We start from the raw sequence: 288358 nt of genomic DNA, 5'->3' as shown, positions 1-288358 counted from the left end.
TAAATGGCCCCCTCAAGCTCCCAGACCTGACTCTCTTCACTGACAGGAGAAGATATGTCAAGGGAGGATACGGGATGACTGGATATGCAGTCACCACAGAGGACCAGACATTAGAGGCAAAGGTTCTTCCCCAGGGGTGGTCCGCCCCAGGAATGCAGCTTTGGGCCTTGATCAGAGCTCTGGAACCTACTGTGAGTTAATACTTACACTGACCCAAATCTGCCTTCACCACCCAGCATGTAGAGCCACTTATAAGAAAGGATGCCTCCTTTCAGCAGGATGAAAAGAAATTAAAAAAGAAAACAACCAAGGACTACTCAAGACAGTATAGGCCCCATCACTGGTAGCCATAATCTACTGTAGGGGATATCAAAAGGTCAGTGACCCAGTCAGCAGAGAAAATAGGTATATGGACAAGGTGATAAAGGAGACTGCTCAATGCATTTTGTTTTTGTTGGTCCTGGGCACTGTCCTAGAGCATCTTTTTGCTCAAGGCTAGCAATTTGAGCCATAGTGCCATTTCTGGCTTTTTCTGTGATTAATCAGAGATGAGTCTCACAGACTTTCCTGCCTGGGGGTGGCTTTGAACTGTGATCCTCAGATCTCACCCTCCGGAGTAGCTAGGATTATAGGTATGAACCACCAGCGCCCAGCTTGCCAAGTTCCCCTGCCATGCAGCCCAGAGCCTGGGTGTTGGTGGCTGGAAAGCCTGAGGTACAGCCAGGAGGAAAAGAAATGGGTGGCATTGAAGGGGAGAAATCAGACCCCAGAAGGCTGGTGGAGGCTCCCTGATCAGTGTCTTCTTGTCCCACAGAAATTGGCTTCTCAGCTAGTAAACCAGTACCATGAAATGGGGAACTAGGAGCAAACTAAACTGCAGCCTGGCTCTGGTGGTTCACACCTGTAATCCTAGCTACTCAGGAAGCTGAGGTTTGATATCACAGTTTGAAGCCATCCAGGGCAGGAAAGTCTGTGAGACTCTTAGCTCAAATTAAGCACAAAAAAAAGATGGAAGTGGTGCTGTGGCTCAAGTGGTAGAGCACTAGCCTTGAGCTCAAAGAGGCTCAGAGACAGCAACCACGCCCTGACAAATAAATAAAAGCTGGGCACTGGTGGCTCATGCCTGTAACCCTAGCTACTCAGGAGGCTGAGATCTGAGAATCTCTGTTCAAATCCAGCCTGGGCAGGAAAGTCCATGAGACTCTTATCTCCAATTAACCGCTAGAAAACCGAAGTGGCACTGTGGCTCAAGTAGCAGAACACTCCCCTTGGGCTAAAGAGCTCAGGGATAGCACCCAGGCTCAGAGTTCAAGCCCCATGACCAAATAAACAAACAAGCAAGCAAACAAAGTAGTACATAATTGATTTGGCTGGGAATGTAATTTAGTGGTAGAGTGCTTGCCTAGCAAGCATGAAGCCTTGGGTTCGATTCCTCAGTACCACATACACTGAAAAAGCCAGAAGTGGTGTCTGGGGCTCAAGTGGTAGAGTGCTAGCTTTGAGCAAAAGAAACTCAGAGATAGTGCCCAGGCCCTGAGTTCAAGCTCCAGGACTGCCAGAAAAAAAGAAAGAAAGAAAGAAAACACAAACTGCCAAGACCCCGGCATACAAACTGTGGGGGAAATTACCCTTCTAGGGTATAGAAGTGAACTTCACATAAAACCAGTCCAAGTAGTCCATTATCTGTTCCTAATCTGCACCTGCTTAGGGTGAGTGGAGGCCTTTCCAATAGGCACAGAGCAAATCCAGGAGGTTGCAAAGGCACTGTTAAAAGAGATAATTTCTAGCTGGGTGCTGGTAGCCCATGCCTATAACCCTAGCTAACGAGGAGACTGAAATTCTGAGGATCACAGTTCCAAGCCAGCCAGGGCAAGAAAGTTCAAGAGACTCTGCTCCCTGCTATTTGAGTCACAGCTCTACTTCCAGACTTTTTGGTGCTTAATTCGAGATAAGAATCTCCAGCCAGCACTGGACAGCCAGCACTGGTGGCTCTGCCTGTAATCTTAGCTACTCAGGTAGCTGAAATCTGAGGATCACAGTTCCAAACCAGCCTGGGCAGAAAAGTCTGTGACACTCATTTCTAACAAACCACTTAGAAGAAGCTGGAAGTGATGGCTGTGGCTCAACTGATAGAGTGCTAGGCTTGAGCACAAAGAGGCTCAGGGAGAATGCCCAGGCCCTGAGTTCAAGCCCCAGGACAGGCAAAAAAAAAAAAAAAAAGAAGAAGAAGAAGAAGAATCTTGGGGACTTACCTGCCCAGGCTAGGTTGGAACCATGATCCTCAGATTTCAGTCTCCTGAGTAGCTAAGATTACAGGCATGAGCCACTGGCCTATGAGAGTCATGTCCAAATAACTGCCAAAAAGCCAGAAATGAGTCAAAGTGGTAGAGCACTAGCCCTTGAGCAAAAAAGCTCATGGAGAGCACCCAGGCCTTGAGTTCAAGCCCCCACGGCTGGTAAATAAAAGGAAAAAAGAAATTAATCAGAAAGAACTGAGTTGGCTCATGTCCCAGGACTGACTTAGAATGGGGGGAACCCTTCAGGAGCTGTTTAGAGGATGGTTGTCAAAGTTAGATGGGCTCCAGACTTTAGGTAGGTTTAGTCATAGTTCTAACAGCATGCAAACTGCCCCTCATAGTTTGGTCACTGTCTAGCTTCATAGAACTGGCATATAATCCTAGCTACTCACAAGACTGAGATCTAAGGATCATAGTTCTGAGCTAACCCAGGCAGGAAAGTCTAAGAGCCTCTTATCTCCAGTTAGCCATTAGAAAACCAGATGTGGTGCTGTGGGTCAAAGTGTAGAGCTCTAGCCTTGAGCAAAAAGAGCTCAGGGACAGTACCCAGGCTCTGAGAAGGAAGGAAGGAAGGAAGGAAGGAAGGAAGGAAGAAAGAAAGAAAGAAAGAAAGAAAGAAAGAAAGAAAGAAAGAAAGAGCAAGAGAGAGAGAGGAAGGAAGGAAGGAAAGGAAGGAAGGATGTCTATACACATCCTTGCTTTGCGAGGATACCAGCCTTTCTATCTACATATTAGAGAGCATCAAAGGAGGAATAATAAGGAAAAACTGCCATCACTATAAATAGCCCAATCCTTAGCTTATGTAACCAAGTTGTTTTTTTGTTGTTGTTTGCCAGTTGGTCCTGGGGCTTGAACTCAGGGCCTGGGTGCTGCCCTTGAAACTCATTGTGCTCAAGGCTAGAAGTCTATTATTTGAACTACAGCAATACTTCAAGCTTTTTTTTTTTTTTTTTACCACCAGTCCTGGGGCTTGAACTCAGGGCCTAGGCACTGTCCCTGAGCTTCTGAAGCTCAAGGCTAGCACTCTACCACTTGAGCCACAGTACCACTTGTGGGTTTTTCTGTTGATGTGGTACTGAGGAATCAAACCCAGGGCTTCATGCATGCTAGGCAAGCACTCTACCACTAAGCCACATTCCCAGCCCAACTTCTGGCTCTTTCTGAGTAGTTTATTGAAGATAAGAATTTCATAGACTGCCAGGCACCAGTGGCTCACACCTGTAATTCTAGCTACTCAGGAGGCTGAGATCTGAGGATTGCGGTTCAAAGCCAGCTGGGGCAGGAAAGTCCGGAGACTCTTATCTCCAATAAACCACTGAGAAAACTGGAAGTGGTGTGGCTCAAGTGGTAGAGTGCTGGCCTTGAGCTGAATTGCTGAGGGACAGTGTTCCAGCCTAGAGTTCAAGCCCCACGACTGACAATTTTTTTCACAGACTTTCCTGCTTGGGCTGGCTTCGAACCATGATCCTCAGATCTTGGCCTCCTGAGTAGCTAGGATCACAGGTGTGAGCTGGGCTCACGCTTGCTTTTTGTGTCATCCCTAGCACACTATGTAATTTCTGAACAACTGTAACCTTTAGGATAAACTGAAACTCGAAGCTTATATGTTGTAAGCAGAACTAGACCAGCAACCGAAGTGCTATAAAAGAGTTGTATTCCCACATGGGTCGGGGCTCAGGCTTGGGAGTATAAACTGTACCAGGTCAGATCCAGGAATGTAGATTTGTCTTCTTTCTGGACAACAAAACAGCCAGTCTCCCCAAATAGCTCCATGGAAGCAGTGATTGAAAACCAGCTGCTCAGGAAGACAACCATTGCATACTTCCCCAGCACCTCAGGCCTCCCTTCTCCAGCTTTCTGGAATTGTCCCCTTAGGACAAGAGATGATGGTGTTTTCTTTTCTGTTTTGGAATTAAGGCTTTAAAAAGAAAAGAAAAGCTAATGACTTCCTCATGGGTTGCTGCCCAAATCCTTGATAACTGTCTCCAGTCAGTCCTTAGGTGTTTTTCAAGGTTTCTTAGCTAGCTCTCAATCATAAAGAATAAGCCCATATGACCCTCTGTCCTTTTCTGGACAAAAGCTGTAGAGGAGTCATCCAGCCCCTTAGCCTCCCCCACTCAGTGAAAGTATGGCTGGAGGGGACTTTGTCCCAGAGCCAAGAAGACTCCTCCTAGGACTTTCCAGAACAAAGACATTCCAGTCTCAGTGGGGGAGGTGACAAGCTTTGTTCACAGCAGGGAAGAAACCAGAGTCTAGCCTTGGAGGGCCTAGAAATTTCCCAGAGTTGTGTGCCAGGGTATCCTCACCCCAAATAAACCAAGGATTGTCCCCAGAAGGAAAGAGGACATGCAGGAACTTTTGGCTGTACCTCCAGGCTTTGTACCAGAGGTACGGGGCCAGCTGGCAAAAGAATCGTGTGTGTGTGTGTGTGTGTGTGTGTGTGTGTGTGTGTGAGAGAGAGAGAGAGAGAGAGAGAGAGGGAGGGAGGGAGGGAGGGAGAGAGCGCACGTGCATGTGTGTGTGCTTGTGTGCATGTGTGTGCGTGTGTATGCACGCCCATGTGTGTGCACGCGCTGGTCCTGAGGCGTGAACTCAAGGGCTTCAGTGCTGTCCCTGAGCATTTTTGCTCAAGGTTAGTGCTCTACCACTTGAGCCACCACTCCACTTCTAGATTTTTTTAGTAGTTCATTGGAGATAAGAGTCTCATAGAAGCCAGGCACCAAAGGCTCACGCCCATAATCCTAGCTACTCAGGAGATCTCAGATTTCAGGGTTGAAAGCCAGCCTGGGCAGGAAAGTATGAGACTCTTATCTCCAACTAGCCACCAGAAAACCAGAAGTAGCACTGTAGCTCAAGTGGTAGAGCACTAGCCTTGAGTTGAAGAGCTCAGGGACAGCACCCAGGCCCAGAGTTTTTTAGCCCCATGGCTAAAAAAAGTCAGTGGTGACTAGCTACTACTCAAGAGGTTGAGATCTGAGGATCCTGGTTGGTTTGCTTGTTGTTTTTTCTTATTTTGTTGGTGATGGGGCTTGAATTCAAGAGCTTGGGCACTATCCCTGAGCTTTTTCACTCAATGCTAGCTTTCTACCACTTTCAGCCACAACTCTACTTCCTGGTTTTCGTGGCTAATTGGAGATAAAAGTCTCATGGAGGGCTGGGAAGGTGGCTAAGTGGTAGAGCGCTTGCCTTGCATGCATGAGGCCCTGGGTTCGATTACTCAGCACCACATAAGAAAAAAGAAAAAAGCCAGAAGTGGCGCTGTGGCTCAAGTGGTAGAGCGCTAGCCTTGAGCTGAAGAGCTGAGGGGCAGCGCCCAGGCTCAGAGTTCAGGCCCCATGACCAGATCAAAAAAAAAAAAAAAGTCTCACAGAATTTCCTCAAATCTCAGCCTGCTGAGTAACTGGGATTATAGGCATGGACTACAGGCTACTGGTACCAGCAAGGATCACAGTTTAAAGCAGGAAAGTCCATTAACACTCTTTTTGGGTTTTTTTGGTCGGTTGTGGGGCTTGAACTCTGGGCCTGGGCGCTGTCCCTGCGCTCTTCAGCTCAAGGCAAGCTCTCTACTGCTTGAGCCACAGCGCCACTTCTGGTTTTCTAGTGGTTTATTGGAGATAAGAGTCTCACGGACTTTCCTGCCCCTGCTGGCTTTGAACCGTGATCCTCAGATCTCAGCCTCCTGAGTAGCTAGGATTACAGGCATGAGCCACTGGCACCCAGCCTCCATTAAAACTCATCTCCGATTAACACACACACACACACACACACACACACACACACACACACACACACACACACACACACACACACACACACACACACAGAGGAACCGGAAGTAGAGCTATGGCTCAAAGTGTTACAGTGCTAGTTTTTGAGAAAAAAACAGCTCAAGGACTTGGGCTCCAGTGGCTCACGCCTGTAATCCCAACTACTCAAGAGGCTGAGATATGAGGATCAAGGTTCAAACAAGGAGCTGGGAAGGTAGCTCAGTGGTAGAGCGCTTGCCTTGCATGCCTGAGGCCCTGGGTTCGATTCCTCAGCACCACGTAAGTAAAAAGAAAAAAACTGTAAGTGGCACTGTGGCTCAAGTGGTAGAGTGCTAGCCTTGAGCTGAAGAGCTGAGGGACAGCGCCCAGGCCCAGAGTTCAGGCCCCACGACCTGACCAAAAAAAAAAAAAAGAAGCATGAGCTTCCTTGTCTAGCCTATATATACTGTATACCCCTGCAAGTAAAGAACATCCAGTACATCCTGAGAATTTTATCCAATGGCCCCACATCTGTGGGTTTTGAAGGTTACACCCAAGATCCTCCTCCCTACGCCCTATACCTACAGCCTCTAGCATGACTCCCAGAAAGCCCAGCCAGGAGTAGGGGTGTTTTTTTGTTTGTTTTTGGTTGGTCTCGAGGCTTGAAATCAGGGCCTGGGTGCTGTCCTTCAGCTCTTTTTTGCTCAAGACTAGCATTCTACCACTTTGAGCCACAGCTCCACTTCCTGTTCTCTGGTGGACTTTTCAAGGCTAGTGCTCTACCACTTTGAGGCAACAGGTTGCTAAGTGTCTCACGGACTTTCCCGACCGGCTGGCTTTAAACCTTGATCCTCAGATCTCAGCCTCCTGAGTAGCTAGGATTATAGGTGTGAGCCACTAGCACTAGAGATGAGTCCATAGACTTTCCTGCCCAGCTGGTTTTGAACTGCAATTCACAGATCTCAGCCTCCTGAGTAGCTAGGATTACAGGCGCAAGCCAGTAATGCCTGGCTTCCTTCTGCAGTTTTGGTTCTCTGCCTTTTCTACTCCCACCACCCATCATCACTTTGGCTGTCCTTCCTCCTTACTACCTCTGCCTACAGTCTTTTTCTGAAACTCTTCTAACACCTTCTCACCACTAATCCTGCTGCTCATCCCAGTATACTTGGGATAAAAACACAAGCAGAGAACCCAACTCCAGCCTGGGAATGAAAGTCTGTGACATTTATCTCCACAGCCACCAAAAAAAATAAAAACTAAAGGGGCTGGGAAGGTGGCTCACTGGTAGAGCGCTTGCCTTGCATGCCTGAGGCCTCGATTCGATTCCTCAGCACCACATAAGCAGAAAAAGCCAGAAGTGGGGCTGAGGCTCAAGTAGTAGAGCGCTAGTCTACAGCTGAAGAGCTGAGGGACAGTGCCCAGGCCCAGAGTTCCAGCCCCACAACCGACTAAGTAAGTAAATAAATAAATAAAGTAGCTAGAAGTGGAGCTGTGGCTTAAGTGGTAAAGCATCAGGCTTGAGCAAAAAATAAAAATAAAAAACTCAGGGACAGTGCCCAGGCTCTGAGTTCAAGTCCCAGGACCAGCACACATGCACGCTTGCGTGCGCGCACGCGCGCACACACACACACACACACACACACACACACACACAGAGACATACATACATACATACATACATACCCTAAAGGAGAGCCAGAGGCCCTAAGTTCAAGCCTCATTATACATACAAACCAAAAAACTTAACCAAGTAGAAGCCGGGTCCGTGATACCTATCTATAACCTCAGTACTTGCAGGACTTTGAGAAAAAATCATCCTAAACTAGTCGGAAATTTCCTGGGCCCTTGAACTATATACCAAGATTCTGTGTCAAAATAAGTAAATAAATAATATAAATCAAACAATAACAAGAAAAAACTAAAAAACAACTGATAAATCAAACAATAACAAGAAAAACCTAAAAACAACTGAAATAAAAATTTAGAGTTGAGGGGCTGGGAAGGTGGCTCAGTGGTAGAGTGCTTGCCTTGCATGCCTGAGGCCCTGGGTTCTATTCCTCAGCATCACATAAGCAAAAAGAAAAAAGCCAGAAGTGGCGCTGTGGCTCAAGTGGTAGAGCGCTAGCCTTGAGCTGAAGAGCTGAGGGACAGTGCCCAGGCCCAGAGTTCAGGCCCCACGACTGGCAAAAAAAAAAAAATTAGAGTTGACAATACAAATGGAAATACCAGAAAAAAGTCACTAATTTGCTGACCATTGGTGTCTCCCGCCTGTAATCCTAGCTACTCAGGAGGTTGAGAACTGAGAACTGTGGTTTGAGGCTAGCCCAGGCAGGAAAGTTCCAGACACTTATCTCCAATTAACCACCAGAAAACTGAAAGTGGCACTGTGGCTCAAAGAGGTAGAGTAAAGGGGCTGGGAAAATGGCTCAGTGGCACAGCGCTTGCCTTGCATGCCTGAGGCCCTGGGTTCGATTCCTCAGCACCACATAAGCAAAATGAAAAAAGCCGGAAGTGGCGCTGTAGCTCAAGTGGTAGAGTGTTAGCCTTGAGCTGAAGAGCTGAGGGACAGCGCCCAGGCCCAGAGTTCAGGCCCCACGACCGGACCCAAAAAAAAAAAAAAAAAAAAAAGAGGTAGAGTAAAAAAGCTCAGAGACAACACCCAGGCTCTGAGTTAAAGTCCCATGACCGACAAAAAAAAGTCATTATCTTTGAAGATAGATTGATAGAAATGATAAAATAAAAGTAGTTTTTGAGGCTGGGAAGGTGGCTCAGTGGTAGAGCGCTTGCCTTGCATGCATGAGGCCTTGGGTTCGATTCCTCAGCACCACATAAGAAAAAAGCCGGAAGTGGTGCTGTGACTCAAGTGGTAGAGCGCTAGCCTTGAGCTGAAGAGCTGAGGAACAGCGCCCAGGCCCAGAGTTCAGGCCCCACGACTGGATCCCCCCCCAAAAAAAGAAAAAAAAGAAAAGTAGTTTTTGTTACTGTTGCTAACAAGGCAGGCATGGTTGGACTCACCTGTAATCCCAGCATTTGGAAGGCAAGGGGCCAGCCTGGTTTATGCAATGAGTTGCAGGAAGGTCTTAGCTAAAACAGAGAGGCACTGTCTCAAACACACACACACACACACACACACACACACACACACACACACACACACACACACACACACGATAGAATCTGTCTTAGTGGTACTTTCCTAGGCTGCATGGGGCTATGACTTTCAGAAAGGAAGGAAGGAAGGAAGAAAGAAAGAGGAAGGAAGGCAGGCAGGCAGACAGACAAAGAAAGGAAGAAAGAAAGGAAGAAAGGAAGAAAGAAAGAAAAAAAAGAAAGAAAGAAAGAAAGAAAGAAAGAAAGAAAGAAAGAAAGAAAGAAAGGAAGGAAGGAAGGAAGGAAGGAAGGAAGGAAGGAAGGAAGGAAGGAAGAAAGAAAGAAAGAAAGAAAGAGAAAGAAAGAAAGAGGAAGGAAGAAAGAAAGAGGAAGGAAGAAAGAAAGAGGAAGGGAGGAAGGGGCTGGGAAGGTGGCTCAGTGGTAGAGCGCTTGCCTTGCTTGAGGCCCTGGGTTCCATTCCTCAGCACCACATAAACAGAAAAAGCCAGAAGTGGCGCTGTGGCTCAAGTGGTAGAGTGCTAGCCTTGAGCTGAGCTGAGGGACAGCGCCCAGGCCCAGAGTTCAAGTCCCATGATCAAAAACAAAAACAGAAAGAAAGGAGATGTGTGGTGCAGAATATGTGATGTAAACATAATGTTTGAAAACTAAGTTTTTCCAGATGTGAACTCAACCTGAGTAGCTAAGAGGTGAGCCACCCCTGCCCAATCAGGAAAATTAATCTGAAGCAGATAATCTATCGATAGATCGATAATGTGCTGGTCCTGGGATTTGAACTCATAGCCTGAGTGCCATTCCTGAGATTTTTTGCTCAAGACTAGTGTTCTACCACTTGAGCCACAGCTCCACTTCCAGCTTTTTGCTGGCTAATTGGAAATAAGAATCTTACAAACTTTCCTGCCCAGGCTGGCTTTGAATTGAGATCTCAGCCTCCTGAGTAGCTAGGATTACAGGCATGAGGCACCGGCCCAGCTCTTCAGCTCAGGGCTACCTACCACTTGAGCCACAGTGCCACTTCCAGTTTCTGATGGTTAATTGAAGAGTCTCAGGGACGTTCATGCTCAGGCTGGCTTTGAACTGTCCTCAGATCTCAGCCTCCTAAGTAGCTAAGATTACAGGTGTGAGCTACTAGATCCCAGCCCTTAAGATACTTACCTCCTAGCTGGGTGCTGGTGGCTCACGCCTGTAATCCTAGCTACTCAGGAGGCTGAGATCTGAGGATCGCGGTTCAAAGCCAGCCCGGGAAGGAGAGACCGTGAGACTCCTATCTCCAATAAACCACCAGAAAACCGGAAGTGGCACTGTAGCTCAAGTGGTAGAGCGCTCGCCTTGAGCTAAAGAGCTGAGGGACAATGCCCAGGCCCAGAGTTCATGCCCCGCGACCGACCAAAAAAAACAAAACAAAGATACTTACCTCCTATAAATTAACAAAAAAAGCCAAAGTGGAGCCGTGGCTCAAGTGGTAGAGCATTAAGCCTTGAGTGAAAAAGCTTAGGAACAGGGCCCAGGCCTTATGTTCAAGCCCTAGGACTGGGGGAGGGGAGGAGGCCAGGGCCCAGGCCTTATGTTCAAGCCCTAGGACTGGGGGAGGGGAGGAGGCCAAGTGAGGAGGCCCATGTCTGCAATCCCAGCTACTTGCAAGGTAGACTTTAGGAGGATGGTAAATTCAAGACCAGCCTAGATAAAATTAGCAAGACCTCAGTCCCAACCAATAGCTGAGCATAGTAGTACAGCCTCACCCTATTAGCTACTTTGGAAGTAGCTGACAGAGTGCTTGCCCTAGCAAGCTCACGGTCCTGAGTTCAATTCTCAGTATCCAACTCCCTCAGAAAAAAATGGCAGTGGTAGTAAAGCCAGGTGCTGGTGGCTCATGCCTGTAATCCTAGCTACTCAGGAGGCTGAGATCTAAGGATTGAGGTTTGAAGCTAGCCTCAACAGTCCCCATGACTTTTTTTGGTCCATTTGCTGGGCATTGTGCCTCAGCAGTTCAGCTCAGGGTGAGCACTCTACCACTTGAGCCACTCCACTTCTGACTGGTGGTTTTGGAGAGTTTCACACACTTTCCTGCCAGGGCTGGCTTTGAACTGCAACCTCAGATCTCAGCCTCCTGAATAGTTAGGATTACAGGCGGAGTAGCCAGGATTACAGGCATGAGCCACCAGCTTTGATGAGACTCATCTCCAATAAACTACTCAGAAAGCTGGAAGTGGCACTGTGGCTAAAGTTAGAGCACCAGCCTCAAGCATAAAGAGGCTCAAGGACAGTGCCCAAGCCGAGTTCAAGCCCCAGGACCAGCAAAATAAAAATAATTAAGTAGTATTAAGACTGGGGATGTGTTAGCCAGGCGCCGGTAGCTCACGCCTGTAATCCTAGCTACTCAGGAGGCTGAGATCTGAGGATTGTGGTTCAAAGCCAGCCCGGGCAGGAAAGTTCGTGAGACTCTTTATCTCCAATAAACCGCTAGAAAACCAGAAGTGGTGCCGTGGCTCAAGCGGTAGAACGCTCGCCTTGAGCTGAAGAGCACAAGGACAGCGCACAAGCCCAGAGTTCAAGCCCCACGACAAAAAAAAAAAAAGTCTGGGGATGTGGTCCAGTGATGGAATACTTGCCTAGCATGCATGAGACTTATGTTTGACCCCTAATACCACCACCAAAAAACTTTTTAGTGTTATCACTGAATCATTATTTGTGGCCTTGTACTTAACCCTGACACTAGTCAGTCACAAGTGTCACCACGGCCGCACTACTTGCTTTTCAATGAATCTTGTCGACTTGCCTGCCCTTGGCTGGCTTTGAACTAGGATCCTCAAAATCTCAACCTCCTAAGTATCTAGAATTACTGAGCCACCAGCACCCACCACTGATATTTGAACTGTGGGCCTTGTGCTTGCTAGGCAGATGGCTCTACTACTTGAGTCACACATCTAGCCATTTTTTTCTCCTTTTCATCTCTAGTTATGCTTGATACTGCATTCTTCCTATTTATACTTAATACCTGGGATGACAAGCGTGTACCACCACTAGTATTTTAAGATGCGAGAGGGGCATTGTAAACTCTTTGCTCAGGCTGCCCTAGAATCATAATCTAATCTTCCTCTCCTAAGTGGCTGGGATTATGTATGTGAGCCACTGAGCCTGACTACCCAATTTAGATACAAATGTAAATATACCCCAAAAGGTGCCAGAATAGGCCATGGGTTGAAGCCAAGATGCATAGGGTTTATTTTTCCTGTGCAACAAGGAAATCCAGGAGAAAAATAGTACTGACTTCATCAGATCATCAGGAAAGTAGTCTCCCATATATCTCAGCAGTTTTATGTCCTGTTGCAGACTGGTTCTTGTTATTTCTGAATATCAGGCTTCTGGTTCTAGAAAAGGAAAAAAAAACCAAAACAGTAGAGCCTACAGTCTCTCATGACATTTCCTTGGGGACTTCTTGTCTAGAACTGAGATACAGGGCTCCCATGGAGTTGGGGCCAGAGAGGCCGAGGACCCAAGTACATTTCAGGAAGCCAATTGTTATCCTCAAGGAAATCAGGGTTGTGTTAGGAAGGTGGAACCAGAAATGGAGAACTGTCATGTCATGGGAGGGCTAAGAGAATGGCAGGCATGGACTAGGATGTAGCTCAGTGGCAAAGGACTTGTCTAGCAAGTGCAACATCCTGGGCTCGATCCCCAGTACCAAAAAAAAAAAAAAAAAAGGATTTAAAAAATGCAACCCTTACACCTATAATCCTACTCAGTAGGCTGAGATCTGAGGATCACAGTTCAAAGCCAGCCCAGGCAGGAAAGTCCGTGAGACTCTTATCTCCAACTAACCACCAGAAAACCAGAAGTGGCACTGTGGCTCAAGTGGTAGAGCGCTAGCCTTGAGCCGAAGAGCTAGCTCAGGGACAGTGCCCAGGCCGAGTGACCAAAAAAAAAAAAAAAGCGTAAGCAAAAATGGAACAAGAACTGAATACATGGTGCCTTCATTACACTTTACCACGGATCCAACATGTTGGATCACTAATGATTGACATAGTTCATGTTGTCCAACCAACTACTTTTTCCACCAATTCCTTCAAATGACAAACACCCATGATTCTTGAAAGTGCAAACCAAATTGCAATCAACTGTATGTAGACAGTTCCTTTTAGACACCCTACTTGATACAAAAATCTCATTCATAGCACTAATCAGCAGCAGAGTTAATTATGTCTACACCGAAGCATCTCAGAAAACCAGCACTGGACCAACCATCAAGGGTAAAAAACAGGAACACGTTTTACAGGTTTCAAGCAAGAGCACAACTTTATTTTCACCTCTAAAAATAACCACAATTGACAACAACAAAGGAGACTGTGCAGTTCAACTTTTTATTTTAATAAAATCAGAATATGCACAGCACATGCAGTGCTAGCATCTAAACTAATACAATAAGCAATTACTAAAGCTACAGTGACTTGAGGTTCAATCTTTACATTCAGCAAGTTTAACTTCTTACATAATTTTTGAAACATTAACTGAAAATATTGCTTGCTGATAAAACTTGCTCAAATGCTCTCACTGAATGTACAAGTCACTGATTATGCCAATACAACAAAGATAACCACATGTTTGAGGATTGCAATGTGCCAGACATTCACTGAAAATAAAAACACACAACTAAACAAAACTCACACAACAAACATCTGAGAATCTGGACACTTCATATCAGTGTTTTGAAGTGTTTCATTAATATCTTAAGACAAGTGTATCAAAACCTTGGCATGATTTAAATTTCAAGTCGCCAATTTTGTTTTTACTAACATCAGAAAGGTATGGCTATACTGCCAATGCCGGGTCTGCTTAATTTGACTTAAGAGTTTAATATGACTTAACATTAAAAGCTCACACTACCCCGAAATATATAATTTCACGCATACGGTGACATTCAACATTCAAGTGCCAGTGTTTTTGTACTGTCTTTTGGTCAAGTTTCTTTAAACTTTCAAAGAATCACTTTTAGGCTTACAAAAATAAATATTTGTCAAAATGTTCAATAAATATTACATAAAACTAGCAGCAAAAAGTATCTAGAAATCTGTCGTGTGCAAATAGTTTTCTTACCAACCATCATTCCTATGGTCCCAAATAAATTTTAGAATCTAGTCCCATCCCCTTCCTAGACAAGCTGCGTTCAACAATCTCCAAGAGACAAAATAAGATTGGAAGTTTAAGGACACGCACACAAGACATATATATAAAATTCTCTGAATGTGCAATAAAAGAAGTACTTTGTAAAAAGTTATGGGCAAAATGTACAAGGGCCTAAACCTAGACTAATTGAAATAGCACCATAACAAATGACCTCAATACTGTCAAGTGCACCTACTTAATAAAAGTTTTAGAACAAGGCACAATACACTTGAAAATCTATTGCACTTTAGGAAAATTTTGCCGTCTTCCTATGCCACTGTAAAAAGATTGAGCGTTTTGATCACTGCATTCTGGCCCCAAAATTAGCCCAGAAATCCAAGTGGCAGAGGCATTTTAGTGGTGGACAATGCTCATCTTTGGCCAGATTTAGCATAAACAGACTATAAATACAATGGAAACCTATGCAACTAAAACTGACTAAACTGCACTGTAGAGCACAATTGACACCTTGTGCAGTTATTGTACATATTTCCAACCTGTGTGATCTCAAAGATTTCAGTTTGTTTACTCTTCTGGAGCCATTTTTACAAAGTCTATAGTAAGCCAGTTTAACATCTCAACGCAGCTTGAACAGAGTAATGTGAATCGGCATTTAAAATAAAGCCTGCTGCATTTAATTCTTCCTGTTCATCCCCTCTTGACCAAAAAACATCAACACTAGCATGCGTTATTCGACCAAAAATCATCCAGGGCCCTAATGAGGGCTGGTCATTGCTGTGGTCAGCCATTCTACCATTTCAATTTCACTTATGGCAGGCATTTAAAAAGTCAAAGTAGATGAATTCTCCTAAAAACCTATTTCAAGTTATCAGACCTTTAAACTTTCCCTGTAATAATATGCCCACATTTGGCTAGCTCATAATGAATGATCTGCCTAAACATTGAAAGAGGAATTGCTGTATTTACTTGCATTAACTTTGAAAACAGTGCTTTGAATGTATGCATGTATTCATACATCACCTCATCATGACTGGAATGGCTTGTTTAAAGACTATCAGGTTCTAAATACCTATCCAGGATAGAGTGAGCAAATCAGAACTTTAACTTAATACAGTTTGCCACATTAGAAACTAATTCCATTAATATACTTTAAGACGTTTGTTGTTTGTTTTCCAATCTGCAAGTATCAAAAAAGCCCTAATGCAGGCTACCGCTTAAGTTTTTTTTCCCTTATATTATTTATGGATGAATCGATGATTCCTGTTAAGTTGTATCACACCTGTGTGCCAAGGTTTGATTATAGCCCAAGTTCAGTAAATTTTTTTTTTGTCAAAACAATTGGTATATCTTGAGCATTACTGAGCCAACAGGACATCAAAATAAAAAGTTGTCTAAAGTTAAAGGCACAGTACATTAACAAACAAATGATCCTCAGTCACAAAATTATAAATGCAGTTTGGGATGGGGGTAGGCGGGAGGGGAGTTAATCCAAACTACAGCAATGAAGTCTTCAAACCACCTCCTGAACAGGGCTGCTGATTGTTCCTTTCATCTTTTCTTGTGACCTTGAGCTCCCTTAAAAAAAAAATTTCAGTGGAGAATCACAGCTGGTAATGTACTGCGAGTTCTTGAAGCTACACAAGGTATAGTCTGGCTAAGTTACATGTGGTTTCCATATTAGCTTGTTTGGCAGGGTGACCTACTGCAAGGCAGGTTCAGTTGTTACTCCACCAGTCAACCCCCTGGGAGTTATAGTTTCCTCCATATCCATCACTGTTGTAATAGCTTCCATAGCCACCTAATGAGAGATTTAAAAGAGAACATTACACCATCCACTGTTCAATATCCTTCCAAACTTTGAAGTGCAATCAACCAGCTTAACTCCGCCTGATGGTCAGAACTGTACTTGGCAGAGGACTAAAAAGCAAAATGCCCTCCCAAAAGTGATCAAGTTAAACATTAAATACCACCTACCTCCCCCGAAGCCCCTGCTGCTCCCATGGCCTCCTCCTCCACTGCGGCTACTGCTTGCACGGCTGCTGCTGAAGCTGGAGCTGCTGGCCCCACTACTTTGTCGATAGTCTCTGGCACCAAACCCTCCACTAAACCTACTACAAGGGGAAAAACAAGGAAAAAAGAAATTGTAGTTCCCACAAAACAATCACATTCCAACATTCCCAGGGCACGCTTTTGGACTTTCCCAAGCCATTTCCTGGGGGCTTAAGAGGTGCGGCTCAGATTGTAGAGCAAGGGAAAGAACAATTTCCCACCCAGTCATACATTCCCCAACAGGGGTAGCTCCATTCAAAGGTCTTAGAAGGGTATAGAAAGGCTGGTGTTACCACAAACTTATTGGCCCCCTTTTACCTAACCACTTGCTCAAAATAGTGGAAGGAAAGGCTCTTAAATACTAAAAAGTTAACTCTAGATCTTGTGCAGACCCAAGAAGTGCAGAAAAACCTCACCCCCCTTTATATATTATGCCTTACCTCTTGGAACGTCCACGACTGCTACCCTTGTAGTGGTGTTCAAAAGCCAAACTTTCTAACCAAGATGGCACTTCTTGTTTGGCTTCAACAAGAAGATCCAATAAATCCTTGGTAATATTTCCATTCTTATCATTGAAGAATGAGGTGGCAAGACCTAGAATAGTTCAAATGAGTATATGAAATATGAAAATAAAAGGCCTTCCACAAAAGTAGCTTAGCAGTCTTGCTATATCAAGTAAAAAAAGTAATATTAACCAATTCAAGGTTCTTTACAAAGAGACTGTAAGAGAATCACATCACCCACACCATCCAAACGCTTACCAAGATTTCCTACACGTCCTGTACGACCTATGCGATGCACATATTCTTCAATATCACTAGGCAAGTCAAAATTGATAACATGCTTCACATTAGAAATATCTAGTCCTCTTGCTGCTACCTGCAAAACAGTATTTGTTATATATGGTCTGAGTAAAAGATTGCAAACACATAAACATGCTGAATTTTAAAAGCATATTATACATACTGCTGTAGCCACCAGAATTGGGCATTTTCCTGAGCGGAATTGGTGAAGGGCTTCTTCTCTCTCTCTTTGTGAACGGTCTCCATGGATACTGGTGCAAGCATATCCTTCATTATATAAGAAACCCTCCAGAGAATCTGCACCCTTTTTGGTCTCCACAAATACCAAGGTCAGTGAATTCTTGCCTACATTTGGAAAAAAAAACCCACAAGATTTTTTAATTATTATAGCTTAATTCTATTTGTACTTAGTAAATACAAAACAATTAAATGGACTGTTTGAACAGGGTATTACGAATGGAAAAGTATTACTAGTGATCCAGCCCTGAGCCAGCATGGAGAAGAAAGTTTGTGAGACTCTTATTTCCAAATAAACACCAAAACACTAGAGGTGGAGCTGTGGCTCAGGTGGTAGAGTCTAGTCTTGAGCACAAAAGCAGAGACAGCTTCCAGGCTCTGAGTTTGCCCCAGGACTGGCCAAAAAATAAAAGGGGGGGGAGAGGGGGGTGCAGGGAACTTACCAGAACAAAAGGTCTAAAGATGTGGCTCACGCAGTAGAGTGCCTGTCTAGCCAATCAATTAGGAAGCCCTGACCTCAAATCCCAGTACTACCCCCTAAAAATTTTAAATGTCTGGGCACTGGTGGTTCTAGTTACTTAGGGAGCTCAAATGTGAGGATCAGTTTGAAGCCAACCAAGGTAAGAAAAACAAATATTTAAAATACCAAAAGAAATTGTTGTTACCCAAGCTATCAAAGCAATACATAATTACCTGTTGCATTTAGGAGGTCAAGAAGAAATGATCTTTTGTCTGGCTCTTCCACCCAAACCACTTTCTGTGTGATGTTTTCAGAAGTAGATCCAACTCTTCCTACAGCCAGAAATATGTACTCATCCAAGAAATCACGGGCTAAAATCTGGGGTGGAGGGAGAGAATAAACAACAAACCTTAAAAATAGTATCTACAGAAATGAACTTAACAAACAAAAATAGCATCATCATAAAGTACCTGTATTTCCTTAGGAAAAGTAGCACTGAACATCATAGTGTGGCGGACACCCTTTGGAGGCATAGTATCTTGTTCAATTATTCTACGGATCTGAGGTTCAAAACCCATATCCAACATCCGATCAGCTTCGTCCAACACCAAGTATCTTTCATGAAGGAAAAAAAAAAAAAATGAAAAGATGGGATTTAAGGTTTCATCTGTATGGAATTAGGATCTTTGCCACAAGGTCCCAGATCATAAATCAGTACTTCTTACTTGCCCATGACTTGATCTGAACATTTTAGAATGATTTTTCAATATTAAAATTATGATTTACATTTTGTGAAAAAGGACTAAATCACTTCTTGACCTTGAAATAAAATGTTAATGTCACAAAAGTAACAGTCACTTCTTTTTAACATACTTGCAGAAGTCTAATCCAATCTTTCCTCTTTCCATCATATCCACTAGACGTCCAGGAGTGGCTACTAACAAGTGGCATCCACGTTCCAAGTCTCGAATCTGCAGACCAATGTCTGCGCCACCATAAACCACACAAGGACGAACTCTGGACCTGTATGAGAACTATGAACAAAGAAAATTCCATTAACTCCACCAACTTTCTCATATGATCAAAAAGCAAAAACACTGAAATGGCATTACTTACTTTTCTGGCTTCCTCATAGATTTGCACTGCCAATTCTCTTGTTGGTGCCAATACCAAGGAGATTGGATATTGTTTGCGGCGCCCATATCTTCCATTTTCCTACAAAATAAAAATGCCAACCCTTATCTGTTGTTGTGTGTGTGTGTGTGTGTGTGTGTGTGTGTGTTGGTCCTTGGGCTTGATCTCAGGGCCTGGGTACTTACTGTCCCTGAGTTTTTTTGATTAAGGCTAGTGTTCTACCACTTTGAGCCACAGCACCACTAGAGCAGTTAATTGGAATTAAGAGTCTCATGGGGACTTTCTTCCCTGAGCTGGCTTTGAACAGGGGATACTGAGATCTAAGCCTCCTGAATAGGTAAGATTACAGGCATAAGACACCAACGTCTGGCTTTCCTTTTGCAATGTTTATAAGCTTCATTAGATACTAGTCTAATAAAGCTTCATTTAGAACCGGCTTCCATTTTATAAGGAAATAACTGGGCTGAGAGTATAGCTTAGTGTATAGCAGCCAGCACTATACTATGTCCAAGGACCTGGGTTCCAACTCGACATCGAACAAAAAATATTACCTTCATAGCCCTCACAGACTCGCCTGGACCATCTGCATAAATCTGACTCAAGATGGGCAAGAGAAATGCTGCAGTTTTTCCAGACCCTGTTACGAAGAAAGGATGCCCATTCAATCACAGTAAAAAAAAGTCCTTGATAATTTATGTCTTCTTTCATAGAACAAACAGCAGAACTGAGCAGTTACAAGAGTCCACATGGCCCACAAACTTATTAGTATTATCTGATTCAAGTGTCTTGCTTACCTGTTTGGGCACAAGCCATCAAGTCTCTTTTCTCCTTGATAATAGGAATAGCATGCTTTTGTACTGGAGTTGGGCGAGTATAACGAGTAAGCTCAATGTTTCCCATAATAATTTCTCCCATCTCAACATCACTGAACTGTGAAAAAATAAAATGACTGAAATATGCTATATGGAACCTTCTACTTTATGCTATCAGCAACAAAGGCAGTAACTGTTAACAGCCCCTTAACTGTGTTACAAATGTAACTTTAGTAAAGTTACTTTAAAGTTTGTTACACTGAGAAAAGTCTCCAACCTCCATTATCTTCGAAAATACATTGTTTTCTTTTCTTTCTTTTTTTTTTTTAAGAGTCTTAGGGCTTGAATTCAGGGCCTGGGCGCTGTCAGAGCTTCTTTTGCTCAAGGCTAGTGCTCTACCTGCCCGAGCCACAGTGCCACTTCTAGCTTTTTCTGCGTATGTGGTATTGAGGAATCAAACCCAGGGCTTCATACATGTTAGGCAAGCACTTTACCACTAAACCACATTCCCAGCCCTGAGAACACATCATTTTTTAATAACAAATTTGTAATGGCGAGAACCTTCCACAAACTATATTTAGGAAAACCCATCTCATTCCGATTTGTCATAACACGGTAGACAAGAAGACTTACACTTTCAATATGTGGGGGACAGTTGTTGCCTGTTGCCTCAACGGGAATGTCATCATATTTCTCAAAGTTAATCCCAGTGTTGCCTCCAGAAAAGAGTTCTCTGAAATCCAAAGATTGGTAAGTTTATGTGCTCTACCACACTACTAAGGATTCATCAAAACAATTAGTTCAAAAACTCAACTGTTCCAAGCGTTCACTTGGTGGGAGGGGTTTGGACCAGTCATCTTCATCTGATTTGTCACACCAGCGACTGTTTCCACCACGTTCATACTTGCCAAAGCCACCTCTATCTCCACGGCTGCCAATACCATCATAGTCACTCCTTCCACGATCATCAAATCTGAACAGCACAAGCAATTAATCAGAATAATATCAGACCCCCATCACTATTTCCAAACTCCTATGCAAAGTGGATCATTCATAGATAACTATAAAGATGCCAACAATCCAATCCTGTCTTATTTAATAAAGCTCACTAGATACTAGATTGTCTAAATACCATTTATATAACTTCAACTTTGTAAAATCAGCATCATACTTTCAATAGTCATCAGCCCACACATTTCAACATTAAGAATCAAGTTTTATTTACTTAAAGCTGGTACATAGCTCACACACTCACAGTGCTCACCCAGATAATTATGGTAGGAAAAAAAAGAAAATAGCATACCAAATTATCATAGTATGTCACCTAAAGGAAAATTAACCTGTGTGACAGATTTTGGATAAAAGGTAGAAAATAATCCTTACCTGAATTAAGATGTTTTTAGTTTTAGGCCTGTTTGCGAAAAATCAGGACACAGGACTAACCACAGCTATTAGGCTCGTGGGGTCAGAGTCACCACACTTGTGTAATCAAAAATACAAGGTGTTTAAAAATTGTTATATAGAGTCCACAAAAATCTCAAGCAAATTAGGCCATTCACTAGATGAAACAATTCTTTTAAATACACTATACAGAACTAGAGAAATAGAAAACTAATGGATTCCATTCACATTTATATTTTTATCTGTTTTCTACATTAACAGGTTTAATTTAGTCAAGATCTCTTATAACTAAGAAAATACTATGACGTTCAAGCAGACTAATGCTTAGCATCCAAGTAAAGATCAGGATGAGTGCTTATCAAATTAAAACCAATCTTTAAATTACTACAACATATATATGTAAAGCAAGAAGACAAGAAACCACATACCTTCCTCTTGATCCACTTCCTCTATCACTGAAGAAACTAGACTTCCCTCTTGAGTCACTGCGAGACCCAAAACTGCTGTATGCATCTTTATCTTTACTAGAACTCCACCCTGAAGAGTCTTTGTCGTAGAATCCTTTAAAAAATTAAGGTACTCAATCTTTTTTAATCCAAATCCCCACCATGGCTATCCTAACTCTATGAGCTCAGGCACCTCTAGAAATACTCCTAGCATGACATATCTGATAATTAATATCTAGCACTAGCTATACCTGAACACAAACATTAAATCTTCAAAACTCCTCCACTAGAAAATAATCAAGTAATCTCACAAAGAATATTCTGAACAAATATTACATCTACAAGGTCAACAACCTTACGTGTGACAGCGATTATAAAATCACATTTTAATTTCCAGTCAATTCACAGGTGTGAATTTGCAAGTGACCATGGTTGTTTTAAACATTTCTTGAGTTAGTATTTATCCAGAACCATCAGAATAGTTTATTTTCAACTCCAGTAATAAGCACAATGTTTTTGTGTACAATGCTTTGCAGAGGAAGCATACTACTGTCAAGATGACATCCTCTACTCATTATCTATTAGTCTGAGGAATGAGGAATACCTGGAAAAGAAAAACTCTACCCTATACATTCTCAGGGTAGACCAGTCCCTGGGTACAGCTATAAATACTCAACTAAGAGCAGATAACAAAGGTAAATTAGCCCAAGGTCAGGTAGACAGTTTAAAGGCAAATAGAAGGTTTAACTAGCTTCAATGACCCATCATTAAACAGGCAGTTAATTTTTAAGTTATTTTCTTTCTGCCTTTATACCTATCAATTACCAGCCAAGTACCCTTGATATCAATCAAGAATTTCTAAATCTCTGCTAGCTTTAAAATCCCTGATATGGATTCTTTGTTGCATGCAACAAAGGGCTGAAATTGCACAATGCATATACAAATATATTACTGTCTATTCTGAGTACTTGTCCTTTTTCTATCTTTCCTCTCCATGAATTTCCCTTCTTTAAATTTTAGATAATTTTGCCCTATTCACATCACTTAAACCATTAGAAAACCTAGTCATCTGTCATTATCACATCACAGTGTGATTATAAAAGAACATTAGGGAGCCTGGTGCTGGTGGTTCATGCCTATAATCCTAGCTGCTCAAAGGCTGAGATATGGGGATGGGGTTGGAAACCAGCACAGGCAGGAATGTCCATGAGATTCTTTTTTTTTTTTTTTTTTTGAGTCCAGTCGTGGGGCCTGAACTCTGGGCCTGGGCACTATCCCTCAGCTCTTCAGCTCAAGGCTAGCACTCTACCACCTGAGCCACAGCGCCACTTCTGGCTTTTTTCTTTTTGCTTATGTGGTGCTGAGGAATCGAACCCAGGGCCTCAGGCATGCAAGGCAAGTGCTCTACCACTGAGCCACCTTCCCAGCCCTTCCATGAGATTCTTATCTCCATTAAGCTACTTAAAAGCTGGAAGTGGAGCTATGGCCCAAGAGGTAGAGCACTAAGGGAGCAGGGAGGGGAAAACTCAGGGCAGCTCCTAGGCTGAGTTCAAACCCTACGATAGGTACACAAACACAAAGGACATTAGGTGTCATACTTTGAATGAAACATTTCAAACCCAAGCAGTAATTTTACCTTCATTTGGGCAAATATGCAAGGCACAACTAATGGGGTTATCATAACATAGTTTATATAACTCTAATCCAAAGGAAAGGTAGAGTTTTCCACTTTGTAACAGAAGATTTTCTTTTTAAAACTGTGGTGAAAACTGAATTCCAGGGTCTCAGGCTGACCAAGGCATGCACTCTACCAGGAGCTATATCCACAATCCTACATGTTCTTCCAAAGTTAGTAATCAGGATTAATCCTGATACAAACAGAAGAGTATACTATGTATAGATCTCCCAAGTTGCTTTATCTTCTTCAGGCTTTAATTAGATATACAAAACTGGTGAGAACTTACCTTTAGTAGCTTCCCTGTTCCTTAAGTGAGGAGGGATATAGCGCCCTTCTGGAAAAAAAATAGCATGAAACCCTTTATACTATGAAAGCTTTAATCAAACTTCTATTAGGACACAGGCCAAGAAAATGTTCTTTAAAAGAAAACTCTACCATTAATCTGATCAATTTGCAAGTTAAATTGAGAGAAAAAGGAAACTAATTATAATGTATCAGTGTTACTGGAATAATCTAAGACCATTTGACTTATCAATCACAAATTAGCCCCTGAGGCTTGTTTTTACAACATACAATAACACTATAAAAAGCTGCAAAGGTAAAATGTTAAGGAATTGGAAGTTTTAAACACATTATCAATAAGCCAATTTGCTTTATTATTAGTAAAAAAAAAACTTTCTAAGCTCAAGTGAGGCCCTTCTTGCTTAATAAATGAAGGCAGATCATACACTGTTTTCCTCAATAGCTGGAAAGAGAAATGAACTCAAAGGCCTATTGGCAAACAAACCACCCAAGTCCTTTATACCTTATAATAACCTAACTAAAAGTACTGTTCCCCATTGAATGTCACAAGGAACGCTAATAAATGCATTCATGTATTATTGTTTTCATGTGTCTGTTAAAAATATTTTTTCCTGTACAGAACTAGACATCAAATCTAGAGCCTTGTGCCTGCAGGCAAAAACTTTATCACGGAGCCAGCCCTGAATTTTAAATATATTTAAGAAAAATTTAAGGATAGTAATCTCTAGCATTCAACAAATATTGAATATACAAAATGTTTTACTTACTGCTAGCTGTACTTCCTCCAGCCTGACTATCTGAAGAGTTCAGGTCTAGGCCAGCAAACTGGAAGAGAATAAGATCAATGGTTAGCAGCAACAGTGCTGAGATACACTAAGTAGTGCTGTTACATTCCAACAATGCTAGCAACATTGAAAACTGTAAAGCTCTAAAGAAACACAGAACAGTATCACTGACATGTAGAAGGCAACAAATCTAAAAGCTATCTTTAATGTACATTATGAAAAAAGAGACAGAGAAACAGTGACAGAAAGAGAGAGAGAGTGAGGGGGGGAGGGAGGGAAGATACCAGTGCTAGGTGTCTATCCAGTAGAAATCAGGCCCAAATTTGTTACTTCAAAATAAATTTTGCTTTGTAACATTTTCCATAGTAAAAGCTGCCTAACTGGCAAATTAAAACCTAAAAAGTTTAGAAACCAAAGCAGGGTGCTGGTGGCTCAGACCTGTAATCCTAGCTACTCAAGAGGCCGAATCAGCCTGGGGCAGTAAAGTCCTCTCAAGATTCTTCTCCAATTAACCACTCAAAAACTGGAAATGGCCTGGGGCTCAAGTGGTAGGGCACTAGCCTTGAGCAAAAGAGCTTAGAGGACAGTGCCCAGGCCCTGAGTTCAAGCCCCACAACAAACAAAAAAAAAGTTTACAAACCATTCTTACATGTTTATTACAGGGATGACAGTGCCTTACCAGTAATCCCAGCATTCTGGAGGCTGAGGCAAAAGGTTCACAAGCTGACAAACTGAAGACTACCTCTAGGCTGTAATATAGTTAAAGGACTCATGTTGGCATCAGTTTCTAAATGACAAAGGTTTCCAAATGCCAACTTCCTACTTGGTAGGAACACATCTGGAAAAAGTTAAATCTTAAACCAATCATTCTAGTTTCTTTAGCCTCAAATATATAGGGCAAGTATTTTTAATTAGGATAGTAATACATTAAGAAAAGCCTTAGCCAATATACTTTCCACTAAAGTGAGCAGTATGGTAAAGCTCAACTCAGTGTAGTTAGTTCCTTACTCAAAGTTTAAGTTCAAAGACCACTTGTCATAAATAGCATTTTAATGCTCTTACAGAGTACATTTTACTGCCCTTTAATGGCCATTTCTACCAATCCCTTTACATTGCTAATTCAAAGACTCAACCGTCTAGAACAAATTTACTTTATGATGACTAATCAAGAAGTCTTTTCCCCCAAAAGCCAATCAAAACGACCAAGTGGGGGAGGGGAGAGAGATGACAAATTGCACAGTAGTGTTGTGTCTTGCAAGAAACACCATACTTATAAATCTTTTTACTGCTTGTGTGTTGCGGTCCTGGGGCTTGAACAAGGCCTGGGGCGCTGTCCCCGCGCTTTTTTATTTTTGTTCAAGGCTTAAATACTACCACTTGAGCTCCACTTTTGGCTCTTCTAGTAGGCGAACTACTTTTCCTGCCGAGGTTAGTTTCGAACCCTGATCCTTTGATCTCAGCCTCCTGAGAGCTAGGACTACAGGAGTGAGCCACGGGCGCCAAGCTTTAATCTTGTCTTTAAAAGGTCAATGATACTGTCAAACTACAAATATCATCAATGGGATCATTTACAATTGGAAGCAGATGCTTTGCCAAATGGAGATGAGACGGCTTTAGACTTTAGGGGAACTTCAAAATTTCCGGAATTTCCGATCAGGGGGGGAAAAAATCCTACACTGCTTTGCTTTCTCCCTGCAGTTGAAAAGTGCTTTAAAACTGAGGGACAAAATTTCTTTAGTCATTTTGTCAGTTCTGTCTTGACAACAAATTAAGAAACAAATGTAAACGCCTGAATAAACTTAAAAGATTATGTCGAAATTCTCGATAGTGGTTTTCCCCCCCTTTTCGTGATACTGGGGATACAGTAGAGAATTTGCCTGCCTCTAATTCCTTATCTAAACCTTAAACGGCCCTGAATGCAGTTTTTCGAGTTAAGTCGATTACAAATTTAAATATGCTTCGTTCCCGTCAATAGCACAACTGGGTGGGGAAAAAATTCTTAAAACCGGCGCTAGTGACCTTGATATCCACTGGACTTCGTTTGGTCTGTGCTCCGTCCGACACAAGAACTGCTGGTTCTCATTGAAACTGGGAAAAATACTCTCCCAAATGAGATCGTTAAGTCGCCCCACCCCTCAGATCCTGTCCTTCCCGGTTAATTAACACTACAGACTTGGGTGGGGTCTCTGACCAACTACTGACTCTGAAGGCAGCAACAAGTTATTAGCACCCAAAGTGTTTTATTTTCCCCTATGCCATGTTCCTAGTATTTTTGCTCCGGCGGATTCGCCTGGATCGAACATCACCAACAGAGAACTCCTGCCAACTAGCGCGGCATACACCCAGGAGCAGCTCGGAGTTGAAACTGCTAGTGACGGGGCTCAATTAGATCAGATCGTCAAGGAGAAAAAGAGCTATGCGGGGTTGACGTCTCCCAGCCCCGATCAACCTGCATCTCTAGAGCCCAGCGCCGTGGCGCACGCAAAGGCCCAATACCCCCCTCCCTCTCTGCTCCCCCTCCCCCCTGTCTGAATTTTCTGCGTCACAAAACTTTCCACTCCGGAAACGCAGCCTGTTCAAGCTGCGGCGCCGGGGCTGCGACAGCCCTGCGGAAACTAGGCTGGAACGAAACAGCCTGCCAAAGGAAGCCTAAGAACCGGATGCCCGTTTCATCCTCCTTTCCATCCAAGCTCACAGGCTCTGGGGCTTGCTGGCCAACCCTCCCCACGTAATGGACCACAGCGCCGCCCAGCCACTCCGCGCCACACAAAGGAGGCCGACGCCATTACCCAGAGCGAAGGGCACCTCCCCCCGTGTCGCCCCCTCCCACATTCCCGGGCCGCGTTCCACGTAATGTTCACACGGAAATTGTGCCCACGATCAGGTCTTCTTAAAGGAGAATCCCAGCCTTTGGGAGGTGTTAGGGGCTTAAGCCACCTGAGGCTATTAAATAGGTTTCCAGTCCCTGGCCGCCACGCGGCGCACTCCCCAATTCCACCCCCCCCCTCCCACGGGTCACTAATCAGGCAGAGATCGCGCGTGCGCGCCATCGTGAGCGCGCCACCGCGAGCGCCCCTCCCCCCTCCCGCGCACGCACACACAAAAGCCGCCATTGTGACGGCTCAGGGGACAATACCGCGGGCTAAGACACCACCACCTCTCCCGCTGCCTCCTTGTCACTCCACAGACTCTGCACTGACATCCTGTAATCCGAGCCATCCAGAAAAGGGAAACTAACAATGCAACTTAGCGTTGCAACGTAAGTGAAGTTTAGGCTGGGAAAAAATGTATACAGTGGCCACCTCGGTCCACTTCTTGCAGCTCACCTGCTGGTCCAGCCCGAGCGCATTTTCCACTGCCACATGACTCATCCCTGAAGAATAACCGAGAACTCGGAGTCTTCCGCTGCTACGCGAATGTAAAGCTTCACCGCAATGACCCTCTCACGGGAGAACTGCGGCTTTGAAAGCGCACGGCGCGGCCACGGACCTAATATACCCACTTGAGCACTGCTACGTCAGCACGTAAGACGTGTGCCCGCCCTCTCACTGAGAGCTGGTCCCAGTCTGCCCGGCTACTGCGTGTACTCTCAGCCCTAATCTCGCGGGACTTCCGAGTCCGTCCCGTGGCCTCTCTTTCTGAATTGAAACCCTAAGCAATAGATGTTGTCCTTTTATATTTCCACTGCCTTGCTTATTTTCCTCCGCTAATACACTGATCCCATTATCGTAGTTCTCGAGATCTCGCGAGAACACGCCGTCTTTCCCTGGGTTCTCTGGCAACGAGGCCTTAAAATTTTAATGTTAGGTTCCTTGTTCCCCTTTCCTCCCCCTATGCACCCAGTTATTTCTAGCGCCTTCCTTTCGGCCCCCAGGCTTGAAGCTGTCTTTCGCTTTTCTGAAGGCAGCCTTTTCAAAACGAATTAAGAGACTTGCCCGAACCCGACAGGGCGATGGGTCACGTGACCGTAGATGCCGAACGCGGTGGCCATTTTGTCAAGCCGGAAACGGAGGCTTAAATGCTTCTAGAAAGGGGGTGGGGTGGGAGGAAAGGTGGGGGAGGGGACAAGGAGAGAGGAAAGGGGGGAAGGGGGATGGGGGAAGGAGGGGAGAGGGGAAGAGGGGGATGGTCGCCGTGCTGCGGTTGGGAGGGTACTAAGAGGGGACTGGCTGCGCGCTCCCGAGGCCTGCGCCGTTGCCTAGGTAGCGGGGACGCCGCCTTGAAACTCACAAAGGCCCCACCCTCCGCCCCCCACTATGGGGGAAACAATGAAGTAGTCACGGGCTGGTCTGCAGCCCTTCTCTGGCACACTCCCGAGACCCCGGGACTTTGGGGGCGTTTGAACCGTTTTTAGCTCCCAGTGGCCCCACTTTCTGGACAGCTTTAATGCCACAGACACTTAGATGGGGGAGGGGGTGACTAGAGGCTGTCACTTTTAGGAGAGTGAGTGGCCCACACGTCTGTGGTTCTTTTAAATTCTTCATACCTTTTTGCCATCCTCAGCCTAACCTACAGCTGGGACTTCCCCACCATCCCCCCCCCCCCTCAAAGAGGATTCTAGTGGTCAAAATTAAATAGGTGCTTCTCAACATATAATTTCCCCCACACTTCTCTCCAGTTTTCAAATTAAAACGGAAGTTCTAACGAGATGGATAATGTTAACACTATGTCCCAAACGCATGTTGTTTAGTGGCTTTGAGTTGCAATTTTCACATCAATTAGTTACACTACAAAACCCTATTTAAGAAAAAAAAAAGACCCCACTTCCTTTGTATAACAAGTATTTATAATGCCCCTTTTAACCCTTACTGAAATAAATCCCAAATAATATAACCTAAACTTGCTACACAGTTTCAAAATGTGACTTTAACTGTAATTAGACGATGTAACTTTTAATATATAAGTGTTCTTGCATAACTGATAATAGATACCTGCACAAATGCAACTATAAAGGCTTATTCTTTTCCAATTCGAGTACCATGAACTACTTGGTATTGGTGACCTCCTTTTCCAAAGTGGTGAACTTGAACCCTTAGTAACATTTGAAAAGAAACAGTACTATCTTCCTTCAATGGATAAAATAAGTTACATTCACAGACAATTCATTGTCTCTGGAAACTACACAAATACTATTTGTAAAATTATGTCTTAAGCTTAGATGATGAACTACTTTTTCACCTACATTGGGTGTCAAGTGGATTGATTCTTTGTAGTATGGGGCTGACTAGCATCACAGAACATCTAGTATGCCTGGTTTTTGCCCACCCTCTTTAGTGTGTGTGTGTGTGTGTGTGTGTGTGTGTGTGTGTGTGTGTGTGTGTGTGTGTATGTACCAGTATTTGGTACTCAGGGCCTGGACCTTGTGTTTTAGCTCTTTCCACTCAATGCTGGTACTCTACACTTGAGCTACAGCTCTACTTCTGACTTTTTGGTGGTTAGAGATTAAGTCTTACAGATTTGTCTGCCCAGGATGGCTTCAAACCACGATCCTTAGATCTCAGCCTCCTGACTGGCTAGGATTCCAGGCATTAACCACCTGAGCCCAACTTCCCATTGTTTTTGAGCCTAAAGAATGGATGGAACTTGTAACACCTCCCTTTGTAAAGTGGAGGACATTGATGCCCAATAGAGGTTGGATGATTGGCAAGTAGTGTAAATACCCTCAGCAAGTCAGAATGTGAGCACAGTAAGGAGTGCCTATCCATTATTTTTCTGCCACACATGGCCTTACATAAATTGTATCACCACTCTGAAGCCACTGAAATCACACATTATTACAATATACATAAATAATGTGCCCAAGTAACCTAAAATACCACAAATATAATTCCACTGTTCTGTAGCTGGATGATAAGGAATAATAAAAGGAATTTCAAGAGCAAGACACCTCAGAGTCTTTCATGAACATCATGATTTTTTTTGTCAAGGTTCAAGGGGAGAGCTTTTTTTGATCCATCTGATCTATAATTTTCCTTTAGCATGAATTGGGAATAAAGTTCAAAGAGGGCAGAACTTGTCTATAATCAAAAGGATAATTACAAATTTAGAGGTAAAAGTAGTTCCCTATTGATTCTCCTTTTAAGTTTTAAAGTTGCAATCACTTTTAGGGGTGTATTTTTTGTAGCTTCAGATAAAGCAGATTACTTTCTAATGCCAGTTTATTTACAGTAATTAGGAGAATGTTACTATGGAGGCTGATAAAGTTGTAAAGGGGACAGTGTGGTGGTACTTGTGTCCCCATAACCCCAGTTGAGGTAGGAGATTGTGAATGTGGGTCCAGCCTGGGCTACAAAGTAGCCCGGTATAAAACAACACAAAGCCAGATAGATGGTCCATACCCATAATCCAAGCTATTTAAGACATGGAGATTGGGAGGATCACAGAAAGGTCAGCCTGGGGAGAAAAAAACACAACTTAACCAGACCTTATCTCAACTAATAGCTGGGCATAGTAATTGAAGCCTTTCATCCTAGCTATGCAGGAGACAAAAATAGAAGAATCAAGCCAGGTGCTGGTGGCTCACGCCTGTAATCCTACCTACTCAGGAGGCTGAGATCTGAAGATCTCGGTTCAAAGCCAGCCCAGCCAGGAAAGTCCATGAGACTCTTGTCTCCAATTAACCACCAGAAAAGCAAAGTGGTGCTATAGCTCAAGTGATAGATCACTCACCTTGAGTTGAAGAGCTCAGGGATAGCACCTAGGCCCAGAGTTCAAGCCCCACTACTGACAAAAAAAAAAATAGAAGAATCTCTGTCCCAGGCAAAAACATGAAACCTTACCTTAAAAATAACTAAAGCAAAAAGGGCTGAGGTCATAGCTCAGGTGGTAGAGTGCCTGCCTAGAAAGCAGGAGGCCTGGAATTCAAACCCCAGTACTCACAAAAAGGCCAACAACAGCAACAAAACGTCTAAAAAAAGGAAAAGAGATCTGGGACTCTAGTGTACTGTTTTCTCTTCCTTCTCCAAGTGTGAGGGATGAAACATATAAAATCAGGAATGTTCTAGGCAATTCCTAAAATAGCCAAGTCTGGCCTGGAATCTGCTTTCTTGCCACGAAGATGGCAAAACCAAAACAAAATTATATCGAAGTGCATCTTCTCTGCCACAAAAATTGCTAGAAATATTTTCAAACAACAATAACAACAAAATGGTATATTTCTGCCTTCACTTATACAGTTACTGGCTAGTATGAGGAACAACGAAGAAACCTTAAGCAGAGTCTCTACTTTGGAGGGAAATAGCTGGACCAGGAATCTTAGAAATATCACCCAAGGAGTCCTATACCCCCAAGATCTCTCACTCTCCCCCTTTCCTTTCTTCTTCTTCTTCTTCTTTTTTTTTTTTTTGTTGGTTGTGGGGCTTGAACTCAGGGCCTGGGCACTGTCCCTGAGCCTCTCTGTGCTCAAGACTAGTGCTCTACCACTTGAACCACAGCGCTACTTCTGGTTTTTGAGTGGTTGATTAGAGATAAAGGTGTCACAGGGACTTTTCTGCCCAGACTGGATTCAAACTGGGATCCTCAGATCTTAGCCTCATGAGTAGCTAGGATTACAGGCATGAGCCATCGGTGTCTGGCTCTAATCTACTCTTTTCTACAGGAATGCCAAATTTTCTACAGTGGTGCCAAGTTTTCCAAAGCAGGCTAGAAATCTACATTGTGTGTGTGTGTGTGTGTGTGTGTGTGAGAGAGAGAGAGAGAGAGAGAGAGAGAGAGAGAGAGAGAGAGAGAGAAATGTTCTTTTTTTTTAGATGATGGGCATGGAACCCACGGCCTCACATGTGCTAGGCAACTGCTCTTCCAACTCAGCTGGCTCCAGTGTCCCAGATTTTTCACTGTTGGCAGTGAATCCTAACTTATTTCACTGCATGCACTGTTTATGTCTAGAAAACTTCAGACCTACTAATACTGTTCTGTTTTTCAAGATGAGTATTTTTTTGTTCTTGTATTTTTTCTGGTCTCATTAGAAGTATTTTAAGTATCCTAGCCAAGCACCAGTACTCATACCAGTAATCTTAGCTACTCAGGAGACTGAGATCTGAGAATCCTGTTTCAAAGCCACCCTGGGGATAGCCGGGTGCCCCCGTGGCACATGCCTGTAATCCTAGATGCTCAGGAGGCTGAAATCTGAGGATCTTGGTTCCAAGCCAGCCCAGGAAGAAAAGTCCCCATGAGACTCTGATCTCCAATTAACCACACAAAAACTGGAAGTGGTACTGTGGCTCAAGGAGTGGAGTGCTAACCTTGTGCACAAAGAGACTCAGGGACAGTGCCCAGGCCCTGAGTTCAAGCCCCACAACCACCACCACCAACAACAACAACAAAGCCAGGGGCTAGGAATGTGGCTTAGTGGTTGAGTGTTTGCCTAGCATACATGAAGCCCTGGGTTCAATTCCTCAGTACCACATAAATAAAAAATGCTGGAAATGGCACTGGGGCTCAAGTGGTAAGGCTCTATCTAGCCTTGAGCACAGAGATGCTCAAGGCAGAGCCCAGGCCTTGCATTCAAACCCAGGACTGGCAAAAGAAAAAAAGAAGCTATCCAGGAAAAGAAAAGTACCTAAATTCTCATCTTCAATTAATAAGCCAAAACTCCAGAAGTGGAGGTATGGCTCAAGTGGTAGAGCATCCACCTTGATGGGAAAGGCCAAGGGAGAAAGCTCAGGCCCCTGAATTCAGTACCGGCACAATAAATAAATGATATTCTTTCATACAGATTCAAAATTAAACTGGAAAAAATAACTTTAAATCCTTTCTGCAGTTCAATGTGCCAGCGGACCACCCATTTGAATTCTGGCTGCAAATGAGTTTGTTGTTTGGAATACTTGCAGCATAATTGAAAGCTGTGGCTCTTTACCTTCACTTGAATAATAATTGCATTAGTTAAGTGTTACTTTGTGCTGAAAATAGAAAAGTCAGCCATGCTATTTCTTCCACAAGAATTGTTCTATGAAAGGAAAAAGAAAATACTGCCGCTCACCAACTACCACCCACTCTTTCCTCTCCGGAATGTTTTTGCATCTGTCATGTTATCTTTCGTACAATTTGATCTTGAAGAGAAGATGAAGAAATATTAATTATCCTGCAGAGACCACACTGTAACTTCAAACCTATACATTCTCTTCCATAATATTGATTGTCTGCAAGTGAGTATTACATAGTCTGAATGTGTTCTCCAAAATCTTGTGTTGAAAAGTGAATCCCCAGATTCATATGTAAACAGTATTTGGAGGTTGGGCCTTTGGGAGGTAATTGGAATTAGATGAGATGGAGGATGGGGCTTCCATGACAATCTTAGTAGCTTTATAGGAGAGGAAGACAGACTTTTAGCTAACAGATTTGTTCTGTCTCACAGAGTGATGCCTCTACCATGGCAGGATTTGGTCTCAAGGCCTCACCCCACTCCACACCAGATGCAAGTCCATTTCCTTGGACTGCTCTACTTCTGCAATCTGAATATACTTCTGTTCTCTGTAGCTCACTTCTGTAATCCTAGCTACTCAGGAGGCTGAGAGCTGAGAATCATGGTTCAAAGCCAGCCCAGGCAGGAAAGTCCTGAAGACTCCTACCTCCAATTACCCACCAGAAAACCAGAAGTGGCGCTGTGGATCAAGTGGTAGAGCATTTGCCTTGAGCTTAAGAGCTGAGGGAGAGTGCCCAGGCACAGAGTTCAAGCCCCATCACTGACAAAAAAAATTATTGGGCTGGGAATGTGGCTCAGTGGTAGAGTGCTTGCCTAGCATGCATGAAGCCCTAGGTTCGATTCCTCAGTACCACATAAACAAGAAAGGCTGGAAGTGGCACTGTGGCTAGTCTTGAGCAAAAGAAGCTCTCAGGGACAGCACACAGGCTCTGAGTTCACAAGGCCCAGGACTGGCGAAAAAAATTTATAGGGCTGGGAAGTTGGCTCAGTGGTAGAGTGCATGCTTTGCATGCATAAGGCCTTGGGTTTGATTCCTGAGCACCACATAAGCAGAAAAAGCCAGAAGTGGCACTGTGGCTCAAGTGGCAGAGCACTAGCCTTGAACTGAAGAGCTGAGGGACAGCATCCAAGCCCTGAGTTCAGACCCTGAGACCGGCAAAAAAAAAAAAATTATTATAAAGTGATGTACAGTGGGTTTACAGTTACATAAGTCAAGGAATGAATTCATTTCTCTCTGGTTTTTTTTTTTTTTTTTGCGGTCTTGGGTTTTGAACTCTGAGCCTGGGTGCCATCCTGAGCTCTTCAGGTCAAGGCTAGCACTCTACCACTTGAGCCACAGCACCACTTCCAGTTTCCTGGTGGTTAATTGGAGATAAGAGTCTTGCGGACATTCCTGCCTGGGCTGGCTTTGAACTGTGATCTTCAGATCTCAGCCTCCTGAGTAGCTAGGATTACAGGTGGCACCGAGCTATGAATGCCATTTCTTTTTGGACAATGTCACCTTGTGCTCTGCTCTCTCCCTATACTTGTGTTCTTTTTAATTTTCCCAGCATTGGATATTTTGTTATAGTAACAGAAAACAAAGCCAATAAATACACTAGGATACAACGTGTCTCAGCATCTAAGAGAAAGATCAAATTACTGGCATCATGGACACAAAATTATCTTTTTCTTGTTTTTTTTTTTTTTCTGTATCATAGAGCTTGGAGTCAGGGCTTGGGAGCCCCCAAACTTTTTCCCTCAAGGCTAGCACTACCGCTTTGAGCCACAATGCCATTTCTGGTTTTCTGGGGGTTAATTGGAGATAAGAGTCTCACAAGGACTTTTCTACACAGGCTGGCTTTGAACTATGATCCTCAGATCTCAGCCTCCTGAGTAGTTAGGATTATAGTCATGAGCCATTGGTGCTTAGCCCTAGTCCTTTTTAAATTAGTTTTAAAAGGATGACTAGGCTTTACACTTAAAAAATTCTTTGAGGCCTTGGAGTGTGGCTTAGCGGTAGAGTGTTTGCCTAGCATGCATGAAGCTCTGGGTTCGATTCCTTAGTACTACATAAAGAGAAAAAGCTGGAAATGCCACTATGTCTCAAGTGGTAGAATGCTGGCCTTGAGCCCAGAGAGGCTCAAGGACAGAGCCCAGGCCCTGAGTTCAAGCCCCAGGACTTGCAAAAAAAAAATTCTTGGAGCCTGGCACTGGTGGCCCATACCTGCAAATCCTAGGTGCTTAAGAGGCTGGGATCTGGGTATCACAGTTTGAAGCACGCCCTGGCAGAAAAGTCTATGAAACCCTTATCTTCAATTAACCACCAGAAAATCGGAAGTGGAGCTTAGGGACAGCACCAGACCTGAATTCAAGCTCCAGGACTGCTCTCTCTCTCTCTCTCTCTCTCTCTCTCTCTCTCTCTCTCTCTCTCTCTCTCTCTCTCTTTCACATACACACACACTCACACAATCAAATCAAGACACCAAAGGTGTCATCATTATGGATGATAAATGTGTCATTGGATGCACTTCCCTAGTTGCTTGGGTAGGGGACATCATACTCTACTGGGAATATAGGCCACTGCATAATAAATCCTGTTTTTCCTTCCTCAAAGAGTCAGTGCAAAATGAGACAGCTTGTCAGGTGAGACAAGTCCTTTCCGCATCTCAGATGAACGTTGCTATATTAGGACCAAGGACTGTTACATAACAAGGTAAGACCCATCTACACCTTTCCTTAATGCCAGCACTTCACAGTGAAGATCACCTGTGGAATATAGGTGGCATTGTAATTTTGAACAATTATTATTTCTAGAAACAAAATTAATCTCATGTGATCTCAGGTTTCGCTTCAGCTGTTTTGGGATGTGGAAAAAAACTTCTAGAAAACAAACTGGCAGGGGCTGGAAATGTGGCCTAGTAGTAGAGTGCTTGCTTAGCATGAACCCCTGGGCTTGATTCCTCAGTACTACATAAACAGAAAAAGCCAGAAGTGGTGCTATAGCTCAAGTGGTAGAGCATTAGCCTTGAGCAAAAGAAACTCAGGGCCAGTGCCCAAGACCTGAGTTCAAGCCCCAGGACTGGCAAAAAAGAAAACAAGCTAGCAGAAATGAGGATGAAAAGAATGGATGGAAATCTATAAATATACAAGCTGGCTGTTGTGGTATGTATCTATAATCCCAGCAATCAGGAACAGTGTCCAGGCTCTAAGTTCAAGCCCCAGAACTGGCAAAAAAATATTTTTTCTTGGAAGTGGCGCTGTAGCTCAAGTGGTAGAGCGCTCGCCTTGAGCTGAAGAGCTGAGGGACAGCGCCCAGGCCCAGAGTTCAAGTCCCACGACCGGCAAAAAAAAAAAAAATATTTTTTCTTACATCATGCCTGACCCAGGTGGCTCATTTCTCTAATCCTAGCTACTCAAGAGGTTGAGTTCTGAAGATTACAGTTCAGAGACAACCCAGGAAGATAAACCCTTGAGACTCTGATCACCAATTAACCACCAAAATAAAAATACACACAAATGGAGGTGAAAAGGAAAAACTGTGACCTCAACTGGGCTCTTGTAGCTCACACCTGTAATCCTAGCTATTCAGGAGGCTGAGATCTGAGGACTACAGTTCACAGCCATCCCAAGCAGGAAAGTTTGTGATACTCTTACGGCCAGTTAGCCAGCAAATATCTGGAAGTGGAGTTATGACTACTGCTAGAGTGCTAGCCTCAAGCAAAAAAGCTCAAGGACAGGTCCCAGGCCCTGAGTTCAAACTTCATAACTGACCAAAACATTGATTTAGCAGTACAAGGATTTGAACTCAAAGCTCATGATTGCTAAACAATCTACAACTTGAGCCATATCTCCAGCCCTTTTCTTTTTCATTTGTTTTTCAGATCTGGTCTCATCTAACTAGTCCAGTCTAGTCTTGGTCTGCCATGCTCCTCTCTCTGATCTTCCCCCCCCCCCCCCAGTTCTGGGGCTTGAACTCCAGGCCTGAACTCACTGTTCTGAGCTTCTTTTGCTCAAGGTTAGTATTCTACCACTTGAGCCACAACACCACGTCCAGCTTTTTCTGTTTATGTGGTACTGAGGAATCAAACCCAAGTACTCTAACCACTAAGCCACATTCCCAACCATCCCTGAGCTTTTTTTGCTCAAAATTAACATACTACCATTTCACTTCAACCACAGTTCTACTCCCAAAATTTTTGGTAGTTAGTAAGAGAAAAGGTTCCTTTAGACTTTTTTCTTGGGCTGCCTTGAACCACAACCCTCAGATCTCAGCTTCCTGAGTAGCTGGGATTACAACCCTGAGCCACTGGCACCTGGCTTATTATAGTTTTTGAGACACAGTCTTGCCATGTAGCTCAAGCTGGCCTGGAACTCACAATCTTCCTGCCTCAGCCTCCTGAATGTTGAGATTACAGGCCTGCACCACTCTGTCTGCCTAACAAAAAAGATTTAGTATATCCACTGTGACTAAACTGGTAAAGACAAAGATGATGTCCAGAACATCTGGAAATGCATATACTGTCTTTGTTTGTTTTTCTAAAGGTGTTTCTAGATGGGGTTCTACATATTTGCCTATTTCTGACTTAAATGGATACATTGTCCGTTTAGCTAGGGTGTAACTCAATGACAGCATGAATGGAGCTCTTTCCAATCTTGCTATTTATAGTCTATATCCTTGGCTTACCTGACTCCAAGCGACTAAGTTTCAGAACGTGTAAGTCATAGACTCATTCATCAAGCAAATGTTTTGAGCACTGTCTATGTACTGGCAGCATTGAGCGTGGGTGGAGGAAAGTAACTCAGGTTAGCCTTGTAGGGAGCATGGAGCCCTGGAACATTCTTTGTGTGCTATCAGCATCTCTGACATAATGTCATGCTTCATTCTTCTGACACATCGGAACTAGAAAAAACTCTGCAATGTCTCAGTCAGTTTGGTGAATTTGTGTCATTGTTTAGCCATGAGTCTCCCAGCCTTGTCATAAGAAACTACAAACCCATTGAAAGCTCACCAAGAAAATGGCTGCTTTGTTCCAGTCATTTGTGTAGCTCAGGGAATTTCAGGCAATATATGTGAAAGGCTTTCCCCCTTTTTTGCTTCCTTCCTTCTTTTATTTTTCTTATTTTTTATTTTTATTCTTAGTCAGTCATGGGGCTGGAACTCAGGGCTTGGGAGGTGTCCCTCACTTCTTTTTGCTTAAGGATAGCACTCTACCACTTTGAGCCACAGTGCCACTTCTGGTTTTCTGGTGGTTAACTGGAGATAACACTTTCTGGCTGGGGCTGGCTTTGAACCATAATTCTCAGATCTCAGCCTCCTAAGTAGGTAGGATTACAGGTGTGAGCCACCAGTGCCTGGACTCTTTTTTTCTTTTCATTTATTTATTTTTTTTATTTTTTATTGCCAGTCCTGGGTCTGGGCACTGTCCCTGAGCTTCTTTTGCTCAAGGCTAGCACTCTAACACTTGAGTCACAGTGCCACTTCCAGCTTTTTCTGTTTATGTGGTACTGAGGATTCAAACCCAGGCTTCATGTATCATGCATGCTAGACAAGGACTCAACCACTAAGCCATATTTCTAGCCCCAGGTTTTGTTTTTGTTTTTGTTTGGTTTGCTTTGATTTGGTTTTTGTTGGTCATGGGGCTTGAACTCTGGGCCTGAGTGCTGTCCCTGAGCTCTTCAGCTCAAGATGAGCGCTCTACCACTTGAGCCACACTGCCGCTTCCAGTTTTCTGGTGGTTAATTGGAGATCAGAGACTCATATACTTTCCTGCCCAGACTGACTTTGAACCGTGATCCTCAGATCTCAGCCTCCTGAGTAGCTAGGATTACAGGCGTGAGCCACCAGCGCCCGGCATTAGTGTGAGATTTTTATTGGCAATGAAATACTAAAAAGCTGGCAGTACAGCTGTGGCTCCAAGTGATAGAGCTCTAGCCTTAAGGGGAAAAGTGAAGGGACAGCACCTGGACCCTGAATTCAAGCCTTGGTACCAGGAATCAGTCAATAAATAAATGCAGGGGCTGGGAAGGTGGCTCAGTGGTAGAGTGCTTGCCTTGCATGCATGAGGCCCTGGGTTTGATTCCTCAGCACCACATAAACAAAAAGAAAAAAGCCAGAAGTGGTGCTGTGGCTCAAGTGGTAGAGTGTTAGCCTTGAGCTGAAGAGCTGAGGGACAGCGCCCAGGCGCAGAGTTCAGGCCCCATGACTGACAATAAATAAATAAATGCAAGCTAGGTGACCAGGCCCAGAATTCAAGCCACACAATTGACAGAAAGAAAGAAAGAAAGAAAGAAAGAAAGAAAGAAAGAAAGAAAGAAAGAAAGAAAGAAAGAAAGAAAGAAAGAAAGGAAGGAAGGAAGGAAGGAAGGAAGGAAGGAAGGAAGAAAGGAAGGAAGGAAGGAGGAATGGAGGGAGGGAGGGAAGGAGGGAGGGAGGGAGGGAAGGAGGGAGGGAGGACATGATGGGCTGGAAGGATGTGTGGGCTATAAGACACAGAGGGTCTGGAGAGAATGGAGAAACCGAGTCCTTAAGAAAGTCTCCAAGGTGGCTAGCCTAGGGCACTGTTTGGCTGACTTCACTTACCAGAGAACCACCAATACATGAAGCAAAGCTCCAGAGCTATGTTGGAAGACATAATGATCTTTCATGGGCTTGTTAATCTGAGGAGCCTGAAGACATATGAGTGCAAATGTCCAGCAGGCATTAGGAAATAGGGCTGAAGAGTCACCGGATGATGTGGATGCTAAAAGGAGCACGAGATGAAGGCTACATACTATTTCAGCCGGGGTAATGAGACAGTATCTCCAGCAGCAGCAGGTAGAGTAGGCATAGTTTTAAGACTGATGTTAGCAACCTAGCTCAGGACAGACTAAGAGGGGGCGACTGGGATGGCAGATAACTGAAAATCATGCAAGAGACATGAGAGAGAGATTGAGACACAGAGAGAGAGAGGGAGAGAGACAGAGAGAGACAGAGAGAGAGAGAGAGAAACTCCTATATGTCAGGCTGGGTGCCCAGGACTCATGCCTGTAATCCAACTGCTCAGGAGGCTGAAATCTGAGGATCAAAATTTAAAGCCAGCTCAGGCAGACAAATCTGAGAGACTCTTATGGACAATTAACCAGCAAAAAGCCAGATGAGGAGGTGTGGCTCAAGAGTTCAAGCCTTGATCCCAGTACAGAAAAATAAAAACAAGAATAACAATAAAATCTAGATGTTTCCCACAAGACAACATGATGACAAATAATTAGTGTGTTACAGAATGTGAAGGTGGAAACTTCTAGCAAGGGTGAGAAACATCTGGCCCATGGCCCATATAAGGCCCCTATAAAATAACTTGGTCTGAAACGAGGCTACTCTTAGGAGGGGAATGCAAAGGTTCAATTCATATGTGCATATGATCATATAAAATAATATTTATTGAACTTCAGGAAATGAAAACAAGAGGTTTTTTTCTTCATTGCTGTTTTTTTCTTTTCTTTTTTTTCTTTTATTGTGAAAATACCATATAGAGGGGTTACAATTACATGAGCAAGATAATGAGTACATTTCTTTTTTTTTTCTTTTTTAGCTGGTCATGGGGCCTGACCTCTGGGCCTGGGTGCTGTCCCTCAGCTCTTCAGCTCAAGGCTAGCGCTCTACCACTTGAGCCACAGCGCCACTTCTGGCTTTTTTTTTCTGCTTATGTGGTGCTGAGGAATTGAACCCAGGGCCTCATGCATGCAAGGCAAGCGCTCTACCACTGAGCCACCTTCCCAGCCCCATAATGAGTACATTTGTTATCAAGCATTGTTGCCTCCTCCTTTGTTTCCCCTACCCATCCCTTCCCATCTCCCATCCCCCCTCCTGCGCCCCCCCCATCCCCGGCCAAAGTTGTAATATTCATTTATCTTTTTTTGGTCGGTTGTGGGGCTTGAACTCTGGGCTTGGGTGCTGACCCTCAGCAATTCAGCTAAAGGCAAGCTCTCTACCACTTGAGCTACAACACCATTTCCGGTTTTCTAGTGGTTTTATTGGAGATAGGAATCTCACGGTCTTTCCTGCCCAGGCTGGCTTTGAACCCGGATCCTCAGATCTCAGCCTCCTGAGTGGCTAGGACTACAAGCGTGAGCCACTGACGCCTGGCATAAAGTTCATTTTTAAACATAATGACTCGTACATATTGTTGCAATGGGTCCACCTGTATCCCTATTTAAACGATTTGTTTTTTTCCCTTCCCCTCCACAAATTATACCAACATCAAATACAGTGAAAGCAGGGGTTATACCGTGGGGGAGGGACATACAAAGCAACAAAGAAATCTTCTTATAAATATGTTAGAAACAATCGTATGAAAGAAAAAACATTTGTTTTCTTTTTGTTCTTGTTTATTCATTTGTGTGTCTTTGGGAGAGTAAGGAGAGGCACAGAAATGGAGGGACAAAGGGTGGACAAATGCAGCAGTGCTACTCACTAGACACTATGTTGAAAATAAACTATGCAACTTGTGGGTATGGATGGGAGGAAAAAACTGGGAGTAAGGGAAGGGGTGACACTGCCCAAAAAGAAACGTGCTCTTGGGCTGGGAATGAGGCTTAGAGGTAGAGTGTTTGCCTAGCATGCATGAAGCCCTGAGTTCGATTCCTCAGTAACATAGACAAAAAAATCCCACGGTGGCTCAAGTAGTAGAATGCTAGCCTTGAGCGAAAGAGGCTCAGAGACAGTGCCCAGGCCCTGAGTTGAAGTTCTAGGTCTGGCAAAAAAGAAAAAGAACAAAAGAAAGAAATGTGCTCTTTACCTGATTTATATAACTGTAACCCCTCCATACATGAATTTTATACTAACAATTAAAAATGTAAATCGTTTGGTCTGACTCTGTAAGGCCCCCACAGTGGGACTCAAAACTCAATTCATCTCCACTTCTGGATGATATTATAAATATCCAAATAGCCTTTGGCAGAAAAAAGGCTCCCACCTCTATAAAGCTACTGATACACCAAACCACACTGAATTTGGCATTTCAGACAGGAGCCAAGTCACCATATACACATTTACAGGAGTGATGAATCTCATCAGATCAAAGACAAGCAAAGGTTCTGGTACCAGTGACCCATGTCTAATCCTAGCTACAGAGACAGAGAGACAGACAAAAAGAGACAGAGACAGACAGACAGACAGACAGAGAGGAGAAAGAAAGAAGAAAGAAAAGAAAAAGAAAAATGTTGCTTGTTTGCTTGTCCTCCATAGTAGATAGCTCCCTTAGAGGCAGCCCATGAGGTCAATGAGGAAGAGACTTCAGCATAAAGCAACTGGAGGGCACTACTCAATCCCCAGGGCTGATGGAGGCCACACCCATGCCCCTGTACCCAAGACCTTGGGAGAGGCCTACAGTGGTGAGAATCTCTGAGGAGCCCATCATAGGAACAGTGATCTACCTTTAGACCCCTGTCACATCAAAAGAGGCCTTTCCTCTCCTCTGTGTACGACTAATATAAACCCATAAAATAAAAATAAACACATAGCCGGGCACCGGTGGCTCGCACCTATAATCCTAGCTACTCAGGAGGCTGAGATCTGAGGATCATGGTTCAAAGCCAGCCCAGGCAGAAAGTCCATGAGACTCTTATCTCCAATAAACCGCTAGAAGACCAGAAGTGGTGCTGTGGCTCAAGCGGTAGAGCGCTCACCTTGAGCTGAAGAGCTCAGGGACAGTGCACAGCCCAGAGTTCAAGCCCCACGACTGAGAAAAAAATAAATAAATAAATAAACACATAAACAAATAATAAATAGAGACCTTTACCTGAGCATACCTCCTTCCACTCAGGATCTTGGAAAGGCGGGGGAAGGGAGGGTAGATGGGGGGAATGGAAGGATGTACAAGAAATAAACAGGAAGCCAGCCACGCCCACTTCCTGCTGGAGGATCACAAACAAGCAGGCCTGAACCAGGAAGGGAAAAAGTTCCAAAGAATCCCTTAGCTAAGATATTCTAATTATGAGAGGTTATGTGGTTATGATTTGGAGGCCTGGAAGATTGAGGTTGTAACTTAGTAGTAAACTACTTGCCTAGTATGTCGGAGGCCCCTGGGCTTGAACTCAGGGCCTAGGTCCTGTCCCTGAGCCTTTTCTTTCTTTTTTTCTTCCTTTCTTTCTTTCTTTCTTTCTTTCTTTCTTTCTTTCTTTCTTTCTTTCTTTCTTTCTTTCTTCCTTCCTTCCTTTTCTTTCTTTCCTCCCTCCCTCCCTCCCTCCTTCCTTCCTTCCTTCCTTCCTTCCTTCCTTCCTTCCTTCTTGCTTGCTCGCTTTTGCTCAAGGCCACCCAGGCTGTTTGCACTTCAGAAAGGACCTATTCTTGAATGATGATGTGTAGCAGTCCAAAGGCCTAAGAGCTCACCAGCTTGGGCAGAGGAGGAGGCCCCAATTAGCTGCTCTGTAGCTGCCTGGGGAGGGGGAGGAAGCACAAAGCTTTGAACTGTGAAAAGGAACCGAGAGCTGCCTGGGTCCTGTCCAAGGATTGTCAGGCATAAAGCTGAGCTCATTAATCAGTAATAAGCCAGGCGGTGTGTTTATGGATTTTACCCTAGCAACCTGGGAGCAAAGCAAAGGAACAAACATTTCAGAAGCCAGTTCCTTCCCAGCCCTGGACCACACTGGCATTTGCCACCAAGCTGACTCAATGAGCCTATCTCTGGTGGCGTGCAGAGGCCACTATGCCCTCCAGCCTGGTGGGCCTCTGCTTTTTTTTATTTTTTGGTTGGTTGTGGGCCTTGAACTCTGGGCCTGGGTGCTGTCCCTGAACTCTTTTGCCCAAGGCTAGTGTTCTATCACTTTGAGTCACAGCTCCACATCCAGTTTTCTGGTGGTTAATTGGAGATAAGAATCTCACTGACCTGGGCTGGCTTTTTCTGCCTGGACTGGCTTTGAACTGTGATCTACAGACCTCAGCCTCCTGAGTAGCTAGGACTACATGCATGAGCCATGAGCACCCAGATGGCCTCTGCTTTTGTGTGTCTCAGTTACTATGCTCTTGACTACCTCAGATCCCTGCTTTAGACTATAGGGGTGTATTTGGGTGTGGTTGGTGGGGGTGGATTATACCTGCTCTAGGGACTTCCAGCCCCAAGTTTCCTCTGACCCCAGGCTCCTGGGAACCAGAGTTTCTAGAACCTTAACCTTACACTTCAGTCATCCCCAGGTATTTTGGAGAAAGCAAATCCCTCCTCTAAAGAAGGAAAACCCTTCTCGAGGAGACAGCCAGAGCTCAAGTACTTTTCATACTAATCCATCACATGACACCTTTCTCTGCTGAGGGTGGGGGGTGGGGGGGGTTCAGCTCTAATTATGATTATAGATTATACACTCATGAGCTGGGAAGATGGCTTCGTGGTAGGGTGCTTGCCTAGCATGGATGAAACCCTGGGTTTGATTCCTCAGTACCACATACACAGAAAAGGCTGGAAGTGGCACTGTGGCCCAAGTGGTAGAGTGCTAGCCTTGAGCAAAAGAAGCTCCGCAACAGTGCCCAAGCTCTGAGTTCAAGTCCTAAGACCAGAAAAAAAAGTAACCGTGATGATAATTTTAACTCCTGCAGGTGCATTAAATGAATGGGTACATGTAAAGTACTTGGAACAGCATCTGGTGTGTAGTAACTGCAAAGAAGGCTGTGAAACATCATTTTTCTCTCTGGACACAAAGCTGCCTTCAGATACTATGGAGAGGCCTGGTAGAAAGACCTGGCAGGCATCATATCCTTTGCTAAGCAAGCTTCTTACAAAATCATTTGGTCTGCCAGATTCCTTTACTCAGAGCAGGAGGGTTCTTCTTGGGTGGGGGAGGGGGATCTGGATATTTTTGGTGCATAGAAACCTTTGCTCAGTGTAAAAGAGCAAGCCCTCCTTTCAGCCGATGCCGACAGTTGGCTCCTTATTCCAAGACAGTGCTCTAATCAATGGTGGGGGGAGGGGAGGAGCCTTTTTCTGGCTGGGAGCCTAGAGACTAGAGTTCAGCCTCCTGGAGGCAGCCCTCCCCCGTCTGGCCATCTTCCCAGGGTACTGCCATGGAGCAGAGCATGCCCATGTTCACAGGGCTGCCAACCTTGATGCCTGACTCTGTGTCTGGAATTCTCTGTCCCTGTCTATCTGCTTACCCCCAGCAACAGTAACAGTCAACCCAAGCTTTCCCTAAAAGCTAGAAAGGGGCCAGGACACTGCCAAGTTTCTGGCTCTTTGGCCCAGTAGATTCTCAAGGTGACCTTGCCTGGGCTCTGTAGCTCCAGGCCTGCTCCCCCCACACACACCCCAAAAGACTGACAATTGTAAATATCAGCTGGGTGCCATGGCTCAAGCCTGTAATCCTGGCTACGCAGGAGGCTGGATATCAAGATTCAAAGCCAGACAGGGCAGGAAAGTCCATGAGACTCATCTTCAATTAACCACAAAAAGCACTAACCAGGGCTGGGAAGGTGGCTCAGTGGTAGAGTGTTTGCCTTGCATACATGAAGCGCTGGGTTCAATTCCTCAGCACCACATAAGCAGAAAAAGCAGAAGTGGCACTGTGGCTCAAGTGGTACAAGTACAAGTGGTAGAGCACTACTCTTGAGCTGAAGAGCTGAGAGACAATGCCCAGGCCCAGATTTTAGGCCCCATGACTGCCAAAAAAGAAAAAAAAAAAAGCACTAATCACTAAGGTTAGTGGTAGAGCACTAACCTTGAGCATAAAGAGGCTCAGAGACAACACCCAGGCCCTGAGTTCAAGCCCCAAGACCAGCAAAGCAAAGTAAAAGACTTTTTACAGACTTTCCTGCCTGGGCTGGCTTCAAACCGTGATCCTCAGATCTCAGCCTCCTGAATAGTTAGTATTATAGGAGTGAGCCACCAGTGACCAGCAGACCAATATCTTTTTTGGGGATACTATAATTATATACTATACTATAAGGAAAATGAAATCATCTTTTTAATATTTTTATTAAGCTCCTTCTAGATACTGCCAAATGAATCCCACAAATATTATCACAGAGTATATGAAAAAGTTAGAGAGCTCTGATCTGACATTTCTTCCAGTAAGGTCATGATGTAATTACTGAGGCCCCTTCTTCATCAGCACTCTGATTTTCCTGAGATATCCATTTCAGTGAACTTAGCTCTGACCCCAGTTTCTTAGCTGAAAGTTCAGACCATTACCTCTGGCACTAGATGGAAGGTGGGGCTGACTGCCCTTCACCTAGCAACCATCTTGCACTGAGGTTTCACAATCCTGCTTCAAAATCTTCCTGAACTGTCTGTAGAAATGCGTTCCTCTTCTCTGCCTACACGACGTTGGAAGGAAGCAGCTAGGCTTGAAATTTCCTTGGGAATCTGGGATGAGTCTCTGGGAGGAGAGAGAGGGCCAATCAGAAAAGCCCCAAGGCTGTGCTTCTTTTCTGCACTAGTGGATCTCAAAATAAGCTACAAGGATCAGCAACAAGAGATGATTAGAAATGCCAGTTCTAGCTGGGTGCTGGTGGCTCACACCTGTAATCCTAGCTATTCAGGAGGCTGAGATCTGAGGATCGCAGTTCAAAGTCAGCCCAGGCAGGAAAGTCCATGAGACTCTTATCTCCAATAAACTACCTCCAAAAAAGCAGGAAGTGAAGCTGTGGCTCAAGTGGTAGAGCACTAGCCTTGAGAGAAAAAAAGAAAAAAAGGCTAAGATCTGAGGATCAGTTTGAAGCCAGCCCAGGCAAGAAAGTCTGTGAGACTCTTTTTTTTTTTTTTTGTCTGTTGTGAGGTCTGAACTCTGGGCCTGGGCACTGTCCCTCAGCTCTTCAGCTCAAGGCTAGCGCTCTACCACTTGAGCCACAGCACCACTTCTGGCTTTTGCTGCTTATGTGGTGCTGAGGAATCAAACCCAGGGCCCCATGCATGCAAGGCAAGCACTCTATCACTGAGCCACCTTCCCAGCCCTCTGTGAGACTCTTATCTCTAAGTAACCAACAAAAAATTAGAAGTGGAAGTATGTTTCAAGCGATAGAGCACCAACAATGAGTGGAAAAAGCCAAGGAAGAGATTGAGAGCCTGAGGCCCTGAGTTCAAGCCCCAGTAATGGCACACACAAAAAAATAGGGCAAGAAAGAAAGAGAGAGGAAGGAAGGAAGGAAGGAAGGAAGGAAGGAAGGAAGGAAGGAAGGAAGGAAGGAAGGAAGGAAGGAAGGAAGGAAGGAAGGAAGGGAGAAGAGAAAAGAAAAAGAAAAAAGAAGAAAGACAAGTCAGACCTAGCTCAGTATCTAACTCAGTGGGAGAGCTGCTAGCCTAGCTTCTGAGAACAGGGATTTTGCAATAATGAAATGAGAAATGCAAATTCTTAGTGTTCACCCTAGAGTACTCAATCAGAAACTCTAGAGGTCAGGCTCAGTAATCTCAGCTTTAACAAGCCCTCCAGGGGATTCTGACACACACCCAGGTGTGAGAACTTGCAAAGCTCTTTAAAATCTGGTTAAGTAGACTGGGTATCTTTTCTCTTTCTCTCTCTCTCTCTCTCTCTCTCTCTCTCCCCCCCCATGTGTGTGTGTGTGTGTGTGTGTGAGTGTGTGTGAGAGAGAGAGCGAGCGAGCAAGAGAGCGCATGTGTGCTGGTCCTGGGGCTTGAACTCAGAACCTGGCGCCATTCCTGAGCTTTTTTTTTTTTTTTTTTTTGCTCAAGGTGGCACCTTGCCACTTGAGCCACAACTCCACTTCCAGCTTTTTTTTTTTTTTTGTCGGTCGTGGGGCTTGAACTCTGGGCCTGGGTGCTGTCCCTCAGCTCTTCAGCTCAAGGCGAGCGCTCTACCACTTGAGCTACAGCGCCACTTCCGGTTTTCTGGTGGTTTATTGGAGATAGGAGTCTCACGGTCTTTCCTGCCCGGGCTGGCTTTGAACCGCGATCCTCAGATCTCAGCCTCCTGAGTAGCTAGGATTACAGGCGTGAGCCACCAGCGCCCGGCACTTCCAGCGTTTTTGTTGTTCATTGACGATAAGAATGTCAAGGCTTGGCTCTGGTGGCTCCTGCCTGTATTCCTACCTAATCAAGAGGCTGAGATCTGAGGGTTGCAGTCCAAAGCCAGCCCAGGCAACGAACAACCAGAAAACCGGAAGTGGAACTATGGCTCAAAATGGTAGCGTGCTAGCCTGGAGCAAAAGAGCTCAGAGACAGCATCCAGGCCCTCAGTTCAAGCCCCTACACTGACAAGAAAGGAAAAGAAAAGAAAGAATGCTGAAACTGATTTCCTTTCTTGGTCAGGCTGTAGGAGACACTTAGGAGTTCTTTCTCCTCCCTTGTGTTCCCTTTTAAGATGAAAAGGGACTAAAGTGGTTTAGGGAGGAAATGTGGCAAGAGAGATAAATGAAGAAATAGGGAAATTATGTTTGCTCGTTGTATATTTGTGTGTGTGTGCACGCGCATGCGCGCACATGCATGCATGTGCATGCCTGTGCTGGTACTAGGCCTAGGCCCTATGAACTTTTTGTTCAGTACTGTACTAGCACTCCACTATTTGAGCTAGAGTTACACTTCAAGCTTTTTGATGGTTAATTAAGATTTAACAGTCTCATAAACTTTCCTGCCTGGGCTGGCATCAAACCAGGATCCTCAGATCTCAGCCTCCTGAATAGCTAGGATTACAGATGTAAGCTACCAGTGCCTGGCAGTATATTCTTTTTAATAACTATAAAAAAAGGCCCACCTCAGAAGTTGAAACCTGGAAGCAACTAACAAAGCAGTTTAGCTTTCCTTCATTTAAAGGCTAAGCCTGGGGGACTACACTGGGCTAGATATCTCCTTTGAAATAGTAAAAATGTGGCAGATCTCCGTAAATGATCAGATTGCCCTGTGAGAGGCTTTTCAGGGGAAAGATAGCTGTACAGCTCACCCATTGTATGTGCGTTGGATAGGCAGAGAGACATCTCCATTTTGTAGAATTACTAGCATTTTTTCTGGAATATTCCCAACTTTAGCCTAAGAATTTGAGGTTGCTCCGAAATAATGAAAGCAGCAGATAGCAGCTGCTATTTTTTTTTTTTTTTGAGTCTTTAACTCTCATTTCCTGCACGGGGAGCAGGAAATTCTCTCTTTCTCTCTCCCACCCCCCTTCCCCCGGCCCCCCCTCTCTCTCCCCCACCCCCCTTTCCCCAGCCATCTAGCTGGAGCTGCCTTTTCCCTAATGGTGTACTTTCTATTAAATTCCTTGTTTTGCCATTTTTACATTTGTGTGCGTGCGTGCGCGTGTGTGTTCAATTCTTTGTTGGAGACGTCAAGAATCTGGGATCGTCACCTCCCTCCTCCCCTCGTCCTCCCCCCACAACCCTCCACCGGTAACAGGAAGTGCACGGGGCTGTGGGCTCTCAGGTGGGCCTAGTATTGTGGCTTTCGACCCCCGTGGGTGTCTGCTTTGGGCGCTGGCTGCGCTGAGCTCTCCTCGCGTTCTTCCGCATCTGCAGGGCTGGGGGGGAGGGGGGCAGGGCGGCTCTGGAGCCGCGTTGCTGCCCCGTTTGGTAACAAAGACCAACTCTGAGGCTGCGTGCCTTGTTTTTCATCTCTCCTCTCTCTCTTCTCTCCTCTTCTGTCTCTCTCTCGTCCGTTGCATTGGTTTAGGAATGAATGAATGTGCCGAAAATGGAGGGGGGGGGAAGCACGCTATAAAAGTAATCTTGTTTATATGCTCTCAGATCGCTCCAGCCAGCCTGGTCTCGGCATTGGAATGGGGGGGGGGGGCACGGGGGAGCGCGACGGGTGTCTCTGACCTGTCACCATCTTAAGTGGTGAAGGCGACCAAGCCGATAAAATTCTTTTCTCTGCCTCGCTCCCCTCCCCCACCCCCAGTCACCCCTTCCCTTTCTTCCTTCCCTCCACCCCCCAACCCCTGCCACCGGTTGAAAGAGCTTTCCCCTCCCCCAACTCATCAGTCATTCTTAACCTCGCTAGGAGGTAGGGGGCAGGGTCCACCAAGCTGGAGCCCGTGGGGGTTCTAAATGGCTTGGGGTGATGCTGGCAGAGGGGTGCCACTCTTCCCATCCTCAGCAGGATACCCCCCTCCCCCAGATCCCTTCTCTCTCCTATGGTTTCACTTGAGACTCGTCCTTGGCTTTCAGGATGCCTCCACTAACACAGGGGAGGGGGTATTTACAATCACAAGGGGGATGGGGGGAATCAAAAGCCAAGAGGGTGCCCCGCCCCCGGCCTGAAATCCACTGCACACCCCCTAGAATAACGCGGATTAGGGAACCGACGCCAAGCTGGAAGGATTTAGGGATCCAAAGAAGCAAGGAATGTGGCTGCCAGAAGCTTCTGGCCCCTCCCCTTTGCCCCCCCCCCCCAGCAGAGGAGCGGCCTTTGTCATTCAGCTTGGCCCGCCTTTTCTGCCTGGGGCCTCGATGCCCTGCGCAGCACCCCATCCCCCACTGCTACCCCCACTGCCCGCCACGCTGGCCTGGGTGTTAGCCTGCAGTTACCGACAGAGCAGTTAACAACTTGGAGCACCTCCTCCCGCACCCAGCACCCATCCAGCAGACAAGAGAAGCTAAATGGGTACTAAGGGAGGCTGCACTGTCTCCTGGCCTCCCTCACCTCCAGCCGCCATCGCCATTCTCCATCAGGCCCGGGCGGCTTAAAAAAAAAAAAAAAAAAACCCGCCCTTTTGGAAAACTGCCTGGTATGAGCGGGAATTACCACTAGAGACGTTTCTGGATGTAGGCAGGCCGGCCCTCCCCATCTTTACCACCTCGTGAGCCCCAGAAAATGTATGTATTTCTGTGGCCTTCTGGGATGAACTGAAGAGTGGGGAAACAACAGTAGATCCTATTGGGGGGGAAATGTAAATTTTTGTTTGAAGCATACATTAATTTCACAAAGGTAGGGGATGCATGGTGACATTTCCACATACTTGCACAATGTAATCCAATCATTCTCTGTGGGTAAACACCATTAGGAAAAGTGTTGAATATCATCAAGTATGCCTATAAAATTTCCTAATGAAATCTCTTCTTGGTTAACTGTTTATTGAGCACAAATTGAAACATACACAAAAGTAGATGATAAATCTTCAGCCTTAACCATGGGCAGGGTAGATCCAGTTTTGTGTCTATTATTTCTTTCACTCTCTCTTTTTCTTTCTCTGTTTTTCTTTCTCTCCTTCACTCGCTCCCTCTCTCTCCCTCCCCTCCCCTTTCTTTTCTGTGGATCCTAGGTCTTGAAATCAAGACCTGGACACTGTCCCTGAGCTTTATTGCTCAAGGTTAGCACTCTAGGCCTGGGTGATGTTCCTGAGCTGTTCAGCTCAAGGCGAGCACTCTACCACTTGAGAGCGCTACTTCCAGTTTTCTGGTGGTTTATTGGAGTAAGAGTCTCACGGTCTCTCCTGCCCGGGCTGGCTTTGAACCGTGATCCTCAGATATAAGCCTCCTGAGTAGCTAGGATTACAGGCGTGAGCCACCAGCTTATTTTATTTTATTTTTTTAGTAGCTTGAAAGCTGTCCTTTCTTTTATTTATGTTTTTGATACAATGTCACATTATATTGTTCAGACTGACCTCAAACTACTGGGTTCAATGATACTCCCACTTCAGCATCTTGAATGCTGAGATACATCGTTGCAACAAATCTGCTACAACATAACTTTCTGTGTCTATGTGTGAGAGAGAGGCAGGGAGAGGCAGCGCTGGGGCTAATTCTCAGAAGGCATATGCAGCCATAGCCTGCAGTTGGCTTGAATACCACGAAATGGACACCAGCCATAGAGGAATTGAGGTACCTGCTATCACAGGAAGTGGTGTCTCCTTTCAGGCCACCTCTCCCCACCCCCAGTGTCTAGACACTCCTGCATCTACCTGGCACCCTGGCCCAGGAGAAAGAGCTTTCTACCCCCCAGCAGTTCACTAGTCAGCTATGGGAAAGGAGCCCCAGGCTCAGAACAGGCTTCTGAGGCTAAAACCTTGCTGCGGGATTGATTACCAGGCCCCAGAAACAACTGCACTGTCCTTTTACAAGTCATCACCTCCCACAGGTTTACAGATCACATCATCTGGCAAGAGGAGGCAATGGCCATAGGCATCTCTCTTTGGGCAACTTGTGTGTGTGTGTGTGTGTGTGTGTGTGTGTGTGTGTGTGTGTGTGTGTGTGTGTGTATGAGAGAGGGGGGGGGGGATGGAACTGGGGCTTGAACTCAGAGTCTGGGCGCTGTCCCTGAGCTTTTTTGAGCTCAAGGCTAGTGCCCTACCACTTGAGCCACAGTGCCACTTCAGCTTTTTTGAGTAGTTTATTGGAGTTTCCCGGGGATTTTTCTGCCCCGGCTGGCTTCAAAGCACAATACCTAGATCTCAGCCTCTTTTTTTTTTTGTCTATCGTGGGACTTGAACTCTGGGCCTGGGCACTGCCCCTCAGTTTTTCAGCTCAAGGCTAGTGCCCTACCACTTGAGCCACAGCGCCACATCCAGCCTTTTCTGCTTATGTGGTGCTGAGGAATCGAACCCAGGGCCTCATGCTTACAAGGCAAGCGCTCTACCACTGAGCCACCTTCCCAGCCCAATCCCAGCCTCTTGAGTAGCTAGATTATAAGCATGAACCACCAGCTCCCGGTATAAGGATTTATTTTACTATAACAAGGTTAAAGTAGGGACAAATAGAAAAGGGGAGAGAGAATTTCCTGTTCTCCATGCAGGGAAGAGGAGCTAAAGACTCAAAATGGCAGCTGTTATCTGCTCTTTGTTCTTTCAGAGCTGGGGGAATACACAAGGCTTTTCTTGTCTAGCAACTCTGCAACTACTAGACAATGGTTTTAGTCTGGAGTCAGTGGCTCATGCCTGTAATCCTAGCTACTCTGGAGGCTGAGATCTGAGGGTCCCAGTTCCAGTCACCCAGCAGGAAAGTTGCTAAGACTCTTTATCTCCAATTAACCAGCAGAAAACTTGAAATGGAGCTGTGCCTTAAGTGCTAAAGTGCAGATCTTGAGCAAAAAAAAACCTAAGGGACAGCTCCTAGTCTCTGAGTTCAAGCCCCAGTACTAGCAAAAGCAACAACAAAAACATTGTAATTTCCCTATCTCCTGACCTTCCTTTTCTGCCTCATGCCCTGGGGTAACAAGACAGGAAGGGAAGGGGACAGCAGGGTGGGGGTGGGACTCTTCATTGACCTCATCCTGGCTAGCCAGGGCATGCCAGGGGAACCCTGCTTGCTTCCTAGAATGGGAACAACTTCAGCTGTTGTCATCAGGGTGGTCAATTGAAGGGACCCAGATAAAGTACCAAGCTGGGCTCCTCTGGGTTGAGTAGCAGCAGTAACATTCAGATGGGGCCTACCTTTGACCCACCCATTTTGTAAAGCAATAGCTTTTTTTTTTTTTTTTGTCATGGGGCCTGGATGCTGTCTCTCAGCTCTTCAGCTCAAGGCTAGTGCCCTACCACTTTGAGCCACAGAACCACTTCCGGTTTCCTCGGGGTTAATTGGAGATGAGTTTTACATGGACTTTTCTGCCCAGGCTGGCTTTGAACCACGATCCTCAAATGTCAACCTCCTGAGTAGCTAGGATTACAGGAGTGAACTACTGGTGTCTGGCTAAAAACAATAGTTTGAACAAAAGAGAATAACTTTACATCTTATTTATGCAAGTAAACAGCTACCATCTGCTGGCACACCTTAAGGTACAAATTGATCCTTTATTTGTGCCAATAGACAATAACATGGACAAATAAACCAACGCATAGAAGAAAAACCAGGCACGAACTTTTCAGAAACAGCAGGCCTAAAGATCTGGGCAGTTCCTTCACTTGAATTATATAAAAGGAGCTCTAGCTCAGTACCTGGAGTCATTTCTGCCTTCAACCAGCATTGTGGCTCCAGACTTTTTGTTATTTTTTTTTTTTTTGGGGGGGGGGTGTAGTGCCTGAACTCAGGGCCTGAGCACTGGTCCCTGAGCTTTTCTTTTCTTTTCTTTTTTGTCAGTCATGAGGTCTGAACTCTGGGCCTGGGCACTGTCCCTGAGCTCTTCAGCTCAAGGCTAGTGCCCTACCATTTGAGCCACAGCACCACTTCCAGCCTTTTCTGCTTATGTGGTGCTGAGGAATTGAACCCAGGGCCTCATGCATGCAAGGCAAGCACTCTACCACATGCAAGGCAAGCACTCTACCACTAAGCCACCTTCCTAGCCCTCCCTGAGCTTTTCTACTGAAGGCTAGTGCTCTACCATTTTGAACCACAACTCTACTTCCAGGTTATCTGGTGGTTAAGAGTTTCATGGCGGGCTGGGAAGGTGGCTCAGTGGTAGAGTGCTTGCCTTGCTTGCATGTGGTCCTGGGTTCAATTCCTCAGCACCACATAAGCAGAAAAGGCTGGAAGTGGTGCTGTGGCTCAAGTGGTAGAGCACTAGCCTTGAGCTGAAGAGCTGAGGGACAGCGCCCAGGCCCAGAGTTCAAGACCCATGACAAAAAAAAAAGTTTCATGGGGCTGGGAAGGTGGCTTAGTGGTAGAGTCCTTGCTGGGCATAGCATGAAGCCCTGGATTTGATTCCTCAGTACCACATAAGCAGAAAAGGCCCAAACTGGTGCTTTGGCTCAAGTGGTAGAGTGCTAGCCTTGAGCAAAAGAAACTCAGGGACAGTGTCCAGGCTCTGAATTCAAGCTATAGGACTGGCACACACACACACACACACACACACACACACACACACACACACACACACACACACACAAGACTTTCTTGGGCTTTCCAGCCCCAGCTAGTTTTGAACTGTGATCCTCAGATCTCAACCTCCTGAGTAACTAGGATTATAGACATGAGCCACCAAACACCTGGCTAAACTTGACATTTTGACATCACTGGGTCTCAGCAGCACTGTGGTACTTCTGTGATATTGCTGTGATGTTGCCTGCAGTGACTTGTTTTGAACCTGCAGTGAGGTTCTCTGTTCCTGCCTAAGGCCAAGCACCTTTGAACCCTGCACTCCTTGCTTTAATCCCTTCCTAGAAATCTCTATCCCCTGTATATAACTCACATGTATTGTGTGATCTCAGAGTTAATAATTGATAATTAAAATTAGAATAAAGAAATTTGTGCAAACTGGGTGGCTCAAGCCTGTAACCCTAGCTACTCAGGAGGCTAAGGTCTGAAGATCACCCTTCAAAGGCAGCTCAGGGCCTGGAGCTGGTGGCTAACACCTGTAATCCTAGCTACTCAGGAGGCTAAGGTCTGAGGATTGCAATTCAAAGCCAGCCCAGGTAGGAAAGTTCCTGAGACTCTCATCTCCAATTAACCACCAGAAAACCAGAAGTGGTGCTATGGCTCAGGTGGTAGAGCACTCACCTTGAGCTGAGGAGCTAAGGGACAACACCCAGGCCGAGAGTTCAAGCCCCATAACCAACAAAAGAAAAAGAAAAAGGAAAGGAAAGGAAAGAAAAGCCAGCTCAGACAGGAAAGTCCATAAGACTTTTTTTTGGGGGGGGGGGGGGGTGGGAGGGAGGGATCCGGACGTGAGGCCTGAACTCTGGGGCCTGGGCGTTATCCCTCAGTTCTTCAGCTCAAGGCTAGCGCTCTACCACTTGAGCCACAGCGTCACTTCTGGCTTTTTTCTTTTTGCTTATGTGGTGCTGAGGAATTGAACCCAGGACCTCAGGCATGCAAGGCAAGGGCTCTACCACTTCCAGCCCCTCCATAAGACTCTTTTTTTTTTTTTTTGGGTCCGGTCGTGGGGCCTGAACTCTGGGCCTGGGCACTGTCCCTCAGCTCTTCAGCTCAAGGCTAGCGCTCTACCACTTGAGCCACAGCACCACTTCCGGCTTTTTTCTTTTTGCTTATGTGGTGCTGAGGAATTGAACCCAGGGCCTCTGGCATGCAAAGCAAGCGCTCTACCACTGAGCCACCTTCCCAGCCTTCCATAAGACTCTTATCTCCAATTAACCACCCAAAAAGGATGGAAGTGGAGCTATGGTTCAAAGTGGTAGAGTGCTGGCCTTGAGCAAAAGAGCTCAAAGAGAGTGCTCAGGCCCTGAGCTCAAGTCCTAGTACCAACAAACACACACACACACACACCACACCACACCATACACACACATACACATACCACACCACACACCAGGACCACAGTAGTACCCTGCAAAATAACACCAATGAAACTGAAGTAGCTTGTGAAATTGTTACTCAATATATTCTCTGACATTGTAGAAAGACATAAATGTGACCATGTTTGTGACATAGCTCATTCTGAGCTAAAGCCCTGAGCTTTGGATGACTCAGCTCCCCTCAGGACATGCTGGGAGGCCTGTGTCTGGGGCATATCTATGATAGGAGACAGAAGCAGATGCAAAATAATTTAAGGCCTCCAAACCTACCCCTGATTTTTTTTTTTGCTTTTGCTTTTTTTGTGCTCATTCTGGGGCTTGAACTCAGGGTCTGGGTACTGTCTCTGAGGTTTTTTTTTTGCTCAAGGCTAGCGCTCTACCACTTGAGCCACAGCCCCACTTCTGACATTTTTTGGTCATCCTGGAGCTTGAACTCAGGGCCTGGGCTCTGTCCCTGAGCCTCTCTGTGCTCAAGGCTAGCACTCTACCACTTGAACCATAGTGCCACTTCCGACTTTTCTGTTGATATGGGACTGAGGAGTCAAACCCAGGGCTTCATGCATGCTAGGCAAGCACTCTATCACTGACCCATATTCCCAATCCCCATCCCCCTGACTTTTTTTTGGTGGTTCATTGAAGATAAGGGTCTCAGAAACTTTCTTTCCTGGGCTGGTCTTGAATTTTAATTCTTAGATCTCAGGCTCCTGAGTAGCTAGGATTACAGGTGTGAGCCACCAGAGCCAGGGCTGGGTTTTCTTTTGTGCCATTCATTTCCAAGGCTTGAATTCAGAGCTTCAGCTTGCTTTCTTTTTCTTTTTCTTTGCCATTACTGATGCTTGAACTTAAGGATTCATGCTTTCTCAGCTTTTACACTCAAAGCTGATGCTCTACCAGCTGAGCCACACCTCAACTTCTGGCTTTTTGCTGGTTAACTGTAGATAAGAGTCTCATGGAATTTGTGTGTGTGTGTGTGTGTGTGTGTTGCCAGTCCTGGGGCTTGAACTCAGGGCCTAGGAGCTGTCCCTAAGCTTCTTTTGCTTAAGGCTCCAAGTGCTCTACCACTTGAGTCATAATCCCAGTTCTGGCTTTTTCTGTTTATGTGGTACTGAGGAATGGAACCCAGGGCTTCATGCATGCTAGGCAAGCACTCTACCACTAAGCCACATTCCCAGTCTCTCTCATGGGATTTTTTTGCCCAGGCTAATTTCAAATCACAACCCACAGATTTTATCTGCCTGAGTAGTTTAGGATTACAGGGGTAAGATAGTTGCATGTGCATTCCTATATACTTTTAAAAATAGGATAGGGTAGTTCTTATCAAGAGATGTAATCTCTGGGTTGGGGGGAGCAAATAGCAAACAATAGAGATTATCCTATTCAATGTATAATATATGCACATCTGAAATGTCAAGGTGAAAACTCATTGGTACAATTAATTTACACACACAGTGAATGATAGGAAATAAAACAGGCTCTGGTGGGGCAGGGTAGGTAGTACTAGCGGGGTTGTAAAAAGCTAACAAAGAAGGTGAAGGAGAATGACTATGGGCAAAGCAGCTCATTTGTATTATGAAAAGTAGATCCATGGAACTTGTTGAAATTGTTTTTAGAAGAGGGAGTAGGGTAAGCAGAATGACAGGGTGAATTTGAACAGGATACAGATAGTATGTGCATGTCTGTATGAAAATGTCATATAAAACCTTTATTCAACTAATACATCCTAATAAAAACATGGAAGCCGGGTGCTGGTGGCTCATGCCTGTAATCCTAGCTACTCAGGAGGGTGAAGGTCTGTGGATCTTGGTGCAAAGCCAGCTGAGGCAAGAATGTCCAGAGACTCTTATCTCCAATTAACCACTAGGAAACGGGAAGTGGCACTGTGGCTCATGTGGTAGAGTGCTTATCTTGAGCTGAAGAATTTGGGGAGAGTGCCCAGGCCCAGAGTTCAAGCCCCAGAACCAACAAAAAAGACAAAAATTGAGGCAGGAGGGAGAAGGAAAGCCTTTTAGTCCCTGAAGCCCATATAACAGAGTATGGTGGTGTAAGTATATAATCCCAGCCCCTCAGAGACTGGTTTTTTGTGTTGTTGTTTGTAGGTCATTGGGCTTGAACTCTGGGCCTGGGAGCTATCCCTGCGCTCTTCAGGTTAAGGGGAGTGCTCTGTCATTTGAACCACAATGCCACTTCCGGTTTTCTGGTGGTTTATTGGAGATGAGTCTCACAGACTTTTCTGCCTGTGCTGGCTTTGAACCGAGATCCTCAGATCTCAGCCTCCTGAATAGCTAGGATTACAGGCGTGAGCCGCCGTGCCTGGCATCCTAGGCCGTTTTTGAGACCTTATCTCAAGAACAAAAGAGAGTTTCGGGAGGGAAAAAATTGGGAGAAAATTAAAAAAAGAAATGTACTCATGAACTGGCTTATATAACTGTAACCCCTCTGTATATAATCTTTACAATTCAAAAAGTACAAAACAAACAAAATAAAGGCCTAGCTCTAGCCTATAATTAATTATAGCTACAGGAGCTGGAGGCTGAGAACTGAGGATTGCAATTCAAAGCCCAGAAGCCAGGGCAGGAAAGGCTGGGAGACTCTTAGCTCCAATTAACCACAAACAGTCAGAAGTGAAGCTGTGGCTTAACTAGAGAGCTAGCCTTGAGCACAAAAGCTCAAGACACTGCCGAGGCCCTCAGGACCGGCCAAAAAACAAAATAAGCAAGCCAGAAAACAAACAAAAAACCCAGGACTGGAGGGGTGGGGGTGGGGGAGAGGGAGGGCTTAGCCCAAGGCCTGGGGGGGCGTGGGGGAGAAAAAAAAGAGAGAGGGAGGGAGGGAGGGAAGGAGAAAGGGAGGGGGAGAGAGATAGAGAGGGAGGAAGGGAGGGAGGGAGGAAGGGAGGGGGAGAGAGATAGAGAGGGAGGAAGGGAGGGAGGGAGAAAGGGAGGAGGAGAGAGATAAAGAGGGAGGAAGGGAGGGAGGGAGGAGGGAGGGAGGGAGAGGGGAGGGAAAGGAGGGAGTTGGTAAGGGGCAAGCTTGAATCTGGATTGGCTTTGTGATTGCTTTGATCAGACCAGGCCTCAGCAAGTTTGCTGGTGACTTGGAGGTGGCTGACTGGTGGCTGATGGGTAGGGAAAACGCAAAGATGGGCCACGAAGCTGAAGAAGCCTACGACTCTGGAGGAGCAAGGTTCCAACCCGATTGGTTCTCGCAGGTTAAAATCCCTTGTGGCGACGGGGGTGAGTCAGAGGGTGCTGGGCAGAGGGCGGGGCTTATGGGAAGAAAAGGGAGGGGAGGGATGGGGGTAAACTGGCCCTTAAAGGTACAGGCTCCTGTTCCCCAGGCACCGGGCGCTGGCTCCTCTGTCCGGCAAGAGTCAGCCTGTAGCGACACCTCCAGGCAGGATCTTGGCCATCACGCACAAGTCCAGCGGGCGGAAGGGTCAGACGTGCCAAGATGGAGGCTAAATGTGACATTCTTACCCAAGCGAGATTTCACCCCTTCTGGCGTTCAATACTAGCTGAGTTTTTAATAAACGCAACTCCATTTTGGTGATGTAAACCTATTTTTCACCATCTGGCATACCCTTATGCTTCTTTTCTTTCTTATAAGACAACCTGGGGGAGGGGAAACAACAAAGGGAGGGGGGAAACCCGTCATAAGGCTTGGGCCGTCTCTCCACGTTGGTTGTATCATTTAACTCTGAACAATAGTTTTTATCTTATTCCTCTTTCTATAAATATCTATAGAACAGAAGTTTCGTTTGTGAAACACTAGCAGGAAAAAAGAAAAGCTTAAAGTCACTTTTCCATAACAGATCATGATAATTTATCCCTTCTGTCTGAGCATCTGAGGAAATGATGACCCAAAGTTGTCCTCTGCAATTTATTTGAGGAATAAAGGAATTTTTTGAGTAATTGTTTATTTGAGGAACTAAAGGAATGGAAAGAAGGAACCAGCAGGAAAACTTACTTAATAAAATAAGCCATGAATTCATTAAAAAATGCTCACTGGAATAAACTTTTAGTAAATGTTGTTGGTATTTTAATCAAATCAGTATGCAATTAATTTTTCTCACTATATCCTATTAGGTAGATTATTAAGCAATCTAAGGGGTCATATATTTCTCTCTTTTTAGGGGGTGAGGGTATAGGTCAAGTGATGTAGCACCTGCCTAGCAAGAATAAAGCCCTGAGTTCAAATCACAGTATCACAAAAAGCAACAAAAACCCCTCTTCTTCAATGTAGAGCAAGTTTGTAATTATATCCATGGCATCATCATTATGTTCTGGACAGGAAAAACTTCCGTTTTGGTCTGCTCACCAGTTTTCATATTTGATGGTTGGAAGAATTTTCCACAGGCGAGCTTCTGGCTCTGTACATTTCAAACCTACCTAGTTTCTCTGCCACCACCCACATCCCAACTGCTGTAGCTAGCTCAGTGCCATGGTGTTTGTGGGTAGTTGGATTATTCCTGGAAGTCATTCGTATCCAGGATGATGGCCAGTAATAACTATGTGGGGAGACACAGTCCATGAAAGATGAAAGTCACACAGCACATGTATCTCTTACTGCCTGTGTGTGTGTGTGTGTGTGTATACACACTAGTACTGGGGCTTGAACTCAGGGCCTAGGAGCTGTCCCTGAGCTTTTTTTCCCACTCATGGCTGGTGCTCTATCACTTGAGCCATAGTGCCACTTCCATTTTTGTTGTTGTTTTGTTTTGTTTACTGGTTAATTAGGAGCTAAGAGTCTCAACCACTTTTCTGCCCAGGCTGGTTTTGAAATGTGTTCCTCAGTTCTCAGCCTCCTGTGTAGCTTGGGTTACAGATGTGAACCACTGGTACCCCCCACCCCCAACTCCACTTCAGTTCCTAAAGTCCTTCAGCCTTTCCAGTGCTTCAGACCCCTGGGGGGAGTGTCACCATGAGAAAAAGACAGCAATCTTACCAGATGGCAGTCTAAATAGTTACCATTTCTGTTGCAAATTTTTACCAACACTTAGGCATTCATTTCTGGGCTCCCCCGGAGGGTCCTGGTGGGCCTTGGGCAAGTGAATAGTCTGATGCCTTGGCTTCTTTATTTTGTGTGTGTGTGTGTGTGTGTGTGTGTGTGTGTGTGTGTGTGTGTGTGTGTGTGTGTGTGTGTGTAGGTTTCTAGGTATGGATGAATGTGATGACCATTGCACTGTTTCCTTTTTAAAAAAAAAAAGCTAGTCAGGCACTTATGGCTCATGACTGTAATCCTAGCTACTCAGGAGGCTGAGATCTGAGGATCGCAGTTCAAAGCCAGCCCAGGCAGGAAAGTCCATAAGACTCTTATCTCCAATAAACCACCAGAAAACTGGAAGTGGCACTGTGGCTCAAGTGGCAGAGCACTTGCTTTTGAGCTGAAGAACTCAGGGACAGAGCCCAGGCCCAGAGTTCAAACCCTATGATGGACAAAAAAGAAAAAGAAAAAAGAAAAAAAAAAGCTAGCAGGGTGACGGTGGCTCACGCTTATACTCCTAGCTAGCCAGGAGGTTGAGATCTGAGGATCATAGTTGAAGCCATCTGAGGAAGGAAAGTCTGTGAGGTTTTTTTTTTTGGTCTTTTTGTTGATTCTGGGGTTTGAACTGTGGGCCTTGGCGCTGTCCCTCAGCTCTTCAGCTCTTCAGTTCAAGGCCAGCGCTCTACCACTTGAGCCACAGTGCCACTTCCCGTTTTCTGGTGGTTTATTGGAGATAAGAGTCTCACAGACTTTCCTGCCTGGGCTGGCTTTGAACCACAATCCTCAGATCTCAGCCACTTAAGTAGCTAGGATTACAGGTGTGAGCCACCAGCGCCCAGCTTTTTTTTTTTTTTTTTGCCAGTTCTGGGGCTTACATTTGGGGCCTGGTCACTGTCCCTGACTGAGCTTCTTTTGCTCAAGGCTAGCACTCTACCACTTGAGCCACAGCACCACTTCTGGCCTTTTCTGTTTATGTGATACTGAGGAATCAAACCCAGGGCTTCATGCATGCTAGGCAAGCACTGTACCACTAAGCTACCTTCCCAGCCCTGTGAGACTCATCTTCAATAAACTAGTCAGAAAAAGGCAGAAGTGGCACTGTGGCTCAAGTGGTAGAGCACAAAGAGGCTGGGGGACAGTGCCCAGGCCCTGAGTTCAAGCCCCAGGTCTGGCAAAACAAAAACAAAAGCTAAAGATTAAGGGCTAGATCCAACTCCAGAGCTGGGCTCTGCCCTTCACACACCGCCTCCAGATCAAGGTCTGCCCTGCCTCCCCCCCCCAACACTCCCCCCCATGGACCATGTAACCCTGCACCCTGGAGCCCCTAGAGGGTGCCATGTCCTAATCCCCAGGCCACTGAAATAGCCAGGGTGGGGAGGGGAGGTGGGCGGGGCATATTGGCTTAGTTGCCAAGGAGACTTCCTTTTTTTTTAATTTTTATTTATTCTTTTTTTGGGTCCAGTCGTGGGGCCTGAACTCTGGGCCTGGGCGCTGTCCCTCAGCTCAAGGCTAACACTCTACCACTTGAGCCACAGCACCATTTCCGGCTTTTTTCTTTTTGCTTATGTGGTGCTGAGGAATCGAAGCCAGGGCCTCAGGCATGCAAGGCAAGCACTCTACCACTGAGCCACCTTCCCAGCCCCTGCCAAGGAGACTTCTGAGTCCTACTCCCAGGGACTTTTGGAACAGTGGCAGCAGAGATACACTAACCAGGACTGGCCTCACATACCCTACTTGGTTTTGACCCAGGCCCTTGCTGGGGCAGGGGTGGGGTCATTAGAGTCGTGTCAGCCCGGCACAGACTGTGGCCCCGCTGGTTCTTACATTATGGCCATAGGGAGTGTGCCTACTGTCTCCCATTGAAGTTATGGTTCATAGGAGAATTTTTATCCCTTTCTCCCATCCCAGCAAAGGCCTATGTGGTTGTGGGCCCAAGCCCCTGATAGGAAAAGCTGGCAAGTCTCCCAGCCACGAGCTGGTGATGTGACCATAGCACCATAGACTTCACATAGAAACTCACAGTAGCAGCCAATTGCTGGTGGCTCAGTGGAGCTGCTATCTGCACCTGTCCTAGGATGGAGGCATGCACCAGGTAACCTAGCTTCTTTCACTCAGAATGTTTCCAAGGTTTATGTCTGTTGTGACATGTGCCTAAGCTTCATTCCTCTGCATGGAAACAACCCCATTTTCTTTATCCATTCATCCGCCCATATTAGGACTGTATCCACCTTTTGGCAATTGTGAATAGACACACCATATACCAGCCAGAGGCCAGTGGCTCATGCCTGTAATCCTAGCTACTCAAGAGGCTGAGATATGAGGATCACAGTTCAAAGACAGCCAGGGTAGGAAAGTCTGTAAGACCCTAATCGCCAATTAACCACCAGAAAGCCAGAAGAAAAGCTATGGCTCAAAGTGGTAGAGTGCTAGCCTTGAGCAAAAGAGCTTAGGGACAGTGCCCAGGCTCTGAGTTCAAGCCCCACAAGAGACAAAAAAGAAAGAAAAAAAGAAATACCTATAACCATATATCTCTCTGTGTCTGGGTCTTTGTCCTCATCTGTAGGTCTGTTTGGTTAATGCCAAGGTAAACCTTCCTTTGTGGTGATGGACTCATCAGGTATTGCCTCCAACAGAGACTTGTTTCCATTGAGGGGCCAGGCCTTGAAAATTAGCCCTAGGCTGCCTGCTGGTAGCCATGCCTGTAATCCTAGTACTCAGGAGTTTGAGATATCAGGAACACAGTTCAAAGCCAGCCAAGGTAGGAAAGTCCATGAGAACCTTATCTCCAATTTAACCACCCAAAAGCAGGAAATGGAGGTATGGTTCAAGTGATAGAGTTACCAGCATTCAGCTAAGGGACAGTGCCCAGGCCCTGAGTTCAAGTCCCAATATTGGCACAAAAGAACGAAAGAAAAAAAGGAATCCAGCTTGTTAATACACTGCTAAATGCACATCTCATAACTATTAGTTGTGTGAAGGCCAGTGCTTACAACAGCTGCTGTTTCTACAAAGTAAGAACTTCCTTAGTAATGTAAAATTGCTTGTTTTGGAGGCTACTGATTATTACAAAAATAGTTATGTGATATAATGTAGATTGTGTGTGTGTGTGTGTGCGTGTGTGTGTGTGTGTGTACTGGGGTTTGAACTCAGGGCCTGAGCACTGTCCCTGAGATTTTCTGATCAAGGCTGATTTTCTACCACTTGAGCCAGAGCTCTATGTCAGGCTTTTTGGTTGTTAATTGGAGATAATACTCTCATTGGACATTTCTGCTCAGGCTGGATTTGAACCAGGATCCTCACATCTGTACCTGAGTAGCTAGGATTACAGGCGTGAGCCACCAGCTCCCGGAAAGCACAAGTGTGTGTGTGTGTGTGTGTGTGTGTGTGTGTGTATACACATTGGAGCAGAAAGATGAGGAACCACAAAGGCTTCCTGGGCCCAAAGAATCATTCCCTATTCCCCTTCTACTGCCTCCAGTGTAGCATATTGCCCTTTTGGCCTGTACAACCATTTTCAAGCTTCTGAGAGAGGAACTGGATGAATGGGTGCTGAGTCAGGGTACATCGTACTGTTTGAAAATATGAGCTGCCCTTTACTTCTCATGGGATCTGATTTTGAAGAGTGGCACATTAAGCCCTTTTTGTCCTCATTCCAAGTTGGGGCTATGAGAAATCTCATCAGAACAACTGGAAACCTGAGTCAAACTTTTCATTAGTCATTTTTTTTTTTTTTTTTGCCAGTCCTGGGGTTGAACTCAGGGCCTGAGCATTGTCCTTTTTTTTTTTTTTCTCAATGCTAGTACTCTACCGCTTGAGATACAGGGCCACTTCTGCCTTTTTCTGTTTATATGGTACTGAGGAAATGAAACCAATGGATTCATGCATGATAGGCAAACAGTCTACCACTAAGCCACATTCCCAGCACCATTAGAGCCATTTTTAAATGAGGTTCAGGGCTGGGAAGGTGGCTCAGTGGTAGAGCGCTTGCCTTGCATGCATGAGGCCCTGGGTTCGATTCCTCAGCAGCACAGAAGCAAAAAAAGAAAAAAGCCAGAAGTGGCGCTGTGGCTCCAGTGGTAGAGTGCTAGCCTTGAGCTGAAGAGCTGAGGGACAGCGCCCAGGCCCAGAGTTCAGGCCCCACGACCGGACCCCCACCCCCCCAAAAAAGAGGTTCAAATTCAGAGTTATAAGAACAAAGTAAGCAGCCTATTTCAGCCTATTTCACATTGCACCGTTTGTGGGAGCTCACACTACACACACGTATTGTAAAAAACAGCTGCAGCTGATGTACAGACTACTTTATAGATTAAAAAAAGTAAACAGCAAGTTTATTTAGTTTTTTGTTTTTGCCAGTCATGGGGCCTGGGCACTGTCCCTCAGCTCTTCAGCTCAAGGCTAGCACTTTACCACTTGAGCTACAGTGCACTTCTAGCTTTTTCTGCTTATAGGAATCGAACCCAGGGCCTCATGCATGCAAGGCAAGCGCTACCACTGAGCCACCTTCCCAGTCCAGTAAATTTATTTAGAAGACAAAAGGAAACAGTTTGTGAGAGCAGACACTCAGAAGAAGGGAATTCCTGACTGGGTATGCGCAGTCCCTTTGTCTCAGCCGCTAGATTTCCGGTCGCCATTCCCCTCCCTGTTATGGGAGTATATCTTTGCTTTGATTGGTTAAACAGTGGCTACCCGAGTGCCAAGGGCATTGCGGATCGTTCCTCCACCTGCGAACCCGAGCGCTGCAATTTCCCTTCTGATTGGCCCCCGAACGCGGAGCAGAGGACGGAAGGGGAGGACGTGATTTCCGCGTTGCTTTTTGTACAGCGTTTCTTGATTGGACCTCCCCGCCCGGGAACCCAAGAGCGGAAGTTCCTTTTTGATTGGATACGCTCCACCTCAGAGAGCGAGGGCGGGGTGTGTGAGGGTTTGCCTTCCGCTTTCCTGTTTGTAATGCAGTTTCTGATTGGATCGTCCCGCCTGGGAAACCAAGAGCGGAAGTTCCTTTCTGATTGGGCTCGTGTCACCTCGGAGCTCTAGGGCGGAATTGAGAGGGTTTGCCCTGTTACAAATCGCTTTCTGATTGGATGTTTCTGCCTGGGAACTCGAGTGCAAAAGTTCCCTTTTGATTGGCTGGACCTCCCCCCCCCCCCACCTCTGAGCTTGAAGACTGAAGTGGGAGGGATTGCCTTCGCTCTGGCCGCGCGCTGCCTATTGTCTAGCCCAGTGATGCCTTATCGGGATTACCGGGAACAATGGGGTTACCGGGAACAATGAAAATGTCCTCGCCACGTTGACCTTTTTACGGTGCGAGTTTCCTTTTAATCTAGACAAAATATAATGACACATGTTAGATTTTGTATGTTAGTAAGCAAATTTGGAAGACTAAAATAACTTATTCACATCCCCACCCCCTTAGTCAAGCAGGCCATAAACAATTGCACTTTAAGCCTTTTTTTTTTTTTTTTTTGTCGGTCGTGGGGCTTGAACTCTGGGCCTGGGCGCTGTCCCTGAGCTCTTTAGCTCAAGGTGAGTGCTCTACCACTTTGAGCCACAGTGCCACTTCCAATTTTCTGATGGTTAATTGGAGATGAGATTCACGGGGACTTTCCTTTCTGGGCTGCCTTTGAACCGCGATCCTCAGATCTCAGCCTCCTGAGTAGCTAGGATTACAGGCGTGAGCCACTGGCGCCAGGCGTTAAGCCACTCTTGCAGTGACTGCAGGACACAGATGTGGTGGGGCTTGAGTTCCCAGCTTTTCTCCTTGCTTCTACTAGGACTAAGAAAGGAGTCACCGCTCTCAGCAAAAAGTGGTTTAAGCACTTCTTACAACTCCAGACTTCACTATGAAGAGGGAAATTCAGGTCACATGTTTTCTTTCGGTTGAACTATATTTTCTCCTTCTGGCAGTTAAATGTAGAAATTGTAGTGCTAAAACAGCTCCTCTGTGATATAAACTATTGTTTTCCTTTTTTCAGCCTCCTTTTTTTTTTTTCTTTCTGTTTTGCTGGTCCTGGGACTTGAACTCAGGGCTGTCCCTTAGCTTTTTGCTCAAGGACAGTGCTCTAACATTTGAATCACAGCTCTACTTTCAGCTTTTTCTGATTAATTGGCAATAAATGTCTCACAAACTTTCCTACTCTGGCTGGCTTGAAACTTCGATCCTCAGATCTCAGCCTCCTGAGTAGCTAGGATTACAGGTATGAGCCCCTGCTTCAGCCTCCTTCTTAAAAGCATATGGCTGAAAAACTGGAAGTGACAAAGTGGTAGAGTGCTAGCCTTGAGCACAAAGAAGCTCAGGGTCAGCGCCCAGGCCCTGAGTTCAAGCCCCACAACTGACAAAAAATAAAAACATATGGCTGAAAGAACGAGTTAGTATGATGAGGATTTTCAACAAAAAATATTAGGCTCACCAAATTTAACCAGCCACGGTGTTTCTTATGCTAAGCACAGCCTGAAAATGTTTCCTTAACCCTCCAACAAAACATATTAAGTTGCATCAAGAAATATGTCAAGGACACAACCTAAACATTAACACACTATAAGGGGAAAATGGATTGTGAAGGGCTTTGTCTTAATACACTCTACATTCACCTGGTTTCCTGGCACTTTGCTGTTATGCCAAGGTCGCAGGACCCGACCAAGAAGACCACCGAGAGTCAGACTCTACAGCTGTTTTATTTAAACGGGCTGCAGCTCGGGCCTCGTCCTACACTCCGACACAGTGGAGCCCAGGAGGAGAGCCCGGAGCTAAGGATTTCCAGGGTTTATAAAGGCACACAATCAACCAGGTGTTTGGATTACCACCACATGTTGCTTTGCTAGACAGAAACAAGCAACAAGTGGTCACTGCCTCAAAACTTTAACCTTTCATCCCCCTCCCCCCTTTGACTTATGGTCCTGAGCCACAATCTTGTGGCTCTGGCCCCAAACTAAACTCCAACAGCTCTTGATCTTGAACGGGTATACCAATAACAATCAGTCCATTTTTCTTTTCTTTTCTTTTTCTTATTTTTTGGGGGGGTCCGGTCATGGGGCTTGAACTCTGGGCCTGGGCGCTGTCCCTCAGCTCTTCAGCTCAAGGCTAGCGCTCTACCACTTGAGCCACAGCGCCACTTCCGGCTTTTTTCATTTTTGCTTATGTGGTGCTGAGGAATTGAACCCAGGGCCTCAGGCAGGCAAGGCAAGCGCTCTACCACAGAGCCACCTTCCCAGCCCCAATTTTTCTTTTCTTGAGGCGTATGTGGAGTGGTTGGGTAGGATGCTTGAAGACTTCCCATGTTTCCCCATGGTCATCCAGGGCAAAGGGGTCAGCCGGTCTGGCGTGGGAGCAGTGGATCCAAGCAGCAATACCATCCACTTTAAGGGCATTAGGTGTAGCCAGTAGCACCATGTAAGGTCCCTTCCACCGTGGTTCCAGAGATCTCAGGTTGTGCCTTCGAACAAACACCCAGTCCCCTGGTTTAAACAATTGGGGGGTAGGAATAGAAGCAGAATCATATAATGCTCTAAGCTGGGGCCACATACTCATTTATTTATTTATTTATTTATTTATTGCCAGTCATGGACCTGAACTCTGGGCCTGGGCACTGTCCCTCAGCTCTTCAGCTCAAGGCGAGCGCTCTACCGCTTGAGCCACAGCGCCACTTCTGGCTTTTTCTGTTTATATGGTGCTGAGGAATTGAACCCAGGGCCTCATGCATGCAAGGCAAGCACTCTACCACTGAGCCACCTTCCCAGCCCAGGGCCATATACTCTTATGCACCAGCTGTAAATAGTCAAACTTACACAGAAATTCAGTATCATCCAAATCAGCAAGCAATTCAGTCTGAAGGCTAGGGATAATGGGTGGAGAGTGTCCATACATTATTTCAAAAAGATTAAAGCCAAGGTGATAGGGTGAATTTCTTACTCTAAACAGGGCAAAAGGAAGGAGCGATACCCAGTCTGTGCCAATCTCCAAGGCCAATTTAGCTAAGGTCTCTTTTAGAGTCTGTTTTGTTTTTGGGTCCGGTTGTGGGGCCTGAACTCTGGGCCTGGACGCTGTTCCTCAGCTCTTCAGCTCAAGGCTAGCACTCTACCACTTGAGCCACAGCGCCACTTCCGGCTTTTTTCTTTTTGCTTATGTGGTGCTGAGGAATCGAACCCAGGGCCTCAGGCATGCAAGGCAAGCGCTCTACCACTGAGCCACCTTCCCAGCCCCTTTTAGAGTCTGATTCATTCTTTCTACCTGCCCTGAACTCTGGGGTCTATAAGCACAGTGCAATTTCCAATCCATCCCCAGTGCTGCGGCTATTCCCTGACTTACTTTTGAGACGAAGGCCGGTCCATTGTCCGGCCCGATGGTGAATGGGAAGCCATACCTGGGTAGGATTTCTTCCAGGATCTTCTTAGCCACAACATTCGCAGTCTCATGCTTTGTTGGGTAAGCTTCAACCCATCCTGAAAAGGTGTCTACAAAAAGTAGCAAATATTTATATCCAAATTTTCCAGTTTTAATTTCTGTGAAGTCTACTTCCCAATACACACCTGGCCTATCTCCACGGAGGCGAGCTCCTTTTGTAACCGGTTGATTGGGGGCATTGGTGAGCTGACAGGCTTTACAATTTTTAACAATGTCCTCAATGAGTTGATTTCCTTGCCTAATTTTTACTTCTGAGTGTCGGAGCAAGTCCTGCATTCTTCGGGTTCCCATGTGAGAGACCCGATGGATTCTCTTAAGAATCCTCTTGCCCAATCTTTGTGGCAAGATAAGTTTCCCCTCACCAGTTTTCCACCAGTCTTTGTTTCCTGCTCTGTCCGGGGGTTTATAGGCCTTGGGAATTTTCTTTATCCACTCCAAGTCTTCTTGGGAATACTGAGGCTCTCAGGAGGCATAGCTCGTGGCCCTGGGTCTACTAGAGTCAGTACTTCCGCTCTGGGCTGGAGGGCCGCCTCCTTAGCTGCCTGATCGGCCAAGTTATTTCCTTTGGGTATTGATTTTTTTTTGTTTTTTTTGCTAGTCATGGTGCCTGAACTCTGGGCCTGGGCACTGTCCCTCAGCTCTTCAGCTCAAGGCTAGTGCTCTACCACTTGAGCCACATCACCACTTCCAGCTTTTTCTGCTTATGTGGTGCTGAGGAATCGAACCCAGGGCCTCATGCATGCAAGGCAAGCACTCTACCACTGAGCCACCTTCCCAGCCCCTCCTTTGGTTATTGAATCAGTTCCCTTTTGGTGGCCAGGGCAGTGCATAATGGCAATATTTGCTGGTTTCCATAAGGCCCGGATGAGGCTTAAAATTTCTTGTTTGTTTTTAATAGACTTTCCCTCGGCTGTCAGCAACCCCCTCTCTTGGTAAATGGCTCCATGGACATGCACAGTGGCAAAAGCATACCGACTGTCCGTGTAAATGTTTAGTCTCTTCCCTTTTCCCATTTGTAGGGCTTTTGTTAGTGCCTCTAGTTCTGCTCTTTGTGCAGACGTTCCCTGGGCGAGTGCTTCTGCCCACACTAGCTCAGTGTCCGTGGTGACTGCTGCGCCCGCGTACCTTTTTCCCTCTCAAATGAAACTGCTGCCGTCTGTGAACCAGGTATGCTCGGCATGCGATAGTGGCGAGTCCTACAAGTCTGGTCTCTTTTCCTTGGCCCGGTCTCTCTTTTCATACCCAATTTCACGTTCTCTGTCCTTCCTTTCCTGTCTTTGCTCCTCTGTCTCTCTCTTATTGTAAACCTTTTCCACCGTGGCTACTAGATCCCTAATAGACTCTTCACCAAGTCTGTCTAGAGCCTGCAACTTTCGCTTTATGTCTGGTGCAGCTTGATTTATATAGGCAAACATAATCATCTGAGCCAACTCCTGGGTCTCAAGATCATATGGAGTATATTGACTAAAAGCTTCCATGAGCCGCTCAAGATATGCTGCCAGACTTTCACTTCCTCCCTGTCTAACATCATAAACTTTGGCCATATTAGTAGGTTGGTGAGCTGCCGCCTTGAGACCTGCCAACAGAGCCTGGCGGTAGACGAGGAGTCGCTCCCTACCTTCAACCGTATTGTAGTCCCATGTTGGGTGGATCTCAGGAAAATAGGCAGCGATTAGGGCAGTATCTGTGATGGGCACTCCTGTGGGGCCAGGGATATGTTTCCGGGCCACCTCTAGGATACGGTCTCTCTCTTCGGTGGTAAAAAAAAGACCTGTAAAAGCTGATTACAATCATCCCAAGTGGGCCGATGAGTAAAGAGAATAGTTTCAAGCAAACAAATTAAATCCTGGGGTTTCTCAGAAAAGGGGGCATTTTGGGTGCGCCAATTGTATAGATCACTGATAGAAAATGGCCAATATTGGAATTGCTGTCGACTATCCGCATCCACAGGACCTACGGTGCGTAAGGGAAAAACAGCTGCATTAGAAGGGGGGCTGATCCCATGGCGTCGTTGAGTGACTGGCCCCTCAGAAACTTTAAGGGCAGGTGCCGAGGGTTCAGCTGCTGGTTCTATAGCTCCCTCCTCCTCTTGATCATTCTCAGGTTCTGCAAAAAGAACCTGGGAAGAGGAGTATGGGGGAGGAAACATTTCTTCTTCCAAGTTATCTCCCTGAAAAACTGGGGCGTACAATTTCTTTTCCTCTTTCTTAGTTTCTTTTTGTAAGTCTAGGGGGCTAGATGGAGTGGTGCCCATGGTTTCTAGTCCTGCCAGTCGTACAGTCCAAAAAACAATAAACAGTACAAACAAAACACATGCAGGCCTGACAGTTATGAAAAAAAGCTTCACACGGCGGGGTTCCAAGGACACCCCCGCACCACCCCCCCCTCCACATGGCAGGGTTACCCCCGCCCCACTAGAGGATCTGGGACTTCTCCCAGTTCCTCCAGGGTTGTAGTGCAAGCATGTCCGCTTCAACAACCCTTTATGAATCGGAGCGGCCGTCCTCACAAGGAAAAATGAAAGTAAAACAGACAAATGACAGGACAAGACAAATTAACAAAGACAGTGCTGTTTTACCTTTGGAGTCTGAGGTCTCGGGGGTCTTTGGGAGAGGGATCCCGGATGAGCCCCCACTAATATGTTATGCCAAGGTCGCAGGACCCCCACCAAGACCACCGAGAGTCAGACTCTACAGCTGTTTTATTTAAACAGGCTGCAGCTCGGGCCTCATCCTACACTCCAACACAGCAGAGCCCAGGAGGAGAGCCCCCAGCTAAGGATTTGCAGGTCTTATAAAGGCACACAATCAACCAGGTGTTTGGATTACCACCACGTGTTGCTTTGCTAGACAGAAACAAGCAACAAGTGGTCACTGCCTCAAAACTTTAACCTTTCACTGCAACTCTCCCTTTCATAGACTTGAGTAGGCAGTAGTCACATTTCAGAGGGGCAATTCTGTTCCTTCATGAAACAATTTTTTTTTTGCCAGTCCTGGGGCTTGAACTTAGGCCTGGACACTGTTCCTGAGCTTCTTTTGCTCAAGGCTAGCACTTCTACCACTTGAGCCACAGTGCCACTTCCAACTTTTTCTGTTTATGTGGTACTGAGGAATTGAACTCAGGGCTTCATGCATGCTAGGCAAGCACTAAACCACTAAGTCACATTCCCAGCCCAGATGCTTCTTCCTGAACCCATCTAAAGGACCAGATTTAATATCTGGCCAAACTTGTATTTACTTCCAAAGTCCAAATGTGTACCCAGTGTTCCAATGGGTGGTGTGGAGAAAGATTTGAGATGAAAAAAAAAAAAGATTTGAGATGTTGGCAGTATAAATGGCAAGTGATATTTTTGTTGTTGTTGTTGTTGGTCATGGGGCTTGAACTCTGGGCCTAGGTGCTGTCCCTGAGCTCTTTTGCTCCAGGATAGAAATCTACCACTTTTGAGCCACAGCTTCACTTCCAGTTTTCTTGTGGTTTATTGGAAATAAGAGTCTCACGAAGTTTCCTGCCCAGGCTGGCTTTGAACCGCTCAGCCTCCTGAGTAGCTAGGATTACAGGCATGAGCCACTGATGCCTGGCTAAGTCTGTGAGACTCCTGTCTCCAATAAACCACCAGAAAACTAGAAGTGGCACTGTGGCTCAAGTGGTAGCAATACTCACCTTGAGCAATGACAAGAGGCACAATAAGAATATATTTCAGCCATGAGACTCTTATTTCCAATTAACCACCAAAAAGTCAGAAGTGGAGCTGTGGCTCAAGTGGTATAGTGCCAGCCTTGGGACAGCACCCAGGCCTTGAGTTCAAGCCCCAGTACCCCCCAACTCATAGAAATATATGTCAGTTAGGCATTAGTGGCTCATAATTGTAATCCTACTCAGGAGGCTTAAATCTGAGGACCATGGTTGGAAGCCAGCCTGGGCAGCATAGTCCATGAGATTCTTATCTCCAATTAACCATCAAAAAGCCAGAAGTAGTAATGTGGTTCAACTGTTAAAGCACCACCCTTAAGGGAAAAAGCTGAGAACACAAGACCCTAAGTTCAAGCTCCAGTACCCACACAAAAGATAGACTATATTTCTATTTCCCTAGCAAGTAATTACTCTGAAGGATTCTGTGGAGAAACACTTTTTACTGCTCATAGTGTCTATTTTGTACATCTACAAAGTTAAACTAAAATAGGAATTCAGTTGTACCTACTTGCAAGGTAGCTCCACCTTTTGGAAGAGAAGATAAGGGGGAAGAGGACAGGCAAGGAAGCCAGTTGGTGGTGTCTTTATTTTCTAACACAGGGAGTGTTTTGACATACAGCTCAGTCCAGGGCAGTTGGGCCAGAAGGTCCATGCAGGCGTAGTCTCCTATAGTAAGTACATAGGTCAGAACTGGAGGTTCCGACACTATAAACGAACTCTAGTGGATGGCTAGACATTTCATTAAGCTTGATAACTTATCTGAGGCTCATTTCCATCGTCTTTTCTCCCTAAAATTGCAAACTTACCAGTTTTCATTAGGAGCTACACAAACACAAAATTTCTTACGTACCCTGAAAGCAAATAAGCAATGTGAGAAAAGGCCACAATAAAAACCTTCAATTTCCAAATGTTAAGGTGTTTGCCACGACATGGACCATTACCAGCTTGCTTTCCTACATTTTGATATTCCTGAAAGTGGTATCTAAAATGCTCTTCTCTAGTGTCAATGGAGCAGAGTTAGAAAACCTGGTTTTAAAAGTATGCTTCAATGGAGTTATCTTTAAAATGTTTTAGGGGCTGGGAAGGTGGCTCAGTGGTAGAGTGCTTGACATGTATGCATGAGATCCTACGTTCAATTCCTCAGCACCACATAAACAGAAAAAGTGGCACCGTGGCTCAAGTGGTAGAGTGGTAGCCTTGAGATGAAGAGCTGAGGGACAGCGCCCAGGCCCAGAGTTCAAGCCCCATGACCGACCAAAACCAAAAAAATGCTTTTATGACTGGGAATGTGGCTTAGTGGTAGAGTGCTTGTCTAGCATGCATGAAACCCTGGGTTAGATTCCTCAGTACCACATAAACAGAAAAGGCCAGAAGTGGCACTGTGGCTTAAGTGGTAGAGCGCTAGCTTTGAGCAGAGAGAGGCCCAGGGACAGTGCCCAAGTGCTGAGTTCAAGCCTGGCAAAAAATAAGATGCTTTAATCATGGGTCTGAAATTCGTGTTATTTTCTTAGCATGTGTTAGGCCCTGGAGTCTAGCTATATAGCACTTGCCAAAACAAAAGACCTCCCATAAAATGCAGGCAGGGCTATAGTCCAGAGGTGGTGGCTCATGCCTGTAATCTTAGCTACCCAGGAGGCTGATAGCTGAGGATCATGGTTTAAAGCCAGCACAGTCAGAAAAGTCCATGAGACTTATATCCAATTGATCACCAGAAAACTGGAAGTGGCCCTGTGGCTCAAAGTGGTTGGGTGCCAGCCTTGAGCAAAAGAGCTCAGGGACAGCACCCAGGCCCTGAGGTCAAGCCCCATGACTGACCAAATAAACAAAAAGAACTACTAGCAATATTGTATAAAATGATCCACAGGCCATGTATGAATATTAAATAGAAGTGAACTGTTTACCTTGGGTCCCATCCCCAAGCTACTATATATAACACATATTTGCATGTATATGCATATAGAATATACATGCAAACATTCCAAAATCTAGTTATAGCTGGCTGGGCACTGGTGGCTTATGCTGTAATCCTACTCAGGAGGCTGATCACAGTTTGGAGCCAACCCTGGGGCAGTGACTCTCCAATAAACTACCAAAAAATCTGGAAGTAGAGCTGTAGCAAGTGGTAGAGACCTAGCCTTGAGCAAGAGCTCAGTGATAGTGCCCAGGCCAAGTTCAAATCCCAGGACTAGTACGTGTACACAAAAATACATCAGCACAATTCAATGTCACAAAAATTTTGCGATGTCTTTACCAGCCATCCTTGAAGCAACCCATTGTTTGGGAAACACCAGTAGGTTTCTACAGAAGTCTTCATTTCCTTGGAATGACGTTACTTTTCAGATATATATTAGAAGTAATATATGACCTGTTTCATCTCAAATCTAAAAAAAAAAAAACTATCAACTATTAATGCTTTAGAAGGAATGATTAAATTAGTAACCAGATCACAAGTCAATTTTTGAGCTGATTAGATATGAAAACACTTTTGATCTATAAATGATTCTTTAGAAAAATTCCTTTCAGGTATTAGTGGTGCAGCTCTGCATATTTGAGGCTCTGGGTTCCATCCCCAGCACACACGCAAAAGTCCTCGGATGCTAGAAACCCTATCTGAACAAATAAAAAGGAAAAACCAAAATTTAATTTATAAAGTTTTATTTTTGTATATGTGCTAAATCTTAGGAACTGTGGACAATCTTTATGTCAGTCTGTTGGCTTGTAAAAGGCCAAGAAGTAGAAGTGTGATTTGGGTGGTGAAATTTCCTTTTTTGGAATCTGGATTTCAAAAATAAAATTTGCACTCATGTGACTTTAAAATGTGCACCTACCCCTTTTCTTACACCTGTAAATTTGGAGAAGAGCTACATTTCTGCAAACACAAAATAATTGTTATGAATACAATCGGTAGCAAGTTCTTAATACATTCAGCACTTCTGTAGTGATTTATCACACCCAAAACTTCATTTTCAAACATGGAACACTCATGTAGGTATAGGACCAATTCTGGTTGAATCTTATGATAAAACCAGTACTGAATGTTTTTTCTTGGTAACACAAAAGCTGGGGCAGAGGAGGTGTTGTCTTTCCTTTATCGTAGTATGTATGTCCTGGTACCTTCAAACTAGAGACCAAAACTGGGCACTTATCATGAAAAGGCAATTTTCTTATCCAGTTATAATTCTAAATAAGGCAGGATATATCCACCAAATTAACCGCAAAATTCAGCAAAGTAAAATAGTTGAGAGAACGTAAGCTGGAAAAAATCCTAATAAAAACCTGGAGGAACTATTCTGAAATAGACATCTGGATATTCAGCCCATTGGTTTCCCTCAAAAAAGTAATTGAAATAAAAAAAACATCTTTTAAACCAGTATAATGATTAGAATTATTACTAATAAAAGTTAATCATGAAAAAAATAGAAAACATCATAATATTTCTACTTTTGTATACATACTAGCTAAAGACACAAGGCTGGAAAATTATCACTGAGAGAAAAAAAATCAAGGAAAGATAAACAAAACCCCAAATATGGTTAGGTTCATTTCTGCCTCTATGATGCTGAACATGAAAATTTGGTTGGTTGGTGGAGAGCTTAGAAACAGCAGCAATGTGGTTTTTACCAAGTTGTACACCAAAATACTTAGATCCAATAGGGCAAAGCCCTAGTTCACACAGTTTTACAACTAAAATATCTTTAGTCTTTATGTTAACAGATTCTATCATTTTCTATAGAGCAATCATGCCATTTAGAAACCTGGGAATATTTTCTTCCAAAGGCAAACTAGTAATTCAGCAACAAATATTTAAAGTAGGAAACATGGCTCAAAACAAAAACAAAACAAAACAAAAGCTGAGGGAGAATTAAATAATATTCAGGCACTTTTAAGACTTGAAATGTAAAATGTGCCATTTATGTTCAGAAAAAGACCTCAAAATCACCACTATATTGCTCTTACAATAACATGCATCTTAAAATTTCTGGTTATACATTAATGCTTGCCTAAGAGTTATATATAGAAAATTTGCACGAACAAACAAAAATAACCGTTCACTCTCCCTCACTCTGGTCACAAGACTTACTCAAATGGAGGGAAACAGGATTCACAAGCCCTAACTTGGCAGTATGAGGCTTGTAAATTCAAAGCAACCAAAGGGAATTCACCTCCAAAGAGAAAAATTCACAGCCTTTTAAAATGTCAAGTTTTTTTTTCCCTTATCTAGGAAGTCACTGTTTTAAAATTAAGTACACGGCATACCTTCTTTCCTTAAGGCGCAAGAAAGGTAAAAACCACCTTTCAGATGGTAAGATGGTATAATTAATAGAAACTTGTCCAAATTAAGTCACTTCACTAGCTGAGGAAGCTTATAACTGAACTGAACTTTTAAGTTAAGACTTCCAGTTGCAACTGCAAACACTGTACAACCTTTGCTTAAGCAAATTCAGGCTGGGAGTGTAGCTTAGTCGTAGAGCACTTGCCTAGCATGCTCCAGGCCCTGGACCCCCAGCTCCACAAAACCCAAACCAAAACATACTTGAAATAAAGACAAAATATCTGATATCAAAATTTCCTAATATTAAAGAAAGCCTAGAAGTACAGATTGACTATGGAATGCTTACTGCAAGATACCTAAAGCTTTATCTTAAGTACCTGCCCCTTTTAATCACAAAATAATGCAATGCTCAATTATTTCTTTCTTTGTTCAGTTCCAACTACAGCCTTTACACTTAACTGAATTGTACAAAATACAACCAAGCTTGTGCTCATTAAATATACATGTATATAAAAACATACAAAAAGTACAAGATTGATTGTTAGTAAACTTTTACAGTGTCAACATTCTATTTCTGTCTTTAGTTAAGGGCCAAAGGTCAAATCTTTCTGTGCACAAAAACCCAATGCGATAGAAATCCTGAATTTGGTGTCATGCCTATGCAGGCTATGCACAGAATTAATTTTCCATATGTAGTCCTAAAGAAAAAAAAAGAAAAAAAAAAACACAAAAAAGTAACCAAAAAATCCAAAAACACCACAGGACAAAATTTTCTTCTTAAATCAAATTCTATTTGTGAATCCAGCAAAATAATTTCTATAAAATAAAACAGCAAAGTATTTAAATAGAATAGGGTGGGCTGTATCTGTTTGCAGGGGTATTTGTTTTTTGTTTTTTTGACAGATTCCAAAAAAATTACACACATTCAAGTCACCAATTCTCTTTTAAATACAGTATTAACTGATGAGTTCCTTATCTTTAATCAAATGTTTATTCTGAAATTTGAAACTTCAATTTTATTAACCAATATATTTTTTAAATTAGACCCTGCTTTGAACATTAAAATTTTTGGAATAATGGAAAAGGAGCTAGGACAATTCTCATTTTCAAGTAAAATTATGACTGAGCAGAAAAATCAGCCAGACATCTTGGTGCAGAGGTACTCCAAGTACTGTGGGATTCTGATGACTTCCACATCACTGGGATCCAGCAGAAGGAAAGTTTTAGAAGATTTCGCCTAACAAGCTCTACTAAAGAAACAAAACAAGCACACCAAATACAGTCTTCTATTATGCTCCAGCTTCCTGGTCTAGCACATTTTTGCATATTTGTTTTAAATCTTTCAGAATTCCCATTACCGATATTTATGTATTCTTTGTCCCACCCAGAGACTGTCAAACATTAAAAGGAACATATATGTGCAACTGAAAACTGTCTGTCACATTTCTCTCCTCGTTTTATATTTTATATTCTAGGTATAAGAAGGAAAAGCTCTGAGCAATACAGCTGTCACTTCAGGACAACTGCAGTCATTATGGTAATTTTTTCCTCTGTTGGCTACACTAACTTGGTGTGAAGCCATGCTAAATGTTACAGCATTAACTATAGCTTCAAAGATATTAACCTAATATCAGAATAAAAAGGCAATGAAAAAAGATCTAGAAACAATGTTACATCACCAATTTTCCACATCAACCAAATAATTTAAAGGTTACCAGCCTTCGTTCATAGTAAAAGTGATTCCAGTGGCAAAGATTTATAACATGAAACTATCGGTGTGGCTGACATGAGTGGGCTGTTTTGTTGCACTGTTTTATTTTTTTGTTTTTGTAAAGGAGTTGATCCAACTGCCACAAGGCAGGCAACACTGGTTGCAGAGTGCAGTGGGTATAAACAAGAAAATTAATTTTGTAGTTTTTGTAGATCTGTGAGTCTCATCAAGAAAAAAGTTTCTTGCTTAAGAATTAACAGTCAAACATTAATATACTATATACACCTTTGCCATTTACACATTAGCATCAGGCCATTTATTACAAAACACTATACACTTTCCACTGCAGGCGGGTTATATATTGACAGCAAATTTCTGCAGATAAGACAGTGAATAAACTCTCCACTCCAAGTTGATTAGGAATAGTTTTTCTAGTTTTAAATATTAGCCAGACACAGAAAAAAGTTGGACTGTAAGGCCTGGGTGCACAGTCTTGATGGAACCAGTTAAGTATGTGCATTTCACTGATCCTTAGTCTGAGGTGGGGAAACTTCTTCACTGCCTTCATAATTTTCTTGTGCTCGTTGGCCAGTTCTCTGAGGGTTGTTCATGTGATGTGCTGCTGGGCCTGTATATGGCTGTCCATGCACATGATTATTCTGGGAGGGGAGAAGAGATCAGCAGATTAGTAGGCAAACTTTATAATTTAGTATAAATACAAACCCTAAATTTTCAAATAAAAGTGATTCTGAAGCTCTGTTTATAATCTTTGTCCAAAGTGATTTTTAGAAAATGTCAAAAATGCAGCTGCAGGGGCTGGGAAGGTGGCTCAGTGGTAGAGTGCTTGCCTTGCAAGCCGGAGGCCCTCGGTTCGGTTCCTCAGCACCACATAAGCAAAAAGAAAAAAGCCGAAAGTGGCACTGTGGCTTGAGTGGTAGAGTGCTAGCCTTGAGCTGAAGAGCTGAGGGACAGCGCCCAAGCCCAGAGTTCAAGCCCCACGACCGGACCCAAAAAAAAAAAAAAAAAATGCAGTTGCAAGTTTGACAACTAAGGCATTATCTTCTTACGGCTCTTGGCAGTCCAAACAGAAAAGTCTGCCAGACTCCACCTCCAATTAACCATTAAAATACTGGACTGGGGCATGCCTGAAGAGGTAGGTGCCACCTGTGAGCAAGAAAGCAGAGGGAGAGCATAAGGCGAGAATCTACCTCTGGTTATCAGAAAAAAACATTATTTTTCCCCACACAATTTGTGAGCTGGCCTCCATTAATTTCCGATTTCTTCCATATTATAAATCTAAAAAAGATTAGCCATGATATGTGATTTGCAGGAGCAACAATCAGGAACAGAGACAATGCTAAGAAAAACAAAAATGTTGAAGACAACAAAGTAACCAGGCTTCTCTCTCAGGAGTGAGCAAGTAACTTTTCTTGGAGTTTGTTCTTTAGCCTTTCACTTTTATTTTTGACAGTCCTGGGGTTTGAATTCAGGGCCTGGGTGCTGTCCTTTAGCTTCTTTTCTTCTTTTTTGGATGGCCATGGGCCTTGAACTCAGGGCTTGGGTGCTATCTTTGAGCTCTTATGCTCAAAGCTAGCGCTCTACCACTTTGAGCCACTGCTTCACTTCTAGCTTTTTGGATAGTTTTATTGGAGATGAGTCTAATGGATTTTCCTACCTGGGCTGGCTTTGAACTGCAATCTTCAGATCTCAGCTTCTTGAGTTTTTAGGATAATAGGCATGAGTAGTCACTGGCCCCAGGCTCTTTAGCCTTTTAAAATGCCTAAATCCTATATGGAGCTCTGTATATCTCCACAAGTCAAGCCAAATGTTAGGCTTAATTTTCTTTTTTTTTCTTTTGGTCCGGTCATGGGGCCTGAACTCTGGGCCTGGACACTGTCCTTCAGCTCTTCAGCTCAAGGCTAGCACTCTACAACTTGAGCCACAGCGCCACTTCTGGTTTTTTCTTTTTTGCTTATGTGGTATTCAGGAATTGAACCCAGGGCCTCATGGCATGCAAGGCAAGCGCTCTACCATTGAGCCACCTTTGCAGCCCTAGGCTTAATTTTCTAAATGGTATTCTAAAAATAAGTATGTTGACTAAGTATAATCATTCAGTATGTTTTTGTTTATACCCTGAAACCTAAGAAAGAATGCTTTAAATAATGTATCTCGGGCTGGGAAGATGGCTCAGTGGTAGAGTGCTTGCCTTGCATGCATGAGGCCCTGGGTTTGATTCCTCAGCACCACATAAGCAAAAAGAAAAAAGCTGGAAGTGGCGCTGTGGCTCAAGTGGTAGAGCGCTAGCTTTGAGCTGAAGAGCTGAGGGACAGTGCCCAGGCCCAGAGTTCAGTCCCCACGACCGGACCAAAAAAAAAAAAAATGTATCTCAAACTGTTGGAGGATGATGAATATCATCATCAGGGCTCTGCATACTTTTTTGTTGGTCCTGGGGCTTGAACTCAGGACCTGGGTGCTGTCCCTAGTCTATTTGTGCTCAAGGCTCTACCACTTGAGCCACAATGTCACTTTCAACTTTTTTGAGTATTTTATTGGAGGTAAGAATCTCTCAGGGACTTTTCTGCCTGGGCTAGCTTCCAACAGTGATCCTCAGAACTTACCCTCCAGAGTAGATAGTATTACAGGCGTAGGCTGCTGGTGCCTGGCTGCACACTTTTTTTTTTTTGCCAGTTAATTGGAGATAAGTTTTTAGAATTTGTCTGCTTGGGCTGGCTTTAAACTTCAACCCTCCGATCTCTGCCTCCTGAGTAGCTAGGATTGTAAGGTGACAGCCATCTGTATTTATCTCAAAGAATTTTTTTTTTTTTTGCTGGTACTGGGGCTTGAACTTAGGACTTCAGGCTCACACTTGAGACTTTTCACTCAAGGCTGGCATTCTATTACTTGAACCACTCCCCCAATTCCAGCTTTTTTGTTGGTTAATTGGAGATTAACAGTCTCATGGATTTGTCTGTCTGTGCTGGCTCAGAACTTCCATAGATCTCAGACTCTTGCCAGGCACTGGTGGCTCATGCCTGTAATCCTAGCTACTCAGGAGGCTGAGATCTGAGGATCACGGTTCAAAGCCAGCCCGGGCAGGAGAGACTTTGAGACTCCTATCTCCAATAAACCACCAGAAAACCGGAAGTGGCGCTGTAGCTCAAGTGGTAGAGCACTCGCCTTGAGCTGAAGAGCTGAGAGACAGCGCCCAGGCCCAGAGTTCAAGCCCCACGACCGACCAAAAAAAAAAAAAAGATCTCAGAGTCTTGAGTAGCTAGGATTATAGGCATGAGCCACTGGTGCATAGCTTCAAAGAATTCTTAATTTATTACTATACCTTAGTGAATCATCAGTTTTACCAACTGCCAGCACTAGACAACATACCTACTTGACAAGGAAACTACCAGTGCAAATCCAATCTTGCACCAAAAACTCATCCTAACCATTCCTGCTTTTGATTCTCAAGCTAGTCTATAATTTCATTACTTCAGTCATAGTTAAAAGTTTGACCACCCTTTAAAATTAAGCATGGATTTGTTTACCTGCTGATATTGAGATCCAGGTGAATGGGGATATAATGGGGCATCTTCAGGTGGAGGTGATTCATGCTCGTCTGGGGCATCTTGGTCATCTGGCTCCTAATGTATTAAATATTTAAGGAAATAAAATTATATGGGCAAAATTAAACTCATTTTTTACCTTTTCTAATTAAACTACACTTTAAAAATCAATCTACAAATATAACCTATTAACAAATTCTTTTACTGAAAAAAAAAACAACTAGAACAATTAAAGCAACTAAAAATTTCTCATTTAGTTTTTCTTAGAAATTATCTCTTAGGTTAATGGAAATTTCTCCAGAAGGTCCCCACATTAACTTAAACAAAACTTTATAAAGCAATATAACCCCCTTCTACATTAACATAAGCACTGGCCTATAAAATAAAAGAATTACTTTGCTTTCTTCCATTTCTATCTGTTGCACACTGGTGGCGTTTTTTACCTCCTCTGGACAGAGTTCACAAGCTTTAGCAAGAGTCATCCTAGCGCTATGTGATCTCTCCAAGAAATAGCCATTTGATGTTTCATTGCTTTGCACTGGGGGAGACCAATTGTTGTAAGTATATTGAGGATTGCCCGTGTATGGTCTTCTTTCAAGTTCATCTCCAAGCCATTCTACTGCCCAGGTCCACTTCCTCTTAAGATCTCCATTGCCCTTCAAAAGAAAATAAGATCCTATAAGTAAGAGGATTTGGAATACTTCAAAGGTAACTTAATGAGAGAACCCCCATATTCTCAGGAATCTCTTAGATCAGAATTTTTCATTCTGATTCAGGTTTCTTTTTCTTTCTTTTTTTTTTGGGGTCTGGTCATGGGACCTGAACTCTGGGTCTGGGCGCTGTCCCTCAGCTCTTCAGCTCAAGGCTAGCGCTCTACCACTTGAGCCACAGCTCCACTTCCGGCTTTTTTCTTTTTGCTTATGTGGTGCTGAGGAATCGAACCCAGGGCCTCATGCATGCAAGGCAAGAGCTCTACCACTGAGCCACCTTCCCAACCCTCTGATTCAGGTTTCTAAACAAACTGTAAGGAAAAAACCTCTCACCTGTAGGATTTGGTAAGCGACAGGACAATTGCTAAAGAGAGCTACCATACATTTTATACACTGGTATGCTCTTTTTTGATAATGATTCTTAGAACGCTGGATTGTGTCAAATAGCCCATCTCGGTCATCTGGAATTCCTTTAAGGGCATTATGAATTCTAAAAGAGAACCAGAGATAAGTTAAAAACTCTTAAAATGTGGTAACAGCTGACATTTACTGTCTAGTCTACATGCCACTCAATGTCTGCAATCTAGTCATTTAGTTTAACATTACACAGTTGGTATGATTATTAAACCCTTGAGCAAATGAGAAAATGAGTGGAGCTAAACTGCTTATTCAAGGTCATATAGCTAACCAGAAGTGTGATTTACTTACCAAAAGCCCAAAATTATTGACATGTAATGTTAAGATTATTTGGACTTCACCAGAAAACCATGTAGACATCCAGGTACAGAGAACAAAGAAAGGTTTATTGCTGGGAAAGGGGCCAGCAAGACCCCTTCTCACAAGGGAGAAGTGAGAAGAAGCGCTGGCTATTGTCTGAGGTGACCTATATAACCTAGGAAGTTTAGGAGGGGCTACAAGGGGCTAGGAGGTGGAGACTCTCGTGTGGATGGGTGGGCCAGGGGCTTCATCATGGCGGACTAGGATTTATGGCTGTCGTCCAAATAGTAGATAAGGAGCCCTTGTTGCCTTATATGGTGGTAGCTGCCCCAGAGAAGTGCCATCCCAAGGTAAAGGGGGTTGGCAGCTGATTATTTACTGCCTTTATTACATGGGCCTAGCATTTGCCTAACAAGGAAGCATGCTAAGCTGTGGAAAGGGGAATGAGCATACTAAGCTATGGGAAGGGAGCTCTTTGGAGTAACATGTAATTTAAATATATACCCAGAATTGAGTTTAGGGCATTTAGAGAAATGCAAATAATCAAATTTATAGCTGCCATAGTTGAGAATAATTTGCTTTAGAGGTCAGTTCATTTTCTGTATGTTTTTTATTGTAAAAATGTTGTACAGAGGGGTTACAGTTACATGAGCAAGGCAATGAGTACATTTCCTATTGAGCATTGTTGCTTCCTCCTTAGGTCGGTTCATTTTGTAGGGTCAGACTGAGACAGGATCTTGCTATGTACTCAGCCTAGCCTTCAAAACCTTTTGGCTCTCCCTGACAAAGGTTGGGATTATAGATGGGATTTGTAAGTATATACCATCATGCCAGGGTGTTTTGCTACTTTTGTGTTAAAAAAACCTTACCTGGGCTGGGAATGTGGCCTAGTGGTAGAGTGCTTGCCTCGTATGCATAAAGCCTTGGATTTGATTCTTCTGTATCACATACACAGAAAAGGCCACAAGTGGCACTGTGGCTCAAGTGGTAGAGTGCTAGCCTTGAGCAAAAGAAGCTCAGGGACAGTACCCAGGGTCCTGAGTTCAAGCCCAGGACTGGCAAAAAAGAACATTACCTGGGCCAGATGGCTCACACCTGTAATACTAGCTACTCAGAAGGCTGCAATTGAGGATCATGAATCCAGCCTGGGCAGGAAAGTCCATGAGACTCTTGTCTCTAATTAACCAAACCGGAAGTGGAGTTGTGACTTAAGTGGTAGAGTGCTAGCTTTAAGCAAAAAAGCCCAGGGACAGTGCCCAGGCCCTGAGTCAAAGCCCCACTACTGACAAAATAACAAAAAAAATTATCCACCAGTAAACTAAAAGTGATATATGTATCTCCATTCATTGAAATATAATATAGCCATAAACCCCCAAAATGCTGATGTATGTTCTAATATGGTTGAACCTTGAAAACATGCTGAGGAAAGCCTGCAGACAGTGTCACATATTAAATGATTTAGTTTTCATGAAATGGCTAACCGATGAATTAATAGAGGTAGAAAGCAGATTAAGGGTTGTGTAGTTTTGAAGCAGGGGAACAGGGAGTGATCATGTAATTGGGTATAGATTTCCTTTGAGTCATAAAAATGTTTTGAAATTAGTGGTAATAGATGCAGAATACTGTGCATGCACTTTTTAAATATATATATTTTTTATTGTAAAGATACTGTACTGTGTATGTACATTAAAACACTCAATCGTACACTTCAAAGTGGCTAAAATGGGGAGTTATATAAATTTTACCTCAATAATACTTTAAAAATTACAGGCTTGTGCCTATTCAGAAGGCTGAGACCTGAGGATAGCAGTGAAAAAAAATCAATCTGAACAGACAAATCTTGTCTCCAATTAACTATCAAAAAAAGAAAAAAATCCAGAAGGGTAGCTGTGGCTCAAGTAGTAGAACACTAGCCTTGAACACAAAAACTAAGCCCAGGCTCTGAGGTCAAGCTCCAGAACTGGCATTAAAAAATAATTCTGGCACTGTTGGTGCAATCTTGTAATCCTAGCTACTCAGGAGGCTGAGATCCAAAAATTATAGCTCAAGGACAGGTTATAAACAGGGCAGAAAAACTGGCCAGACTCTGTATCCAAAACAGCTAGCAAAAAGTAGGGCTGGAGGCATGGCTTAAGTGGTAGAGTACCAATCAAATAAGTGTAAGGTCCCGAGTTCAAACCCTAGTACTGCCCCCCTCCAAAAAAAGGAGAGAATTTTGTTGAAAAGAAATGATTATCTTGGCCTGGGAATGTGTCTTAGTGGTAGAGTGCTTGCCTAGCCTGCAGGAAGCCCTGAGTTTGATTCCTCAGTACCACATACAGAAAAGGCCACAAGTAGCACTGTGGCTCAAGTGGTAGAGTGCACCTTGAGGAAAAGCAGCACAGAGACAGTCCCCAGGACTGGCAAAAAAAAGAAAAAAGAAAAAAAGAAATGATCAGTATATTGTGTGAAACTTGTACAAGGAGAAATAAACAGAAAATAAAAATTTGGGAAGGAGTACTTGTTATTCATATTTGCTCTCACTTTTTTGTTAGTTGTGGGGCCTGAACTCAGAATCTGGGTGCTGTCTCTGAGCTCTTTTGTTCAAGGCTAGAGTTCTACCACTTGAGTCATAGAGTCACTTCTGGTTTCTAATGGTTAGTAAGAAATGAAGAGTTTCACAGACATTTCAGCCTGGGCTGGCTTTATTTGAATTGTGATCCTCAGATAAGATTATAGGCATGAGCCACCAGTGCCCAGCCTTTGCTCTCACTTTTTTTGGCCAGTCCTGGGGACTGAACTCAGGGCCTGGGCACTGTCCCCGAGCTTCATTTGCTCAAGGCTAGCCCTCTACCACTTGAACCACAGTGCCACGTCTGGCCTTTTATGTTTATGTGGTACTGAGGAATCGAACCCAGCACTTCATGCATGTGAGGCAAGCAGCACTCTACCATTAGGCCACATTCCCAGCCCTGCTCACTTTTTAAAGACAAGGCATACATTAAAAAACACCTCAAAAGAGTAACTATTAATTTCAGTTATGTCTAATACCTGGAGGCAAGTCCATTAAAAAAAAAAAGGACCTACCTGTGAGTCTGCCAGGAGTCTTCAATCAGTAAGATTTGTAAAAGCAGATCCAAATAGGGCCGGAGTTCATAAGTGTATGAATATGCAACCTAAAAACAGGTAGGATAGTGAGTACTGAAAATAAAGGAATAGCAAGTCAAACCAGACACTTATGTTTTTTTTCTTTTTTACCTGCCAAAGAAGTTCACTGAGCACAGTAGATGAAAACTGAGGATTCTCCCAGCAGCAAAATCGAAGCAATTTGACGGTTTCATCTGAGTTACTACAGTCTTCAATGATTTTCTTCACGTAACTTGTTCTCACAAATAAAATGTCTATCACATTCTGCTGAATTGGCATTATAGGTTGTGATAGATTAGGGTCACCAAAAGGATTGGGAAGAGGAGGGTTACCTAGAATACAAATTTGGCATTGATGAACAACTAATAAGCTTCTTCACAATAACAATACACAGACTTACCACAGAAAATAGTCTATTTTATAAAAGTAGCACTGTAAAATCAAGTTTTCAAGCCAAATGAAGAAAACAATACTATATACAACGATCAGGTATACTATGACAATAACATGCAAAGTTATTTCCTCAACTACTTCATAAATAAGAAGTCAATCCAGTAGCAAGCAGATAGGAAAATCCCCACCAAACATACAAAAAAAGGGTTAGACATGCTGGTGGCTTATGCCTCTAATCCTAGCTACTCAGTAGGTTAAGATCTGAGGATCACAGTTCAAAGCCAGCTGGGCAGGAAAATCTGTGAGACTTTTTCTTTTCTTTTTTTTTGAACTCAGGGCCTGGGCACTGTTCCTATGCTTTTGTTCTCAAGGCCAGCACTGTACTACTTCGAGCCACAGCGCCACTTCTGGTTTTCTGGAGGTTCACTGGAGTATGTAATAGTCTTAAAGACTTTTTTGCCCTGGCTAGTATTAAACCATGATCCTCAGATCTCAGCCTCCTAGACAGCTAGGAACACGAACACACGAACACACACACACACACTGCATACACAGTAATATTGCAAGAATAGGGCTTTCTATTTACCATTTATTGAAGATTGCATTCTTGATGAGACATTGCAACAACGGATTAGCTGTGACACTACTGAGTATAATTTGCCTAATTCAGCATACTGATACTTGATTGGAGGACCTGGACCTTCATCTAAAGACACAAGCATAAAAGTAGCAGGTACACTCAATTTTAGCAGCTGTGTCTTCTCTGCCACACCTATAGTAAAGGACAGGGGAGAAGCAGGAAGGGAGAGAGGAAAACATTAGGATGGCAAGAGTTTAATGAAGAAAAATTCAAAATTACTTTTCTATCATTTTTATGATCAGAAGAACCTTTTTTACTTAATATTCAGAGACATATTTAACTAAGGTACAAAGTTCACCAATTGGGCATACTATATTTAACTATTAAAACTATTAAACATGACTATGACCTTGGAATCATACTGATCCTATTGCCTGGAGTCTAAAAGGACTGATCTGTAAGTAAATCTTATTTTAAGGATGACTAAAATTAGTAGAAAGTTTTTGCTTTTGGATACAATGACTCACTATGTAGCCTAGGCTGGAAAACCTGTATTTTCAGTGAAGAGTGGGATTAGTGCTCAGGTCTTCCACCGTCATTGTAAGAGTGAATTCTGTAAATAATAGTATCGGGGGTGGGGGGGGGGGGAGAGGAGGAAGGAGGGCAGGGAAGGGAACAAATTTAAGAATCTCCTGGGTTTGACCCGTTTTCAAAAGCTCCGTGTCATGAAAGAGACTATGGAGGGACCTCATTAATGAAAGGGTAAAATTTGGGGGTGGGTGGATACAACATGGCCCTTCGTATTCTAGAATAAAGACCTGCAGGTCATTGAAAAAAAAAAAAAAGAAAACCTGTATTTTTGGGTGGTTATTTATTTTTTTCCCCCTTCCCAGCCTATTTATTTTTTTATTTTTCAGTCGGTCGTGGGGCTTGAACTCTGGGCTTGGGTGCTATCCTTCAGCTCTTCAGCTCAAGGCGAGTGCTCTACTGCTTGAGCCACAGCACCAGTTCTGGTTTTCTAGTGGTTTATTGGAGATGAGACTCACGGACTTTCCTGCCCGGGCTGGATTTGAACCATGATCCTCAGATCTCAGCCTCCTGAGTAGCTAGGATTACAGGCGTGAGCCACCGGCACCTGGCTGGTTTTTTTTTTTTTTTTGGGGGGGGGGGGGGGGGGTCTGGTCGTGGGGCCTGAACTCTGGGCCTGGGTGCTGTCCCTCAGCTCTTCACACCTCAAGGCTAGTGCTCTACCACTTGAGCCATAGCACCACTTCCGGCTTTTTTCTTTTTGCTTATGTGGTGCTGAGGAATTGAACTCAGGGCCTCAGGCATGCAAGGCAAGCACTCTACCCCTGAGCCACCTTCCCAGCCCCCTGGTGGTTATTTTTGAGATAGGATCTTGCCAACTTTTCTGGTTGGGGCTGGCCTTGACCTGCCATCCTCAGGCTCTTAGCCTCCCGATTATAGGCATGAACCATCAGCACTTGGCTCCTAAAAGGTGTATGTTCTTCTATTAAGGAAAAACGAGTGGCATATTATTCTAATGGATAAGTAAAATTACATTGTGTACATGTACCTCCCCAACACATGAAATCACTAAGATGACATGTCTCAATAAATTGATCATTTTGGGACCAATACACCAAGACCTCATTAACAATCATTCAATCAACTTTTACTAAATGCTCCTGTGCAAAGGTTTGATCTTTGCAATCTAGGTGGGAAGTAATGCAAAGACTAAATAAAAGACTGTATAGCATAATAATAATTGAAAAGAAATATCTGAATGATGTTAGAAAGAGTAGACTACTTTTAACCACACCTCCATTTCCAGATCTTTTGTGGGCTAACTGGAGATAAGAATCTTGTGGATTTGTCTGCTTGGGCTATCTTTGAACCTCAATTGTCTTTGAGCCTCCTGAGTAGCTATGACTGTAGGTATGAATTACCAGCGTCTGGCTTAAGTGAATCATTTTTCTCCTTACAATTTCATTTTTATAGTTCATTTAAAAATTAATATGACTATAGTTGCTTACTCTTCCTCCCACTATTCCTGTACCCCCATATTTCCACTTCCTGGTATTTGTTTTAATAAACAGTATTTTAGTTGTTCAGGTTATACCCTTGGATTCCTCTCCAAAGTATACTCCTCCTGCAGTCTGTGTGTAAATGCAGTGAACCTGTATATGTTATCAGGCATAGTTGTATTTTAGGTCTAGCTTCCACATATGAGAGAAAATGTGCACTTGTTTCCCTGAGTTTGGCTTACACTTTACTCAACCTCATGTGTTTGTTCTAGGTCCATCCTTCCCTGAAAATGATGTATTATTCTTCTTTATAATGGATAAGTAAAATTCCATTATGTATCTATACATTTTCTTGATCTACTACTCATCTATTGTAGGGCATCTGTGAGTATCCTGACTTGTAATGCTCAGGAGTGGTATTGCTGAAGCATAGGGTAGTTCTATGTTGTTTTTTTGAGGATCTCCAAACTATCTTTCAGAGTGGTTGTACTAGTTTTGCATTCCTACCAACAGTGTAATAGGGTTCCTTTTTTCCCACTTCTCTTAGTACTGGGGATCGAACCCAGAGCTTCATATGTGTGAGGTAAACGCTCTGCCCCTGAGCTATATGCCCAATACCCTAAGTAAATCCAGACTGTTCAAAAGGTCAAGATCAGGGTTGGAGACATAGCTCAAGTGGAAGAGCACTTGCCTAACATGTGGTAAGGCCCAAGGCTCCTCAAGGCCCAGTACCACAAAAACAAAACAAAGCAAAACTCTTATGTGTCTACCGAAGATATAAGGTGTATTTGACTTAAATGACTTCATCACTGAACATAACTCATTAATAAAGATTAAGAAAACCTAAATCCTTACCTAAATTGGCATACATTACAAACAAGTTGAAATACTGCTGTAAATGACGTCCATGCTCTGAAACTTCCCTCCTCAAGAGATTTAGTACTGCTCTTAATAAATGATCACTCAAGCTTAAATTGTCATAAGCCTGTAAAGGATAAAACAGCTGTTTCTCAGCAACAAGGTGAACGAACAATTCAATTAATAAAAAAAGGACAGATAATATATACATACTGAACATCATACATTTTGGGAAGGACTGATCACACAAACTATTAAAAAGGGTGGATTGCTTCTTGGGAAAGGGAATGAACATATGTAGACTTGCTATGTGGCCTATGTTGGCCTCCAATTGGCAATCTTTCGGTCTTAGCCTCCTGTGCACCACCACTCCTGACTTTAGATTTCATTAAAAACCCTTTAGATTGCTGTAATTAAAACAAAATGTCCATAAACCTCCTTAGACAAAAAGATGTACTTAACAGAAAATTTATAATTAAGTTACTACATGTAACTGAATAGAAAAAATACTCTTTTTGGTCTGATACTGAGACTTAACTCAGTATCTGATGCTGTTGCTCATTGTCTGGTGCTCTACCATCTGAGCTATACCTCCAACCCCAGCCCCTAAGTTTATTTATTTATTTAATTTTTGGTTGGTTGTGGGGTTTGAACTCTGGGCCTGGGTGCTGTCGCTGAGCTCTTCAGCTCAAGTGAACACTCTATTACTTGAGCCACAGCGCCACTTCCAGTTTTCTGGTGGTTAATTGGAGCTAAGAGTCTCATGGACTTTCCTGCCTAAGCTGGCTTTGCACCACAATCCTTAGATCTCAGCCTCCTGAGTAGCTAGGATTATAGGTATAAGCCACTGGCGCCCCCACCCCTTATGTTTTTTTAAAGAACCAATAATCACTATTCATGTCTATGAATATAATTATATTTATACCTTAATTTTTTTCTTTTTGGCAGTACTGGGATTTGAAATCATGGCCTCACATTAGCTATGGCTTGGTACAATACTGCTGAGTCATACCTTGAACCCTCTATGCAGCAGTTTTAATGGAATTAAGAGACATCAGATTTTGGGCATATACTTTAGGCAAATATATCAAAGAGGATATACACAAGTTTGTGACTTCAAATTCCAGAAGATTTTTGGTAAGCATTAAATTGTTAGAAAGCTGTGTGATTACCTGACTAGAAGGTCCAGGAGATGCAAAAGGTGAAGGACACGGTCCATCTTGCAAGGAAAAATGTGCAATAAAAACTATAAGTTTTGCAAATGCACCCCTCACTTCTGCACTCGGGCATTCCAAAAGATATTCAGAGAAGCGGTTTGAAACATTAAAAAGGACATTATGAGCAAACCAAAAACGTACGTTCTTGCTGTGACGAAGGAGAATACATAATGCATCATACCTGAAACAAACAAATAAAACCTATGACTATAAAAATTCAATGACTCTTTTTTTACAGTGAGAGTTATGTGAACCAAAAATCGAAGGCCTTCTTTCACTGTTGGCAGGAAAAGTAACAGCTGCTTTTAATGTTAACATTAAAATGATAGATGAAAAGACAGATGAATAAACGTTGTCTATTCTGCCTTATAAAATAGATGAAAGCTGTGTCAAGTCTCTAAACTCTTCTTGGGTCTAATGACAAATAACACTGTCTCCTTCCCTTAACACCAAGTTACTTCTGAATAAAGAAAACTTGTTAAATCAATGCTTCCATATTTTTCTAATTAGAAGCTCAAGAAGACCATTTTCATTTTTTACTCCTTGGATCTATGGCAGAAATTATCTTAGGGAAGCCAAAACCTAATAATTTCATAATTAAATAACTAAGACTTTTGTTGGTTGTGGGGTTTGAATTCAGGGCCTGGGTGCTGTCTTAGCTCTTTTGCTCAAGGCTAGTGCTCCACCACTTTGAGCCACAACTCTATTTCTTGTTTTTTGAGTAGTTAATTGGAGAGAGTTAATTGGAGAGTTAACTGGAGAGTCTCACAGGGACTTTTCTACCCGGAATGGCTTCCAACTGTGATCCTCAAATCTCAGTCTCCTGAGTACCTAGGATTACAGGTGTGAGCCACTGATGCCCAGCTAGATGAGACCTTTAAATCTCAACTCTTAAATATCAATTGTTAACAGAAGCAAAAGCCAGTTTCTGAATTACAAAAGGCCATGTTTAGACCAAGTATTTTATTTTTAAACTTTGCTTGGTAAGTACACCAAGCATTTTATTTTTCCAAGGGGGAGTGTGAATATAGTCCCCCACTACCACAAATTATGTAGTCAAGTTTCCCACATTTGGGGAAATTGCAAGGATCAAAACATCTGGAGTGCAATGATACTCCTGCCCCGGGAAAACCACCTTCATGATGATGCCATGTTAAGTATAGACTGAATATTTTAATATGACTTTTTTTTTTGGTTGGTTGTGGGGCTTGAACTCTGGGCCTGAGCACTGTCTCTCAGCTCTTCAGCTCAAGGCAAGCACTCTACCACTTGAGCCACAGTGCCACTTCTGGTTTTCTGGTGGTTTATTGGAGATAAGAGTCTCAGATCTCAGCCTCCTGAGTAGCTAGGATTATAGGCATGAGCCACCAGTGACCAGCTTTTACTATTGCTATCAAGGATTTATTTTGCATTTCAAATCTGAAACAAGATTATGTTTTGGAAAAAGTAAAGCAGTCTATAGAAGAACCATACCAAATACGAGTATAACAAGAATGAAAAGCGAAAGTAACATACCAGTCACTGGCAGAGCCACGGACTATTTTCTTCGTGTGAAATCCTGTAGTAAAAAGGAACCTAGCAGCAAGTTGAATACTAATCATAGTGATTTCTTCTGCTTCAGGCAACAGGTGATCTTGCCCTATAAATAAAATGTAGAATAAAAAAAATCAAATATCAAGTCAAAATTTCAAACAAGTACTTGAGAAGTTCAAAATGTAAAAAAAACCCCAAAACCCAAATCACAACCCTTTCCCCAGACAACTTATCAAATAATCTTTACTTCTAATTTTAGCAGCTACCGACATGTTTGAAGCTAATGTATGAGCCAAAACCAAATTGTTATGACAAAAGATCCATTTCTAAACAGTATGTCAATATATATTGCTCAAAGGTAAAAATGATTTTAAATGTGAAAAGGTTAATTATGAACTTAAAACATGTTGATGCTACTAAGAAATCCTACAAGTAATAATTACTCATATTACTAAGAAGCTAACTTTATTTTTTTATTTTTGCCAGTCCTGAGGCTTGAACTCAAGGCATGGGCTCTGTCCCTGAACTGCTTTTGCTCAAAGTTAGTACTCTACCATTTGAGCCACAGCACCACTTCTGACTTTTTCTGTGTATGGTGCTGAGGAATCAAATCCATGGCTTCATGCATGCTAGGCAAGCACTCTACCACTAAGACACATTCCCATCTCTTTAGAATCTAACTTTATACCGGGGATTGAATTTTAGGATCTCATATATGTTAGGCAAGTGCTTTAACTCTTGAGCCACACCCGCAGCAAGAAACTAAAGACACTCACCTGGAGGTGGGTTTAAGTAAACACCATTACACGTGAGCAGTTTTTTCATGAACTGAAAATACTCCAAACTGTATTGCATTCGGTTATGCATGAATTGTACATTCTGTTTCCGTACACTTCTCTCAATGGCTGATGGCATAACAATCTGATGGGGTCTTGTGGTGATAGCAAGCTCTGATATGTATTTTATCAACTCATCATCCTGGTCTATTGTATCCATCCGTTCATAAAAAAGTATATAAGCATTCCACCACCTTTTCTGGCGCCTATATGACATGCGCTTCATCATGTGATCAAATACTTCTCCCATGTACTCTCCACCGAAGCACTGGTTTTTCATTTCTTCATCGTCATCCATTTTACACTCTGTTACATCTCCATCATCAAATTTATACCAGCGATTTCTCTCTCCATCTCCACCATTCCTTTGAATGATGTAAGAATAATAATGTCCCCCACTTGCTTGACCACTGTGTACAAGTACACCCACAAGTCTGTATTTTGTGCTCCCTGCTTTCTCATTTTCAGACTGCTCATTCTGTTGTATCAACTGACTTTCTGGGTTTACATTATCTCTCTCCAGCTTAGCAACACCTGCAACTGTGTAAGGTTCCATGTCCAGCTCACGAGGAAATTCAAAATAATCATTAAACTTGATTGCACATTCTCTTTCCCAGTCGTAGTCAAATCGTTTTAGTTGGATAGCAAGAACAGGAGGCAATTTTTTAATTAGTAAGCGCTTTACAGTATCAACCTAAATAAACAGAGAAAGTTACTGGATATAACCCACTGTAAAAAAGTAAACAAAAATAGTAACAAAAAAAGCAATCCAATCAAACTTTTAAATATTACCAAATCCTCAGGACTTATTTGGATTTTTAATTGCAAATACAAGCTAATGAACACAAGGCATTCCTGTGGTATTTCATCTAAATGGCCTATGCACCTATTACAAATAGCAAAAATCAGTGATACACACATGCTGTCTGGTTTCTATACTGTCATTACTTGTTTTATGTATACTGCCATTTTTCTTTGTTGCTCGTCTTGGGACTTGAACTCAGGACCTGGGTGCTGTCCCAGAGCTTTTCTGATCAACATTAGTACTCTACCACTTGAGCCACAGCTCTACTTCTGGCTTTTTGGTGGTTAATTGGAGATAAGGCTTTCTTGCCTTCTAACCACAATCATTAGATCTCTAGGATTATAGCACCCAATCTGTCATCTTAATGAAGGTGTTTTTTTTTTGTTGTTGTTGTTGTTGTCATTCGTGGGGCTGGAACTCTGGGCCTGGGTGCTGTCCCTCAGCTCTTCAGCTGTAGACTAGCAATCTACCACTTGAACCTCAGCCCCACTTCTGGCTTTTTCTGCTTATGTGGTGCTGAGGAATCAAACCGAGGGCCTCATGCATGCAAGACAAGCACTCTACCACTGAGCCACCTTCCCAGAATCTAATGAAGGTGTTTTAAGGTTAATAACAGTAGTAGTTATTATTCATTGGGCAATTAGATACCAGAGAATATCCTAAGAAAGTGCTTCATATTCTATTCTCACAACCCTTTCAAGCAATGTATGAGCTATGAACACACAGGTTGTTTGTTTCTTGGCAGAAATAGAAAATATCTATGTGAACTCTGAGAGTATAGTATAGTATTAGTTTTGATACTATGCTAGGGTATAGTATCAAATGATTACCATGTCTATAATTATCCACTCTTTTTTATTCTTGTGCTGGTCCTGGGCTTGAACTAAGGGACTGGATACTGTCCCTAAGCTTTTTTGTTCAAGACTAGCACTCTACCACTTGAGTTACAGTTCCACTTCTGGCTCTTTGGTAGCTAATCAGAGTTAAGTCTCATAAACTTTCCTGCCCAGGCTTGGCTTTAAATCTTGATCCTCAGATCTCAGCCTCTTGAGTAGCTAGGATTATAGATATGAGCCACTAGTGCCTGGCTAATATCCACTCATATTTACCTGTTTTCCCTAGCCTCTCTGGCACTACGTTTTAATTTTCTTTCCTCAATAAGCCAGTTAAGTTAGCTATCTCTTTATTATCACTATGAATAGAATAAAAAGGTGAATTTTTAGTATGAACAAAAACATTCTTTAAAATTCATTATATAGAATTCATCAAAACCAATCGAAACAAAACTAGAAAATTCTTACCTTTTTATTGCATTTTTCACAATGATATGCATTTGCCCCTTCTAATAAATCTCCTTTGACATACTGTTCCAAAGAGTCAAGAAGATTTTGGTGATTCCTAATGTCTACATTCAGAGTCGTGAAAGATTCTTCACATTCGTACCTAAAGATATTATTTAAGGAAGGACAAAGAAAGGACTTTATTCCTTAGTTTTCTAGACATTTTCCTTAGCTACAGAGTTAATAAACCCTTAATTCAGAATGTCACCACTAGTGACAGTTAATATTTACTATTTATCCTGTGTCACTATATTAGGGGGCTTACACATTTTATAAACTGAGTTCTTTGAATTCATGACAAATGTGCTAGAGAATTGTTACTATCCCCACTTCAGGGAAATAGGGGCTCAAAAAGGTTAACTTGAAGATTATACTATACCATGCTGCTTTATGATGGTTGTTGGCAACCAGCTACTATACACAAGCAAAATCCAATAAAAATGACTGAGACAGGTAACAGGCTTGATATGAACCATGTTCTACATTTTGTTCACCTCTGTTCTACAGAAATAAAGCCCCTAGGGTTCTTTATGGTGTAACAAGAACTTTGAGATTGTATTCCCATGGAATTGTGGCTCAAATGGTAGAGGGCCAGTCTTAGTGAAGAAGCCAACTGAGTGTGCCAACTCTTAAATCCAAGCCCCAGTACTGGCAGGCATGCATGCACTCACACATGCATACATCTTAGAACAAAAAATCATGTTCTTTCAATATTTTCACTTGACAAAAATGCTTTTAAAATAATTTGGAAAACTCTCTAAAACAAACTGAGAAATGACAAGAAATCTGACTTAAAACAAAAGTTTCCAAGATTAAGTGTACAAATACATGCCAAATTCTATATAAGATTATAACCTCATAAAATATCATTTATAGTATTCTCTTCCCCCAATATTACTCAAAAACAGAGTGCTTCCGATAACCATATACACAGAGTCCATCACTACAGGTAATAGTTTGGCTTGTACAAAAACCACTTCACTATGATTTGGTGAAATGAGATCACAAAACACTGACAACATATGTGAGGTTAAGTCCCAAAGTGAAACTTTGACATGAAAGACATAAATGTGTGCTTATTAGCAATCTATTTCACTTCCATTTCTGGTTTTCTAGTGGTTAACTGAAGACTTTCCTGCTTGGGTGGCTTTTTTTGGGTCGGTGGTGGGACTTGAACTCTGGGCCTGGGCGCTGTCCCTGAGCTCTTCAGGTCAAGGCTAGTACTGTACCACTTGAGCCACAGCACCAGTTCCAGTTTTCTCTCTTTATGTGGTAATGAGGAATTGAACCCAGGGCTTCATGCATGCTAGGCAAACACTCTACCACTAAGCCACATTCCCAAGCCCTATGATGATGATGATGATGATGATTGCTTGTCTGTCCCTGAGCTTTTTTGCTCTAGATATTGTACCACTCAGGTGCCAACCTCTACTAACAGCTTTTTGGTGGTAAATTGGGGATAAAAGTCTCATGACAAATGGACACTTACTTTTTTTTTTTTTGTTGGTCGATGGGCTTGAACTCTGGGCCTGGGTGCTGTCCCTGAGCTCTTCAGCTCAAGGCAAGTGCTCTACCACTTGACTCACAGCGCCACTTCCTGTTTTCTGGTGGTTAATTGGAGATAAGAGTCTCATGGACTTTCCTGTTTGGGCTGGCTTTGAACCACAATCCTCAGATCTCAGCCTCCTGAGTAGCTAGGATTATAGGCCTGAGCCAAAATTCTTAAAGGGCACATTTATAATAAATACCTTTAGTGACAAGGAAAGGCCAGATTTCAGCCTTCTGAATAGCTAGGATTATAGGCGTGAACCACTGGCTGAAAAATGCCTTTTCGTTGTCACTGTTGTGGTACTCAGGCTTGAACTTAGGGCTTGGGTGCTGTCCTTTAGCATTTTCACTTAAAGCTAATGCTCTACCACTTGAGCCACAGCTGCACTTCTGGCTTTTTACTGGTTAGAGATAAAAGTCTCATGAACTTTCCTGCCTGGGCATGGCTTCGAACCATGATCCTCAGCCTTCGGATTAAAAAAATGTCATCTTATTTCCCCAAGAATAACTATACCTAAAGGAATCTAAGAGTAAGAGATAATAAATTAATGGGCTGGGAAGGTGGCTCAGTGGTAAAGCGCTTGCCTTGCGTGCATGAGGCCCTGGGTTCAATTCCTCAGCACCACATAAGCAAAAAGAAAAAAGCCGGAAGTGGCGCTGTGGCTCAAGTGGTAGAGTGCTAGCCTTGAGCTGAAGAGCTGGGGGACAGTGCCCAGGCCCAGAGTTCAGGACCCATGACTGGACCCCCCCCCCCAAAAAAAGAGATAAGAAATTAAGCAGAGTAAAAATAATATTTAGCAAAACCAAAGGATACCCAATAGTAGTAGATATACATAATGTATAATTCAGTTTTTTAGGTATTTTTTCCCCTCATCTGATCGAAAGAAAACTCCAGGTCTTAATGGAACTCACTGATGTTTGACAGACACCCTACTGGTACCTGAGCCATGTTGCCAATCCCTAGGTATTTCATAAACACTGGCACACTCCACTTTTGTACAAAAGCACTAGTAATAATTTTATAATTTGTTAGCATATAAACAGTAATACAAACACTTTTGATATATAATTAGCACTTACCTATGTGGGCAGCCTTGGCAAATCTTCTGATCAGCAAATGAACCTCCTAAGACTTTACTTAGCATAGCTGGATGTCCTAAAGCTTTTAAAGCTTCATCTAAACTATCCACCAATGAATTAAAAAATTCTAAAGCATCATGTTGTTCACGAAGATTAACAGGTTCACCCCAAAGCCTAAGAAATGAATGGAACAAAACATGTAACACACAACACTCACCAAAATATATGTATTATATATATTTTTTGGGTAGGAGAGAATGACAATATATAAAATGATAATATATAAAAACAATCACATAAGGAATTAGGAATGTGAGGGTTATGCACTTTACATGCAGAGAAGCTCAGAGGAAACATGGTACTCCAGTGGCAAGAACTGCCATGAAACTATTGATGGATAGTATTGCTCCAATGGTGGTTGGTTCAGATAACATGACACATGCATTTTTTTGCAGTCCTGGGGCTTAAACTCAGGGCCTGGGTACTGTCCCTGAGCTTCTTTTGCTCAAGGCTAGTGGTCTACCACTTGAGCAACAGTGCCACTTCTGGCCTTTTCTGTATATGTGGTACTAAGGAATCGAACCCAGGGCTTCATGCATGCTAGGCAAGGACTCATCATGAAGTCACTTTCCTAGCCACACATATTTTGAATCCAGCTGAAGATGCCATTAAAATGAGGTGGAGAATCTCTTATATAAATGTATTTCTTTTATCTTGCTTCAACTTTGGATTATTCAGTAGAAAGAGTATACATATTTAGTCATTAAATTGATTTTCCTAAGTGATAAAGAAAGGTTTGACTTATTATAGACTTAAATCTGTTAAGTAATCTGAGGACTTAAGTTTGGCAAATCAATACTGAAAAAACAAAACTATTATTTGTATGGACCACAAGCAGTGACGCTAATATGTGGGTGGCTCCTGAAAACTATCAATGATGTCTGTGAAATAATACACAGGGTATGTCAAATCTATTTAATTTACGAGACAGGACAAATGCATGTTGGACATACCAGAAATCTTGGTATTATTTTTTGTTGGTTTGTGCTACTTGAACTCAAGGTCTGGGTGATGTCCCTGAGCTCCCCCTCTCCCCCCACCCCAAGATTAGTGCTGTTCTACCACTTTGAGCCACAGCTCCACTTCTGTTCTTTTTAGGTGGTCATAGGAGATGAGTTTCATGTATTTTCTTGTACATGCTGGCTTTGAACCATAATCCTCAGATCTCAGCCTTCTGAGCAGCTAGTATTACAGGTGTGAGCCACCAGTTTAATACTTTTTTTTTTTTTGGGTCCGGTCGTGGGGCCTGAACTCTGGGCCTGGGCGCTGTCCCTTAGGTCTTCAGCTCAAGGCTAGTGCTCTACCACTTGAGTCACAGTGCCACTTCCAGCTTTTTTCTTTTTGCTTATGTGCTGCTGAGGAATCGAACCCAGGGCCTCATGCTTGCAAGGCAAGCGTTCTACCACTGAGCCACCTTCCCAGCCCCCCCACCCCCTTTTTTTAAATCAGTCAAGGGGCTTGAACTTTGGGCCTGGGCACTGTCCGTGAGCTTTCAGCTCAAGGCGAGCACTCTACCTCTTGAGCCACAGAGCCACTTCGGTTTTTTTGTGGGTAACTGGAGATAAGAGTCTCATGGACTTTCCTTGCCCAGGCTGGCTTTGAACTGTGATCCTCAGATCTCAGCCTCCTCAGAGGCTAGGATTATAGGCATGAGCCACCGGCACCCAGCTTAAATAATTTTAATTACATTTTAGATAAAGTTTAGACATATTAAGTTTAAAAACAGATATACTGGGGCTGGGAATGTGGCTTAGTGCTAGAGTGCTTACCTAGCATGCATGAAGCCCTGGGTTAGATTACTCAGTACCACATAAAGAGAAAAAGCCACAAAGTCACAAAGCACTGTGGTTCAAGTGGTAGAACGCTAGCCTTGAGCACAAAGGCTCAGAGACAGAGCCCAGGCCCTGAGTTCAAGCCCAAGGACCAGTGAAACAAAACAAAACAAAACAAACCCCCAAAAACAGATATACTAGCAACTAAACAAATGGATACTATGTATACTCTAATCCATGAATACAAGACCACTAATGTACTTTTCTGGCTTTATTCTCTCAAAAATTTATAGTCTGAATCTAATTATGAGGGAAAAATGACAGAAACCAAGAAAATCCAAACCAAGACTAACAAATATAATACAAAAAAAAAAAATCCCAAACCACACAATGGTATATATTAAAGCCTTCCCATAGAGAAATGAGTTATATGGGTACACTAGTATATTTTAGCATGATAGGCACTCTCTTAGATATTAATTGGGGGTGTTTTTAAAGAAGAAAGCCAAAGCACATTTATCCTGATTTTCCTGATTTGTTTTAGCTAATAAAGGAAGGACTGTTCTTGCTAAAGGATTATAAAAGAAATAAAAACCTGGCCCTACCCTTTTCCCCCTCCCTCATATTTCTGTTCAAGCATTTCACTCCTTGTTCTTATACATCCTTCCATAATAAACCATCATACCCTTTATCAGAGGCCAAATCATGCTCCCACTCTGCCCAATCTTGGGCTTTGAATCTCTAAAACTTTTCATTGTAAAAACACAAAACTGATTACACAAGATGATAATCGATGGTGGCTACTATCACAAGAAAGGCAGAATAATATGAGACTCTTCACAGAGGTAAGCATGGAGGCATATCACCCATGAAATAGCTTTGCCTAACCACTGAACAAAACCAACACCTCAATCTGATCAAGCCTTTGGATCTCATGAAGCATGGATGAAAACAGGAAACATGGGAAAAATCTATAGGATTAAACTATTTGTTTTTATCCCCAATAAACCACTGTAAAGAAGTAGGAGAAACTTAAGAGACTCATGAGTCATTGTCATTATTAATTATTTGTGACATATGGACCTCATTTTGATCTAGATTTAAAAAATACCAGTGAAAATCATTTGAGTTATTTGGGTTGGTACAATTGATCAATGTATTTAATACTAAGGAAGGTTTTAAAAGACATCACGGTAGTACCATGACTATGCTTGAAACACATTAGAGATACAAACTAGAGTATTTAAAGGTGAAATTATATTGGGAACTTTTTCAAAACAATCTGTAAAATGCATAGGAATATACATTAAATAGGATTGGTTATGAGTTGTCAACTGTTGAAGTTGGTTGATCAATGTACTTTGGCCTTTCTGCTATGAGTTTTTTACCTCCTATGGAAACAACAAAAACAAAAATCTAATAAGGGAAAGCTATAATACTACTATTGCTTAAATCCTGAATATAAAAATGTCTTGAATTGTATTTTAGACATTTTTATTTTACTTTAAATTCTTTTTGGTCATAATGGGGTTTGAACTCAGCACTTCATGATTGCTAGGTAGGTACTTTTTTATCACTTGAGCTATGCCCCAGTTTAAAGCATATATCTTTATTATCTATTCATAATTTACCTGAATTGTTTCCAAAATCCTCTGGGTACATAATATTGTAGTCTAGAAGCAGCTAAATGACCAAAGATGACCTGAAGGTGTCTTAGGACACCAATGTTGTATTCTTTCCTATCTTCTGTTTTACTTAATGCTGGTTTGTCTTCAAATTGTTGAGGATATCCAAATACATCATCCCTGGGATCAACATTACTCTAGAAATAAAAAATATCATTAATAATCTAAATATGATGAGGCAAATTTCAATTAGTGAACCAATGATCTCTAGTCACTTAACTTTTTTTTTGTGCCAGTCCTGGGGCTTTAACTCAGGGCCTGGGTGCTGTCCCTAAGTTGTTTTATTGTTTTTTTTTTGCTCAAGGCTAGTGATATCCCTCAAGCCACATCCACTTCTGACTTTTTGAAGATTCTGGAGATAAAGAGTCTCATGGACTTTCTTGACTGGGCTAGCATTGAACTGTGATTCTAGATCTCAGCCTCTTAAGTAGCTAGAACTACAGGCATAAGCCTTTAAAGCCCGATTTCCCTTAAAATTTTACTTTTTGTCCATTATGGGGCTTGAACTCAGGGCCTGGTCACTGTCTCTGAGCTTTTTTACTCGAGGCTACAGAGTGCTGTATCACTTGAGCCACAGTGCACAGTGCTTAATTGAAGATAAGAATCTCATGGTCTTTCCTGCCCTGGCTGGCTTTCAACTGTGATCCTCAGATTTTGGCCAGCCGAGTAGCTAGGATTACAGGCATAAACCACTGGTACCCAACCCCACTTAAAACTTTTTTTTTTGGTTGCCAGTCCTGGGGCTTGAACTCAGGGCCTGGGCACTATCCCTGAGCTTCTTTAGTTCAAGGCTAGCACTCTACCACTTGAGCCACAGTGCCACTTCTGGCTTTTCTGTTTATGTGGTACTGAGGAATCAAACCCAGGGCTCCATGAATGCTAGGCAAACATTCTACCACTAAGCCACATTCCCAGCCCCCCACTTAAAACTTTGAATCGATAAATTTTAATTTATAATAGGCAAACATGAATACTCTACCACTTATGAGCTAAGTAACTTTGGCCAAGTAAGTTAAAATTTTCCAAGCTTCAGTTTCCTTATATGTAAATAGGGATAATACATTTGTCATATAGTTATTGTGAGGGTGAAATAATTCATAAAAAGGGCTCAGAACTATAAACATTCAACAAAATACTGATAGTAAGTAGGGAAAACCAGATACATAAGCAAAAGACACCTACCTAACATTATTTTAAACAACTCAAAATACTGTGTTTAAAACCTCTGATATAGAAACAGGTAATAACTAGTCCCTGCCTGAGAAACTTATAACCCAGGGAAGAAAATAAAAACAAGTGAAAATCAAGACATGTCTGCCAACATTACCAATCTTACTTTGCAGTATGGTGCCAATACAACATAGAACACAGATGCAGGAGCAAAAGTGGGACATCTTAGATTGTATCATACTTTGTGTATCATACTTTGTGTTCCTCATTTGCTTTATTTTTTGTAGTACTGGAGATGGAAAATAGGGTACCTCATGCATGTTAGGCAGCATTCTACTAGTGAGCTATTCCCAAGCACTTATCTATTTCTTGACAGTATAATTAGCTATTATCTATGTATGGTGTGTGACAAAACTACAATTTGAATTATAAATATTTTTCTTTTGGTGCTGGTTCTGGGGCTTGAAGTCAGAGCCCAAGAGCTGTCGATGAGCTCCTTTTGCTTAAGGTTAGCACTCTTTTTGTTGTGAGTAGTGGGGCTTGAACTTTGGATCTGGACATTGTCCCTGTGCTCTTCAGCTCAAGGTGAGTGGTCTACCACTTGAGCCACAGTGCCACTTCCGGTTTTCTGGTGGTTAGTTGGAGATAAGAGTCTCACAGATGGGCTGGGAAGGTAGCTCAGTGGTAGAGTGCTTGCCTTGCATGCATGAGGCCCTGGGTTCGATTCCTCAGCACCACATAAGCAAAAAAAGCCAGAAGTGGCACTGTGGCTCAAGTGGTAGAGTGCTAGCCTTGAGTTGAAGAACTGAGGGGCAGCGCCCAGGCCCAGAGTTCAGGCCCCACGACTGGCAAAAAGCAAAAACAAAAACAACAACAATGACAACAAAAAAGAGGCTCACAGACTTTCCTTGCCTGGGATGGCTTCGAATCGCGATCCTCAGATCTTGGCTTCCTGAGTAGCTAGGATTATAGGCATGAGCCACTGGTCCCCGCAGCACTGTATCTTTTGAGCCATAGCTCCATTTCTGGATTTTTGGTGTTTAATTGGAGATAAGATTCTTATGAATTTTCCTGCCTGGGCTGGCTTTGAACTGTGATCCCCAAATCTCAGTCTACTGAGTAGCTAGGATTACAGATATGAGCCACCAGTGCCTGGCTGAATCTTTTTTAAATAAGTAAAAGGATTTCATGCCCAATCCCTGAATGATCTGATCCAGTAGGTCTGGGGAAAAAAGTTGAAGTATATATTTTATAAAAGCCTTATAAATGGCAAACTATCTCATCAGGAGAAATCCAGTTCTGATAACTGAAGGTAAGGTACTAAGAAACACTCTTAACATTTACTATAATAAGAATACATTTTGGCTTCTCTTTCCATTAGTACTAGAAACAGAAAAAGATAAAGAAACATAGGGTGGGCACAAACATAACCACAACTTAAGTCTTGCTATATTCTCTTTGTTGAAGAACCATATCATGGTTATATTAACTCTGATCCACCATTGTAGCCTATCTTCAGTGCTTTATTCTGCACTGAATACTCTATACACAGTTTAAATTTTGGCAAAAGATCATGTAACACTATTTGAAGTAAAGAACAATTGGCTTTCTAACCAAGAAGATTCATGACTTTGGAGAAATATAACCTAAAGACAAGCACAAATAATAAAACTGGCAGATACTAAACAACTTGGTATAAATTACTGAAGATGTAAATAAAAATATAAAATAGAAAAATGAAAATATAGCTGGGCATGGTGGTATAAAATTGCAATCCTAGGGAGGCTAAAGCAAGAGGCCTGCCTGGGCTTTACAGCAAGACCCTGTTTAAGAAAAGCAAAATAAAACACCACCCAAAACCCCAAAGTAACAATAAAAGGTGAAAATACAATTTAAAACTTACTTAAAATGAAGATCCTTACCACTACACAAAAGCACAAATTATACTGAATACTACATTAAAAAATGGGTATAGTTGGATTAAAAGATGAGTACAGGACTTAGGATTGTGGCTAGAGTGGCAGAGTGCTTGCCTAGCATGAATGAAGCCCTGGTTTCAATTCCTCAAAATCACATAAACAGAAAAAGCTGGAAGTGGCGACGTTGTGGCTCAAGTGGTAGAGTGCTAGCCTTGAGAACAGAGAAGCTCAGGAACAGTGCAGAGGCCCTGGGTTCAAGCCCCATGACTGACAACAAAAAAAAAGCTCAGAGACAGTGCCCAGGCCTCAAATTCAGGCCTTAGGATTAGTGTGCATACATACATGCACGTGCGCACGCACGCAAGCACACACACACACACACACAAAGAAAATTTGGTATGCACTGAACATATACAGGTTTCTTTCACTGCATTAGGAATAATTTAAAATATAGACATAGTTTAAAATATATGGAGGATATGTGTAGGTTATATACATTTTTTTATATAAGCGTCAGTGTTCTGACAATACTGAAGGGTATCTCTTTTTTTTTTTTTTTTGGTCGGTCATGGGGCTTGAACTCTGGGCCTGGGCGCTGTCCCTCAGCTCTTCAGCTCAAGGTGAGCACTCTACCACTTGAGCTACAGCACCACTTCCAGTTTTCTGGTGGTTTATTGGAGATAGGAGTCTCATGGTCTCTCCTGCTGGCTTTGAACCGCGATCCTCAGATCTCAGCCTCCTGAGTAGGCAGGATTACAGGCGTGAGCCACCAGCGCCCAGCTTGAAGGGTATCTCTTGTAACAGAAAATGGTATTTGCTATCACAACTTCAAACAGAAAACAGAAGTAACTAAAACTTACCTCATTGTCTTGCTTCTCATCCCCAGACATATCATCATCTACATCACTACCTGTGCCTTCAATTGCAAGAATACCATTCCTGATGGAGGGAATCATGTAGAGTTGCTGAATCACAGAATTCATATAACAAGTAGCACCAGCATTTTTCAGCCCCACAAATCCTTTTGGTGGGCGGGGTCCAACAGGTGGTAGATATTCCCACTCAGTAAGTGCTTCACAAGCTAAAAAAGAAAAAGTTTTATAGCACAAATACAACCATTTTATCCTTCAAGTTCCATTAAGCTGACAAAAATAACACTAACAACAGTTCTACTGCTCCAGCAGTCACCTGTCACATGCTCTTATGTGGCATCTCCCCCTCAATACATATAAAATAAATAGTAACCTCATAAGTAATCATATAATATGGCATAGTGCCAATCAATATGCTACATATGCTAACTTTTGTTGGTCATGGGGCTTGAACTCTGGGCCCGGGCACTGTCTCTCAGCTCATCAGCTCAAGGCAAGTGCTCTACTACTTGAACCACAGCACCACTTCCTGTTTTTTGAGTGGTTTTATTGGAAATAAAGAGTCTCACAGCCTTTCCTGCCTGGCTGGCTTCGAACTGTGATCCTCAGATCTCAGCCTCCTGAGTAGCTAGGATTATAGGTGTGAGCCACTGGCACCTGGCTTATGCTAATTTTTCATTCATTTAGTTTTCTCCTAGCAAATGTAATAATAGCAACACTGACTTTGCCTATATACACGGAGCTATTATAAGGAGTAAACCAGAGAGAAGATTTGAATGCTTTGTAAAAACTGTAAATCACTATATATCTCATCTCCCTCCACCTAGTATAAACATGGAAACACTGCAAATATTATCATTTGCTAGGGGACCAGTTAAATTAATGATAGTATATTAAATTGAAAGGTATACAATCAATAAACACAATTAAGTCAAATAATATGTTTGACAAGGAACCAAAAGAGGTACTTTTAAGTGAAAAACAAAAGAACATTGTAAAACTGTATCTCAATCTGCTTGAAAATAGATTTTGTATATAGATTTAACATACATATAGAGAAGTTCAGAAGACACAAATCAATAAAAATTATTGCAAAAACACTTTTTTCCCCCATGTAAATGTACAACTCAAAAACAACAACAGCAGTTGGGGGACAGTGGCTCACGCCTGTAATCCTAGCTACTCAGCAGGCTGAGATTTGAGAATCACAGTTTGAAGCCGGCCCAGGCAGGAAAAACTGTTATCACCAATAAACTACTCAGAAAAAGCCAGAAGTAGCATTGTGACTGAAGTGATAGAGCACCAGCCTTGAGCAAAAGAAGCTCTGGGACAGCACATAGGCCCAGTTTTGGTAGCCCCAGGACTACCAAAACCAAACAAACGGCTACAACAGCAAAAATGCATGGGACCAGAGGGAGGGAATCTATTCAAAGTAATACATAAGAGGCTGGGAATATGGCTTAGTGGTAGAGCGCTTGCCTAGCATGCATGAAGACCTGGGTTTGATTCCTCAGTACCACATATACAGAAAATGCCAGAAGTGGCACTGTGGCTCAAGTGGTAGAGTGCTAGCCTTGAGCAAAAAGAAGCACAGGGACAGTACGTGCCCAGGCTCTGAGTTCAAGCCTCAGGATTAGCAAAACAAACAAAGTAATACATATAATACACTAAAATAGTATCTTCTCACACTCTACTCTTTAAAAAAAAAAGCTCCAATTTGCTAAAAACTCCTGGCAAATGATGAAATATAAAAATAACGTGGAGAAAATTTTAAGTGATGTCCTGAAAGGTTTTCTAATGATGTAATTTAAGTTGCTTTTACGTTGACTACTTATTACTCTAGAGTTTAGGTTTTACTTTAGATCTAAAAGATGACATTGAATTTACAAAGTTCTCATACCACTTATGACATTTAACAAACATTTGAAAATTTTTTACTACACAGTATTTCCTTGGTTATAGTGATCTTAATTACATACTCATTCATTTAAAACATTAAACTAGTTCAAAGAAAAAAAAGAACATGACTTGAAGATACTCCCTAAAAGAAAAATCATCAAGCAGAATTTGAAAAATTATCAATCATCACAATTTTATATTTTAAAATACTTACTAGTTATTGCTGTGCCAATGTAATACATTTCAGTCAAAGAGTCTACTATCTGTTTGAGATTTCTCACACAGCCAACAGCTAATGCTACAAGTAACTCAAAACCAGCATTAATTGTAGCTGGTGAACTACAGACTGGGATAGCCTGTTCGGCCGGGAGCTCTCCATTTCTCATATACTGCAGGTAAACATTGGAGGCAGGAAAGATGAAATCATCTATTAGTTCCTGAGGAGTTTAAAAAAAGGATTACATATTAGCAACAATATATTCAGAAATGTGTCTTATAAGAAAATAATCCTGGGGCTGGGGGTTTAGCCCAGCGGAAGGGCGCCCGCCTGGCGCGCGCAAGGCCGTGGGTTCGGTTCTCAGCCCTGGTTTAAAAAAAAAAAAAAAAAAAAAAGAAAATAATCCTACATTTTATTGGAATTTTAGATTGTATTATATCTCAGAAACATTCGATTTCCTTGTTTCTGTTGGGGGTGGGTAGTACTGATGCGCAACTTGAGCACCACTTGAGCCACGAATGCTTCAGGCTCAGCATTTTATGGTTATTTTGGAGACAAGAGTCTCACAGACTTTTCCAATTACACTGACTTTGAACTGAGATCCTCTGGGTCTCTTGTCTCCTGAGTAGCTAGGAATATAGGAGTAAGCCACTGGTGCCCAGCTTACTTCGATTTGTAATCGAAAAAAAATTTGACTTAAAAACACCACTATAGGGCTGGGAAGGTGGCTCAGTGGTAGAGCGCTTGCCTTGCATGCATGAGGCCCTGGGTTCGATTCCTCAGCACCACATAAGCAAAAAGAAAAAAGCTGGAAGTGGCACTGTGGCTCAAGTGGTAAAGCACTAGCCATGAGCTGAAGAGCTGAGGGACAGCGCCCAGGCCCAGAGTTCAGTCCCCATGACCGGAACTCCCCTCCCCCCCCCCAAAAAAAAGTTCAGCTATAGTACCCATACCCTGAGTTCAAGATCCCAAATCTGCACATACACACAAAAAAGTAAAAAACAAAACACACAAAAGGTCAAGATAATATACCTAAGATATTACCAGTCAGATTTATTTCAGTCAAATTTAATGATAAACATTAGAAGGATATGATACCCAGTTTAGTACCAAGAACACTGAACTTACTTTAATGAGATTAGCACCTCCTTTTTCACAACCAATATGAAACTTCTTCTCAGGAGTCTGAAAGGCTAGTAACTCTTTTGTTACTCCAAGGTGGCCCTCCAAAATTGTCTCTTCTACACCTGTGTCACCTGTTCTTTTAACATCATCCTGCCAAAGAAAAGTATGTTAAGTACCTAACATACGAAAGGGAGGAAAAGCGGATTTAGAAAAAGAGCTAAAGGGACATGAAATAAATTCACCTGAGCCTTTCCATTCAAACAAGTTTAAGTTATCTTCAGAACTTTCTAGAAGTATGTTTACTAAACTGCTAAGAGAAATGCTAATCTGAATGCTACAACTATAAATTCTCATACATTCTGCCTAAGAGCTAATCAAAAGTGCTAGTTTACAAGATTCATTTTTGATGAAAATCTAGTATTTAAAAAAGATGATAGTTAAAAAAGGCCAAAGGTATTAAATTTGAAGCAGCTCAACCTTGGTATTAAAAATTTCAAGGAATTTTATATAAGCAGTTTCATGAATTACGAATAGCCACTGAGGTGGTACATATTCTTTGGTCTATTTCATTAATTTGGAATTAACTATCTCACCAAAATGTTAAAAACTATTAAACCACTTATTAATAAAACACACTATTAACAAAGATACAACAAACAGTATTAACTGCAACTTACCCTAATTCTTTTAAGCCAATCGATTTCATTATTGAGAAGAACTTCAGCATTGGGTACATTAATATTACTGTTGTAAGCATAATTAAGAAGGTGCCTTAAGAGAATGAAGTAGTCGCCTGAATGTTTGGCCCTCTCTCTGGCTGTGCTCTGAAAACAATCAAGCATAATCATAAATTCACTTTTCAAATCATCCCATTTAATAAGAGCAAGTTACTAAAATAATCATAGAAACTTCCAGTTATTAAAACCACATATTCTTAAATATCGTTGCTGAAAGAATGAATTGTACTGGTAAACATATTTTAAAAAAGTCTCACCCCCAAAACAGTAAAGAGTAGAGTAATGAAGAAAAGCAGAGGCCTGTGTCCCATGCAGCATCTGGTGCACATTAAAAAGAATTGCTCCTGTGCCACTTGACGAACAGTTCTGAAATAGAAATGTTTCACATTTAATGAATTCTAATTAAAGAAAAAAATCCCTAACACTTTGTGAGGGGGGGGGGGGTACTTAAGCTGTATGTCTAGGACTATGACCTAAGAATTTTGATAGATGCCTTCTAATGTATTTCCTCCATCCCTTTGAACAAACTGGAAACTTAAGATACAAAATAGAAAGCTTAATGTATCTTTTGGGCTTATATCATTTGTACAGGGGCCAATATCATTGTTACATGTCCATACATTTACACTGTATTCTAATCAATTTTACCTCCCTTTTTTGCCTCTAAGAAACAGCATCCCCAACAGGTTTTCTTGTTACATTTTTATAGTTGCAAACAATCTGTTTCAACAGTATTCAATCTTCTTTATCCTCCTTCCAAGCATATCCCCTTTGCTCGTTCTTACCCAAAGAGTCTTATTTCTCTTCCATACAGCTTTTGTTGAGTTTCTCTATGTTGCTCTCATATATACTTGCAATATAGTTACAGTTAATTCACCCCCCCTTTGTTTTCTTCTCCCCATTTTTCCTCCTCAATAGTCTCTTAGTTTGACTGATGTTTAACCATCTAAGTAATTGTGTATATGGATGCTTATACTTAGGTACATGTCTATGAGTAGGGATGCTCAAATGGAAAAGCATATGCAAGTATTAGAAATCTGAAAAATCTTCAAATGTGAAACACTTCTGGCCCAATCATTTCAGAAAAGCATTTCAACCTACACTACAGGGAAAAAAATCAGGCGCCAAAAGAGAGGTGAAATATCAAGACACAAGATCCTAACTGTAAAACACTTCTTTATCATTGCAGAAAAGATAACAGACATAATGTGATGAAGTGTTTTCTATAGTATCTTACATTATTATATACATGTTTCAGGGAGGAAGATGAACTGGTTCCGTCTTATATAAGGGAAACATTATCAACAGTAGAAAGCAGAGAACTTATTAAATCAAGTTCCTTAATTCTTGTTTGCCTAAGAGGTGAAACACACTCCTAATTAAAGTATTAAAAAACCCAAATCCTAGCTATTCAGGAGACTGAGATCTGAGGACTGCAGTTCAAAGCCAGCCTGGGCAGGAAAGTATGTGAGACTCTTAAGCCTAAAGTATAGCTGTGGTTTAAGATCAGGGACAGCACCAGGCCCTAAGTTCAAGCCCCAGGACTGGCACACACACACCAACCCCCCTCCCACCCCGAAACAAAACAGTAACAAAAGGAGTAAAAATTTGCTACTTCCAGGTTTGCCTTTATTACTAAATGGAATTAAGAGTTGTTTAACATGTTTATCTTTTTCAGTGTATAGTTGTCTATCCATGATAAAAAAAAATCTCAAAGGAATTAGCAAGCCTTCTCACTTTTTGCTATATGAGGAGTTCCTGAATAGCTAAGACTGGTTGCCTTCAAGGAAATTACCCAAGGAACTTCTCCCAACAGTAAACATTCCCACTTGAGACCTACATTACTTTTGAGAATCCTCAGTATTGGGCAAAATGAACCTATTCCATTACATCATGTGCATTTAAAAAATATCTACTGCCGGGCGCTGGTGGCTCACGCCTGTAATCCTAGCTACTCAGGAGGCTGAGATCTGAGGATTGCGGTTCAAAGCCAGCCGAGGCAGGAAAGTCAGTGAGACTCCTATCTCCAATAAACCACCAGAAAACCGGAAGTGGCGCTGTAGCTCAAGTGGTAGAGTGCTCGCCTTGAGCTGAAGAGCTGAGGGGCAGCGCCCAGGCCCAGAGTTCAAGCCCCACGACCGACAAAAAAAATAAAAATCTACTGAGGGACTGGGAAGGTGGCTCAGTGGTAGAGCACTTGCCTTGCATGCCTGAGGCCCTGGGTTCTATTCCTCAGCACCACATAAGCAAAAAAAAAAAAAGCCGGAAGTGGTGCTGTGGCTCAAGTGGTAGAGCGCTAGCCTTGAGCTGAAGAGCTGAGGGACAGCGCCCAGGCCCAGAGTTCAGGCCCCACAACCGGACCCCCCCCAAAAAAATACCTACTGAGATTGGGAATGTGGCTTAGTGGTAGAGTGCTAGCCTAGCATGCATGAAGCCCTGGTTTTGATTTCTTAGTACCACAGAAACAGAAAAAGCCATAAGTGGCTCTGTGGCTCAAGTGACAGAGTACTACCCTTGAGCAAAAGAAGCTCAGGGACAGTGCTCCAGGACTGGCAAAAAAATAAAAAATATCTATTCATTGTTAGACTTCATTTTGGCAAATTGCTTATTATTTTATGCTAACTTTACATCATTTTGCCATTGTTGAATGGCATACAACAGAAATGATAAACTGAATGTTTGTTCATCATAAAATGTATGTAAGACAAATTAATTACATTTAACATTGACACTAATTAGTTTAAAAGGTTTACCTTATGTATGAATGTCAGGAATAGATTGACTGGAAAGGATGGAAACCAATATTTTCTACAAATCTGACTCATATAAAAACAAGTTCAAAACCAAATTACAAAATTACTGTCACTGATTAAATGTTTTCTTTTTTGTTGGTCGTGGGGCTTGAACTCTGGGCTTGGGCACTGTCCCTGTACTCCTCAGCTCAAGGCAAGCGCTCTACTGCTTGAGCACCACTGCACCACTTCCAGTTTTCTAGTAGTTTATTGGAGATAAGAGTCTCACAGACTTTCCTGCACGGGCTGGCTTTGAACCATGATCCTCAGATCTCAGTCTCCTGAGTAGGTAGGATTTCAGGTGTGAGCCACTGGCACCCGGCTGATTAAATGTTCTTGAAATCACAATGAGTGATTTATAATAATCTTTATTCTAGTATAAAATACCAAAGTTCCTATGATAACAAAAACTCATAAGTTTCATCTAAGTTTTTTTTTTTACTTTTTTGGTTTTGGTTCTGGGCTTGAACTCAGGATCTCTTACTGAGATTGCACTATCACTTAAACCATATTTCCAGGTTGGCTATTTGCTAGTTAATAGGGTTTGGAGTCTTGCAGACTTTTCTGCCCATTTGGCTTTGAACTATGACTGATCTCAGCCTCCTGAGTAGCCAGAATTACAGGCATGAGTGACTGCACCCACACAGATTAATAGTCTGACTAAAGAAAACATGGTGGGGCTGAGAATGTGATCTAGTGGTAGAGTGTTTGCCTAGCATGCATGAAGCCCTGGGTTTGATTCCCAGTACCACATAAACAGAAAAAGCCAGAGGTGGCACTGTGGCTCAAGTGGTAGAATGCTAGTCTTGAGCAAAAGAAGCTCAGGGAGAGTGCCCAGGCCCTGAGTTCAAGCCCTAGGACTGGCAAAAAAACCCAAACAAAACAAAAACCCAAACATGGCATCTAGGAATACAAGACGGGAAGCTATTGTCTTTTGTAATTTTGCAGACTAAAACAAATTTATGTTAAACAAAACACTTAAAAAAATCTTCCTCAGTCAGGCGCCAGTGGCTCATGCTTGTAATCTTAGCTACTCAGGAGGCTGAGATCTGAAGATCATGGTTCAAAGCCAGCCCAGGCAGGAAAGCCCATGAGACTTATCTCCAATTGACCAACAGAAAACCAGAAGTGGTGCTGTGGCTCAAGTGATAGAGGGCTTGCCTTGAGCTGATGAGCTCAGGGACAGTGCCTAGGAGTTCAAGCCACACACACACACCTCTTCCTCAACACCAATGTGCCAAAGGGAATGGATTATTTGATTTCTGCCATAATGGCAGCATAAATTAATTCAATTCTGCTTACAAAAATAAAATCACATTTCTTTAAAAAAGATACTTACTTGCTATGACAGTGTAACAATAAGTCAATAATGAATGTCTGCCAAGCTTTTTCTTTACTTAGAGTGTCTAAGGCTGTTGGAATCAAGGCAAAACATAATGTCATCACTTCCAATGCTTCACAGCAAACTTGTTCATCTTCCAAGTCCAGTTCATTGCCTGCATTAGTCTGTAAATTTATAACAATAAATTACCTAGAGAAGCATTTAAGAAAAAAAATCTCATACAACTTTTAAGTTAGTGCTTAAAAACTTTCCTACTCAAACCACACAACCTCAAAGTCTCCTTATAAGTCAGTCAGTCAGTCAGTCAGTCAGTCAATCAAGCAATCAATCTGTCTCTGAACTAAGGTTTGAACTCAGGGCTTTGTGCTTGCTAGACAGGCACTGTCACTCCAGCTACAACTCTAGTCATCCTTTTTTTGGGGGGGGGGGCAGTCTTACTAGAAGGCAAGGCAGGCTTGTAACTTGTGATCTTCCTGCCTTTATCTCCTACTAGCTACTCAGGAGGCTGAGATCTGAGCCCCATGACTGACAAAAAAAGCCTGACTAGCTGGGTGCTGGTGGTTCATGCCTGTAATCCTAGCTACATAGAAGGCTGAGATCAGCGGACCATGGTTCAAAGCCAGCCCAGACAGGAAAGTCTGAGAGATTCTTTATCTCTAAATAACCACAAAATAGCCAGAAGTAGAGCTGTGGTTGAAGTGGTAGAGTACTAGACTTGAGGACAAAAGCTCAGGGACAGTACCTAGACCCTGAGTTTAAGCCCCAGGAGTGGTACTAAAAAAAGCCAAGTTAGAGGTATAGCTCAGGTTATGATACTAGCACGCGCATACACATCCACATTCACAAACACTTAAAAAGCCATAATGTAGTAATTGACAGTTAACAAAACACTAACTTACACAGGACTGAAAATGATGAAATAATAAAAAGAATGAGAGGGATTGGGAAGGCGGCTCAGTGGTAGAGCGCTTGCCTTGCATGCATGAGGCCCTGGGTTCGAGTCCTCAGCACCACATAAGCAGAAAAAAGCCAGAAGCGGCACTGTGGTTCAAGTGGTAGGGCACTGGCCTTGAGCTGAAGAGCTGGGGGACAGCACCCAAGCCCAGAGTTCAGCCCCCACAACTGGAAAAAAAATAAAAATAAAAAATAAAAAAATAAAAAGAATGAGAGAAAACAAATTCATTGTGAGACAATTATGTCTGATCCCAGTAAGAAGAAAAACACAGGTTCAGGCAGGAGTCAGTGGCTCACGCCTATACTCCTAGCTATCCCAGGAAGCTGAGATCTGAGGACTGGAGCTTGAAGCCAGTCTTGGCAGACAAATCTGAGGCTCTTATCTCCAATTAACCAGCAAAATGCAGCAATTCAAAGTATTGCTCAAGTGGTAGAGCACCAGCCTTGAGTGGAAAGCTAAGTAAGAACACAAGGCCTTCAGTTCAATCAAGCCCTTAGTGGCACAAAACAACATAAAAAACCCATTAATAAGTAGCTTCATAGTAGGTTTCTTTCTTTCTTTCTTTTTTGGGTCTGGTTGTGGGGTCTGAATTCTGGGCCTGAGCGCTGTCCCTCAGCTCTTCAGCTCAAGGTTAGCACCCTACCACTTGAGCCACAGCGCCACTTCCAGCTTTTTGCTTATGTGGTGCTGAGGAATCGAACCCAGGGCCTCTGGCATGCAAGGCAAGCGCTCTACCACTGAGCCAACTTCCCAGCCCTTCATAGTAGGTTTCTAAAAATACTTTCCAAAATGAAATTTTTACTGAATTCAGAATGATAGCTACCAGTGAATTTTTTCACAACTAAAGAACAAGTGACTAGATTTTTATAGATAGTAAACAGTAAATGCGTAATTAGGCAGCATTTATTTTTAAAAGGAATATATTTGTCATAATTCTTACCTTCTCATAAATTTTAGTAATTTCTTCATTTGGGCTAAATACTAGCTGTAATGCTCCGCATCCTGATGCCCAGATAATCTTTTGAATAGCTCTTATTACACAAATATCAGGCATATATCTTGATGCCTACAAGATAATGAATATTTAAAACCGTAAGGAGTATTAGAGTAGAATTCACTAGAAAGATCAAAACGTTTCTCCTTATAAATAAAACACAAATTGCCATATATTGTGTCTTAAGTTCCTAACTTTTTTGTCCCACAGCAATATAACAAAGTATGTTACCTTAATACCTGGTCCTGAACTGTTTTAATATCTTAAGACTATTGAGATGACAATCATATCACTCTCAGTTGCTTACTCAAGAAAAATAAGGCTGGGTGCTGGTTGCTCATGCCTGTAATCCTAGCTACTCAGGAGGATGGATCTGAGAATTGCAGTTCAAAGCCAGCCCAGACAGAAAACTCTGTGAGACACTCATATCCAATTAACCACCAGAAAACCTGAAGTGGTGCTGTGGATCAAAGTGGTAGAGTGTTAGCCTTGAGCAAAAGAGCTCAGGGACAGTGCCCAGGCCCCGAGTTCAGCCCTATGACTTACAAAAAAGAAAAAAGAACCCTATGTTCAAACAGTTGCACAAAATATTCATAGCAGCTTTTGTCACAAAAGGGCAAGCAACTTTTTTTTTTTACAATTAAAAAAAATTATCTTTAAATTGTTTTACAAATGGGTTTTAGTTTAACATGTCAATTTATGTGTACAATGTATCTTGATCAGTCTAACAATTCCAGTCTTGATAAGTATATGAAAGACTATTCATAATGGGACAATATTTAGTAATAAAAATTTATTTTGGGGGCTGGGAAGGTGGCTCAGTGGTAGAGCACTTGCCTTGCATGCATGAGGCCCTGGGTTCGATTCCTCAGCACCACATAAACAAAAAGAAAAAAGCCGGAAGTGGCGCTATGGCTCAAGTGGTAGAACGCTAAGCCTTGAGCTGAAGAGGTGAGGGACAGTGCCCAGGCCCAGAGTTCAGAGCCCACGACTGGACCCCCCCCCCCCAAAAAAAAATTTATCCATACAACAAAGAATTCTCAAAGTAACCATTCAATTGTTATTTAATTTATTAGAGACAGAGTCTTACTATGTAGCCCAGACAGGTCTTGAAGTCATGAGCCTCCTGAGTACTGAATTACAGGTGTGCAACCGTGAAAGCTCTATATGGCACATTTGTGTAAAAAAAAAAATCTAGAAAAGGCCAAGCCCTGGTGGCTCACACCTGTAATCCTAGCTACAAGAGGATGAGATCTGAGGATTACAGTTCAAGGCCAGCTTGGGCAGGAAAGTCTGTGAGACTCATCTCCAATTAACCAGCAAAAAGAAAAAAAAAAAAAAAGCAGAAGTAGAGCGGTGGCTCAAGTGGTCTAGCACTAGCCTTGAGCAAAAAAGCTAGGGACAGCACCAGGCCCTGAGCTCAAGTCCCAGGACAGGTACACATACATAAAAAATTCTAGAAAATAAAAACTCTTCTAGGAACAAAAAGATCAGTGATTAACTGGGACAAGAAGATAAAACTAAAAGAGAATTGCAAAGGATTTAAGAAAAAAATGACAGAACTATTCTGTTTTGGGGCTGCATGCGTGAGATCCTGGTTTAGATAATGATCCCCAGAATCACAGAAAAAAAATTTCATGCAGGGCTGGGAAGGTAGCTCAGTGGTAGAGTGCTTGTCTTGCATGCATGAGGCCTTGGGTTCGATTCCTCAGCACCACATAAGCAAAAAGAAAAAAAAAGCTGGAAGTGGCGCTGTGGCTCAAGTAGTAGAGCACTAGCCTTGAGCTGAAGAGCTGAGGGACAGCGCCCAGGCCCAGAGTTCAAGCCCCACGACTGGACCCCCCCCCCAAAAAAAACAAAACAAAACAAAAACCACCTTCACCACCCCCAAACCCCCCTCCCTGCCTGCCCACCCGCCAGTGGCTGAGGTCTGTAATCCTAGCTACTCAGGAAACTTAGATATGGGGATCAAGGTTCAAAGCCAGACCAAGGCAGTAAAGTCCATGCGATTCTTATGTCCAATTAACCAGCAAAAAACTGGAAATGGAGGAATGGCTCAAGTGGTAGAGTACCAGCTGTTAGCAAAAAAGGGAGAGTACAAAGGATCTAAGTTCAAGCTTCAGTACCAGCACAAAAAATTTAAAAAAGTCTGACGTTAGAGGGAATTTTTATCTATACTTGAATAAAATGAGTCAAGGAAAATTAAAATTATCCTTTTAATAATCCTTATAACACATTAAATGTGTATGCACATATGCGTATGTATGTGTGTGTGTATAATTTAAAATACTAACCTCATCAGATATCTGCTGAGCAAGACGAACAGACACATTTCTAAGCATGCATTCAGATGATGGGTTAGGAATGCTCTGAAGGGCACTTTGTAGCACCACTGCTTGATCATGAATAACCTGGTTGACCTGAAAAATGTTAACCATTTTGCTTAAGCAAACAATCTGTACATAACTAGAAACAACCATCTATACTACATCCATCAACTCTCCCTCAAGAACAGGTCCTACCATATATTTACTGTATCACCTGGAGTGGCTTATGTAAAATTCACTTTGCATTATCAATACGGTGTGCACTTCCATTGTAATATCTCTACAAACCTCCATTCTAGATTAACCCAACCCAGGTCTCTACATCTGGGTTCACTTTGGCTTGCAGTAGAAAAACTATAAACTGAATAGACTGAGTCCAACCTCATTTAGACTCAGCAAAGAATTTCACATCTTTTACATACATGCTTCCAGGAAGACCTTGTTCATATTCACCACTATAATCAAATTCTATTTTTTTCTTCTTCAGATGTCTGGTTTCTGTATTATATCTGAAGCCTTACCAAATTCTATTTTGAAAAGGGAAAAAACAAAGACCAGCACCTCAGAAAAAAGGAAGTTTTTACTTAATAATATTACTTTTGTAAATCTATGCATAATAAGCAATAAATTGACTAAGGCATTTCTAAGTTTTTACTTTATAACATCATTTGAGATATTCCTATATTTTACATTTAGTTTCCTGTTGACTGTGTGCCCTTTAATATTAGAAGCAATTAGGTAAGTCCTAAGTCCTGAAGGAAGGGTAAAAAAAGGAAGCGAGAGAGAGAGAGAGAGAGAGAGAGAGAGAGAGAGAGAGAGAGAGAGAGAGAGAGAGAAATAGAGAGAGAGAGAGAGAGTGAGAGTGTGAGAGAGTGTTACCTTCCTCTAAGTCCTGAAGGAAGGGTAAAAAAGGGAAGCACATGAGTGTGTGTGTGTGTGTGTGTGTAAAAAAGGGAAGCACATGAGTGTGTGTGTGTGTGTGTGTGTGTGTGTACGTATTCTTTATTAAGCACCCATATTAGGGATCAAGACAAAAAATATTTTTTTTGGCAGTACCAGGGTTTGAACTCAGGTCTTTCAGCTTGCTAGAATGGCATTCTACCACTTAAGGCACACTTCTGTTTTCTGCTGTTCCCCAGGCTGTCCTTGAATCTTGATCCACAGGCATGAGATAGTGTAGAACAGCAAAAATCTGTTTGTTTTTGGTCTAACAAGAAACTGTATTCTTTTAGCCAATTAAAAAGCACTCTTAAAAAAATCCTAACAAGGGTCTGGGAATGTGGCCTAGTGGTATAGTGCTTGCCTAACATGCATGAAGCCCTGGGTTCAATTCCTCAGTACCACACTAACAGAAAAAAAACAGAAGTGGTGCTGTGGCTCAACTGATTAAGTGCTAGCCTTGAGCAAATGAAGCTCAGGGACAGTGCCCAGGGCTGGCTAAAAAAAAATCTTAACAATACGGTAGGAGTGTGCCTCAAGTCACCTGGCCCTGATTTCATTCCCTGGTACAACCAAGTTAGCCCTTGGCCCTAACAAAATGATTTTAGAGTGAAAGAACCAATGTAAAATTTAGGTCATCTGCCAGGCACTGGTGGCTCACACCTATAATCCTAGCTACTCAGAAGGTTAAAATTTGAGGATCAAGATCTAAAGCCAGCCTAGGCAGGAAAATCCATGACACTCTTAACTCCAATTAATCACAGAAAAAGCCAGAATTGGTGCTCTGGCTCAAATCGTAGTGTAGCCTTGTGCAAAAGGAGCTTAGGGACAGCACCCAGGTCCTGAGTTCAAGGTCCAGGACTGGCAAAAAAAAAAAATCAACTCATCTTTATTATTTTTTGGTGCCAATCCTGGGGTTTGAACTCAAGAGCCTAGGCAGCATCCTTTAGATTTTTTGCTCAAGGCTTGAGCCACAGCTTCAGTACCATTAACAATGGACCAAAATCTAGGTACTTGACCTCCCTCCTGATCACAGGATTGTTTCTTCCTCAAGACCTAAACCATCTCTAAAGAAAATTTAATCTCAGTTACTTGGGAGACAGATAGGAAGGATCACCATTTTGGCAAGCCTAGTCCAAAAAAGGAAGACAGACCCCATCTTAAAGAATAAGCCTGGGTGGTACACACTCAAAATCTCAGTTGTTCAAGAGGAGAGGAGAGTACATGTTGAAGGATGACTTGGGCCAAAAGACGGAGAGTATATATGAAAACTAAAGTGAAAAGGGCTGCATGCCCGGTTCAGGTGATAGACACACACACACACACACACCTCTGAGAGTATATATGAAAACTAAAGTGAAAAGGGCTGCATGCCCGGTTCAGGTGACACACACACACACACACACACACACACACACACACACACACACACACACACACACACACACACACACACACACACACACACACACACACACACACACACACACACACACACACACACACACACACACACACACACACACACACACACACACACACACACACACACACACACACACACACCCCTCTGAACTTTTAGCAAGCATGAGGCTGAGTACAAACCCAGTAACACACACACACCTCTGAACTTTTAGCAAGCATGAGGCTGAGTACAAACCCAGTAACACACACACACCTCTGAACTTTTAGCAAGCATGAGGCTGAGTACAAACCCAGTAACACACACACACCTCTGAACTTTTAGCAAGCATGAGGCTAAGTACAAACCCAGTAACACACACACACACCTCTGAACTTTTAGCAAGCATGAGGCTGAGTACAAACCCAGTAACACACACACACACACCTCTGAACTTTTAGCAAGCATGAGGCTGAGTACAAACCCAGTAACACACACACACACACCTCTGAACTTTCAGCAAGCATGAGGCTGAGTACAAACCCAGTAACACACACACACACACACACACCTCTGAACTTTTAGCAAGCATGAGGCTGAGTACAAACCCAGTAACACACACACACACACACACACACACACACCTCTGAACTTTTATCTTCCACCAATAACTTAGTCAAACCAACCTCTCATAAATATCAAATTCTGGCATGTCTTGAGGACTTTTGTGACATGGATCAGGGTATCACACCAAAGCAAAGAAAGAGTCAGAACAAGGTCAGAACTGGAGGTTAAGTTGATTAAAGTGGGAAGGGAAGCTGACAACAGGTTAAATCAACTATGTTTTTTTCTATCATCTGTGTCGTTAGTTATCTGCTAGGCACAAGATAATAAGAGACATGGGGTTAGGTTTAAAATAACTGAGAGCCAAGGAAGATTTAAGTAGGCAGAGGGGGAACTGCCCTCTCAGAGTGAAGAGCATTTGCACTTTAAATACAAATACAGTCTAACAGAGGATAACATATTAACAAGGTATTCATTGGAAAGAACTTTCAACATTGAGTCAATCTTGAACGGTATACTTTCAAGTTATAAAGAAATATAATTAAAAAAATTACTATCTACTGTTAACAGGGAGCTTAAAAGTCTGTATTACCGATGGATTCACGCCTTCTGCACCTGGCTGACAAGCTTCTGCCACAGCCCGAACATGGCCATAGCCAATGGCAGTTAGCAACAGTTTGGCTATTTTAAGAGCATTGAGGTAAGCACCCCTCCGAGTTTCCATGTCTGCATTTGGTAGGAAGTTATTTCTTGTTAGCATACTCAAGACAAGGGGTAGACCACCACTTTTCAAAAAGTGAAACTGAAAATCAGAGGAATCCTCAGCTAGGGGTGCACCAGCAGGCATTAACAAGGCATAGATGACCTGGGAAAAAAAGAAAAAAAGAGAAAGAACTGTGTAAAAGTATTAAAAAATACACACATATATACACACACATACAAAACAACAACTTGTATATCCCCTATCATTACAGCCAAGACATTTGTGACCATTTTAAAAATGTCCTATTACAAGCTTATCTATAGTCTTCTACAACCGATTTTAAAGATCTCATTTAGTTGGGAGGCTCATGCCTATAATTCTATCTACTCTGTATGCAGAGATTTGAGGATCTCAGCTTGAAGCCAGGGGAAGTCCATAAGCCTCTTACCTCCAATTAAACATAAAGAAGTGCTAGCTTTGAGCAAAAATGCTCACAGACAGTGCTCAGGCCCTGAGTTCAAGCCCTAGTACTGTACGTGTGCATGTGCACACGCACACACAATCACACTTAAAAATAAATTCAAAAGGAAAATACTAACCTCTGTTAAGTATAGCACTTGTGAGGCTGAAGGACCAAAGAATAGTGAGTCAAGAGATGGACTAAGGCTGCTTTCTCCAAGTTTGGCATGGTCTAAACAAATAGCTCTTAATTTTTCTATTGTTGTGCTATCTGTAAGAAAGAGAAATGGTTCAAAACAAAATATAATTCATTCATGTGTTCATAATACTACACTGAGATTTTGAATAGGATTTAAAATGAAATACCAATCAAATCAGTTGAACCACAAGCTCCAAAAATTTAAAAATCCAGAAACAGATCTACCTTTGACCCCCAAAGAAATAAACCCTATGAAGGGCCTTTTAATCATTTAGCTCAAGTACAAAGGAACAAACAAGTCTTTCAGTCTCTACACAACATGGCCCTCTCAGCTGCCAGAGATTAACAAAGCACCATATACTAAGAAAAAATAATTAGCTTTACTTTTTAACTTCTCTATTACTTACTTCTATGATATTATGTATTTTTTTGTTTGTCTTTGCCAGTCATGGGCTTGTACTCAGGGGCCTGGGCACTGTCCCTGAGCTGCTTTTGCTCAAGGCTTGCACTCTACCACTTGAGCCACAGCACCACTTTCGGCCTTTTCTATTTATGTGGTGCTGAAGAATCGAACCCATGCTAGGCAAGTACTCTACCAATAAGCCACATTCCCAGCCCAATGACATTATATATTAAAATTTATTGTTATTGTAAAGCTGATGTACAAATGGGTTATGTAAGTCAGATGAAGAGTACATTTCTTTTTGAACAATTTTACCCCTTTCTTCGATCTCCCAGCTTTTCCCATCATGTCCCCACCCACAAGTTCTATAGTTCAACAGTGTCTAGTGAGTATCACTGCTGCTTTTGTTCACCCTTTGTCTCATCATTTCTGTGGCACTATGTTTTAGCAAGCCTGCTTCACTTAAAGAGACATAGTGGTACCCAAGAAACTAAACTCTAAAAAGGAAACAGAAAACCTGCCTGGCAGCTGGGAAGGTGGCTCAGTGGTAGAGTGCTTGCCTTGCATGCATGAGGCCCTGGGTTCAATTCTTCAGCACCACATAAGCAGAAAAAGATGGAAGTGGTGCTGTGGCTCAAGTGGTAGAGTGCTAACCTTGAGCTGAAATGCTGAGGGACTGCGACCAGGCCCAGAGTTCAGACCCCATGACCGACAAAAAAACAAAAACAAAAACAAAAACACCTGCCTAATTTTTACCTCAAAGTAAACAGAACTATAATTACTGGGGACTTAGATTTCCCCCTCCTCTCTTCTACGCTAAGATCCTAGCAGATAAATCATTTCATCATGAAAAAAATCCTGTCAGCACGAAGAGCTTGGACCTAAACTCTTAAGACATAAAAACAGTGACAACCTATTCCCCCTAAAAACAAACCAATTAATACACCTAACAGCTATACATGAGAATTTCAAAATACCAAGTGAAGAATGGAACCAAAGAGGAGAAAAGAGACTCAGGAAAAGGAAGCTCTGAATTCTAAGCAAGATGTTTAATGGGTTTCAGATTATAATTTATTCATCTGACAAGTCTGAACCAAACAAATGACCATTCTGCAGCCATTTCAGCTCTTTGTGTACTAAAATGATTTTAGGTCCCTGAAATATGTTCATTTGATTATGAAATAGGTTAAGATGGAAACAATTTAAACCACTCATAATGCTGTCATCCAAAGATAGTTTCTTTTACAATATACTCAAGTCTAAGCAATTACATGATAATAAAGCAACATATTATTAAACAAAGTAATTCTACCAGGCATTGGTGGCTCATGCCTGCAATCCTAGCTACTCAGGAAGCTGAGATCTGAGTATTAAAGTTCGAAGCCAACCTCAACAGAAAGTGAGATTCTTATCTCCAATTAATCACCTAAAAAGCTGGAAGTGCAGCTGTGACTCAAATGGCAGAGCACTAGCCTTGAGCAGCTCAGAGACAGCACCTATGCCCTGAGTTCAAGCCTCAGGAACAATACACTCTCAAAAAAAGTACTTCCCACACAGAGATGTGATGAGGTTTAAGCAATCTCATCAGTGAAGAACTTACAATAGATGTCAACTCTTTTTTTTGGTTCTGGGTTGAACTCTGGGCATGGGCATTGTCAGTCTCTGAGCTTTTGTACTCAAGGCTATTCCTATATCACCTGAGTCACAGCTCTGCTTCTGGCTGATCTTGGACTTGAACTCCGGGCCTGGGCATTGTCCCTGAGCTTTCATGCTCAAGGCTAGTACTCTGCCACTTGTTACTTCTGTTTTTTGGTGGTTGATTGGAGATAAGAGTTTCATAGACTTTCCTACTTGGGGTAACTTCAAAACTGATCCCAGATCTCAGCCTCCTGAGTAGCAAGGATTACAAGTGTACACCAACTGCCCCTGGCAGACATGAGTATATTTGAAGATACAGTTATACTAAACTGCTGTTAACTGCTATAAAATGGAAGTTTAATTTTTGTGTGTGTGTGCCGGTACTAGAGCTTGAACTCAGGGCTTGGTTGCGATCTGTTAACTTTTTTGTTAAGGTTGATGCCCTACCACTTGGAGCCACATTGGAAGTACCAGCTTTCTGGTGGTTAACTGGAGATTAAGAGTCTCAGAGACTTTCCTATTAGGGCTGGCTTTGAACCAGGATGACTCAGACCTCAGCCACCTAAGTAGCTAAGATTAAAGGTGTAAGCCACTGGGAAATGGAAGCTCTTATGAAGAAAAGCAACTTATTCTATTTGATGAAGCAAAATATTCTTTATTTACTATGGAACAAGAGTTTATTTTTGCTGTTGCATGTAGAAAGAGAACACAGACACTTTTTAAATTATCAGACAGACACATTAAATTATCCAGAGAAATCTGAAGTTTAATAGTAAGTCACAATAGAGGCAGTTACTAGACTTCAGGTAACTATTCAGGGAAAAAAAAAAGAGGGATTCATTATATAATGTACAAAATAATGGAAAGTTATTCTGAGAACTTGTTAAAAGGCTAAAGTTGAAAGTGACTGTTTCAAAGGAATAAGAGCAATGATGTTGATGACACATAATCCATAGGATAGGGTAAGTGTAGACAAACATTTTCTGTAAAGGGCCAGAGACTAAGTATTTTAGGCTTGAAAGACATGACCTCTTTTGAGGTCTGCTGTTTCAAGACAAAAGTAGGGGCTGAGAAGGTGGCTCAGTGGTAGAGCACTTGCCTTGCATGCATGAGGCCCTGGGTTCGATTCCTCAGCACCACATAAGCAAAAAGAAAAAAGCTGGAAGTGGCGCTGCGGCTCAAGTGGTAGAGTGCTAGCCTTGAGCTGAAGAGCTGAGGGACAGCGCCCAGGCCCAGAGTTCAGGCCCCACGACAGGACCCCCTCTACCCCCCCAAAAAAAATAAAACAAAAGTAGCTGAAGATAAAGTTTGTGAATAAATAAGCATGGCTATTTACAAATAAAACTTTGGTTATGACATTATCATATGACATTAAAGGTTAAATTCACGTAATTTTCATGTCACAAAATAATATTTCATTTAATTTTCTTAAAGCAATTTAAGCTGGACGCTGGTGGCTCATGCCTATATTCCTAGCTACTCAGGAAGCTAAGATCTGAGGATTGTGGTCTGAAGCCAGCCAGGTCAGGAACGTAAAGTCTGTGAGACTCCAATTAATCACAGAAAAAGTTGAAGTGGCGCTGCGGCTCAAGTGGTAGAGCGTTAGTCTTGAGCAAAAGGAGCTTAGGGAGAGTGCTCAGGTCCAGAGTTTCAACCCCAGGACTGGCAAAAAAGAAAAAAAAATCAAAAATTTAGAAATCTTTCTTATGTTTCTAGAATGTACAAAAACAGATGTGGGGGCTAGGAATATGGCTTAGTGGTAGTGCCTGACTAGCATGCATGAAGCCCTGGGTTCAATTCCTCAGTACTACATACACAGAAAAAAACCGCAATTGGCGCTGTGGCTCAACTGGTAGAGTGCTGGCCTTGAGCACAGAAAGGCTCAGGGACAGAGTCCAGGAGTTCAAGCCCCAGGAGCGGCAAAAAAATAAAACAAAACAAAAAACAGATGTAGTGGGATGGATTTCACCTTTGGGCTATAGTTTACCAATTCTTCTTGCATGGAGTTTGCTAGCCAGTATATCCCTTTATTGTTTGGCATGTACTTTTATCACCAATTAAAAATTCTTACCTGGTGGCATAAGTTTCATTAGCACTCTTGCTCCATCTCTAAGAGGTGGCATGTTTAGGCTGCTACCTAAATCTGCAACTTGCCAAAGGAAAGAGATATATCTGGGATGCAGTGACATTATCTAGAATACAAAACACACATGATAATTACCTATAAATTACTCTTCAGAATTGGTACCCACAAGAGTAAATATCTGTAATATTACGTATGTCATTTCTGCTCTTTAAAGATGGTTGGATTTCCTCATTTCACCTTGACAAATTCTTCATGATGCAGTCTGAACACATCATTTAAGTAACCTCTAGTTAATTTTCTTTTGACAATTTTTTATATTCTATTAAGTAATTTTTCTAATAACCTCTAGTTACTTTTCTTTTGATAATTTTTTATGTTCTATTAAATTATTTCTCTTTTATACTCAACTCAGACTAGACACACAAAAGGCTGCCATGCTAACTAGTAAATTTCGAATTCACTTGTAGGGAGCCAAATTCTTCTGACACGAGTTCCTAATTTTAACACTTATAATCCTAGCTACTCAGGAGGCTGAGAACCTTGGTTTGAAGCTGGCTCAGGTAAGAAAGTCTGTGAGATTCTTATGTCCACTTAACCAATAAAAAGCCAGAAGTGGAGCTGTGGTTCAAGTGGCAGAGTGTCAATCTTGAGTGGAAAAAGCTAAGGGACAGTATTCAGGCCCTAAGTTCACGCCCCAGTACTGGCACATGTGCTGACAAGTTCCCACATGTGAACATGCCTGTAATCCTAGCTACTCAGGAGTCTGAGATCTGAGGATCTCAATCTCAAGCCAGCCTGGGCAGGAAAGTCTGTGAGACTCTTATCTCCAATTAATCACAGAAAAAGCCAGAAGTGGCACTGTGTGTGTGGCTCAAGTAGCAGAATGCTAGCCTTGAACACGAGGAGCTCAGGGCAGTGCCCAGGCTTAAGAGTTCAAGTCTCAGGAGTTGCTAACAAACAAACAAATAAAACCCTTGTGGTAAAAAGTACAAGAGCAAAAAAGAAGTCACTTTTTCTTGGGGCATAAGGATATTTTACTGACAATCTAAGACTTTACATACTTCTCTAATTTTAAAGAGTCCATTTTATGGTACAAATACACAAGACAATAATACTTTCCTATATGCATATATTCAAGTGTCAACTACACTCTAATACATTACATATATAAATATGACCATATCTGTTGAAAATTTTTGTTTTAAATTTGAGTTACAATCACCTTTAACAGGTACCCACTGTGAACTGATGGTTAATTTGATATTTTTCCCCATTAAATTATAAATACCAAGAAAAAATATTCTACCTGTATTTTTATTATAAAAAATCCTAGCATAATGGCTTGTACAACTGCATGTACTCACCACTCCAGGCAGACAGCTTTCCACTTCAGGATTGGGGCCATCACTATAATGATTACCATGGTTTCCAGGAGATCCAGTTGAAGAATCAGAAGAGCTATCAGGGCTTGAAGGCATATTGGAACTTACTTGTGTAAGTTTGGCTGTAATTAGCTGAAATTGATAAACTATGTCAGGATCAAAGACATGGGAAAAAAACTTAAAACAGAGAATCCAAAACCTAGTGACATACCAAAAAAACTACATGGTAAACTTTCAAATACCTCTTAAAAGTATTGTCTCATATAGTCACTTAAGTTTCATTTTTGGAAATTATTTGATATATCATGTCACAATGTCTTTTTTAGTATTATAATCCAAGCACCTAACCACAATGCCTTATACCTAACAAATAATCAACATTTACTGAATAAACAATAATACTCTCAAGTTTAGTGTAATTAAGAAGTCTGGGAACTATATATACTTACCGATTTATCTTTTAGGTTTAATTGTCCAATCAACTTTCTGTCATCTCCAGGATCAATCAGTTCACCGCCCACAAAAAGTTCAATTTTTGTATGGGCTACATTGGCTTTAATACGATTGAGAATACATCGTCGAACTGAACCAATTGTATCATTTGTATGAGACCATACCTCCAAGTCATCTACCTGTCTGCCCTGGTTTGGAAATCGAACTATAAAAGAGAGGTGTTTACCACGGAAAGCTCTGAAGTTGGGGAGGGAAAAAAAAGGATAATATGATATTCAGTAGACATTTAAATCTTCTCAAGAAAATTAAGCTAGGAATTTTAAAACGACAATTTTCTTATTAAACAAGAAAAAAAATCGATTATTGATGCTTATTTTTTAGCATCCTGAAAATGAAAACTGATTTTTTCCCCAATGCTGATCCTAAGGCTTGAACTCAGGACACCTCATGCTCTCACACTAGGCTTTTTCCTCTGAAGGCCGGTACTCTACCATTGAGTCACATCTCCACATCTGGCTTTTTTGCTGGTTAATTGGAGATAGGAATCTCATGGACTTTTCTGCTGGCTACGAACTTTGGTCCTCTGATTCCAGCCTTCTAAGTAACTAGGACTATAGGTGTTCGTGAACCATAAGCACCCAGCTTCTGATTTGCTTTTACCTACATTTATTGCAAATCTTCAAAATACAATGACCAAGTATCTTTCTTTGTTAGTACTTTTTGTATCTATGAATACAAATGCAGGATGTGGTGGTGCATGCCAGTAATTTCAGTACTTAGTAGGCTGAGCCAGGAAGATGGAGAATTCCAGGTCAGTCTAGGCTACACAGTGAGACTTTCAAAAAGGGAAAACACAAGGCTGGATGCCTATGGCACAGGCCTGTAATTCTAGCTACAGAGAAGGACTCAGCTTCAACGGCAGATTGAGGTTAAACCCAGTCCATGTAAAAAAGTCTGTGAGATTCCTATCTCCTCCAATAAACTACCAAAAAAAAAAAAAACAAGCCAGAAGTGGAGCTGTGGCTCAAGTGGTTGAGCAAAGAAGGCTCAGCAACAGTGCCCAGGCCCTGATTTCTAGTCTCAGGACCAGTATAAAAAAAAAAAAATCCCACATAAACAGAACATCCCTGAACAAACAAAACATCCCCCAAACCACAAATTAAGACAAGAATTGGTAACGTAACTTTTACCTAGAGAACAACAAGTTTATATCAACAAAAAGGTTGACGTAATTTTTTTCTGAAAAAAATTTAGTAACTCACTCCACATGGTATTTATATTGGCATATTAAATCACACTCAGGGAGCAACTGTATATAAATCTCATTGAATTATTAAATGATGAATAAACCTAATGAGAAATTTTATTAGACCACTTGAAAATATTTCCTATTACATTAGCTATCTGTCAAGGCAGCTTTTATGGTTTCATTCCAATAATTATGCAATCTGACTATGCTATTATTTTTAGTAGTACAAATAACAAAAATAGTCAATAAAAAACAGGACTTAAACCTAAACAAAATAAGAACTAACTATGGAGGAATAAAGCCAACAATTTAAAAATATTCTGCCAGGCACCAGTGGCTCACGCCTGTAATCCTAGCTACTCAGGAGGCTGAGATCTGAGGGTTGCAGCTCAAGGCCAGCCTGGGCAAAAGTCTGGGAGACTTTTGTCTCCAATAAACCACTTAGAAAAAGCCAGAAATAGTGTTGTGGCTCAAGTGGTAGAGCTCTAGCCTTGAGCACACAGAGGCCCAGGGAGGGACAGTATATAGGCCTTGAGTTCAAGCCCCAGGACAGACAAAAAAAAAAAATTCTGTGCTGGGCATGATGGCATAAGGATTTTGAGTGAGATCTTGTCTCAAAAAAGAAAACAGAACAATCCTCCCCAAACAGATGGTTTTATAAGAGATAAATAATTAAGGAATAGCAGCAACTGATCAGTTTTTCACAAACCTTGACATAGGTAGAATTGTTCTTTCCTCATGATAATCACTGTCACATTCATTAATATATTCCCTTAAAACAGTTAATACTCGAACCATTCGAACAGCTTCCTGTCTTGCACAATTAATACTGTCTTTGTCACCATCCAAAACGCACAATGTATCATAAGAAGCTTTCAAACGATCAAAACAAGACTGAATGAAATCTTCATGGATGACCACCTACAAATAATGGGCCAAAGAGAAAGATTCAAACTGCTTTGAAATGAAAAAAATTAAAAAAATTAAATATATATATATATTAATCCAGTTGGAGATGGTAACATTAAAGCTGATCTCAAAAGCTGGGTGCTGGTGGATTACACCTATAATCATAGTTACTCAGGAGGATGAGACCTGAAGATTTTGAAATAGAAGCTAGGCTGTGCAGCAAAGTTTGAGACTCTTACCTCCAAAGAACCAGCAAAATGATGGAAAGAGGTGTGGCTTCAGCCTTGAGTGAAAAAAGCTAAGGGTCAGCACTCAGGCCTTGAGTTAAAGCCTCAGTATCACCATGAAAAAAGTAGGCAATAGATAGTGATAATAAAACACACATTTCCTTGGGCTGGGAAGGTGGCTCAGTGGTAGAGTGCTTGGCTTGCATGCATGAGGCCCTGGGTTTGATTCCTTTATAAGCAGAAAAAGCCGGAAGTAGTGCTGTGACTCAAGTGGTAGAGTGCTAACTAGCCTTGAGCTTAAGAGCTGAGACCCAGAGTTCAGGCCCAAAGACCAACCAAAAAAAAAAAACAAAAAAAAAAACCCAAACCAAAACAAACAAAAGAAACCCACATTTCCAAAAGGAAACTAATTAAGGAAGATGAGCTAGAATAGCAAAAAATGAGCTTTATAGGATTAGACACTAGTTATTAAAACAAATACAGTACAATTTCTGACATTTCAACATATTTGAAGAAAGAATACAATCACTATAATTATCAATAAACAAGATTCATATACATGGTATGTCTATGTCTGTCTTTCTCCAAACACACACACATAACAACACATGCACAAACGTGTGCACACACAGCATATATTTTGAGATAAACATTGCCCAGGATGGCCTGAAACTTTTGATTCTGACTAGGATTACAGGCATGTACCAACATATTCCATTTTTTGTGCGGGCCAGTTTCTGGGGCTTGAACTCAGAGCCTAGGCCCAATTCCTGAGCTTTTTTGCTCAAGGCTAGGGCTCTACCACTTGAGCCACAGCTCCACTTCCATCATTTTGTTGGTTAGTTGGGAGTCTCACAGGCATCCCTTCCATGGGCTGGAACCACAGATCCTAAGTAGCTAGGATCATACCCATGAGCCATCAGCACTGGGATCATATCAGTTATTTATTTATTTATTTATTGCCAGTCATGGGGCCTGAACCCTGGGTGCTGTTCCTCAGCTCTTTAGCTCAAGGCTAGCGCTCTATCACTTGAGCCACAGCGCCACTTCTGGCTTTTTCTGCTTATGTGGTGCTGAGGAATCGAACCCCAGGCCTCATGCATGCAAGGCAAGCACTCTACCACTGAGCCACCTTCCCAGCCCCTCATACCAGTCATTACATATATCTTTTATAAGAACTAAAACAAAGTAAGTCCTAATTAATGCCAAAGAAAAAAAGTTCTTAAAAAGGTTTTTTTTTTTTTGGCAGTAATGGGGATTGAGTTCAGGGCTTTTCCCAAGCTAGTAAAGGTTCTACCACCTAAAGCATGCTCCTAAGCCCAAGATAAAAGTTCTTATCAACAATACAATTTTCACACTTAGAATTCTAAACGGTGCTCACCTGATTGACCTGTAGTCTTGGACCAAGGTTTGTGTAGATCTCTTTAAGGAGATCTATTGCTCTGCTGGCGATGTCATCATTACTCTGAATCACAACCTAGGTTCAAAAAATTGAGGTGTTAATTCTTCTCAAGAAAAGTCTTAGTTGGACATTTAAATACAAACCATATCCTCATTTATTTTATACATTAATAGTTTAATGATAAGCTGACTTTGACAATCAAGTAAAACAATATGCCTGTATTACTTAAGCCTGTAACTTAAGGTCTTGATTAAGACTACAAGAAACACAGTTTAGCATACATAAAAAAGGCTATTTCCTCCACCCCTAATACCTATAAATCTTTATTACTCATCTGATTACATTAGTGGTATTTAAACTCTGTTCAGAACCCTAGGACTTAGAGATGTTGTTTCATGGCTAAGCAGCTTAAGGAGGAGAAAGGGAATAAAGAAAGCATGGGGACATTGAGCAAAGAAATGCAGACTTCCCTTATCAACTAGATTTTACATTTTGGTTGGATGTTTTTTGTTTGTTTTTAAGACAGTCTTGCTAAGTATTTCAAACTAGCAGCCCTCCTACCCCTGCCTCCAAGGGCTGAGATTACAAGTATGTACTACTATGCTCAACATGTGAATTCTGAGTTAAAAAAAATCTGAGTTAAAACAAATAGTACAATAAATACCTTAGTCTGTCTCTGGTTTGCAAAAAAACTTTAGAAAAAGACCCTACTGTATAATCTGTCTGACTGTGTTGTATTTGTGTGGGAGGGCACTCAAGATTTAACCCAGGCCCTTGCATATGAACTACACCCCTTCTATCCCCCCCCTTTTTTGTGCTGCTATTTAGGCTTGAACTTAGGGTCTGGGTGCTGTCCCTGAGCTTTTATGCTCAATGCTAGCACTCTACCACTTAAGCCACAGCTCCACTTCCTGATTTTTGGTTGTTAACTATAGGTAAGCATCTCATAGACTTAAATACCCTGGCTGGCTATTAACCAATATCCTCTTCCTTCTGAGTAGCTAGGATTGCAGGTATGAGCCACTAGTACTCCGCCCCACCCACTTTCACACATATAAAACATAATAAAATGTGGAAAATTAGCCTTTACCAATACTTTCCTGGTATTTATAAATGTCTTCAGTTAAATAGTGCCAATAAAGTACACACTACTCATAATTTCATCTATATAAAGGCTGTTTAGTATTCAGTGTATAAACTGAGATCTACACTGAACAAAAATCGGGATGGGGAATTAATTTCCATGGAGCTTTATGAAAGACAGTACACTTCTAAAACATATCTGAAAACAGGTATCTTTTTTGGGGGGGTGGGGTCTGGTCGTGGGCCTGAACTCTGGGCCTGGGCGCTGTCCCTCAGCTCTTTAGCTCAAGGCTAGCGCTCTACCACTTGAGCCACAGTGCCACTTCCGGGTTTTTTCTTTTTTGCTTATGTGGTGCTGAGGAATCGAACCCAGGGCCTCAGGCATGCAAGGCAAGCGCTCTACCACTGAGCCAACTTCTCAGCCCCTGAAAACAGGTATCTTAAGTCTAGGCAATAGGAACACCAGCCCAGAATGAAGGAGATAGAAGAGAGGAAAACTTTTTTTTTTTTTGGGGGGGGGGGAGGGGGGGAGGAGTCTGTCATGCAGCTTGAAATCTGGGCCCGGGCCTGTCCCTGAGCCCTTCAACTCAAGGCGAGTACTCTACCACTTGAGCCACAGCACTACTTCTGGTTTTCTGATGGTTAACTGAAGATAAGAGTCTCACTGACTTTCCTGCCTCGGCTGGCTTTGAACCGGCTGGCTTTGAACCGTAATCCTCAGATCTCAGCCTCCTGAGTAGCTAGGATTATAGTGTGGGCCAGCAGTGCCTGGTGAGAGGAAACCTTTTTAAATGACAATAAGATAAAGATGAATGTTTAGCTGGGCGCTGGTGGCTCACGCCTGTAATCCTAGCTACTCAGGAGGCTGAGATCTGAGGATCGCGGTTCAAAGCCAGCCCGGGCAAGAGAGACCGTGAGACTCCTATCTCCAATAAACCACCAGAAAACCGGAAGTGGTGCTGTAGCTCAAGTGGTAGAGCGCTCGCCTTGAGCTGAGGGACAGCGCCCAGGCCCAGAGTTCAAGCCCCACAACCGACCAAAAAAAAAACAAAAAACAAAAAAAAAAGATGAATGTTTACTAACCCAGACACCGAGGACAAGCATTGGAGAACCCATACACAATTTATAAAGTTAAAATTCATACTTATTCTGAGAATTACATCAGCTATAATGTTTACAAAGCTCCTAAGACTTACCCTCCAAAGATAGTCTAATCCTATCAACTCCAAATCATCCATCATATAGGCTCTCCTTTTTGCTACTAGTTTTCCTTCTCGACAATTCACAGCTTTGAAGAATCGTTCAAAACATTTCATTCCATTTTCAGTTAATAGGGAAGGATCAAGCTGAAGCACATTACTTTCAAAGAAGTCCTTATTAATATCAGGATCTAAGTCTGGTTCATCCCCCATCAATTTGGAATACCATTTAAAACAGGCTTCACGATCACAAAGGTAAACTGCATTCTCAGCTAAGCATTTCCATATTTGTTTTGCCTGGGGAGCACATAGCCACAGTTGGCCATCCTTCAACAAAAATCTTGGAAAAACAAAAAATTAGCAATTAGATTTACATAACTTATCCTAAAAGGCAATCTATATATGTATGAAATACATTAAAACATATAAATTTTTTGGTACCTGTCCTGGGGCTTGCATTCAAGGCCTGGGCACTGTCCCTGAGCTTTTCTGGCTCAAGGGTAGCACTCTACCACTTGAGCCAAGAGTCCCATGGACTTTTGTGCTGGGTTGGCTTCAAACTGTAATGGTCAGCTCTCAGCTTCCCGAATAGCTAGGCATTACAGGCTGAGCCACTAGTACTCACCATTACCCACTAGTAGTCTTAACAATTACATTTTTTTTTTTGGTCAGTCGTGGAGCTTGAACTCTGGGCCTGAGCGCTGTCCCTCAGCTCTTCAGCTCAGGACAAGTGCGCTACCACTTGAGCTACAGCGCCACTTCCAGTTTTCTGGTGGTTTACTGGAGTTAAGAGTTTCATGGACTTTCCTGCCCAGGCTGGCTATGAACTGTGATCCTCAGATCTCAGCCTCCTGAGTAGCTATTATACAGGCTTGAGCCTCTGGCACCAGGCAACAATTACATTTTTAACCACAGATAAAAAGATAGTGTTACTTATTTCAAAAGAACCTATTTCTCACCTTTGATCTGGTATTAAAAATACTGGCTATTAGTTTACTCAACAACCCTACATGAAGGCGCCAATTTTATATAAACCCTATGGAACTGGCTAGCTGAATTCAAATAGTCTTTGAAACTAGTCATTCTGAAAATATGGTTGATAGGTAGTAATACCTCTTGCATACTAATCTAGAAATAAGAAAATAGGACTGATGGATTCGCTTTTTCCAGGCTGGCTTTGAACTACAATTCATATCTCAACCTCCTAAGTAGCTAAGATTGATTACAGGTGTGAGATACTCATGCCTATTCAGTTATTTTTAAAAAAGACAAACTTCTTCAAATGAAAAATCCCACTAGGAAATATTGCTTTTTTGGTATGTGGCTTCACTGGAAAATGAGGTATTTAACTGAATGTCTTTCACAGGTAACACATTGAGAGTTATTTAAATTCTGATACTTTCTTTTTTTCTTGTCAGTTTTGGGGCTTGAACTCAGTTTGGGTGCTGTCCCTGAACTCTTTCTATCAAGGCTAGATCTCTACCACTTTGAGCCTCAGTATCACTTCTGGTTTTCTGGTGGTTAATTGGAGATAAGAGTCTTATGGACTTTCCTGCCTGGGACTGGCTTTGAACCATGATCCTCAGATCTCAGCTTCCGGAGTAGCTGGGATTACAGGCATAAGTCACTGTCGCCCAGCAATTCTGATACTTTTTAATGATCGATTATTCATCAGTCAGTACCTGACACATTAAATACAATTTCTTATGTATGATTTAGACATTTTATACCAATCATCAACAGGATGTTTATCAATTATTCAGTGATGTTCTTTAGGGCTTTATTTTGTGGCGGTTGTCCATTAAAATCAGACAATTAAGGTGAATTCCACTGTGAGAAAAACTATAGTCTATTTCGTTAGCTTCCAATTTTTTTCTTTTAGCATGCACCATTTACCCTGTCCTGCCATGTCTAAGACAAAGAAAATACCTCAACTTTATTCTGAATAACTTAAAATCTAATTTTTAGCTATCATAATGGTGGCTGCATGTTCAGCTACAGAATAAGGTGCTTGTACTTAATATTAGTAGTTCCCTTTCAACTTCAAAATGTTTTAGGATCTAATGTTTTAGGGAATTTGATATTTTCGTAACATTTTGGACCTTAATAAGGGTTAACATTTGGTTCTAACAATCCTGTCCCACCTCTAACCTATTAATCTATAGAGAAGGAAATAGGTCTAGTGTGATAAAATGGAATTGCTTTTCCAGGCTGGCTTTGAACTGCAATCCTCAGAGCTCAGCCTGGCTGGGATTACAGGCATGAGATACCCATGTGTGTTCAGTTTTTTTTTCTAAAGACAAAAGAAACTGCTCCAAGTGAAAAATCTCATTGGAAATAGGATATATAAAAGCAGAGTTGGTCAGCAAACCAAAGGGATAGAACACATGCAAACATCAGTAACAACAGTTCACTAGGATAGCATTTTTCAATCTAGAGAGGCAGCCCCTTCTATTCAGGTCGTTGAAAAACAAACATAAAAACCACTTTAAACAAATGCCACTTTTCTTAAAATCTGCTAGAGAACTTTTCTCAGGTTAAAATCATTATGTAATTAAAAATTTCCCAATTAACAAGCACAGAGTTCAATAAAACATAACTAACAGGGAAAATTCTCTAGAACCTGGTTCAAAATAACAACTGCAATAGGTTTTCCTGCAGTATTAGTAGTCTTGGCAGTTGTTAGCAGGCATGTGACAATAATAAACTCTTGCATATGACATGTTTTGAATTCATAGGATACCTTTCCATCATCAAAAGCACTTTCCAAATATTCTAAAAGGATAATAATTAAAATTAAATATCATTGAGCAAATCCAGCTTTGGACATTTCACTTTGGCTTAATAGAATGAACCTCATCAGAAAAATGGTAATTAATAATATGATTTAGAACTGCCTTTTACAGCCATTGTTAACACAAAGACTATTATATAGGACTCAAGAGAATGATGGAAAAGGTGATATTAATCAAGTTGTACTATACTCCTAAACTGAGACGTTGAATTGAAACTCCTTTTACAACTACTACAAAAAAAAAAAAGAAAATGACCACCAACAAAGACATAGCTATATAGAAAATTCATTCTGTATTCCTTATCTGTGTCTTAAAGAACACAAGAGGTAGATAAAACAAACCTAAGGAAGTTAAGCCGTTCTTGGACTTCTTGAACATGACTGTATCTACTTCCCAGCCTGACAGTTTGTGGGTCATAGTCTTCATGATCTGCAAATTAAGAAAAACCATGCATTACACTCTCAAAATAAATGTAAACATCAGAATCTTATGGCCTTCCATCTCTATTCATCAATTTTTGCTTCATAAAATCTGAAGCAATTATGAAACACACATTTAAATAGTTAAAAGAACTACAATATATGCCAAGACAGACAAAAAACATTTTCTTGCAAATCTAAAAGTGATAGTAGTAAAATTTAATCCTTAAGAAAGTAGCGACCTGGGGGGCTGGGAAGGTGGCTCAGTGGTAGAGTGCTTGCCTTGCATGCATGAGGCCCTAGGTTCAATTCCTCAGAACCACATAAGCAAAAAGAAAAAAGCCGGAAGTGGCGCTGTGGCTCAAGTGGTAGAGCGCTAGCCTTGAGCTGAAGAGCTGAGGGACAGTGCCCAGGCCCAGAGTTCAGGCCCCACGACCGGACCCCCCCCCTAAAAAAAATAAGTAACAACCAGGGGCTGGGAAGGTGGCTCAGTGGCAGAGCACTTGCTTTGCATGCATGAGGCCCTGGGTTCCATTCCTCAGCACCACATAATCAGAAAAAAAAAAAGCCGGAAGTGGCGCTGTGGCTCAAGTGGTAGAGTGCTAGCCCTGAGCTGAAGAGCTGAGGGACAGCACCCAGGCCCAGAGTTCAGGCCCACGACTGGACCCTCAAAAAGAAAGTAACGACCAAACAGTACAAACTGACAGGGCTCCCCAAGCAGAGTGGAAAATAAAACAACAACTAAAAAAGTCAAGTGCAGAAGGAAAACATTGAGTAAAGAGCCTTGAAATGCTAGGTTACTAGAGTTTAGATTACATAGATATGGAAGCAAAATTGGATCATAAACCAATAAACACAATTCATAAAACCAACTATCTTACATCTTTTTCTTTTAATATATATATTTTTTTTGGTCAGTCATGAGGCTTGAACTCTGGGCCTGGGCACTATCCCTGTGCTCTTCAGCTCAAGGAGAGTGCTCTACCGCTTGAGCCACAGCTCCACTTCCGGTTTTCTAGTGGTTTATTGGAGAGAAGAGTTTCACGGACTTTCATGCCCAGGCTGGCTTTGAACCGCAATCCTCAGATCTCAGCCTCCTGAGTAGCTAGGATTACAGGCGTGAGCCACTGGCGCCCAGCTACCTTATATCTTTAAAAATAATAATTAGCTGTGTGCTTGTGGTTTATGCCTGTAATCCTAGCAACTCAGGAAGCTGAGATCTGAGAATCGCTGTTTGAAGTCAGTGTGGGCAGAAAAACCCTCATGACACTTATCACCAATTAACCACTCAAAAACTGGAAGTGGAGCTGTGGCTCAAAGTGGTAGAGTGCAAGCCTAGAGCAAAGGAGCTTAGGGACAGTGTCCAGGCCTTGAGTTCAAGCCCCACAACCGACAAAATTAATTAATTAAAATCATTAACTACTGTGAAGAGATTACTGTTATTTTCCACAGCTCAATTTATCTTTAAATACATACCTCTACCATACAGTCTCATGCTTTCCATGTAAGTTGCAAGGTTTTCTGCTACCAAAGTAACTAGGGCATGATTGTGCTGAAGTTGATTGATTAAGTCATGGCGATAAAATACATGGGGACTTCGCTGAGTTTGACTGAAACGAGAAGAACTTAACAATATAATTAGGCAATTAAACTGTTGTAATCAAGAGTTCACACTAACTACTCAGTTACTAATTAAAAATTCAGAACCATTTACTTTTAGTAACATTATTATTCAAAGAAATTAATCAATACATCACAAGACAGATTTTTATTACTTTACCAAAAAACCAATATCAGTATTTTCTGACATTAGAGTACACTTGTCATAGGAGTGTATTTACTTATTGACTTCTACATCTATACAGTACTAGTACCAGAACACTTGTGTTAAATTACATGCTTAAGAGTTACAAAATAGAAAATTCTTTGTGAAGAGAAGCAAATATCAGGGCACTTGGTTGGTGAAGTTTGTCAACAGTATCACCAAAAAGATACCTAAGTTCCTTTCCAAACTGCTGTGCCACATTCACTGAAACAAATTAATGTTCAGATCCACTACTAATACTCTATTGAAGAGAAGAAGAGTACTCTTAATGGCAGACATCTGCAGGCAATCAACAAGAAGGACAGGAGAAGCATATATGTCTGTCCCACCAAGTTCCTAATGATTTTTCTCTTCTCAGTGCATGCATGGCCTGAACTATATCTAGCATTTTGTTAGTTAATTGAAGATGAGTCTTGTAGTCTTTTCTATCTGTGCAGGCCTCAAACCTCAATCCTTCAGATCTCAGTGTCTGGAGCAGCTAGGATTACAGGTGTAAGCCACTGTTGCCTGACTATACCTTGCCATTTTCAATCATTTAAACGTTATTCCAGTCTAACTTGCTAGAAACAAGAGAGCTCTAAATCAATACTCTAAAAGTGGCATTTCATTTTGATTCTAATAGTTATCATTTAATATTGTGGCTTACTTCTTCATGAATAAAACAAAGGAAGTGGTTATGGTAAAGGATTGTTTTGTTCTAACTTCTCTCTTAGGCTCCTGTCACTGCACAATTTTTTTCCTTCAAATTTTGCTTTTACTAAAAAGCTATTTCTTTTCAACAAAATACACAATTGTAAAGTATCAAAATTACCTCCATTTAAGTCTTACCTCAAATTTTGAGGTGCTTCACCAAATAAACTACAAATTTCTCTAATTTGTTTCAGTGCAGGAATAACCCATTTGTCATTTGTGCGAAGTTCTTCTATGAAGCGGTCTATCCATTGGATCTTCTGTGTGTCCCGGTCCTTGAAACAAATCATTGAAATAATTTATAGTGATTAATAGGATAATTCTGCTTTTAGGTTATTTACAGAATTGTAAGCTTTAACTTTACATTTACTATCTAAACTCCAAAAAGTAAAGCACTATCATAAATGTTTAATATACTTTAAGTTTGCTGGATGGTACTCTGTTTTACACACACACACACACACTTTTTCCTATTTCCTGGAGTACATTTTGATAAATATTATTTTATAGAATCAGATGTTTATCCAGTATTTTAAGATTTTACCATATTTCAGAAAGTAGCATTAACATCTTGACTGTTTACTGTCTAGGAAATTCTATTATTTGCTTTATTTCTATAGATTTCCTTTCCTATGAAGAAAAAGTCACAGGAAGTAAGCAAAGCAGAATATCCTACCTGGGAGCAACTGTAATCTAGTATTTTTATGTGGGCACTAAGAGCCAGGTCCATGATATCTACAGGCACATCATCACTGTGGGCCAGATTCCACAGAAGGTTCAACACTTTGTGTGCCATCACACCATCTTTATCATCTTCTGCAAGACGACGAATCAACTCAAGTAACTTTTCACGTTGCTTTTTACTTGCATTTGTCCAACTGGCCTGGAAAAAAATTTAAATGATGATGACTATTCACGTTTGCTCATCTCCTTTTGTCTTTCTGGTGATGTTGCCAGTACTGGGGATTAAACTGAGGGCCTCAAAGTCCTAGTTTTTTCACTCAATGATGGTATTCTATCATGAGTCATAGAACAACTGATAGAGGATTGTGGTTTGAAGCCAGCCTGGGCAGAAAAGCCTGTGAGACTTTTACCATCAATTAACCACCAAAAAGCTGGAGATGAAGTTGTAGCTCAAATTGCAGAGAGCTAGCCCTAAGCAAAAGAGCTCAAGGAAGCCGGGCGCTGGTGGCTCACACCTGTAATCCTAGCTACTCAGGAGGCTGAGATCTGAGGATTGCGGTTCAAAGCCAGCCTGGGCATGAAAGTTCGTGAAACTCTTCTCTCCAATAAACCACCAGAAAACCAGCAGTGGCACTGTAGCTCAAGTGGTAGAGCGCTAGCCTTGAGCTGATGAGCTGAAGAGCTGAGGGACAGCGCCCAGGCCCAGAGTTCAAGGCCCACGACTGACAAAGAAAAGAGCTCAAGGACAGTGGCCAGGCAGTGACTTCAAGCTCAAATACTGGCACACACAGAAACAGAAGCAGAGATAGACATACCACATGGTAATGATTGCACTATGTTAATTACCTTAAAGCAATCAAAAAGATGATCAAGTTGTTCGGGAGAAAAATCCCATGCCAATTTTGCCAGGAGATCATGAACATTCTTCACAATGGCTTCATGTTTTCCTGCCTATCAAGAAACAAAGAAAACCATAGAATACTATAATTTGAGTAACAGAAAAGTAGTATACATTGACTGATGACAAGTTATTTCTATCTCTTTCACTTACTGTACAACAAAGTACCTGATACTGTGTTTTAAATATAAAATGTGGTGACTCCATTTCTGAATATACATGGTTAATATAAACTTTGGCAATTCATTTAAACTTTTACTACAGTTTACTACATTTAACATACTGATTTTATTTATTTATTTTTGCTGGTCCTAGGACTTGACCTCTGAGTCCAGGTGCTGCCGCCTCTGAGCTTTTGTGCTCAAGGCTAGCACTCTATTACTTGAGCTCCACTTCTGGCTTTGACCCACAATCCTCAGATATCAGCCTCCTGAGTAGCTAAGATTACAGGCATGAGCTACTGGTGCTCTGTGGCAATATAGCAGTCTAATGATACTGTTCCAAAACTGGAGCCTTAATCACTAAAAAGCAAAATCAACTATTTTTTTACATATATATAGTAACTTAGAACTCACTGCTAAGTGACCCTAGATATAAATCTATCATTCACATAACCAAAGGATTTATACATTCTACAGGAACTGCTGGGCACCAGTGGCTCACGCCTATAATCCTAGCTACTCAGGAGGCTGAGATATGAGGATCGTGGTTCAAAGCCAGCCCGGGCAGGAAAGTCTGTGAGACTCTTATCTCCAATAAACCACCACAGAAAACCGGAAGTGGCACTGTAGCTCAAGTGGTAGAGTGCTAGCCTTGAGCTGAAGAGCTGAGGGACAGGGCTCAGGCCCACAGTTCAGGCCCCACGACTGACAAAACAAAACATTCTACAGGAACTTAGAACTCACCAATGCTGTCTAAATAATCCTAAATACAAATCTATCATCTGCATAATGAAAGGATTTATGTATTTTCCAACTCAAACATTTCAAACAGGTTACTAATTATTCTGAAAAGTTATAGGTCCTTGGTGATAGTCATTATAGATCTTTATAAAGATATTGAAGAGGTTTTCATTAGAGGTATACAAAGAAATCAATTATAGATGTCTTCCACACTTTTAATGAACATTCCCTCATTCATTGCAGTACTAATGATCAAACACAGGGACCTTAGGCATGCTAGGCAAGCATTCTTATTGTACTACATCTTCAGTCTGTGGTTTTGTAACTCAAGATATCCTTAAATAGCTCAGGCTGGCCTTGATCAGTGCTCTCCTGCCACCACCACACTCACCCATGTATGTACCTATTTCTATTCTGATTCCAGACTCGTCTCCACCTCACCGTCCTCTTGTCTCTCCTCCTGAGTGTTAGGATCACAGGCATGTGCCACTATGCATAGAGATTATTTTATTTTAAAAAATTTTGTTTGCGGGGCTGGGAAGATGGCTCAGTGGTAGAGCACTTGCCTTGAATGCCTGAGGCCCTGGGTTCAATTCCTCAGCACCATATAAGCAAAAAGAAAAAAGCCGGAAGTGGCGCTGTGGCTCAAGTGGTAGAACATTAGCCTTAAGCTGAAGAGCTGAGGGACAGTGCCCAGGCCCAGAGTTCAGGCCCCACGACCAGACCCAAAATAAAAACTTTGTTTGCTACAAACTACTTTTCCCAAATACAAATAATAAAAAATACAAATAATAAAGAATATTTTTATCTTAAAATATATTACTGGACATTTCTTGAAATTTCCTGACAGGATTTCTGTAATATAACAAAATTAATTTCAAAATCAAATAACAGGCCTATATCTCATTTCATGATGACTTGGTTTAGTTTTAGTAGTTTATTTAAGAAACAAAATAACTTCCATATTAACTTACCTGTGCTGCCCAGATATTATCAAGATCTTGCAAGGTCAGTGCTTTTTCTTTGATGACAAAACGAAGAATCTTCTCTAGCTTCTCTACATACTGTGGTTGATGAAGACTATCTCGCAAAACTATGGATAATATATTGTTCTGCTGTATCCACTCCTGAATTTTTAAAAAAGCAAATAATTCAAAATCAGTCTACTAAAACAATGAAGCTTTTAAAAAATTGTATGTATACACTATTAAACAATGTAAGTAGGAATTCTAAAACACATTTAGGAAATACAAATACATTAATATAGTATATTTGTGTTGCTGTAATAAGAAAATTTGATATTGAAGTTTTCACTTTCAGAAATGCTCTTAAGTTAGAAATATTGATATTATTTAAAAAAGCAGTATTTACTCAGAAAAGCAAGTGTAAAAATCAGTATGGTTTAGGCAGGGTAGGTACAGGACCAATTTTAGGATTTTTGGATTCCTTACACAAATTTCACAACTTTTACTTACAACAACAAATTTACGATTATGAAAAACAACAAAAAGGTAGTAATCCACACTGCATCAAACTTTCTTTTCTAATTTATTGTTGTGCCAGTACTGGAGCTTGAATTCAGGGTCTAGTGCTTTCTCCTGGCTTTTTTGCTTAAGGATATATACGTCTTTTCACTTCAGCTTTTATACGTCTTTTCAGCTTTTGGCTTGTTAACCGAAGATAAAGAGTCTCAGAGGCTTTTCTGCCAAGGCTGGCTTCAAATGACAATTTCCAGATCTCAGACTCCCAAGTAGTTTACAGGTATGAGAGCCATGAGCACACAGCCAGTACAAAACTTTCTGAGGCCTATCGAAGTGCCAGTGGCTCATGCCTTCAATCCTAGCCACTTGTGAAGCTGAGCTTCAGAGGCTCCTTTGTGAGGCTGAATTTCAGAGAGTCCCTTTCTCAAGGAAGAGCTGTGCACCTGGTATCTTAGTTAAGACAAAATCTGCCTGATATAGGGCAGATTTCCTGTGCATTTGAGCAGGAAGCAAGACACTAGCAAACATCAGGGCTGGAGGTATGGCTCAATGGTTAGGAGTATCTGCCTAGCAAGTCCAGGAAAAGTCAGGTCTAAAATGCGCTACAGAAGTAAACTTTTCAGCTGATGAAGGATGAGATTTTAAAAATTTTAATCCATTGCAGATACTGCTCTAAAATATAATAAAAATGGCAACTGCCACTTTGTGGCTCAGCACTGTCCTTGAGTCTTTTTGCTCAAGGCTAGCATTTTATTACTTGAGTCACAGCTCCACTTCTGGCTTTTTGCTGGTTAATTGTAAATAAGAGTCTCATGGACTTGCCTGCTAGTGCTGGCTTCGAACCACGATCCTCAGATCTCAGCCTCATGAGTAGCTAGAATTACAGGCATGAACCACCAGAACCCGATTGATTGCCACATTTTTACATTAAAAATTCATACTCATTTAATGCCATTTTCTATACTGTCTGAACCTGGCAACAGTTCAAGGACCAGTACCAGGGTTCTCCAAATACTTTTCTTCTTGGTGTTGGAGATAAAATGCAGGGCTATGCTAAGCCCTCAGCCCTTCCAAAACCTTTTATTTCATTCAAATTAATGTTTCTTCTACTAACTGAGAGATCCTTAAGGATATAGGTCCTCTATGGATGTCCCTTCAGGAATGTCATACAGTATACATGAAAAAAAAAAAAGTTCTAGGAGCTAGACATGCTGGTGGCTCACACCTGTAATCCTAGCTATCAGGAGGCTGAGCTCTTAGGGTTGCAGTTCAAAGGCAGCCTGGGCAGAAGTCCAAGAGACTCTTGTCTCCAACCAACCACTCAGAAAAGGTGCTGTGGCTCAACTGATAATAAAGTACTAGCCTTGAGTGAAGGAGCCCAGGGATAGCATCCAGGCCTTAAGTTCAAAGTCCCACAACCAACCAAAAAATAAAAAACAAAAACAAAAAAAGTTTTATGATTTCTACAATGTATAAAATATCAGTAGTTGGGGCTGGGAAGGTGGCTCCGTGGTAGAGCACTTGCCTTGCATGCTCGAGGCCCTGGGTTCAATTCCTCAGCACCACATAAGAAAAAAGCCAGAAGTGGTGCTGTGGCTCAAGTGGTAGAGCGCTAGCCTTGAGCTGAAGAGCTGAGGGACAGTGCTCAGGTGCAGAGTTCAGGCCCCAGTACCGGACCCAAAAAAAAAAAAAAAAAAAAAAAACTATTTACTTCTGATATATTTTTTTTTTTTGGGTCCGGTAGTGGGGCCTGAACTCTGGGCCTGAGCGCTGTCCCTCAGCTCTTCAGCTCAAGGCTAGCGCTCTACCACTTGAGCCACAGCGCCACTTCCGGCTTTTTTCTTTTTGCTTATATGGTGCTGAGGAATGGAACCCAGGGCCTCATGCATGCAAGGCAAGCACTCTACCACGGAGCCACCTTCCCAGCCCCAGTAGTAAATAGTTTTATGAATGTACAAGATCAAAATAATATAAACCTAAGTGCTTTAAAAATAGAATTCTCAAAGTCAAGAAAACAAGTAATTCATGTAGCTCTTATTTCAGTAGTAATCATTCTTGCTTTAAAACCTTCAATTAGAATTAGGCAAATGAACAACCCATTTCATTCACGCCCAGATCCAGATCACTTTCAATAGAAACTTCTTCAACAAGTTAATTAAAGTATTTTGCAACACCACATTAAGAGTTAAGTTTATCTGAGACATGCTAAGTTAATGGCACCATTACAAAATTTTAAAGTGTTATTATATAAAGTTCTCAGGACACCTTTCAATTCAAGAGTTTAATTTAAAATATTAATATTAACAATTTTAGCTAGAGTTATTCTAAATTTTGTGTTAAGTAGATTCTCACTATTAAAAAGAAACAACCAAAAGACTTACTGCCATTCGTTCAGCTGTGAGCCACTCTTCCTCCTCTGGATTACCATGACGATGGGTATAGTATGATACACTGGATATCACCTTATTAACTTCATTCAGTGCATTCATCTTTCCATTGAAAGAAGAAATTTGCAATAATCTATAAGAGAAATTTAGTGATAAGTATGATCCTAAAATTTACATATGTAATTATTTCCACAGATAAATAACTCACCTAAGTATCATTTTTAACCTAAATATTTCTAGATTTTTTACAGTTTCCTCTTGTCCTGGAACTCTTGAAGCTAAATTCTTTAAAGATTTAATAATCATTGAAAGGGCATCATTTTTGGCTTCATTCTTTGCTTCTTTTTTCAGTTCTTCATCAGTTAAGTTTTCTAAAAATTGTGGAACCATTTCTATTATTGGAAGAAAGTATTTTTTCACGGTATGAAGAGTTAGAAACTCATAGCACTGTCCAAATGGTCTGAAATAAAAGATATGAAATAAGAGAATGCCTCAGTTTTTCACCAAGAAATAGTTTCTGAAAAAAAAGTTTCTGTAGTATGATGAATGTTCATTTTTGAATTATAACTTACTTAATAAGGGCTGCTATTATCTGAACATTTAATGCTGATCCATTTATAAAACGATCATGCAACATCTGGAACCCAGTTAATGTGCCAAATTTGTTGAGAAGATCCACTAACCAACCCTGAAATATAATGAATAAAGTTAGCTTCTGCTGTTAGGGCAATAAACTACTATCTTGATAAATACTAGAAATAGTAAATTCAATAAAGCCAATTATGTTAATCTTTGAAAAGGTCTCAAACAGTAATTCCCCTGTGAGATAGAAGCCATTTAAGTTGTGAGGCACAGCTCAATTTATATCAACAGAGGTGAGGAACAGGAATTAAAAGCTATGCTTTTCTTTTAACGATCCCACTATAAGAGAATTAAGTGTCTTCTACTTACCAGAAAATACCTTGCATAAAAGCAGTTCAAATAATAAGTCAACAAAAAGATTAGTACTCCCAAATTCATTTTTTTTGTAAATTTTTTTCTACGAATACTATAATCTTAATCTCTAATATCAAACTGTAATTAAAAAGTAACAGGGCTACAGGGTTAGCTCAAGAACAGCACTTGCCTAGCTAGCAAGCTCAAGGCTCTGAGTTCAAACTCCAGTACTACCAAAAACAATCCCACCCCTCAACTCTTGTGGTGGAATGAGGATGTAGTGCAGTTTAAGGACATGGGTTCAAACCTCACTACCACCTACAATAAACCAAACTAAAAGAATATAACCTTGGGGCTGGGAAGGTGGCTCAGTGGTAGAGCACTTGCTTGCCTTGCATGCATGAGGCCCTGGGTTCAATTCCTCAGCACCACATAAGCAAAAAGAAAAAAGCCAGAAGTGGTGCTGTGGCTCAAGTGGTAGAGTGCTAGCCTTGAGCTGAAGAGCTGAGGGACAGCGCCCAGGCCCAGAGTTCAGGCCCCACAACCGGACCCAAAAAAATAAAAATAAAAATAAAAGAATATAACCTTACTAATCCCTGGTACTAATAGCTGGTATTTCTAACTAGAACAGACTGATACTTTCGATGATTTATATTAAGTTTACTCATATTTAGTTTGTCCCATAAATGTCTTTCAACTTAAGTCAAAGAAACTGCTCAGAGTATAGCATAGTTGAGAGAGGTAACAGTTCTATACCTAAAAGAATGTCTATATACAATTAAAGTCAATTAAAAGGTTGGTAAGAACAAGAAAAAGGTTGGTAAGGATCAAATAGATCTAAAATGTAATGTACCTAATATGACCTTTTATATCTTGCTGCCTCCTTAGGTGGCCACATTTCAGAAGCCACTGAGGGGAAAAATGGAGAAAAACACCATTTATCTATTAAGCCTTAAGTAAAAACAATTTTGGTTGTTAATGTTTGAATTTTTGTTAAATTTGTATTTTTATTTGATTTTAAAAGGTTAATTGAAAATAACTAAAACTCTTTAGTACTTGGCTCACCAGATTTCTTTTGGGATTCAGCAGTTATAACTTTTAAATAGTACATGCTCATTATATATTTTACTTCTTCAGTAAAAAGAATGAGATTGGGCTGATAGAAAGCTAAGTATTCTGTGTATATCAAATAATGAATATACACAGTAAAGAATTAGTTGAATCTTTTCATATTTCTTTAATTATAATATGTTTATGTAATTAGAAGTACTAAAAAATATTACCAATGCTTCAAACTAAAATGCAGCTAAATAAACTGGCTCACCAGCGGCAAATAAGGGTCTTCTTTATCTGGTTCTAAGTTGTCAAGACTTGAGAGGACTGACCAGGAGCCCTAGATAGAAAAATTCAAATGGGCTGGGTGCCAGTGGATCATGTTTGTAATCATAGCTACTCAGATCGACACCGGCCTGGGCAAGAAAGTCCATCAGTTTCTAACCTCCAAAGTCACAATCACCAAAGTCACAAGTGGAGCTGTGGCCACTGGTAGAGTGTCAGTCTTAAGCAGAAAAACTGGGACAGCACTCAGGCCTTAAGTTCAAGACAGTACCAGCATACATTCACAGGGCCTGGGCACTGTCACCAAGAGGCTCTTTGTACTCATGGCTAGTGCTCTATCAAGTGAGCCACAGCCCCACTTCCAGTTTTTGAGTGGTTTGTTGGAGATAAGAGTCTCCCAAGGACTTTTCTGCCCAGGCTGGTTTGAACTGAGATCCTCTGATCTCAGCCTCCTGAGTAGCAAGGATTACAGGCATGAGCCACTGGTGCCCGGCTATGCTGTTCTTTTAATGTAGTTTTAAGTATAATATTACTACAAGATCTTATTTTAAAAGATAGCATGTGAATTTTACCTCAGACTATTTATTTAACTAAATTAAGTTTTAACTACATGCAAAACGCCTATATAGTTTCACTTAAACATCTTCAAAGACCCTGGGGGGAGAGGGGAGTTTCTCAAAGATAAACTACAACAGTTCTGATCAAACTCTACATAACATGATCTGTAAGGCAATTTATTGTTCAAAAAGTTTACTTGTATCAGCTATCTTTTATTATTATTTGAATTCTGTTTACAGGTTAAGCATCTCTAAGGAAAAAAAATAATTAAATGCTCCAGAATATCTAAAACGACTTGATCAACAACACATTTCAAATTTTTGGACTAGGGCTATTAAATCAGTGAATCATCTATGTAAATATACCAAAATCAGGAAAAAAATCCAAAACCTGAATTACTTGTGGTCCAAAAAGTAAAGGGTACCTAACCTTTGGAGAAAAAAAGGCATTTACATTTCATTTTGATTTTATCATGTTATCTGCATCCAACTAGGGATATAATCAATAATTTCTCCAAATATACTTTTAATCAATTTTCAAAACATTTGTCTTTTTTTTGTCAGTTGTGGGGCCTGAACTTGGCCTGAGTGCTGTCCCTCAGCTTTTCAGCTCAAACCTAGCGCTCTACCACTTGAGCCACAGCACCACTTCTGGATTTTTCTGCTTATGTGGTGCTGAGGAATCGAACCCAGGGCCTAATGCATGCAAGGCAAGCACACTACCACTGAGCCACCTTCCCATACCTCAAAACATTTTTTTATAGAAGACATTTAACAATATGAGAAAACACAAAAGTCTTTATTTTAGTAGGAAGTAAAAAAGCAGGCAACTCTGAAGAATGTTTCTCCTTGATTTGTCACTCATAGTCTGACTATATCAAAACTGTTCTCAACTATGTTGAAAGGCTAGCCACACCTACAGTTGTTGAATTGTAACAAAATTTGACTTCATATTTTAAAAATGATCTTCAATGAGAAGTCATCCAAAATTTTTTGTTAGCCATGTTAAAAATCCAGTTATTCCCTGTGAATTTAAGTTGTATATTTACTGACCCATTTAAAATAAAAAATACAGGTAGGTATAAAAAAATTGATCCTGAAGACTGTCATTTTGACATTAATCTGATTTACTCAAGGAAAAAATAATCCACCTAGTGGCAACAACACATATTGGAAATATCAGAAAATACCAGCTCAAAGTTCAACACATTCTGGCTATTTTCTGCTTTTAACAAAGCACTCACTGTGTATAGGACCTGTAATTTTTGTGACTGGTTAGAAAAATGTAATTCTCTGAAAGACCCACAATATTACACTGTTTCCTTAGCTAATACCACAGAGGCCTAGTTGTGCTTCTGTTTTATCATAATCCTATCACCTAGTCATGACTAGCACTGCATGTCATAACCATCTCATAATGTTAGAGGACCTTGGTCCTATCTAAACATGGTCTCTCTTCACATCCTTCATCAGGTATTTAGGAAGCCATCAAGGTAAAGAGGACTCCTTTTCTCCTCCCTTAGCACCTCATCAATAGTACTGGCTTTAGCTTCTGGGTCTACATTCCCTCTTCTCTTATAAACTCTTCTGCCCTCCTTTGATCTCTGGGTTAAGAATATTAGTTTTTTTTAAAAATTTTCCAGTTGTCATTATTTTTTCTTCTGATTAGTCTTTTTTAGGGAGAAGGGAAAGAGTTGTTTTGTTTGTCGGTCATGGGGGCTGAACTCTGGGCCTGGGCACTGTCCCTAAGCTCTTCAGCTCAAGGCTAGTGCCCTACCACTTGAGCCACAGCGCCACTTCCAGCATTTTTCCCTTGCTTATATGGTGCTGAGGAATCGAACCCAGGGCCTCATGCATGTGAGGCAAGCATTCTACCACTGAGCCACATTCCCAGCCCCCTGGCTTATTATTATTTAAGGGGACTCAATCCCTCTATCATAGCCTCCCAAGTTCTGAGATGATAGGCATATGCTACCATATCAAGCTTTAAGGATGCATTTTCAAATACAGTACTCTGTTTAGACTGACATAGGACAATTATATACAGAAGATACATAATTTTAGATTTGAAAGATTAACTAGCTTGCTTTCATTTATTAATTTACGTAATTTTACTTTCTTTCCATATTACTAAGGGTTTATAGGATATACTTGATTTTGTTCTCAAAATCTAAAACTGAAAAATAATTATGATCAATATCTGGTCTTTTTTTGTGGTTGTAGGGCTTTACCTTAAGGCCTGGGTGCTGTCCCTGCTAGCACTCTACCACTTGAGCCACAGCTCAATTGGAGATAATTGGAGATAAGAGGCTCACAAAAGACTTCCATGCCTGGGCTGACATTGAACAGAGATGCTCAGATCTCAGCCTCCTGAGCAGTTAAGATTAGGGGCCCAGCTGAAGTTTTTATTTAATTAAACAAGTAATCCCTTTCTCTGTTTTAAAAAAGGCCATAAACACTGAACTAAAATGTTACAGCTATTCAAGAAAGCTACCAATCTTACATATTTTCTTTTCCTTTTTTTGTCAGTTGTGGAGCTTGAACTCAGGGCTTGGGCACTATCCCCAAGCTTTTTATGCTCAAGGCTAGCACTCTACCACTTGGAGCCACACCACCACTTCCAGTTTTCTGGTGGTAAATTCGAGAGAAGAGCTTCATGGACTTTCCTGCCCAGGCTGGCTTTGAACTGCAATCCTCAGATTCCATCCTCCTGAGTAGCTAGGATTACAGTTGTGAGCCACTAGTGGCTTAATTTTCATTCAAATCTTAGACCACATCTATCAGACATTTCAACACAGAAACAGTATACCAACTTTTACACAAAATAAAGAGTCCAACCATAAAGTAATGCAGAATCACTTTAAGAGTAATAAAAAATTACTCTTTGTCACGTTAACAGGAGGCTCAGATTACTTAAAACTTCTGTGGAAGAGCAAAACAACTGTAATATTTAATTTGAAAATAACAAACCAACACACTTTTGGTGATCGAGGGTCTGGAGAACGAGCAAAGAGCTCATCTTCAGGTAACTGAACACTTGATGAAACTGATTCACATGGACGTGTACCATTGTAGATATGAAATTTGCAATGAGGATTTAAGGCCATGGCAAGAAGTTCTAGAAGTGGAAACCAGTCTTGGGACAACTTGGCCACACATAGCTCCACCAGGCGATGAGTATTGTTAATAATACATCTCTGTTATATATGGAAGAAAGGTGATTTAGAGATTGCAATTTCAAATAAACACAATCCTAATCATTTTTATCTCAATATTAAATGACCTTTCTATATTGGTTGCTTGGAGTATAATTTCACTAGTACTGGCATCAAACTAACCACCAAACAACAAATATGAGCATTTACTTATACCATAATTTATTTACATGTTAGCTACTTTCAAAAGCCATAGTCTGTGGCTTGAGAAGTGGGTGCCATAAGTCATCAATTATTTCTGTTCTATGTCTATAGACAAGATACAATTTCTATTTTTTCTCTTTGGAATCTATATACCAGAAGCAACAATTCTAAAATCTAAACATGTCTATTATCCAAGATGGAGTAGATTTACTATCTTCAATGACACCACTTTCAAATTTTCACTTCTAAACTTATAAAATTATATTATAAACCAGAAGTTGTTGGGACTTTATGCCAGTCATAGTTGAAAAAGTTCACAAACCACAAAAACATCATTTGCTTCATAACTTATAACTATAAAACAAGAAAGAGCATTGGAGCAATTATGACATTTTATCAATCTAAGAAACACATATAACACATAAATCTATTTATTTTACTTTGTAAGATCCCTAGAATCTCAACTTACATCTTTTAGGTATTTTATTGCTTCTTTGTCTTCTGGCGAGTATAAATTTTCAGCTAATTTTCCCCTGCCTCTGCCAGGTGCCAAGGTCCAAATACACATTTCTTATTCACCTCTACAAAGACCATTTACACTGGTCTTTCTGAAATGTGTTATATTCCCTGTTTGGAATATTTTTCTTCTTCAAAGGTACATAAAATTATGGTGCACCTTACAATGTACCTTGCATTTTGGATGAAATATGATGATTTGCCTAAGGTCACGAGGCACTTGAAAACCCAGGAGACAAATTAAGCTTTAGTTTTCTAACTCTAGACCTTATGCTCCTTGTAAATGACCATGTTATATTTAGTAAACAACAATTTATAAAAATTATTTTCAAAGATTCATTTTATACTCTAATTCAACTAATAGGCCAAATATGCATCCAAATCCCCCTCTTTAACTGTCCTTCTCACCTATATAAATTTGCTTATTTAAAGTCAAAAGCAAACTCACATGAATTTCAAACTTCCAGCCACTCACTGCTTCATCTGTAAGGATTTTAGTGAATGATATTGTAAGCCCATCTCGAAAAAATCGCTGACATGCTTCACTTTTAACATCAAGGCCTAAGTAGAGGGGAGGAAAATAAAAACAAAAATACTTGTTAAAAGGAAATTGAACAATGTTAAAATAAATTATTTCCAATTATGAAAATCGAATAAGAAACCTGTTAGGGATGCTTTTTGGGGGAGAGTGACAGAGGAAGAAGTTTATTGGTATATAGTGTAAATGTGTGAAAATGAAACAATAAAATTCTCCCCTGTAACTAAGCTAATAAACACTTTTACAATGTTCAATTATATGATGAAAGTTTAAGTATTAGAAATTGTTCACTGAGGGGCTGGGATGGTGACTCAGTGGAAGAGCGCTTGCCTTGCATGCATGAGGCCCTGGGTTCGATTCCTTAGCACCACATAAGCAAAAAGAAAAAAGCCGGAAGTGGCGCTGAGGCTCAAGTGGTAGAGCATTAGCCTTGAGCTGAAGAGCTGAGGGACAGTGCCCAGGCCCCACGACTGGACCCCCCCCCCAAAAAAAAAGAAAAAAGAAAAGAAATTGTTCACTGACAATTGTAAAATTTAAAAAAAACTTGTTATTTCAAGGTCCTTATGTCAAAAAGGAAACTAGATTCAAGAAGAAAAATAAACATTTTGATGGCTAGTACTGGGGCTTGAACTCAGGGCCTGGGCACTGTCCATGAGCTTTTTTTCTCATGGCTGGCACTTTACCATTTGAGCCACAGCTCCACTTCTGGTTTTTGGTGGTTAACTGGCGATAAGAATCTCACGGACTTTGCAGTCTAGATTGGCTATGAACTACAATCCTCCTATCTCAGCCTCCTGAGTAGTCAGGATTACAGATCTGAGCCACTGGCGCCTGGCTCCATTGTAATCTTAAAATTTTATTTTCTTACAAGATTAACAAAGCATAAGATATTCTTTAATACGTTTTTTATTGTAAAAATACTGTACTGAGGGCTTACAGTTACATGAGCAAGGTAATAAGTACATTTCAAGCATTGTTACCTCCTCCTTTGTTTTTCCCCTACCATCCCTTCCCTCCCACCTCTACAACTACACTCCTCCCACCCCAAATTGTAAAGTTTGTTTTTCAACATGGTGTCGCATAAGACATTCTTTAAACATGAGAACGTTTATTGTAAGATAAATGATATTTCTTGCCAGGGAGGATAGACCCAGGGCAAGGTACTAAAGATGTTAATTTTATTATAGTGGTTACTAGTTATAACACATCCAAGGTGCTATGGTTTGGATGTGTCCCCAAAGGCCTTGGTCTGTAGTGCTATGGAGGTAGTAAAATGTTTAAGAGGTAGACTAGTGTGAAGTTTTAGGTCAGTGAGGAGTGTGCCCTCACTTTCAAAAGCAATTAAAGAACTGTAATTTCTTCCTCTTTTTTGTTCCCTGGCCACCAGAAGGTGAGGAGCTTTACCCTACCATATGCTCCTTGCCATGATGTACTGAGTCATCACAGGCTTAAAAGCAACTGGGTCAATCAACTATGTAAAGAAATCTCCCAAAGTGTCAACCAAAATAACCTTTTTGTCTTTATGAGCAGATTGTTTCTGGTATTTGTTATAATAACAAAAGGCTAATATACTTTTAAGTATTTAAAAATGAACTTTGCTTTTTTATTTCAATCTCTGATGTGTTAAAATGAGTTTAGAGTCTGGGTGCTGGTAGCTCATACCTGTAATCATAGCTATGCGGGAGGCTGAGATCTGAGGATTGCAGTTCTAAGCCAGTCCAGGCAAGAAATGTCTGTGAGACTCTTATCTCCAATTAACCACCAGAAAACCAGAAGTAGTTCTGTGGCTCAAAGTGATAGAGTGCTAGCCTTGAACAAAAAGAGCTTAGGGATAGTGTTGAGGCTGCAAGTTCAAAAGCCCCATGACCTCCACCACCATCACCAACAAAAAGAATTTAGAGTACCTTTACTCTGTGTGTGTATATGTGTGTTGGAATGAGAGCTTGGCTCTATCACTTAAGCAACATCTCCATTTTCAACTTTTTGATGGTTAATTGGAGATAAGAGTCTCTTGGATTTGTCTACTCTGGCTTAGCTTTCAACTGTGATCCTCAGATCTCAGCTTCCTTAGTACTATAACACTCTAAAATATGCTGAAAGAACTGTACCTATAGTAGACCAAAGTAAATGAATAAAAATACTAATTCCATTACACTTTTACATTTGGATAATTTTATAATTTTTTATTGTCAAGGTGATGCACATAGCGGGGTTACAGTTACATAAGGTAATAAGTACTTGTCAAACTTATTACCCCTTCCCTCATTTTTCTCCTACTTTGCCTCCTCCTTTTTATAACTTTTTAACCATAGAATCCTATCTTTCAAATCTTGTAAGGAAAAACCATGTACTTTCTGCGTATTTAAAACATGTGAAGCCAGGTGCCAGTGGCTCACGCCTGTAATCCTAGCTACTCAGGAGGCTGAGATCTGAGGATCACAATTCAAAGACAGCCTAGGCAGTAAAGTCTTATCTCCAACTAACCACTCCCCCCAAAGAAATTCAGAAGTGGAGATGTGGCTCAATCAGCAGAGTGCTACAGTGAGCAAAAAAGTTCAGGGATAGCAACCTGGACCCGAATTCAACCCCAGGAATGACACACACATATTTCTTGTCTAACACCGGAATTCATAAACACCTTTGAAGGCTGCTGAAAGGATATAAGCCATACTTGTAAGCCATTGAAAGTGTTTTGTTTTGTTTTTTGTCGGTCATGGGGCTTGAACTCTGGACCTGGGCGCTGTCCCTTAGCTCTTCAGCTCAAGGCGAGCGTTCTACCGCTTGAGCCACAGCGCCACTTCCGGTTTTCTAGTGGTTTATTGGAAATAAGAGTCTCACAGTCTTTCCTGCCCGGGCTGGCTTTGAATGGAGATCCTCAGATCTCAGCCTCCTGAGTAGCTAGGATTACAGGTGTGAGCCACCGGTGCCCGGCTGATGAAAGTGTTTATTAATAGATGAAAATTTCAAGGACAAAGTGAAACTTTAGTAGCATATATTAAGGACAGCACAATAGCTGGGTACTGATGGCTCACACCTATAATTCTAGCTACTCAGTGGGCTACGATCTAAGTATCAATATCAATGTTCAAAGCCATACCAGGTAGACAAATCTGAGAGACTCTTATCTACAATTAACCAGGCCAAATGTGGAGGTGGGGCTCAAGTGCCAGCCTTGAGTAGAAAAGACAGGTAAAAGTGAGTAAGGTGCTGAGTTCAAGCCTCAATACTGTTTAAAAAAAAAAAAAAGAAGGGAAACAAAAGAAACAAAGCAAAGAGGAAGCATAGTAGTAGAACTTACCTTTCTTACTAAGATCAATAGCAGCTTCTAAAAGCACTTCTAATTCCCCTTTCGGCAAGACAGGAACCACCCATCGAGGCCTGACAGGTTTTATATAATAAAGAGAGGTTTACTGATTGTACTATTGGTACTATAAATGAGGTACAAATTATAACAATTTATCTCAATATACAAATATTAATACTAAAATAGCATTAAGCCTCATGCAAGGCTGGCAGAATATCTGTTTTGTGTAATTAAGGGTCATCACCAAAGAAAGATTCAGCAATGAGGGAAGAAAACTAAATTAATTCAATAACACAGTATGAGATTACTATGATAATAAAAATCAACTGAATTAGGCATTATAGATGTCTAGTATAATTTCACAAGAATGGGTCCTTTCAGGATTTAGATGACACAGCCTTGAACTTCTTCACAAAGAGCAAAAAAATTTAGGAGTCAAGGCTGATTAATGTCCCATAATGCATTACCTTTCTCAGAAGACTAAGTGAGCTGTGGGTCTGTGATCTCCATAAAGTGCCACTTTCTCTTAATCAAGGAGGCAACCTACACTCAAGTAGCACCCCATCTCTTTTGCCAGGGCTACCCAAACTATCTAGTTCTCCATGCCTTTCCAAGTACTTCCTCCTTATCATTACCCAATTTATTCACCATACCCAGAAAAGGCAGCCTCCTCTTCTTTTCATTCTTTGTCTTAAGGGCTGGCAAAAAACCCCAAATATCCCCACATTTTAATAAGAGGTATCCTGTTACTGAAAAATTTATTGGTTACAAATGTAAACTACTTTCTTCATTGTTTTTATTTATATTTAAAAACACCCTTCGCAGGGCTGCAAACAGTTGAAGTGGTAGGTAGTATGCCTGTGTTTGCCTAAGAAGCCCCAGACCCTGGGACTGATCCCTACTACATGTATACACACATGCAAAAAAGATCCTGCACTCTCAAGGATTCACAAAGGGCAGGCTCTAAGGAACTCAGTCTCCTCATAACTTCAGGGCCATACCAGTTATTAAAGTCAACCAGTGAACTAACACATCAATGACAAAGTTTCCCTTATCCCTCTGGATAGCCACCATTCACTTACTAAATCCATTAAGAATGGTTACAAAGTATGGCTACAAAGTACTTGGCAGTGACAAACGTGAAAAACATTAAGGCAGCAGTGCAGTTACTATGGCATTCCTCTTCCAGATTTCTCAGTTTCTTAACTACCATAAGACACTACACTGAGAAACTTTTCTTGTATATTGCACATATTATACAAAACCAAACACAATGAACTGACCTGTTGATCATATCATCCAACTTTGCCAAGTCGGTATGTGGAAATGCAGGTTCCTCATCTTCAATCTGTGGTGGGGCATCACCTTGACCTTGCTCATCTGGAGGAGTTGCCGGGGAATTCTCATTGGAAGAATCAGGCGATGAAGTCTTGATACAAATCAAATATTCCAGATTTAAGTTTCTATAATTTACAATTTTTCAATAATTCAAACACCAACAGATTAATGTAAATTTTAAGTTTTTTGTAAACACTATAAACAAAGATAATATTGAAATTTTAAGTTTCAATCTTTGATGATTTAAAATAATTTCACTGAACATTCAACACCCTACTGAAGTATCCTATGGTTATTTAATAAGAAAACAAGTTCTATCTGTAAAGTCACACAGCTCAAACTGTCAGGCTGAATTCAGGTTTACTCTAAAGTTTGTGCCTTAATCACAACTCATACTTCCTACTTCCTCTCTGCTTACTTCCCATAATGTGAGTGTGATATAGAAATTCTTGTGTAAATATAAAACATCAAATTCTATACATTAAGAAGTTTCTACCTTTTAAAAAATTTTGTACTGGTCCTAGGGCTTGAAATCAGCTTTTTTGCTCAAGGCTAGCACTCTACTGACTACTTGAGCCATACCTTCACTTCTCACTTTTTGCTAGCTAATTGGAAATAAGAGTCTCACAGACTTTCCTACTTGGGCTGGCTTTGAACCCTGATCCTCACATCTCAGCTTCCCGAGTAGCTATTATTACAGGCTACTGGTGTCAGCCACTGACGTCCGGTCAAAAAATTCAATTTTTTTCTTAGGATAGGATCCTAGAAATTTAATTACTAAGACCACTGTAAAACAACCCTACAAGACTATTGGCATATGTTGACAAATTCTATTCTAGTACCTTCCCAGCAACCATATTCACCCCATAATACCATTACCACTATGTTTTACTGCTTGCCAGAGTCCCAAATTTTCTTTCATATCCTACCAGGTGTTAATGGCTCACACTTATAATCCTAGCTACACAGAAAGTTGAAATTTGAGGACAAAGGTTCAAGGCCAGCTCAGGAGGAAAAGTTCATGAGCCTATTATCTCCAATTAATCACAAAAAAACCAGCTGGAAGTGGAGCTGTGGCTCAAGTAGTAGAGTGCTAGCTTTTAGCAAAAATACTAATAGACAGTACTCAGGTCCCAAGTCTGAGGTCTGGCACAAAATAAAAAACAAGTCCTGACCAGGTGCTGGTGGTATATGCCAACAATCTTAGCTATTCAGGAAGGTGAGAGATGAAGGGTCTTTGCTAGGCAGGACAGAAAGGTTTGTGAGACTCCATCTCCAAAATTTTAAGTAAAAAGCCAAACTGGCCAGACTAGTGGGGTGGCTCAATTAAGTGGTAGAGTACCAGCCAACCAAGCAAGCCTGGTAAGTGTAAGGCCCTGAATTAACCTGGCACTTGGGGAAAGAGGGAGGAGGGAGAAAGAGGGGAGGAAAGGGATAGGGAAGGAGAGGAGAAAGAGAGAGAGGAATGGAGAGAACATGAGCAAGGGCACAGGCACCCTAAGTTGGGCAATAAGTAATGCTTTGGTTCCTTTATGGCCAAAAAAGTGTCAAAACTAGAAAAATAACTAAAATCCTACCATTAAGAAGTCGAGAATACCAAAGCAAAAGTGAGAAATTCTACTGTGAGCAGTTCTATAAACAAAAAATAGAACATAATTTGTTTCTGTTCTTTTGTTTTAAACTTAGTCATCCTTAAATAGGAAAAAAAGGGTATAAAATACATAATGTATGGTTAGTATTCTAAATTCAAGCTCTAAAAATCAAGTATATATTTTAAAAGGTCAGCTGTGTTGTTACTTTGGAAAAGTAATTAATAGTCATATTGGTCTAGATATGTTCATCTTAATTTTTTCCAGTGCACTTGATTACAGAGCCTAAAATTATTCACTATACTATCAAGTGTGTGTGTGTGTGTGTGTGTGTGTGTGTGTGTGTGTGTAATGTATGGATGAATGTATACTATATATATGTACACTCTAGTAATTATTAAATTAAAAAAAATAATCTAAGGTAAAGAAAAGGTTATTTTTTACAAACATTGCAAAAAAGAGTTAGAATTCCATGTATAATGCAAATAATAAAATGCTAAAGAAAGAGGGGAAAATACTGGAACTCTTAACTACTAGAGCACCATGAGTGCTTTCAGGAGAGCATGAGGCCCTGTGTGCAAGCCATAGTACTGGCAAAAAATAAAAATAAAAAGGGGTGTGTGTATGAAATGGAAGCTAGGCACTGGTGGCTCATGCTATTTGTGAGGCTGAGAACAGGAAGATCAAGGTTCAGGGTTGGCTGGGGCAGAAGTCAGCTGGGCAGCAAAAAGATCCCTTATTATCCCATAGCTGGACAAGGTTGCATGCATTTGTTACCTTAAACTACATGGGAGGTTGACACTGGGAGAATTGTAGTGCCAGGCTGGCCCAGCCAGAACAGTTCACAAGATTGTATCCAAGGAAAGGAAGCTGAACACAGTGGCATGGCCCTGCGATTCCAGGGATGACAGGAGTGTGCCTTAGAAGTGGCAAGACCCTATCCCAAAAATAATCAGTGAAAAATAGGGCTGGAGGTGGGAGGGTCAGCAGTATCTTGCCATTGTGACAAGTTCAAACCCCCAGTCCAAAAAAACAAACAAACAAAAAAACAAAACATGAAAACTGAAAAACGTTCATTTATCTAAAATGGCAGACAAAGGGGAGAAAGAAAAAGAAGTCAGACTAATGATAGGAATCATCTACTTACTATGTAACAGTAAGAAATTATCCTCATATAACAAATGTAAGTACAATAACATTTTTTGGCTTAAAATTTATTCAAATTCAACAAAACCATGTATCAACTATAAGATGTATGTTTAGGAATAACATCTGAACAACTCATTTAAGTTATCTAAAAAGTATTTGAGCTCTATCACAAATTTTAATGTTTGCTTTATTCAGCTCAATATTTTGCAATATTAAAACTATGCATGTTAAAAAAGAGAGCTGAAATCAATTATCTAACATCCACTTTAGGGAATTAGAAAAATATCACACTGAATCCAAAGTAAAAAGAATGTGGAAATAAGGGTAGAAATAAAAACACGTGTGTGTATGTGTGTGTGTGTGTGTATGCATTGGGTCAGTTATCAAAGCCAAAACAAAGTTTTTTGGAGAAGGTTTAATTAGACGTTGGAAAGCTTCTAGAAAGATTCATCAGGAGAGAGAACATAACTAGCAGTATCAGAGATAAAGAGATACTGCATAGGCCCCAAGACACTAATTATACTTCAATAAACTTGATAATTTTAATGAAACAGACAAATTCCTGGAAGAACACAACTTACCAAAAAATCAGAAATCAGAAAATTCAAAGAAAAAGTAAAACCTTTCTACAAGTAAAATCTCAGGACAGAAAATTCCACCAGTAAAATCTCCCAGACAATTAACAGGAAAAAATTTGTACAGAAACCTTATACAAAATTGATCCAGAAAATAGAAAAATCATGTTACTTTTGAGCTTTAAGACTAGTCTAAAACCTTGATACTAAAATCTGTTTCTAGTTCTTTGTAAGCATTATTTCATGTGATCCTTATAACAATGCTGTAAAGCTACATTATAATCCCCTTGAAAAGATGAAAAACGGGTTACATAATTTACCTGGAGTCATAAAGCTAGTATGGTATAAAGCTGAAATTTGAATGCTAGCAGTATGACTGAGCTTATGCTGTTAAAAAAATTTTTTTTACAGTAAATTGACAATGTACAGGGGATATAATAGGCTACAACGAGCAAATATTACATTGCTTTCCCCTAGAATTGGAAGAGGGCTTAGGTACTTAATTTTATGAGTACTGTACATAAAACACCAGAAAAAGATGGGCTATATACCAAAGCATCACTATCTACAACACAAGCTTTACTTATTTATTTTGAGCTATCTTATTATTGTGAGGCCTATGGTTTAATTTTCATCAACAAGACTTAAAATGAGGGGTTGGAGGTATGTTCCAGTTGGTAGAGAACTAGCCAATAAGCAAAAGCATCAGATACCAAGTTTGAGTCCTAGTTTTGGACAAAAAAAAAACACTTAAAAATGACCATCTAGTAGCTACTTTACAAAATCATTCAGAATATGCTTCTTCAAGTAGTACCTACCCCACCAGTATACAAACCAATACAGCTTTAACTACTGTCTTTAACATCTTACCTGATTCTGTTGGAGGGGGGGCTGAGACTGTCCATCAGGAGCCTGGCCCTGGTTATCATTCCCTCCTACTGGAGAGCCACGAGTCGTGGCTGTCATACTCGACACAGGGCAGATCTTTGCAATTTTGTCTGCTTATGTAGTTGTCTTGAGAAAAGAAATTATAGTCCACTTATAGAAGATGAAGTACCAGCATTTGTCAGTCTTAAAAAGCTCCAATTCAAGAATAAACCATCTTGCAGAGACCATTGCATAACCTACAAGAAAAAAGTTCATTTGTTTTAGATTTTAAGGACCTATATATTAAGTTACAGTTCAAATATGAATGTATCCAGTCAAGAGAAGGTGAATATATAAATGACAGGGGAAAGTGAAAAGTTATAGTTGCATCACCTTATTCAAACTTCATAAACTGATGATGGCCCAATGGCATTATACCACAAAAACATACAAGAATGCTTTTAGGGGCTACTGGTGTAGTTTAGGCAATAGCACATTTTCCCAGCATGCATAAGCTAGAAATCTGTCTAGCTCCAATTCCCAGTACAAGAGAAGAGGGATTGGGGGGCGGGAGGGGAAAGAGTAATCTTTGTTTCCCTTTTCTCCTGAAACTTACTCCAAAGACACTATCAAAATACTTGGTTGGATGCCAGTGGCTCATAGGTCAGTACTACCTAGTTGGGAGGCTGAGATCTAAGACTTTTTTTTGAGCCAGCCTGGGGAAGACAAAGCCCCAAGATTAAAGTGTCTATGTGCTGGTACTGGGGCTTAAACTCTGGGCCTGGATGCTATCCTTGAGCTTTTGTGCTCAAGGCCAGCCCTACCACTTGAGCTAAAGCTCCACTTCTGGCTTTTTGTGGTTAACTGGAGATAAAAAAAGTTTCACACTTTACTGTCTGGGCTGGCTTTGAACCATGATCCTTAGATCTCAGCTTCCTGCATAGCTAGGATTATAGGAATGAGACACCAGTGCCTGGCATGGCTTTTTTAATCCATTTAAGCCTGGCGGCTCAACTATTTGAGCCTCTACTTATTGGCTTTTTGCCAAATTCAACTCTAGTTCCTTCCCAGCAACTATATTCAAAAGTGTTCATCCCATAATACCTTTACAACTGAGTGTTACTGCACACTAGAGCCCAATTCTCTTATATACTTACTTCCATGAGTATACACACACACACACACACCCCACCACCACCACCACTTAATTGCCACTTGATCACATTATGGAATGGTAAACTACCCTCAATTTGCTGCCTTAAAACTTTTTTTAAAATTTGAGCTGGATTCCAGAGGCTCACGCCTATAATCCTAGCTACCCAGGAGGCTGAGAACCAAGGATCAAGATTTAAAGCCAGCCCAGGCAGGAAAGTCTGTGAGACTCTTCTCTCCAATTAACCACCAGAAAAACAGAAATTTGAAAAGAGCTGTGTGCCAGTTGCTCACATCTGAGATTTGAGGAATGTGGTTCAAAGCCAGCCTGGGCAGGAAAATCCGTGAGACTCATCTCCATTAAGCTCCAAATAAGCCAGAAGTGTAGCTATATAGCTCAAGTGGTAGAGCCACTAGCCTTGAACAAAAAAGTTCAGCCCAGGCCCTGAGTTCAAGCCCCAGGACCGACCGGTGTGCGTGTGCACGTGCACACACATAGTATAAAAGTTACCTGTACTATATATATCCAAAATACTACAAAATAAGAAAAAGGAGATATTTCAGTATGAATGTAGGAAAGGGATGTGAAAAGTACTATATCAGAATACTTTTCTGAACACATGAATATGTAAACATACAACACAGCTTTTCATATGTTGGGTACTACATGAAGCACCTTAATCCTCATAAATGTATACAGTAGAAACTATCATCCCTCTTTACAGATGAGGAGAGTGAAAATAAGAAAATAAACTACCTTTATCAGTAAGTGGCTAAGTGGGATTCTAACTCAGAGAATTCACAGCTCTTAACTGCTACGTTATCCTGCCTCTTAGTCTCATTAGTAACTGTGAAAATATAAATTATAAAACCAACGTTTTGTTTCACTAATCAAATTGGCAAAGAAAAAAGGACTGATAATTGATAATGCCAAGTAGGACTGAGGCTGTGAACAGACTCATGAACTAATCAATTCATAAAAGTAATACAAACAAAAATGAAGATACAATTAAGCTCTCACTTTTGTCTTCCATTTTATATACCCTAAATTACAAACAGTGTTACATAAAGTCAGTAATTTTTTTTGTCGGTCATGAGGCTTGAACTCTGGGCCTCAGCTCTTCAGCTCAAGGCTAGTTACCACTTAGGCTACAGCATCCCTTATGGTTTTCTGGTGGTATATTGGAGATAAGAGTTTCACGGACTTTCCTGCTGGGGCTGGCTTTGAACTGTGATCATTAGATCTCAGCCTCCTGAGTAGCTAGGATTACAGGCATAAACCACCAGCTTTTCTCAGATTAAAAAACAAAACAAAACAAAACACAAAAACCTTGCTTCAATCTCCCAGTGTTCATTTGTTACCACTGAGACAAAATACCTGACATAAACAACATAAATACAGAAATTTTTATTTTGGTTCAAAGCTTCAGTCCATGGTCCCTAGTTCCATGGATTCTCAGCCTATAGTAGTAGGTATATGAAATAGGATTACTTACCTGACTGCAGTCAGGAAGAGGGAGCCAACCCTGCCCATCAACATATAGCACCCAAGAATACCACCCCCCTAAGAACTTACTTCCTATAGTTAGACCCAGCCTCCTAAAATTTCCAGAACTTCCCAAAATACCATCACCAGCTGGAGACCAAGCTCAATACACGAACCTGTGGGAGATATTTCAAAATCAAACCATTAACACCCCACTACTTAAAAATCACCTTTGCCTCTTAACACTAGTCTTAAAAAAAGAATGTCTCTAACTGTGGGCCAGTGGCTCACGCCAGTAATTCTAGCTACTCAGGGAGGTGAGACCTGCTGTTTTGAAGCCAAGAGATATTTGAGAGATCCCATATCCAAAATAACCAGCAAAAAAAGCTAGGCTGGAGGCATGGCTCATGTGGTAGTATGTCAGCTGAGTTAAGTGAGAAGTCCTGCATTCAGACTCAGTACTGGTATGTTTCTGATAATGATCATGATTCCAAGCTAACGAAATTGCTTGAAATTAAAGGATCTTTCATTGAGCAGTGTCTATGGATAGGTTTGCATTATTTTAACAAGAACATATGAAGCTTTGTGCATATGTTCATTGGCAAGGATGAGAAAGCTCTGTCCATAGTGCTCTGCTAATAGATAAATCAAACTGCTTCTCAGTACTCATCCACTTTGCCCTCTTATCATCAGACACAAGTGGCAGCCAGTAGTAACCTACTCTCTCCCCACCCATTCTGTCCCTTAAAACTGTAAGCCTCTTAGACTTAAAGGAGAGTGGATTCCAGATTATTTTCTTTTTTTAAAGAGGAAAGGTAGCAGATAGCAGTGACGTGTGTGTCAATTCAGAAGGTGTGTATGTGTTCGTTCAATTGGGGGAGGGGGTTCGTTCAATTTGGGGGTCTGGACACAGCTTTATCCACTCAAGACTGGCATTCTACTGCTTGAGCCAGTGTGTGTGTGTGTGTGTGTGTGTGTGTGTGTGTGTGTGTGTGTGTGTGTGTGTGTGTGTGTGTGTGTGTGTGTGTGTGTGTGTGTGTGTGTGTGTGTGTGTGTGTGTGTGTGTGTGTGTGTGTGTGTGTGTGTGTGTGTGTGTGTGTGTGTGTGTGTGTGTGTGTGTGTGTGTGTGTGTGTGTTTTCAATTTAGGGTCTGGGCACAGCTTTATCCACTCAAGACTGGCATTCTACTGCTTGAGCCACAGCTCTGCTTGAACCACAGCTCCACTTCTGGCATTTTTGGTGGTTAACTGGAGGATCTCACAAACTTCCTGCCAGGAATGGCTTCAAACATCCATCCTTACATCTCAGTTACTTGAGTAGCTAGGATTACAGGGTCATGTGACTTGACAAAAGCACAGGTAAAAAGTGGATATGCTTAACAAGTAATTATTCTATCACCATGTCCACACTAAATCAACCATCTTTTTAAAAGCCTTTCCAGGGCTGGGAAGGTAGTTCAGTGGTAGAGTGCTTGCCTTGCATGCATGAAGCCCTGAGTTCAATTCCTCAGCACCACATAAGCAGAAAAAGCTGAAGTAGCACTGTGACTAATGTGGTAGAGTGCTAGCCTTGGGCTGAAGAGCTGAGGGACAGTGCCCAGGCCCAGAGTTCAGGGCCCATGACCAACCAAAAAACAAACAAACAAACAAAAAAGCCTTTCCAGAAAGCACCACAATTGTCTATTCCTTGATGGGACACTATACATAGAGCTAAGAGGCAATTCTTTTTAACAAAGGAACTTTAAAGTAAATTGGAAAAATGGTAGTGAGATTACCCCTTTTCTAATATACCTTTCTCTAGGACCACATTCAATATGCAGTACTTCAAATTACTTATCTTTCTCTTTTTTTGTGACAGTGTCTCCTTATGTAGTTACACAGTGATGTCCTCTTCCTTAACACTCAGAAACAAAAGCTTCTTAAGTAAAAACGTAAAATTTAGTCATTTAAGAAATATGTACTATGTAATTGTAACACCTCTATATGGTATTTTCACAATAAAAAAAACACAAAGAGAAATATGTAAGTACTAGGGGCTGGGAAAGTGGCTCAGTGGTAGAGTGCTTGCTTTGCATGCATGAGGCCCTGGGTTCCATTCTTTAGCATCATATAAGCAGAAAAAAGTCAGAAGTAGTGCTGTGGCTCAAGTGGTAGAGCGCTCACCTTGAGCTTAAGAGTGAGGGACAGCACCCAGGCCCAGAGTTCAGGCCCCATGACCGAAAAAAAAAAAAAAAGAAATATGTACTAAAAACAAAGGAGGAGGTAACAATGCTGGATAGGAAATGTACTCATTAGCTTACTCATGTAACTGTAACCCCTCTGTGCAGTATTTTTACATTGGGGGGGGGGGGGCGGGGTCCAGTCGTGGGGCCTGAACTCTGGGCCTGGGCGCTGTCCCTCAGCTCTTCAGCTCAAGGCTAGAGCTCTCCCACTTGAGCCACAGTGCCACTTCCGGGTTTTTTCTTTTTGCTTATGTGGTGCTGAGGAATCGACCCCAGGGCCTCAGGCATGCAAGGCAAGCGCTCTACCACTGACCACCTTCCCAGCCCCTCTGTGCAGTATTTTTACAATACAAAATATATACGGAAAAAATAAGAAATATGTACTGAGCAAATACCACAGACCACACTTTGTTCTACTACTTGAGCCACAGCTCCATTTCCAGCTTTTTTGGGTACTTATTTGGAGATAAGAGTCTCATAGACTTTCCTGCCAAGGCTAGCTTTGAATCGCAATCCTCAGATCTCAGCTTCTTGAGTAGCTAGGATTACATGCATGAGCTATAGGTGCCAGCTGGCTAGAACCATTTTTTAAGTAATAAAGCTTTCTTTCAAATGAAATACTTATTTTTAAGCAAAGAGTAATTAGACTTTTTGAATTTTAAAGCATAGTTTCTGTGGTTATGACAGATTCAATATGCTTTTATAGGCAAACCGTTTATGAATTGTTGTTTAGGAAAAAACGTATCTGATGCAATAGTTTTTCTGAACAACATGAGAAAGAACACTGACAGGAACTACAAGCTTAACATAAATGGTATGGACAGCAGAGAAACTGCCCAAGCCCCCAAACTGTATAAAGCAAAACGTAAACTTTAAAAAAGACTCATGGGCTGGGAATGTGGCTTAGTGGTAAAGTGCTTGCCTAGCATGCATGAGGCCCCAGAAAAAGACAGAAAAAGAGGGAAGTAGTGCTGTGGCTCAAGTGATAGAGCACTAGCCTTGAGCTGAAGAGCTGAGGGACAGTGCCCAGGTCCAGAGCAAGCGTGATGACGACAATAAATAAAATAAAAAAATACTCAAAATCAACTGTTAACTTAGTTTTCCAACGCTTTCTCTCATTTCTCTATTTCATAGGATTGCAGTTAGGCTGACAGACTTCAAATTTTAAGGAAAAAATTCCTTAAAAGAAGTGGGAGCTGTGGCTCAAGTGGTAGAGTGAGAGCTTTAAAAAAGCTCAAGGACATTACCCAAGCACCGAGTTCCAGCCTTGGGACCATCACAAAGCAAAATAAAAACCCAAAAAATAGTTAAAATTTCAGCATTTACTTTGCATAAGGTACAATTCTAAGTTATTTAATCTTCATATAAGCAGTCTCACTTAATGAATGAAGTAACTGGGGCAGTTTAAAGAGACTTGACTTACCAGAGGCAATAGATGTCAAAGTTGTAGACTGAAGATTTGAACCCAAGCAATACAAGTTCCAATGTCTTAAAGTACCACCACATCATACATTAATAGTACTAGAGAATAAGAGGGAAAAACTATCACTATTCTCATCTTATCCCCACCATGGAGGTAAGTGGTATTAAAATTTATTGATGCAGAAATGTTTTACAAAAAGCACTTAAGCCACAAATTTTCCATGTTAAACATTCTTTTTTAAAAATATTTTTATTTTCTTCAAGTAGTTGCACAAAGGAATTGCCATTCAACAGAGCAGTTCTCTGTTAAATATTCTTGTAAAATACAACTGGTTATATTCCAAAGAAATACAGCTTTTAAAAAAATCATGCTGGGCTGGGAAGGTGGCTCAGTGGTAGAGCACTTGCCTTGCATACATGAGGCTCTAGGTTCGATTCCTTAGCACCACATAAGCAGAAAAAGCCAGAAGTGGCACTGTGGCTCGAGTGGTAGAGCACTAGCCTTGAGCTGAAGAGCTGAGGGACAGTGCCCAGGCCCAGAGTTCAAGCCTCACGACCAACCAAAAAAAGAATCATGCTGTACCAGATGCAGGTGGCTCATGCCTATAATCCTAGCTACTCAAGAGGCTGAATCTGAGGACATGGTTCAAAATCAGCCCAGGAAAGAAAGTCTGTGAGACTTTTATCTCCAATTGGCTACAAAAAATAAAAAAAGCTGGGAAGTGGAGCTATTATGGCTCAAGTGGTTTAGTGCTAGCCTTGAAAAAAAAAGTTCAGTGACATAGCTCAGGCCCCAGGAAGGCACAAAACAATCATGTTTCAAAAATTGTAATTACTGTTCAATGGTTAGAGGTATGGCTAAGTAGAAGAGTGCCTGTCTGACAAGTGAGACCCTGAGTCCAAACCCCAGTACCAGAAACCACAATAACAACAACAACAAACCCCCAGCCAAGGGTGGGAATCCCATGGCTCACTGAAATTTGAAGATCGAGGTCTGAAGCCAGCTCAGGCAGTAAAGTCTGTGAGACTCTTATCTCCAATTAATCACCAAAAAGACAGAAGCGGAGCTGTGGTTCAAGTGGTAGAGTACTAGACTCAAGCTGAAAAAGCTCAAAGAACTCAGGACCTGAGTTCAAGTCCAGGACTAGCAAGCAAGCAAACAAACAAACTCTCTCTCTCTCTCTCTGATAATTGTTCAATAGCGAGAAAAGAAGTCACGTTAAGGAGTTTAAAAACTATTTTATTATTTAGTGCTTCCCCTATGGTATAACCCCTGTTTTCACTGTATTTGATGTCGGTGCCCTGAATCTTGTATATACATTTTTCTAATTTGGGGAGGGGAAGGGAAATAACAAAATGCTGAAATAAGGATACAGATTGCCATTGTAACAATGAGATGTACAAGACACTATGTTGAAAACAAACCTTAAAACTTGGGGGGGAAGGGAGGGAGGAGTTGGGGAGGTGGGGAGAGAAGGGATGGTAGGGAAGAGATAACAATGCTCCACAGGAAATGTACTCATTACCTTACTCATGTAACTGTAACCACTCTGTACACTATTTTTGCAATAAAAACATAAAAAACTATTTTATTATTTTATTTAACAATTAAGTCCACTGCCATAAACCTAAACATCTCTAAAGTAATTTAATAATGTAATCTTTACTCAAAGGTAAACGGTTTCATAGTTCCCCCAGCACCGCTATTGTTACCAGTACAGAATCAATCATTCTTATCCTACATTATCATGATAAGTTAAAACAGAAAGCCAAGGCAACTATATTAACTAAGCACATGATTTTCCCTCAAGTATGATTCTATTCCTAGACAGCTTCATATCCAACCAATAATTCACAAAAATGTAAATGAGATATCCAATTGTTAAATTCAAATGTTACTTGAGCTAAATGTTCACATTGTATCTACAACACTATTTAAACCTCCTCCCTTAAATTTTGTCACTAAGTCATTACTCACCCATAGATAATACTTCCTAGAGATACTTCCTAGAAGTCATTGCAACAGAACTATATATCCTGCACTCAAAATTCTTTGTGGCAGCAGAAATATGCTCATTTAGAAATGCTTGATAATTGGTCAATACTCTTACTCAAACTCCATCCCAAGGTTTGTCAAATCATGTGTACACAATTAGGGTACTGCAAGTCTTTATATGTACATAAAAGCTTCACTAAACTTTGGCATCCTTGCTACGTATTCTCAAACAAAAAAAATTAAGTGGTTGTAGTCAATTTGAGTAATGGTAAATTAAAAATAACTTCTAGAATGGTGGCATTAGAAGCTGTTGACAGTTTATTCCCTTGAAATCACTGTAACACCACAGGTGAAAGTTATTCTTAAAAATATTTGTTAAGCCAGGTGCCAGTGGCTCACACCTGAATCCTAGCTACTTAGGAGACTGAGAGCTGAGGATCATAGCTCAAAGCCACCCTGGGCAGTAAAGTCAGTGAGACTCTTATCTCCAATAAACTATTCAGAAAAAGCCACAAGTGGCACTGTGGCTCAAGTGGTAGAGTGCTAGCCTTAAGCAAAAAGAGGCTCAGGGACAGCACTCAAGCCCAGAGTTCAAGCCCCAGGACTGACAAAAAGAAAACAAAAAAAAAACTTTTGTTAAATATTTAGAAATTATCCTAAGGATATAAAGAAAATGTAACTTTTAATCAAGAAAATGTACTGCACTTCAGTAAGAAGAGAATCTGACATTTTGGTAGCTCAGCAGAACAAAAGCTCCATTCTAGGCAAAGAATACAGGCTCTCCCCCCAATTGATGCTATCTCCCCAGAAAAGGCAGGCAGCCAGCATTTCTTATGACCTCCAACTTTTAGTTGCAGAGGTTCTATTGCAGGAAAGAGTGTCAGACCTGTCTAAGGCTCCTTTCTTCCACCCAGTCTCCTTCCTCCTACCTCCTTGTGGGACAGAATCTTATAAGGTGCAAGCCAATAATAGTACAGTTTCAACTGTGCTCACTCCGTCTCACCCACAGGGGCCAAGGTCCCACAACAGGAGATAAGCTTGAGACCAGAGGCCAATTCTTTGACTCAGCAATTTGCTCAAGAAGCAGGTGTGGTACAGTCTACCTCAAGTTCTGAAGCAGTAATATACAGGCTTTGGTTAGAGGGAAAAGAAGCCCATAAGAACAGATTTAAGTTCTCTCAAGAACTGACCTCATTTGGACCAAGAGACTGGAGTTTCATGAAAACAAACAAAAAATCACCCATCTAGTACTTCACCAAAGAGAATCAGGGAAAGAGAGAACTAAGAACACAGTTCCTGGATCAGAATAAAAACCTCATAAACTGGCATCAAACATTATCACTGAAAAACATGAGAATTTAATTGAATCTGACTGTGGGGCAATTTATATCCTGAGGCATCATGTAAAACAATAGAGCTATCAGTCAGCAAGTAATTAGAGACTAAGTTTTGGAATATCACACACACACACACACACACACACACACACACACACACACACACACACACACACACACACACACACACACACACACACACACACACACACACACACACACACACACACACACACACACACACACACACACACACACACACACACACACACACCACTCAACACAGATAATCCCCCCCCCCCACACACACACACCACTCAACACAGATAATCCCAGCTACTCAGAAGGCATAGGTAGGTGGATCAGTTTAAGGTGGAAGTGGGGACAGGGCAAGTGGAATGGGAGTAGTACCACCAATCTATCAACCACACAAAAAAAATTTTTTTATAAAAACTAATCATAGGCCACATACTGAGTGGGTTGGGCCACAGGGGGATAGACTTCACCTAAAACTGTTCATATTGGGCTGGGAGTTGGCTCAAATGTTAACAGCACCTGCCTGGCAAATATAAGACCTCCCAAGCTCCAATCAATAAATAAGCTAGTCAATAAATGCATAAATAAACAAACAACAATAAAGTCTCTGTTGGAGGTGGCAGATAAGGAATCAGTTCCCAAAGTTACTACATTGTATGAAGGGCTCAGTTCTAACCCAGAAATTATATACAAAAATTATATAAAAAAATTACATACAAAGAGAAATGCATGGCCCACATACAGAAAAAAATAGGCTGTTGCAGGGCCCAGATGTCAGACTCAGCAAAGACTTCAAAACAGTTCTCATGCTCTGATCATATAAAATATTTATAGAAATGAAAAAAGCTCTTGTGTGTGTGTGTATATATATATATATATATGTATATATGTTCAAAGAACTACAGGAAATCATGTTTAAAGGAAAAATAATGACAATTTCTAAACAGACAATAAGGAGAAAAAAAGAGATAAATCAACAAGAGACCCAAATGTTAATTTTATGTTGAAAAATATAATGAAAAAGTCACAAAAGTGGTTCAAAAGCAGAACTATAAATCATTGTTAGATATAGGCAACTTGAAGAACAAAGAGAAAAGTGTGCAGAATATCAAAGAAGTATGTGGCACAATTAAGAATGCCAACATATGAGTAATGAGTCCCTGAAAGGAGAAGGAATAGAAAAGGAAGGTGAAAAAATTATGGTCAAAACCTGCTTCCAATTTCAATGAAAAACATACATCTACACATTCAAGAAGCTTGATAAATTTCAAATAGGACTAATGTATAAATCCAGATGGAGCAGCATCATAACCAAACTGCCAAAAGTCAAATATAGAATCTTGAAATGGCCAGAAACACAACATCATATACAAAGATCTCTCAGTAAGACTAACGGCTCATTTTTAATCATTAACAATTCAAAATGGATCAAAGACCTAATTATTAAGATAAGAAACTACTGATCTCAATCAGGTGTAGTGGTGCACACTTGAAATCTCAGTATACTGAGAGGTTGAGCAAGAGGATCAAGAGATTTTTAGATTATCCTAGGATACGTGGCAAAGAACTTTTCTCAAAAAACAAGAGGGCTGGGAAGGTGGCTCAGTGGTAGAGCCCTTGCCTTGCATGCATGAGGCCCTGGGTTCGATTCCTCAGCACCACATAAGCAAAAAGAAAAAAGCCGGAAGTGGCGCTGTGGCTCAAGTGGTAGAGCTCTAGCCTTGAACTGAAGAGCTGAGGGACAGTGCCCAGGCCCAAAGTTCAGGCCCCACAACCGGACCTCCCCCCCCCCCAAAAAAAAAACGACGACAAGAAAGCTGGGTGCCGGCGGCTCACACCTGTAATCCTAGCTACTAAGGAGGCTGAGATCTGTAGATTATGGTTCAAAGCCAGCTCGGGCAGAAAAGTCCGTGAGACTCTTATCTCCAATGAACCATCAGAAAACCGAAAGTGGCACTGTGGCTCAAGTGGTAGAGCACTAGCCTTGAGCTGAAGAGCTGAGGGACAGAGCCCAGGCCCAGAGTTCAAGCCCCACAACTGACAAAACCACCACCACCACCACCCAGGAGCTGGGGATGAAGTCTAGTAGCAAAGCACTGGCTACTATGTGTGAAAGGGCTTAGGGTTCAATTCTTCACACTACAAGAAAAGAAAGAAAAAAGCAAAACAAAACAATACCAGGGGCACATCTCAATGCTATAGGATTTGATGATGGCTTTTCTTGGCTATAACATCACAAGTAAGAATAAAAGAAACAGGTAAATCCAGGTGTCTATGTCTCATGCCTGTAATCCTAACTACTTAGGAAGTTGAGATCAGAGGATTGTGGTTTGAAGTCAGCCTGAGCAGGAAAGTCCCTGAGATTCTTAGCTCCAATTAACCACCAAAAAGCCAGAAACAGATCTGGCTCAAGTGGTAGAGTGCTAGCCTTGGGAAAAAATGCTCAGGGACAGTGCCCAGGCTGAGTTCAAGCCTCAAGCCCCAGGACCATCAAGACAGAGAGATGGGAGAGGGAGGGGGGTGGTAGGGAGAGAAGGTAGACTTTATTAAAATCGTTTGTTATGATCACAGGAATCTGATCCAGTACATGGGAGTTGGGTATGCAGGCATTTAGCTAAGTGGAATCTCAGAGACTTACTGGTCTCCTCCAAATCTGATGATCTGAGGCAAGCAAAGCAGAGCAGAACTTTTCCTGCTCCTGCACTCCTCATTAACACAACCCAATAAAAAGTAAGGAAAAAGCTTGGCGCTAATGGCTCACGCCTGTAATCCTAGCTACTAAGGAGGCTGAGATCTGAGGATCACAGCTCAAAGCCAGCCCAGGCAGGAAAGTCCATGAGACTCATATCTCCAATAAAGCACCAGAAAACCGGAAGTGGTGCTGTGGCTCAAGTGGTAGAGTTAGCTAGCCTTGAGCTGAGGGACAGCACCCAGGCTCAGAGTTCAAGCCCCACAACCGACAAAAATAAATAAATAAATAAATAAGGAAGCTTGACTGAAAAAAATTAAAAACTTGGACACAAGTGGCTTTCTCTTTCTTGTTATTGTTTTTAAATGTACTTATAATGTATTAGTGATTTTTTTTGTTTCTTTGGTATGTTCCAACCCCATGGTATAACCCCTGTTTTCACTGTATTTGATGCTGGTGCCCTTTGGGGAGGGGAAGGGAAAAAACAAAATGCTTAAATAGAGATACAGGTTGACCCATTGTAACAATGAGATGTACAAGACACTATGTTGAAAACGAATTTTACAACTTCTGGGAGGGAGGGAGGGAGGGAGGGAGGGAGGGAGGAGTTGGGGAGGTGGGAAGGGAAGGGATAGTAGGGGAAAAACAAAGGAGGTAACAATGCTCCATAGGAAATGTACTTATTACTTTACTCAAGTAACTGTAACCCCTTTGTACACTATTTTTACAATAAAAAACATATTTAAAAAAATTAAAAACTTTTTTTTTTTGGGTCCGGTCGTGGGGCCTGAACTCTGGGTCTGGGCGCTGTCCCTCAGCTCTTCTCAAGGCTAGCACTCTACCACTTGAGCCACAGCACCACTTTTGGCTTTTTTCTTTTTGCTTATGTGGTGCTCAGGAATCGAACCCAGGGCCTCAGGCATGCAAGGCAAGCGCTCTACCACTGAGCCACCTTCCCAGCCCCAAATTAAAAACTTTTTTAGTGATGTAGCACAGTAGTAGTAGAGTGTTTGTGTCTACCCAGGCACTGAGTTCAACAGTCAGCACCAAAAAAAGGAAGTTTAAAATTAAAAACAAAGACTTGTGGCTCTAAGGACAATAAAAAGTCAACCCCAAAAAGAGAAAGAAAACAAATCACAACCTGTGAAAATCTTAAGAGATTTATATCTAAAATATACAAAGAATCTATGCAACTAAACAATTGAGAGTTCATCTGAAAATGGGCAAAGGATCAGAAAAGACATTTCTTCAAAGATATACAAACAGCCAATAACCACATGAAAAGATGCTTATCATTAGCTACCACGGAAATGTATTAACAAAACCACACGCAATACTACTTTATATACACTAGGATGTTATAATAAAACTGACAAGGATGGGGATAAATTGGTAGCCTGTGTGTTGCTGGTGGGAAGGTGAAATGGTACAATTGCTATGGAAAACATTACAGCAATTCCTCAAAAGCATAATCATATGATATGGCAATTCCTCATCTAGGTACATACCCAGAGAATTCAAAGAGGAGACTTGAATAGCTGTATTTGCATATCATGGCAACATTATACACAGTCAAAAGGTAGAAACAACCCAAACATCCATGGACAGATAGATAGGCCAACAATGTAGTATGCACAAACAACAGAATATTATTCTGCTTTTAGAAGGGTATGCTGTTGCATGAACAAAATCTGAGGACAAAACAGGACAGTTACAAATGGACTCAAATACTCTAGGCCTCTATTTATATGAAGTACCTACAGTGATCAAATTCATAGAGAAAGTAGAATGGTGGTGGTTGTTAGTTTTCCCCTAAAACATTAATGTTTTGCCCTAAAAGTTACAGAAATTGAATGCAGTATGGAAGTGGTTCTAGGTGGACCAAGTGCTTATCGCTTTACATTCTTCTTGGCTTTGGCTGCTTTAAATAAAATATTTACGCAGTTCTACCTGATCTTTATGCATTTTAACTAATTTTACTCTTCAGGAGTTTCAACCCTTCCTTATTCCTACTTCTATCACATCACTGACTTAAAAGTCCTATAATTACTATAGATTGTCAAATATTTAGAACCTTTTTATTGCCTTGTTAGTACTTAATATAACCAACATAGTTTTGAGTGATCAGTTTGTTCTTTATCTCATTGGTTTTTTTCCATGAATCCTGTCATTTAGTTAGTCATGGGGCTTGAACTCGGGGCCTGGGCGCTGTACCTGAGCTTTTCCCCTCAAGGCTAACGCTTTGTCACTTTAAGCCACAGCACCACTTTTGGTTTTCTGGTGGTTCATTGGAGACAAAGAGTCTCACAGACTCTCCTCTCCAGGCTAGCATTAAACTTCAGATCTCAGCCTCCCTGAGCTGTTAGGATTACAGGCAGGAGCCATGATGCCCAGCTTGCTCCACCCCCCCCTTCCCTCCCTCTCTCTCTCCCTCCCTCCTCCCCCCCCCCCCCCCGTGTGTGTGTGTGTGTGTGTGTGTGTGTGTGTGTGTGTGTGTGTGTGTGTGAGCACGCGCGCAAGCGTGCACACGTAAATTATTTTGTAGATGGTATGGTTTTCTGGCAGTGCATATACAGTGAAATATACCTACAAATGCTGATGTTTAATCTTCAATTATCTTGCTCTCTCAAGGTAGCTAACACTTCTTACGGACTGTTGGAAAGCTTTGATAAGAGAATGTACATGAAGTGCTTGGTACACAAGAAGGGACCTGGTAACTGGTAGGTATTTTAACAAGATGCTGGTTAGATCTTTCTTGAAATGCTGATTAGATTATTGCCCATTTTGATAATACTTACTTTTAAACCTTCAGAGGCTCCTTATTATCTGCTCTCTCAACTATAAATTACCAGGATTTTTCTGCTCCTGATATACAGATTAAGAAAATAAAGTTGTACCAATGCACCTATTTTTCTATTTAACACAAAATATTATCACAATTTATAACTATACTGTTCTATTTTTACCTCTGGTAGCACTGAGTTTGAATTCAGGTTGCTAGGTAATTCCTCTACCAATGGAGCCATGCTTCCAGCCCATTCTACTATTTAAAAGGTAAATTTCTTCTCTTGTTCTAGCATACAGCAATTTTACAAAGGGAGGGCAAGTTCACAGTGACTTTTCCACATATGTATGTAATACATCCCAATCAATCTCACCTCTTATATCATTCTCCCTTACTCCTTTCTGTCCTCCTCCGGCCCTTTTTTTTGGTACCAGTCCTAGGGCTTGAATTCAAGGCCTGGGCACTATCCCTGAGCATTTTTGCTCATGGCTAGCACTTTACCATTTGAACCATGACTCCACTTTTGGCTTTTCTGGTGATTAACTGGATGTCCTACTCAGGCTGGCTATAAGCCATACTCCTCAGATCTCAGTCTCCTGAGTAGCTAGAATTACAGAAGTGAGCTACCGTGCCTAGCTTTCTCTCTTAAAACAATTTCAAAAGATTTCATTATTCTACTTTCATATATAACTATGCTGACCATATTCATCCTCACTCACTGCCCTAAACCACCCCTCCCCAACAGAGCCTGTTTTACTAAAAGGTAAATTACAAATCAACAATGAATCTTCCCCTCTGTAATACAATTCATAGAGTAATATTCTTATCAAAGGCTGAGATCTAATGATCGTAGTTCAAGTCCAGCCTGGGCAGCTCCAATTAACAACTAGAAAAGTGGTTCTAGGGCTCAAAGTGGTAGAGTACAAGCCTTGAGCAAAAGAGGTCAGGGACAACACTAAGACCCCAAGTTCAAGCCCCATGACTGACCAAAAAAAAAAAAAAAGAGAGAGAGAGACAGAGAGAGAGAGAGAGACCAGTAAGCTGGGTGCTTGGAGATACATGCCTATAATCCTAGCTATTTGAGAGACTAAAATTGGGAGGGTTACAGTTTAAGATCAGACCAGGCCAAAAAAAAAAAAAAGTTTGTGAGATCCTTTGTCAATCCATAGCTGGGTTCAGGGCTATGCCTGGCAGGAAGAGAGACAGTAGCTCAAAAATAACCAGTACAGCTTGACCCTAGTGGTTCATGCCTATAATCCTACCTTCTCAGGAGGCTGAGATCTCAGGATTGTGGTTTGATGCTAGTGAGGGAGGAAAGTCCATGAGACTCTTAACTCCAATACATCACCAAAAAGCCAGAAGTAGAGCTGTAGTTCAAGTGGTAGAGGCCAGGATTGACCAGAAAAACTAAGGGACAGCACCCAGGCCCAGTGTTCAAACCCCAGTATAAGCATAAAACAGGGCTGGAAGCATGGATAAGCAGTAGAATGCTTGCCTAGTAAAAATGAAACTCTAAGTTCAAATCTCAGTACTACAAAACAAAAAACAAGAACAATGACAAAAAAGCAGGGTAATATCAAAATTACCCAATCTAATTGTTCAATCAAAGAATATACAAACAAACCACCAATTTGGTAGAAATATAAGGATCTTTTCCACTTAATATAAAAATTGAAAAAAATAAACTAGTAAGTATGGAATTGTAGTACCAGTTCTAATTAGTCAACTCCAAGTGCCAAGTTTCTATCAACAATTCCAGGCTGGTTCTACCTTAACAAAAATTTTAAAGCTAAATTAACTACCTTTAATGTTGCTTAAATATATGCAGATATTAAACAAGGATTAAACTCCTTATGTTTATTGCTCTTATGTAACTATAAAACCAGGACAAATTTACGAACAAAATACAAACAAAATTGCTAATATTCATATGGATAGCATGTAGTTCTTATGCCACTACCATATGCCATGTAATAGACTTAGCTCTCTTAATCCAATTACTACACCATTTTGTACACTTGGTGTGCTATGACATAATTTGCCCTTGGCACCAACACATCATTCATGTGTCAAGTCTGCCTCTGTTATTCTCATTATCCTACAATCAAATGGTACAACTGATTGCTATGGTATTAAAAACATATAGCTAACATAAATATCGAAAAGGAATGGAAGTTCTCAATTATGAGATAATCATCCAGGTAGTCCAAAATACATGTTTTAATTATATACAAGAGAATGGTAAACCATACAATAGAATTCTACACAGTGATGAATAAGAAATTAGTGACTCACATAAGTAAAAGCAGCCAGGTCTAGAAGTATACAGTATTCATATGAAGTTCAGAAGCAAGTATAGAGGTTAGAATATTTGTTTTCTGGCCATAGAGCAAGACAGAGTCATGAAGGAACCTTCTAGAATAATAAAAATTAAAAAAAATTCAACATAGTAAATATTGACGGATAATCTCCATATAAATAAAGTTCTTCGTCCTTAATCTAAAAGTATAAAGGGGTCCCAAGGTCATGAAGTTTGAGAATGTTGGATTAAGCAAACTAAAAATCACTAAACAAGATAGGAACTGGTGGCTCACACTTGTAATCCTAGCTACTCAGGAGGCTGAGATCTCAGGATCACTGTGAAGTCAGTACAGGCAGGAAAGTCCATGAAACTGGTCTCCAATTAAATACCAAAAAGCCAGAAGTGGAACTGTGGCTCAAGTGGTAGAGCACTAGCTTTGGGACAGCTAAGGGAAAGCACTCAGGCCCTAGTACTAGTACCCCGCCACAAAAAAAAAAAAAAAAAAAAAAAAACCCTATTGAGCTTTTGCTAGTTCTCTTACAGTAATAAAAATGAGCTACCACTATTTTCTCTGAATCATTTATACTACAAAAATCACTGCTACTATTTACTTGTGTAGTTTCATCTTCAATTTAAAAAATAACTCCCCATATTATTTTCCATATCAGACTACACTTCACTTTAGGAGCAATGATGCTCTTAATGCTTAAACTAGATTTCAGGATGAAAAAAATTAACCAAGCTCTAAGCTGCTATGTCAATAAAGAAATTATACTCCTTACTACCAAGTCTATGGTCCCTAAATTCACATTATAAGCTGTTTATCAACCACAATCAAGTCAGGATTCTAACAAAAATAAGCCCTCTTCTGATTCCACACATGCTCAGAAATGGGGAGGAAGAAACACTCATGTTGTTGGATTACCCCTTCATATACTTGTCAACCTAACAACTTCTAAACTCATTAAACAATTTTTACCTTTTGTTTTCTTTTCTTCTCTAGACTCCAGTTCTTTCACACATCTCTAGGGTAAAGATAAAAATGTAAGGACTTACGTGAAAATGGTAACTTAAGAATGTGGATGGGATTAAGATGGAAAGTGGGATACTGATGCAATTTACTCGTAATTTGACTTGCTCAACTGAAACCCATTTGTATAAGTAAAGACAATAATAAAAATAATTATAAAAATTTAAGGACTTAAAGACAAAAGAGCAAACCTTAAATTATCTCATTTTACAGACTAAAAGTTTTTTGGTTTTTTTTGGTCCGGTCGTGGGGCCTGAACTCTGGGCCTGGGCGCTGTCCCTCAGCTCTTCAGCTCAAGGCTAGCACTCTACCACTTGAGCCTAGCACCACTTCCGGCTTTTTTTTCCCTGCTTATGTGGTGCTGAGGAGTCGAAACCAGGGCCTTATGCATGCAAGGCAAGCGCTCTACCACTGAGCCAACTTCTGAGCCCCCAGACTAAAAGTTTTAAGGACCCAAGACAACAATTCCAATACCTTTCCACTGATTACCCCATTTGCACTTAAAATATGGAGAGAGAGAGAGAGAGAGAGAGAGAGAGAGAGAGAGAGTGTGTGTGTGTGTGTGTGTGTGTGTGTGTGGTTTTTTTTTGTCAGTCGTGGGACTCTGGGCCTGGGCGCTGTCCCTGAGCTCTTCAGCTCAAGGCTAGCGCTCTACCACTTGAACCACAGTGCCATTTCCGAACATTGTTTAAAATCAACAATAGAACCTTCAAGTTGGGCACTTGTGGCTCACACTTGTAACCCTAGCTACTCAGGACTCTGAGATCTGAGGACTGTGGTTCAAAGCCAGCTCATGTAAGGAAGTCCGTGAGACTCTTTATCTCCAATTAACCGTTAGAAAACCAGAAGTGGTACAGTGGCTCAAAGTGGTAGAGCTGAAGCCTTGAGCAAAAGGATCAGTACCCAGGCCCTGAGTTCAAGCCCCATGATGGACAAAAATAAAAACCAAAATAACCCTTTCAAAATAGGAAGAAAGGAAATGATTACAACTATTTTTTTTTATTGTTGTTGCTGGTCCTGGGGCTTGAACTCAGGGCCTGGGTGCTTGTCTCTGAGCTTCTTTTGCTCAAGACTAGCACTCTACCACTTGAGCCACAGTGCCACTTCCAGCCTTTTCTGAGTAGTTTATTGGAGATCAAGAGTTTCACCAACTTTTCTGTTTAGACTGGCTTCAAACCTTGATCCTCAGATCTAGGCCTTCTGAGTAGCTAGGATTATAGGCATGAGCCACCAGCACCTGGCTATTACAACTATTATTAAGTAAGTAAAGGAAGGAAGGAAGGAAGGAAAGGAGGGAGGAAGGGAGGGAGGGACTTCCATCAGCTAATGAACAGTAAGTTTGAACTTTAAGGAAAGGAGATTTAGGGCTGCTAACATATGTATATGAAAATTGAGATTTCACATACATCACAGGCCACGATTATGGGTAAAAGGTACAGAACAGGAAACAGAGCTCATTGAAGTTCTCATACAAGACTCTCACTCGTTATACTAAACTATAAGACACAAAGCCATCACATTTCACAAGACTCTCACTCGTTATACTAAACTATAAGACACAATGTCATCACATTTCCCAACCCACAGCACAGTAACTAAGAAAGAAACAGAGACAGGTACCAGTGCCTCATGCCTATAATCCTAGTCAGGATCCTAACTACTGAGATCTGAGGGTTGCAGTTAGAAGCCAGCCCAGGCAGGAAAGTCTGTGAAACTCTTATCTCCAATTAACTACCAGAATACCAAAGTGGTGCTGTGGCTCAAAGTGGCAGAGTGCTAGCCTTGACCACAAAAAGCTCAGGGACAGTGTCTAGGCCCTGAGTTCAAGCTGCATGGCCACTACCACCACCAACAACAAAAGAGACTGAAAAAATGACTAACAACAATGAAAACCAGAAAAAGACAGCTAAAAAGAATCTAAAGCCTTTTAGTATACATGTAAACCATCCTGTAAAACTCAAGAGCCATTGAAGATGAAAAGCAACAGATGCCTAAAATGAAACAGGCTACAGAGCAATTAAATTATGTTCATGATATGACTGGTATTAGGAAATAATAGGAATCCTCTAAAAAGGATATTGAGAAAACAAAACAACCCATGGGAAAACATGCAGGGTTTATGGAGAACTGAGAGTTAAGTGGAAAATAGGGGGGATGAAAAAAGGTGAGAAATCAAGTTGGAAAGTCAACTTTGTTTTGAGAGTTTTGAATATTAAAATCAACTTTGTGGGGCTGGGATTGCGGCTTAGAGATAGAGTACTTGCCTAGCATGCATGAGGCTTTGGTTTGAGCTCTCAATACCACATAAACAAAAAAATAATAATAAAAGTAAAAAACTAAGCTCAACTTTGTGTTTTGAGTATTCATAAAAGCAGCATTAAAAAATAAGGAATCATAAAAATGTCTCTTAGCTGAGCATGGTAGCATGTACTAGTAATTTATAGGTACTTGGGAAGCTGAGGAAGGATTCTTTAAAGCTAGAGGTTAAGGACCAGTCTGGATAAATATATGAAGATCTTGTCTAAAAAAGGGTGGGAGAGGCTCTCAGGACAAACAAATCTAACCAAATGGCACATGATTAAATCATGAGGCAGAGGGCCCATGAAAATGTGATTAACTTAAACTTATCACATACACACACGAGAAACTTTGAATTAACCCAATAATTATCAGAAAGTCAGAGAAAAATATTCACTTTAAAATGCCCATTACAATATAAAGGCAAAAAATAATTTGAAAAAAGGCTCCAGAAAACACTAATGATAAACTAATTTAAGATATTTGTCAAGTTTTAAAATAAAACGGAGAAAGTATATATCTAATTCCCCACCTACCACCTAATAAAGATGAAAACAAATAATAGGATGTAAACAGACTTATCAGCTAAGGTGGAGCAGGTGTTTTGTTTTCTTTGCCCTTATAAACCTCAACTTTTTCCTTTTTTTCTTGGTACTAGGGTTTGAACTCAAGGTACTCTACCACTTGAGCCACACCTCCAGGCCTCTTTATTCTGGTTTTGAGATAAGAGTCCTGATTTCTGTCCAAGTAAGCCAGGACCTCAGTGCTATTTAAGATTCCTACCATAGGCTGGGTGGGGGAGGGGAGCAAAAAAAAAAAAAAAAGATTCCTACCATAGTAGGGATGCCCAGCTTTCTGTTGAGATGGAGTCTTATGAACTATTTTTTGGTACTAGGGTTTGAACTCAAGGTGCTCTACCACTTGAGCCACACTTCCAGGCCTTGAACTCTGGGTCTGGGGGTTGTCCCTGAGCCTTCAGCTCAAGGGGAGTGCTCTACCACTTGAGCCACAGTGCCACTTCCGGTTTTCTGGTGGTTTATTGGAGACTTTTCTGCCCAGGCTGGCTTTGATCCTCGATACTCATATCTCAGCCTCCTGAGTAGCTAGGATTACAGGTATAAGCCACTGATGCCCAGCTTCCCATGTAGCTCAAATGCCAGGCTCAAGTCCTAGGGCCTGAACTCAAAACTTCTGTGCTCTGCCTAGCTTTATAACTGTGATCCTCAGATCTCAGCTTCCTGGGTAGTCAGAATTACAGGCCTGAACCACTAGCACCCAGCCCCAATCTTTTTTTCTTCTCTTTGTGAGTGTGCCAGTCCTAAGGCTTGAACTCAGGGCATGGGCCCTGTCCCTGAGCACTTTTTGCTCAAGGCTAGTGCTCTACCACTTGAGCCACAGATCTACTTCTGGCTTTCTGGTGGTTAACTGAAGATAATAGTCTCACAGAGACCTCCCTGCCTGTGCTGGCTTTAAATTGTGATCCTTAGATCAAAGCCTCCTAAGCATCTAGGGTTACAGGCATGAGCCACCAGTGTTGGGCGCCAATCTTTTAAAAAACAAAAAAAACCAGAATATACTAGTTTCGTGGCCAGATAAAATTTTTCAAAAGCTTTCCATTAAACATTAAAGTATAGCTTAGCTATTTGAACACAAGCTTAAATACAAATAAATTTGAAAATTTATACACAACATCCTTCAAGACAATAAATTAATGAAATATTATTGAATTTAATAATGCTCTTCTCCAATTTTGCTTATTTTACTGGCTTGCTTTCAAAATGGAATTCTTGGTTGGGTGCTGATGGCTCACACCTGGTTCAAAACCAGCCCAGACAGAAAAGTTCATAAAACTCTTAACTCCAATAAGCTATTCAGAAAAAACTAGAAGTGGTGCTGTGGTTCAAGTGGTACAGTGCTAACATTGAGCACAGAGAGGCTTAAGGACAGCACCAAGTTCAAGCCTTAGGACTGGCAAAAAAAAAAAAAAAAAAATCTTTAATTCTTTCACAGGTTCTAACCTCTGAAGTATTTGTAGAAACATTTTTTTTTTGGTAGGTGTGGGGCCTGAACTCTGGGCCTGGGCGCTGTCCCTGAGTTCTTCAGCTTAAGGCTAGTGCTCTCCCACTTGAGCCATACTGCCACTTCTGGCTTTTTCTGCTTATGTGGTGCTGAGGAATCGAACCTAGGGCCTCATGCATGCAAAGGCAAGCACTCTACCACTGAGCCACCTTCCCAGCCCTGGAAACCGATTTTTATTTTTTTGGGGGTCCAGTCATGGGGCTTGAACTCTGGGCCTGGGCACTGTCCCTCATCTCTTCAGCTCAAGTCTAGCGCTCTACCACTTGAGCCATAGCACCACTCCAGTTTTTTTTCTGCTAATGTGGTGCTGAGGAATCAAACCCAGGGCCTCATGCATGCAAGGTAAGCGCTCTACCACTGAGCCACCTTCCCAGCCCATGGAAACCGATTTTTAAACTCACTTTAACTAGTACAATTCTATTTTTCTTACTTTGTATTCCTGTTACTAGGTTCAATATCTAATACATAGTACAATACCCAGATTGTACTATAATGTAGACACTTAATGTAACTGTTGGACTTAAAAGTACGAAAGATTCAAGACGGGGCGGGGGGGGGGGGGCAGGAGGGAGGATGGGAAGGGGAAACAGAGGAGGCTACAATGCTTGATAAGAAATGTACTCATTATCTTGCCCATGTAATTGTAACCCCTCTGTACAGTATTTTCACAATAAAAAAAAAAAAAATTCAAGACAGAGTTACATAGTAATAAGACCAAGAAAAGTATGACATTTTTTAAAAGGCAGAATTAATCTTTAAATTAGTAATTCTCTAGGGGTACTCTATCTGGAAACGTATTAGAAATACATATATACTGCACACTTACTGAATCAAAATCTGGAGGTAGATGCAGCAATCTACTTTAACAAGCCTTCTAGGTTTGAGAATCACTGCTCTAAACCCAAAGTTAACAAACTATAGCTATAGAACAAATCCAGTCTCCTGTTTTTGTTCAGTTCACCAGATACCTAAGACGGTATTTCACAAAGGATTATTCACAATTTGGTGATAGGGAACATTAAGTTAAAACCCCATTTAAGCAAAATACTGGCTTATTACTCCCCCCAAAACAAATTGTTTCTCACTAGACCTGAATTACACTTAATTGTACCCCATTATCACTAATATTTTTAATTTCATCATACAAATTTATCCAAAGTCCTTCTTAGCCCACAAAGTCCAAAATCCTTATTATGTGGTCTGTGCTCTGAATTCTAGGTGCTATCAAAAAGAACAATCAAATCTTTCTTCACTATCTTGATCAGAGACAAAATATTCTGCTAGGTAGACCATGGGTCTAATGCCATTTGGCAACTTTTACTCTCTTTAGTATCAACTGGTAACAAGTAGACTGGGAGCAGTTGTTCACACCTGTAAACACAGCTACCAGGAAGGCAGAGATCCGGAGGATCAAGGTTTGAAGCCAGCCAGGCCAAAAATGACACCCTATATGAAGAGTGTGGTTACAGTGGTTGAGCATCTACCTATCGTGTATAAGGACAGTCCAGTCAAACTCCAGTATCATTACATCAAAAAAAATTGAGTAACGTTGAATTTACAACTAAAACTCTCAATAGCCACAAGTCAAGTAGTTAGGAAATAGGCCTAAAGGACAGGAATGGGACTTTCCCTACTCCCTTTTTCTTCTATTTTTTCCTTCCCAATTCATACTATACTACCCAAAAATGTAATTCCTAACACATGTCTAATGTGTTCAAAGCTCATGTGATTGTCAGTTACAAAAAGGATACACTGTAAAGTATCAAAATGATGATGCATCATCAAATCTGTACAAGCAGTTTGAAGTTAAATTATAGCTCCAGCTTTTGCCATTCAGGCAATCAATTAAGTTGTAGTAAACAATATTATTTTAGGTGCTCTGTAATACCCAAAGGTAAAAAACAGAATCCTTAACCATTACCAGAGAAGAGAATTTAGTATTAGTAACCACAAAGGTAATAGTTTAGAAAATGTGATTTCTTAGGTATGAAAATAGGTTCACAAAGAAGGTAGTGTATGCATCCTACCTTAATCATGTTTCCTCATCTTTTGAGCCATTTTCCTCAGATGAAAAACGAGAAGTTTGACTAGAACTAAGATCCATTCCAGGATTTATCATAAAAGGATTATCAGGTCAACTGACAAAACAGTGAAGAGAATTAGCAAAAATGCAAAAAAAAAATCATTCTAAGTATACAAAAAAACCTTATCAATTCAGCAGTTATCATATATCTATGTGCTGGGTCTTTTTATATGTTAAGATCAAAGACAGGATGATCAGTTTGAGTAGATGGAAGCCACCAACTTAGAAGATTTTACAGAACAAAAAAAGGTTTTTGAGACCCCATCTCACTTATCCAGGTTCTGTTGATCTCCTGGGCTTCAGTAATACTAGTATCTCAGTCACCCAATCCAGCATGTATCACTGCACAGGGTTTTGGAGGACAAAAGTAATCAAAGCATCTGAACAAAATGAGTAAAACAAAAACAGAAAATAGGGTAGCAATAACAGAGCATCAACACAAAAAAAGAATGACAGGATAAAAAGATGTACCAGAGTATGTCATTTCTGGCCAAAAATTAAAAGTATAGTATATAAATTCAGCTATTCCTAAAGCCAATATGCCAAGAATTCTAAAATAATCCATTCTTAGTATACTTGACATTTGAATTCACTGGAGACAAGTTCAGAATAAAATTCTACTTCAAACATTAGTTTTAGAGTTGGAACCCTAATTATGAGAAAGTGCTCAGGAGTAAAAAACATGAGATATATGCATGCAAAGTGAGTGTAATCTGTGTCTTTCATACCTAATTAAACTAGTGCCTGAACTTTCCATTATGTTTGAATCTGATTTTTGACAACATGAATGACAGAAATAAACTCAAGCAAGAGTGGTAGTGGTAGAACAAAAAATACAAAAGTTATCAGATCTCCCCACCCTCTCCAATGAATTACAAAAAAACCCTCTAGCTACACATCAGACTCACCTGTTTGAATGCCCAGTTCCTTTGCCAAACTTACTCAACTATAATCTAGAGTAAAATCTAGGTGAATATATTTTGAAAACAAACTCTATAATGTTTCTGATATACAACTGATGCAGAAACTGTTAGGAAGTAACTGAGAATAAAATTAGAAACCCAGCTGGGCACAGGTGGCACGTACCTGTAGTCCTAGTGTTTAGGAAGGAGGCTGACTGATATAGGAGAATCACGAGCCCAAGAGTTCAATGCCATACTAAGCTAACACCTAGTCTCAAAACTAAGAGGAAACTGGGCACTAGTGACTCACATCTACTAACTATTCAAAGCCAGTACCAGCAGGAAAGGTGTGAGACTCTCACCTCCAATTAGCTACCAAAAAAATCTGTCATATTTTGATAAAGATGGTATTGTCTGCTAAAAAAAAAAAAAAAAGGAAATAGAGCCATGGCTCAAAGAGATAGAGCACTAAATAGTAGTCTTGAGCAAAAAGGCTCAGGGACAGTGCCCAGGCCCTGAGTTCAAGCCCTAGAATGGTGCAATAAGCAAAATAAATGGAACCTTATCCTTTCTCCGCCCCCCCCTCACTCACACATAGTAGGTGGTTAAGGGCTATGGATCTTAATATGTTTCAAGAATAAATTTTAGGTAAGTTAAAGTGGTTATCACTTTGTATTCAACAACAAAAAAATATCTGAACCCCAATAAAGTGTTAGAAAATATAAGAAAATCTTCTTTTATATTAAAAATGCTCCTAGAATCATGGGGGGAAATGTTTGTTTGGGGACACAGCTCAGTGACAGAGCCCTCTGGCATGCACATGCCCTAGATCCAGCACAGAAAAAGAAGAGTTCGTAAGATTTTACTAGTGGACTTCCTCTTTCCCCCTATACACAATTTTGCAGAATGGATCAAAGGGATTAAGAGACACAAACAACAAATAAGTGATACTACTCATTGTCAACCAATGTTAGAAAAATGTATGTTACAAAATGCAAAATGTTAACATCCTATAAGCCCAGCTAAGGAGGCCATAGGTAGAAGGATCATTACAGGAAACTGGCCTGTGTAAAAGGCCCCAGGGAAAGGGCCACAGACCTAATCTGAAAAATAACTAAAGCAAAAAGAAAGGCTGGAGGTATGTGTGAACTGGTAGAGCCAAGGCCTTTAGTTCAAACCCTAATTCCTGATACTGTCTGTTTCTCTCTCACGCTTGGCAAAGTACTATTTGCTACAGAATTTTAATATCTCCATTGGCCAATCAAGGTATTTCTCAAATTGTAGTTTTTTTTTTTTTTTTTTACTAGTAATCAGTACTCCCACAAAAGTTGAAATACCACTCAGACATCAGCCTTTTTAGGTACAGTGGAAACAATACTACCTACATAACACAATAAATGGAAATGTTTACCAGTGCTGACATATAATTAATATTTAGTCAATGATAATTGTGATAATGGAAAGCAGTTGGAAAAATTCATTTTCTTACTCATCCACTTGAAAGTTCTATAATAACATGTTAAAAAAAATAGCCCAGTGGTTTCAACTCTTGACTGCATGCTTGAATCATACAGAATGCATTTAAAATATACTTGTGTCAGACCAAATTGATTAGCTTATGTGGGTGGGATCCAGAGATAAGGATTAAACAAACATTTCTCCAAATGATTCCAATTCATAGAGTTGAAGACCAACACATTAAATCTTTCCCCAAATACTGTTAAGACTCTATATTACAATAATACAGAGCTTTCGAAGATACAGCTCCTAAAATACTCAAAAGGAAATTAGAATCTTGTTTCTCAGTTTTTGGAAAGAAAAACATTTCAAAATTCAGAAAACTTATCAGCAGTAAAGTACATAAAATGCAGGCTATCATGAAAGTATATTTTTAGAACAAAAATTTTAAAAATCAAGCACATCAATAAACCACATCTATCCTATCATCTCTCCAGTTGACTGCCCCAAACACAAAGGACTAAACCTTTAACACACACTCCTTTATATTTCAAATAACTTTCTTTAATGCTTTAAATATTCATTTTCAAAGTTTAAAATCCCCAAAGCATAGAACTATTAGAAAATATCTCTTGAAATAAAAAAAATGCTAAAAGACCACCTGCATGTGTCCAACCAATGAAGAAACAGGTAACTGGCAAAATCTTGACAGACACTCATTTTTAAAACTACAAAATCATGTCAAAGAAGAACAATCTCCAAGGAGACACTAAATATATCTTCTCCAGATATCAGAAAATGTCTTTCAAGATCCCGAGACAAAAGGTAAAAGTAAATCCTACTTGAGCATTCCACTGATATTAACAAAACCGTGAAATACCAACAAGAGATTCCAGTAAGTGGGAAAAGGTAGGATCTGCCCTTCAAAGTTACTTTCTGAAAGAATTCAAGATTCCCACATATACTGTTCTGCTTAATCCCTCCAGAAATTCTCTAAGAAATTACCAAGGTCAGAAAACAAAGGCAGAAAACAGCATTAGATAACTAGAAATACAAAAAGTTAAATATTCCTGTAAAAAATGAATAAATTTGCATTATCAAAAGTTGTATTTTTAAATAGGAGAAATCGAAATATATTGGAAAAAACCCATCAAAAACATTTTGAGCTCACCCTTGGAACACCAATTCCAAATACTTCATGAAGGCTTTCGTTCTACCCAAACACTGGAACAATAAAGTTTAAAGGGTTAAAGTTATAAGTATGACAAAGCACACAAATTTAAAATTTGAGAAAACAAATGGTAACATCTTTGTATAATTAATACTTAAATCTTCCAAGATAGAAGTTATTTGCTTTAACCCAAAATGGCAGCCTAGTGAATCAGAAGACAAGTGAGATCTAAAAGAGAGCCTGTAGTCTCTATTTTTAAGTTCAAGTATACGGATGAGTTAAGAAAGCCAAGCTAGTCATAGTTAACCAGTCCTTAACCTAAGGATAGACAACGAGCCTCAAGAGGGGATTAAGTACCTGCGTAAAGTTTCCTAATCCAACGCACCCCAAATTATTCTTTCTCAAAAGTGAAATTATACAAATGATATTTTAGGACACTTGTAGGTTTCCAGGTAAAAAGAAAGCTACAAATACCTCCCGCTTCCAAAAACAAAGCCTGAATATTTAACCTAAATCGACAACTTGGTCACAGTTAAATTCAAAGGCAATCTGAAGCAATTATATACACCTGTAAAGTGCACCGTGAAAATTTAATTAATGCTATAACCATCGAACTTCCAAAAACTAAAATGTTTAATTAAGTAGGATCTCCTAAAACAAGCAAAAACAACCAAACAAAACAAAAAACCCACCTTCAAATTCCTGTATAAATTCTCGTCCTTGCAGAAATTCATACAAATACCAAAAAAACAAAACAATGAAACAAAACCTCGCTATACACCTGCTCCTTAACTCTCGAAATATTTCCCAATGAATGAAAAAATAAAACCGCGAATCAGACGTAAAGCCTCAAATGCCTAGAATCCGAAGGTTTTTCTCACTCACGAATTTGCCTTGTCCATGCTAATGGTTTTTGCAGACAGTTGAAATATTTTTTCGCGGCTCGGTGGCCTCGGGCAGATGGGGGGGGGGAGCCAAGGGCGGTGGAGACAGCCGATAAGCGGCCCTGAGTCCGCGACGAAACTGCGGGTTACCGTGGGAGGCTGGGGGGGGGGGGGGGGAGAGGGAGGCGGACAAGTCGTCAGGCCTAATGGCCAGGCGTAGCCGAGGCCTAGCTCTACTGCTTCAAATCACTCCACCTCAGTAATGGCGTTTGGTGTCAAGTGGAACGAGTCTGAGGAGGAGAGCGGCCGCGGGGCCGTCGAGTGCCGCCGGGCCACAAGACTCCAGGGTGCGGGCCTCAGAGCTGGCTAGGCCTGCGGTGCGGATGGGGGGCGCTGCTCGCTGCTTCGGGAGACTCCATCCTCCCTTCTCAGCCCCAGACAGGACGGGGAGGGGGAGGGGAGGGGAGAGGAGGGGGAGGGGAAGGGGGAGGAGGGGGAGGGACAGAGCCGTCAGCCATTTTCCCTTACAGTCCAAAACACACAGACACGCTCCCGGGACACCGGCTTGCCATGGAATCGGGGGAGGGGAGGCCCGCGCGCAAACGCCTTGCCAGGGCTGCGGGAGGGGAGCGGGGACCCCCCTCTCCGCCCGCATCCACCGAAGAAGGAACCATACACACACGCACCCGCGCGCGCACACACACACACGCACACCCCCTCGTCCTCCTTCTCTCACCCACATCCAGCTGGTGGCCCCGGAAAGGCGCGTCGCCCCGGCGGGGCTTGGCTACTCACCGCACAACACGGGCGTCTTCTCAGAACCAGGACACGCGGAGGCGGGAGGCAGCAAAAGTCGGTCTCAAGAACAAGGCCTTAACCGGGGCGCATCCCAAACCTGGGGGAGACGGGCGACAAAAGTGTGTCGAGAGGCTGCCGGAGGGGGAGGGGGGGTGTCGGCTCCGGGCTTGAAAAATGAAAGGAAAAAAAAAAAAAGGCTGCACAGGGACAGCAGAAATCCGCTCCTCACCCTGCCCACCCTGAAGCGGCCCTGGCCGCAGCCGCCACCTCCTCCCCGCGGCCGGCGGCGGCCCTCTTCCCCCTTCTCTCCTCAGGCTGGGGCTCTCGCGGAGCCCAGTCAGGCTCCGGGCGGTGCGTTTCTCCTGCGTCACCTCCTCCTGCTCCTCCTCCTCCTCCTCCTCCAGCGGCAGTTTCACCTTCCCCTAGTCGCCGCCTGTCCCCGCTCCCGGCCTGGTCGTTTTTGCCGCGGCTCACACCCGACACTGACTAGATTCACCGAGCGATAGAGCAGCCGCCTCCTCCCGTGAGAGAAAGAGAGAGAGAGAGGCGGCGGCAGCGGGCTCCCGCGAGGCCCGTGAGCTGCGCTAGACGGGAGGGGCTCGACACGGGTAGAAGGCCCAGGACTGGGCCAGCTGAGGAGAAGGGTGCAGCTCCGGGGGGCGGCGGAGACTACCTTCCGCAGCCCCGGAGACCAGTCCTCGTCAATATGGCGGATCCAGCAAGGCCAAAAAAAAAAAAGAAGAAAAAGCCGCTCTGCCACTGGCGGCGGCGGCGGCGGCGGCGGCGGCAGCAGTGGAGGTGGTGACGGCAGCGGCAGCAGCAGCAACAGCGGTGGTGGTGGTGGTAGTGGCGGCGGCGGCAGCGGCGGCGGCGGCGGCGGCGGCGGTGGCGGCGGCGGCGCAGACTCCCACTAGCCCCAGCGCCGCCCAAGGCCCAGAGGGTCTCCGCCCCCCTCAAGCCCCACCCCTCCCAGGTCCCGCCCCCTGGACCTCCCCTAGCCCCCTCCCACTCAGCTTCCCCCTCCCGCCCCGCCCCTCCCACCCGGGCCCGTGGAGCCTAGAACGGCGCTGCCGACCTAAAGACGCCTGGAACGCCCAGTTGGGTGGGGGAGGGGCAGACAATGCGGTAAAGATTGTTCACGAGATATCGTTTCTTCCAGCTCCTTCAAGAAGGGTCACTTGACGGCTAGAATCTGTCTTCCTTACCCCTAAGCTGGGGAGCAGGGTGAGGGCAAAGGTGGCACGAAGAATAACCGACGTCGGGGGGGAAAGGGAGGCCAGAGACGTAGTGTGAAACGGTGGTGAAGCGGCTGGGCTGTGTGGATTGACTGGGTGTGTACAGGCTAGGACATAGTTAACCGCCTGAGCCGCAGCCGCGTCGCTAAGTTTGACTTGGGCCGCTTGTTTTTGTTCCATTGTGAACTGTGGCCCCGCCGACAAATGCCCGGATGATGACGTCACCGATCTCCCCCTTTTCCGGGATTGAGAGGCGGGAGGGAGGACGAGGGGGTTGGCGGAAAGAAGAGATCCATCCACCAAGCGCTCTAGGCGGTCGCGCCGCGACGCCTGAGGGGTCCCGATCGCGCAGCTGACTCGCGCCACGTGACAAGAACGAACCTGGGCTTGCGGGCGGCAGTGGCGCGAGGTCCCACGGGCTTGGCCACCTGCTCCTCCCCGATAGGGGGAAGGTGTGGCCATATCTCCTGCGGCGGGAGGAGGGGGGCCGTTGGGAAGTGAAGGACCTTTTTCCCATCCTCCGAGGGAGGTGCTCTTCAGTACTCATTCACAGGATCCTGCAGCAGCCCCAGCTGAAAGCACTATGGCTCCCTGAAAGGTTCGCTTAACTGTAACCGACCACTTTTTGACCATAGACCAGGAAATGCGAAAGCTAGACAGGGCTGTGGACCGCACAGCGACTAGGTAGTACTAAAAAGTGGTAGGATTGCCAAATCATCTGCACCATTCAGCGTGAGAACCCGGAAGTGACTGACAGACCCATCCGCTGCCAGGGACTTTTTTTTTAACATATCTATAATCTAAGGTGCAAGGCTACAGAGGAAATTTTTATTAGACTAAAATAAAAGGAGAACTTGAAACAGTTCTATAGTCTAACGTAGAATGTCCAAATGAAGAGGAAATAAGTGCAGTTTTTTTTTTAATTTGCCAATTGCTTGTTGAATTAGAAATACCTGCAGGCAACCAAATTACACCCCAAATCATAGTAAGACCCTATAAAGCAAGATCTATTATTATTTTGTATAGGATAGTATTGAGTTTAGTTATGCTACTACCTAATAAAGGAGTGTTAAAATGGAATCTAAACTAGTATGGATGGCAGTAAAAGAACATTACTGGTTTCTTAAGTTTTTAAACCATTTCTTTCTATACTATATACAAAATAAACAGTATGTCCAAAATACATTATTTAAGTGGTTGGAGGCATGGCTCGGGTGGTATAGTACCAACCATTGGAGCAAAGCATCAAATACAGAATTCAAGTCCCAGTCTCACATGTGCACGTGCTGGTCCTAGGGCTTGAATTCAGGGCCTGGGCACTGTCCTGAACTTTTTTGCTTAAGGTTAGTGTGGCTCACTTGAGCCACACTACCACTTCCAGATTTCGGTTGGTTAATTGGAGATAAGAGTCTCGAATACTTTCCTACCTGGGCTGGCTTTGACCAGGCTAGCTTTGAACCGTCATCCTCAGATCTCAGCCTTCTGAGTGGTTAGGATTACAGGTGTGAGCCACCAAAGCCTGGCTTACACAGGCCTTTTAACCCTATCAAATTGCATCTTTAACAATTATGTCCATTCTAACTACTTCGATTCAGCATTGTACTAACCAGGGCAAGAAAAAGAAAAGTCATCCAGACAAAAAAGGAATTATTAGCTGGGTGCCGGTGGCTAACGACTGTAATCCTAGCTACTCAGGAGGCTGAGATCTGAGGATGACGGTTCAAAGCTAGCCTGGGCAGGAAAGTCTGTGAGACTCTCTTATCTCCAATAAATCACCAGAAAATCGGAAGTGGCACTGTGGCTGAAGTGGTAGAACACTTGCCTTGAGATCAAAAGCTGAGGGAAATGCGCAGGCCCAGAGTTCAAGCCCCAGGACCAACAACAACAACAACAACAAAAAAAAAAAAAAAAAATCAAAAGCTAATAAATGAGTTTTGCAAGGTTGCGAGATATAAGACCAATATTTTAAAATAAATTTTATTTCATCCATTGGTAATAATATAAAAGTGAGACTACAAAAATTCCATTTACAAATGACATAAAAAGAATACTTAGAATTAAACTTAACAAAAAATAACTACTGAAATACACTGAAAACTAAAGCATTAAAATAAAGACCAAAATAAATGGAAAAACATCCCATGCTCAAGGATAAAAACACTTGATATTGCTGATCTTGTTGACGTGTACCTGTTAGCAGGAGGATAAAGTTTGACGCTAGCCAGAGGCAGCATAGACTACTAGTAAGAGTAAATGCAATTCCTACTAGCATCAACATGCTTTTTTTTTTTTTTTTGCAGAAATTAGCAAAATAATAAGAAAACCCCTTCTCACAATAGCCAATACTATCTTGAAAACTGAGAACAAAGTTAAAGGGTCCTACTTCCTGATTTCAAAATTTATTATAAAGCCACACTACTCAAAATAGGTTGGTAGTCACGTAAAGTGAGTACCAAATGGAGTACAATAGAGTACTCCAGTAGCATACTATAGAGAGCCCAGAAATAACCCTTTATGGTCAATTGATTTTCAGCAAGAACCCCAATGTTTTCCTGGTATCAATGATGCCGGGAAAACTGGAGTTTACATATATATATGTATATATTGATATAAAGATTCTATCATACTATACATATAAATATGAATAATTTCTATATGTCAAATACAAATATATTTTTAAAATATTACCAACAGAGTGCTAGCCTTGAGCAAAAAGCTCAGGGATAGAGGGCCCAGACCCTGAGTTCAAGCCCCAGAACCAGCATACACACACACACACACACACACAAAATACTACCAAAGAGTGAAGTAAAAAGGCAGCCTATAGGATGTAAAAAATATATGAAAATCATGTGTCTGGCAGGGGATTAATATCCAGAATATATAAATAACTACAACTCAACATAGCAAAGCAAAAAAAAAAAAAAACAACTAAAACTAGGTCAAGGAAGCTGGTGAACACATATAATCAAATAAACATAAACAAAATGTACCATACATGTAATGGAATGTTCAGCCTTAAAAGGAAAGAAACTCTGATGTGAATTTAACGTGTGTAAAGTTTAGAAATATTAGGTAAAAGAAGCCAGACACAAAAGTCTACATATGATTCCACTTCCATGTGGTGCCTAGAGTAGTCAAATTCATGAAGACAGAAAGTAAAATAGAGGCTACTACTGGAGACTGGGGAGAGGGGAATGAGGAGGTATGGCTTAAGGAGTTTGGGATCATAAAAAATGTGGAAATGGAAAATGACAAGTTATGTAATGTTATAAATGTACTTAATGTCACTAAATGGCCCACACTTTAAAATGGTTACATTTGCAGGCTGGGAAGGTGGCTCAGTGGTAGAGCACTTGCCTTGCATGCCTGAGGCCCTGGGTTCGATTCCTCAGCACCACATAAGCAAAAAAAGAAAAAAGCCGGAAGTGGCGCTGTGGCTCAAGTGGTAGAGCACTAGCCTTGAGCTGAAGAGCTGAGGGACAGCACCCAGGTCCGGAGTTCAGGTCCCACGACCAGACCCAAAAAAACAAACAAACAAAAATAGTTACATTTTCCAGGCACCGGTGGCTCACGCCTGTAATCCTAGCTATTCAGGAGACTGAGATCTGAGGATCTCGGTTCAAAGCCAGCCTGGGCAGGAAAGACCATGAGACTCTTATGTCCAATAAACCACCAGAAAACCCCCTTGTATAACTAATACATGTTAATAAATAAAAATAGTTATGTTGGTACATTTCATGAATGTTTTACTACAAAATAAAAGGCAGGAATGTAGCTCAATAGTATGTATTGTAGTATGTAGAATGTAGCTCAATGTGCTTAGCATGTGTGAGGCTCTGGATTCAATTCTCAGTACTCCTCCAATGAATTTAAATACTGGTAATTTCCGGTGACTGAATCTGTAAGTTACACTTCAACCAACACTTCTGTGGAGCTACCAAAACTATGAGTCTAGCTCTTCAGAATGGGCATGGCTCACAGGACAGCCTCCTCCTTCCACCTAGTAAATGGGATAGGAAAGAAACAGTTCTATGTTCGAATAAGTTCAATGCCACTGTGCAAATCCAATTAAAATTCAGACAGCGCAGGCATTTTTTTTATTTCCTTTGTTTTGGTTTCTCTTCTGTAACCTCTGTCCTTTAGCTTTAAGACTATAATTTTTTGAACCTTTCTGTGTGTTTATGCTGGTCCTGGGGCTTGAACTCAGGGCCAGGGCACTATCCTTGAGCAATTTTACTCAAGACTGTTTCTCTGCCAATTAAGCCACAGCTCCATTTCCAGCTTTTTATAGCTAATTGGAGCTGAGTCGAGTCTCACTGAGTTCTGCTTGGGTTGGCTTTGAACCATGATTTTCAGATCTCAGCTTCTTGAGTAGCTAGTATTACAGGAGTGAGCAAGCGGCACCTGGCCTTAAAACGCTTTATTCTATTACATTCCTCACAAAGTCTCTCCACTACAATCTCTTTCATCTCACCACTGTATCAGAAAGTTTTGATAAGTATGGGCCTTGTTTACTAAGACACATTTTAAAGAACACACAGAATTTCCTGGGTAAGTTGATATTATTTAATACTTTCAGGAGTACAGATTTCAAAGAAATTCTATAGAAAATGAGTTAAATGTTTTATGTCTGTAGAAATACCTTCTGGACAAATGGCCAAACAAATACAAAAGAGGCAAGAGTCTTGATAATATGTCTCTTAGAGAAGACTTGGAGATTGAATAGAATGAAGAGAGTCCACGATGACTTAGAAGTTTTAATATATAAGTACAGCAACTAGGAATCTAAGTGGTTGGTTCCATTTTATCTCCCTTCATGACTACAGGCAGGGCAGAAAAACTAGCTAAGGAGAATGAGGGACAATAAAAAGATGGCAGTTAGGCTGGGACTGTGGCTTAGTGGTAGAGTGCTTGCCTAGCATGTATGAAGCCCTGGGTTTGATTCCTCATTACCACATAAACAGAAAAAGGCAGAAGTAGCTCTGTGGCTGAAGTGGTAGCCTTGAACAAAAAGAAGCTCAGGGACAGCACCCAGGCCCTGAGTTCAAGCCCCATGACTGACAAAAAAATTAATTAATTAAATATGGCAGTTTATAACATGCTATCGCTCATGATATTCAACTGAATTTTAGATACCAGTGCTTACATACATGGTTAGAAATCATCTGTCCATCTTGCTCCATAATTGCTCTGTGGGAACCTATCTGAAACTGATTTAGTCCCAGCTAAGGACTTGAAAACAGTTTTGAAGGACACAGGAATAACCCTAACCTTGAATCATTCCTGTGTTCTGTGGGGAGGCATATAGGGCTCTAAAGCAAAACTTCCCTATACCTAATTACTTCAGGGAGACTAACAAGTCCATATTTATTCCTGCCCCAGATGGTTTCAAACCGTGATCCTCAGATCTCAGCCTCCTGAATAGCTAGCATTACAGGCATGAGCCACCAGCATCTGGCATAGACCAATTAGTCTTTTTGTCAGTCGTGAGGGCTGAACTCTGGGCCTGGGCACTGTCCCCCAGCTCTTCAGCTCAAGACTAGTGCTCTACCACTTGAGCCACAGCACCACTTCTGGCCTTTTATGCTTATGTGGTGCTGAGGAATGGAACCCAGGGCCTCATGCATGCAAGACAAGCACTCTACCACTGAGCCACCTTTCCAGCCCAATTAGTCTTAGGCTCATTAACCATCCAATACTATTGCCATTGCAAGGAGAACATCAAGGATAAGCTAGTTAATGAGTATTATCAAATCAAAGTTAGTAACTACATGTCTTAAGAGTACACAGCTCATATATGAAAGAAACCTGATAGTTGCCTCAAATTTCATAATAATCTTAGCCATGTGCTTGAGACAAATGGTAAAGCTGAACAAAAAGCTGAAAAAAAGAAGGGCTGGGAAGGTGGCTCAGTGGTAGAGTGTTTGCCTTGCATGCATGAGGCCCTGGGTTCAATTCCTCAGCACCACATAAGCAGAAACAAAAACAAGAAAAAGAAAAAGAGGGCTGGGAAGGTGGCTCAGTGGTAGAGCGCTTGCCTTGCATGCATGAGGCCCTGGGTTCGATTCCTCAGCACCACATAAGCAAAAAGAAAAAAGCCGGAAGTGGCACTGTGGCTCAAGTGGTAGAGTGCTAGCCTTGAGCTGAAGAGCTGAGGGACAGTGCCCAGGCCCAGAGTTCAGGCCCCACGACTGGACCCCTCCCCCCCCCAAAAAAAAAAGAAAAAGAAAAAAGGAAGTTTGATCAACTATAATGGTATGGTGATTCCTTTTTTTCATTGCAAATATTCCCTTTTGTATCTAACTTTGCATTTGTAATTTTGAAATGTTTTTCCTCCAGAAGGTTCCCCAGTATGTATGTGTCAGATGTCATGTCTCAGATTTGTCCCTGTTCAAAGGGAAAAGGTAATGATAATAGGCATATTGTAATAATCATAAATAATATGCTAATCTATGATGATGTTCCTAGAGTCATTAAAAAATGCTTCTTAGCTGGGCACCAGTGGCTCACTCCTGTAATCCTAGTTACTCAGGAGGCTGAGATCTGAGCACGGTTCAAAGCCTACCCGGGCAGGCAAGTCCATGAGACTCTATCGCCAATAAACCACCAGAAAACCAGAAGTGGCGCTGTGGCTCAAGTGGTAGAGTGCTAGTCTTGAGCTGAAGAGCTGAGGGACAGCACCCAGGCCCAGAGTTCAAGGCCCCACAACCGACCAAAAAAAAAAAAAGATTGCTTCTTAGCCAGGAGTCAGTGACTCATGCTTGTAATCTAAGCTACTCAGGAGGCTGAGATCTTAGGATCAAGGTTCAAAGCCAGCCCAGGCAGTAAGTCTTGAAAATCTTCAATTAACCATCAATAACCCAGAAGTGATATATGGCTCAAGTAGTAGAGTACTAGCCTGGAGCCATAAAAGCTAAGGACCAGCACCTAGACCCTGGGTTCAAGCCCCAGTACCAGCACACACAAAAATTACTTCTCAGCCTTTTGGTTAAGATCAAGTTATAGCTGGACACTGGTGACTCATGCCCATAACCCTAGCTACTCAGGAGGCTGAGATCTAAGATGGTGGTTTGAAGCTGGCCTGGCAGAAAAGTCCTCAAGAGACTCTTATCTCCAATTAACCACTCAAAATCCGGAAGTGGTGCTGAGGCTCCAGTGGTAGAGCACTAGCCTTGAGCACAAAGAGCCTCAAGGTCAGTGCCTAGAGCCTGAGTTCAAGCCGCACAACCACCACCACAACAATAACAAAACAAAACAATAAAAAGATCAACTATAGCATACTGTCATTAAAGAAAATCTGACACAACAAAATAATATACATAGGTAAGGTGAAATATTATTTTTCTTTTGTGCTGGTATTGGGATTTGAACTCAGGGCTTCATGCTTCCTCAAGGCTGACATTCTACCATTTGAGCCACACTTCCACTTCTGGCTTTTAGTTGGTTAATTGCAGATAAGAGTCTCTTGGATTCATCTGCTTGGGCTGGCTCTATATTGTGATTCTCAAAAGTTAGCTTCCAGAGTAGCTAGAATTCAAGGTAAGATCCACTAATGCTTGGCCAAGGTAACATCACTTTTTTTTTTGGTCAGTTGTAGGGTTTGAACTCTGGGCCTGGGTGCTGTCCCTGAGCTCTTCAGCTCAAGGGGAACACTTGAGCCACAGCACCACTTCTGGTTTTCTGGTGGTTAATTGGAGGTAAGAGTCTCACAGAATTTTCTCCCCGGGCTGGCTTTGAACTGTGATCCTCAGACCTCAGCCTCCTGAGTAGCTAGGATTACACATGTGAGCCATCAGTGCTTGGCACATCATTTTTATCTTGATTTTTCTGAAGAACTTTGAGAAGCTGATGAGGTGACTGATGAGACCCAGAGCCAGGGCATCAGACAGATTAGCTCTGCAGGAAACACAAAGAAGAATGTCAGGGCAGGAGCAGAATGGCAGAAACAGAGGGCAGAAGGAGCCAGCTGGGAGGCTTGAGACGGAAACTTCCGTAGATGACAGGCCACAGAGAAGCCTAGGCAATGGACAGCTATTTAACTACAAAGTACTTTTTCATTTATTTTTATAGTACTGGGGTTGAACTCAGGGCCTTGTGCTTACTAGGCAGACACTCTACCATGTGAATAACACCCCTAGCCCTTTTGACTTTTCAATTAGTGTCTCATGTTTATGGCTCAGGATCACCTGGACTGAAAGCCTCTTATCCCACATAGCTGGGATGGCAAGCAGGTGGCACATGCCCAGCCATTGGTTAAGATAAGGCCTCACTAAACTAACTTTTTGCCTTGGATGATCTTGAACTATGCTTCTCTGTAGTAGCTTGGATTAAAGGCATGAGTCGCTGCACCTGGCTTAAGAGTTTGGTACTAACAGGTATCCTGATCATCTGTGGGCATTAAACATTCAAGACCTGTACAGGTTGGCTGAACTGCAGAAGTTGATTCTAAGTCAATCTGCCTCTGGCATCTATACCCCTGGCAACAGGGATCGTTGAAGATTTTTACCAAAGCAGCTATTAGTCATTATTAAAGGCATTCTGTCAATCCTTTTACTCTAGAAGTTTTGGATCTTCTGGCTTTTATTTAAAATTTGAAAGATTCAATTTTCTATATTTTGTAAACCATCACCATGCAAAATTATCTGATCCTTTCATTTTTAGTCAGAAGCATAGTCTTGCTTCTTTTGTCTAGGTCTGAGAAGTACCTATTTTCTCAGTGGAAGCTATTATCTCTTTCTAGCACAAATTATGCCTCACTTCTGACCCAAGTTCTCATAAATTGCTTGCTTCTTAACAGTGGTATAGCTAATTTCTGACTTGTGTTGTCCGGAAGATTCTGAAATTTCCGGGTGTTACCTAGCTAAAAATATAAGCTTTGTGATTTCATTGTGGGAAGTGAAAACAATCTGATTTTTTTCCACAATCAAAACCATACTGCAGGACCAACCACTTAGTAATTTAAGTCAGGCATCAAGTCAAAGTCTTGCTACATTTTCTCTGTATCGTTGCAGACTAGAATCAGTCCTTGCTTTCTGCCTGATACCACACATTCCTATTTCTTCATGGCCAAGCTAGAAATTGTGTGTGTGTGTGTGTGTGTGTGTGTGTGTGTGTGTGTGTGTGTGTGTGTGTTTTAAATTTTTGTTTGTTTTGTTTTGGGGCTGATACTGGGGCTTCAACTCAGGGCCTTGTGCTCCTGCGTGGCATTGTTTGCTCAAGGCTGATGCTTTAATCATTCAAACCACACCTCCACTTCCCAGGCTGGAAATTTTATTTTAAAAATGTAAATTTTCAACACTCTTCCTTTTGCCAGAGTTCTCTTCAACGTCTACTCGAATCTGGAAATACTATTATAAGTCCTAAAAGAAAAGCAAATACATTTAAGTTCACAAACAAATATGCTTATTTGCTACCAATTTATATAGTAGAACAGTATTAATCTGGATCTCCCTAAAATAGATTATGGTACTCTAAGTAGCAAGTGTCTTCAATCTCATGCTGCACTATCACTGCAGGAAAGGGAGAAAAATCCACAGTATCAACCACGTTATGAGAATTATTTATAATCAACTTCTTAATACAGTTGTTTTGAATATTTTAGAAAAATGTAAATATTAAACTTTCAGTTGGGCATGATAGAACAGGCTTGTAATCTCAGCAGGATGGAGACTGAGACAGGAGGATCGCAAGTTCGGGCCAGCTTGTGTTGCACAGCAAATTCTAGGTTATTCTGTGCTACATAGTGAGACTCAATGTGATAAACAAATAAGACGATAAGGAAGTAAAATAAAATAAAATAGCACAAACTGTTCAGTCATTCTTATTAATTTCTCCAGCCCAGTGCTGGTGACTCATGCCTGTAATTATAGTTACTCAGGAGGCTGAGATAGGAAGATCACGGTTTGAGGCCAGCCTGGGCAGACAAATCCATGAGATTCTTATTTCCAATTAACAAGCAAAAAGCTGGAACTAAAGGTATGCTCAAAAGCCAAGTGAAAGCAAGAGGCATAAAATTCAAGCTCCAATCCTGGCACACACAAGAAAAATTTCTCTAAAGTCCTTGGAACCAGCATATCAATGATATGAGGGATCTATTCCACATAGAATGTTCTAGAATCATGAGAAGAAGCACTAAGGCTCCAAGTTTAAAGGGATAACTCCCAAGTTGGTCCCCTGCAGGCCACTAAAGTTAGACATCCACTTGTTTCAGGATCTCTTTCTGTGTGTGTGTGTGTGTGTGTGTGTGTGTGTGTGTGTGTTCTCTAAAGACATTATGCACTTCAAACTTTTTGCTAACTCAAAAAGGCTTTCTTGGTGCTGGTAAGATTTTGGTATATTTATTTATTTTCTGTATTCTAAACATGTTTTATTGCTAAAAAACGATCTTTTTGGGCTGGGAAGGTGGCTCAGTGGTAGAGTGCTTGCCTTGCATGCCTGAGGCCCTGGGTTCGATTCCTCAGCACCACATAAGCAAAAAAGAAAAAAGCAGGAAGTGGTGCTGTGGCTCAAGTGGTAGAGCACTAGCCTTGAGCTGAAGAGCTGAGAGACAGCTCCCAGGCCAGGAGTTCAGGCCCCATGACCGGACCAAAAAAACAAAACAAACAAACAAAAACAACTATCTTTTCTTGGGTCTTAGGCATATATCCTTTCAATTTACCCTTTCTTTGCCCGTCCTGGGGCTTGAATTCAGGGCCTGGGCACTATCCCTAAGCTTCTTTTTGCTCAAGGCTAGCACTCTACCATTTGAGCCACAGTACCTCCTCTGGCTCTTTCTGTTTATGTCATGCTGAGGAATCGAACCCAGGGCTTCATGCATGCTAAGCAAGTGCACTCTACCACTAAGCTGCATTCCCATCCTTTCAATTTATTCTTTTGAGAAAAATGCAAATGGTGAATCATCAACTGTCTAGTGCCAAGTCTCTTCTTTCATCTTTATATGTTTGGGTACATTGCAGGACCTCTTGCTTCTTTGAGGGATTGAGCTGGGTGGTTGAGCCAGGCATCTCAGCTCTGCTCTACGGTTTGCCAGCTCTACAGGCTGCTGTTTGTGGCTGCCTGTTCATTCAATTTGCTTAAGCATACAGTCAGCCTTTTCTGCTTGGTCAAGTCCTTCAGCAAACATAGGATTGCATATTGCAATGGTGATATATGACAGCTTTTAAACGTGTGCTATAAATGGCTGGGAAACAGGTGGCGTAACTAGCAGAAGCAGCCTGGCTCAAGTAGCATTCTGTTAAAAGTCTTTCCACTTTAGTTTATGTAATCTGGACACTAGAGACTTAAACCAAATAAAACTTGTCTAGGTGTCACACACAAAACATTACTGTAAATGTAATATGATGCCATTATAAAATGTCTAACAAGTAGAAGAGACATATTCCTTATTTCTACCATCAAAACCAATGACCACTGTCATTTTTGTATATTTGCTCCCAGATTTATTTGTAAGGACAATTTTTTTTGGGGGGGGGTAAAAACCTAATTATAGAAAGAATATATAAAATTAAAGAAGTTCGGAAAATTGAAGGAAAAAAATCTTATATACTCTGGTGCTGGTGGCTCATGCCTGGAATCCTAGCTAGTCATGAGGCTGAGATCTGAGAATTGTGTTTCAAAACCAGCCCAGGCAGGAAAGTCCCTGAGACTCTTATCTCCAACTAACCACCAGAAAACAAAAACAGGAGCTGTGGCTCAAAGTGGTAGAGCACTAGCCTTGAACAAAAATTGCTCCAGGACAGCGCCCATGCCCTAAGTTCAAGCCCCATGACCTACCAAAAAAAATCTTTAATGCTAAAATGTGATTACAATAATATTGATTATTAATCTTTCAAAACTTCATATTAAAATTTATTCTGAAGAATGATAGGTGTGTATGCATATCTGTTTTTCAAAGAAATGTTCATTCCCTTTATAGTGAACATTCAGCAAATGTTAGCATGCTCTTTCCTTGTCTGTACCTCTAATTTTTTTTGCTTCAATTATCCTGCTGATCATTCCACATCAGGAATGTTTAGAACTGAGGTTTTTGCTCAGCTGGATGGGTGGATGCTGCATAACTGGACAACCAATCCTTTACCAATGTATATTTGGGATGTTTTTAACCTTTTGGAATGATAAGATTATGTTGACTTCTGGTTTCTGATCATAGATGTAAGAGGCTTGGAATTCATTATTTCTGACCTGACACTACCACCACCACCAACAACAAAAAACAGAACAAACTACAAAATCAACAACTACTTAGATCCTTCAGAAAACTGAAGTCTGAGGGCTAACTGCTGTCCTCCTCCCCTAAATTAGAGTCACAGATACACACACACACACACACACAAACACACACACACACACGCACACACACACACACACACACACACACCCCATAGTTTACAGGAGCAGAAGTCTTGGAAGAGAGCCTGCAGCTGCAGCCAAAACCAGGGTAGAAAAATTTCAGCTGTAATTGATGAATTTCTGGGGGCTGGAGTGGACAAGCTTGAGAGTTAAAAATCTCCAGGTGGAGACCAGATTTTTTCCAGGAACCTCCCAGTTTCTTAGAGTATGTATGCGCATGTATGGGTACGTGTGTGCATGCCTGCATGTATGTGTGTGTGTGTGTGTGTGTGTGCGTGTGTGTGTGTGTGTGTGTGTGTGTGTGTAGATATGCCTATAGTGTTCTATCCTCTTTAACAAAATGTGCTAGCATGAGGTTGAGAGAAATTGGGGGAAATGATGGAGGGGGTGACCTTGAGGATGTATTATAGTCATAAACTGACACGTTGAATTGAAAGCCCTTTGTACAACTACTTAAAGATAATACAAAATTATAAAAATGAAACAAAATGCTCCAGCAAGGAAAACAATTTTACCATAGCCTTCCACATTGGGGAAAAGGATACCCAACTCCAGTCCCCTCTAGTTTTCAGTCTTACCTAAAGTGGGAGTAGGAATGGGGAAAATGTAGTAAGTTCACAGGCCAGGTGGTTAGCTACATAGGCTCACTAAAACACTAAGACCTACAGAATCCTCCCCCACACACTATTTCCATATTCTAAAGATACATTTGCCCCATTTCCTTTTACACAGGACATAATTACCTTTCAACAACAACAAAGGCATATTAGTTATCATAAATGAGGGAAACCATGCAACTTATGTTTCTTTAGACCTGGCTTACCTTGCTTAATATAATTTTTTCCAAGTCTTTCTATTTCCTTAAAAATGGTACAGTAGGGGGGGCAGGGGGAGCTGGGAGGATTGGGCGGGGGGGGGGGCGGGGTGAGGATGGGAAGGGATGGGAATGGGAAACAAAGGAGGAGGCTACAATGCTTGATAAGAAATGTACTCATTATCTTGCCCATGTAATTGTAACCCCTCTGTACAGTATTTCCAGAATAAAAAAAAATTGAACTACAATGGAAAAAAAATGGTACAGTATTATTTTCTTTAATGGAAGCATTGAACTCCACACCCACCCACCCCCCCACACACATATGTATATATACTACATTTTCTTGATCCATTTGTCCACTGAGGGACATCTGGGTTGATTCCATATCTTTTTGGGGGGGGGGGTCCGGTCGTGGGGCCTGAACTCTGGGCCTGTGCACTCTCCCTCAGCTCTTTAGCTCAAAGCTAGCGCTCTACCACGTGTCACAGCGCCACTTTCAGCTTTTTTCTTTTTGCTTATGTGGTGCTCAGGAATCGAACCCAGGGCCTCATGCATTCAAGGCAAGTGCTCTACCACTGAGCCACCTTCCCAGCCCTGATTCCATATCTTGGCTGTGGTAAACAGTGTTGCAATGAACATGGTTGTGTTGATAGCTTTAGTGTGGCCTTGTTTGTAGTCTATTGGATAAATGACCAGGAGTGGAAATGGAAGGTAATATGGAAACTATATTTAGAATACTGCTTTTCAGAGAGGTTGAACAAGCTTACATTCCCACTAACAGTGTAATAGAGTTCCCTTTTGGCTACATCCCTGCCAGCATTTGTTGTTGTTAGTTTTCTTTCTCTCTAGTTTTCTTTCTCTCTTTCCTTTCTTCCTTCCTCCCTCCCTTTCTTCCTTCCTCCCCTTTTTCCTTTCTTCCTTCCTTCTTTCCTTCTTTCCTTCCCTTCCTTCCTTTCTTCCTTCCTTCCTTCCCTTCCTCCCTTCTTTCTTTCTTTCTTCCTTTCTTTCTTTCTTCCTTTCTTTTGTCAGTCTTGAGGCTTGAACTCAGGACCTGGGCACTGTCCCTGAGCTTCTTTTGCTCAAGGCTACTGCTCTACCACTTGAACCACAGCACCACTTCCAGATTTTTCTGAGTAATTTATTGAAGCTAAGAGTCTCTTGGATTTTCTTGCCTGGCCTGGTTTTGGGCCTCAGATCTCATTCTCCTGAGTTGCTAGGATTATAGGCATGAACCACTGGCACACAGCTTAGTTTTCTTGATAATGACCATTCTAACTGGGGGTGAGATGGAATCTCAATGTTATTTTGATTTGCATTTCTTTTATGGCCAGAGATGTTGAACATTTTTTCATGTCTATTGTCCAATCTACAAGTAAACACACTGGATGGTAAAAGAAAAATATACACTGGCATAAATTATAAATTATATAGGTCTCTAGTCATTCATACAGAGTGAGACCAAAGGAGGATATTCTTAGACTCTCATAGGTGCAATAGCTATGTGCATCTGATTGCATAGAATAACAAAATAAAATAAAATAATATTTATTGAAATGAGCTTCAATCTGATTGCATAGAATAACAAAATAAAATAAAATAAAATAATATTTATTGAAATGAGCTCCAGGAAGTGGAAACAAGAGGGTTATTTTTGTTTGCTGCTGTTTTTGTTTTTACTTCCTTTTGCCTTGTTTGTTTATTTGCCTTTGGGAGGGTAAGGGAGCACAAAAATGGAGGGACAAAGTGTGAACTAATGCAGCAGTGATACTCACTAGACCCTATGTTGAAAATAACCTATAGACTTATGGGTGGGGATGAGAGGGCAAAAATGGAAGAGCATGAGGAAAGGGTGACATTGTTCAAAAAGAAATGTACCCTTTATCTGATTTAAGTAACAGTAACTCCTCTGTACATCATCTTCACAATAACAATAAATAAATTTTTAAAAAGACATAACAAAATATTTAAAAGCACAGTTTGAAGAGCAAAGAACCAAGCATCAGAACCAGACTCAGTTACCACAGAGATGTTGGAATTACAACTATGATTAATATGCTAAGGGATCTAGTTAAAAAACAGGAGATGATATACAAGAACAAATGAGTAATATAAGCAAAAATTTGGAAACTAAGAATTGAGAATTGATGCTAGAGAACTGGGGATGTGGCTGAAGAGATAAAGGACCTGAAAGCTTGAGACCTTGAGTTCAAATCCCAATACTACCAAAAAAAAGAAAGAAAGAAAGAAAGAAAAAAATGCTAGAAACAAAAAACAGTATATCTGGTATGGAGATATAAATTGGTGGTAGAGCAAGGGCTCCAAAGACAATGATTACAACAGAAATGAAGAATGCTTTTGTTGTACCTATCAATAGGCCAGCAATGGCTAAGGGAAAGTAATCAGTGAGTCTGAAGATACGTAGGGAGTAACTTTCAAAACTTTAAAGCAAGCTGGATGCTGGTGGCTCATTCCTGTAATCCCAGCTACTCAGGAGGCTGAGATCTGAAGGGTTGCAATTCAAAGTCAGCCCAGCAGGAAAGTCCACAAGACTTATACCTCCAATTAACTGCTATGCTAAAAAGAAACAGAGCCATAAAGGGAGCTGTGGATCAAGTGGTAGAGGGCTAGACTTGAGCTTAAAAGAAAGTTCAGGGATAGTGCCCAGGTCTGAGTTCAACACCAGAACTGGCAAGCAACAGGACTGGCGCAAGCATGCACACACTTGTGCGTGTGCACCCACACCCACCCACACCCACACTTAATGCTGTATATCACTGAGAATTCACACCTGTAATTCGAACTATTCAGGAGGCTGTGATCCAGAAGAGTATCAAAGTCAGCCTGAGCAGAAAATTCTGAGATTCTATCTCCAAAATAACCAGGATAAAACAGGGCTAAAGTGCAGCTGAAGTAGTAGAGGAACAGTTAAGCAAGCAAGCTGAGCAAGTACCAGGCCCCAAGTTTGAACTCCACATTAATGCAAAGAGAAGAAAAAAACAGAATAGAAAATAACCACAAGCATATCCAAGCATTGTGGGATGATTACAAAAACTCCAACTTTCACGTATTGGAAATGCCATTTAAAAAAGGAAGAAATGAACAGAAGAAATATATGATGTAATAATGGCTGAGAATTCCCAGTATTAATGACAAACATCAAAGTACAGATCCAAGAAGCTTAGAGAACACTAAATGGGATTAAAACAAAATAAAAATTTGTATCAACAAATATACAAATCTTGAAAGGAGCCACAGGGAAAACATCTTACCTATAAAGGAGTAAGATTAAGGCTTATATAAGACTTTTTTCACAACTCATGCAAATAGAGTGAAATATTAAAAGTGTTGAAAGAAATACCTCACTAACCTAACATTTTGTATTCAGAAAAATTTATCCTTCAGATGTAAAGGGGAAGTGAAGATTTTTTTCTTAGACAAATAAGCATGAAAGGAATTTGTTGCTGGCAGAATTGCCTTGAAAGAAATAGTTTAAAAAGTGCTTCCATGACTTCAAACTCTACTATAGAGACATAATAACAAAGACAGCTTGGTACAAAAACAGACCCAAAGACCAATGGAACTGAATAGAAGATCCAGAAATAAAACCACACGCTTACAGTCAGCTGATATTTGACAAAGGAGCCAAAGACATACAGTGGAAGAAGCATAGCCTCTTCAACTACTGGTGCTCTGAAAACTGGGTGGCCACATGCAGAAAACTAAAAGTGGACCCCAGCCTGTCACCATGCACCAACATCAACTCAAAATGGATTAAAGACATTAACATCAAACTTGAATCTCGGAAACTACTGCAGGACAGAGTAGGAGAGACACTTGAACTTATAGGCACAGGAAGGAACTTCCTGAACAGAGTTCCAGGGTCACAACAAATTGGAGACTCGACAAATGGGACTACCTTAAAATAAAAAGTTTCTGCACAGCTAAAGACATAGCAACCAACCTAGAAAGACAGCCAACTAACTGGGAAAAAATATTTACCAGCAATATATCAGACAAGGGGGTAATATCTAGTATATACAGGGAATGCAAGAAACTAATCCCTCCCAAACCTAACAAACCAATTACTAAATGGGCAAGGGAACTAAAGAGAGACTTCTGAGAAGAGATAAAAATGGCAAAGAAACACATGAGGAAATGTTCATCATCCCTGGTTATAAAGGAAATGTAAATAAAAACAACCCTGAGATACCACCTTACCCCAGTCAGAATGGCCCACAACCTAAATTCATCCAACGACAAATGCTGGAGAGGATGCATAGAAAGAGGAACCGTATTGCACTGCTGGTGGGAATGTACACTAATACAACCATTTTGGAAAGCAGTCTGGAGGGTCCTCAGAAAGCTAAATATAGACCTCCCTTGTGACACAGCCATACCACTCCTAGGCATCTACCCTGAACAACAGGAACCAGGATACAAGGACATATGCAGCTCCATGTTCATTACAGCACTGTTTATAATAGCCAGGATATGGAAACAACCCAGATGCCCCACTACAGATGAATGGATCCAAAAATTGTGGTACGTATGTACAATGGAATATTATGAAGCCATTAGAAAGGACAAAATAATGGCATTTGCAGAGAAATGGATGGAACTGGAAAAATCATGTTGAGTGAGGTAAGCCAAGAGCAAAGAGACAAAGGGCACATGGTCTCCCTGATAAGTGGAGGTTAAACCCAAAACGTAAGGAGATATGACAAAGTAAACAAGACTCGAGAAACAAAGGACCTCAACTCATCTGGTGGAATCATTACTAAATGACTCCATGTTGCTGACCACATATATGGTATATATGGCACATCTGAGGGAACCTAGGAGGACACAGAAACAGAGGGAAACAGGGGAAAACATACAACAGTGGGACCCATCAGCTGCACTGGTCATTGATCAACATGAACTAAGCAACTCAATGGCAGTGATGGGAGGGAGGAATGAGCAGCAAAGAGGGAACAGCTGACACTAAGCAAAGGAAAGAAATGTACATATCACCGGATGTGGAAGAAATAACTGTATTGTCAAAGCTCATAGAACTCATAAACTTTATAGACTACGATAAAGACAATTTGCCCCATGAATGTTAGAATATCTTCGTGACTTTAACTATCACTATTTCACAATACTGTGAAATTTATGCAATCACTTAATCACAATAAAAAATGGCTATAAAAAGTGCTTCTGAAAGAAGGAAAATCAAGCTAGATGGAGTGTCACACAACTCTAATTCCAGCTACTCAGGAGGCTGAAAGGCATCTTGAGTTTGAGGCAAAGTTAGCAAGACTCTGTCTTCAAGACAAATTGCAAGTAGTTACAGTAGCTCAAGTCTGTAATCTTAGCTACTTGAGAGGTGGAGATTCAGAGATAGTGATGCATAAAAGTTTTTGAGATTTCTTCTCAACCAATTGCTGGACATGGTGGCACTGGCCTGTCATCCCAGCAACAAAGAGAAGCACAAATAGGAAGATTGTCGCCCAGGTTGACCTGAGCATAAAGCAAGATTCTATTTTTAAAATAACCAATGCAGGGAGGGAGGGAGGGGATGGTAGGGGGAAAACAATGGAGGGGGTAACAATGTTCAAGAGGAAGTGTACTCATAACCTCACTCATGTAACTGTAACCCTCTGTATAGTAGCTTTACAATAAAAAAATAAAATTAAAAAAAAAAAAATAAATAAAAAAAAAAAAAAAAAAAAAAAAATAAAATAACCAATGCAAACAAATGCAGCAGTGCTACTGACTAGACACTATATTGAAAATGAACTATACAACTTGTGGGTGAGGGGATGAGAGGGAAAAACTTGGCAAGAGCCAAGGAAGGGACGACATCATCCAAAAAGAAATGTCCTCAATTAATTACCTGACATGTAACTGAAACCTCTTTATGTATCATCTTTATAATAATACAAACAAATACAAATAAATAAACAATAACCAATGCAAAAAAGGGGCATAAGTGGTAGAGCACCTGTTTAGCAAGTTAAAGACCCTGAGTTCAAAACCCATTACCATAAAAAATAGGATTTCCATTTTGTTTTCTATTGGCAAATACAGAAATAGAAATTCTCTTGGGATGTTATAATTTTTCTTTAATTCTTTTTACCATTTCAGGGTTTTTTTTTTGTTGTTTTTTTCTGAGCCACCTTCCCCGCCCTACCATTTCAGTTTTTAGTGTGTATTATATAAAATTATGGGTTACATTATATTTTCACACATGTATACAATTACATAACATACAATTCAGTTACATTAACCTTTATCAAAGATATGAGAAAATGTACTTTGTAGAATGAATAAAATTTAGTGCTATTGGGCTGGGAAGTTGGCTCAGTGGTAGAGTGCTTGCCTTGCATGCATGAAGCCCTGGGTTCAATTCCTCAGCACCACATAAGCAGAAAAAGCTGGAAGTTGGTGCTGTGGTTCAAGTGGTAGAGCGCTAGCCTTGAGCTGAAGAGCTGAGCGATAGTGCCCATACCCAGAATTCAGTCCCCACGACTGACAAAAAAAGTCAGTACTACTGAGTATCCAGTTTTGCATTTGGTGTCCACTGGCTTTAAAAAATCACCTATGAGCCAGGTGCCAGTGGCTCACACCTGTAATCCTAGCTACTCAGGAGGCTGAGATCTGAGGATCATGGTTCAAAGCCAGCCCAGGCAGAAAATTCCACGAGACTCATCTCCAATTAACCATCAGAAAACCAGAAGAGGAGCTTTGGCTCAAGTGGTAGAATGCTTGCCTTGAGCTGAAGAGCTGAGGGACAGTGCCCAGGCCCAGAGTTCAAGCCCCACAACCCACAAAAACAAAACAAAACAAAGCAAAACAAAAATAATCAAAACCATCTATGAGCCAGATGGTGGCTGAGATCTAAAGATCATGGTTTGAAGCCAGCCTGGGCAGGAAAGTCCATGACTCTTATCTCCAGCTAAACTCTCTCTCTCTCTCTCTTACACACACACACACACACACACACACACACACACACACACACACACACACACACACACACACACACACACACAGAGGAAGTGGAGCTGTGGCTCAAATAGAGTGAAAGCCTTGAACATAAAAGCTCAGGGGCAATGCTCAGGTCATGAGTTCAAACCTCAGGATTGGCACAAAAAATTGTCTATACTCCAGGGAGCCCTAAATATGTATTTTCAATTCTTGCCACTCCTTTGGATAGTAGCCCTGCATATCTATCTGCTTATTTGACATCTTCATGTGGATATTCATAAGCATCTCAAGAACTGTTATTGAGCCAGGCACTGGAGGCTCACATTGTAATCCTAGCTACTCAGGAGGCTGAGACCTGAGTATCAAGATTGGAAGCTCGCTAGGACAGGAAATTTGTGAGACTTTTATCTCCAATTGGTGAGCCAGAAATGGAATTGTGGCTCAAATGGTAGAGCTTCAACCTTGCATAGGAAAAGCTAAGGGACAGCACATAGGCCCTGAGTTCAAGCCCCTGTTCTGGCGTGTACGCGCGTGTGCACGTGCGCGCGCGCACACACACACACGTTATTGATAGTTTTCCATCTTGATATATAGCAACTCTATTCTTCCCAATTATTCAGACCCCAAACCGCATAGGCAACAATTCATGCTAGCTACTCACCTGATCCATGTTTTCCTCAGCCTTCCTTGCAGTTAAATGCAGCCATGTGATGAAAATATAAGCAATAGAATATGAGACCAGATTCCATATTCAATTCCATATTCCTTTTAGCCTGTTCCTATAAATTTCCAAGCATACTCTCACCTGATTTTCTCCCTGTTCAGTTTGTGATGTTGGAGACAGCTGTGCCCCTTGCCCTCAAAGGTGTTGAAGACAATAGAGCCTCTGTCAGCCTGGGATTCTGAATAGCTGCCTGGAGGAGGACTGCCCTATTGCCCTGGTCACCCACCCAGTACTGTAAAATGATCAATGACAAACATTTCAGTGTGTTTGAGCCAATGGGCAGTGAGGGAACTGATATTGGAAGTTAGAAAGATGGAGAGCCATGTTCAAAAGCAGCCCACTTCTTGATTAAAATGCCACCTGTGATAAAGTGGCAGCTAGACCCAGAGCCTCCTGGAGCCAATAACCTTAGGGAAAGAGGATGGAAAAGCAAACCTAGGTATGTTCTGCTGGTTATTTGTTGTGTTTAGCAAGGTATTACCAGAGAGGGAGAGCAACAGAGAGGGGAAGTGGGAAGAGCGCTTAGGCTAAAACTGGCTGGTTTAAGAGTAAAAGAAAGGAAATCAGGGGATAAAAGGTTGGAAAAACAGACAATTTCTGTATTCTGCAGAATTAGAGATCAGCTTTATGTAATTCAGTGGGAGGGGCATGGTGCCAGGGGGGCATGCTGATGTTATTGCACATCTTCATATAGGCCACAGGAACGAGGCTTGACTGAAGTCTGAGCAGAGTCTTGGCTGTGTGCCCCATGATTGCTCCTGGAACAAGGGGAGATAAGGAGGGAGCTGCTACAGCACTTTCTTTTCCCTATCTTGTGGGAGACTGCCACAAGGCTGTTTCTCACTTAGCTCCCCCACTGTAGGGAGGGCAATCTGTTTGGCCTTCCTCACTTTCCCAGCTAGAGTACAGCTGCAGGCTTCTGGGATGTCCTAGAAAACTGTTAGGTTACAGTTTAGAGTTGGCTCCCTCACCCTCCCTTCCTTTGGGTGATTTGTCATTTGGCTCCTCAGGTTAGGTGTTACTTGGTGTGATCCATGCTGATTTCCCTTATTTAGTCTCTGTAACTAAGACACGATCGAACCCCATTTGTGTGTCTTTGTGTGTTACCAGGCAAATCGAAAGAAAAGTAGAAAGCCAGTCTAAGAGCTGGAGCAGTAGCAGCTCCTAGGCACTGATTAGAGATTGCTTGACCACTTGACGTAAGGGCCCATTGAAACCCTTTTAGAGCCAGGCATCTGTGAGTCATTCCTGCAATCTTACCTTTTCAGGAGGTTAAGATTTGAGGATTGTGGTTTTTTTTTTTAAATTTAATTTAATTTTATTTGTGAACATACTGTACAGAGGAGTTACAGTTACATGGGCAGGATAATGCGTACATTTCTTACCAAGCATTGCAGCCTCCTCCTTTGTTTACCCTTCACATCCCTTCCCAGCCTCCCCCCTCCCCCCCAATCCCAATCCTTCTCCTTCCCCCCCTTCCCCTCCCCCCCCCCCCCCCCCCCCGCACCAACGTTGTAAAGCTCGTTTTGGACATGACAACTTGTACTTCTCATTGTTGCAACAGGTCCACCTGTATCCTTAAACAACTGGTTTTTCCCCATCTCCTCCACAAGTTATACTGACATCAAATATAGTGAAAGCAGGGGTTATACTGTGGGGGAGGGACATACAAAGCAACAAAGAGATAATCTTATAAATGTGTTAGAAACACATGCATGAAAGAAAAAAACATTAAAATACACATCTAAAGGTTCATTTTCCTGACATCACATTATCTGACCTTTTCCGCTTGACTCATACATATACTAGATATTACAAATAAGGGAAACCATGGGACCTACGTTTCTTTGGGCCTGGCTTACTTCACTTAATATAATTTTTTCCAAGTTTTTCCATTTCCTAACAAATGGGGCAATGTCATTCTTTCTGATGGAAGCATAGAATTCCATTGTGTATATATACCACATTTTCTTGATCCATTCATCTACTGAGGGGCATCTGGGTTGGTTCCATATCTTAGCTATGGTAAATAATGCTGCAATAAACATAGTTGTGCTGGTAGCTTTAGTGTGGTCTTGTTTGTAAACATTAGGGTAAATGCCCAAAAGTGGGATTGCTGGGTCATAGGGGAGCTCTATGTGAAGTCTTTTGAGGAACCTCCATACTGCTTTCCAAAGTGGTTGAACAAGTTTACATTCCCACCAACAATGAAGTAAGGTTCCTTTCTGTCCACATCCCCTCCAGCATCTGTTGTTGTTAGAGTTCTTGATTTTTGCCGTTCTAACTGGAGTGAGGTGATATCTCAATGTTGTTTTGATTTGCATTTCTTTTATGGCTAGGGATGTTGAACATTTCTTCATGTGTCTATTGGCCATCCTTCTTTCTTCTTCAGAGAAGTTTCTCTTTAAGTCTTTCGCCCACTTATTTATTGGGCAGTTGTTTCTTTGAGGATTTGTTGTTGGGGGGTTTAATTTTTTGAGTTCCAAGTATATTTTAGATATGAGACCCTTGTCCGTTGTATGGCTAGTAAAGATCTTCTCCCAATCCGTGGGCTTTTTATTGATCTTGCTAGCTATGTCATTTGCCCTGCAGAAGCTCTGCAACTTTATGCAATCCCATTTGTCCAACCTTTCTTTGATTTGTTGTGTTTCCGGGTCTCTATTCAGAAAATTTCGGCCTGAGCCAAGGAGACCTAGGGTTTCTCCTATTCCATCCTGTAATGTTTTCAGAGTGTCTGCTTTGAGTTCAAGGTCTTTGATCCATTTGGAGTTGATTCTGGTGCAGGGTGATATATAAGGATCTAGCTTAAGTTTTCTACATGTAGTTAACCAATTTTGCCAGCACCATTTACTGAAGAGGTTGTCTTTCTTCCATTCTATTGTTTTAGCTCCCTTATCGAAGATTAGATGGCTATAGGTCTGTAGGTTCATTTCTGGGTTTTCAATTCTATTCCATTGGTCCTGAGGTCTGTTCTTATGCCAATACCAAGCTGTTTTGATTACGATGGCTTTATAGTAGAGTTTGAAGTTTGGTATTGATATTCCTCCAGCAGTGTTCTTTCCATTCAGGAGCGTTTTTGCTTTCGGGGTCTTTTATTGTTCCATATGAATTTTTGGATTGCCTCTTCTATTTCCTTGAAGAATGAGGTTGGAATTTGGATAGGTATTGCGTTGAATTTGTAGATAGCCTTGGGAAGTATTGCCATTTTCACGACGTTAATCTTTCCAATCCAGGAGCATGGGAGGTTTTGCCATTTTTTAAGTTCTGTGTTGATTTCCTTTTTCAAGATTTTAAAGTTTTCATCATAGAGGTCCTTCACTTCTTTAGTTAATTCCTAGGTATTTTATTTTTTGTGGGGCTATTACAAATGGAGTTGCTTTCCTAATTTCAGCCACACTTTTCTCATTGTTGGCATACAGAAAAGCCATTGATTTTTGGGAGTTAATTTTATAACCTGCTACTTTGCCAAAGTTTTGAATCAGCTTGAGTTATTTGGGAGTGGAGTCTATGGGATTCTTTAAATACAAGATCATGTCATCTGCAAAGAGGGAGAGTTTTATTTCTTCTTTCCCTATTTGGATCCCCTTTATGTCTGCATCTTGTCTTATTGCTGTAGCTAGGCATTCTAATACTAGATTGAAGAGAAGTGGAGAGAGTGGGCATCCTTGTCTTGTTCCTGAGTTAAGAGGAAATGGCTTTAGTTTTTCACCATTGAGTATAATGCTGGCTGTAGGTTTGTCATATACAGCCTTTATTGTATTGAGGAATGTTCCATGGATTCCTAATTTTTCCAAAACCTTCATCATAAAGGGGTGTTGGATCTTGTCGAATGCTTTTTCTGCATCTATTGAGATAACCATGTGGTTCTTATTCTTGCTCCTGTTGATGTGATGAATAATATTAATTGATTTGCGTATATTGAACCAGCTTTGCATCCCTGAAATGAATCCTGTTTGATCGTGGTGTATGATTTTTTGGATGAATTGTTGAAGTCGATTGGCCAAAATTTTGTTGAGAAGTTTTGCATCAATGTTCATCAAAGAAATGGGTCTATAGTTCTCTTTCTTTGATGAGTCCCTGCCTGGTTTTGGGATGATTGAGGATTGTGGTTTATAGCCACCCAGGGCAGACAAATCTATGAGACTCTTACCTCTAATTGATTACCAAAAAGCCAGAAGTGAGCTGTGGCTCAAATAGTAGAGTGCCAGCTTAGACCTTGAGTTTAAGCCCCAGTACCCCCCACCCCCCACAAACCCCTTCAGCGGTACTAGTGGCTCATGCCTGTAATCTGAGCTACTCAGGAGGCTGAGATCTGAGGATTGCAATTAGAAGCCAACCCAGGCAGGAAAGTCTGTGAGACTTCAATCACAGAAAAAGCAGGAAGTAGCACTGTGGCTCAAGTGGTAGAGCGCTAGCCTTGAGCAAAAGAAGCTCGGAAACAGTGCCTAATCCCTGAGTTCAAGCCCCAGGACCAACACACACACACACACACACACACACACACACACACACACACAAAGACACTTTTGAACTGAAGAAAAATCATCTAAGCCTGTTGTCTGAGATGGTATCAAGATAGCCAGGATTAATTTTAGAGAAAACCATAACAGCAGGAAAGCAGGTACATACACAAAGCAGACTTTACAACTATATCTAGAAAAGAATTTGGGGTGTGGTTACAGCACATTGAATAGTCTAGAAGCAAACAGATCTGAGGCTTTCTTTGGTTTTGTGAAGGACTTAAATTACCAAAGAAACCAATAGTCTGGTCAGAAAGCTGTGAAATTTAAAGCAACTCCTGGGCAGGAAGTGAATTGGGAAAGTTGATATAGTCTCTATCCCCATCATTATCTCTCTGACTTCATTTCCTCCTTTCTCTCTTACTGCCTCCACTCCAAGTAACCTCCTTCCCACTTTTTTTCACATGAGAAACACACTAACATTTCAAATCTTTTGCCTTGGCTGTTTCCTCTGCCTGAAAAATCCCCCCCCCCCCCACTCCCCGGCAAACATCCATGTGCAAAATATACCATGAATCTCAGTGCCAGGAATAATGGAAAGAGCCTGTCTAGCTTTTCCCTGCAGCTGCTACTCTCCTGGGAAACCAGGTCCACTGTTGGTGGCCTAAAAGAAAAGCTAGGAATAACCTAATTATCCTGCCACCTGGTTCATGCAAGGACCTCTGATCCCCACAAAGTGCATCTAATCATTTCCAGGCGTTACTAAGGGTTGTCAAGAAGGAACTGAGGAACAAGTCCACTCAGTCTGTGTGAAACTTTTCTCTCAGATACCACAGATACTGCTGCTATTCAGATGGAGGTACCAGTGCTTCTGCCCTGGTACCTCCGGAGCTCATACACTGCTGAAGGTGCTTGGTGATCTGTGGTGTAAGAGGGTGAACAATTCTCCCCTGCTGCTGCTAAAGAAGCCCAAAGCAGTGGGTATGGTGGCTCATGCCTGTGATCCCAGCACTCAGAAGGTGGAGACATTTGGATCTCAAGTTCAAGGCCAGCCTAAGCTACACGGTAAAACCCGTCTTCAAGGGGGAAAAAAAGGAATCTATAGCAGTTGTCAGATGGGAAATGCAGGCAAATGCAGCCTTAGGACATCTTGTAGCAAGAAGGGCCTTGACACCTTTCCACTACACTAGAACTGGAATTGCACTTCAAGCTGTTTCAGAAAACACATTTGAACATCTAATAAGATGTTTGAAATATGCATTTTCTGACTCATCATTTTTACTATGTTATATCTGCCCTAAAGAAATATTCTCAAACCAGTACAATGAGACAGCAACATAGACATTAATCATAGAGCTTTTCTAATAGTGAATATATGCAACAGTGAAATAAAACATGGTAAATACATACTGGGAAATACTATACAACAGCTTAAAAGAATGAACTACATGTTATCATAAGGAATGACTTCTAAGACAAATTACAGAGTAAACAAAGCAAATTGCAAAAATATAGGTATGCTATGGAATAAATCCCCTACATATTATACCATATATATGAATATATATACTTCTTTAAAAGCTTATATAAGCTGGGCACAAGAAGGTCATCCTGTAATCCTACCTACTCAAGAGGCTGAGTTTTGAGGCTCAATTCAAAGCCAGCCCAGGTAGGAAAGTCCATGAGAATCTTAACTCCAATTAACTGGCAAAAAGCTGGAAGTGAAACCATGGCTCAAGTGGTAGCATGAGTTGCCTGCTACAGGGCTGCAATTCTAATGAGCTGTATTCAAATTTTCCCAATTGTCTAAAAAATGGCTTCCTACAATTGGTTTATTTGAATCAAGACCCAAACGATGTCCATATATTGTTTTGATTAATCTCTCTCCCTGTCTTTCTTTCTCTCTTTCTCTCTCTCTCTGTGTGTCTCTGAGTCTCTGTCTGTCTGTCTGTCTGTCTGTCTCTCTGTTGGTTGTGGGGCTTGAATTTAGGGCTGGGCACTGCCCTGGGCTCCTTTTGCTCAAGGCTAGTGCCTTGCCACTTTGATCTACAGCTCTACTTCCAGTTTTCTGGTAGTTAATTGGAGATAAGAATCTTATGGACTTTCTTGCCTAGGCTGGCTTTGAACCAGGACCTCAGATCTCAGCCTCCTGAGTAGCTAGGATTACAGGTGTGAGCCACCACCACACAGCTAATTTATATTTCTTAAATCGATTTCAATCTATAACCCTTCTATGGTTTGGATTAATTCTCCCCCCCAAAAACTGTATTGGAAACATAATCATCAATATAGCAATGTTAGGAGGTGGGGGAGTCTCATTCAAGGTGATTAGGCTATAAGGGTTTGCCATTTTAGTAATCATTGCTTAATTCAATTATCATGAGACTGGGTTCATTGTCTCCAAAATTCCTGATAAAAAGATGCCTTTTGCTCTCTGGCCCTTTTGTTATGGGATGACAGAACTTTAAATAAAGGTCCTTGATCTTGGACATCACAGACTCCAGAACAGGAAGAAAAACATGTCTATTTATTGTAAGTTACAATCCACCCTGGTATTAAATGTAACAGCATAAAACAGATTAAGATACTTTCCCTCCCCTTCTTCTCTTGGTCAGTGTCTTTTGTTCATGGAAGAAAGCATTGTTTGTCCTGCAGAATGTTTCTTATTCTAAATCTATCTGTTGTATCTTATTAGTATCCTTTAACAGGTTCCTCTGTTCCCTTCATTTCCTGCTAACTGTTACATTGGAGGCTAGATTAGATTACTTCACTTTTGGTGAGGCTGTTTCATAAGGTACTGTGTATTTACTTACTGGAAAGCACAAGTACCCCTCTTTGGAATGTACAAGGGTTTATTTTAAAAAACAGTTTAAATATGGTAGATTCAAGAGAGATCTCAAATAGTGTAATTCCTTAGAAAGCCAAAATCAAAGTTAAGCAAAATCAAACCCCAGGAAATGGGTACTCAAAAGGGGTGAAGTAGAGTTAAAGAGGAAAGGGATAGATAAATGAAGAGGAGAAAAGGGGGATAATGCAAACAAGAAGCCATTGTATTTCATACAAAATTAAGAAAATTGAGGGAAGGGATGGGTATAGGAGGGTTGATGAGCATGCTGAAAGAGGTGACATTGGTCATGATATATTGTATTCATAAACTGTTTTGTTAAATAGCAACTCCTTTGTGCAACCACTTCAAGATAATGATTTTAAAAAATGAGGCTGGGACTGTGGCTTAGAGGTAGTGTGGCTTAGAGGTAGAAAGCCCTGGGTTCGATTCCTCAGTACCACATAAACAGAAAAGGCCGGAAGTGGTGCTGTGGCTCAAGTGGTAGAGTGCTAGCCTTGAGCAAAAGAAGCTCAGGCCCTGCCCAGGCCCTGAGTGCAAGCCCAAGGACTGGCAAAAACAAAAACAAAAACAAAACTTGAGTTTAAGAGCTGGAGGTATAGCTCGGAGTTAGCTCTCTTGTCCAGCATGTGTGAATCTGTGTAGGTTCCATCCCCAGAACTTCAATAAATAGATAAATGAATGAAGTATAAATTTGAAATTGAGGTTAAACAAGGTATTCTTAATGACAAAAGTCACAAATACTAAGCAAACAGCTTGATGAATATGTACATATTATACAGTTATGTAACTATCTACCACTTAGATCAAGATATAAAGCTTTTCCATACTTATACTATTCCTTCATGAAATGGTGTTTTTCTGATTCTGTTATTCTGAGTTTGAATTATTATTATTATTAATTTTTTCTGGTCTTGGAGTTTGAACTTTGGGCCTGGGTGCTGTCCCCAAGCCCTTTCACTCAAGGCTAGTGCTCTACCACTTTGAGCCACAATGCCACTTCCAGTTTTCTGGTAGTTAATTGGAGAGAAGAATCTCATTAATTTTTCTGCCTGGGCTGGCTTTGAATCTTGATCTTCAGATCTCAGCTTCCTGAGTATCTAGGATTTATAGGCATGAGCCACTGGCGCCCAGCTGAGTTTGAATTACTTTTTTATAATGAAGAATGTTGTCTGGCAACTCTGGAGGATCTGAAATACAGTTTTCCCAGGAAAGGCACGAGAAACTCTTTTATTTGCCAATTTTACAATTAGCAACGGTTGACATCCTAGCAGCTGTGACCAATGAGTTGTTTTCTTTTATTTTTTTAGTAGCATTTGAATTCATGTAGTTTCAAAAGATATTGATGAATATATACATATCTATCTATCTATCTATCTATCTATCTATCTATCTATCTATCTATCTATCTATCTATCTACCACTTTCCAGTCATTCTACTTTTTGAAGTTCAATTTGTCCTACTATCGGACAGTAAGAGGCCCTTAGAAAGTTCATTCTGTGCGCAGGAGGTATGTCTGTGAGCTCTCAGTTCAAACAACAGTACCAGCAAAAAAAACTGACTCCTAAGTCCTTGGTTTATTTTTGACCATCCTGGAGTTTGAATTCAGGGCTTATAATACTTACCAGGCAGATGCTCTGTCCCTTGAACGACACTTCAAGCCTCTTAGAGTCCTTAGTTTCCTCTCTTAAATGCTCACAAGCTAGGCTACTCTATGTTCATCTAATGTATATCCAGCCTTGGAATTGGAATTCGTCATGTCTCTAAGAAGTTCTTCATGTTTGCTTTAGATTGTATTTAATCACCACCATCCGAATGCTAAGTATTTATTGCTATTACAACTTTTTCAGGTCTTTTCAGTGCACAAAACTAGGAAAGATATTTTTTTGGAAAAAGAAAAATAAGCTATGAATAAATACCATTTTCAATCTAAAGATTAGAGGATTTTCACTTAATTTCTTTGATCATGTATTTGTATCTCTTCTCTCATGTGTGTAATCTTGGTTGTTAATGATATTAACATAATAACCTATTGCTCTATTCTACTATACAGATAGAATAGTTTCAGGTTAATGACATCAGCGTTATTAGAAATAATTAGATCACTGAATGCCATTTAAGATTTATTCAGTTACTTTTTTCCTTAGGATCCAGCACACTAGGGATGTACAGTAAAAATACTGCATATAAAGCACTTGAATTATCTACGCAGTTAGCTTCATCTGTTTCAGTTTGTCTTTAATTTTTAAAGACAATTTTTAAAGTCCTTTTTATTTTTGATAATATTCAGTTTTTAAATTATTAAAAAAAACACTCCTATTCTAATATGTGTTAGTACATTGGTGCTGAACAAATTACATAACAAATGTTGTGGCTTAAAATAACAAACATTTATTATCTCACAGTTTCTGAGGGTTAGGAATCCGAAGCAGATTAGCTAGGTGGTTCTGGCTCATGAAACACAGGCAAGACTTCAGACAGTGTTGTAGTCATTTCAAGGCTTGATAGGAGCTGAAGGATTTGCGGCCAAGATGGCTCCCTCACATGGCTCCTGTTGGGCCTGATTCACCACGCAGAACTCAAGGAAGGCAAAGGACTTTCCTGAGAATGATAAGAGAGACAGAGACAAAGAGTCAGAGGGGAGAGAGAAAGGGGGAGGGAGAGGGGAAAGAGAGAGAGAAAGAGAGAGAGAGGGAGAGAGGGAGAGGGAGAGAGGTGGGGGGAGAGAGGGAGCCACATTGTCTTTTAGAATTTAATCTTGGGAGTTACATGTCATTAATCCTGGCAAATACTAAAGGTTAAAGAGCCCAGTCCTGGGATAGTGCTGGAGAAAACACCTCACCATAAATACTAAGAAATATGGGTCTTTCACTTTTGGGCATTTACCCAAATGACCACAAACAAGGCCACACTAAAGCTACCAGCACAACTATGTTTATTGCAGCATTATTTACCATAGCTAAGATATGGAACCAACCCAGATGCCCCTCAGTAGATGAATGGATCAAGAAGATGTGGTATATATACACAATGGAATTCTATGCCTCCATCAGAAAGAATGACATTGCCCCATTTGTTAGGAAATGGAAAGGCTTGGAAAAAATTATATTAAGTGAAGTAAGCCAGGCCCAAAGAAACATAGGTCCCATGGTTTCCCTTATTTGCAATATCTAGTATAGGTATGAGTCAAGCGGAAAAAGTCAGAGAATGTGATGTTAGGAAAACGAACCCTCAAATATGTATTTTAATGTTTTTGTTTCATTCATGCATGTGTTTCTAATGCATTTATAATATTATTTCTTTGTTGCTTTGTATGTCCCTCCCCCACAGTGTAACCCCCGCTTTCACTATATTTGATGTCAGTATAACATGTGGAGGAGACGGGGACAAACAAGTCGTTTAAGGATTCAGGTGGACCTGTTGCAACAATGAGAAGTACAAAATGTCATGTCAAAACCAGCTTTACAATGTCGGTGGGGGGGAAGGAGGGGGGGTATGATTGGGTGGGGGGGAGGGGGGAGGCTGGGAAGGGAGGTGAAGGGTAAACAAAGGAGGAGGCTGCAATGCTTGGTAAGAAATGTATGCATTTTCCTGCCCATGTAATTGTAACCCCTCTGTACAGTATGTTTTCAAATAAAATAAAATAAAATAAAATAAAATAAAATAAAAAAGAAATGAAATATGGGTCTTTAGGGGCTCTCTTTTATATAAAATGGAAAAGAAAAGAAAAGGTACAAAACAAGATGTATTCAGAATGATCTAACTTCTGAAGATTGTGGTTCAAAACCTGCCCAAGCCAAGGAATCTGAGAGACTCTTCCATTGACCAGCAAAAAGCTGTCAGTAGAGCTCAAATAGTAAATGCCATACTCTCTCTCTCTCTCTCTCTCTCTCTCTCACACACACACACACACACACATACATGCATACATGCATATACACATGCACGTGCATGCACACAACAAAAGAATGATCTAACTCCATCTTTGCGCTTTCTATATTTCATACCTCCACTTTTAGGAAACCACTTTTATTAGTTCTTTCTCTGTTTTCTCATTATTTTTGTTTTGAAAAATATCAGAAATAGGTACAAATATCTATAGCCCCCCAAAGTTACCTTACTACCAAACTTTTCTGCACCTTGCTTTTCTCACTAACACTATATCCTATTAGTAACATACAGAGATCTTCCTGATTCCTTTGTACAACTTTATCAAACTATATTTTACATTATACTGTAGCTTGAATAATGGTTTGGTTTTCTTTTGGGTCCGGTTGTGGGGCCTGAACTCTGGGCCTGGGCGCTGCCCCTCAGCTCTTCAGCTCAAGGCTAGCGCTCTACCACTTGAGCCACAGTGCCACTTCTGGCTTTTTTGTTTTTGCTTATGAGGTGCTGAGGAATTGAACCCAGGGCCTCAGGCATGCAAGGCAAGCACTCTACCACTGAGCCACCTTCCTAGCCCTTGAATAATGTTTTAATGGCTTCATTATTTTTTAATCCTCTGAGGTTTGGATATCTAAGTGCTTATAATTTTCATCATTGCAGATAATGCTTCAACAAATACCTTTGTGCATAAAAGTTTTTTGCATGTAGGATTGTTGATTTAGACTATTTGACTTAAAGCTATACATTATTATGTAAAGGTATAATGCTTTCTTATGCCTGTTTATGTAGTGCTAAATTGGCTACTAACTACAAACTGTTTATTTTCTTTGTATTCTGATCTGCATTGTTTTCACTTGTACTGTTTTGACAACTATAGCTAAGTCTATTCTTGTAGTGGCCATATAGTTTTACTTAGTATTTCAGTACTAAATTTACTCTATGACTAGGTATTTCACTGATATTCTTTCCTTTAGAAACTAGGTTTTAAATACAAATATCTCTCAAATACCATTATTGACTTTTTCTATGCATCAAATTCACATAGACTCAGAATATTTTTGTAAGCTGGCAATTATTTATTACTTCCATACAATATTATAATGATTATAAAACCCATAATGTACAATTAAATAAGTCACCAAATATTCAAGAAAAGTTAAAGATAATAAAGTCATTGAAATATTTTGTTAGATTTGTAGCACTATGACTTTATTCTGGTTACAATAATAGCCATTAACCCTTCATCACTAAGAAATTTTTTTGCCGGTCCTGGGGCTTGAACTCAGGGGCTGGGCACTGTCCCTGAGCTTCTTTTTGCTCAGGACTAGTACTCTACCACTTGAGCCACAGCACCACTTCTGGCTTTTTCTGTTTATGTGGTATGAGGAATTGAACCCAGGGCTTCATGCATGTTAGGCAAGCACTCTACCACTAAGCCACATTCCTAGGCCACAAACAAAATTTAAACAGGGAATTAGAACCTATTATTCATGAACAAGATATTCAGTAAATATTATCAAAACAGTACCGCCATGATAGCTATTGTGTATATTTCTCAGATTATGTGTCATCATTCTTCACTGGCTTAGCCAAATGATTTCTTCCTCCTGTTTACTTCAAAAAATGTGGGCACTTATTAGGTATACGGAGTGCAATTTCTAGGGCGCAAAATAATTATTCACATAATAAGGATCTGCTGCAGCAGCAGCTACTGTGAATATTAATTACAATATATATTTAAGTATTCATGCTTAGGTACCTAGCTGTTTACATGAAATGTGACAAGACTTAATAGTAGAGACTCTGGCAGGAATGGAAATGTGTTACACCAAGCACACTGGGAAATTATCAGTCTCAGTCTTACTGTTATCAATAAATAGTGAAATGAACTGGGTCAAAATGCCCTGAAATTCTTTGGGCTGTTAGTTAAGAGGAAATACTGTTAATTAGTACTTTTCATGCCTTGACCAGCAAAACAACTCAGGCTTATTGGAATTAACCCTCACAAGATTGCAATCCAGATAAAAGCTTTCCCCAAAGCACTTTCTTTGAACAATTGTGCCCCAAATAGCAAATATGACCAATCAATCCAAGAAAAGAATTAAAACAAAGATTTTTCTTTTCTTTTTACCTTTTTAATGGTACTGGATATTAAACCTAGGGCCTGTGCTCTACCATGTGAGCTATGTCCTCCAGATCTTTCATTTTTATTTATCATTTTTATTATCTTTAAATAGTTGTACAAAGGAGTTTCCATTTAACAAAGCAGTATGAATACAAGGCATCTTGGTCAATGTCATTCCTTTCAACATTTTCACCTATTCCTCCCCTACCAATCCCTTTCCTCACTCTTCTTAATTTTATAGGATAAACATTGGCTTCTTGACTACATTCTCCCCCTCTTCATTCATCTACCCCTTTCACCTTGACTCTACCTCACCCCTTTTGAGTGCCTACTTCATGGTGATTTTGCCTTTCTAAGTAATTACACTATTTGAGTTCTCCCTTGAATCTACCATATTTCAGTTAAAACATTTGTATATACTTCTATACTACCCAGTGCATTTACTTTCAAGTTTATAAGCTCAATCAAGCTTCTACACATAAGAGAAAACCTGCATCCTCTACCTCTTGGGGCCTGACTTACTTCCCATAACATAATTTTTTTTTAGGTCTTTCCATTTCTTTACGAATGGTACAATATCATTCTTTCTAATGGATGAGTAAAATCCCATCATGTTTATATACCACATTTTCTTGGTCCATTCATCCATTAAGGGGCATCTGCAGCCCTTCATTTTTATTTATTTTATTATTATTATCTATTATTTCCAATTATTTGTTTATTGGTTTATTTTAAAGATAGTCTTGTTAATATTGCTGAGCTGGCCTTGAAGTCACAATCCTCCTGCTTCCATCTCCTATTAGCTGAGATTACAGAAATGAGTCACCATGCTTGGCTAAAACAGGATACTTTCTTTTTTTTTTTTGTTGGTCATGGGGCTTGAACTCAGCCTGAGTGCTATCCCTCAGCTCTTCAGCTCAAGGCTAGCACTCTACCACTTGAGCTACAGTGCCACTTCCGGTTTTCTGGTGGTTTATTGGAGATAAGAGTTTCACAGACTTTCCTCCCCGGGCTGTCTTTGAACCATGATCCTCAGATCTCAGCCTCCTAAGTAGCTAGGATTACAGGCGTGAGCCACTGGCACCCAGCTTAGGACACTTTTTAAAGAATACAAAACAGATCAAAACTAGCAAAATGTTTAAATATATTATCAGTACAATCATGTAGGGAAGGGGCTGGGAAGGTGGCTTAGTGGTAGAGTGCTTGCCTTGCAAGCATGAGGCCCTGGGTTCGATTCCTCAGTACCACATAAGCAGAAAAGCCGGAAGTGGTGCTGTGGCTCAAGCGGTAGAGCGCTAGCCTTGAGCTGAAGAGCTGAGGGACAGTGCCCAGGCCCAGAGTTCAGGTCCCACGACCGACCAAAAAAAAATCATGTAGGGAAAATAAGCCTCTTCAATCACTGGTCAGGGAAAACATAAATTTATAGGTCCTTTCTAAGGTACTGCTTAGCAATCTGCATCAGAAAGTATATTTTCTCTACTTCAACCATGATATCTTCAGCATTTCATCCTGAAGAAATCATGGAGGATATTTGGAGAAAAAAATATTTAGATGTTTATTGTATTTTTTTGGGGGGGGTCCAGTCATGGGGCCTGAACTTTGGGCCTGGGCGCTGTCCCTCAGCTCTTCAGCTCAAGGCTAGCACTCTACCACTTGAGCCACAGCGCCACTTCTGGCTTTTTTACTTTTTGCTTATGTGGTGCTGGGGAATCAAACCCAGGAACTCAGGCATGCAAGGCAAGCGCTCTACCACTGAGCCACCTTCCCAGCCCTGTATTTTTTTTTTTGTCGGTCGTGGAGCCTGAACTCTGGGCCTGGGCGCTGTCCCTCAGCTCTTCAGCTCAAGGCTAGCACTCTACCACTTGAGCCACAGCACCACTTGTGGCTTTTTCTGCTTATGTGGTGCTGAGGAATCGAACCCAAGGCCTAATGCATGCAAGGCAAGCGCTCTACCGCTGAGCCACCTTCCCAGCCCCTGTTTATTGTAATATAATGAACAAGAGCAGAACATTGGAGTGAACCACATATTCAGTCATATGGAGACATTCAGTAAAATCATATGCAATTTTTCAAAATGATTTTGCAGAAGTCTGTTTTGTGGCAGCCCCTGGTAATTGTGTGTCTAAAATCCTTTATGTTCATCTAGGCTTAAGGAGGTTCATAGCAGCAATGTTCACTGGCACAAAATCATGATAACCTTGATCTTACTTTCCCAGCTCTCCCTGAGCTTAAGGGTATATACATTCTAATTATGGTCAGTAACTTGTCAGAAGTCTCTTGGAGAATTCCCAAAAAGTTTTGGCTTTCTTCATGGAAAGGTCAAATAGCAGTTGAGTCCAATCATTACTGACTGAAGACCAAATTAGTGAGATTAATTTCACGTGTGTGTGTGTGTGTGTGTGTGTGTGTGTGTGTATGTGCGTGCGCGTGCATGTGCACATATGTGCCAGTACTGGAGCTTGAACTCAGGATCTGGGCACTGTCCCTTAGCTTTTTCACTCAAGGATACTGCTCTACCACTTGAGCCACAGATCTTTAATTGGAGAGAAGAGTCTCACAGACTTTCCTGTCTGGCCTGGCTTTTAATCATGATCCCTAGATCTCAGCTTCCTGAGTAGCTAGAACTATAGGCATAAGTCATTGATGCCTGGCAACGCCTGTTTCTTAAGTAAGGGCTGGTCAGGGTTTCTGCTCTTTGGAGCCAACAGTGTCCCTCATTTTGGTGGTCTCTGTGAAGGGTTGCTCAGATTCTCCCTTCCTTCAGAACTCCCAGCTATTGGGAGGTTCTGGCTATCCAGGCTAGCTCTGGGGATTAGATTCAGTTAAAGTCAGTTTCCCTGCCCAAGGACAACTCCTCCTCTTCCTAGGGACAAATCACATCCAACAACAAACAGCCAGCCTCCTTTCTCCAGTTCAGGCCAAGCTTGCCTACTAAACTATAAAGCTGGAGCGATTGTGGCTCCTGCTTTTCTGCCTAATGACCCCTCTTGTCTAATCCTACTTTACTCCCTTCCCCCAACCATGTTGATCCTGAGAGCACTCCCTGATAAGCTTCAGGCACACAAATCTCTGTCTCAGTCTGTTTCCTGGGAAACCCCACCCACAACACTACTGATACATTTATTCAAATGAAAAGATGTTCAAAATGTATCCTTATATGACAAAACAACAGGTTATAAAGCAATCTGCTTTATAGGATGTTATCATATTTTCTTCTTATATCTGCACAGAAAAACATCTGGGAAACATTTTAGAAGATAATGTAAGAGAATATTTTTATGATCTTGTCATAGTGGAAAAATGTCTTAAAACACAAAAAGTGCAAGCCATATAGAAAAGCTTATATATTCGAACATATTTCGGTTAAAATTTTGTTAATCAAAGGATGTTATAAAGCAAAACTATAAACCATAAACTAGAGACAATTTATTGTATTTTCAACATGATATAGCTGGCAAAGGATTGCATCCAGAACATACAAATAAGGAAAAAATCAAATTCAGAAGGGAAGAAGCCAAAGAATATGGAAAAGGCAATTTAGAAAAGAAAAATCATACAAGCCCAATAAGAAATGAAGAGAGTCTCAACCTTGCCAATTTTTAGGAAATTGTAAAATATTTTTACCTACCAGGTGAACAAAAATGAAAAAAAATGCCTAGTGTTAGCCATAGTATTTATAATTAGGTAATGATAGTTTAAAAAAATGCCTTTCTAGGTAATTTGGCTTGTTAACAAAAATGTTTAAGGGCTGGGAAGGCGGCTCAGTGGTAGAGCGCTTGCCTTACATGCATGAGGCCCTGAGTTCGATTCCTCAGCACCACATAAGCAGAAAAAAAAGCCAGAAGTGGTGCTGTGGCTCAAGTGGTAGAGCGCTAGCCTTGAGCTGAAGAGCTGAGGGACAGTGTCCAGGCCCAGAGTTCAGGCCCCACGACCGGACCCCCCCAAAAAAATATTTAAGCAACTACATTTTTATTGGGGAATGGAGAACTATGGCCATCACATAGAGTAGTATGCAGCCGTTAAAAAATAGAAGCTGGCCAGGCCCCAGTGGCTCATGCCTATAATCCTAGCTACTCGGAGGCTGAGATCTGAGGATGGTGATTCAAAGCCATCCTGGGCAGAAAAGTCCGTGAGACTCTTTATCTCCAATAAACTACTCAGAAAAAGCCAAAAATGGCGCTATGGCTCAAGTGGTAGAGCACTAGCCTTGAGCACAAAGAAACACGGGGACAGTGCGCAGGCCCTGAGTTCAAATCCCAGGACCAGTCAAAAAAAAAAAAAGCAATGTATGTGTGTTTAAATGGAAGCATCACCAAGATAACACATGCAGTGAATAAATCAAGTTAGTCAGCATGTAAATAGTATAATCCCATTTATGCTCTTAAAGAATTCCTATGTATTTCAGTGTATGCATATCTACAGTCAAGAAAAAAAGAATTTGGAATGAAATCTACCAAACTGTTCAAAGTATTTGGCAGTTCTGGAGTTGAACTTACATTGTAAGCATTCTACCAGTTTAGCCATGCCTCCTGCCCATTTTTGATGTGTGTGCTAGTTATTTTTGAGTTTTGGTGGGCTTTGATTCACCTATTTTAGCGTTCCCATCATAGTAAGGATAACAGGTATTTACCACCACACCCAGCTATTGGTTTAGAAGGGAGTCTCCAGAACTTTTCTGCCTAGGCTGGCCTTGAACTGAGATCCACCTGATTTCAGCCTCCCAAGTAGCTGGGATTACAGGCATAAGATACTAGCAGGACTTTATTTTATTTTTTGCTAGTCCTGGGGCTTGAACTCAGGGCCTGGGTGCTGTCCCTGCCCCTCTTTGTGCTCAAGGCTAGCACTCTACCACTTGATCCACAGGTCCACTTTCAGCTTTTTTCTGAGTAGTTAATTGGAGATAAGAGTCCCCCAGACTTTCCTATTCAAACTAGTGAGGAAATGCAGTCCTCAGATCTCAGCTCCCTGAGTAGCTAGTATTACAGACATGGGCCACTGGTGCCCGCCTAGGATTTTTATTTATTACAACATATTTTCCTGGGATTCTTTTAATATTTTTCACAACATTTCATTATACAAATTTTTATTAAATTAATTAATTAATTAATTAATTATTTTGCCAGTCATGGGGCCTGAGCTCTGGGCCTGGGCGCTGTCCCTCAGCTCTTCAGCTCAAGGCTAGCACTCTACCACTTGAGCCACAGCGCCACTTCCGGCTTTTTCTGCTTATGTGGTGCTGAGGAATCGAACCCAAGGCCTCATGCATGCAAGGTAAGCACTCTACCACTGAGCCACCTTCCCAGCCCTGTTATTTAATTTTAAACATACAGTAAAATTGAAGTTTATGGTGGACATTCACAAATCATTTAACTCTACATCAACATTTTACTGTGCTTATTATTATTTTTTTTTTTTGGGTCCAGTCGTGGGGCCTGAACTCTGGGCTTGGGCGCTGTCCCTCAGCTCTTCAGCTCAAGGCTAGTGTTCTACTACTTGAGCCACAGCGCCACTTCCGGCTTTTTTCTTTTTTCTTATGTGGTGCTGAGGAATCGAACCCAGGGCCTTGAGCATGCAAGGCAAGCGCTCTACCACTGAGCCACCTTCCCAGCCCTACTGTGCTTATTTTTATTAAAAAATCTACTATCTTCCCATCTATTAATCTATCTTATTTTTATTGCATTTTAAAGTAAATTATAGCCATTAGCACTCACCTCCTTAAATACTTCAGCAGGTAAATAATTCACTAGGGTTGAATATTTGATTACAGTTTTTTCTTTGATAAAAATTTTAGCCATAACAAGAGAGACAAATTTTAAGAGTACATTCACTAGATTTTGACAAATTCCTTGTGATCCAAACCTCTAGGAAAAGATACAACACTTAAGCCAGGGGCTGGTGGCTCACACCCGTAATCCTAGTTACTCAGGAGGCTGAGATCTGAGGATCGAGGTTGAAAGCCAATCCCATCAGAAAATTTCTTATTTCTAATTAACCAGGAAAAGAAACTGGAAATGAAGATGTGGCTCAAGTGATAGAGGGCCAGCCTGGAATAAAAAAGCTAAAGGAGAGTGTAAGGCTTTGATTTTAAGCTCCAGTATAGGCACACAAGGAAAGAAAGAAAAAGAAAAATAGATACAGAACACTTGCATTGCCCATGAGATTTTCCTCATGTTCTTTCTCAGTCCTTATCCAGTCTTATCTATTAGACTCAATCATTGTTCTGATTTTTTTCTACCATATGTTAGTTGTGCTCATTCTAGAATTTCATATAAATGCAAATATATAGTACGTGGTCTTTTGCATAAGTCTACTTGTACTCGAAATTATGGTTTTGAGATTCTTCATTGTTGGTGCATATTTTAGTAATATATTATCTATTCTATTCTTTTTTTTTTTTTGGTCCGGTCATGGGGCCTGAACTCTGGGCCTGGGTGCTGTCCCTCAGCTCTTCAGCTCAAGGCTAACGCTCTACCACTTGAGCCACAGCGCCACTTCCGGCTTTTTCTTTTTGCTTATGTGGTGCTGAGGAATTGAACCCAGGGCCTCAGGCATGTAAGGCAAGTGCCACTGAGCCACCTTCCCAGCCCATCTATTCTATTCTTGTTGCATATTTTTGTAATTCATTGCTTATTCTATTCTATTGAAGGAGTTCAGAACATGCCACCTCAATATATGCCACTGTGGCATTTTGACTATTTTGTGTCAAAGGCACTTGGAAAATAGCCGATGTTGGAAGAACACTCTAATCCTTCTTTAATCATTTCAGTTGTTAATTTTGATGAACTCTAATCAATGTTTTCTTTAATCCTTACTTTGTTCTGTGACCTACTAAGAAAACTTTGTCTAGCTCAAATCATGAAAATATTCTTCTGAGATTTCCATTAGAAGATATAAGGGTAGGCTGAGAATGTGGCCTCGTGGTAGAGGGCTTGCTTAGCATGCATGAAGCCTTGGGTTCAATTCCTGAGTACCACATACACAGAAAATGCCAGAAGTAGCACCATGGCTCAAGTGGTAGAGTACTAGCTTTGAGCTGAAGAGCTCAGGGACAGCGCCCAGGCCCAGAGTTCAAGTCCTACGACCAACAATAACAAAAAGATATAAGGGTTTGCCACTACCTTTAGGTATCTGAAATAATGTATGTGAACTTTTGTGTATGATTATTAGGTAGAGTTAGAGTCATAGTTTTATTTTTATTTTTTATTTTTTTGGGTCCGGTCGTGGGGCCTGAACTCTGGGCCTGGGCGCTGTCCCTCAGCTCTTCAGCTCAAGGCTAGCACTCTACCACTTGAGCCACAGCGCCACTTCCGGCTTTTTTCTTTTTTTGCTTATGTGGTGCTGAGGAATCGAACCCAGGGCCTCGAGCATGCAAGGCAAGCACTCTACCACTGAGCCACCTTCCCAGCCCAGAGTCATAGTTTTAATATAACATGCAGTGTTTTTTTTTTGGTCCAGTTGTGGGGCCTGAACTCTGGGCCTGGGCACTGTCCCTCAGCTCTTCAGCTCAAGGCTAGCACTCTACCACTTGAGCCACAGCATCACTTCTGGCTTTTTTCTTTTTGCTTATGTGGTGCTGAGGAATTGAACCCAGGGCCTCATGCATGCAAGGCAAGCGCTCTACCACTGAGCCACCTTCCCAGCCCCAGCATGCAGTTATTATGACATTGTAGACTGCATAAACTTTTCTCCCCCAGGTGTTGGAGAGTAGACCTGGGGCCTCAGTCATCCTAGACAAGTACTCTACCATTGAACTACATCCTCTAGCCTTATTGCATGGCTTTAGTGATTTTTTTTTTGCTGGTTCCTGGGCCTTGAACTGAGGGCCTGGGCACTGGCTCTGACCCTCTTTGTGCTTAAGGCTAGCGCTATACCACTTGAGTCACAGCTCCATTTCTGACCTTTTTTTGTGAGTCGTTTATTGGAGATAAGAATCTGACGGACTTTTCCTGCCCCATCTGGCTTCGAACTGCAATACTCAGATCTCAGCCTCCTGAGAAGCTTGCATTACAGGCATGAGCCATCTGCACGTAGCTTTAGTAAGTAAAAAACAAACAAACAAACAAAAAACCCAATTAATTGGCTAGTTAAGTGTGCATTAATTTGTAGCTCTCTGTCAACTTATATGCCACATTCTTAATTATTCGAGCTTTAATATAACCCTTGAAATCAAGTAGTAGGTTCTCAAAGTTTGTTGTTTTTTCCCCCAAACTCTTTGTATATTCTAGATCCTTTTGATTTCCATATAAACTTTGATTCTAGATTTTTCTAATCTCTAAAAATAACTGCTGATAATTTGGATTATGGATTATGTTAAATGTACAGATCAAGGAGAATTGACACATTAATAATATTGAGTCCCTCAGTTTGTAGAAGATGCAGAATAACTTATAGAGTGGGTTACCTGAGGAGAAATAGTGGGGAGGGTGTCAGAGGGAAGACTTTCAAAGTGGCACCAGGAAAACTTTGAGGTGACAGATAGGGTTACTGTTTTGACTGTGACTGTGGTGATGATTTATCCATGTGTGTGTTTGTATATGGCTCTGTGTGTGTGTGTGTGTGTGTGTGTGTGTGTGCATGTCTGTGTCTTTTTGTGTCTGTGTGTATGTCTCTCTGTGTGTATGTATGTGTGGTATCAAATGATACACATTAAGTATGTTCAGTGTTGGAGTATATCAATCACACCTCAGTAAAAACATTCCAAGAAATACCCAGAGTTGAGTTCATTACTTCCTTCCTGAAACAGTGGTTCTGTTGTCTTACATAATCTTGACAGCAGGAAGAGAGAGAAATTTTGGCAGGGCCTTATCTCTTTAAGTTAAAAAAAAAACCCTGAGTAATTCATTTTCTAAGATGGTTCCCATTCAAGCAGGGTTTCCCTAACAGTAAAGAAGGCAAATCCAGAGCAACAGAGTAATACTTGCTTGGCTGTGGTGAAATATCAAAAGACAGCCTTCGGGATTTTTGTTTTTGGCAAGATGGAATAAATGTGCTCCCCCGACCTCCCCCCGCCATTTTTCCTCTTTAGTACAGCAAGAAGTCCTGGTTTTATATAAAATAAGATGGGGAGAAAATGCAGACCTGTTAGGGGCCTCAGGATGTGAGGCCCAACATGACTGCAAATCTCTTGAGTTTCCTTTTTTGTCTCCAATCTTTTAGACTGGTATTGGAGAAGAGAGCAACCCAGAAATATCAACAAGCACAGAGAAAAACTTACCAATGAAACCAACAAAAACCTCCAAGAAAAATCTGCTCTTTGGAGCCGAGAGCCAGGAAAAGAATAGCCTAGTCGACAGAAAGCTCTTAGACAATAAACCCCTCTACTCCAGCTAAATATTACACAAAGAAACACCCAATAATGATTGGTGGCTTTTCCCTACCAGGAAAAGTCAAATGAGGAACCTGAAGTACCACTGCCTTTGTCCAACAGTTAAAAAAAAAAAGATATCTCCAGAACCATACTTTACCCCACTCAAGAGAGTGTCAGAGAAGGCTGAGTGGCCAGTAGCAGGATACACCCACTTCTGTGTCAATGGAATCCACCTGGGGAACCTGGACTTTCACCCCTCCACTGAGTTGGAGGTGTCCCTCCCTCTTTTCTCTAGAGTTATTTCTGGAACCTAAAGGAGAGATTTGAACTTTCCCCACCTCTCTCAATGTTAATGAGGTCATCCCTCATGCGTGGCATCCTCAGAGGCAGGCAATAATGAAGCACCAGACAGGGTAGCATATGAGCAAGGAGCCTGAACTCCTATTCTACTTAGCATAAGAAGCATACACACATGTTAACTAAAGCTAAGTAGAGTCCTGGACTTTAACCTTCCTTTAGCAGTAGGGAGACAGTATGAGCAGCATCAGAGGGGAAGTTCTGCTAAAACTTGAGGCTTAAGTACTATTTGGGACCTTGTAATGTGTCCTTGTTTCAGTAAACAAACAAACCAATCCTACTCTTCATACTAAGAATCTTCAAGGCCTCAATTTGAATGAGAAAACACAATTGACCAAGATGACAGAGTTGTTAGAATGATCTGACAAGGATTTTAAACTGGCTGTCATAAAAAAAATGCATTGGCAAACAACGACAAACACACTTAGGAGACAGGATAGATCAGGGAAAATGAGGTCTGGGAATCAAGAACCAGGAAATCACAGATAAACACTGTATTCATGAATAGCTTGATTAGAAGTGCGTGCGCACTTGTGTGTGTGTGCACACACACACACTCCTTTCTTTGCTTTAAGCTTCACATTCTCTCATTAATCTGCAACAGATAGTAAAAAAAAAAAGTCATTCCCTCTGACCTTCGTTGCTTATCGAAATAATCCCTGCACTCTGGGAAAGATACTTATAGGGCGAGAGAAATAACTCAAGCCATAGAGCGCCTCCCTTGCAAGTACTGCCAAAAAAAGAAAGAAAGAAAGACATTTATCCTAGGGAAAAAAAAAAAAAAGCACTCGGGAAAATGACTCCTCTGGGAACTAAAAGCATTTGCAAAGAAAAATATGTCAAGGATAGATGAAGGGAGCATTTGGCAGACCTCACTCTTTGTTAAAGGGGATGCTCCAACATCTATGTCATAATGACCTGAATTTAATGAATGGACCAACCTTGAGCTCTCTGGGCCCAATTGATAAAACAGTATAACAACAAGAATGACTAAAGCTGGGCCCAGGTGGCTCATGGCAGACATCAGGAGGAATGTGGTTTGAAGCCAGCTGGGGCAGAAAAGTCCTTGAGATTTTGTCTTCAAAGTGCCCAACAGGAAACTAAGTTGTAGCTCAAATAGTAGAGCACCAGCTGAGCAAGTGGAAGGCCTGAGTGCAAACTCTTGTTCAGGTTAAAATAAAAATTAAAAGAATGACTAAATATACCAAGTTTCAGAACAAAAGGGAGCATATATCCTGGGACAAATGAACTAATCCTCCCAACACATTTATTCACCATAAAAAATTCTCATGTTAGAACACTAATTGCATGTGCTTTTTATTTGTTGGTAGTGGGCTTGAATTCTGGCCCTCGGCGCTGTCTCTTGGCTCTTCAGCTCAAGGCTAGCACTCTACCACTTAAGCCACAGGACCACTTCCAGTTTTCTGGCCGTTAATTGGAATAAGAGTCTCATGGAGGGCTAGGAAGGTGGCTCAGTGGTAGAGCGCTTGGCGTGCATGCATGAGGCCCTGGGTTCGATTCCTCTGCACCATATAAGAAAAAAGAAAAAAGCCAGAAGTGGCGCTGTGGCTCAAGTGGTAGAGCGCTAGCCTTGAGCTGAAGAGCTGAGGGACAGTGCCCAGGCCCAGAGTTCAGGCCCCACGACTGGACCAAAAAAAAAAAAAAAGAGTCTCATGGAATTTCCTGCTCTGGCTGGCTTTGAGCCGTGATCCTCAGATCCCAGCCTCCTGAGTAGCTAGGATTACAGACATGAGCCACTGGCACCCGACTTGCATGTGCTTTTAAATGTGCCTCCTGCTGGGCATCAGATGCTCATGCCTGTAATTCTAGCTACTCAAGAAGCTGAGATCTGAGGATCACAGTTCAAAACCAGCTCAGGCAGAAAAGTCCATGAAATTTTTATCTCCAATTAACCATTCAAAAACCGGCAGTAGAGCTGTGGCTCAAGTGGTAGAGCACTAGCCTTCAGCACAAGGAGAGTTCAAGGACAGCACCCAGGCCCTGAATTCAAGCCCCACAACTGACAAAAAAATGTGCCCCCCACCCATGTCTAAGTTGTATATGCTCCTTTCTTTGTTTTACTAATAAATATTCTTGATCTCTACCTCAATGTGTCTTAAATTTGTGTGAATGTGTGCATGTTTGGGTGTGCACATGCACATGCATGCATGCCAGTACTAAGCCTTGCACTCAGGGCTTTGCACCCTTATTTGGCCTTTTTGCATACAGTGCTCTACTATTTGAGCCACACCTCCACTTCTGGCTTTTTGCTAGTTAATTGGAGATAAGAGACTCTTGGATTTGCCTGACCTGGTCCAGTTGGCTTTGTACACTGATCCTCAGATCTCAGTTTCCAGAGTAGTTAGAATTAGATGTGTGAGATGCAAGTGCCCAGCTCTAAAATTTTGTGTGACAATGTCATGAACTTGGTCCCAAGGGGTCAGATGGAGGCCTCCACTATTTTGGCCTCCCCGGAGCCTCATGGGTTCTGTTAACACTTACTTGAAAAAATAAATCTCAAAAAAGAAAAAAAGAAAGTCTCAACAGAGATATAATATATAAGAATGAATCAAAGATAGTTTTTTTTTTAAAACTAAAGTTACAATAACTGAAATAAAACTGAAATAAAGACTCAATTAGCAGAATATAGGAGACTGAGGAAACAATCAGAACTTGAGAATACACTAGGATTTACTCAATTTGAACAATAAGAGAAAATAGACTGAAACAGAAAGAATACAGCCTTAAGGACATGGAACATAACAGGAAGAACTAATATTGAAGGGGAGAAGGAAAAAAATGGTAGAGCTGAAATAGTATTTTAAAAACCAACGGATTAGTGGCTAAACATTTCCAAAATTTGGTAAGAAACATAAACATTCATATTCACAAAAATTGAGATAGCCTCAAAGAGGATGATCCTAAAAAAATGCATGCCAGGGGCTGGGAAGGTGGCTCAGTGGTAGAGCGCTTGCCTTGCATGCATGAGGCCCTGGGTTCGATTCCTCAGCACCACATGAGCAAAAAGAAAAAAGCCGGAAGTGGCACTGTGGCTCTAGTGGTAGAGTGCTAGCCTTGAGCTGAAGAGCTGAGGGACAGTGCCCAGGCCCAGAGTTCAGGCCCCACGACCGGACCCAAAAAAAAAAAAAAAAAAAAAAAAATGCATGCCAAGGTAATCAAACTTCTGAAAATTAAGACAAAGAAAAAAAAAGTCTTGAAATTACTTATAGATGAAAAGCAATTTAAATGATAGTGTATTTTTCCTCATGAGAAACCAGGGAGGCTGGAACAAATATTTTTCAAGTGCTGAAAAGAACTTTAGCCAGGTGTGGTTGTGTGTGCTTATAATCCCAGCAGTCGCGAGGCTGAGATAGGCGGATCGGGAGGGAGTTTAAGGGCAGAATGGGCTACATAGTGAGATCACTTGTCAGAGGTAAGAAAAAGAAAAAGAACTTTCAATGCAGAATATATAGCTAGCAAGAACACCTTTCAGGAATGAAGGGAAAATCAATATATTCTCTGATGACAATAAAACGAAAAGAGATTTGTTGCCAGCAAACCTACCCTAATGAAGAACTAAATGAAGTCCTTTAGCAAAAAGAAAGCCACAAAAGAAGAAATTTAGGCCTGCCAGGAAGAAAGAAGAGATAGAATAAAAACCTGGGGAAATACAACAGACTTTTGTTGTCTTCCTGGGCTTTCTAAATTAGGTTTTACAGTTCAAACGATTATAAAAAAAAAAATTCAACCAACCAACCAACCAACACAAACAACAAAACAAAACAAAGCTGGGAACTGGCGGCTCACTCACGTAATCCTAGCTATTCAGTAGGCTGAGATTTGAAGATCATGGTTTGAAGCCAGCCCTGGCAGGAAAGCCTGAGAGATTCATATCTCCAATTAACCACCCAAAAGCTGGAAGTGAAACTGTAGCTCAAGTAGTAGAGCACCAGCCTTGAGCACAAAGGCTCAGGGACAGTGCTCAGGCCCTGAGTTCAAGCCTCAGGACCAGCATGTGCACACACACACCCACCCCCCCTCCAACAACAATCAATAAAAGCACACAAAACAGATATGTGCAAAGAACACTATATCTAAATCAGCATGGAATTCCAAAAAGTGTTCAAGCAATGCACAAGCAGGACCAGGAGAGTGTTGTTTAGGGAGAGATGGTGGAAATGATCAGAGCTAGCCTGGATGCTTTTGTCCACCCTGCTTGCTTTGAGGTACACTGGGGGAATAGGTGGAGAAACTTGCCAGGCTCTTCCCCAGAGCTTTGCCGTGGCCAACTGGTTCCCAGTGATACTGTTTATACTAGCACTCAAGGAAGGCTCTTCTCAAGGCCAGCAGACCAATCTGCCATCACACCAGGACAGGCTCCTTGCCCAGGCATGGGCTCGGCTAACTTCAGCACTGTAAGGGATCCCTCCTGGGGGCAGGATGGCACTTCTACATTCTGATTACAAAAGCCAAACACACACACACACTGTGTGTGTGACCTATAGTGCTGGTAAAACGAAATTAAAATGGCTTTGAAAACGGCCAAATGCAGCTTTGGCAAAGAGCAGAAGCAAACTCAATACATTTGGAGCAGTGCCCTGAATGCTTAAGCGATATTTGGGTTCCAAATTCAACAACCTTGGCAAACACTCCCCAGTAGATATAAAGACCTATTTGAACAGGCATCTTCTGTCTTTTGAGACATTTGGAAGAAAATGTCTGGAGGAGTTCAAACCTTTGAACTCAGAGCCTTGGCTCTGTTCCTGAGGGGGGATCTCTGTGTCTCTGTGTCTCTATGTCTCTGTCTGTCTGTCTGTCTGTCTGTCTGTCTGTCTGTCTGTCTGTCTGTCTCTCTCTCTCTCTCTCTCTCTCTCTCTTGGCTAGCACTCTACCACTGGAGCCACAGTTCCACTTTTGGCTTTTTCATGGTTAATTGGAGGTAAGAGTCTCACGGACTTTTCTGCCTGGGCTGGTTTCGAACTGTGATGCTAAAATCTCACCCTCCTGAGTTGTTAGGATTTACAGGCATGAGTCACCAGCACCAGTAATTTCCTAATTATTTTTGTTTACCTTCATTTTAATAAGAAAGGGGGAAAGTGCAATAAAGTATCCACATAATTACATAGACACAAACTCATTAACAAAAATAGTGACGCCCCAAACTGAAATTTCCTAATTAGATTTTGATAGCATATAAAAGGTCTGTGTGTGAGACTCTGATCTCCAATTAACCACCCAAAAGCTAGAAGTAGAGCTGTGGCTCAAGTGGCAGAACAGCAGCCTTGAGTGGAAAAAGCTGAGACAAAGCTAGGTCCTGGGTTCAAACTTCAGTTCTCTCTCTCTTTCTCTCTTTCTCTCTCTCTCTCTCTCTCTCTCTCTCTCTCTCTCTCTCTCTCTCTCTCTCTCTCTCTCACACACACACACACACACACACACACACACAGACACAGACACAGACACATACACACACACACACACACACACACAAATCCAGCTGATCTGGGCTATTGACATTTTATCTTGCACCTTGCCCAACCTTCCACACATATAAGTTTCTAAACATACAATCTTCTTTTTGTCGGGGGGCTTGAACTCAGGGCATGGACACTGGACATTGTCCCTGAGCTCTTGTTGCTCAAGGCTAGTGCTCTACCACTTTGAGCCACAGCGCCACTTCCAGTTTTCTGGTGGTTAATTGGAGATAAGAGCCTCACAGACTTTCCTGCCTGACTGGCTTTGAACCACAATTCTCAGATCTCAGCCTCCTGAGTAGCTAGGATTACAGGCATGAGCCACCAGCACCCAGCACATACAATTATTTCTTGCTAGATATGTATTCTCAATGATTCTTTTTGGCTTATTGTAGTGACTAGGAACTAAATTCCAATGATGATTATTACATAGTGAGAGTGGACAACTTGTCTTGTTAGATTTCAAAGCTTTCAACATTTTGCCATTGGGTACAAAGTGCATTGGAGATGTCATTTGCAGCCAGCTTATCTATATTATCTAAGAATATTAAAAAATCATGAATGACTGTTACATCAGATGCTTTTAATGTGTTTTGAGAAACTTATAATAATTTTATGCCATTATTCTGTGAGTCTGGTGAATAACCTTTATTTTTCAAATTGCCCACCAATCCTGCATTTCTGAAATAAACATATCCTTTTCATAAAAAACAGAAGGCAATCTTTGCCAGCTCTTGTCAGACTGAATCATGGTGACTCACTGGGGCAGCTCTCTAGAGCTTTGCATATTTTTGATGTTATGTGTTGGAGTTTTGTGGAAAATGCATTGTCTAAGAGGTAATAAGCTGGATTGAGAAGGTCTGTCTTTAATTGTGAAAATCTTAAAAAAAGATTTGCTGTTTTTTTCTATATGCGTATATGAATATATGTGTGTGCTTTGATACCAGATTCATAATCCCACTTCTATTTCTTGTGAATTATTATTTATTTTATTTATGCACTGTTGTACATACAGAACAATGCATATAGAGATATTCTCTGTGGTCTGTGTGATGTGCTCTTTTTTATTCCTGATATTGATGGTTTGCATCTTCTCTTTCCGTGAGCAGTCTAACTAGAAGTTGATTAATTTCATTGATACTTTCAAAGAACCAGATTTTGGTTTCACTGATGCTTTTTATAGCTTATCTATTTTACTGATGTCAACTAAGGTCTAAGAAATGCTCTAACTTCAACTGGCAAAGTGTGATTTGGCATAATTGCATTTTTATCCTATTCAATTATTAGTTAATTCCTTCATGATTTCTTCATTGACCCATGGGTTAGTTAGATGTATGTGTCTAATTTCCAAATATTTGGGCATCCTCCAGATATTTGGCTTATTGAATTAGAATTTAATTCTTTTGTGGGCAAGACCTATGCTCTATATGCTTACACTCTTTTTCATGTATTATGTCTTGTTTCCTGATCCAGCCTTTGGCCTATTTGGTAGATGTCTTAGGTGCATCAAAAAATGATGTGTGTTTTGTGGATCCGAGGAAATTTTGGTGTGTGTGTGTGTGTGTGTGTGTGTGTGTGTGTGTGTGTGTGTGTGTGTATGTGTGTGTGTACCTGGACTTGAAATCAGGACCTAAGCACTGTCCTTAGGTTTTTGCTCAAAGCGAGAACTCTACAATTTGAACTAAGGCTCTACTTCCATTTTTTTTTTTTTTTTGGTGGTTAATTGGTGATAGTCTCACAGAACTTCCTGCCTGGGCTGGCTTTGAACTGTGATTCTCCTATCTCAGCTTCCTGAGTAGCTAGGATTACAGGTGTGAGCCACTGGTGCCTGGCTCGGGAATATATTTTTTATATATGGTAATTGGGTCAAGTTGAATGGTTGTAGTATTGCTTACATATTCTTTACTTCTATTGATTTTCTGCATGTATTATCAATTACTGTAATAATTACATTGACATCTACAACTCTTTGGTTTTTTATCTATTTCTTCTTTCAATTATATCAGCATTTTGCTGGTTAACTGGAGACAGAGTCTCATGGACTTTTCTGCCTGGGCTGGCTTCACATCACAACCCTCAAGGTCTTAGCAACCTGAGGAGCTAAGATTATAGGTGTGAGCCACCAGTAACTCACTCCTACACCTTCAGTTTTGAAAGTTATACTTTCTGGGTAGAGAATTCTAAGAAGACACTTTTCTTCCCTTTCAGTTCTTTAAAGAACAATTTTTTTTGGTTGGTCATGGGGCTTGAACTCTGGGCTTGGGCACTGTCCCTGCGCCATTCATCTCAAGGCAAGCGCTGCATCGCTTGAGCCACAGCGCCACTTCCAGTTTTCTAGTGATTCATTAGAGATAAGAGTCTCACAGACTTCCCTGCCCGGGCTTTGAACTGCGATCCTCAGATTTCAGTCTCCTGAGTAGCTAGGATTACAAGCGTGAGCCATCGGCGCCCAACTTAAAGAACAATTTTTATGCCTTTTATAGTTTCTGAAAGTTAGTCCACAGTGATTTGTATCTTTGTATACCTGCATATAATTTACCTTTTAAGATATTCTTTAATTGGATTTTTAAGCAATTTGACTTTGATGTGTTTTTCTTCGGGTTTCATGTTTACAATTCCTGTGCTATTTAGATCTGTGGGTCTATGGGATTTGAAACATTAAATCTGGAATTTTTTTTGGGGGGGGGGTCTGGTCGTGGGGCCTGAACTCTGGGCCTGGGTGCTGTCCCTCAGCTCTTCAGCTCAAGGTTAGCACTCTACCACTTGAACCACAGTGCCACTTCCGGCTTTTTTTCTTTTTGCTTCTGTGGTGCTGGGGAATTGAACCCAGGGCCTCATGCATGCTAGGCAAGCACTCTACCACTGAGCCACCTTCCCAGCCCCTAAATCTGGAGATTTTGAACCATTAAGTTTTCCAATGTTTTTGTGATCCCTTCTTTCTCTTCTGTTGGAATTCCAATTGAACATATGTGAAAGTGTTTGATATTGTCCTATAGATCACTTAGACTCTGTGTATTTTGGGGGGGGGGGTGGGCCTGGTCGTGGGGCCTGAACTCTGGGCCTGGGCGCTGTCCCTCAGCTCTTAAGCTCAAGGCTAGCGCTCTACCACTTGAGCCACGCTTTTTTCTTTTTGCTTATGTGGTGCTGAGTAATCGAACCCAGGGCCTTGAGCATGCAAGGCAAGCGCTCTACCACTGAGCCACCTTCCCAGCCCTCTGTATATTGTTTCTTGGCCTTTTTTCTCTTTGTGTGTCTTTTTTTTTTGTCAGTCTTGGGGCCTGAACTCTGGGCCCGGGCTCTGTCCCTCAGCTCTTCAGCTCAAGGGCAGCACTCTACCTCTTGAGCCACAGCGCCACATCTGGCTTTTTCTACTTAGGTGGTGCTGAGGAATTGAACCCAGGGCCTCATGCATGCAAGGCAAGCACTCTACCACTGAGCTGCCTTCCAAGCCCTGTGCTTCGTTTTGCATACTTTCTGCTACTCTTTTTTCTATTACTTCAGGTTTCTGTCTTCAAGATCTCAGATCTTTTCTTCCATGATGTCTAATCTGTTGTTAAGTGTATGTAGCCAAATTGTAATTTCAGGCATTATGTTTTTGATATTTAGAATTTCCATTTGGAATTTCCATTTGGAATCCATTCTATTCATGTTTTCTTTCATAATACTTCTTATCATTATTTTACTATATTGAGAATATTTAAAATAGCTATTTTATCATTCTTGTCAGTTAAACCCATTATTTTGTAATTTCTGTGTCTATTTCTTGGTGGGTTTTTATTTTTGGTCCTGGTGCTTGAACTCAAGGCCTGGACACTGTCTCTGAGCTGTTTTTCTCAAGGCTAGTGCTCTATCAGTCTGAGCCACAGTGCCACTTCTGGTTTTCTGGTGGTTAATTAGAGATAAGAGTCTCATGGACTTTCTTGCCTAAGCTTCGGTTTGAACCATGATCCTCAGATCTCAGCCTCTTGAGTAGCTAGGATTACAGGTGTGAGCTGCCAGTGTCTGGCTTTCTGTGTCTATTTCTATTGACTGATTTTTCTCTTAGTTACTTGCCATGTTTTCTTTTTCTTCACCATAGATAATTTCTGATTTACAGGCATATGAACTTCAAAACACTGAGTTGTAGAACTTGTCAAATCACTGTAAACACTGTTGGACTTTGTGCAGGTCCTAGGGCTTGAACAAAGGGCCTGGCCACTGTCTCTCAGCTCTTTTGCTCAAGGCTAATGCTTTACCACTTGAGCCACAAATCCATTTCCTTGTTGGACTTTGTTCTGGAAAATTTGTGTTACTTGGAGATCAGTTTGGTTCTTCCAAGAATTGCTTTTAAGAATTTTTGGAGTTAAGTCCAGGGTAGCCTTCTCTTCAAGAGATATATTGGCCCTATTACTAAGGTGACCTTTCTGGGGTTTCCAACTGTTTTACAGGAAAGTTTTTCATTCAAGTTCTTCCACTCAGGCTGGGAGGAACTGGAAGATCCTTGGTCATGTACAGACTCTGGAAATTGCTTGAATATCACTTCCTGGAAGTTATTTCTGCTGAACTTGTTCTTTGGTTGGCCATGTACAATTTTAACCTATAAGTGAGACTTGAGATTTATTTCTGGAACTTTTGGAATTCTGCCTACTGCTGGGTACCAGTGCTTCATGCTTGTAATCCTAGCTACTCAGGAGGCTGAGTTCTAAGCATGGTGGTTCAAACCTACCCAGGCAGGAAATTCTGTGAGAGTCTTCTCTCCAATGAACCACCAGAAAACTGGAAGTGGCTATGTGGCTCAATGTGGTAGAGTGCTAGTCTTCAAAAGCTCAGAGACAGCATCCAGGCCCTGAATTCAAGCCTTCCCACCGACCAAAAGAAAAAAAAATCTGATTCTGCCTACTATGCTATGATATTGGCCCACAATTTTTTTTTGCAGCTTTATTCCTGAATGAGAGTTCACCATTGTGAGGGTGACATTCTTTAAACTTCAATATCACCTATTTCATGATATATCAGGAATGAATCATTCTGTTTGCTTTATGAAGCAGTACTAGACCAAACTATTGAGTACAGTGAAAACATAAACACAGACATGTAATTGATAACACAGTTGATCACTTTATGGGTAAAAGTTCCTTGGATAACTCAGAATGTCTATTTCAGCAAAGAACATATTTGTTGCATGTGTTACTACTACTTGTGTTGTTGGGGTAGATCAGGGCTCTGGCTGTGTAGACAAGGCTTCTTACAGCTCAATGGAATTCAGAACATTTTTCAAAGCTTTCTAAAGTTGCTGGCTTTCAGTCTAAAGAATTCTAAGGCTTTGTTGGTAAGATAAAGAGAAATCTTTGTGACAGAGGCAGATTAATGATTGTCCATTTCTTAACTGCAAGTATGAGGAAGTCAATTGGAATTACATACTATAGAACATATCATATTCTAATAAATGGATTGGTTATAAACTAAACGGTAATTATTTTTAATGTTATTTGTATGGATGAGCTGTTTAGTCAACATGTTAGCAAAATTTAGTAATACTGTAAATATTTTTGCTTGCCTATATGATAGAACTATAACTTTGACACTTTTCTTTCCTTTTCTCTTTCTTGTTGGTCCTGGGGCTTGAACTTGGGGCCTGAGCTTTTTTTTGCCCAAGGCTAGAGCTCTATCACTTGAGCTACAGCACAACTTCTAGCTTTTGGGTAGTTTATTAAAGATAAGAGTCTCAGGGACTTTCCTGCCTGAGCTGGCTTTGAACCACAATCCTCAGGTCTCAGCCTCTTGAGTAGCTATGATTGCAGGTTTGAGCCACCAATGCCTGGCCACTTTGACACATTTTAGGGAAAAGAATTATAGTTTACTATTTTAAATCATGTAACTGATAGAGCAAGTACTCAGCTAGATACATAATTTTAAGAATAAGGACATTTGCCAACATTTACATTTCTTACTCCCAGTTTTTCAGATGTATAATGGCCCCACTGTAAAAAAATGTAGAAAAGGTGCCAAGAAATACTTAAGTTTAACAGAATCACTGTCAATGAAATTACGGCCTTGCATTAAACTATTAAAAATTCAACTATAAAAATTATACATTATTTGTGAGGTTGTTATATAAAATAGAGGCTTCTTTAAAGTGTAATTTTATATTTTGATAATTATCATCTCTGTTTACCATACCGGACACTCAGTAAATATATTGTATTTATGGATACAAAATAAAACCACAAGGAAACTTTTTAAAATGACTCTCAGGCTGATTAAAAAATAAATGTTGCACCAAAAGAATAATGCTCAATCATTCAATGTTCATTAGATTTTAAGTTTATTTCTGTTGAAATTTTTTTTTTTACCAAAAAGAATTTTGTGAGATAGTGAGGGTTCTGGAGTCAAAGTATTTGAGTTTAAAATATTTCTATCATTTATTAATTATGTGACTTTGGACAAGTCATGCCGTCATCCCTCATCTTAACCTCTCCATCTGGTCCAAAAGCATCAGTACCTCCTGGAAACTTGGTAACAGTGAAAATTTTTCATCTTACACCACACCTACTGAACCAGGGACTCAAAGTGCAGCCTGGCACTGGGGCTTTTACTAGCTTTGTCTCCTTAAGAACACTCAACTTTAAGAACCGCTGTACTAAGCCACTACCCTGCCTTCTTCCATACTTGTGCTAATCTCGACAAGATAATTATAGATGATTTTTCCTTCCTTCCTGCCTGCCTGCCTTCCTTCCTTCTTTCCTTCCTTCCTTCCTTCCTTCCTTCCTTCCTTCCTTCCTTCCTTCCTTCCTTCCTTCCTGCCTTCCTTCCTTCCTTCCTTCCTTCCTGCCTTCCTGCCTGCCTGCCTGCCTGCCTGCCTGCCTTCCTGCCTTCTTTCCAGATATTCAAACAAACTTCAGGCTGACTGAATTCCAGAGGAGTTACAAATGACCCTCCAGTAAAAGATGCATTTTTTTTAACTTCTTATAGAGACCAGGGCCAAAGTCTTGTTTGTATATGCTGGGCAAGCACTTTATCATTGAGCTACATCTCCAGCCTCAGGATGCACAGTGTGAGCTGGCTTCCAGTGTCCAGCGTGTCAGGTGTCAGGCAACAGAGTGGGCCGGACTAGAAAGGTCTGAGCTGCTCTGTGGACCTTGGACCCTAGTTTGTGCCTAGCTTGTGCGCAAACACAAACTTCATTCCAGCAGGTATGACACGATATAGAAGTAAGATATGAAGTAAGCAACAACAATACTTAGGAATATAGCAGGAAACAGGAAATCCAATGGTCAGCTTGAAGGAGACTGAAAATGGGGAAAAGCAATGGGATTTTCAGCAAGAAGATGGAACTTTTTGTTTTGTTTTGTTTTTGTCAGTCATAGAGTTTGAACTCTGGGCCTGGGTGCTTTCTCTGAGCTCTTAAGCTCAAGGCGAGTGTTGTACCAGTTGAACCACAGAACCTCTTCTGGTTTTCTGGTGGTTAATTGAAGATAAGTCTCACAGACTTTCCTGCCCGGCTGGCTTTGAACTGCAATACTCAGATCTCAGCCTCCTGAGTAGCTAGGATTAGAAGGGTGAGCCACCAACGCCCAGTTTATAATTTTCTTATGTATATATTTTTCACCTTTCTGTTTGGTTATGTGCATATAATGTCCCCTTTTTCTAAATGACAGCTTCTATGCTGAGAATGGAGGTGCCTAATATGTCCAGATCTTGTGTTCCTTCCCAGCACTGCAAATAAAATAAGTAAATAAATGACACTATACTATATTGTTTTACTCCTTGCTTTTCTGTGTGTGTTCTTGAGGCTGAGACTCAAACTCTGTATTTGCTGCTTTCACTCATTGGGTGGTACTCTTACCATCTAAGTCACGACTGAACCCCTACTCTTTGTCATTATTTGGTTGGTTGTAGGGCTCGAACTTGGGTTTTGGGCACTGCCCCTGAACCCTTCTGCTCAAGGTTAGCACTCTACCACTTTGAGCCACAATGCCTCTTCCAGTTTTCTAGTAGTTAATTGGAGATAAAAGACTCATGGACTTTCCTGCCTTGGCTGGCTTTGGGCCACGATCCTCAGATTTCAGCCTCCTGAGTAACTAGGATTACAGGCATGAGCCACCAGTGCCCAGCTTACTCCTTGATTTTTGTTGTTGTTGGTCGTGGGGCCTGAACTCTGGGCCTGGGCGCTGTCCCTCCGCTCTTCAGTCAAGGCTAGCGCTCTACCACTTGAGCCACAGTGCCACTTCCGGCTTTTTCTGCCTATGTGGTGCTAAGGAATCAAACCCAGGGCCTGATGCATGTGAGGCAAGCACTCTTCCACTGAGCCACCTTCCCAGCCCATACTCCTTGCTTCTTCTTCTTCTTCTGATTATTATTTTGACAGTTTATCTTGGCTGTATTTCTATGCTGCTACACAGAAGGCTTCCTTACTTTTGCCTCACAAGTGGGGTAGTCCATAAATGTATCATAATTTATGCAACTAATTTCCCTCTGAAGGGCATTTAGATTGTTTACCATCTTTAGTGCTCAGTCGGTTGCTTTGTATATATGTTATTTCACATGTGTTAACTGTCTATTGGATGACAGGATAATAGTGGAACTGATGGTCAAAAGATTTATGTATTTCTTGGTGGCTCACACTTGCCATCTCACATGAGAGGCTAAGATATGGAGGACAGAGATTCCAGGCCAACCAAGCTGAGCACAAAAAGGTCTTGAGACGAGATCTCAAAAGAAGAAGCTGGGTGTGCTAGCATGAGTCCATTGCTCCAGGTATGGAAGGAAGTGAAATATTGGGGATTGTAACTCAGGCAGAGACCTGGGTGAAAAGCAAGACCCTCTCTTAAAATAATCAGCACAAAAAGGGCTGGAGGAATGGCTCAGTGGTAGAGCACCTGCCTAGCGAACATAAGGTTCTGAGTTCTCAGTACTGAAATAAAAAAGATATTTATATATTTACAAGTTTGATAGATTTTGTTAATCTGCTATGCCAATTTATACTGCCACAAGCCATTTATGAGAACAAGTATTTCTCACTGTATATTTTCTCAGTATTAAAAAGCTATAACTGTGACCCCAGAAAAACATATCATGTGAATGATTCTTTGCAAGCAGAGGTTGTCAAGTAAAGCTGAAATTGGGCAGATTATGTCTTTCATAAAATTGCAGGAGGCTGTTACTTTATTTATGGAGGCTCATTAAATAATTTTCATGGTCTGTGATATTATATTTATAAAGCTAAAACATAAGCTATAACTATAAGACTATAATCAAAATAAATGTGCTGCTTTACAGTTTATGAAGGGTTTTCTCACACGTATTTTTGATTGATTGTCTTTCATTTGTTTTGGGGTGCTGAGAATTGAACCTGGGGCCTTGTGCATCCTAAGCATGTACTTTACTATTGGGCTATACTGCCAGCCACCCATACATATTTTTAAACTAATCTTTTTCTGAATGTGTAATCTAGGTTTTAAATGCCATACTGAATTTCCAAAACTTTGCTTCAGAATTACTAGAAGAGTCAAAAGTGAACTGAAGCAAGAAATCATTTATCAAATTTATGCCAGTGTGTCTCTCATGTCCACAGGCCCAAATTCTACACTTCAAAGCAGTTATTTTTCTCTCTAATGGTGTTCAGAACTCCCAGTGGCTCTTGAATCCAAGCCCATGTATTAAAAATGAATGACAGCACCATATTATCATGGCTGATTCCTGCTTTAATCATTCTTGCAAAACCTCTTTGCATTCCAAGGTAATGAAAAATGCAAAAAAAGCTGCTATAAACAGCTGAGTCAAGATTTAATTCTCTATAGTATGCTTCTTCTTGTTAAGTTGTACATACCCTATTGACAAAGGAGATTGAATATCACATTCTGGCAGAAATGAAAATTACTGTCAAATAGCTACATGGTGTTAGATGCAAAGGCATGAAAAGAATCTTTCTATGGAATCTTTTCCCCACCCATTTATTTAGCAAAGGTCATGTGACCCTCTTTGCAGACTGTGGGAGAGGAATAGAATTTGCTTGAGCACTGCAGCAAGCCTTAAAGAGGGTTATTTTTTTTCCTCTGCAACATCCATGGTCACAAGATTCTTGAAAAACTTAACAGCAGGAGTTAGTGCTATTCATTTGGAAAATAACCAAATCCTTTTTTTTTTTATTAATTAGTAGTTAATTTGTCCACAGATGTTTCTAAAAATTGATGGTTGAATACATCAATCATGTAATTCTAGCACTGCAAAAGATATGTGGTAAAGACCTTTCTTAAATAGAAGGTTCTCATGTCTGTAATTAATAATATTAGTTTCCTAGGCAGCCTTTATTTATACTTGTGCTGAGTGAGACGGGCCTATTGTTGTTGTTGTTGTTATTATTATTATTATTTTGAGTGCTGGGAAGGGAATTCAGGACTTTGTGCATGTTAGGCAAATACTCTATTACTAATCTACATCCAAAGACCTTGAGACAAGGTCTTGCTATGTAGCTCAGGCTTGCCCAAACATTTGATATTCTCCTGCCTCTGCTTCTTGAATGCTGGGATTACAGGTGTGCATCTCTACACTGGAAGCCTGGTCTCATTTCTTCCTTGTTTTCCTCAAGAGATAAGAATTTACATATGACTTATTATTATGAACCATTCTACCATCTCCTCAGTTCTAGAAAAAAATTAGGGCAAAATCCCCTAAAATAGCAGCCTTCCCCCCGCCAAAAAAAAAAACTAAACAAAAAATTTTGGTGCTGGACATAAAACCAGGGCCTGGTTCTTGCTAGGCCAGCATTTGGTAGCACCTTTCCAATTTAAAAAAATTATTCTAAAGGTGATGTACAGAGGGGTTATAGGTTTTTTTTTTTTGAGGGGGGGTCTGGTCGTGGGGCCTGAACTCTGGGCCTGGGCGCTGTCCCTCAGCTCTTCAGCTCAAGGCTAGTGCTTTACCACTTGAGCCACAGCGCCACTTCCGGCTTTTTTCTTTTTTCTTATGTGGTGCTGAGGAATCGAACCCAGGGCCTCAGGCATGCAAGGCAAGTGCTCTACCACTGAGCCACCTTCCCAGCCCCGGGTTACAGGTTCTTAAGACAGGTAATGAGTATATTTCTTTTTGGACAATATCACCCTTTACCTTTTCAACTTTTCCAGAGAAAATTAAGTATCTGAGGGGGTCTTCTTAAAGTTAAAATTTCATTCAGTAGGTCTGAATGACACCTGCGAATCCACATTTTTAATAATAATAATTATTTTTTTTTTGGTCTGGTCGTGGGTCCTGAACTCTGAGCCTGGGTGCTGTTCCTCAGCTCTTCAGCTCAAGGCTAGCATTCTACCACTTGAGCCACAGCACCACTTCCGGCTTTTTTCTTTTTTCTTATGTGGTGCTGAGGAATCGAACCCAGGGCCTCAGGCATGCAAGGCAAGCGCTCTACAACTGAGCCACCTTCCCAGCATCGAGTCCACATTTTTAATAGAATACAAGCAATCTTTATGTTGTCCAGTTGTGGGCCACACGTACATAGCATGGCTGCCTGCTCTATAACCTGGGAGAAGATAACTTTTTATAGCTAGAACTCAAAGTGCAAAAGCAATAAGGAAAACTATTGGATAACTGGGCTGCACTAACATAACCCATTGCATGCAAAACAGCTTAGATAGAACAAAAAGATAAATACTCAAACAGAAAAAAAAACATCTCCAGTTTCAATCACAAAATGTTATTATTCCAAATATATGTAAAGCTACTTAGGAGACTGAGAGCTGAGGATCATGGTTCGAAGCCAACCTGGGCAGGAAAGTCTGTGAGATAATTGTCTCCAATTAACCACACAAAAAAGCCAGAATTGGAGCTGTGGCTTAAGTGGTAGAGCACTAACCTTGAGCACAATAGGTCAGGGACAGTGAGTTCAAGTTCCAGAACTGGCAAAAACAAAAGTGAAAGTGGGGCTGGGAAGGTGGTTCAGTGGTAGAGTGCTTGCCTCACATGCGTGAGGCCCTGGGTTCCATTCATCAACACAACATACACAGAAAAACTGGAAGTGTTGCTGTGGCTCAAGTGGTTGAGTGCTAGCCTTGAGCTGAAGAGCTGAGGGACAGTGCCCAGGCCCAGAGTTCAGGACCCATGACCACCACCAACCAAAAAAAAACAAAAACAGTGAAAGTGAATAATTTGAAAAAATAGACTAAATAGATGAGAAATAAATGTAAGCGAAAGAAAGACAAATGAGCCCTCTACCACATAGAGAAAACTCAATCTTACAGTAAGAATGCAAATTGAACTACATTGAGATACCTTATATCTCCTGCCAGGTGAGCAAAACTCTAAAAGTCTTAATCTTCTCTGAAACATAATGTAAACCAAGAGTACATTAAGAAAAAATGAGCTGGGTGCCTGTAGCTCATACCTGTAATTCCAGCTATTCAGGAGGCTGAGATCTGAGGATCTCAGAAAGTCAGAGAAATTCTTATCTCCAATTAACCACCAGAAAAGCCAGAAGTGGAGGTATAGTGCAAGTGTAGAGGGCTAGCCTTGAGCAAAAAAGCTCAGGGACAGTGGCTGTCCCTGTGTTCTGCCACAAAACAAAAAACTGAAAGTAAGCCAGGCCTGGTGGCTCATGCCTGTAATCCTAGCTACTCAGAAGGCTGAGATCTGAAGATTGCGGTTCAAAGCCAGCCCGGGCAGGAAAAGTCTGTGAGACTCTTATTTCCAATAAACCACTCAGAAAACTGGAAATGGCACTGTGGCTCAAGTGGTAGAGTGCTAGCCTTGAGCTGAAGAGCTGAAAGACAGTGTCCAGGCCCAGAGTTCAAGCCCCACGACCGACCAAAACAAAAAAACAAAAAAGAAAGCTGAGAGTGATATTGTCTCATTTCTGTTAATATAAATATACTATATACAACATAATTTAATGTAAATACAGATATTTATTCATATGTATAGATAAAACATAATTAAGGGGCTGGGAAGGTGGCTCAGTAGTAGAGTGCTTGCCTTGTATGCATGAGGCCCTTGATTCGATTCCTCAGCACCACATAAGCAAAAAAAGCCAGAAGTGGGACTGTGGCTCAAGTGGGTAGTGCGCTAGTCTACAGCTGAAGAGCTGAGGGACAGCACCCAGACACAGAGTTCAGGCCCCATGACCAAAAACAAAACAAAATTAATTGTGTTCTTGTGTTAATGACATTAGGAACAAAGATTTTCAACATTGGTGAGAAAAACAGAAATTTAAACTTTTTGATCCTATGAATAAGTATTGCAAGAATGAATTAATTATGCATTTTATCTTTAAAATACTATGGATGAACTGGGCGCCAGTGCCTCACACCTATAATCCTAGCTATTCAGAAAGCTGAGATCTAAGGATCACAGTATGAAATCAGCTGGAAAAGTCTGTGGAAAGTCTGTGAAATACTTATCTTCAATTAACCACTGGGAAACTGGAAGAGGAGCTGTGGCTCAAAGTGGTAGAGCACTAGCATTGAGCAAAAGAGCTCAGGGACAGCACCCGGGCCTTGAATTCAAGCCTCCTGACTGACAATAATAATGATGGTGATGATGATGATGAATTTTGGAAATTCATAAGAAAGGACCATCTCAGTAGCTGTGAGCACTTTTATCAGTCTTGGTTCAATAAGAAAAAATACATATAATTTAAACAGTAAGTAGCTTAAGGTAGAGTGCTTGGGACCACCAATCTCAACCAAAAAACTGGCATGTAGGTACAAATTTGTAATCTCAACTACATGGTGGAAAGAGGATAGGTAAGAGGATCTCTGTCTGAGTATTCTAGTTTTGAAATGAAGAAGGTAGAATAGAATTAGAATATTAGTTCTGATAGTATGGATTTCTGGATTCTTTGTTTTAAATTTTTTATTGTAAAGATACTATACAGAGAGTTACAGTTACATGAGCAAGGTAATGAGTACACTTCCTATTGAGCATTGTTACCCCCTCCATTGTTTTCCCCCTACCATCCCTTTCCTCCCTACCTTCCCCGAGGTTCTTTTTTTTTTTTAATTGTGATTAAGTGATTACATAATTTCCCAAATTTCACAGTATTGTGGAATAATGATGCTCATTTAAAGTCACAAGTTCATTCTAACTTTTCTGGAGCAAATTGTCTATCACAGTCTATAACATATAACTGGTGTACACATATACACCATACATGTGATCAGCAGCATGGGGATATTTAGTAGTGGTTCGACCAGATGAGTGGGAGTTCTTCGTTTCTTAAGTCCTGTTAATTTTGTCGTATCACCTAACATTTTGCATTTAGCATCCACTTATAAGGGAGACCATGTACTGTTTGTGATTTCTGGATTCTTTCAGGGGTCACATAGTTTATTTTTCAAATGAACTGTTCTCTCTTGGCCTTTATATTCTGAATTTCAGGAACAGTAGTACATTTGAGCCATTACAAATACTTTTGTTTTTGAGACAAGGAGTCACATGTGGCCCAGGCTGGCCTCCAACTTGCTAGGTTCAAAGGATCCTCTTACCTGAGCTTCCCAAGTGCTGAGACTACAGATAGGAACATTGTACTGGGCTCTGACACTGTAGTCTTTACTAACACATGCATAGTAAAAAAAAAAATGAATTTCCTATTGAAGCAGTAAAGATTATTAATTTTATTAAGTCTCCATCCTTTATATATATATATTATTATTATAAAGGTAATATACAGAGTACATTTTATTTTGTACAATATCACCCCTTCCCTCACTCTCTCCCAGTTTTTCCCTCCTGTGCCTACCCACAAATTGTATAGTATTTGCTGCATTTATCAACCCTTTGTTCTATCATTTCTGTGTCCCCCTTACCCTCCCAAAGACAGATAAACGAACAAACAAGACAAAAAAGAAAAGAACAAAAATAGCAACAAAGGGAAAAATCCCTGTTGTTTCCATTTCTTGGAGTTCATTTTGATAAATATTATTTTAAATGTTATTTTATACAGTCAGATCCACATAGCTATTGAGCCTTTGTGATCCTAAGAATATCCTCCTATGGTTTCACTGTGTGAATGTCTAGAGTCCTGTATAATTTATTATGTCCCAGTGTTTTTTTTCTTTTATCATTCAGTGTGTTTACTTGTAGATTTATAGGCACATTATAGTTTACCACAAATGAGGGAAGTCATGCAATCTATGTTTCTTTGGGCCTGGCTTACTTTGCTTAATATAATTTTCTCCAAGTCTTTCCATTTCCTTACAAATGGTGCAATGTCATTCTTTCTGATGGAAGTGTAGAATTCCATCGTGTACATATACCACATTTTCTTGATTTGTTCATCCACTGAGGGGCATCTTGGTTATGTTAAACAATGCTGCAGTGAACATGGTTGTGTTGGTAGCTTTAGTGTAGTCTTGTTTGTGGTCTATTGGATAAATGCCCAGGAGAGGAATTGCTGGATCAAAGGGAGGCTCTATGTTTAGTCTGTAGAGGAACCACCATACTGCTTTCCAGAGCAGTTGAACAAGTTTATATTCCCACTAACAGTGTAGTAGCCTTCCCTTTGACCATATCCCTGCCAGCATCTGTTATTGTTAGTTTTCTTGATAATGGCCATTCTGACTGGGGTGAGGCAGAATCACAAGGTTGTTTTGATTTACATTTCTTTTATGGCCAGAGATGGTGAATGTTTCTTCATGTGTCTATTATCCATTCTTACTTCTTCTTATTAATTGGGTTGTTAAGTCTCAACTCTTGAGTACACATCTTTTAAATGTAATAAAATAGGAGAGGCATAGAGCACTTAGCTTATTGGGAGCTATGAGGACTCTAGAGAAAGAGTAAAGGCTCATTTGTCTTAGTAGAGAGCTGAACTAGTCCCTTTGTTTGTGGAACATGGTTTTTACTTGAAACAACCACTGACAGGCAACTGTTGTTATTCCAATAGTGATATTTGACAAATATTTTCTTGAAAGTAATGAAGAGGACTTGTCACTTCAAGGCAAATAATTTGACACTATTTTGTGCCAATGATAAAATTCAAGCTTTCAAGCAAAAATGAAAATTTTGGAAATCTTGTGCCCACTACTATGAGTGTAGAATCTCTCAGTATTTAAAGATTTTTCTGGGGTTGGGAAGGTGGCTCAGCGGTAGAGTGCTTGCCGTGCATGCATGAGGCCCTGGGTTCGATTCCTTAGCACCACATAAGCAAAAAAATATCTGGAAGTGGCACTGTGGCTCAAGTGGTAGAGCGCTAGCCTTGAGCTGAAGAGCTGAGGGACAGCGCCCAGGCCCAGAATTCAGGCCCCACGACTGGACCCTCCCAAAAAAAAGATTTTTCTCGTGAGATTGGTGGTAATATTAATTGAGGTGATTTTTAAATGATAATGTAATAAAATGTATTGACATTTGTATACCTACATAACTCAGTGAACCAATATTTTTGAAATGAGTAATGCATGAGGTTATAATATTGTGAATGGGTGAAAGAGCCGTTCAAAGTCTAGGTAAGTTTGAATGAAATATAATATGAAAGTGTGTTGCTAGCTGGGCTTCAGAGGTTCATGTCTGTTATTCTAGCTATTCAGGAGACTGAGATCTGAGGATCATGGTTTGAAGCCAGCACAAGGCAGGAAAGTCTGTGAGACTCTTATCTCCACTTAGTTACCCAAAATCCAGAAGTGGAACTATGGCTCAACTGGTAGAGCCTTAGCTTTGAGGGGGAAAAAAAAGCTCAATGACAGTGCCCAGGCCCTGAGTTCAAGCCCCAAGACTGGCAAATGCATAAAAAAGGGTACTGCTGTGGTTTCAAGTCCCACATTGCAATTGACCTTTAAGAAACCATATTTGTTCTAATGGAAATATCCCTAGTTGTCAGTGAAGGCTATTCAAACTCCTGGGCTGGGTGTGTGGCTCAGCAATAGAGTATGTATTTAGTTTGTGCAAGGCCCTGAATTCCATCTCCAGCACAGCAATCAGTCAATCAAAGCAAATCAATCAATCAATAAAATGCTCCTCCCCCTTCTATATTCCTCATATATTTTAATCAAAGCCACATATCAGAACAGACTGAATAAAGAAGACATGAAATCTACTTGTCTTCTATTGAGTCAAACACTAAACAGATACACACAAATGGTCTAGGTCAATTTTTGTCATCTTTACTGCCCAGGCTTCCTAGCCTGGGATCCAAGTGTCTTGGGAGACTCATAGATAAATCCCCCAAGAAGTCCAGAGCCCCCCTGAAAAGGTATGTTCAATGGTGGGTCTAAGCATTGTCTTTGTAGGGGTGGGGCAGTGGGGTTCATGTATTCTCTTGGGTTTGCGAAAGTGCCAGAAGTGCTGACAAATGTAGAAACCTGTTTAAGCTGGTGAGGGGCGCACAGGGACTTTGTTTGGAAAGTACTCTGTCTTTGCTTGGAAACGGTTAAAAGTTCAGAGTAGGGAAGTGCAGACACTGCAATTCAAGCAAACACACTGTTTGTCAGGTCTCCTTCACCCAGGTGCTTTGCTCTATTTTGTGGTTCAGGTTCAATGTGTTTTCGTTAAAATGTGGGGTACTAATGGGAGTGGGGAGGGTGAATGGAGTGGGCAAACATGGTCAGACTACTTCATGCACATGTATGAAAATCGGACAATGAGACTTGTTGGGACTCATATAAGAAGGGGACAGATGATAGGGGGAGAATAAGAGAAGGAGTGATAGAATGATAGGAGGGGGAGAATAATAGAAGTGGTAAGTCTGATCAAGTTACATTTATTAATATATATTGCACATGTCTAAGTGAACCCCCTGGTACAACTCATGCATGCTAATTTTTAAAAAGCTCAGTACCAATGACTCATACCTGTAAGTCTAGTTATACAGGAAGCTGAGATCTGAGAATCACAATTTAGAGGCAGCCTGGGGTGACAAATCTGAGAGAGTCATTCAAATAACCAACAAAAAATGAAAGTGGAGGCTTGGCTCAAATGGTAGAGTTCTAAGTGGCGCTGTAGCTCAAGTGGTAGAGCGCTCGCCTTGAGCTGAGGAGCTGAAGGACAGCGCCCAGGCCCAAAGTTCAAGCCCCACGGCCGACCAAAAAAACAAAACAAAACAAAAAACTTGTCAAATGGTAGAGTTCTAGCTGTGAAGGAAAAACTGAGTCCCTGAGGCTCTGAGTTCAAATTCTAGCACTGGCAAAAAAAATAATTTAAGTAATTTATTATTTTCACTCCCTGCTCCTCTAAAAAAATGTTCTGGTATTCCCACCAGATTTTTTTATTATTTCTTTTCCAAGTAGACTGCCCTCTATTGACCTCCATTTTCTGAATTTCTGAAATAGGAGTATATTAGTCACTTCATATGCTTTAGAGACCTAAGTTGATTCTGATTCTTAGATTCAAGGAATCCTCCTGCCTCCGTGTGTGCCACCATGTCCTGACTCCAGGATCACTTCAAATAGGCTTTTGAATAGATGCTGGGATCTGAGGACCCTGATGTGGAAAATAAAAAACTAACTCAAACTCTGAGCCTTGAATTCTCTGCCACAAAAGGGAAACACACCAGGCTGGGGGTGGGGGGTTGTTCAATGTTAGGGAACCTACCGAATAAACACAAGGCTCAGAGTTCAAATTTCTCAAAGGTGGACTGGTACTTAAATAACTACATTTCTTGGGAAACTACATTTCCCAAGACTGCAGAAACAGTTGTGAGCAGTTGCTCTTCCTTTGAGGTGTGAGAAAAATCATGCCGACTTGGCAAGCAGAGTTTTCTCTTCCATCAGTTGCTAAGTGAAAGTTAATGTTTGACTGTGAACCTAGGAGAGGAAATAGATAGAACTGGCATAAGCAAGAAAGCTATTTGTTACCCAGAATGCTCTTGTCCATAGTTAGAACCATTACTGAGTGGAGTAGCTCTTTCTTGTTAGGCTGCCTCAAGGATAGGCCCTGGGGCTGTAGAAGTACCTGCAAGTGAATTTGGGACATTGATGACCTCTAAGTAGCTCACTTCTGCCTTTAAAAAAAATATGCACAAGCCAGGTGTTGGTGGCTCACACCTGTAATCCTAGCTGTTCAGAAAGCTGAGATATGAGGATCTTGGTCCAAAGCTAGCTTGAAGCAAACCCTGGTAGGAAAGCCTTTGAGACTCTTATCTCCAATTAACTACCAGAAAACCTGGAAGTAGAGCTGTAGCTCCATTGGTAGAACACTTACTTGCCTTAAGAGAGGAAAAAAGCTCAAGGACAATGCCTAGGCCCTAAGTTTAAGCCCCAGGACCAGCACACACACTATGTTGTTCATATCGCTAACAGGCAAGGCATATGAAAGCTAGTGGAGGTGTTTGCCTGAGGCCTGGGGACAGCTTGTCCAGCTGGGAGGCTTTACAGGGTGAGGATGACTTTTCTGATATCAATGAACTTGGATCAGATCAGGCTCCCCTTCTCTATCTATGAACTCAATGATCTGGGCTAAATCTTTTAGCCTCTCTTGGTCACAATCCCCCCCCACCCCCCACTCCCGACACACACGCATCTACAATGTTCAAGGCTTGTGAAAGCTTCAACAAGATGAGGTGGCACAGAACATTCATTTGGTGAAGAAAATTCTAGTCATTCAGGTGATGCTAGACAACTTCTGTTATTGCCTTCAGATTTGCTCTCCAGGCTATACCACTCTGTCTTCTTTTTTTTTTTTTTTTTGGTGCTGGTCCTGGGTGTAAGGTCCGCTCCTGGATGGCGAGCAGACTCCACCCTCCTCGCAGCAAAGTCTCCACCCTGCACCTGCGTTACCTAGGCAACTGGCACACCTGGAAGAGGTCACATCTGTATCCGCTGAGGTCACATCTGAATTTGATGTGGCCACACCTTTCTCCGCCCATACCCTACATAAGGCCTAGCCCAGGCCCAGACGCTTTCTCTCTGCTCTTTTCTAGCTCTCAGCTTTTTCCTTCTTTTCTCTTTCCCAGCTCCCTTCTCTTTTCTAGCTCTCTCTCTGCTCTTTTGCTCTCTCTGCTCTCTCTCTGCTCTCTCTCTTTCTGCTCTCTCTCTGCTCTTTTCTAGCTCTTCTCTTTTCTAGCTTTTTTCTCTCTTTTCTAGCTCTCTCTTAGCTCTTTTCCCCAGCTCTCTCTCTTTCTCTCTCTCTTTCCCAGCTCTCTCTCTTTCCCAGGCCTTTCCCCACCACGTGGAGGACCAAGATGGCCTGGTACCAGCCGGAACGATGAATAAACCTACCCCTTACCTGAATACCATGTGCGTGCTGCTGTTCTTACTCGGCAACCTCTTTTTAAAAACCTAACATAAAATGTGCAGAAACCCAGGATAAAGGGCTTAAAGTCAGGGTAGGAAACCTAACACTGGGGCTTGAACTCAGGGCCTGCACACTGTCCCTGAGCTTCTATTTGCTCAAGGGTAGTGCTCTACTACTTGAGCTACAGCACCACTTCTGGCCTTTGAGGGAGCTTAGTGGAGATGAGACTTTCACAGCCTTTCCTTCCCTGGGCTTACTCAAGGTGAGCCCTAGAAAGAAATCAAAAGAAGACAGAGTAAAGTCAAGGTTCTAGTTCCATGACTTTTCTCCCCTCAGAGTGAGAAAATGGTGTCATCTAACGGAAGGCTATAGCTCTTCTCCAGGCAGCTTTAGGAAACCAAAGACTTTAGGAAGCCAGGGGCTGGTAGCTCATGCTTGTAATTCTATTTACTCAAGAGGCTGAGATTGCAGGATCACAGTTCAAAGCCAGCCCAAGCTAGATGGTCTGTGAGACTCTTATCTCTAATAAACCACCAGAAAACTGGAAGTGGTGTTGTGGCTCAAAGTGGCAGAGTACTAGTCTTGAGAAAAACACTCAGGCACAGTACCCAGGCCCTGAGTTAAAGTCCTATGACCAATGTATATATAAAAAAAAGACTTTAGGAATCAGTCCATTGCAATACCGTCTAGAGGAACTTTGTTCACAAGAAAGCATGGTATGAGGACAAAGGGCTTATTACTACAGTCCATAGGCTTTACCTTCATGGGAAGAAAATGACTACAAGAGTTGGGTGTGGTGGTTCATGGCTGAGATTCAGATAGCCTCTATACCAGGCATGAATGTGAGAGTATTTCACTGAAGTAAAAAGGTGTGGCTCAAGTGGTATCGGGAAATCCCCTCTCACGCAGGGTTATTTACTTTCCTATTTAGATATTTGGAGCATAATTTCAAAACAGAATACTGGTGTCCAGTATGGTGCTCAATAATAGTGCTTAGCTATTATGAAGAACATGAGAATGTTTTAATTATGGTGGTAACATCTTTTCTACCACAGAACCTAAGGAACTGAAGACTATGTCTTCCTCAGGTTGTAGCTCCACGATTCATTCATAGATTATTTGCTAGTCCTGAGGCTTGAACTCAGGGCCTGGGTACTGTCCCTGAGTTTCTTTTGCTCAAAGATGGTTTTCTACCACTTGAGCACAGTGCCACTTCTGGCTTTTTCTGTGATTTAATTGGAGATAAGAGTCTCACAGACTTTCCTTCCCTGGCTGGCTTTGAACCATGATCCTCAGATCTCAGCCTCCTGAGTAGCTAGGATTATAGGGGTGAGCTACTGGTACCCTGCAATCTTGTGATTTTATTCAGGATTCCTGATGCTCTGTTTTGGTCACTGACATATTTGTCAAACTGAAAGGTGAGAAGTATGATCTAGAATCTCTCTCCCTGGTGTGTGAATGAGAAGAAGTTTGCCTCATCCTCAAATACAATTTGGTACAATGTAATATACATATCAAACATTTACATTTCTGATCTGTTTCTCCCTAAGGCTTTCTGACTTAACTGTTAGAGTTGGTGGGTAGAGACATTTCACCTCTTTTGGCACCAACTCCAGGCCAGAATTAAACTTTTGGCAGCTTCTCTGTCTCTACAGCTTCTTCTCAATTAAATCCCATCAACATCTTCTTGATTGTTTTGTCCTTCTTATTTGCTTTGATAAATATCTCCTCTGGTTCCTACTTTTCTAAAACAATGCCTTCTTTCCTCTAGTTTGGATCTGGAGTGTTTCTCAATGCTCAAGTATTTAAGATTTGATCCCCAACCTGAGATATTATTGGATGTGGTAAAAAATCTTTAGTAGGTGAGGCTTAATGGGATGAAGTTAGATCATTAGGGGAGTGTCTTTGTGGGTGACACTAGGATAATGTGTGCACTCTCTCCCTCTCTCCCTCATTCCCTCTCTCCCTCTCTTCCTCTCTCCCCCCCTCTCACCCTCTTTCCCCTCTCCCCCCCCAATAAACCTTCTCAACTACATGCTCCTGCCATGATGTACTGTGCTACTACAGACTCAAAGCAACACGAACAAGTGATTTATGCACTGAAATTTCTGAAACTGTGAACCAACATAAAAATGTTTTCCTCTGGCAGTCAGCCTGGGCAGCTCCAATCAACAACCAGAAAACCAGAAGTGATGCTATGGCTCAAAGTGGTAGAGAATGAAAAAGCTCAGGGACAGCACCCAGGCCCTGAGTTTAAGCCCCACGATCTACCAAAAAAAGTTTTCCTCTTATTAAACTGATTAATGTATTTTGTCACAATGATGGAAACCTGGCCAGAACACTTTTCCTTGTCTTCCTCTTCCTCTTCCTTTTCTTCTTCTTCCTCCTCCTTCTCCTTCTATTTGAGACAGGGAATCTCACTATGTAGTCTGGTCTGACCTCAAACAAGTCACATAATGAAGGAGCAGTCTTTTACTCTCCTGTAGGTAAATCAAGTCATCTGTGTCTATGGCCTCAGAATTTGGCTTGAATAACCTAAGAAGTTTTTTTTTTTTTTTGTCGGTCGTGGGGCTTGAACTCTGGGTCTGGGCGCTGTCCCTCAGCTCTTCAGCTCAAGGCGAGCGCTCTACCACTTGACCTACAGCGCCAGTTCCGGTTTTCTGGTGGTTTATTGGAGATAGGAGTCTCACGGTCTCTCCTGCCCGGGCTGGCTTTGAACCGCGATCCTCAGATCTCAGCCTCCTGAGTAGCTAGGATTACAGGCGTGAGCCACCAGCGCCCGGCTATAACCTAAGAAGTTTTATACACATGTGAGCCCTGTGAGTCCCATTCCAGGCCACTTCCCCTTAGTTATCCATCTTTCTTCCACTTCAGTTCCATTTAACAGTTCCAGCATGCCTGCTAGGAACTGTTTCTTGAATTAGTTGATTTGTACTGAACAAAACAGATGTAAAAGCTACTCTCAACCATTTTCTCTAATTGATACCCAGGGGTGGCCCCTTCCTCTATACATAATTGCCTTTCATTCCAGCCTGTTGCTGTCCTCCTGTAGGCCTGTTAACCCACAGCTATTCTCTTCCTAAAAATAAGACTGTTTGTTCTTGTTAAGGTCAGCATTTTCAAGACAACAGAAACTGAGCTCGGTATTGGTAAAAATAGACTTTTAAAAAGAAGGTAACAACAAAAAGAAGGTAACAAGCTGAAATCGCCTACATAGTAGTCCTATAAACTCTCACTGTTGGTGATTATTGTTAGACAGAGAGAGCTGGAATAATCCAGAAACTCAATTATAAATGAATGGTGGAGGTGGGCACTGGTGGCTCACCATTGCAATGTTAGCTACTTAGGAGGCTGAGATCTGAGGACCGTGGTTTGAAGCCAGCCTGGTCAGGAAAGTCCATGAGACTCCTCTTTCCAAATAAAACTGACCAAAAGCCAGAAGTGGAGCTGTGGTTCAAGTGGTAGAGTGACAGCCTTGAGCATGAAACTCAGGAACAGTGACCAGGCCCTAGAGTTCAAGCCCCAAGACTGCCACACACACAAAAATAACCAGGCAAGGAGAAAGTAATTTATATTTGCTTTGTGGAAATAAAAATTTTACTATTCTGTGAGCCAAGCTTATTAATTTGGTGTAGGGAAAAGAAGTCAGTCACCTTTTCTTTGATAAAGTGACCAGCCAACTGAAACAGGCATATTTTAATGATACTAGGTGAAAATGTTCACTGTGTGGGGAGGGAAGAGGTAGATGAGCCAATTTGATTTTGAAAGAGCAATGCCACAGAATCTTCACAAGCTCCTATGAGAAATATTAAATGACTGGGTGCTGGTGGCTAACATCTGTAATCCTAGCTACTCAAGAGGCTGGGACCTGAGGATCGCAGTTCAAAGCCAGCTTGGGCAGGAAAGCCCATGAGACTCTTATCTCCAATTAATCACCAAAAATTCAGAAATGAAGTTGTGACTCAAGTGGTAGAGTGCTAGCCTTGAGCAAAAAACCAAAAACAGTGACTGGGCCCTGAGTGCAAGCCTCTATAATGGCACAAAAAATTAAAAAGGATATTAAATATCATAAATCTCCTCTATGAGGAGCAGTTTTAAAAACCTTCCTTTCTCCACTGCAAAGACAGGGTACTACTGTGAGGAGAAAGGGAAGGATCTTGGATATATTTATTTAACATTAAAGCTGAGACTATATGTTTCAACAGTATCCGGGTAGATATTATCCTGTTGGATTATAATGTTTACCAATCTTTGCTCCTGTTCTCCTGTAATTTCATACTTTCTCTTTAAAGAACTGGATTTCCTAGGTAAGAAATACTTCCTTCTCTTTCAATTCATAAAGGATAGTTATTTAGGAGATATAGACTTGACTGGTTATTTTTTTGGCTAAGGAGTTCATGACAAAACTCAGTTGAAATTTTCCAGACTACAAAAATTGTGTCATAGCCAGGTGCCAGTGGCTCATGTCTGTAATCTAGCCTGTAAGCTACTCAGGAAACTGAGATCTGAAGATTGCACTTCAAAGTTAGCCTAGGCAGAAAAGTCTTGGTAAGACTGTTATCTTCAATTAACCACTCAAAAACCAGAAGTGGTGCTGTGACTCAAAGTGGTAGAGTGCTAGCCTTCAGCAGAAAGAGGTCAGGGACAGTGACCAGGCCCTGAGTTCTTCTCTTTTTCCATCTTTTTATCTTATAAAAGCAAAATAAAAGAAACTTGGAATTTGTCATGTATTCCTTTCCATTTAGTTGTGTTTGTGTGTATAGTGTGTGTGTGTAGATATATATATCTATATATAGTGATATATAGATATATATATATAGTGTGTGTGTGTGTGTGTGTGTGTGTGTGTGTGTGTGTGTGTGTGTGTGTACTAGGGCTTGAATTGATAACCTATGTGGTGTCCTTTAGCTGTTTGGCCCAGGCTAGCCCTCTACCACTTGAGCCACATTTCCATTTCTGGCTTTGTTGCTGATTAATTGGAGACAAGAGTCTCATGGACTTCCCTTCCTTGGGCTGGTTTCAAACTATGATCCTCAGATTTCAGCCTCCTGAGTATCTAGGATTACAGGCCTGAGCCACCAGCACTCTGTTCCAATTTAGTATTTATAGAAGGCATACATTATTCATCTTTTGCTTCTTCATTGGATAATCCTCCTTCCTCATTTCCTGCAGTCTATAAATCAAACACAGAGGATTTACTGATTTTAAATATCAGATGGAATTCTGTTCTACCATACCATCCCAAACAATTTTTTCCTAATGCTATTTTATGTCTAAGGTAAAGCCCAATCTGTACATGAGGATTCACACAGGGAAGCATAAAGCACATTCATACTCTAGGAACAGCATGTCACAGATGTGGGAAGAATTCAGGAAGTTCTGGAAGGGGGAGACCATGGGATCAGTCACTAGCCTCTGCCGGAAGTGAGGGTGCAGTTGGACACATCAGAACTTGCAGGAAAATTCCAGAAGTCAAGCATGTCAAGCCACCATGAAGGGGGGAGTTCGTGGAGAGGTTTATGGGAAGCTGTGGCCTCTGTGTGGCTCCTGTCTATGTGGAATTGCAGCCAAGCTTCTGGTGGTGGGCCAGAGGCAGCTGCTGGGGAGCTGAGCCAGCTGTAGGAAATGTGAGCTGGGAGCAGAGCCCGGCAGCCCTGGATAAGCTGGGAGCTGCGGGGCACCTCTGTTTCTGTCCGTCATTCAATCTGATGGGAAACCTGCCAAGGGCAGCGACTGCTCCTTGCCTTCCGCCTCCCAATTCTCCAAGTTTATCTTTTGGCCAATTCTAACTCTGAATCTTACAAGGGAGGAGTTTCTAAGAAACGGACTTTCCAACATTCATCAAGCAGACAGAGCACAATTTAGCACCCCACTGGGCCATGATGAGACGCGAATGACATCACAAACTGAGCGAGAGCCCTAATTGTTAATTAATTAATTTAGTGCTGGTAACTGAGACTTGAACTCAGGGCCTGGGCACTGTTTCTTAGCTTGCTGCTTTTTTATTTTTTTGCCAGTCCTGGGGCTTGATCTCAGGGTCTAGGCACTGTCCCCGAGCTTCTTTAGCTCAAGACTAGCACTCTACCACTTGAGTCACAATACCACTTCCAGATTTTTCTGTTTATGTGGTACCAAGGAATTGAACCTAGGGCTTATGCACGCTAGGCAAGCACTCTACCACTGAGCCATATTCCCAGTCCTCTTTAGCTTTTTTTTGCTCAAAGCTGGCACTCTACATCTTGAGCCACAGCTCTACTTTTTAGCTTTTTGGTGGTTAAGTGGAGGTAAGAGTCTTACGGATTTTCCTACTGTGGCTGGCTTTGAACCACACTCTTCAGATTTCCACCTCCTGAGTAGCTAGGAATACAAGCATGAGCCACCAGCACCCAGCAAGGGTCCTTTAAAAAAAGTTTGTTTCATGCTGGGAAGGTGGCTCAGCAGTAGAGTGCTTGCCTTGCATGCATGAGGCCCTGGGTTCAATTCCTCAGCATCACATAAGCAGAAAAAAGCCAGAAGTGGTGCTATGGCTCAAGTGGTAGAGTGTTAGCCTTGAGCTGAAGAGCTGAGGAACAGCACCCAGGCCCAGAGTTCAGGCCCACGACCAACAAAAAACAAAAACAAAAACAAAAAGTTTGTTTCAGACCGAGTCTCCCTATGTAGCGAAAGCTGGCCTTAAACTCTTGATCTTCTGCCTCAACTTCCTGAATGGAACAAGAAAAAGAAACACAACTTGGTGAACAAATGCAGCAGTGGTACTCACTAGACACTGTAGAAAATCAGCTATAGAGCTTGTGGGTGGGGATGGAAGGGAAAAACTGGGAAAGTGAGGGAAAGGGTGTCATTGTCCAAAAAAAAATGTACTCTTTACCTGATTTATGTAATTGAAACCCCTTTGTACATAACATTTATAACAACAAAAAATAAATTAAAAGACAGAACTCCACTTTATTGTTCCTTAGCTTAGAATTCAGAATACATGGCTCTGTGGTTCTTATGATGGCAAAGTGAATCATGGGATTCTAAGCCCCATCCCTAGACCGTTGGGGCAAATCCCTCCCCTCTGGACTTATTGTTTTTTTTCACCTATAAAACAGTCAAAATTGCTACACACTTGGCTTTTGAATAATTCCAATGAAAAATGGAAGTGAAGTCACCTTACAAACAGAAATGCCACGGTGGTTATAATTGCCCTTACTTTTAGGGAATATTCTTCAGCTTGGTAAATCTTTACAGCTTATGTGCAAAATACATACTTAGATATAATTTTGGTTCAGCACCAGCATGTCATGCCTGTGATTCTAGTTACTCAAGAGGCTGTGACCTGAAGGATAACAGTTCAAAGCCAGCCAGAGCAGAAAAGATCTTAAAACTCCAATTAACAATCAAAAAGCCAAAGTAGAAGTGTGATTTGTAGAGCACCAGCTGCAAGTGAAAAAGCCCAACTAAGAGCCTGGGGTTCTGAGTTCAAACTGGCACAATAATAGTAGTTTTGAAGTGGATGAGTTTATGAATCTATATATGACTTAGTATCACACATGTGTAGATGGGGACATAATTTCAGTTATAAAGATGTCAAAGAACATCTTTTCTCCCAAAAGTTAGCCCACCCCATGAACCTTCTCTCCTCAGTGGCATGACAAACTGTATCATTACCATCATCATCATAATTAACATCATCATCTCCATAATTCTTTTGCCAGTCCTGAGGCTTGAACTCAAGGCCTGGGTGCTGTCCCTGAGCCTTTTTGTGCTCAAGACTAGGGCTCTACCAACTTGAGCCACAGTGCTACTTCCTGCTTTTCTGAGAAGTTTATTGGAGATAAGAGTCTTATAAACTTTCCTGCCCAGGCTGGCTTCAAATTGTGAACCTCTGATCTCAGCCTCCTGAGTACCTAGGATTATAGGTGTGAGTCACTGGTGCCCCAGCTGATCACAACTTTTTCATTGAATCTTTTCTGATAGGAGTGGGATTTGTTTCCTGGATGGTGGATTTAGAAACACAGCTCATGACCTATTAATTCCTCCTCTGGGAGTTTATCTGAAGGAAATGCTCCAATATGTATCATGATGCAAAACTGCTGGTAGTGTAATGGGAGCTGGGTCTTCTACCTACAGGAACTTTGATGATACATACTGTTTGGAAAGAACTTGGATCTTGTACAATAAGATAGAGTTAACAAGAATTTATGGAACAAGGAAAGATAATTAAGTTATATTAATCAATATATTTGAAAGAGTGGGACCTGTGTAGTAAAATTATGGGTGACTTTAAAACAAATGCACACACTGGGTAACAAATTGGCTTGTAGTCCAAGATCATGGTGCTGACATCTAGCAAGGGCCTTGTCATTGCCTCATAATATGGGAGATGACTTCTCAGAGTGGAAGGACAAAGAAGGGAGAGAGAGCCAGAGCAAGAATATGAGAGGGGGAGGAAACCACTCACAGTAATGCCATTAATCCAGAGCCCTCATGCCCCAATTCACTCGTAAGCATCACCCTTTTCAATATTGTTTCAATGGCAATTAAATTTCAACATAAAAGCTGGCCACTGATGGCTCATGCTTGCAATTGTAGCTACTCAGGAGGCTAAGATCTGAGGATAGCAGGTTTGAAGGCAGCCTGACTCTGAGGATCATGGTTCAAAGTCAGCCTGGGCAAGAAAGACAATGAGACTTTTATCTCCAATTAACCACCAAAAAGCCAGGAGTGGATCTGTGGTTTCAGTGATAGAACACTAGTCCTTGAGCAAAAGAACTCAGGGACAATGCCCAGCCTCTGAATTCAAGCTCCAGGACAGGCACAAAAATTTTTTCCAGTTGGGTGCCAGTGGTTCACTCCTGTAAGCCTAGTTACTCAGGAGACTGATATCTGAGGATTGCGGTTCAAAGTCAGCCAGGCAGAAAAGTCCCTGTGAGACTCTTATCTTCAATTAACCAGAAGTGGCACTGTGGCTCAAAGTGGTAGAGCACTAGCCTTGAGCAAAAATTGTTCAGGGACAATGTCGAGGCCGTGAGTTCAAGCCCTATTACCAACAAAAACTAAAAATTCCAACATGAATTTCGAAGGGAAAAAAAAAATCCAAGCACAAGCTAGGTACCAGTAGCTCAGACCTGTAATCCTAGCTATTCAGGAGGCTAAGATCTGAGGATGGCAGGTTTGAAGGCAGCCTGAGCAGGAAAGTCCATGAGACTCTTATCTCCAATTAATTAACCACCAGAAACCCAGAAGTGATAGAGTACTAGCTTTGAGCAACAAAGCTCAGGGACAGTGCCCAGGTTCTGAGTTCAAGCCCCATGACTGATAGTAAATAAGTCAATTAATTTTAAAAAATCAAACCATGGGGAGAAATTAGTCTCATCAAGATGAATAGATTTGGGCTGGGAAGGTGGCTCAGTGGTAGAGCGCTTGCCTTGCATGCATGAGGCCCTGGGTTCGATTCCTCAGCACCATATAAGAAAAAAGAAAAAAGCCAGAAGTGGTGCTGTGGCTCAAGTGGTAGAGTGCTAGCCTTGAGCTGAAAAGCTGAGGGACAGCGCCCAGGCCCAGAGTTCAGGCCCCACGACTGCCCCTCCCCCCAAAAAAGATTAATAGATTTGTTTGTACCTTTAGCAGAAGGAGCACTTCAACTTCTCTGGGATAGTTGGTGGCTTTGTCTACTAAGAGCAATAAAATGGGAATCTGGGAAAATGAGTTCATTTTTTGGTTATTCTAGCTTCACATCAGCAGAGTTGAAATAATAGGTCAGGTGCAAGCGGCTCACACCTGTAATCATAGCTACTCAAGAGGCTGAATTCTGAGGATCATGATTTGAATACAGCCTAGGCAGGAAAGTCTGTAAGGCTCTTGTCTCCAATAAACCACCAGAAGTGGAGCTGTGGCTCAAGTGGTAGAGTCCCAGCCTTGAGTAGAAAAAGCTCAGGGACAGTGTTCAGGCCCTGAGTCCAAGACCCAGTGCCATAATCTCCTTCCATTCCTCAACCATACTCACAAATACCTACGTGCTCCCTTATATTTCCCAGATGCCTTTGTTGTTGAGTTGGGACCACATGTGGGAGTTTCTATCAAAATATAAACAGAAATGATATGTTATTTCTTGCTTGAGTAGAAAAGAGCAAATGTGGGGCTGGGAAGGTGGCTCAGTGGTAGAGCGCTTGCCTTGCATGCCTGAGGCCCTGGGTTTGATTCCTCAGCACCACATAAGCAAAAAGAAAAAAGCCGGAAGTGGCGCTGTGGCTCAAGTGGTAGAGCGCTAGCCTTGAGCTGAAGAGCTGAGGGACAGTGCCCAGGCCCAGAGTTCAGGCCCCACAACCAGACCCCCCCCCAAAAAAAAAGAGAAGAAAAGAAAAGAGCAAATGTTAGTTCCCATTATCCTCTTTCTTACCTTTGTGAGGCAAGAAGCAAATCTCAAGATGGCTAAGCTACGAAATTGAAGCAACCTGGATCTCTTAGTTGCCCTTGGAGGAGATCCATCTGAGCGGTAGAATGTTAGTCTTGAGAAACAAAGCTCAGGGACATTGCCCAGGCCCTGAGAACAGACAGAAAGATAGACAGACAGACACAGACAGACAGACACACACACACACACTCACACACTCACACACTCACATACACACACACGCACGCACGCACGCACGCACGCACGCACCTCTCCACACACACATTTTAAGAAACCATTTAATGTATACATAATTTGCAATGAGAACCTGAAAGATTTCTTGGGCTGGAAATATGTAGAAGAAAAATATGTGGGATTTAGATTTAACTTGGTGATAATCATGAATCATTGAAACATCAGTGGAGTTAAGAGAGATGGGGGAATGAATGCTGGAAGGGTACATTGTACTCATGAACTGACATATTGAATCGAAACCCCTTCGTACAACTTCTTAAAGATAATAATAGTAATAATAATGAAAAGAAACGTTAACACAGGCTGAGTTTGGGAGAGAGAAACTAATTATAGATATCTTTCTACTTAAATACACTTAAAGATTTTTCCCAGTTTTCAAAGTCAAGCATGCGTGCTGGTTATAGAAAAAAAAAAGCAAGACAGCCAGGTGCTGATGGCTCACATATGTAATCCTACCTATTCAGGAGGATGAGGTCTGAGGACTGTAGTTGGAAGACAGCCCAGGTAGGAAAATCCATGAGACTCTTATCTCCAATTAATCACAGAAAAAGCTGGAAGTGGCACTGTTGCTCCTCAAGTGGTAGAGAGCTAGCTTTGAACAAAAGGACCTCAGGGACAGTGGCTGGGCCCAGAGTTCAAGCCTCAGGACTGACCAAACAAAAACAAGACATATCATTATGAACTGTTGTGTATAGTTATTTCTAGTGGTTGCATAGTATCATATTGAGTGTTTAGTTCTAAATGCACTTAACCACATTTTGTATTGGGTTAGTTTCCTCAGCATTTTGGATTTTATTTTTATCCCTTAAACTATCATTATTAACACATTAATTGGACAGATTAGTAGGATTCATTGTGATATTTCCCCATGTATCCAAATCCAACATGTTTTGATCAGGTCCTCCATCTACCTGCTCCCTACCCCCCCTTTCATCCCTCCACTCTGCCCCTTTTTCATCCTTAATAATCCTTCTATTATAATTCATTCATTGTTATTGCTTTTTTGTTTCCACATGAAAACGAAAGAAAACATACAGCATATGTCTTTCTTTCAGAGAATGACTTATTTTACTTAACACGATGCCTTTCCATTTCATTCATTTTCCTACAAATGATGGGAACTCATGTGTCTTTATAGTTGAGTAATTAATTTTATTTGATTTTTTATTTTTGTGTGTGTCAGTCTTGGGGCTTGAACTCAGGACATGAGTGCTGTCCCTGAGCTTTTGTGCTCCAGTCTAGCACTCTACCACTTGAGCCACAACTCTATTTCTGGCTCATTTTTTTGTGTGTGTGTTTAATTGGAGATAAGAGTCTCATGGACTTTCCTGCCTAATCTGGCTTCTTTGTTTTTCTTTTTTTGGGTCCAGTTGTGGGGCCTGAACTCTGGGCCTGGGCACTGTCCCTCAGCTCTTCAGCTCAAGGCTAGCGCTCTACCACTTGAGCCACAGCGCCACTTCCGGCTTTTTTTTTTTTTGCTTATGTGGTGCTGAGGAATCGAACCCAGGGCCTCATGCATGCAAGGCAAGCGATCTACCACTGAGCCACCTTCCCATCCCTCTTTTTTTTTTCTTAATAAAGTTACCTTTACTTCAGAAACTGAGCTGGCTTCTAACTGTGATCCTCAGCTCTCAACCTGATGAGTAGTTAGGATTAGGTGTGATCCATCCGTGCCCAGCCAATTTTATTTTTAGAGCCATATTTTTTAAAAAAATATGTTTTTATTGTAAAGATGCTGTACAGAGGGGTTACAATTACATGAGCAAGATAATGAGTACATTTCCTATCAAGCATTGTTACCTCCTCCTTTGCTTTTCCCCTACCCTCCCTTCCTTCCCACCTCCACAACTACACTCCCCCCACCCCACCTCCATCTTTTCTTTAAGTTGCAAAATATGAACAGGTGCCAGTTCTCCTTTAATGGAATGGAAGAACTGGATTAGTTCTTATCCCTTTGTACAAACACCATTTCCTCTAGGTCTTTCCTGTGAAGAGTACCTATCTACTTTTGGAAACCATTTCCTTCCTAATACTGACCTCAGGCTAGCCTTTTCTGAGTATTTTCAAAGAAGTCAAGGAAGTCATAGGTTCAAAATTCACAGTGGGTAACACAAACATGTGTCGTCATGATGCTTCTGGAGGGTTGTTAGAAGGAAAATAATTGCCAGGACCTAAATCTTCATCTTCTATGGTTATCACTTATTTTCTGATCAAAACACTGCAGGTGACTCTGGGGGTTCACTGAGGAACATGAAAGAAGATAACTGGACACTTGTCTTGATGGTAGAGGTAAGCCTACCAGCTGTCCCTTGGCCAGGTAGCCCAGGCAATGGACGTTCTGCTCCCCTGATCCCTCCTTTAAGAGCTTGGCTGGACACCTGGTTCCCTCTAGGTGCGCATTATCAATCTTGGTGTTTGTGCAAAGCAGTCCCGACAAGCTGGTACATCATGGTCCATTGCTCTATGTGTACACAACAAAATGATTAATCATTAACATCAAAAACCTTCTGAAGGCCACATTCCCAGTTGTTGGGCAAGGTTTGATCAGGGTTGCAGGGTCCCTTTGTGAAGGTTCAGGGAGCTAGCAGCCAAAAATACTATGTAACTCTTTCCTACCCTTCTGCTTTCCAGCTGTGCACCAGACAGATGCAAGGAAAGTCTCTGTGACTACCAAGTTGAACATCTCCAGAGACAAGCTTTGATTGCTTCATCTTAAGTCAAATGCTCATTGGCTAAACCAATCAACAAGAGATGATAGTGTGTGTTTGTGTGTGTGTGTTTGTGTGTGCACGTGCACGCACATGTGCACACATGCACACATATGTATTGACACATACATGCCCCCTGAAAATGGTATGCTCAGTGAAAGAAGTCAGTCTTAAACTCCGCATCATAGGATTCCATTTATGGGGGGGGGGGGGGTGCGGGGAGTCCAGAAAAGATAAATCTATAGAGACACTGGTTGCAGGAATTCTTGTCGCACAAGAATGTTCCTCAAAACCAGGTTGGGGGCTGGGAAGGTGGCTTAGTGGTAGAGCGCTTGCCTTGCATGCATGAGGCCCTGGGTTCGATTCCTCAGCACCACATAAGAAAAGAGAAAAAAGCCGGAAGTAGCACTGTGGCTCAAGTGATAGAGCGCTAGCCTTGAGCTGAAGAGCTGAGGGACAGCGCCCAGGCCCAGAGTTCAGGCCCCACAACAAGACCCAAAAAAACAAAAAACAAAAAAACATGTTGGGGGATGATGACTGCACATTCTGTCAATTTACTACAAATGATTGAATTGCTTCCTTAAAATTGTTCAATTTTAGAGTAGCAAATTGTGCCTCAACCAAGATGTTGTAACATTTTCCACCTGGATCTAGAATATTTAATAAATAAAATCCAATAAAACAGAAATCAAAGGGAACTATAAAACTCATTTTAAAAATAGACAAGTATACTCTGACTCAGAATATTTTCTGGGCATGGAAGAAGCTGAAGCAGTAAATAATTTTTTTCTCCCTTTTAAGGCAATGAAGTATGATTTAGAATTGACTGGCAATCCTTAAATAAAAATGGCAATCAACGTGTAAAGAATGAATTCAGCAGGTATTATGCAAAAAAAAGAGAAATGACCAAAGTTTATTTTATCATCCATTTAATAATTCCTACATGAACAATTGAATTTCCTGTTGCCCACGGAAATCAATAAGATGCATCATGATACCGAGTGAGAGCTGCTAGTTGAGTTCATCCTCTAGATTAGTGAGCAAACTCTTATCTTTGTATTTTTTATTCATGGTTTTGGGATGGACTGTTTCATGTCATTTGATGACCTACACATGAAAATACAATGGACAGGCTCTTCAAACTGAGTACCCCCAAGAGAAGTGTGCATTTCTTATGCCCATCATCCTTCCATTTCTTTCAATGACTTCCCATCCTTCTAGGTTTTCCAGCTTTGAAACTACAGAGTCCTGTGCATACCTGGTCCCCATCATTCCAGGTCTGGTCATTGACAAATCTTGTCAATCCAGGTTGTTTGCCTCTCTTTTCTTACCCTTCAGGGCTTACTGTCATTATCCTGTTTCCTTCTTATCTGAAAACAGTAGTCTCCTAGATTCTGTCTGCCTCTAGGCTCCCTCATTCCATCTGCTGGTCTCCAAATTCCAAATCCTTTATAGTTGTAACTGCCTAAACACTGCCATTCTAGTTCATTCCTCCTTCTTGTGATGGTTAATTTTTATGGGTCAACTTGTCTGGGCCATGTGGTGGCCAGTATTTAGTCAATAGTTATTCTGGCTGTTTTTGGAAGGGTAATTTTGGGCAATATTAATATATGAATTGGTGGGTTTTCTTTGTACCAGTACTGGGGCTTGAACTCAGGCCCTCTTGCTCTTGCATAGCTTTTTCTGCTCAAAGCTGGTGCTCTGCCACTTGAGACACAGACTCCACATCCAACTTTGGAAGATAAGTCTCGAGGATTTGTCTATGTGGGCTGGCTTCAATCTTCAATCCACAGATCTCAGCCTCCTGGTTAGCTAGGATTAAAGGTATGAACCACCAATGCTTGGCCAATTGGTGGATTTTAAAGAAAGCAGATGACTCACCCTGATGTGGGTGGCCTAATCCAGTCAGTGGAATGTTTGATTGAAACACAAAAGGAGGGCCTTTAAGCTGACAAAGTAGCTCAAGGGGTAGAGTGCCTGCCTAGCAAGCACAAGACCCTGAATTCAAATCACAACACTCTCCTCAACAAAAAATACAAAACAAAGATGAGCTTCTTTCCAGCAGGTCTGGATTTTCTCTACAAAATTGCCTCTTCCTGGTTCTACAACAGATGGTCATTGGATTCAAATTGGAATATTAGCTCTCTTAAGCCTCCAGCTTTCCAGACCACCCTGAAGATCTTGTACTTGCCAGCCTCCATAATCTTAAGAGCCAGTTCCTTATGATAAATCTCTTTCTTCCATGAGATTTATTGGGATACCTTGTATATATATCTGAAAATATAATGAACGCTATCCCTCCCGTCCTCCCCCTCTCTTTCTTTCTTTCTTTCTGTTGGGCATGGGGCTTGAACTCAAGGCCTGGGCACTGTCCCTGAGCCTCTTTATGCTCAAGGCTAGTGCTCTACCACTTGAACCACAATGCCACTTCCAGGTTTTAAGGGGTTAATTGGAGATTAGAGTCTCATGGGGACTTTTCTGCCTGGGCTGGCTTTGAACCGCGATCCTCAGATCTCAGCCTCTTGAGTAGTTACAATTACAGGCATGAGCCACCAGTGCCTGGCTAGCCTCTCCCTTTCTTCTCTGATTAATGTATGGCAACAAAAAGAAATTTAATAAATACCTTCCTTACCTCTCAAGACACGTGCATGTGCACACACACACATACATATACACACAATTGTTCCTGTTTTTCTGGAGAACCCTAATTAATACACTGCATAGCTGTGTATCCCATATGCTCCTTTGACCACCTGACCCTTCATGCAAATGGAAATGGCTACTGTTCTTTTTACTCCAGCATTTTGTCTTCAGACATGGCTCATATTGCTCTGCCCATATCTACTCTTTAGTGACCACATGTAAAAAATGCTGTCTTTGCTGAGGAGTCTTATCTGGTCTTTAAACTCCTCCAAGCCCTTTATCTATGATCTTATAATAAATACCTTATATCAGAGACTTTAAAAAAACATGTCTTGTCTTCTTGATTATACTTATGAGCAGCTTGAGGGCAAACTATTTTTTTTCAAAGATGCGACTACCTGCCTGATGTTTGTTAGATATGGCGAAGTTGCCTCCAAGGTAAGATGTAAGAGGTAAGATGAATGTGATATCTAAATGTGAATTCATTCTTTCCCAGAAACCCTCATCTCTTTCCTTCCCAGGTGTCTCTGTTTCAATGAATGGTGGTGTTTTGAGATAGGCACCTCAAAAAAACAAAAATTGGGGAAGAGTAAAGGAAGGTAGAATGACCAGAGGGCAGCAATGAATTTTTTTGTTTGTTTGTTTTTGGTGCTAGTCCTGAGGCTTGAACTCAAAGCCTGTCCCTAAGCTTTTCTGAGCAAGGTTAGCCCTCTACCACTTGAGCCAGAGTTCTACTTAGAGCTTTCTGGTGATTAATTGAAGATAAGAGTATCAAGGATTTTCCTGCCCAAGCTGGCTTTGAACTGCCACCCTCAGATTTCAGCCTTCTGAGTAGCTAGAATTATAGACATGCGCCACTGATGTTTGGCTCAAAATTGAAAGGTTTCATTGGATTCTATGAGGAGCTCTGGGGCTAGGACAGACTCGTAGTGATGTCCTGAGCTGGGGCAAGTATGTCTTTATATGCCCTCCATGGAACAATAATTGAATGTGAAGCTTACATGCTGGCAGAGGGAGATAGATTGTAAGCAATAAACATAATTACAGGGTAATTAAAAGGTGAGAAGTGTAATGGACATAGCAAAAATGATTGGAAAGGACCTGAAATTTGGAAGTGTAGGCTGCAATTTATAATACAGTGGTCAAAGGAAGCTTTCCCTAACTAGGTGATGTTTGAACAAAAACTTGAATATGAGAACTTTAGTTATGAAGATATACAAGAGGAACATTGGGCCAGACAGCATTTTTTAAGTGTCTTACAATAAACATTTATTACTTTTGTTAATAATACCATCTTAAGGAGCAGTCATTATTCTGATTTCTATTATAATGGACTAGTTTTGCTTGTTTTTGAATTTGTGTGTGTGTGTGTGTGTGTGTGTGTGTGTATGTAAGTCCTTGGGCTTGAACTCAGGGCCTGGGCACTATCTCTAAGCTTTTTTTGCTCAAGGATAGTAGTCTACCACTTGAGCCACAGCTCTACTTCCAGGATTTGCGGGGGGCGGGGGGGGGGGCGAGAGTTAATTGGAAATAAGAGTCTCATAGACTTTTCTGACTGGCCTGGCTTTGAATTGCATTCCTCACATCTTAGCCTCCTGAGTAGCTAGGATTACAGGCATGAACCACCAGTACTCAGTCAAAGTTGTTGTTATGGTCAATTTTGCCAATAGTGTATGAAATTTCCTATTGTGTTATGTCCTTTGGATGGCAGTCAGCATCCAATGCTAAATAAACATTTTATAAGCCACATACTTTTTTTTATGTCTCATGGAGTGTATTAATTTGACCAGTTTTGCCTTTGTGTGTGTGTGTGTGTGTGTGTGTGTGTGTGTGTGTGTGTGTGTCTGTATCCTTAAAATAATATCAATTTAGTCTTGCATAAGCCAGAAAGACCTTTCTTATATTTTATCCTATTCTCAGAATTATTATTAGATCTTAAACTGGATTCACAGATACAATGGTTGTAGATTAGTTTTTCTTACTTAGATTTAGTATATTATTTGTGCCTAACCTATGTGATTCCCAGGTATCTAAGTCATATAAATTACTGATGGTCCAATGGTAATCTGATACTATTCTATGCCTCAAAATGTTTTGTGCTTTTGCTGCATGTGTAGATACCCAATTGCAAACTTCAGATTGGTCCTTATGTACAGTTCTCATAGACCAAGGAATTTTTGATAAATATTTTCTGTTCCAATAGTCTTTTTCTCTATGGCTTTCATTGCTTAGAACTGAAAAAAAAATCTCATGTGGGATCTACCAAATTAAGGAAGAGAAAAGAGTGGAAGTTATATTTTAAATTTTGTCAGATGGGATAATTTTTTCTTGGCATATTTGAAAGCTTCCACATTTCAAAATGAGAAGCCATAAATGTCTTTCAATACCAAGTTTTGCCTAGGGTTTTTTTTTTGCCGGGGGGGGGGGGGGGGGGGGAGGGGGGAAGTAATCGAAGCCTCGAATTTAAGAAGGCATAATGGCTTCCCAGAATCGAGACTACATTTCCCAGCCTTCTTTACAGCCAGGTGTGGTTCTGTGCCTGAATTCTAGCCAATCATATGTGAGAACTTGTGTATGTAACTTCTAGGTCATGTCTTTTTTCTTTCCCTATCTTGCTGGCTAGAAAGGGGATGTGGTAATGAGACTTTGCAGACCAAGTAGATAAAGTACCACCCATGGTGGCAGCTCCATAATATGGAAGGTGTTACCACATGGTACCATCAGATATGAACTATTTTTTTTTGCCAGTCCTGGAGCTCAAACTCAGGGCCAAGGCACTGTCCCTGAGTTTCTTTTGCTCAAGGATAGCACTCTACCTCTTGAGCCACCGTGTCACTTCTGGCTTTTTCTGTTTATGTGGTACTGAGGGCTTCATGCATGCTAGGCAAGTGCTTTACCACTAAGCCACATTCTCAGACCCACCTTTTTTTTGATAGTTGTGGGGCTTGAACTCAGGACTTCAGTACTGTTCCTGAGTTTTTGTACTCAAGGCTAATGCTATACCACTTTGAGCCACCGAACCACTTCTGGTTTTCTGGTGATGAATTGGAGCTAAGAATCTCATAGATGTATTAAATATGTAAGGTCTTATCTACGTGGGTTTGATTACAGAAACTAATAAAGTATTCTCTAAATAATGAAAAAAAAAAAAAAAGAATCTCATAGACTTCTCTGCCCAGGCCAGTTTGGAGCCATGGTCCTCAGATCTCAGCCTCCTGTGTAGTTAGGATTACAGGCATGAATCCCTGGCACCTGGCACAAACTACTTTCTTATAAAATATGCTGTTTTGGTTCTTAGAGATAACTTTCAAAACTATGTGTTAATAAAAAAACATAGGTTCTTAAGGCAGAGAAATTTTGGCTGAAAGACTAAGAAAATGACCAAGGAAATTTTCCATAGTCTACTTTCAGTGATAATTTTTCTTTTCTTTTCCCTCCTTCCTTCCTTCCTCCCTCCCTTCCTTCCTTCCTTCCTCCCTTCCTTCCTTCCTTCCTTCCTTCCTTCCTTCCTTCCTTCCTTCCTTCCCTCTTTCCCTCCTTCCTTCTTTCCTTTTTTTCTCTTTTGTGACAGTCCTGGGGCTTGAACAAAGGGTCTGACACTGTCTGTGAGCTTTTTTTGCTCAAAGCTATCACTCTATCATTTGAGCCATGGCTCCACTTCTGACTATTAGGTGGCTAATTGGAGATTAAGAGTCTCACAGACTTTCCTGCCTGGGCTAGCTTTGAACTATGTTCCTGAGATCTCTGACTCTTGAGTAGCTAGGATTACTGGTGTGAGCTGCTGGTACTGGGCAAGGATTTTTCTTAATTCTAGATTGGTTATGGACATGTCTTGCTAAATACTTGAAGAGGCCCGTTCAAGTTTGAGGCTAAAGTTAGAAAGTCTCTTTAACAAGTTACAGGCAGTTCAAAACATAGTAAAAAGTATGTGAAAGTCATCAGAAAGAGATTTAGATCCAACAGGAAGGTAGTCAGACCAGAAAGGTTTCAATATATAAAGAAAAGTCTCAAAACTGCTCGTAAAAGTCTTAGGTAGTCATCAAGAGATTCAAATGCTTAAAAATAAAAGGCCTCAAGCTGAGTGTAGTGGTCAATGCCTATAATTCCAGCTACTTAGGAGACAGAGGCCAGAGAATCACAAGTTCAAGGCAGTTCCACACAGCTAGTGACACGCTATCTCAGAAACAAAATACAAACTAAAAAGCTGGGGGTATAGTTCAGATGATAGAGTGCTTTCAGGTGTTGATGAGGCCTTGGTTCCAGTCCTAAGTACCACAAAAAAAGCAGGATAGGCACAAAGCTGTGAGGAAAAGTTTTAATGATATTTGAAAGGGTTTTGCATAGAAAATATCTATCAAAAAAGTTATGAAGGCTGCTGGGTGCTGGTGGCTACTACTTGCTACTGAGGAGGCTAAGATTTGAGGAACATGGTTCAATGCCAGCCCAGGCAGGAAAGTCAGTGAGACTCTTACACATAATTTACCACCAAAAAACCAGAGATGAAGCTGTGGCTCAAAGTGGTAGAGTGCTAGCCTTGAGCAAAACAGAGAGCCCAGGTCCTGAGTTCAAGCCCCATGACGACGACGACAACAACAACAACAACAAAAAGGTCATGAAGACACTGAACCATCAGGAAGAATCTTAAGCAAGTCATAAAGAATTACTCCTATGTCCAGAGATGTCTGAACATCATTGAAAACTGTCAAAAATCAGCAATGATCCCAAATAGGTCAAGTGTCTCAGGGCAGCAAGCATCTCAAATATGGCAAGAAGAGTCTCAATCATGTCAGAGAGACTCTCAAGCAAGAAAATATTGTTTCAAATATAATAAGGAGGGCCTCAAATTCACCAGGAATGATTTCAAACAACAACAAAGAATCTTACCATTAAGGAATCTTTGAAGTAAGGCAGGAAGAGTCACCAACAAATTAGGATACATCTTTGACATGTCAAGCAGGGCTTCAAGCAAATCAGGATGAGTCACAAATGTGCCATGGAAAGTCTCAAACATGTCAGGCATTTCAAGCATGCCACAAGGGTATCACACAAGTCAGAAGAGGTTTGAAGCATAACAGACAGGGTCTCAAAGGCATCAAGAAGAGTCTCACATACTTCAAGAAAAGCTTCAAATACTTCAAATATGTCCAAAAAAAATTCTCAACTATTCCAGGGAAACTATCTGATATAACAAGTCAGGAAGGATCAAAGGGTCTGGGGAAGAATCTTACCTGCTCAGAATGGGTCATAAGCAAGTAAGAATGAGTCTTCAACAAGTGGGAAGGTTGTAAAACATGACAAAAAGGATGTCAAAGACAACAGGGAGAGTATCAAATGGCCAAGAAGGGCCTTAGAGCTGGGTGCTGGTGGCCCACACCATAAACCCTAGCTACTCAGGAGGCTGAGATCTAAGGATCATGGTTCAAAGCCAGCTGGACAGGAAAATCTATGGGACTCTTATCTCTAATTAACCACCAGAAAACTGGAAGTGACACCATGGCTCAAAGTGGAAGAGTGCCAGCCTTGAGCAAAAAAAAAATGCTCAGGGATAGTTCCCAGACCCTTAGTTAAAGTCCCATGCCCAGCAGGAAAAAAAAAGGAAGGAAGGAAGGAAATAAGGAAATAAATGCAAATAAAAACAAAACCAAAATGGCTGGCAGCATAGCTCAAGTGACAGAGCCCTTGCCTAGCATATACAAGGCCCTGGGTTCAAATTCAGTGATGAAAAAAAGGAATCAAGAAGGCAACAGTCTCAACTAGGAAATGTTCATGGGTATGTTTAGAAGTCTCAAACTTGTCAGGAAGAGTGTCAAACAAGTACAGGTCCCAAACATGTCAGGAAGGGTCTCAAGTCAAGTAGAGTGTCTTGCAAGTTCACAAAGGGTTTCCAACTGCCCCCATTAGGGAGGGCTTCAACATCATTCTAGAAGTCTCGGACATACCAGGAAGAATTTTCTCATATCAGGATGTGTTTCAAACATTACAGGAAGTGTCACAAAGAGAAAGGAAGGAGCTGTAATCCATCATGAATTCCCTCAAACCAGACTAGAAGGTTCTCCAAAATCATAAAAGGAAAGCTTTGAAATTTGTCAAGTAAGGGATATACATAAATGTGGAAATGTCTCAAGGTCTCTTATATGTTACTCGAAAAGATTCTCAAACCATTCCATTCTTTTGTGATGGATTTGAGGCACTGGCTTTCTATTTATGACCCCTTCTGCCAGGTTTTCTTGACAGTTTTAATACTCCTCCTGTCAGAAAGCATGTTAAATCCACCAAGAAGTGTCTCTAATATATGAGAAAGGACTCAAATGAGTTAGGGGATGCCTCCAGTGTGATAGGAAGAACTCAAGTTTGCTGAGAAATATGCAGAATGGAGAAGAAAAGTTTGTTATACATGATGAAGTATCAGAACAAGTCTAGAGGTTTCTCAAAGCAAAATAATAAGAAAGTTGCAAATAAATCAGTAAGAATCTCAGACAGAGATAGGGTATCGCTGAGTGCTGGTGTCTTATACCTGCAATCCTAGCTACTCAGGTGACTGAGATCTGAGGATCACAGTTCAAAGCCAGCCCAGGCAGGAAAAGTTCATGAGAATCTTAGCTCCAATTAACTACCACAAAACTGGAAGTGGTGTGGCTCAAAGTGGTAGAGTGCTACCCTTAAGCAAAAGAGCTTAGGGACAGTGCCCAGGCCCTGAGTTCAAGCCCCACAACCGACAAAAAAAGAAATACAAGGTCTCTGCCAGGAAAGGCTTCCAATGTCAGTAAGAGTCTCACCAGGAAGAGTAGGCAACATATCAGGAAGTCTTGTGTAGAGAGAGGAAGGGTCTCTTATGAATCAGAAATGTTATCAAACAAGTCCAAAGGTTCTAAAGTAGTCAGAAATGATATTAAGTATGTAAACAAAGGACTCGGTGAGAGAATTTATGGCTCAAAAAGACCAAAATACCTCTGAAAGGGTCCCGAACTTGTCAAGAAATGTTTTCAGTAGATTTACTTCATAAGCAAATCCTAAAATGGCAAGAAGAGTCCCAAACATGACCAGAAATGTCTTTAAACTTCTCAGAACAGAAACTGACCAGAGCAGAAGGAAGAGTCTCAGATACCTAAGGTAATATCTCAGTTAAATTAGGAACATTCTCATGGTAGTAAGAATGAGTCATAAATATTTCAGTAAGGTTTACCAAACTAAACAAAGAGGCTCAAATTCACTCAAGAGAGTCTCAAACGTGTCAGAAAGTTTCTCAAGCAAATCAAGAAGGGTCTCAAGCAAGTTAGAAAAGATCTCCTGCATGTCAAGAAGAGTTTTCACAGCAGTTTGAAGAGTCTCCAATATGTCAGGAAGAATCTCCAATAGGAAAAGTTTCTCAAAAGAGTCAAGAATGATTGCAAAGAGGAAAGAAAAGTCTCCATGGAGCTGGGCACCTGTGGTTCATGCCTGTAATCGTAGCTACTCAGGAGTCTGAAATCTGAAGATCCTGGTTCAAAGCCAGCCTGGGCATCAAAGTCTGTGAGACTTTTATCTTCAACTCACTACCAAAAAACCAGAAATGGAGCTATGGCT

General features: G+C 41.5%; 2 protein-coding genes, 1 long non-coding RNA gene and 1 pseudogene across 7 annotated transcripts in view; 1 reads left to right on the top strand and 3 right to left on the bottom strand.

The window, feature by feature from the left end:
* Positions 1–13490: 13490 nt before the first annotated feature.
* Positions 13491–27856, bottom strand: Ddx3x (DEAD-box helicase 3 X-linked). The gene is made up of 17 exons (XM_042683615.1): positions 27707–27856; positions 24363–24420; positions 23579–23626; positions 21597–21729; positions 20582–20740; positions 20401–20500; positions 19750–19885; positions 19507–19592; positions 18938–19036; positions 18695–18855; positions 18292–18436; positions 18055–18199; positions 17288–17469; positions 17083–17200; positions 16762–16915; positions 16247–16383; positions 13491–16070 (listed from the first exon to the last, which is right to left on the bottom strand). The coding sequence occupies exons 1-17, from the start codon at positions 27749–27751 to the stop codon at positions 15988–15990; spliced, it is 1989 nt and encodes a 662-aa protein (XP_042539549.1). The 5' UTR covers positions 27752–27856; the 3' UTR covers positions 13491–15987.
* Positions 27857–76992: 49136 nt separating this feature from the next.
* Positions 76993–194881, bottom strand: Usp9x (ubiquitin specific peptidase 9 X-linked). 5 transcript variants are annotated; one of them, XM_042683610.1, is made up of 48 exons: positions 194802–194881; positions 194126–194225; positions 170282–170379; positions 166728–166813; positions 164003–164256; positions 159765–159910; positions 158476–158555; positions 155088–155200; positions 153743–153961; positions 148506–148621; positions 148142–148393; positions 147928–148066; positions 145040–145192; positions 143112–143216; positions 142258–142464; positions 141720–141856; positions 140543–140691; positions 138989–139076; positions 135850–136192; positions 133550–133645; positions 131742–131953; positions 129780–130020; positions 129313–129462; positions 127934–128054; positions 123763–123893; positions 123053–123325; positions 119523–119648; positions 117175–117300; positions 115277–115443; positions 111403–111511; positions 111086–111232; positions 110412–110558; positions 109281–109503; positions 107156–107376; positions 103153–103343; positions 99690–99863; positions 97023–97164; positions 94857–95610; positions 94063–94186; positions 92503–92728; positions 91328–91457; positions 88452–88637; positions 87584–87804; positions 87413–87501; positions 83963–84119; positions 83315–83575; positions 82902–82997; positions 76993–80021 (listed from the first exon to the last, which is right to left on the bottom strand). In XM_042683610.1, exons 5-48 carry the CDS (start codon positions 164096–164098, stop codon positions 79884–79886), a joined length of 7722 nt encoding a protein of 2573 aa, XP_042539544.1. In that variant the 5' UTR covers positions 164099–164256; positions 166728–166813; positions 170282–170379; positions 194126–194225; positions 194802–194881; the 3' UTR covers positions 76993–79883. The 5 variants fall into 5 exon arrangements, with proteins under 5 accessions (XP_042539544.1, XP_042539543.1, XP_042539546.1 ...); XM_042683609.1 differs by lacking the exons at positions 166728–166813; positions 170282–170379; XM_042683612.1 differs by lacking the exons at positions 166728–166813; positions 170282–170379 and having other exon boundaries at positions 83363–83575.
* Positions 93558–93708, bottom strand: LOC122110941 (annotated as a pseudogene).
* An 80768-nt stretch (positions 194882–275649) lies between the features above and the next one.
* The window catches only part of LOC122110902, a 15788-nt gene continuing 3079 nt past the window's right edge, over positions 275650–288358 (top strand). The window contains exon 1 of the long non-coding RNA XR_006147947.1: positions 275650–275715. This is a non-coding gene — a long non-coding RNA (uncharacterized LOC122110902). The remainder of the gene's footprint in view (positions 275716–288358) is intronic.

The sequence above is a fragment of the Dipodomys spectabilis genome, unplaced genomic scaffold (genome assembly GCF_019054845.1).
Source record: "Dipodomys spectabilis isolate Male_0828 unplaced genomic scaffold, ASM1905484v1 ptg000082l, whole genome shotgun sequence".
Classification (NCBI taxonomy): Eukaryota; Metazoa; Chordata; class Mammalia; order Rodentia; family Heteromyidae; genus Dipodomys; species Dipodomys spectabilis.
This window is presented reverse-complemented; position numbering and strand designations above follow the sequence as displayed.

What these genes read in the sequence shown, in the direction of transcription:
- Ddx3x (XM_042683615.1), bottom strand. Translation starts at nt 27,751, where the DNA reads ATGAGTCATGTGGCAGTGGAAAATGCGCTCGGGCTGGACCAGCAG. An exon ending in AGTCTGTGAGGGCTATGAAG is followed by an intron (nt 19,037 to 19,506) that starts GTAATATTTTTT and finishes TTTATTTTGTAG; the next exon opens with GAAAATGGAAGATATGGGCG. An exon ending in AGTCGTGGACGTTCCAAGAG is followed by an intron (nt 16,384 to 16,761) that starts GTAAGGCATAAT and finishes TTCCCCTTGTAG; the next exon opens with TAGGTTTAGTGGAGGGTTTG.
- Usp9x (XM_042683610.1), bottom strand. Translation starts at nt 164,098, where the DNA reads ATGACAGCCACGACTCGTGGCTCTCCAGTAGGAGGGAATGATAACCAG. An exon ending in AGGTTAAAAATGATACTTAG is followed by an intron (nt 148,067 to 148,141) that starts GTGAGTTATTTA and finishes TTTCTCTTATAG; the next exon opens with ATTATTGCAAATTTCTTCTT. An exon ending in GAGGTGCTAATCTCATTAAA is followed by an intron (nt 109,504 to 110,411) that starts GTAAGTTCAGTG and finishes TAAACTCCTCAG; the next exon opens with GAACTAATAGATGATTTCAT.